This window comes from Corvus cornix, chromosome 5 (genome assembly GCF_000738735.6).
Source record: "Corvus cornix cornix isolate S_Up_H32 chromosome 5, ASM73873v5, whole genome shotgun sequence".
Classification (NCBI taxonomy): Eukaryota; Metazoa; Chordata; class Aves; order Passeriformes; family Corvidae; genus Corvus; species Corvus cornix.
Window position 1 is genome coordinate 10,650,636 of NC_046335.1, and position 226,971 is coordinate 10,877,606.

Below are 226,971 nucleotides of genomic sequence, written 5' to 3' on the forward strand. Positions count from 1 at the left end.
TCCCTGCGCCGGCAGGGTCATCCCCGAGTTCAGGACTACATCCACAGGACTCTTGGATGTGTCCGCACCCTCTTTGGGCAACCTGTTCCAGAGTGTGGTCACTGCACAGTAAAGAAATTCTTCCTCATGTTCGGGTGGAACTTCCTGGGCATCAGCTTCTGCCCGTGGCACCACCGAGAAGAGCCTTGCTCCATCCTCTGACACCCCCTCACCCCCGTTAGATATTTATACACATTGGTGAGGTCCCCTCTCAGTCAGCTTTTCTCTGGACAGGCCCAGCTCCCTCAGCCTTTACTCATAAGAGATATGCTCCAGTAATTTTATCATTTTTGTAGCTCTCCGCTGGACCGACTCCAAGAGCTCCGTGTCTCTCTCCTTCTGCGGCGCCCAGAACTGGACACAGCGCTGCAGATGTGGCCTCAGCAGGGTCACGCGACATGGTGGCTCCACGGGGCAGCTGCTCTGGGGGAGAGAGGGTGAAGGGGGTTGTGAGCAGGGGTTTTGTGTGCCCACAGGGACCTGCCACCTCAGCATGCGGGTATCTGCCCGGGCACAGTGTGGGGTGAGGTGGTCCTGCTGCTGGAGGTGCCAGATCAGAGCCAGGAGGTGTCCATATGCAGCGCTGTTTTTGGGGCAATGGCTCCCAGGTGAGAGTCCCCACTCACCATGGGGCCACCACAGTGAGGCATCACCGCCCTGGCCACCTCCATTGGCTTGCTTGCCATGGCCCTGGCCAGCTTTGCCCACAGAGAACTGCCAGCACCTGGAAGCCTGGTGAAGTGGGGCTGTGGACCCCGCTGTGAATGTCCATCAGCTTAGGGATAGCAAATCCAGGTGTGCAGCTGTAATTTGACGTTTCATGCCAAGCTCACGCTGCCCCTGATGGAGATGCTACCTCCATCCCTCCAGCTCTGCACTAGCCTCCAACCTGCTGCAGGCAGAGCCAGGCCTGGGAGTTGGCCTGAGGTGTGAACCTGAAAAACTGGTTTTCAGATCACTCACCTCCTTGTTCTGATCATCCTGCCACCATACAGCCAGCTGTGTTGCATGGTGAACCAGATCAATGCCAGGTGGAGGTGGCACAGGACTGGGAAGGATTGTATTCACTGGGCAGGAAGGCAGGCCTATTTCTTCTGACAAGTTTCAGCTTTAAGAGTTCTTCTCACTACAGCCTACTGACTGACTCAAACTGATCTAAGACTGATCTCCAGCTGTAAAAAAGGCTTTGACCCCTCCTGGACAGGTATTTCTCTTACCTGCCTTGCATCAAGTCTAGTAATCATGCAACCAAAGGGTGAGTCAGATCCACCTGAAAATTAACACACACACAGAAATTATGAGTTCTCAGGTAAGCAAAGTCTTGATCAGCAACCGGGTTGATCCAACTCACCACAGAATTGCTGGAGTCAAACTAAAGAAGAAATTGGGAATGTGCGACTAGGGGAAGATAAGCAGCACAGAGTTAGATCATCTTATGTTAACAACAAAAGAAACACTTTCAAGGTACAGTTTCCTGCTGTGTGGCTCTAATGTGACTGCTACAAAAAGCACTGTACTGCTCTCTTCTTTCTGGACTGTGACTATCTGCTGCTACTGCTTCCTTTACCAGCAGCAGTGCTCTTCTGACCTCATGAGGAGCCATTTCTGAAAGACAAATGGATAGAGAATTAAACTCCTTGCAAATGTGAAATGAATTGGGTTAAACTAAGAACACCGACTGCTTAAGGGAGGGGACAGCAATGGACAGCAGAGCTGAAGGGAAGCAGGACCTTCCTTCTTTCCATTAGATCAGTTCAGCTGAAGAAGTCCACTCAGACTGCAGGAGGTTAAAGAGATTTAGTTTCAGGTCAATTTAATTCAAGGAGATTTTGTTTGTAGCTGGAGACTGTCTTGCTGCTGACCATCAAAATATTAGTACAAGGAAGCTAAGAGACATGAAACAGCCAAAAATCACCAGAAAAGAGTATGTATCTGAGTGAATATCTGAACAAGTACAGATAATTAGACTTCTAAAAGGCCAGGTATTGAAGACTTGCTTAAAATTCTTAAGATAAAGCCAATCAATAATGACCAATAGATCTTGCCAGCTTATCAGCCAGCCCTGCCAGATGGTTGATGACCTCCTAAAAGCCCATAAAGTAAGTAAGCAGACCCACAATTTTTTTAAAAAATCATCTTAAGAGTGATTGTTTCATACAGAAATTTCATTAATGAGAAATTAATGACTTCCAGAGAGAAAGTCAGAATATTTTCAGTCAACAAAGAAGAGCAGGATGAGCATGGATCTCTAAATAGTAATATTCAAAACAGATAAGGATGTAACAACAACAACAAATTTTTTTTAAAAAGTGTTGCTCCAAGCAGGCATATTCAGTATGTCTTATTCATTACCCATTGACAACATTGAATAGATCACTTTGAAGAAGAAAGCAGGCAACTTTGGTAGAGGGACTGTGTGGAATGCAAATCGTACTGAAACCACAGCAGGCCATCTGTCACTGATGGAACGAGTGTGATCTGAAGAATAAACAAAGTATACAAGTACCTGGTTATCAGCAGTAGATGATGGTGCAGAGAGTCAAAGAATTTATGTAGTGTTTAACATTTACAAGAAACATCAATAAAAGCTGCTGAGAGATTCCACTGAGAATCCAAGACAAATATTCATTTGAAAAACACAGCTGCAAGTCACAAGAACGCTATTGTACAGCCCCAACAACAATGCTCATCAAAATACTAGGGGAAACAGAGACTACAGAGATAAGTCTTATGAAAAATTCCCTGTACCACTTGTAAATTCTTCTGTTTCAAGCTAACCAAGAATGATAGTTCTGAAATGATCCCATGAGGACACCCGGATGAGTTGTTTTGTATGCACCACACAAGCAATAAACTGAAGACAGTCACAATCACTGCTGTATCGTGCCTTTACTTTTTGCAAATTGTTTTGGCAAATTGGAAAACACACATGAGCAAAATTCACTAACAGTAATAAAATAGTGTGATCCTTTGAGATTGCTTTATGCAGGGCATAAGTTGGTCCTGCAACTTTTCAGAATGTAATATTAATAGTGCTTTTACTGGACATGAGGAAACTGCAATCCAAGTACAGTTATGAACAAAACTTTCCTGTACTTGAATTTGAATGCCATCTGTTACTTCCCAGAAAGTGCAACAACTGATATTAGTGATGCTTTTACCAGCTTTTCTGAGACAAAAAAAGAGAGGATGGTGATTACAGCCATACTCCATCAGGCAAACTATCTATTCTAGCATGCACTGCCTGAAGATTATGCTCCAGAAATCAGGAAACCATCTCTGCGCTGTCTGTCAACTATAGCAGGCCTGTCAAGTCTTTCTGGGACTTCTGATGCCCAAACTTATTTAGGCATTCAGTGTGACTGGCTTAAGAGTCAAGAGAGTCAAAAAGCTCTGCAATATGTCAAATTTTAACAATTTTTTTATGTATGTGAGTTACTAACAGAGCTACACAGACATGCACGTGACACATCTGAACTAGGCAAAGGATTGGTGCTGGTGAGAGGTTGGCATGCAAGTTCTACTTAATACGGGGAGAAGAAAAAGGATGGCCATGTTGGAAATATGTTTCCAAGAACTTACATGGTCTTAAAAGTACATTTAACTTGCTTTCATCATGAGAAAATATTGGTTTTGGCATAGTTTCATAGTTTCTTATTTGCATTAGGCATCTCTTTTTAACCACTGCATACATTTAACATTAAATACATGATGTAATGCATTATGTATTACAAAGTAAAAGGGTGTTACCAAGGATGTTTCTGCTCTCTTAGAACACATTGCATGTTGTTTGTACTTGCATCCCTCCACAAGAGGAGCAAGAGCATGTGAAATGTTTTGTTTCCATGGGGGGGGGGGGGGGGTGGTAATTACTGAGAAACAAATGGATATTCTTAAAAACAGACATTTGGCTTGAAGAAGGCAAGGTAAAATAAGTCTGCTTTGCAGCTGGGATAGGATGATGGGTGAACGCTGTTGTGTCTTTGGAAAACTTCATTCTGCTGTTCGCAATCAGCTCTCTGTGATTTGTCTCCTGAAAAGACTACCTTGCCTCCATAGCCAGGAGTGATGTTCTTGTCAACAACAGTTATTATCTTGAGGCCGTAGTTGTCCTGGAAATTATGTTCTCTGAAGATGAGACTAAGATAATGAATTTAATTTAAATTCTATGGAAAGCCAGAGAGATTGGTTTGATATACCTACAAATAGCTTGTGTTTCTAAGATGTGCTGCAGCATTATGTACTTCTCAAAACTCCCTAAATAGGGAAGACATATTATCCATATATACTCAGTACTGCTGTAATCAGCTGAGGAATGACAATCTGTGAATAAATAAGGTCTGATTATTGGCCAGCTGCAGCAACTCAGTTTCTCACAAAACTGGAATTTCTAGACAGTGTTGCAGCGTGAGAACGCAGTGCCATTGAGAAAGCCAAGAACACTCCTAAAGTGTGGTCTGCAATAGACTCTTGCATGTTTGTAACTTAAGAAACAATACATTCAGCAAATATGTGTTTCAAAATTATTTTCTCTTTCATCAGAACTGGCTATTTCACTCAGCTGGTTTTCATTGGGAAGCTTGTGGTTATTGAGTTATGATAATGCATGGTTGGTTACTGATGGGTGTTGCAGGTCAGCCAAGCGACCTGCATCTGGTGTGAGCAACAGCGAGTTAACAGCCATCCATGCAAGAAAAGTGGCTGCCAGTGTGTGATTTAGGAGTCCCTAAGCAGAACAAGAAATAAGGAAAGCTGAGAAAAGTGTCCTTGGAAAGAGTAGACTTTAACAGTCAAGGAAAAGGAAGCATTACCAGCACTTAAAAGAAAAAAAAAGAAAAAAGAAAAACAGTGACTGAATTTTAAATGTGACCAGATTCAGGAGCTGCTGAACATTTTGCACTTAAGACAGCTATGTGCATGTATATCTTAAATTTATACCAGGTTCTTCAGTCTCCCCCAGGTCATCTACCTAACTGATGGTGAGATCTTTCTCTGTTGCTTTGGTGTATTACTCAAAGAGGAACTGAAAACGTGTTAGCAGATTCTTCATTCCCGTATCACCTTTCTCACATCTCAAAGGGTGCAGGGAGCTTCAGAAAAAGCATGGCTATTTGCTTTCTGTCCAGTCATAGGAGAAGATTCTCCATCAGTGTCATAAGCATAATTCCATTTCCATGTCTGGAATGACTGTCTCCAAATTGTTTCAGATGAAGCATTGAAGCTTTAGATAAATGATCGTCTAATGGGAATTTTTATGAGTTTTTCCATAGGCTTACTGAAGCATGGGAGCTCTGGATACTGCATAGCACTGACTTCATTCATTGCTGGTTGAATCATTGCACATATAAAGAAAGGAGAGCTTATTTCCCTGAATTATGTGCTGGCTCCATTCTGGTCATCATTATGTTCTGGCTTCATTATGGTTATGTGGTCACTGATTTTCATTTGCAAGTCAAGAAGGGCATAAGTTAAATTCACAAGGCTTTGCCATCCATCTGGTGTCCAGAACTTACTCGTATATAGGAAGATTATGTGTAACTCAAAGTGGGATAGATTTTTATGATTGGGGTTTTGTCATCTACCAGACAGGTTGGCTGAGGGGAAGGGGTATTTATTATTATGATGTATGTATTCTTACATAATACCATATGTACCTTATAATTTCATCATACACGAAATTTAATTAATCATAAAAAATTATCATCACTCAGGCTTTCAGCAGCCTAAGTGCATGTCTAAGTGGAAGTCTGACTTTCTCCATGCCTAATTGTGGGGTACGCCCAGCCCCTGCCTTGGAGGGATTGCACAACCTCCCATAAAGATCCCCTTGGAAAAGGCAGCGCTTCCCGGTGAGGGTGAGCGAAAACAAGAACCATGATCCTCTGGGAGACCCTATGTAGATTCTTTGTAACCCATTGGCTTCTACCCTCTCCTACCCACCCTTGTATCCCTCTAAGAGCTACCCTATTCTCCCTTAGAGATCGGAGACCTCGTCCCTAGCCTACCCTTTGCAGAGAGCGGGACTAATAAAGCTGCCCCATGTGGAATGGCCAAACGAGCCTCTCGTCTCTCTCCTCCTGGTCTGGCCTGGGGTTGCCTCGCAGAACGAGAGCTGAAATCACCCTTGCTGAAATCACTAGAGAGCTGACAGCCCGCTGAGACAGGCACCCCTCTGCGGAGGCAGCCCGGCGGCTGAGGGACCGCCGCAGACCTCGGGGGGACTGTCCCTTGCGGGGCGCTCTCTCTGGTCGGTCACGGCTTCCCGGGTCTGAGCACAGACCCCAACCCGGCCGCAATACCTAATGAGACTTGTTCAGTTTCTCTCTCGCTACGTACATAAAGCAAGAATGGTATTACTAAATAGAAGTGTGGTTTAAAAGATTACCTGTGTAGAGTAGGCTCTTAGGTCCTTGCTTTTCTGGTTTATCTGAAACGATCATCGTTATGAAGCTCATACAATATTGTTCTTATGTAACAAGCACTTACCAGTAGTCACATAATCAAGCATGCACATTCCTGTGACATTCCTTGTCTTTAGCCTCCATCTTTCTAAGGCCGTGTGCTAGGTATAACAAGATTTATGTCATTTTCCAAAGCTGTTCTGTTGGTTGAGCTAAATCCCATCTGAAGTCTATTTGTTCACTGTCATTTTTCTTCTCATGAGTACATATAACAAGCTACAATCAGACATGGGGTAGATGCATACTAAATCTTCATGTATTTTCATCATTTTTGATAGTAAAAATGATAGAATTGCTTCTTATGGGCATGGTAAAATACAGAGAGCACCAGTCTGACATCTTTCACAGGCAATTACTTTCAATTTTCAAATACTAACTTCCTGATTCAGTGATTTGACAGAGATGAGGACATTCAATAGATGCACTGGCATACAAGTATTTCCTTTTTTTTTTAAAATCAGTTAACTAAAACTTGACTGTGATGTCTAAATATGTTTGGTCTCTACAGGAAAATAAATCTGGGGGGTGGACTGATGTGACAGGATCAGTCTCTGCATCAGTATACCACAGGAAAAGGGAAAGCTGTGCACATTTATAAACAAACTGATTTTTACAACTTTCATTTGTATTTTTAGTTAAACAGAGATAAAAGCACAATAATTAGGAATTGATCTCAACATAGACCTTCAATTTTTATATATGTGGTTTTATAGTTGTTTAGAGTTTTAAAAATTTTAAAATAACTAAGCCTGATCCAACCTATAGATTTCCTAAGACATCTATTGGTTTGTGGGCTGGGAGAGAATGGCTGAATAATTAAACATTTGATTAACAGGATATTAACGTAACAAAGTATCTATTTAAAAAAATAGACTCCTTGAAGGGGTTAACTTAAAAAAAAAACCCAAACAAACAACTTTTGTAAGGTTAAAACTCCTATGCCATATACACAAATATGTATTGCTCTCTCTACCCATCTCTATATATTTGTTCAGTATGACTCCTATAGAGAATATTTATATTTGCTGTATTAGCCCCATCTGGTGAATTCTAACAGCATTGCAAACTGGACAGACCTGATGCTGCACTCACGTCCCAGCTCTTAGATAGGTGGCAGGGGTTGCACAGAGACCCGTATTCCTCCCTCTGCAGCAGCAGCACGAACACCCGGGAGGAAACGTCGTTAGCATGGCAAGTAACATGGTTCATAAGCTTCTCTTTTGCTTTAATGGATTAATCGCGCAAGTCAGGGTGCTACTCTCTTCATTTGCATCCAGAAGCATGCACAGCCCATCAGTGCACTTTAGTCACTCCCATTCACAGGCAGAGATAGCTTCCATTTCTGTTCCTTGGTTTGAGCTGAGGCTGTGTGTGCCAGGGCTAAAACAGGTGCTCCTACAGAGACTTTACGTTTCAGTGTTTTTCTGGGAGGGCTGTGGCCCACTTTCTGTAATTGCAAAGGGATGTCACCCATTAATTAGTTCGTTTCAGAGCAGCTGTTAGTGGACACAGTAATGGGTGACCTGCTCCAGGTGGCCCTGCTTGAGCAGGGAGAAATGAGATGACCTCCAGAGGTTCCCCCCAACCTCAAACACGCTGTCATTCTGTAAGTTTACCCTTAACATTATTGTTTACATTTGTGCAATATCAATATAAATCAACACTGTTTTGAGGAGGTAGCATTTTACTTACCTTCTGTAAGAATAAATATTTATGAAGCTCTTTTGAAGTGCACGATCATGATGTTAGTCTGTAAAAAAGAAACGAGGAGGCTGCTTGCCTCTAGTACATGGGTTAGCAAACCCTGTCAGCCTTTGATATATGGTAGGTCAGAATAAGACACTCTCCACGGCTGCCTTGATTTGCTCCATGCCTAAGGAGTCTTGTTCAGTTTCTCTCTACTTTCCTTCTCCTGCTGCAAGTCTAAACCAAAGGATGGGCTGACTTTTTATTTTTGTGGTGGCTTGAAGGTTACCTACATAAATTCTGCAGAAAGATGAGTGATGACAGTGATTCTTTTACTGCCAGACTTAGCTGATGAAGATTAGTTGCTCTTCTAATGTAAGCTGAAATGTGGCTACAGTATGTTTCTTTCCATCACTTCCCTTTGGAAAATTCAAACAAAAACTCATAGTAATATTTCTAGTCAGTTTAAATTATAATTTATTCTGTTTCTTGTCTACTTTCCTGCCCACAGCTGTGACAGGAGAGAATTGGGGGCAAAATAAAAACAGCTAGTAGCTAGACACAAGGGCCTTGTGGTCTTTTATCATAAGAGGTGAATAAAGGGGATTGTTTAGGCATAACTTAAATAAGAACATGAAATAAGAGCCTATCTTAAGGAGGAAATCCACATCTTTAGGTGGTTTCAGACTTGGTTTCTGTTAAATGATAAGAGAAGGGACTTCGCACTATAACACGTCCCTTCAATAAAATGTGTTTCCTTGCAGTGTTATTCTGACTTGAAGGGACTATAAACAAAACTATATTAGTCTCATCATTATGCCAACTAAGCCAGTATCTCTCATTCCCCCAGAGAAATTTCAAGCTTATTTTTAAAGTAAAAGAGTTACCTCAGAATATTCCTGTTGAGGTAGTGTTTCAGTTAAGGAGAGTGGAAATCTCATGTTTGTTATTTTGTCATAACTGCAAAATTTTGTCTCTGGGATGTCCCAGAATGTACAAGTGAAATTAATTTGTGATAACAAATCCTGTTATTACTTTTCTTACTTTATAATGCAATCTAATATGATTATATTAAAAAGCCTACTGATTCCCTCTTGATTAAACAATTATTCATCCTATGTTATCTTAAGTGAGAAATCAGAGAAAAGTGAAAAACCTAAAATGTGTACTGGATTATTAATGATACCTCTGAAACAATAATTAAATTTTTCTGCCATATGCTCTCAAGACAAATTATTTGTATTTTTTCAGTTTAAAAACACATGTGCCACTGTCTCTTGTCTGTATGTGTGGGTGTACATGCAGAGAGGTTTCAACTCTGTGCATCCTTTTTAACACTGAGTGTGTGCAAGCTGAAGATCAGCCCATGGATGAAGAGGAGCAGACTCTTGCCTTCCAGGCTGAAATAACTGCTCATCAACACTTTCTGTTCCAGCAAGAAAAACTTTCTGAGGGAAGCAGTTAGCAAATCATTGGTTGCAAGTAATCTGGCTATTAATGTGACTCAGCCAGTAAAACACTGCCTGGATTCTTAAGGGTAGCCTGAGAATGCTCAAGCCTTCTGTTGTGATCCCTGGACAGAAGGAGACTTGAGTCTGGGACTGATCCAAACAAGCTGGATCCTGGGAATGATGGACCTGACAAATACAATTGCATTCTGACCATCATGGATTCATCCTGACCACAGGGTGACCAAAGCTGATCCCATGACTACTGCAAGGTACAGCAGTGGGGCTTCTACAGAAACATGGCTTGTGCTGGTGTCCCTGGGAATGGTCAGTTTGAGGTCAGCCTCGTCTCTGCCTCCCTGGTTGCAAAAGTGACTGTGGTCACAAAGCAAAGACAGGCAGTAGGAAAGTCACCTTCATTCCAGGCTTCTTGCTGTCATTGATAAGGGTAATTATTTTTGGAATTCGTTGTTCTCTGTCTCGTGGGTGGTGAGAGTCAAGTGAACATTCTGCAGAACAGAGTGGGAGCACAGGTGCACAGTCTGATGGCACAGGATCTCTACCTTTAGCAGCAAATTTGCCTGGCTCAGTAATAACCATTGGCTGAACTTTGTGTAGCAGAGAATGAAAGTGCATCACACAATACAGCACCACTGCTGCATTTCATTTCTGGTATGTGTAACATTTAAAGAGAAAGGTTGAACTTAATGAATTTCTGCATTATAGACTCCCTCTTGCAGTTCATATGTTGTTATGCTGTGCTTCTTGAGGGCTATGAAAGCTGGGGGAAATACACATTGAAATGGTGTAATTGCTTTAGTTGTTGCATTTGTTGGAGCACAGAACTGGTATAAAACACCAGCTCAGCATTATCAGCTAGTCAGTGATGGTTAAGAATTTCTTATTACAATTGTATTAACTCTTAATTTCAGGAAGATGGTTGCTATTCATCCATTTGTGCTGTCACTAAAACGCACATATTTCATTAATGGGGGACCACATGACTGTAAAACAAAGATTATCCTATATCTGAAGGAAGACCAAAGAGAATACTTGGGGAAAAGGCAAATCAAAGAAATTGTGAAGAAGCATTCTCAATTCATCAGCTATCCAATTACACTCTTTGTAAGTGCCTTGTTTGAGATGCTAATTGTACATGCTTTGAAACACTAGTTGCATACCTAATGTCCTTGCATCATTCCCAGATGCTACTAGTACAACATTAACTAAGCTGTCTCTGTACTGCCAAAATTAACATTTGCAAGAAGGACTCTGTATTGTGTGATAATTTCTTGGTTTGCTTTCCTAATGAGCTCTGAAAGAGTACTGCCTATGTAGGACAGTTACACCATGTATCAGTCTAGATGTTGAGCTTCTCACTCACCAACCCAGAGGAAATCTTACAAAGATAACATTTATCTTCATGAATTTAGTAAGACACATTACATGCTTTTGTTAAAATCTGGACTACTTGGCAATGAAAATACATGCTTTTAGATGAAGATCCTAATTATGCAGGTGAAACAATAAACTCTGATTATGCATTTTATATTGATATATTCTAAAGTTCTGCTTTTGGGGCCAGAGAAATCTCCTGACATATTTAGATATGCTTCTGAGAGAGGTCTGGTTGGCAGTGACTAACTAGTAATTCTGGTTTTTAAGCCAGACTTATTATGGTTCTAGTTCCAAAAGTGAGAACAGATGAGCAGAAGGCAATGTAGAAAGGTACTTCAAATGCCAGGTGCATCAGTATTATTTAATAAATTAATTCTACAAAACTGCAAAGCAGAGTTGGAAATACTTCTCATATGACCTGTAATTATGTTTATTCATACAAACCCAGGGACATGCAGGGAAGTTCATCAAGATGGAAATAACATGCAAATTAAATAATATAATAGGAATGTGACTGCAGAGGTTTCTAGAAAAAGAATGGCCCCCTGTAATTTTCTGTCTTGAACTACTAAGGAGAAGGAAGCCAAGCCATCATGGTTATTTTTGGTATAAATTCAGAACTGTATTTGTGTCAGATGAAACAAACTTGAACAGTTCTATAGAACCACAGCTAAAAGAGATATTTCATTTTGAACAAATGGTCTGAGGAAACACAATTTTAGGTATGTCATTAGGAAGAGCAGCTAAGCCCTGAGGAAGAAAAGCTGAAAAATCCCGTCTTTTACTATCCCAATCCTTGAATGCCCCCTCCTGCAACTTAGCTTTGTAGATCTACTGTGAAGGGCAGCCAAAACAAGAAACAGAAAATGCATTCTGTCATAATTTTTTTCATAGTTTAATTTCATAATAAACGTTACTGGCTAGAGTGAACTTGCTGATTTTATTTTAATCACTAGACATTTAAAAAGTAACTTGAATTTGACAAAATAAAAGTACTTTCACTCTTCCAGATATATCTAATCCAAATAAAGCAGAGAAGAAATCCTGGGCTGTCAGCATCTGAAACAGTTTTAAATTTGTCAATCACAAGTCATTGCAACTCCCACAGCGCTGAAAAACCCATTCTGGAGGGGGTTTCTTCCTCGTTTTGTTTTGTCAGTGATGTGGGGAAAAAAGGCAGAGGCATATCCTGGCAAGTGTTAACCAGCACCCCTCTGGTTAAGAAATAACCTGGTGACTTCTAGTAACTGGTCTGTCCTACTTTCACAGTGCAGAGCAGCTGCATTATACTGACCTGCATATTAACTTGCTAAGAATACCCTCGGCTCAGCTGACTGCAAAGAAGGATTTCAGCATAAAGAGCCAAGTTACATCAGAAGATTTGCCTCAGTATGGCAGGAAGCATCTCCTTGAAAGAGATGAAAACCGATTTTCCCTCTAATTCACTATGCCTGGTTCCTGTAGCCCACAGATAAATTTGTAATGATTAATCAAGCACTTACACAGCTCTTGACAAAATTTCTCGAAGTACCAACTCACAGTCAGCTTTAATCAGAATACTTACTGCTACTATTCTTTTTTTCAGCATTCTTTTGTGGAGAGGAAGCTGGGATTCAGAGTTCTTCTGCTTTTTCACAAGAAATAAATCTTTTGAGCTGTCTGACACAGCAAGAAAATAACATTAAACTGTGCCTAAGCTGAGTGTTCATCACAGATAGCTGTTAAGCCTTAATCTATGATTATCTGAAAGCACTCCATAATTTTAGTACCTTGCTTTTATCCCACCAGTATCTTGCTAATAAAATGGAAGTACTGTCTGGAATATGAAAAAAAAAGTCTACTCAGAATATACGGACAAATATAAATTAATTTCTTGCCTTTTTTTTACAAGTATAGTGTCAAATTAAGGACCATATCCTGTTTGAAATACTAGAAAGAATCAGCTTCATGGACATGTATTTTAAATGCTCACAATCTCCCATCCAGAAAAATGTGGATCCCAAGCTTGCAGATTTTTAAAATTTCTGTGACTTCTAAGACCATTGTTGAAACATGCCTCATGATGAAATTTAAAACTTCTGGGTCTGTAGCAGACTCATAGTATAGCCCAGCATATATTGAATTCTGAATAGCTGACTTCAAATATTCTTTTTCACAGATATTGCAGCAGAGCACAATTACAAAGGTGACAATAATAAAATTCTTCCAAGTTTTCCTGGACCTTCAGAAGGAAAGAAGACAGCAAGTTTGTAAGCAGTTTTCTGGACTGTGAGGTGTTCTGCCTGGACACCTCTTTGAAGGAGTAAAAAGAGTCAGCCTTGGCCAAGGCTTCTAACAGATCTTTTTCACAGAATTCCTTTCATACTGGTCAGATCCAAGGTAACTTGGCTGCATGACACCAGAGCTACTTTCGAGCTATAATTTGAACTTAATAAAAGCTAAAAGTACTCCCTGCAAATACTTTCTAGAATCAGGTATATCATATTAGCACCAATTTAAGCAGTTGTGCAAGATTCTTCAATTCTTTCCATTTCTGTGCCCTCTTTAAAGTGGAATGGTTGAGGTTACTGCATACTCAGTATCCTCAATAAAAATGTGCAATTGATTTTCTTTAATCTAGTTCACCCTGATTCCAGCTATCATACTGCTTAGTAAACCTACTTTCTCAGCTCTTTACACAACTAAAATTCCACTCCCAACTAAATCTGAAAGTGTGATCTCCACACCAGATTGCTCTCTCTCTTTCCCTCTGATTTCGAAGGTAAACCTTTCTATGAAGGGGTTTTATTTTTTTCTTTGTTTCTAGGAAATGTGCTTATAAAGAAGTAGATCCTTTGGAAGTGTTCGTGAACTATGAAGGGCTTTCCAAAAATTTTCTTCTTGCTTTTGCTGAAGTCACTAGAGCAATTTGATCCCAAAGATATCTTCTTTATATAAAATCTCCTAATGCAAAAATACATGATCTTTCTTCTTATCTGCTTAAAACCCAGGACTAGAACTTACCTTCTCTGCCTCTATTTAAAATGAATTGAAAATTTATTTCCTACTGTCAACTTTTCTGTCATGTCATAAGCACCTAACTCAACTCTGAAAAGTCATCTGTGTTCAGTAATTTGAAAAACTAATACTATTGCATCAAGAATGTTAGTGAAGTACAGAACACATGCTTTGTGACATAATTACCAATAGTATCCAACATTTAGAAGGTGGCTCGAAGGATAGTTCTGTGTCCAAATCTACCATGCCCACAAAAAAAGGTATGTAAGTGCTCCATACATACCCACACTTGCTAGTAAACAGTGTGCAACAGTGCTTAGCTGTTATAGGTGCTAAACCCCAACCCTTACTGTTATACTGAATTCAACTACACTTGACAGGGAAAAAAGTGTCAGGTTTATTTCCACGCTTGCTGATGCTGGGACTCTATGGAGTTATTTTTATAATAATGTTACTTTACCATCACTATCATTTTTTAAAAACTTCATGGGAAGTCTAGGCTTTTGTTTGTCTAGGGACTTTTCAGTCAAACCTTCTGCTGTCTGGAAGGGCTTTTTGTCCAAGTTTCTTGTCCTTCTGAATTAGGATCTATTGAAACGTATGCCTATGAATAGAACAGAGCTCTTAACTATGGATAATAAAAGTTACAGCTGCCACCATACCTCTTGTTCTCCCTCCAAAGTTAACAGTTTTATGTAACTGTTCCTGATTTAGGGGAGCTCTGATGGGCGTGACATTCTCCTGTCACTCTCCAAGCCATGTAACTGTATGTCCTGGCTTTTTGGTCTCATGCTAGACAGAGACCGCACACATTTCAAAAAACAGGTACTGCAGTCATCTTTCAATGCTCTTAAAACAAAGAGCAGAAGCAGACAGTGAAAGAAACACTTTTAACTTGGTGGAAAACAAAGTGTCTTGTATTGCTCAGTTTGCATAGGTATAATGCTTGATTTGTACATATAATTTCAGCTGAGAAATGAAAAATTTACATTAATTCTGAGAAAGTGTCAAACATTATATGAGGTCTAAAGCTATAAAAGACAATATCTTTTGTTCCAGTCACAAGGGAATATTAAGATGAGGAACAAATTAAAATATCAAACTGTAGCTGTTATAAACTTAACTTATTAATTTTGTAACAAACACCACATAAAGTAATTTAAGACTGGACAATTATTCTGGGGGCTTGTTAACATTCCACGAATCCAGGCCTTTCCATGCTCATTCCCTTAGCTTTCCTGTGCAGCTGAGCTTTACATATCTATATCTATATAAATATATTATATATGTTATACTATATATAAAATATAAATTATAATTGACACTTGTTAGTAGTGAAATTGTTGACTTTTGTTACAAAAAATATATTCTTGTTCAACAGTAATTCCCTTTAGAATTCATTCTGAGAGAAATGACTGACAGTTTTCACAATCCCTGACACACACTTCAAGATCTGTAAGTTTTTAGGAAAAAAGAATATGTACATGCAGCCCACGAACCATGAAATTATTGCTGCCACCTGCAGTTCTACAGTACAACTACATTATATGAGATTGATTTTGTTCCCTGCCTCTTAATTAGCTTTTTCACCACAAAAATATTTCTTCTACGTGACTATTGATCCTATTTCTAGTATGAATCACCTTTTTTTGGTGACCTACAGATCTTATGATCACTTTAGCTTCCGGCAAGCGATGAGGAAGCACAAAAGAAGAGAGCCTGGAAATCGTTTTAAGAAAGCATGAAGCTTTGCTCAGACAGATATCCATTCCCAGCTTTACATTTCATTATGATAACACAGATTTTACATGCATAATCCCATGTGTTAAAGCAAACTAGACATATATTACCACATCTTACATCATTCTTCTGAAATCTACTGTTAAGCAGTTTCAGTTGCTGCTGTTTTGTTTTCCTTGTTTCCCTGAAGCACTGAGATAACATGGCAAAACTGTGTCAGAACTTAAAATTAATTTTAAAGCAATGTTTTAAAAGCATTAAGGCTACAAAACCAAGCAGAACTTAAGTGAAATGTTGGAATTTGAATTCTCAATGCAAATGTTTTTTAATTTCTTTGTGACTTATAAAAAACAAAAAAATCTCTTTCAGCAACACTGAAGAAGCCTTTGATTGAATTAAGAATAAACCCCAGTTTTCCTGGGTGTTATTTCAACACTTTGAACATTAAAAAACTTTCTTTCAGCCAACTTTTACTTTGTTCTTTTTAAATACTATAACTTCCACATAGTAAGGAGTTCTATGAAACTGTGTAATTAAAGATTCTATTAGGATGCAAATGTATACGGAGAACAAGCATGGGACTAATCCTTAGGAAACCAGGAAATGCACGATGGAGGCTTTCTAGTAAGGAGTGTCCTGTTGGTGAGTTGGGGTCAGCTGTCCCAGCCGTGTCCCCTCACAGGTCCTTGTGTCCCCCCAGCCTTCTTGCTGGGCGTCAGTGTGAGAAGCAGAAAAGGCCTTGACGATGTGCAAACACTGCTCAGCAATAACAAAAACATCTGTGTGTTATCAACCCTGTTTTCAGCACAAATTCAAAATATAACTCCATACTGGCTGCTGTGAAGAAAATTAAGTCTACCCCAACAAAAACCAGCACGATCTCTTGGTTGAAAAATGGATCTGTCTTGGTCAGAGTTTCCTCCAAAATTAACTCTAACACGAACCAACTTTGGAACCAGTCTTTTTTTTTTTTTTTTCCCTTGCCTAAAAGTGAAGCAATACAAAACTGGGATCAGTTAAAATAGAGTAACCATAGGAACAAAGTGTCTATATTTGCTAGCCCTCACTGCATAACAGAACAAAAAGGATACAGGTTATTCACAAGCCATGAAGAAAATATTCACAAGCCATGAAGAAAATTTTACACAGGCACGGCGGAACTCGGATTAAGCAGAGCTGGGAAAATTTAGATGGTTTGGTATGAGATTACATTCTCCCAGTGTACTTGTCAAACAACTTTGACAAAAGAAATCAGTCTGCTTTTGAAGGCTGAATAACACAACCACAAAAGAGAAAACAGAATGATGTGACTGGAGATTAGACAGTATAAAGGCATGTGATCCTGCAGACATATGCAAAAACCTTCCATAGGTCTTCACATGCTTGAAATAATATATATCCCTAAGTCTGACTCACTGGACCCACACTAATCGAGAGATTAGAAAGGAAAATATTTTCTTAAACATTTTGAATATTTTTATAAAAGTGGCACCCTTAAAATTCTGGACACCTCAAAACGAGAGCATGCAAGTAAATTTAGTAGGATATTGCTGGATAAAATGCTTGGACAGATTTCCATATATTGCAATAGTTTGCAGTTCTCTGAAGTACAGAAGTTACTTTGATGCAAATACACATTAGGAGCATTTCAGTCAATGGAATCTGAATGAAAGAGGGTTTCAGCCTAAAAGGCACATACTATAGAATTTATACTATACCATGACTATTTTTAATCTAAGAAAAAACATGGAAGTTACATCATTATGCTTATCTGCCACAATTTATTAGGACAGTAGTGGAGAGCCGTTAGGCTGCTTTATGGAAGCAGACAACCAAAGCAGCTGTCAGATCACTGAAATCACAGTCACTGTGCAGAGAAAGGAACTTGTACTCAAGAAAGCATTTTGGTGCACATTATTTTGTACAGGCATACGTGTCTGAGAGAAAGGAAAAGAAATGTATTGAGAACACTTCAAAATAAAACTTGAAGAGAGTAACAACCAGCCCAAGTAAGTACCAAGAAGGTGACCCAGACGTAAGTGCAGAACTTCCGAGGCTGAATGTTGGCTGAAATCCAGCTTTTTCAGTGGCTTAGAACAGTGAGCAAATAACCTCACCCTTACAAGTGGTCTGATTTCTCCTGTGGGCTGAGCAGCAGCTCATCTATACACCCTGTTATGTTTGCACCACAATTAATTTCTCCACCTAATTAAAATAACCTGCAGGATCCTGTATTTTGGCCAACTGCTTGGGTCAGAGCTGGAGCACCTCTTTAGAAGGGCAGAGTCCTTTAAGACATTGCACCAATGCATGTACTGATCGAGATACTGCAGAAACTGCAGCAAGACAAGCTGTAATTTTAATTCCTTGGTGTTCCTACATGTTTTACACATGTACTTAATGTATCTTCTTGTCAGAATACTGAAAACTCCCTGAAAACATAATGCTACAACAAAATCAAGCCAGTGGACCCCAATTCAATTAGATTTGCTTGTCTGGGTTAAACTGCAGGATAATGAATGTAAAGAATACTATGTTCAGCATGAGGATTTTTGATTAAATACATCAATGGATGTAAGTACTGGAATATCTAGTTCATGCTAGCCAGTCTGTTTCAGATGCTTAACTTGGAGAAGGTCCGGTTAGGCAACTTAAAATTCAATTTCCCAAAGATGTTGAACTAGACAGAAGTCTGGGGTACATCTAAGAGCCTAAAGAAAACAGAAAGAAGTTGCACCTGGGATGCATTTTTGCAACAGAAACAACATTCTTTTTATTCCTCAAATAAATAGCTGTTCTTTAGAGCAAGGAGATTTGTCTAGATTCATGCTTACATCAGTGCACAATTTTAACATGTAGTTTCTCTTGGTATTTATATCCTTGAAAGTGGATCAGCTCCAAGAAGAAAGTTTTAGAAGTCTGGTCTGGAACACATGGGATGCAGATCATTCTCCTGAGCTGTGGAAGATCTGCATTTAACTCCCTGCTCCCAATCAGGTCATTCAGGATATAAAAATACCCTCCCTACTAAATGCTGCAATCACAGAGCTGCTGGGTATAATGAGACGTACATATCAAAGCCTTTATGCAGGATGCGTAATTGTATGTATAAAGTTGTCTCTTGCGGTGTCCTTTGAACATCAACCGAGATTTCCCAGATGAACTGGCAAAGGCCACGTTCAGGCTGAGAATCCCAGCAGGTTTCAGGCTTTGGGCTGTTACAAACCCAACAGCACTGACCTACGTCTCATGTCTACTATTAGCGCTTAAATCCTTAAGTAACTGCATAGCTATGTAGGTCTGCTGAGCCGCTTGGATTCGGTCCCATGGCTCTTTTTACCCTGTGGAAGTGCACAGACCGAGAGGCAGAGTTTTGTTAACTGGCAGACTGATACCTGCTTCGTGAGAACCAGCGTTGTTTTCCCTGAGCAGGCGAAACGCGTTACCACAGCATCCCTAAGCTGTGATTCACCCGGCTACGCCCGGCAGCGCGGCCGAATCCTGCCTGGTGAGCAGGGGAAGGGGAGCGGTGCCGCCCTCCCGCAGCCCCTCACCCCACCCGAGGGGATGGCAGCACCTGCACAGCTGCACCGGCACTCCCGCACAGCTGCACGCCTAAACCTGCGCACACACACAGCCACACAGCTGCACACGTCCACCTGTACTCCTGCACACCTGCACCCCCGCACCTTCACACACACCTGTACTCCTGCACACCTGCACCCCCGCACCCTCACACACACCTGTACTCCTGCACACCTGCACCCCGCACCCTCACACACACCTGTACTCCTGCACACCTGCACCCCCGCACCCTCACACACACCTGTACTCCTGCACACCTGCACCCCCGCACCTTCACACACACCTGTACTCCTGCACACCTGCACCCCGCACCCTCACACACACCTGCACCCCGCACCCTCACACACACCTGCCCCCGCACCCTCACATACACCTGCACCCCGCGCTCACACACACCAGCACCCCCGCACCCTCACACACACCAGCACCCCCGCACCCTCACACACACCTGCACCCTGCACTCACACACACACCTGCACCCCGCACCCTCACACACACCTGCACCCCGCGCTCACACACACACCTGCACCCGCACCTTCACACACACCTGCACCCTGCACTCTCGCACACACCTGCACCCCGCACCCTCACACACACCTGCACCCGCCCCTCACACAACACCTGCACCCTGCACCTTCACACACACCTGCACCCCGCACCCTCACACACACCTGCACCCTGCACCTTCACACACACCTGCACCCTGCACTCTCGCACACACCTCACCCCCGCACCCACACACACACCTGCACCCCGCGCTCACACACACACCTGCACCCCGCACCCTCACACACACCTGCACCCCGCCTCACACACACACCTGCACCCCGCGCTCACACACACACCTGCACCCGCACCCTCACACACACACCTGCACCCCGCGCTCACACACACACCTCCCCCGCACCCACACACACACCTGCACCCCGCCTCACACACACACCTGCACCCCGCGCTCACACACACACCTCCCCCCGCACCTCACACACACCTGCACCCCGCACCTTCACACACACCTGCACCCCGCGCTCACACACACACCTCACCCCCGCACCTTCACACACACACCTGCACCCCGGCACTCTCGCACACCTGAGCACCTACACCCTCGCACACCTGAGCACCCGCACCCTCACACACATCTACGCCCTGCACTCACACACACCTGCACCCCGCACTCTCACACACCTGAGCACCCGCACCCCTGCACTCCCGCACGCCGGCGCACCGGCCACGCAGCAGGGACGGGGGCTCGGAACGGGGGAGAGAGGTTGACCACCACCACCACCCCACACCCCCGCCCTGGGCCATTCCCGGTGGGGGGGGGGGGGGGAGCACCCCGAGTGTTCCAGGCCCTTCCCTGCCGCTCCGCGGGGGGGGGGCAGGATGAAGGAGGATTGGGGGGGACAAGGGACCCGGCCCCGCCCCCTTCTAGGACGTTCGGAGCGGCGCTCGGGAGCGGGTGACGTCACCCGCCACTCGCGCAACCGCCCCGGGCCCCGCCCATTCAGCGCCGCTTTGCGCGGCCAGCTACTGCGCATGCGCCCACCTCCTCCCTGCTTCCCCCCTCCCCTCGGATTCCCGGCCGAGCCAATCGCTGGGGGCGCAGGGGGCGGGGTGGGAGGAGAGCGCGCGCTCTCGCCCATTCAGCCACCGCCCCGCGGCGCCTGTCGCGGACGGCTGCGATTGGCTGCGAGCGGCACGGCCCCTCCCCCCGGCCGGCTGGTTCCGCCCCCGCCTCTCGCCCCCCTCCCCGGGCCCCCCCGCGCCGGCGGTGAAGGTTCCCGATGGTTCTGGAAGGAGGCGGATCCTGCCGTATATAAACCGGGCGGGCGGCGGGGAGCGCGCACTACTGAGGGTATCGCAGAGCGTACGGGTTGTGTTACAGCGTCAGCGAGGAGATCAGCGCCCCTTCCCCTTGCCAAGGTGAGCAGCGGAGGCGGCAGTCGGCGCTTGCTAGGGCTGGATCGGTGCAGGGAGTGTTTTCTGACCGAATCTCAGGGTTCGGTCGTTGGGGGTGTGGGGCTGGTGTTAGAGATTGCGTGGGGGGTGGGGTGTGCTGTAGGAGCCGCGTGGCGCTGGTCGTGCTTCCGTCCGTGCTTCTTTAGATTTTGGGAAAGGTGGCTGGGGTTCGGAGGGTGGTCGGGTTCAAAGTCTGGGTATGGCTGAAAGGGGGGTTGTCGCTGATGCTTCTGAACTCGGTTTATTAAATTTATGTTCCTTAAGAAAGGTGGCGGAAGGGGGGGAAACTGATGGGTAGTTCCTTGGGGGGGAAGGGGTCCGGTATCGTAGCGGAGCAGGGGGCGTAGGTGGCGGTCAGGGAAGGCTGTTCTTGTCCTGGGCTGCAGCGCCGCCTCCGCGTCCCAGGGTGGCCGGGAGGGCGGGGGGGGGGGGTGACCCGAGCCCGCTTTGGTGCGGAGGGAGCGGGCGGCTGGAGGGATTCATTCTCAATGAATGGGTGCCTAGCCATGAGAGCGCAAGATGGAGGAGCGACGGTGGGGGAGCGCCGGGCCGGGAAAGCGGCGGGGGCGGGAGGGGGGGAGGAAAGGAGCCTGGGAGCGGGAGAAAAGGAGCGGCGGTGATAGGGAGAAGAAATGGGTTGCAGAAAGAGGAGTACTGTGGGAGGAGGGAGAACGGGCTAGAGGGAAGCAGCGGAGCGCCGGGAGAGAAGGGAGTGAGGGGCAGAGGGGGAGAGAGCGTGGGCGGCAGGAAGGAAGGAACGGGAGAAAAGCGGAGTACAGGAGGGAAGGAAGGGGGGATGGGGAGAAAGAGCGGTGTGAAGGGGCAGGAGCGGGGCGAGGACGTGAGGCCAGGAGCGGGCTCGGGGCTGCTGGCACCGCAGCGCTTTGGGGGGTGAGGGGGGCGGCGCGCGCGCGGCGCGGGCGGGATGCGGGGGGCAGGGAAGGCTCTGGCAGTTTCTAGAACGTGTCGCGGTTCTGGCGGGCGCCGCTAGGGGGCGCTGCGCCGCCGCTCCCGCTCGGGGGCGCGGTCCTGGCGCGGGCGGGGGGAGCCGGGGCCGCCCCGCGGGTCCGGCCGCGCTCGGTGCCGCTGTCCTGCCGCGATCGAAGCGTGGCTGTGGTTGCACAAATCTCTGTCGGGCGAAATCCGCCGCCCCTGAGGTTTGGCTCCCGCAGGGGAGGACCGTGGGCAGCAGGTTGCCGGTGAAGGACGAATATTTATCCACGTTAGTATTTGTCCAGAGAAATGAGTCCGGTTGAGCGGTGTTGGTACATAGGTGGGAGTTGTGCATAGTGTTTGCTGCTGGAGGAGATAACTGAATGCAAAGTAATAGGTGGATGCTAATAAGAGAGAAATCACCCATATGAAGACTTTAGGTAGTTCTGTGGAGAGGGAAAGTAAAGGTCTCATACCAACTCGTAAATTAAGGAAGTTAGAGAGGAAAAGTCTTGTCTTATTCTAAGTGCTGCAAAGTAAAGTGAGTGTAAAGTGAGCCTGTAGTTTGTCTTGTCATCTATTTTCTGCATTCCTTTAAATTTCTGAGGGGTTACTGGCTGGAAATAAGATCTGGGAAGGGGTTTTTTTAATGTGTGTGTTCCCCTGATGCTGAAGCCACGTGGTTGAAGTACTTGATCTCAGAGTGCCATTGTCACTGCATGAAAGAGGATATGTTAGCTAGGCTGTTCCAGATGGAATTTCAGCTCCTCCCTCTATCTTCACAGATGCCGGAAGCTGTGCAAACTCAGGACCAACCAATGGAGGAGGAGGTGGAGACCTTTGCCTTTCAGGCTGAGATTGCTCAGTTGATGTCTCTGATCATCAACACATTCTACTCCAATAAGGAAATCTTCCTCCGTGAGCTGATCTCCAATTCCTCAGATGTGAGTACCAGTGCTAGCCTGGTAAATTATGACAATTGCTGAAATTTCTAGGAATAGTCAGGGAATACTGAAACCTGTCTCTTCTTTTACAGGCTCTGGATAAGATAAGATATGAAAGCTTGACTGACCCAAGCAAGCTGGATTCTGGAAAAGAGCTGAAAATTAACCTGATTCCAAACAAGCATGATCGCACTCTAACCATTGTAGATACTGGCATTGGGATGACCAAAGCTGACCTGGTCAACAACCTTGGTACTATTGCCAAGTCTGGCACCAAGGCTTTCATGGAAGCCCTGCAGGCAGGGGCCGATATCTCCATGATTGGTCAGTTTGGTGTTGGCTTCTACTCTGCTTACCTGGTTGCTGAAAAAGTAACAGTGATCACCAAGCACAACGATGATGAGCAATATGCTTGGGAGTCCTCAGCTGGAGGGTCCTTCACTGTTAGACTGGATAATGGTGAGTGTTCAGTGTTCTGGCTCAGTGATGCTTTTTAAATATGTTTGGCAGTGGCACATACTTTGTCTTGGAAAAGACACTAGATAAAAGGAATTAGTACAAATCATGTGTCACATCAGGCACAGGTCCAGGTTCATCCCTGGTCATTTAAGTTGGCATAATTTGAAATACACAGAATGGCCAGGTAAATGGTGTATTAAGACTTAAGCTTTCAAAGTTTGTGTGGAAAAATACTTGTAGGCTTCAACAACTGTGTATGCAGTCTAAAGACACTGAACAGTCTAGGAAACATTTCCTGAAACTTGTTTGAAATACATGTAGGGAAACCCGAGAAAGTGTAACCTAGGCTGTTTCTAGACCTAGGAGCTTCATTTACCTAGTGGTGAGAAAATTGCTGATAGAGCAGTGTCTTTTTAAAAATCAATCAAGGTTTGCTGTGCTGCAGCAAAGTAAAATGTGTAAACTCCATTCTAGGTGAACCTCTGGGCCGTGGAACAAAAGTCATCCTGCATCTTAAAGAAGATCAGACTGAATACCTGGAAGAGCGTCGAATCAAGGAAATTGTGAAGAAGCACTCTCAGTTCATCGGCTACCCAATCACGCTCTTTGTACGTACCTTACTTGAAATACTAAATGAGTATTGCTGCTTTCACACATGAGTTTGTGTAAAAGGAGCAGTCAATTTTTATTTGGTTAGTGTCAATTCTTTCAGATGTTACATGGAGAAAGCTCTTGGGAAGTGCAGTTGTTACTCAAAATGGTATTTCATAGGACTAGGTTAAAAAGAACACAGGTGTTTCCCAAGCCAGTAGTGTCTGTATCCAAACTGTTGACTGCATCTGGGTGCATTATTATGAGCCATTCAGTGTAATGGCACTGAATGGTAAGAACTTGGCTCATAGCACACCAAAACAAAACACCACTTGTGTCAGCACCCAGAGTCCTTGGAGTGTAGGAGGGAAAGCTTGGCACCATGTTTGTGGAGTTTTCTGGCTTTGTGAGACTACAAGGGGTACCTTAGAACTGCAACTTAATAAACTCAGAGTTTTTGAAATTCAAGTACTGCTGTCTTTTTTGTAGGTGGAGAAGGAGCGTGATAAGGAGGTGAGTGATGATGAGGCTGAGGAAAAGGAAGAAGAAAAAGATGAGAAGGAGGAAAAGACAGAAGATAAACCAGAGATTGAAGATGTTGGTTCTGATGAAGAAGAAGAGAAGAAGGATGGAGATAAGAAGAAGAAAAAGAAGATTAAGGAGAAGTACATTGATCAGGAAGAGCTCAACAAGACCAAGCCCATTTGGACCAGGAACCCAGATGACATAACCAATGAGGAGTATGGAGAATTCTACAAGAGTCTGACTAATGACTGGGAAGACCACCTGGCTGTCAAAGTAAGTTTTTCTCTCGAGACACAATTATAGCTGTTGTATATGTGGACATTTAAACCATAGTACACAGCACTGAAGCTGGAAGCTTGCTAAACATGCTGCTGAACTCTGATCTGTTGTGCGTTGGTGTTCATGATCTGAACTGAACCTGCAGTCGGGAGGTGCAGATGCCTTCCGAGTTCATAGTTTAGTTTTCATGTCTAAATTTAAAACTGGGTTAAAGATAAATTATGTTTGTAATTCTTAATTGAAAAGGTTTTATGCCTTTCGTTGTCTGATAGCAGGAAGTGCAATAAGAATACATTTGCTTTCTAAATCTCAGTATGCTGTTTAAGGAACTGAATGTGGTCTGAATTGGTCTGCTGGCCTGAGTAACTGAACACTAATTCAATGTGTCTGTGTGAGGAAAGTGCTTGTTCCTGACCAGTGTCTCAGCTGCTGTGTTAATTTGATCTCCAGTGGTCAGTTCGTGTATTGCATTTGAAGAGCTGTTAAGTAGTTACCACAGTGGGAAACCATGCAAATGGACTAAAACTATCATACTGCTTTCTCACAGCACTTCTCTGTGGAAGGGCAGCTGGAATTCAGGGCTCTCCTTTTTGTCCCACGGCGTGCACCCTTTGATCTGTTTGAAAACAGGAAGAAGAAGAACAATATCAAACTGTATGTGCGCAGAGTTTTCATCATGGACAACTGTGAGGAGCTGATCCCTGAATATCTGAGTGAGTATAATTTTGGGGGTAGTGTTCCCTAAAACGTTAGAGGAACTGCTTAGCTATTCTGTGGTTTCCTTTTGAATTTAAAGAAACTTGGAAGGGGGAGGATCTCAGTTCTAAATAGCTGATGAGGTATCTGAGCAGTTAGAAGTACTGCTCTGTTCATGTTTCCCAGAGTTCTGTAGAAACCAATTCATAATTGTTAATGGGCAGAGTTGCATGTAGGTAGAGTGACTGGTAATATTTATTGCTTGAGACTAAAAAAGGTAATTCTGTCACTCGCCAGATTTCATGAGAGGTGTGGTAGACTCTGAGGATTTACCTCTGAATATTTCTCGTGAGATGCTGCAGCAAAGCAAGATCCTGAAAGTGATCCGGAAGAACTTGGTGAAGAAGTGCTTGGAACTTTTCACTGAGCTGGCTGAAGACAAGGAGAACTACAAAAAGTTCTACGAGCAGTTCTCCAAGAACATCAAGGTTTGTTGTCTTTCTGCTGACCAGTGCTGATCTTTGCAGTTAGAGATTGTTGTGCCTGAACTACTGAACTACCGCAGTTCAGTATTTAACTAAAGGAAGCACTTGCTGATTTTTCTTTCTCCTCCTGTAGCTTGGCATTCATGAGGATTCGCAGAACCGCAAGAAGCTCTCAGAGTTGCTGAGGTACTACACATCTGCATCTGGTGATGAAATGGTTTCTCTGAAGGATTACTGCACTCGGATGAAGGAAAACCAGAAACATGTCTACTACATTACTGGTGAGTTGGGAATTGAAATTCTGTAAATGCCTACACTCATAATGTAGGGTTACCTTCTGGGGGATTTATAAATGCTCTTAGAGGGTTCTCAGTTTCCCACTCCTGCCAAGCAAGGAACATTTTTTACCTGGGATTCCAGGAAATGCAAATTTGCTTCCAAATCAGTTCAGAGTATTAGATGCTGGAGTGTGAGTTCAAGCAGCTTGAGTGTCTTCAGGCTGTTGGTGCCCTTTATTTTTTTCCTGTGGTTGGGGCATGAAGCACCACAGATGTTGCAAAGGCTCTGCAGAACATGAGCAAGCTGCTGTTAGGGCTGAGGCTCATCTGTGGTGGTGTTGTTTTTTGCAGGTGAAACAAAGGATCAGGTGGCCAACTCTGCGTTTGTGGAGCGTCTTCGCAAACACGGGCTGGAAGTGATCTACATGATTGAGCCTATTGATGAATACTGTGTGCAGCAGCTGAAGGAATTTGAAGGCAAGACCCTGGTTTCTGTAACAAAGGAGGGTCTGGAGCTTCCAGAAGATGAGGAAGAGAAAAAGAAGCAGGAGGAGAAGAAGGCAAAGTTTGAAAATCTTTGCAAGATAATGAAAGATATCCTTGAGAAGAAAGTGGAAAAGGTAAAAGTGGTAATTTGTTTACCTAGGTAACAAGTTCTGTGATAAAAATGAATTCAGGGTAAATCAGTTGTACTTGCTGAAATGCTTAAATTGCAAACTTCTGCTTTTTTTATTCCCTCTGCAGGTTGTGGTGTCCAATCGTTTAGTTACTTCCCCGTGCTGCATTGTGACAAGTACGTATGGCTGGACAGCCAACATGGAGAGGATCATGAAAGCGCAGGCATTAAGGGATAACTCCACAATGGGATATATGGCAGCAAAGAAACACCTGGAGATTAATCCTGATCATTCCATCATTGAAACACTGAGGCAGAAAGCAGAGGCTGATAAGAATGACAAGTCTGTGAAGGATCTTGTCATCTTGCTGTATGAGACAGCACTCCTGTCCTCTGGCTTCAGCTTAGAAGATCCTCAGACACATGCCAACCGCATTTACAGAATGATCAAACTTGGGCTGGGTAAGTTCCCAAATCTGTCCTGGCTCCAGTGAACTGGGGGTGTATTGTCTTGAGGTCACCTTGGTGTCCTGCTTGGTAGTGTGGAAAATGGACCCCTCAGGTGGTTGGAAGTGCTGTGGAGGTGCAAGGTTTGAGTTGTGCTGTTAGCATTAATGGTATGTGTGTTTCCTGTGCAGGCATTGATGAAGATGACACTGCTGCAGAAGAAGCCAGCCCAGCAGTCACTGAGGAGATGCCACCTCTTGAAGGAGATGATGACACATCACGCATGGAGGAGGTGGATTAAACCAGTTTACAGGAACTCATGAATGTTTCCTTGGCTAATATGAATAAGTTATATTTTGTATATTATGAATGTTACCTGCCAAAAAAAAAAATCTTTGACACTTTGTCTGCATTCCCTCTTTATATTTATTTTCAAAGATGTTATACCTTTATTTTTGTTACATTGCTTTTTCAGCTGATGTGAGATACAAATGCCATTGAGGGAATATTTTCTTTAACACTGTACGACCCTAAACAGGCAAGTAAGGAGTAGTTATTTTTGTCTGTATTAGCTGGTTGCAGGTGGCAGGGTTTTTGACTTATTCTTAATTGCCAGAAATGCGGAAAGAAGTAATGAAGATGGGAAGACATCAGGGTGTTGCAAGTTTGTTTAGTGTTCCACAGCTCTTCAATTCTTACGTGTCTAACATACAGTACCTAGTAACTAGGTATCTAGGAGAGCTGAATCTCTTGGGGAAGCTTTAATCCTTCTGCTCCTAACAAGGTCTTGATGTTTAAAGTTGTTTTTTATACTGTTCAAGGATTCTGGATTGCACTCTACCATAGAATAGAATCCACTGTAAATCTCTATTGTGACTTATGCAACTCTGCATGTACAGTTCAAACCTAGAACTGTAAGAATAAAAGTGTTAAGAATTGAACTGTGTCACTGGACTTGTGTGTTCACACTGGAACAAAGCTGCTCTGCCCATGCCCATGTGAGTTGTGGCTCTGGATCCTGAGCATCCAGCTGCTGTCACATTACATGTATAATTAATAGGGTATGCTTGGTGGTCCTACTACAAACCAGTGCCATGCCAGAGTAGGAGGGGTCTCTGAACAAGTGATTCACTCCAAGTTGGGTTTAATGCACATTCGTGGTTCAGCAACTGTTTCAAAGTCTGGGTGAATGCAGCTGCAATTCCACTCCCGGGTGCTGCAGGGAGGTGGATCAGGTGCTTTTGCCTGAGAAGTTTGTTACACATCACACAACCTGCCATGGAGCTGCTTGGTTGTGCTGCATTTTGTATTCCTTGGTGTTTGAGTAGCAAAAAGAATTCAAGCTGTTGACTTCTCTGTCCAGCAACTTGCCTTTGGCGCCTGTTGGGTGCCCGTTGACTTCAGGCAGGTTCTAGTTGGTATTCATGATAGCTTGAGTTCAATGAACTGATCCAAGGGGGGGTGGTGGTAAGGGCGCGTTCTGAGCACCTTGCCCTGCTGGTGTCCTGTGTCCATCTGTTCTGCTCCATGAACAGGAGCTCCCACTGTAAAATAATTCACATACAATGATGCTGTGCTGGTGTTTGTTAATGTAGTGAGGTGAAAATATGGGAGTTTCTGGTCCTAACTATTTCACAGGTACCTAAAGTCAGTTTCCTGGAGCTAGTTCAAAGTAACTTGTATAAGTTGTGGCTTTGTAAGGAGATCTTTATGTCAAAGCAGCACTCGGGGGGGGGGGGGGGGAAGAGGGATTTTATGCATAGGATGGGGCAGTGGATAACACTGCAAGCTGAGGAGTTCACTGGCCTTGGGCCACTTGCTTCAAGCTGGTGTTCCTGCATGTCAGCTCACTAGACTGAGGTGATCACATGGTTGCAAATATGAATTCTTTCTCCAAGAATGAAACTTGAGAAATAAGAGAATGGGATATGAAAATCCACTTCAATTACTGTTCACACAATTGCTGAAGGCTGAATGTATGTAGCAAGTGGGGCATTTGTCTTTACACACATCACATTCTGTGTCACAACATGAAACATTCAAAACCATTGCAAATTATCTCATGAAGTCTGCAGAAGAGACTGGTTCTTGCATGTCAGTGAAAGCATTATCAAAGCAAGGACAAAATGTTCTTGGAGAGTGAGGCAGGAGCTGTGGTTCCCCCACAGCCCTGCCTGGGGCCCGTGTGAGATGTGCTCCAACTCAAGTGTCCTTGTGCCTTGGCAGGAGCTGCTCACCCTGTTCTGCACAGCACAGCCAGGGTGTGATGTCTGTGTTCCATCACCATCCCTTGTAGTAGTATGGATGTCCTGCTGCTGTAATAAACATGACATCAAACCAGCTGCTGGAAGGGAGGTACAGTTTCTAATGTGTGCACTAGTACTGACTTTCAGTTCGGTGTGAGTGATAGAAGCAATGATCAGGAGGAAAAGGCTTCCTTCTGTGATGCTCAATGTTGGAAGGTATCAGGAGAGCAGAGCTCAGCAAGCTTTCGGTTGCTACTTCAAGGCCTCTGTAAAAAATTCTGATTCAGTAGTATTGTATCAAGACTAAGGTAGATTTTAAGGTATGTGTGACTTGTGACTAAAGTCTATTACACAACATCTTCCATAATGTGTAAAAAATAGCGAAAATACCTTCCAATTAGTAACACTGGGATTTAAAATTTACTGTGACAAAAAATGCTGAAGACTTTTCCACTTGGTCAGTGCTGGCACAAGTCTTAACCTCTCTTGTAAACTAATTTATCTCTTAGAGAATAATTCAGGTGAAACTTGCAGGTTATCTCCAGTATTTCTTGCCCTGAGAACGTGTTGGGTGTTTTGAGTTGTTCCCTACATTACACTGAGCAGTCAGACCATAAGAAAGCCTGGACTCAAGGGAAATCAGAGCTTGCTGAGGCTGGCACAAGTTCTGTGCAGGGCCAGGAGTGATGAGGAGAGGCAGAGCACTGAGCAGTGGGAAATGATGGGAATGAACCCTGGAGCGAGCGTTGCTGCGCCCCTGTGACCCTCTGGCCACCTCCCCATTCACACTGCAGCCCCAGGGCTCAGTGGTGGCATCACCTGTGTGCTCTGGGAAGTGGACACCCAAGATCTCCTTTGGAATTCTGTTGTGTGACTAACTGCTGCCTGGCCCTGCCCAGAAGAGCACAGGGGGAGCCTTGAACTGTGCTCACCCTTGCAGCTGCCATTTCATCTGCACTGCCTGGCAGACCAATCCATGGAGCCTGGGGCCTTGTCGCTAACAGCTGCTGCCTGTGAAGCATCCATAGCTAATTTTGGGCAGGCTTTTGTGGGAGTAATGACTCCCAGCCATGTATTTGGGTGAAGCATGATGGTCATTTGTGCTCATTCAGCTCAGCTGGTGATGCAGGCAGCAGCTCCTTAGCTCCCACCTCGGTGGTGGGAGGTGCTATGGGGTACCGAGTGAGATTTTTGGCTGCTGTGTTTTGAAAATAGTTGGAGATTCTGAAGAGAGGGAGTAATCATCAGATGGTTTTGGTCTGGGTAGGGGAGGTAAGGAGATGGAAAAGGAGGTTTCTGGGAAGAAAAGAGGTGTAAGTAATGGGGTCTAAGCTCAGCTGGAGGCAAAAGTGGGGTGAAGGCTTGGGAGCTGCTCCTGGTACAGCTGCTGTCACTGTCACCTCCACTGGGACTTGTTCCTGGTGCCTTTTCACCAGCACTGCTGGCTTTAGAGTGAGATGTTTGTTTTGCTGAGGTTTTTATACAGTAGCAGGAAAGGGATAATGGGAAGAAAAGGAATTTGATTTGGAAGAAAGTAAAAATAGTTCCTCATTTCCTATAAAAAGAACAAGAAGAAAGGGAATGGAGATGTGGCTTTTAAAGGGTCAAATCAGATCTGCTTCTTTGTGAAAAACAGACCTGATTTATAGTTCGCCAGTAACTCTGAAAAAATACTATTCCTGGAACTTATAAACGGTAAAATTGTTGTGCTGGATTTTAAGTCTTCAAGAAGGATGCTCAGACAGCTTTGTGTGTCCAGCTACAACTGTCCCTCTTCTACAGGGGGGATCGTCTGCTCCAGCAAATTGCAGGAAGAAATATCTTTGAACACCCTGGCTGCCTCTGGAAGGAAGAGGGTGGTTCCCTTTGATTGTTGACTCTTCTGTCTGCCTGAGGGTGGTGTGAAAGAAATGGGACTCCAGAAAATAAATTGGTGGGAGCAGAGGGGAAGAAGAAGCCACCAGGCCTTGTGCTTTTACATACGTGTTTGCGTGTGTGTCTATTTTATATACACACTTGGGAAATGTAGTGACTAAAGGCCCCACGCAGTTGGCTCTGCTGCAGAGCAGCCTGGAGCCTTGCAGTGGCACAAAGAGCTTTCTTTCACGGGAGGGCGTCGCTCTCGAGTTTTCTTCCTTCATTCCCTCTTTTTGAAGGAGCAGCTCTCCAGGTGGAGGTGGTTGAGCAGGGCTGGTGTGAGGGTGGAGGTGGGAGCAGCGGGGCCCAGCCCATAAAACTGGAGAGGTGGGAGGTGCTGGCGTCAGGATGGCCTCGGCTGGGAAGCGGCAGTGGCGGAGGAAGAGGAGGGAGGCTGGGCAGCCCATGGGGGGTATGGAAGGGGGGGAACCCCTATAACAGAGCCCTGGGGGTGGGGGCTGAGTGTACAGAGACTGGGTTTTGGGCGTGGGGAACTGGAATAGAGGGCTGGCTTATGGCACAGCTTTGCATTTATCCCTCTCTAGTCTGGTTAGATGTCTTGAGTATAAATATTTCTTCTAGGATTCTGAAAGCTTGTAGTGCCTAAAAGAAAAGGAAAAAAAAAAGTCCATGTTACTGGTATCAACTTCTTTTAAAAAAGATATTTTCCTCATGCTGCATGAAGGACTAGTGTGGGAAGTCTTGTTGTGGTGGAAGACAGTGGCTGCTTCTTATTTTTTTAAACAGAAGCTGCCTTTGTTTGAGAGCTTAACACAGACTGATCAACTTTTCTAGCATAAAGGGAGTAGCCATGTGTGGGCAACTTATCTCTGAGAAGGTTTTTTCTAATGTGCTCTCTTACCCTTTGCCTGTTTCAGTACATGCTCAAGAAAAGGAGGGTTCTGTTAAAAGCCGAGACTGCGTAGAAAGGCTGGCACGAAAATACATGGTAACTTTTCTGATTGCTGCTCCTCTACCTCCCTATTAAAATATAATTCAGAAAGTGTTTGTTGGTTTGCCCTTGGCCTGATGGTGCAGCTGGCAGGGCTGGAAAAGAGTGTGTGAAGAACAGGTGTGGATGAATTAATTTAAAGGGGAGGGATGGAGGAAAATCCTCCACTTCTGTGCTACCCTCTGGGGACTAGGCAAGGTGTTTGTTTGTAAGGTCTCTTTCTAAGCAAGAGCTTTAGTAAAAATGGGTGTGTTTTGAGTCATTTATCTGCAGTTACATTTCTGAGCTGTAGGGCCACCAAATGCAAAGAAACAAACAGAACCACAGTGCAAACTAAAAATTGTTTTGTAAAGTTACTCACAAGCCTGGAGTAACAATTCTTAGCAAGTGCAAGGCATATTCTGGACTGCTTCCCTTTGTGTTTTTGGGGGTGAGGAGTGATAAGAGAGACTTCTATTTTCCCCTTATGTCTCACTTACACAACCCAACCAGCACCACACCTGTAGGATATTTAGAAAGACAAGCTGGCTTCAGATGGGGAAGCTGTGGAGAAACTCAGCACCTACAGTTGGTACTAGAACTTCAGTTTTAGCCTGAAGCTGCAGTAACTTCTGCTTTGAGTGGCATTCATTTCCCTTCCTCCTCTGCAGCAGAAGTGCACAGTGGAGTCAAGCACAGAGTCCGAGTCTGAATGCAGGGCGGAGGTAAGGACTGACTCTGAAGTGTTCTGATGGTGATGTGATTCTCTGATGTGTATCCAGCTCTTCCTCCAGCCTCAATAGAGATCATGTGAGGCATGTTGTGGGGGGTAGTTGATTTTGTGACTGGAAAAAAAACCAAAGCAACCCCAAACCCAACACTACCCTCTCTATCAGGCTTTTTCTTACAACTGTTACTAACTTTCCTAAAGTTGATTCTAGGGGGATGAGGCAGGAAAGAGACTGTTTTAGGCAGATAAATGCTAAGAAAATGCTGACCTGGGCTGTTCTTGGTGGTTAACTTTCAGCAGCTCTGGTCCGGTGGGATTTCTACAGCTCTGAGTGGAGAACCTCTACCTTCTGACTGTCCATTTTGGGGGAGATTAAGAGCGGTTCTGTTGCTGTGGCAGTTAGTTATGGATATTGGTAACTTCTTGAACATTGTTCTGTCAAACCAGTGTGTTTAGTGCTGATGAAAAAAGGCCTGATGCTGTAGTGGAGAACAAAATACTTAATTTATGGGTAAAAGTCTTTGGAATTGATGCTTGCTGTTGGTCCATGTGCTCTGTGGCTCGGAGAAGCTGCCTGCTGGGAGCCTGCCACCACTTCACCTTCCAGAAATGTCAGGGCAAGGCTGGAGTTGTCTGTGTTCTCCTGGGAGAAACCAGCCTGGAAGTCCAGCTGTGTGATGGCTGGGCAGGGGAAGGGGGACTTGCACGGGTCCCAGCCTGAACAAAGAGCTGGCTGTTCTCACTGAGGTTGCTGAGGCAGGTGGCAGGGCAGGACTGGGGAATTTCTGGGCTCTTTGGAGAAGCAGAAGGGCTTTGTGGGGCTGTCTCTGTCCTTGAACCAGCACAAGAATACATGGTCACAAATGGACTTGGACTTCAGCCTCTGTGCTAAAGCCTTTAGTTTCCTGTTGAGTCCAGATTCCTGAGCCCTGCTTTGTCTCTGCTGTGCTCAGTTCTCCCCCTTCCCACTGACTGGCAGGGTGTTCTCTGAGCACCTGCAGTGGATCCTTCTCAAGAAGCACTTTTCTACTTTCCTTGCTGTTAACTTCTTTCCCTTTCTGGGGTTTGCTTTCTAAATGGAGTCTCCCCTATATGGCTTTTTTTTTTTTTTTTTTTTTTTTTTTTTTTTTTTTTTAAATTAATAGGCCCAGGCTCTAAGCACTATTTCAGGATTTCAAATCATCCCTATGTGAAAGAACAAAAAGGGACCTGAGTGGGAGGGAAGCTCTCTAGACTCTAAATTGTACCCTGACTACCATTATTTAAGTGCTGATTTGGTTTATTTTTCTGGTGGCATGTAATTACTCATTGTTCTCTTTAGTGCAATGCTTGAAGCGCACTAAGACTTACCATAGCTCTATTTCAGGTTAACTTTACCAGACCTTTAAAAGTTAGACTGAGACACACTTTTACTGTCTTTTAGCAAGGTGACAATCTGGCTTCCTCTTCTCTAGGATTTCCACATACTCTGGTTTTCTTTTGATAATTTATGGGAAAGTGCCTTATTAAACCTATGTTAACTTCTCTTAAATAGGTCATGCCTAGCCCACTTGCTGGAGGACTCAAGAAAGCAAAGGAATCCAGGGGACTACAAGTAGGTTTTGGGTATTAATACAGTTCTTGGTGTAGCATCCAAAAACAAAAATAGAGGTAGGAATGTGTGGATAAACAATAAAACTTCCACAGTAAGTCTGTGACTTAGGTTGAAAGGGATTTTAAAGTCCACTGTATGGTGCATCTTGTTTGGTTTGGCTTTTTTTTTTTTTTTTAGGATAAATAAGCATCCACCATGTTTAGAAATTTTATTTTAGTTTTTAGATCCTTATGATGGTGATTCAGAAGATGCATCTGTTCACACTGACTGTGGTATAAAAGACGCACCATGGACAAACAGTGCCCCAAAAGCAATGCCTTTGGAGGATGCTGATAGTTTAGAAGATGAAGAATCCTTCCCTAATCCTCCAAATGTGAATGAAATTCAGGCAGTGAATGACTGTAGAGCAGCCCTGGAGCTTCCCTGCAGTGAGAAGGATCTGTTGCAATCACCTGAGCTGCCTCCACCCACAGAAGCATTTACCCCCACAGGGCTGACACCTGACCATGCCTTACCGATGGGCATTGATCCTTCAGCCTCCACGGATCTCCTTGCAAGCCCGGCTGACACTGCTCTGCACCCCCAACTCGCAGCTCACTGTGAAGGCACAATGGCCAAGCAGCCCATAATTAAAAGAAAACAAGGGATTCCTGCTCCAGAGGGTGCCAGTGAAAAGCTAAAGAGAAAGAAACTCCGTGCAACCTAATGAATCAATCACCGGACAAATTGTTCTGAAGGATCATTCTGGTAGATTTCTTTTGCAGCGTACCTGAACTAAACAGGCTGCCTCAAGCCTGTTACAAGTGATCTCTGAGACCCACCTGAAAAATGGAATCAAGTAAGTTGTGTGGCAATTCCAGTGAAGACTAGCAAAGGTATATCCACAGCATGGCAGCCAAGCTTGGTGCCCAGGTCCCCTGGAAGCCCCAGCCCCAACTCCTGTGTGTAGTACCCAGAGGCACCTGCTCAGTTTCAGCGTAATTTCACCAATTCTGACAAGGACTTGTTGAGGAGGGAAAGAAGAATGAGCCCTTGGATGCAATTAGCTTTCAACAGCTTGGCTTGTCTGGCACTTGCTTCTTGGTGTGTCAGAGCTCCCTCTGAGTGCTGAAGGATACAGGTTTGACTACCAACAGCTGAATTGCATCATGCTGCAACTACTGGCAATCCAGCATTTATTTTCTCCTTCAAAGAGGGAGAAGTTGCTGTTAACATAGTTGCTCCTACCTGGTTTGACTGATGTTTTGGGCAGTTTTTGTGTAGCTGCCAGATAGATGTTTACAATGTGATGTAGAACACAGCTTAGAGCTTCTTGGTGAGAGCAGTCACTTGGGAGAAGTGGGAGTAGTGCCCACAGATGGGAGGCCAGTTAGGGAGCAAAAACTCTTATCTCTTATCATCTTTACAATCTGAGTAGTCTATTTGTGTGGGAGGGGAACTACTAACTATGAAATTATGATGATGGCTTGAAAGATGTTAGTACCAACCATTTGTGAAAACATTTGTTTTGTACAACTGGCAGAGATGTTTAATTTCCAGTTTCTTTCATAAGATGGAAAGCCACTAAAAATATTATTTAACTGCTAGCTTTGTACTCTTCTGCCTGTATATTTATTTTATTAAAGCAACTTTTCTTTCACCCTTATTCCTCCAGCTGGAAATGTTTTCAATCAGCTTGGAACACATGTGGTTAAACAGTAAGTTTCAGAGGCCTTTGCCCCTGGACAGAAGCTGCTGTGGTTGTCCTTGACTTGTCCCAGAGGCCAAGACTGCTGCAGTGAAAACTGTGAAGTTAATTGAAAAAAACCCAAACAAACCAACAACCAACCACTTGCAGCTACAGATTTGTGTGTACTGCAACTAGGCTACAGCTCTCTCTGGAATGAAGACTTGTGAAAAGCTTAAAAAGATGACAGTGTGATGCAGCCCAGCCCTTCATTTTAAGTCCTAGCTCTTAGACCCTCTAGCTCTCAACCCCATCAGCTGAGGCTAAATAAAACTGAACCCCTGACTTTCAAACTGCAGCCAAGAATCCTAAACTCCCCTAAAGAGGATTTTAGTTAAACCAGCTGTTTTGCACAGCATGGAAAAAACACACCAGGAGAGGAGGGAAGTAAGTGGAAAGGTAAACCACGTGGGACAGTATATACTTACTCATTGGCGTATGTTTATTCAGTAGGAGAATCCAGCCGTGGATTAACTTGTGAACTGAAATTGCACCTGTTGTTAATTCAGGCCTAATGCAGAAGTTAACATAAAAGAGCTGAAGAGTTTGGGAAGCTGAAGCTCTAGGATACTTCAGACTCTCTTGATCTCCCCATCAGCATTTGCCAATAGATGGAACTGCTTTAGGTAGTATTTCAATAGTAGCTGTAAACAGCCCAGATCTATCTGCTGTGCACAAACAGTTGCTGAAAGGAAGTTGCATGTGCCAGATCTTGATTTAAGCTAATACTTCATACTGCAGCTGCTACCCAGAGCATGCTGCTAGCAGGAGGGCTGCTTTTTTCTGTACAATGTAATTGAAACAGAAAGCACTGGAAGCAGTGACCAGATCCAGACGTATTCTGGTACTGGAAAGCAAAGTCTCTCATCGAGGCTGACACAAAGCAAAGGCATTGTAGTTACAACTCATCTTGGATCATGATGCATGTAGTTCTCATCTCTGTTCCTCACAGCCGGGTAAGAGAGCTACAGGCACAAAGATTACATGATTCACTGGTCTGGGATTCACACTTTGTAAGGTAACAAAACCAGCCAGAACAGTTTAATCTCAGCGATTAACTTCGCAAAATAGTAGTGAGAGGGCAGAAAGCAGGATTCTGTTTTAGTAACCAGCAAGCATTGACCAAAACAAGTATGTGAGGCAGGCTGGGATAGCTATTTTTCCTCCCAGCACAGGCTTGTACTATAGAAGTGTATGTATATATATATATATAAGTAAAGATATTTCTTTATCACAGGAAAATACTAGAGTTGATGAAAGTCACTGCTTTCAAAGGAGCAAGCACTGAAGGAAGGGGCTCCCAAAATTTCTATTTTGAGATTGGAAAGCTGTGCTCCTGCATTCTTCCTACGTGTCTTTGAACACTTGACTTTAGCCACTGTCAGAGAGAACAGCTGTTCTGAGAGGATGGTCAAAAGGTAGAAATGCTTAGCCAATGAATTCAGGATTGGAAAACTACGCAAATGCCCAAACCATTACAGCAACTCAAGGAATTAGCAGGAACTCTCAGCCTCCCTGATTTAGTAACAGTTGGTCACATAATATTGTAACTCCTTGTGTAAGCATTTAATAGCCTCCTCTTAGGTTACTGAGGCCTATTTCACCACAAAAGCAGTTTTAGAAAGAGGAAACTCTATGGTCCATAGGACAAGGAAGTTTAGTTCAGGATGGTCCAGCTTCTCAGTGCATTGTGGCAGGTCACTTCAAGTAAGAACCAGTGCATTGCAAGTAATTAATGCAGTGGCCTGAATTATCACAGCAGATGCCAGGCTTTGTGTCTTACTGCACCTACAGACTTACATTCCAAGGTTCCTGTTAGTGGAGGTTAGCTCGAAGAGCAACTTCTATTTATTCTCTGAAAAGATCATGGGTATAGGTTTTCCAGACCAAAAACACCATTAAGAATTATATGAACAGAAATAGACAGTCAACATTTTTGCTATATATTTTATTTAATATAACATAATCCATCAAATATCACATCTACCAATAACCATCTAAAAATCTCACTCAATTTTCCTTCAAAGAAATCTCTGGCCTATCAGCTTCCCAATGCACCATTGCTTTTCCAGCCAACTTGACACAAATCCATCTGCTAACCTACCCTGATTACAAAAGTACAGGTGAGCACTACATAGAAGACTGACACTTACTATAGCACTAACCAGTGAACATGAATTTGTTTACTCAGTGCAGAGAACTGCAACGCCACGCTCATAGAAGCTGCGGGGATCTTCCTTGGTGGCTATTTCAAAGTCAACGGTGAAAATCAGATCAGCACGGGTGAAGTTCAGATAAACTGGTAAAGTAACCTGGGGAAAAACATGAATATAGAAGAGTTGTGTAAGTCAGCTGAAGAGTGTTAACAGGTTTCTGTAACACTGTATGGTACTAATGAGATGGGAATTTACTCTCAGATAACTCAGTACTCAAAATATGAGGGAAAACCCCAAGACTTAATAAATTCACAGATGCTGCTACAGGTGTAAAATTGAGTTTTGACCTAAACAGCACTCAACAGCATTTCTGGATGCCTCTCATTTTTATGTGTCTACAAAGGAAAGACATGAAGCACTATGTCAGTTTGCTGCTAGCCCTGAAATCAGATGCCAGATGACACTGAGAGTGATTAGAGAACACCAATTTGATTTATGGTGCCCAGTACAAGTATCCATAAAGGCTTAGGAAAAAAACTGCTAGGTATATCTAAATAATTTCATCAACACTTACAACATTTGCTTTTTTATCAGCATTTGTCTGCTTGATCCAGCGAAGCTGTGTAATGGGCAGGACAGTTGAAATAGCATTCGAAAGTGACAGCTTGTTGTTACTGCATGTAGCTCCCTGAAGCTTCAGGCCTGCAAATTGCAATACAGTTTAGAGTTCTACAAGCTTCCATACATCCAAAGGCTGTCTCCCCCTGTATCTTTCAAGGGCAAAGTCTAGTAAATGAGAAGCATTTCATACTGCAAAATGAAGAAGTTGTAGGTGATACACTATGCGATACCACTTCAATATATACGGGCCCCAGTCTTGAGATTTATTAGCATTGCAAATACTTCCCTAATAACTAATCTGTAAACATTTTCAGCAAGTGTGTATTAACTTTTGCAATGACAGGATCTTTTTCATTTGACAATGCCCATTTAATAACAGAAGCTTCTGAAAACATTTTAGAGCAAGGTCCCTTCCCTCAGCTAAGTTTACCTGTGACTCCAAAGCTGCAGGCATCCAGGACTGCGTTCTGGGTAGTTGTAACATTGACCTCAAGACAGAGTTCTTCAAGGGACCAACTGTTTGCTTGGGCAACATATTGTCTGGTAGCAGTAATATATGCCTCTGGTACAAACAGGCCACCAAGGCACACATGGATGTTCTATTTAAGGGGGAAAATACAGGGAAAAATGTATTTCAGCTGCAGTATTAGTTAATGACTATTATAAATACTTCAGCAATCTATTTACATTAAAATGCTCCTGCTGCTACTGGAACACCATGTAACTGTTAAGATGCTTTTTGCTCTAAGGCTTTGTCTCCTGTTGTTCTACAGTACTAATGCTCCCTCTGATCTCTGTGCACAGTCAGTCAGCTAAGCCTCATCACGCTGCGATCAGGAGATGCTCAGCAGTATTTACAGACATCTCAGAGAACACTGACTCAAGTTCATTGACTGAGGAGCTATTTAGAAGTCCTGATGTGAAGACTCCACGAAGCAGTTACACAGCTCCACCAATAACCCCAAGAAGTCAGCACAAGGTACCTTCAGTTCTTTTGCTCCACCAGAGGCAGCTGCCTGGGAAATATTCTGGAGCTGTTTAATGCGCTCACTGAAGTCAGACACCCACTGGATAACAGTCATACCAGCTGGCACTGTGTAATGAGACCAGCTACGAGGCAAAATACCTACAAAAAATGTGATTAGAATTAAGTTTTGCTCATATACAGGTTGAAATTACACACTATATTGAAACTTTGAAGACTTGGACCAGAATATCCACCTCCATTTTAAAAGACCCCTCAGTAAGTGAAAGCACTTTCAAAGATTACAGAGCAAATGGCCTCCAGGCCTACTCTGTATTTAAAATGCTACCCCACAGTTACAGACACCTTTCAAGAGCAGCTGCAGTTACACACAGCTGTTTACTGCAAGACCTATCTTCAACTCTGCATGAAGATTCGAGTTCTTTAGAAAAAACCGAAGAGGTCAAGTATCTGTGTTTCAGAAAATGCTTTTGTTCAAATCACCACATATTATAACATGCAGGATGTTGGTGAAAATTCCACATGTACGTACAATCTTTAAATAGAAATTCAGAGAACTTGAATATTTTCTAGGAGATTTTATAGGACCAATACTACTCACTTGGTGGTATAAATAACTTTGTTCTGTCACAAGTCAGAAATTGAGAGAATTTAGTAAGATTTCAGCTTAAAAATTAAGCTGCTAATATAAATTGTATCAAAAAGCCTAACAATATTACTATTATAGCCTAACTATTATACTATTATTATAGCCTAATTATTAGGCTATTATCAACCTCAACTTGAAATCTCAAACCAAACCAATGGGAATTTTATGCTCAACTTTAAGTATTGCTTGTGTCAAATGGCAAAGCCTATCCACATTTTTCTACCGTTTTTGGGTATTTTTTAAGCTGCTGACCACAACAGCCTCTTACACAGTGCAAGAAGCAAAGAGAGCACTGGGAGATGCCAATTTGAATTCCCATACCTTTCACCAGCTCATTTATCAGTGTACGCAAATAGTTGGTTTGTTTCTTTTTCCCTTCACACACTTGAACCACGTCTGCCAGGTCCTGACGAACATCCTGGAGCAGCTTAGCTCCCATTTTCACCTCTCTCTCAAAGAACCGGAACAAAGGATCCTGATGGTTAAAACATTGAAAGTAAGTTGCAGATCAAGGTTCTTGCTGGAAAACTGCTATGAAAAGCAACCCCTTAATTCTGGATGGACTGAACAGTGACACTGTGACTCAAGCATTGAACATGAAGATGCAGGCTGTGGTGCAGGAAGTGATTGCAGAAACTGTTTTACAACCAACAATCTCCTCTCCCTTGGAGAAGCAAGGAAGTAGAAGTCACAGCTGAACAATTAATGCAGGCTGCCTGCTGCAGCTCCCTGGCTAGACTGTTTGCCATTGCATTTCTTCAAATAATACCCAAAAGACATAAACCAGGTTTTAGGAGCATTTCAAGAAACCCAGCAGGTCATTACATGGCTATGCAACCCAGAATCAGCATCAACACAGGTTCCATCGACCCCTCAGCAGTGTAATCAGTACTTGCAAATCACAATGCACCCGAACTTGTGCTTTGCCTATGACCACGTTAAATAAAATGTAGCTCTTACTTTAATGTTTTCCACAGTCCGCTTCAGATGGTTTAGGGTTTGTGGGATAAGGTGAAGCCAGTTAGAGGCTGTGGTATGCAGTGTTCTCATCCAGGCTGGGCGCCCATCCGATGTAGAATCGGTTCTTGTCTTCTTCTCAGTTTCTGCATAAGCCAGATCATCTTCATCCTCCAGCATCTGCATTTTCAGCATTTTACTGATCATATCTATGCCTAAAACAGAAGATTTGCTGTTAGTCAGAGAAGCAGTGGCATCAAGATTAAAACATCCCACTACATGCAAGAACCAGGACTTTCCATTATTCCTAGTCTAGACCTAAGATTCAGAACTGCCCAGCTGTAGGTGGCTCCAGAAGCTTACAATAAAGCTTTCCACAATCAAGATAGGAGCTTGCCATCTGGAAGACTAAATGTGACTGGCTTTTTTGATTCACAGGCTCCTGGTCAATTTTTGGACTACTCAAGTGTCCTTCCTTGTGGAAGGTAAACCAATTGTGTTGAGAGAGAGAAGGAGAAAGCTATTGACTCTTCAGCAAAATTTATATTTCTCTTCTGCTTTTTAGTTAGAATCGTGGCCTGGTAATCTATGGAAGACATTGTTAAAGTTCTGGATTTACCCTGTGTGGTGAGAAGAACTTTCTCTGCATTATTGGGCAGGCCCAGCCATGATGGTGTTTGTGTATCTGGAAGCATCTCAACCCACTGGACAAACTCTTCACGCCTGCAAGGCACAGTTGTAATACTCATTAAAAGGTTTCCTCTGTCAGAATGCCAAGGTAATGCTTTGCCCGAGACAGATGTTTACACAGCACAGAAATACAGGTTATGTGCTTGGTTTTTTGTTTTTCTTTGTGTGCAGTTTTTTAATTAAAAAAACCAAAGCTGTACACAGAAATCAGGATAAGGAAAAAATGATACCTGATTCCATCTGGCATCTGAATATCTTTGTGTCCATCAACTTTGCAAGCCAGTTTGAATTCACTGTCAAAACTTAAGGTAGTGAACAGACGTTCCAAGAAAGTGTTTAACAAACGTTGATCAAATTCATTATCGATACGACCTCCATAGATAGACTGGGCCATCAGTGTCTTCAGTGCAGACCAGGGGATCTTATCAGGGGAAATGTTTTGGCGACCCTATAATTAGCAGGAAACAATTGTTAAATTACCAACAGGTTTTTTGTTCCTACTCATTTAGCTTCCTTGATGTTTCTAGAACAGACTATTTCACTGAAGATCCAAAGTAATCTGTCGCCTGTGCCTAAGCACACAACACTACTTGCCTTTGCTGTATCATCCAACCAGGTATCCACTGTGTCACAGGCAGATCTCAGGTCAGATTCTCCGAACTCGTATTTCTTGGACCAACCCAATGGAGCATAGCGCAGGCGCTCTTGGATAATGGCATGGAACCAGGCAAGGAGGAAATACAAACGAGCACGCTCATTTGGAGACTAGAGCGGGAGGAAAAAACCAACACAAAACCAAGTAACTGTTACTTCAAGTGAACTGATAAAGCCAGCTGAGAGACTACAAAGTATCAGACTTAATGTTAGATTGCTACTGAAACTGAATACATTCTACCAACAGAACAAGCAACTACTACTTTACTTGGGGGAGCAGAGAAAAACATTTGAAGCACATCTTAGAAGCTGAGATTTTAACATCTAAGTAAGATTTCAAGTAATGTGTTCTTGCATTCAGTTTCATCGACACAAACCACAGTCTCACCTTGCACATCCTAGAAACTGGAATGCTACTGAAGGTTCTCAGCATGTTTGCCTTTACACCAGGAGGAGGTTCAAACACGAAGATTCGGCCGGCACGTAACAAATTCACTGGCACCTAGAGAAGATCAGTAAGCTCAAATCCAGCTGCTTTAGCCTTCAGTAAATTAAATTCCAGCACAGTCTGTTACCTTCAAAAACCTCATGGTGAGCACATGAAGTCCTGCCTTTCTTTTGGAGGTTAAAGGAACAATATGAAGTTTTCAGCTACAATTCAGTTATCAGAAAGCAAGCCTAGTAACTCCCCATGTGTGTATTTTCCTTCTTCTTTACTGCAGAAAGGCAGTCATGAGAAAACCTTCCCTGGGGAGCACTCTTAGCTCTGCAAGCCAGTTACTCTGCCTGAGAAAATCAAATTTTAAATCAGTATTACCTTTGGATTAATCTCCATGGTAAGGAAGAGTCTGAAACAAGCATGGGGTTGCAGGGAATGTAGTTTCTTTTCTAGTTGCATGAGCCAGCCAGGAGCCAGGTGAACGTTCTTCAGCATTACCCATCTGTGAATTTTTGAAACAGAGAAAGTGCTTTTTAGTGAACAGCTTATGGATCCTGCCTGTGATCATCACAAAGAATAACAGAACATGATATCAATGCTACAGATTTTCCTCCCTCTTTTAAACCTACCATCTACATAGAACCAGAGTTCCTGTGTACCATAAATGGGTTAATTTTCTTGTTCTGCAGGTACAACCTACTTCTCCTCATAATATTTAAATATAAGATGTAAACAGATGTGCTTGCTATTACAAACTTAAATTCTAAAGACAGGCCTACTTTTTTGTTTTACTCACAGTTTTATCTCTCTAGCCAATAGGTAACTTCCCCCTTTTACCTTTCTACTAGGCAGTATCCTAGCTGAAAATGAAACAGAACTTACCTTCCAGATTTCACTGCTGTGTTTATTGCTTTATCTGCTTGGTTAAAACCTTCAGCAGAACCTAAAAGACAAAAGGGTTGTTAAATTTCTTACTGCTAACAATTTCATTACGTTTAGATGTTGAAATAAGGTATGCTCTTACCAATAGCAATAGAAGTAATCTGTGTATTCTGCTCAGCTGCAAGGTCTTCAACATGACCACTGGCATCATAACCAGGCACCGAACACATCAGCACAGGGGTATTCGGTTTCACCTGTGCCCCAAGAAGTTGAAAAGGATATGAATCAATCACTAGATAAATATGAAATGCAGTAAAGTTCAGTGTTTCTTTCCTCTGTATAACTAAACCCATGATGTTACTCTTAGTTTTGCATTAACAAATAGAAGAACAATCCACTCCTCATACCAGAGAAGGGTAAGTGGAAGAAATATTCACTGGATAGCTTAACTCACTGTGGAATTCATGCAAGGTGGCACTAAGCATCTCAAAAACAAGTAGTTTACCTCTGTATCCACAATGTGTGTCAGATCTAAAGGCTGCTCCATAATAGACATGAAAGACTCTCCAAGATTTGTTGAAACAAAGGTATGTGCCATGGCCAACAAACGATCTGGACGGAAGGCCTGGATCAGAAGCAAGCGATGAATGGCCTGTCCAATGGGAGCTGGAAAGAGGAGACAGGATTAGTTGGACAGGTAAGAAAACCATCCTCAACACACTCCTGTCTTCAATTCTCCATTCAGTTTCTCCCCATCTTGTTCTGAAGACTATGTATATAGAAAGCTAATTATCATTTGAAAGATCAGATGCAACTTTTTAATGAAATGCTTATATTCTGTTTTCACTTTGACAGCTTAAAAAAACTTAACCGGCTTCAGCTGGTTTAAAAAATCTACAGGCTGGAATTATTGCCATGAGTGATTTTAATTTCCAGGGACAACAGATCTCTTCACATCATCCCACTCACAAAATAATCTGCTCTTCTGCTAAACTTAGAATTACTATACACTTGTCTAGCATGGATAGGGTAGATAACCTAGAGCTGCTTCAGTTAATGGTTAAGCAGCTTTTGATGCCTCTCAAGGCATCACTTTAATAAGCAGCTAGTAAATACGAGCTCAGAATCCTTAATTTAGCAAGCAACAGGAATGAACCCAGAATGATCAAAGGCAGCAAACACGTCCTAAAGTTATCTTTCAGACAAAGGAGGAACTGAAGGGCAACAGTTACCCTCAAGTTCTCGCTCTTAACAAATCAGTACTGACAACTAATGTAGCAAGACGTAAGACTTCATGCTTAGATACAACTGCACCTTGAAACACTCTACTGCCCTGTTCTCAGAAAATTTGTGTCTTGGAGCTTTTCAGAGTACTGAGCTATCTCCAGATTGGCAGTGACTAAGGTTAATCCAAACTATTATGCAATCTAATGAGATTGTAGAATTACGTTTCATCCTCGGTAGAAGACTAGAACACAGGTTAAGGTGCAGCAACCAAGTGTAGTAACTACTGCTTGGAACAGTTTGGTTTAAAAAACGCAATGAAGCCAAACAAAGAAACCTTCCAAAACCCACCAAAACAACCCAGAATCAAACCCACTAGATTTGAGGTTCCTACACAGTCCCAACTTTATGATTTTCCTAACCATTAAGGTCCAAAATTAAATTCTACTTTAGAATTACTTTTAAAATCATAGTAACTGCTTAGATCACTATAGTAGGACTGGTATGGACAACAGTGCAACTTCACTTACTTGCAGGTTTTTCTTCAGTCCAAAGGTATGGTACAGTCTGCTCTGGGGAGCTGCTATCCAGCCAGATACAGAATTGCTGTATTGAAAAAAAAAAAAGCAAAAAACCTGAACTGGAGTTTCATAACAACAGAAACCTGCTGCAAGGATACGTAAAACTCAAATTACACTTTGTCTATTATGCTTTCTTTAGATGTACCAAATCATGTCACTGATATGCCTGATTTCACTGATTGCCTCCAGCACCCCTGATTCTACAGATCTCTACCAAGTCCCAGCCCAAGCTGTATGTTATTTTACCCCACGCTGAACAGTTCGAGAAAAATTAGATGCAGTAAAGAGAATTCAACTTCTAATATAAAAACTAGGCAGGGCAAACCAAACAGGTACTATTTAAGACATGGACATAATTTGGGACATACAGTTTCACAGTCAAGACAAAGATGTATTACTCTCTGAACACTTCAGTCATAAGAAGGTGCAGCGTTCAGCAGATGAGTACACTCCAAGTTTATGCCACATAGACATGTCCAAGACCCCACCATAATGAAGTTATGTATGGCTGGGGCTGCTTCCTTCTACTGCATAATTATCACACATTGGTGATGCAGTAAATGACTTGCAGTGTCACACTTTCTGCTACCATGGGAACCAGAGCTGGTCAACCACAAAGCCAGATGAATGGTGAAACTGTTTATGAGTGATGAACAATGCTGGTATTTACAAGTTTCACAGCTGGGTTACGAAGGAAGTAAGAACATTCATTTCCACAACTACAGCTAGTTCATCTTCAGGGCATCTCTTCCCACAGCAGGAGAGCTTATATGTAAGTATGAAGCTCTTCAAGCAGACACACCTGGAAAGCTTAACAAGATAGCTCAGTGGAGAGACAGACCCTAGCCAACACTTACCTCATCAGCTTGAACTTTTGAAACGAGGTCCTTAAATGCAGGAAGGCAGCTCAGCCTCATCATTGCCTCTGTTTGCTCTACAGTCAAACCATTGATTTTGGGCAGAGATGCAGTGTTTAGTACAATCTCCTTCCCTCTCAAGAAGTGCTGGAATTCTGCATCATATGTAGGTTCCCTAATGTTAAGGGAAAAGAAGACTTTGGCTAGATGCCTTTAAGATATCCCTCCCTTTTTCAATTGAAATGAAGCAAGAAAACAAACATTTACCCAATAGTGCCTTTCAGTTTGATTCGGGCCAACAACATGGCAAATGTTATGTGATCCTGGTGCAGCATGCCACGTGCCACTCGATTGAAGGCCACCTAGGAACAAAAGAGAGCAGTAGTGTAAGAAGCTTTGAACTCTGACCCTTCAAAAATGATTAAAGAATTACATTTATTAGTTAAAAAACTGAACCTGAAAGAGATCCTTTGTGATAATTGAGAGACGGTGAGTATGGTCTGTAATTCCCTTCAGATTTGGGTTCTCATACAAGACATTGTGATAGATGTCCAAGAAAAACTGGAGGGAGTATTGGTACAGGAAATGTATCTGAAAGAGAAGAGAGTTTTATTTTTTCTCTCTACAATCCTGATGTTTGATAACCAGCAGAGTATGCCTACCAAACTGCAATACTGGGCAGTGCCTATTTAGCTTTAACCAGTAAATACACCAAGCTCCTGATTGGAAGAACTCAACCTACCTGTTTCAGTGACTCCATAGTAAAGTAGATACTGCTGCAAGCTGTAGAAAGAGGCAAGTACTGCTGAGAAACAGTCTCCACTTCTTGCATGACAATATCAGTCTCCTCTACTTTTCTGGTGACCTCTGCTGCTTCCTTCTTCAGGTTCTCAAGAGTAGTAATGATGGTGTCATCATCCAGGATACGTCCCTTCACTTCATTAAGTGCTTGTAGTAGGGATTTTTCCAACTGGCGTAAGCGCAGCTGAAATTCACCTTAATTAGAAGAAAAGATAGGTCACATTGTACAGATATGTTAGTTTTTAAGAATTATGCATATTGTGTGTACTTTGCCATTGGACAAACAGCAGCGTATGAAGATATTTCACTATGTATCACTAGAGTAAACCCACTGTAATCTTTTAGAACAGAAGGAAGTTAATTTTAGTAAACATACCCTGAAGCTTGAGGAGGTCAGAGCGTTTTTCATCAACATCTGGTCTTTCAGCTTTCAGGACTTCATTCAGACACTGGCTCTGTAAGCTGCTGCGAGTTACTGTGAAGTTCACAAAGGTAACACGAGAGCAGAGGTCTGGTGGGAATTCAACCTGTCACAGGGAACATGGAAAAACTTTCTCAGCTCTCTTCACGTGCCATTTCTACAAACAGGACAGCTTTTGTTTTACTTACTGTTGGATCTCTGGTGGAAAGGAAGATAACGAAAGATGGTGACAAATCAATATCTTGGTCTCCCAGAGTAATCAGAACTCTGCCTCCAGTTCTTCGGACTTCACGATTCAGAACAGGATTCAGAACTGGATCGTAGCTCTCCACATCCTAGAAAGACATATGTGTTAAAGACTGTTGTTCGCAAATGTCTCAGTCTAAAACTCCCAATCCAACTGGGGATTAAAATTCTGGTAAGTAAACAATTGGCAGCTGGTTTGGAATGGGGATCACATTCAGAATGTATTTGCACTTTAGATGTGTAATTGAGCTACACAGGGGCAGAAGAGGAGTATTATTAGTGGTGGTAATTTTGTTAGCTCTACTGCATGTAAGCCCTATTCTAAACAGCACAAGTTAACAGTTACTGATCTTTTTCATTTCCATACTGAGAAGCAAAAAACCCGCCCATTTCAAGTGAAAGTCAACTATTCCTATAGTTGCCTATTTCTTTATATTACTGAAATTTCTCCCTGATACTCAGAGTAGATTTAATTCTAGATAACTAGCCATGTCATATGACTAGAGAAAGCACATGAAAACAAAGGAACAGTTAGACAGGTTGCAAGTCATTTTATAGTGTGGAAGTAAAGAAAGATCATTTCAAAATAAAAGAATTTGATCTCAAAATGGTGGAAAAGGAAATAAGTTCTTTTGATTCTGTAGCTCACTAATTCTTCTCAGGACTAACACCACATGTATCACTAGTTTACTTGTTAAATTGTAAGTTGAAAATAAAGTTGTTGGCATGTTACTAAGAGAACAATTGCAAACTTTTCTGGTACACGGGACAGAATTCAAGAATTTAAATAGTTTCTACATCATCGTGCCACTAACCTGAACCAGAAGTGGGTTACCAAATCTCAAGGCACTTTCCAAGTTCTTCCTGAAAGCATCATCCAAGAAACTTGTACGAGTTATCTTACGGTCTTTATATTCATTCATGATAAACTCTGTAGCTTGCCCAGAGGGATCAATGATCAAGGGATACCTTAAGTTAAAAATAAACCACTTCCATTATTTAGGTTTTGACTGCAGAATGTTGAAGCAGTTTTATGAATTTACATTGCATTATTAGTCTCAACTCTAAAACCTTGTTTATTCCTTCACTAAGTTGAGGCAGGTTCAGTGACTCACTTCAGAGTTTTGAAAGGTAAGTTTGTATTTGGGCAACGAAACAGCTTCAGTTCAAGGCAACTTATTTTAACAGCTAAGCATAACAAAAAAGGCAAGAAAAGGTGAATGAGAGCTTTTATGTTTTACGCATGGTTGAAAAGCTTTTACAAACATTAGTTTCACACACCAGTGAAACAGTGCTTTGAAGGAGCTACTGTGATTCAGTAGGTGCAAACCCTGCCTCCTGTGAGAATGTTGCTTCAGAACTCCGTCTCTTAGAATGAAGTACCTGTTAAAGCGCTTGAGCATGATGGCATTCTCAGTGCACAGGTCATCTGCAGGCAGAGAACTTGCTTGCCAGCGCAGCCGCTCATCGGCGTTGGAAAGGTACTCGGTCCTTGCGATGTCTGTGCGGAACTGCAGGAAGCAAACACAGTTAATATTTAACGTGACATTCTCCAACCAGCTGGTGAAGACTTTTGAAGTAAATGCAGCTCTACAAAGTGCTCTTTTCCAACCGCTCCATTCTTTACCTAGCAATCCTAAAGTTTAACTCCTGCAGTAAATCAGTTTATGGTTAACTTATCATGACTGGATCTTTACCTGGATATTTGCTTGCTGCAAATGGTGAGACCATGTAGTGAACAGATTCTGACGCATCTGCTGATCAAAGTAGCCAGCATAAGCAATAAAAGCTCCCGAAAGTAAACAGTCTCCTGCAATAGTGGACATCTGGTTTTTGAAAGTCTCACTTGTCTTCTCCCATCTTTCACGTTCAGCAGAAAGACTCTTCAGAAGAGCTGTGCTACGGTTTACCTAGAAATAAGTGGCGAAGTAGATTCTTTAGATGATGAACTGTTGTCATATTACAAGTCTCTCAAGGCCCAATTTAAATTTAAAAGCTCAGCATGAGATTAAATTTGGGGTTCTCCACTTCAGTGCTTATTTATTATGTTGATTTTAACTGTTACCTTGAGGAACTTAAAAGTGCTAAGTACTAGTACAGTAGCAACATACTAATGTATGATATCAAGTACATAGAAAAATCTACCCTCCCCTCCTTTAAGTCCAGTTAAGACATTACAATCACACTACATCCATGCCGGTTTTCAAAGGCTTTCTACGTATTTTAAACCTTATGAGAACTGTCTTGTTAATCTAGTGGCAACATGAGTTGATATTTCTCTAACTCCCGACAGGTTTCTTGAGAAGCCTCATGACACCCAGAGATGAAACAGTTTAAATGCACTGCAGAAGGGAAGCAACCAAGTCCACTCTCAAGCTTGAAGAACAATTCAATTTTGGACTGTCAAAGATTATAGAATGGGAAATTATTGGTATATAAAGTCTTACTTTTGCTTCTACAGCAGCCAAGTCTGCCTTAATAGCTTGAGCCTCCGAAATCAGTACTGCATATTCTTCTTTGTAACGGGCAATACTGGCCTCAAGATCCCGAATCATCTGCTCCACTTCATTTGCTTTCTGTTGGTTGTCTTTGGCATCATCTTCCAGCTTCTGCAGTTCATTGCGTAGAGGTTCCACTCTTTTCAACATATCAGCATAGTTCAGCTGCAAATGGTAAATAGAACCTTTATACTTTCAAAAATGACTGTCAACAAGAACCACAGCATTCAGGTATATACTATCAACTGCATCTTTTCAAATTTATGTACTTCTGATCTCTGTAAGAATTAATAACTACTTTAGAGAAACTTTGTTTACCAATCCCTAGGAACTAATTGAAACTAAGCACAGAAACATAATTGCTTTTTGCAAGATTCTTGTGCTGCTCTGTAGATTTACACAGGTTCAGACCACATTAAAAAGTGCACAGCATCATTTTACATAAATATTCAATATGGTGTCCATGCCAATACTGTGCTAATCTGCCTTTCTTAGCAATGAAATAAGTAAAGCTAAGCCACAGAACAATTAGGACAGGACCTGTTGGCAGATTCAAATTAAGTACACTCTCTCCAGATCATGCCATTCCAAGCAGGCACAGTTTTAACAAGCCAAACATTCTGCTGTATTGAACACCAACAGCAAGTAAAACCCTTTTTGGGTATCTCAGTCTGGGGGCAAGATGCCCCAAAGCCTATTCCTTTAGGAAACTAGTCAAGTATTTAAATGTCTGCCTAAAAGACCTTGGCACAACTGCCTTGAGTGTGTTCTACTCTGAGGCAAGACAAATGCAGTCTCATTAAGAGGACTGCATTGCATTTTCCAGTGAAGAACCGTATTGTCCTGAAGAACGACATTACATACAGAAAGTATCCACTAATGTTCACTGTAAACCCAAAGTTTTCCAGTGCAGAGGCTGTACCACAACTGGCTAATAATTCTCTGGCACAGCACTATATATCGCATAAGCATTCATCTGAACCATCTACCCCATTTCTCTGAAGCAAAATAGCTTGCAGTTCTTAGCTGAATAAAGGCAAATTCAGAGCCTTTAGACACTGCTATATGTCTTCTGGCTCACTCTTTTCACCTTGCCTTTGCTTCCTCAAGCTGACTTTACCTGTGCAATTGCCCATTTCACCATAGGTCCGCAGGCCAGTGATGCTCTGTTTACGATTTCATAGTTGTAACTTGGGTTTGACAGGTAGTTTTTCTTCATCTTCTCCCGGATGGCATCACTGCAAGGGAAAAATTTTTACAGATAGCATGAGTACACTGTATGTCAGCACAGAGCTGCTCAGTATCCCTTTATCTAGCCTGCCTTCCACAGGGGACAGTGAACATTCTCTGGCAGTTTTGCTGAGTAGTAGCTGGGATGTTTTAAGTAGCTCCATACATTGTTTCAGAAATCACAGCTTACAGGTGATAAAAAAAATTTATCAATATTTTAAGATTAGTCACTCACAAACTGCTCAACTCTGCTCTGAAAAATTTGGACTTGGAAGGGAATTCAGATGTCTCTAGTCTGACCTTCAGCTCACATTCAGAGTCAGCTAAGAGGCTGACCTCCTAAGCTGAATAAAGCCCTCAGCAGCCTGGTCTGTTATTGCTGCAAGGCCACTTTCGACTGACATTGTGGCTTTGGACACCAACACGCTGCTTTGCAACCATGCCTTGAAGTCACACAACAAGCAGCAGCTTTGCTCCAGTTTGCATGATACACTTTGGCTTCAGCAGTCCATTTCCTGTACCACCTGCATGTTCATCATGTACAGTAAGCTGGTGTCAAAGGAAGTCACGTGCTACCAAAGCAATTACACAGAGGACAGTCCAGTTAAGACCCTCCATTCTTTATAAATAGTTTGTTCACATAAATATCTCACACTTTACCTGATTTCCTCAGCAGAGAAGTTAACAATGGTTGGAATGAAGTTCTCTCTCATGATGATGGAACGTATTTGTTTCCAGTCAGTGGTACTTTCACCTAACAGCAGGCAGATGGACTCCAGCGCCAACTTAACTGCTGCAGGTGGATTAGCCATGGAACGGACCTCTACCAGGTGCTGCTTCTTTATTGACTTCACAGCTAACCAGGGCCAGAAAGATGAAGAGTGTTGATTGGGAAGAAAGCAAACAGTTAGCAAAGCCCAGTAGAGTACACCCTGGATTTGTAAAAATGCTTCAAGATTCTAGAAAGGAATATGAGGCTATTACAGAAGCAGATACTCCTGAATAACTACTATATTACAAGACTTCCATGAATATCAACTTGCCAAATGGGGACAGGCAACTTACTTTGCTGCATAAAAACAATTGACTCAAAACCAGTGATTTGTCTACCCAGTTTAATGAACGGACAGCTTGACTGTATGCTGTACGTACAACAGCAAGGCATCACTGATCTTTCTACAGCTGGTCTGCCAGAAACTAAGCCACAAGCCACAGGAGTATCAAGTATCAGATTGGTACTATTACACACAGGAAAAAAAAAATAGCACAAAAATCACAGCTCAAAGACTGTGAATTTAGAAGGGATTTCTTCAACTCTGTTCAGCCCCATGCTAAGAGCCTACACTTTTATTAGACAGGACCAAGCCAGATGACAACAGAACACATTCCCATAGACCAGTTTTATATCCAAGACCACAGTGTGATCTCTTCAAATGTTTACATACCATTTTGAGCTTCAATGACAGCAGGTTCCACTTTGTCAAGATCTTCTTTCACACTCATCTGTTTGTCTGCAATGACCTCCTGCTGCTTGTGCAGCTGTTCCTGAATCTCCTGGCTCATAACCTGTAAGAGAATTTCACAGACAAAATATGCTTTTTAGAAGCTGAATTTCTTCCAGTACTTGCTCTGTAGACTCTGTTTTGTAAATAAAATAGTTGCTATGCACAGAGATTTAATAAAAATTTTTACCTTTTTCTTCTCAGCTTCCTGTTGATCTTTCACCATCTTTTTCAACTTGTCATTGGCTGCTGCATTTTTCACTTCCAGCTCCTGACTCTTTATTCTTAGGTCACGCCGCAATTCTTCCACCTGAGATCAATTTTAAGATGGAAGAGAGAATTCATATTAAGCACTGAGATCTATTTAATCACTCCAGCCTTACAGAGAGCAAAGTTTTAAAGATACATACCTGATCAACTGTTTCCTTGATTTTTCTAAGACCAACGTTCAAATGCATTTGCTGTTCCTCCAGTTCACTTCGTTTCTCATTGAACAAGTTGGCATAATGGTTGATGAAGTCCAAATAGTGACGTGGTGTGATTGCCATTGTTCTGCCTCCTCGTTTTGCCAGCCGAGCATTAGCCTTTAGGGAACAAAAAGTTGTAGAACATGCACTGTTCTAAAATTTATTTGGATGCCAAGGATCATAGTTTTTAGGAAACTGGTGAATGATGCCATGGCCTAGAGGTAAGTGTAAGTTAAGCAGCGTAATAATAACATACCTGGTGAAGAGTCTGGTGCACAAACACACAGCTATTAACAATAGCCTCCCTGTGTGATGGTGGCTGTGGCAGCTTATCATACACAACTGGCATGTAATCAGGCACAATGTAATTTGGTTTCTCAAGATCCATTTTGCTTGTGAACTCTTTGCCAACTTGGTATAGTGCCTCAGTTGACCAGTCTCCAAACCAGTTCAAGACGCATCTGAAATAAAAAGCATTTGTGAAGACTTTCCCAGAAGCAGTGTTTTAATGATACTTGTAACATATGTTAGAATATGCAGCAATTACCTGTTGAAGAGTGCAGGAGAAGTAGCTGCCCTGTCCTTCAGGCCCTCAGAAGATGGATTCATAGTGAACACTACATGGAGATTCCGAATAACTTGGCTGGTGAACCATTTGTAGAGTTCCTCATGCGAATCTAACATTAAACCTTCTTTTTGTGCTCCTTCTTTACACTGAGTCATCAGGGTAGCATATTCATCTCCTTCAAAGAGACCAGGAACCTAATTCAAAAGATATTTTTGTTGTAGTTTATGGTTGTAAAAAGGTGCTTAAAATAGTTACTCACAATCTTCTTACCTCTCCGTTGGCTAGGAGAGTGTTCATTCTCTCCAGGAATCCAGAATCCAAGACGTTTGACTCATCCATGATAAAAGCTATTTTTTCATTTTTACACCCAGAACGTCTCAATACTGTCCTAAGGTCTTCATCAAAATCTTCACCTGTGTATTTTCTGTGAACCTGGTAAGAGTTAACACTGGTCATTAACATTTTGGCTTAGCTTTTAATGGGATTTTAGGGGTGAATATATAAGTGGGAGTTTTGACTTGCAGGTTTTCAGAAGTTAAACTAGCACACCAACCTTGATTTGGTAGACACTCAAACCGTTCATCCAGGCAACAAATCTTGACAGGGTTGTTTTCCCTGCTCCACTGACTCCAATTAGCAGCAAGTGGCCCTGTGGCTGACGGAAGATTCTGAAAAAGAACACAACCAATTGTGATTGATAAGTGTTAGAAACTTACTGAAGCTCTTCCTAGAACACCTCAGCTTCAAGTTAGTACTAAAACTGACATACCTTTCCAGATAGGATCCTGCTATCTGGAGGCTGGCACTATATTTTCTATAGACAACAATGAGACCATGCTTCATTCTTACTTTGTACTGAGGCTACTCTGTTTTAGAATAAGTCTAAATATGGCTTACATGAGCAGCAATGGAAGTCTCAACTTACCGGTCAATTCTTAACACATGATCCAAGACTTCATTGAACAGGACAAGTGGAACATCAAGTTCTTCTTCATAAAAGACTTTAAGCCTAGCTTTCACATAGTCTCTTAGTTCTTCTTGATCCACTGGGATATAATCCTAAAAGAACCAGTTGATATAGTATGGAGATTAAGGAATTTGCTTAGGGGTAACTTTATGAGTACACAAAAGCAGAACTGCTAGAATACTTGAAGTAGCAATCCTCTAGAAAAGCTTAAGAATACTATACTCATTTAACTTGCACAGGAACATGTCCACTGCCTAGAGCGTCACAGATAGCAGCATGGGGTTTAAACACTGTATCTACTGAACCTATCACAGGCTAAGCCTGTGCTGCCAGCTACCAAAGACACTGGGAAGTAGCACTACAGACTTACTCCCTTCCCCAATTTATTTTAAACAGCCTTTCCTAGTCACTTACTATTGGTCAGAGATGGGTAGCAAGCCAGGTGGACTTTTGGCTCAACCCACTGGGATTTGTATGGACTGCCCAGATGGATCACTTCAGATTACAAGAAATAGGTCACCAGAAAATGTGTAATACCAGTATTTCTCAAGGGTCACTGCCTTATCCAAGCGATTCCATAAGGAATAACTGTCACCTGGTAGTGTCACACTATTCTTGAGAAATATTATTTAATACTGCCTTTACATCCCACGGTAACTCTTACAATAGCATCCCTCGCATAACAGCTATTAACTTTGTGGCAAAGCTCACAGATAATCACAGTAAAAATTTACTGGAGATCAATTTAACAAAATGATGGACACTGATTATCATTTTAATACAGTCATAACAGCTGCATCACTCAGATGATGAGTTGCATCCAACCTATTTAAAATTTTTTTTAAAAAGTTTTACTTGCCTTTGACAGCCAGTTGCTGTATAAGATAGGTCTGCTCATAGCCTTTTCTTTGTCAATGTTGGGGAAATGTTTCAGAGCAACCATGTCAATGTTCTCATCAGTCCAGCGTCTCTCCTCATCTTCCACAAGTCTGGATAAAGAAGTAAGCCAGTGAGTACAGTCCTCTGTAATGGGAAGATATAATCACACCACGTGGAAGCACTGTGACTGAAGTATATTTCTGCTTTGTACAGATACAACTCCCAAGAGAGTCAAGCTGGAGTGAAGGGAAATATTCTCATTGGCATTCCAGCTATTTAACATGAAGCACACTTTAGTTTGATCTTCTAATGAAAGTTGGCAAGGAATAGGGAGAATTAATTTTCGACTCTTTATGGTTTTGCCTCCCCAACTCACAATTATTTTACCTGTCCTGGAAGAGACGTAAGGCTTCGTGGGCCCAAATCCTGATAAGGCCTTCAACTGGTAAGGTTTCTAGTGGTCTTAATGCTTCGAATATACCTCTCACCCACCGAGTCATTTCACGAGGTGAATAGATGTAGTGTGGCTGCGTGTCTTGAGTGAATCTCTCCTAAAAATTTAAACTTAATTAGTTACTTTATCTCAAAATTGCACCATATTTTTGTACAGGCCTTGGCATTGCAAGGTATTATGCTGACAGCATAATTTAGTCATTTTTGCCAGAACTCAAGTAACTGGTTGAGTACTGTACACATATTATCCATGTGAAAGGTAAACAATGCATGTTAAATGATTCAGCATAAAAGGAAGCCTTCTAACTAGAGTCTGGAGTTGCACTTAACTAGTTACCTGAGACATTGTGTAGAATTCTACCATAGCAGCAGTGAGAGGTTCTGCATATGTGCGAAGTGATGGGATCAGCCTCAGCATTGCACGATTGAATGTTCCATATATTTGAGTAAGTGAAGCTGGTCCAGGATAGTCCACATAAACCACAGGAACATGTCGTAAAAATCTGAAAGATTAGCAAATTACACAGTACAGAAAGTCAAATTACAATCTGTATTCTCTTCATTATCTTTTGCCAAAATTAAGTAACTCCTTGCTTCAAAAATCATCATCAGTAACTGCAGTTGGTTTGATTGCTCCTTAATGACTTGGACCAAAAAGTATTCTGAAGTGTTTCAGATAGGTGATTCAACAGCCTAACACTGAGTCTGCTGCCTGGCTGTCATGATAAGAACCAAGCAGCAGGTAGTGCAAAAGCAAGGAACACGATTTCAGCACAGCTGTTGCTAAACAAGTGTATTAAGAACAGATTACAAAATCAATGCTTCAGTTTTGACTCTGATTCTGTTGTTATATAGAATCTACTAGACACATTACCTGTGTGATAAAGGTTTTCTTCCAGGATCAGTAGGTGGATTACATGCACCAACAAACTGAATTCTCTCCAGTTTCACCCAGGTCTGGTCAGATGTACGGTAGAATCCTCCATGTTCCACCATCTGGAACAAAATAGTAAAAATAAAATCAAATCAGTGGAACATTGTATTCCCCTAAAAGTAGCTGTTGTGATACAGTTTACAGTTGCTTAAAAAGAAAAACAAACCTGTCTAATGAAGGATATGACTCTCTGTGTGCCATACTTATCCATATCTGGCAAGTTGATTTCATCACAGAACAGCACCAGCCACTTTCCTAACTGCACAGGAGCCAGCACCACTCCATTAGGGGTACGCCTGTATTCACAGTAGTGATCAAAAGTTTTCAACAGCAGTTCTGGAGTGGTAGCACTTGAAAAGTTGAGTCCAACCACCTTAAAAAGAGAACAGTGAAAAAAAAAAAATTAAAATACACTAAGGCTTGAAAGAGAGCGTATCAAGAGTCCTGAAAACAGCTATGTTCAGCTGTTCGCAGTGGAAATATATCTACCATCCACATTACAGGTATATTACCATAAATATACAGGTATATACAGCCTATATACTCTTTGCTTCCCACTGTAGGTTCTCCATTTACCATGCAGCAGTGCATCTTGCCCAACCCTGTATTTTGAATATCACTGCCTCATGTAACTGTCATTCCACCTAAATATACAGAAGGATGAGAGCTACTCAAACAATTGCACAGGTTTTTAAATACTGAATGCAGCAATGTTCCTCTGTTACTAAAATGGCAAACAAAGAAAGCAGTTTTAGGCTAAGGAACTTGAGAAACGAATTTGTATTCTCCTCAACATGATTTTTATTTTTTGCTATATATACACATGACTGACTGAGGTGAAGCTACCACTGAGTTCTGGCTAGGAAATAATTTCCATGCTATCTTTAATCTTAAGAAGATTAAAGACTTGCTACTACTCTGTAATTCACACACACACATACACACACACACACTCTCTCTCTCTTGTGTACCTCCATGTCAGGCAGAGCTCTGAGAGCACTGAAGAGGGTCATGGTCTTTCCAGAGCCTGGTGGGCCACAGAGCACCAGAGGTTTGTGCTCTGCCAGCCAAGTGTACAGCAATGCTTCATGCCGAACTGTATCTAGGGTTGGCACTACAACATCAGGAGCTGCAACTTTGTGTGTTTCAACTTCAATTTGAGGAACTTTGGATTGCCATGGCACCCATTCACCTGTTATGGACACCTAGGAGCACAAAAACATGATCAGACATTTTAGGACAGGAATCCAGCTAAACCTTAATTAATTTTTTAAAGTGACGTCAAATTTGATGTGTTTATTTAAACAAGCAGCTTGTTTGCTGAACTGTGAAACTGCAAAATTTAAAACAGTCTAGCAGTTTATTCTCCAGGTTTGTCTTCAAAATCTAAAGCAAGCTTTTAAGAAAATGAAAGAGCAACACTTCTAGTACAAGAAATGTTTACCTCATAGTCAATTATAGGTATGTTGGGTGCAGTTGGCAGTGGCACAGTGGTGATTCTCCTAATGTATTCTCCCAGCTCTGCTCTCATTTTCAAACGACTGTCTCCAGAAAGAGACCATAGTATTGCATAGACCAGGTACCTCTGTAAGAAGCAGCAACAGCAGCTATTGGTTTGAGAGTAACGGAACGAAACTCAGTGAGTAACTCAAATCTAGGCAAAACCAGGAGTCACTTAACAGCAGATTGCATTTACCTGGATGTAACGCTCCAGCTGGTCTATCTGCATCGGGAAGTCGGGATGGTTGGCATTGTACTGGGCCACGTTGCGGCAAGCTTGGTGCAGCATGGAGAACAGAGAGCCGAGGCAGCGCAGGCGGGTGAGGTCCATAATGTGCTCCAGCTTGAAAGCGTGTTCAAGTGCCTTGGTTACCAGGCCGTTGGATGTGAAATATGGCTGCATTATTGTTGCAGCATCTCTCTGAATCTGTTGGGGGAGACAAACACTGCTCAAAGCATTTCCTTCTCATTTGACTACCAGGCAGAAAGAAATGATTTTGTTTAAGGTTTGAAATGCTTCATATTTAAAAACCAAACCAAACCAACAACCAAAAAAAACCCAAACAAACAAACAAAAAAAAAACCAACCAGAAAAAGAAAAAATATGTAAAGAGGAAGTCAGCTTTTCTATGATAGGCTGTCATAAATTCTACATATGGTGTACCTGCGACACAAGCATTTTTACTACTTAATCTCATAATGTAATTCAAGTTATACCTGCAACATTGGGGATGCTGCTTCTTCTCCTTCATCTTCTTTGCCCTTTCGCCTGCGCTGAGCTTCCTCCTCACCTTCATCCAGAGGAATGCTTCTGAGTCTGGCCAGGAAGTTATTGAATATCATGTCTGTACTGAGAACATCCTCACTGAACCAGACCATACCACACCTTGACACGGTAGCCAAAGTGGCATATTTCAGATCCTGTACTTCAAACATGATACGCACCTGAAAGACAGAAATTTAAAATGACTTTAAAACAGCCAATCAAGAGCAAAACAATACAAACCCTTTCCCTGAAAAAACAGAGACCTTTTAAAATATGCAAATTCGCATTTAGACACTGAATAATCAGCATCAGCATTATACTGTCCTAAAGTAAGTTCATCATTATTGACATTTACCGTAAGACTTAATTCACATTTTGTCTTACAGGGTCAGAGTAAGTGTAACATGAAATGTTTCCACATAAACTCCTTACTCCAGCAAACCACAATCTGAACTCAGTATTACTTTGCTTGTGGTGAGAAAGAGGGACAACACTAGTAAATACTAAATTAAACTAACAAGCTTATATACAGCACATAAGCACAATGTAAAAAAAGTAACATTACATTTGGTGGGAGGCTGAGACGTTCTCCATTCGGCAGAGTCAGAAGTTTGTTGTCATCCAAAACAGAGTTCAAGTTCTCAACCCATTCAGGGTCTACATCACCATCAAAGATAATCCACTGGCGTTTTTGTAGTTCACCTCTCACGTTGTCTATGATTCTATATTAAAGGCAATAGTCATTGAAGTAGAGAATTAAGACTCAGTAAGGCGAGATTATCCTTGGCACAAATGTACCAGCCATTTTGCATTTGTACTATTAAAGACTTACTTTCTCAGGACATGGGTAAACAAGCCATCTGTCCATTCCCTGGTGTTTGGATCTAAAGTACCATAGAGGTGATCTTTGCTGATTGCTTTTGGATCTATAATGTGAGCGACACCTTCCACACCCTCCAGACGTTCAAGGGCCTTCAGAAGTACTCTCCAAGCCATGCTCTTTCCACTTCCAGAGGGACCAACCATCATCAAACCATGATTTATCTGTGTAATCTGATACAGCTGAAGAACCTGTGACACAAGAAATAACGTACCAATTAACTTCAGCAGTTAATCTAAGCTTTTAGGTATTGTTTGTTTAAGACAACAAAAATTTAAAAGCTTTCCACCTTTCATAATATAAAAGTAAATTTAGTCTTATACATAAACTTCAATTCCACATTTTCAGTTTTAGATTTTACCTTTTCAACCCACATGCCACCAACTTCTTCTCCATCACCATAGGTAAGGTACATTTCCTGACACACTTTTTTAAGTTCCTCTCTCAAGGCTGTCATCTCTCCACGGTGATACTGTACTCCAGGGAATACATCAGAAAGGAGACTGAACAGCAGTGGAATGTCTTCTGCAACCAGCTTTGGTACCATAGTTTCACATACACTTTGGATCAGAATCTGCAGAGAGAGAGTGAGACACATTTCATTTAAGATTTTTTTGTTAAGTTCACTTCACCAAATGTGTTTGACAAGGAATACTTCACTAAATACTTAACTGATTAGGTACCAGACCAGGGCAGTCTCAGTCAAAACAACCACTGACAGGGTTTCAACTTCGGAACTACCCAATGACTTCCTATTGATTTTCAGTTTATGCAAGTCTGGTTTCTCATGTCTCTTCAATATGCTTCTGGCATTAATTGCTGAGATGCTGAGCAGCAGTAAGTGTCATAAGCACCACCTCATAGGAATGAATTTTTCACTACAATTCAGGGAGTTGGAAAACATGTTTAACTTGGTGCTTCTAAGCTATCAAATTACCTTTGGTAACTAACATTACTTTGTTCACATGGCTTAATATTAAATGGTAAACACTGAAGGGTTAATTTCTTTGTTTAGTGTGCATCATCTATCACAGAAGCAGAGACTTTGCACACACATTACCTCTTGCTCTGGCAAGTTCTCAGCGATTTCTCCCTCATCAACAACTTCACCACGCTCTTCTTTCTCCCGCTTTATCTTCTGAATTCTCTCCCTCTTCACATTACCTGCACTAACCAGCACACTCTTCAGTGCTCTCAGGCCAAAATCGTAGTGACTTTGGGAGGACAACTGTTCATCACAAAGCCTAAGAAGCAAAAGAGGCAAAATACAATTTGATTCTCAGTATGAACCAACATAATACTCAGTAAATATCATTCTTTACTTGAAACTTTTGCTTGAAATGATTGCTGCACAATATGCTTAGTGAGTTGCAAAGATTATAGCTTTGAACTGTAAGTTCTATTGTTACTGACTGAAGCCAAACTTGTTACTCACTTGAAGAATGGTACTATCTTATTGGCAAGAACTTCAGCTGTACGGAAACCCTGGGAGTACAACATGACCTGGGCAATCAACTGACGGTCTGGTTTTGTCATTGCCAAGCTACGGAACAACTTCTTCAAATTGTCAGGCAGATTAGATCTGCCTGCATAGCCAGGATTCATGGTGATGAAGATTGCCATGTCAGGGCTCACTTTGACTTGTTTGTTCAGCAGTTCACAGGTAATGGGTGTTGCAGCTGAAAAGAGAGTGTATTTAGTTATACCTGAGTCAGTAATCAATCACTCTGAGAACTGAAGTCATACTTTATCCTATTTTAGTTTCCTACAGTAATGGACAGCAGGTTCTCCAATACTGCAACTCAAACAATATAAATTTCTACCAACTGAAAGTTACATCAAATATTTAAGCTTTGACATAAAATAGCTTCATCCTTGCATTATTTGCAAGAAATGTAGCTTAGCAACAAAACAGCATGAAGGATGTTAGAAAAGAATTACATACTCTTGTCATAGTTGGGGTTGGAATGCTCTCGCAATGCTTCCTGGATGCACTGAACTTGCTGTGAAACTGCAGAGAGCATTCTCTCCTCCAGTCTGTTGAACTCGTCAAAGCAGCCCCATGCACCCACTTGGCAAAGTCCCACAAAGATGCGCCCCATTGCCTGCATGAAGAGGGGAAAATTCACTCAATTGCATCGTCAAAGGAAGCAGAGAAGAGCACTTTACACAATGCATCCAAGGCAGGAAGAAGCTGTGTTTAATTGTAGGGTACTGTATTTGTAGTATTGTAGAGTTATGAAAGGGTTCTGACATTCAGCTTTCACTGCTTCACAGAACCACAGAGGACAACCATAGCTCTCTTATTACTCCATACTGTACTGCAGTGTGTTCCAAAACAGGCAAACTAAGTCCACTGCATAATGTTTTGTCTGCTGATACCAATAACATCAGGTGCAGTTCTAGTCCTTTATCACAAGGAGGATATAAGAACTACAAAACATTTCAGAAGAGGAAATTGAATGGCCAGAGTATGATAACCTTTCCACATAAAGAACAACCTTTAAGGTAAGATTCTGTAGAAGGCAACATGAGGGAATATGATGGAGGTCTAGAATCTACTGGTTTCAGATGAATAGGAATAAATTATTCACTGTCTTTTCTACTACAAGAACATAGGAATCATTAAAAAAAGACAAAAAGAAGGTGCTTTTTCATGAAGTGCATAGTAATAGTGCACAGTAGAACAATTTGGTAAAGATGTTATAGAACCAAGTGTGCAAGTGGATTGAAGGGGAGAAATAGTACATGAAGAAACGTTCACTGGAGCATGAACAGAGTTAACACTTTTCCAGTGGGACTCCTGATCCTCTTAACTGCCAGAGGGAGGAAGGGAGCTGGGGCAAGGAAGGATCACATTATTGGTGATTTTTATACTCCCTAGGCATTTTCTTACAGTCACCCCTGTGAGCCAAATGCTGGCTTAATGGAATCCTGATCTGGTCAAAATACAGCTGTACAGAAAAAAGCCCACACATGGCCAACCTGGCAGAGTCTGAAAAGTTCAGTGATTCCTTGTCCATGTTTTACATTATTTTTTATCTCTACACTTGACCAAAGTTTTCATTTGGAGACAATTTGCTGTGTTACAGTTTACAGAATCATTTCATCTGGTTCTCAGTTTGAAGATGTCATTCATCTTCAAATATCTGGATAAATTTTCTTAGTTCTGAAGAATTCTTCACATGATGAGATAAACTGCACATCTGTGTTGCAAAGGATAATTTGGTAAAGTGCAGCTACTTCAGCAGTCTCACACTCCCATCTGTTCCTCATTAAACCAGTACTATCAATGCAAACTACATAGTTTAAAGTTACTTTCCTAAAACCAGTCTTAAGCCCCTGCCTTGTACTTCCTTTCCCTCCATTTGCTGTTACAGAACTACCTGTTCAAAAAACCCAGAACCTCTGCTCTAGCAGTGTTCTGCCCCACTTCTGCTTTAGGCATTTTTTTGTTACAGAGGTTCTATATGACCCATAGACACCAGCTCAGTTAAGACTTACAGATAATCACCTTGAAAATAAACACTGCTGGCTGTTTCGGAGTTCTGAAGAGATTCCTACTGGTTGTTAATGAAGACTACATTGTTTCAATCAAACAGCTTACCTGGAAGTCAAATGTTTCATCACAGTTGAAAACCAACACAAAGCGGCCAAGCTGATGCCCAAGAGCTTTAACAGATTCTGTTTTACCAGTACCAGCAGGACCTGTTTTTGAAATGGGATGGACACACTTTAGTGTTTATCATCTGAGCAGCACTGCCAACTCATGCAATCTGCCAGCATGCGGATTCTGAAGGTGCCTGTTCAAGAGGGTTCAACTGAAATCTAAAACTGTTCCAACTTCCCCCGAAACACCATTTTGTTCTTTGGTATCTTAGTTATAAGTGTTTTGCATGTTTACATTAACACTGTATTGTGGGAGTGCACATCCTTTCCCCAGTCCACCCCTTAAACCCCATCCCAGGCCACACTACAGTCTCAGGAATGCTTGTTAGGCCTTGGCCTACATTAACGGCACCAGTTAGCTCCCCTTGAGCTTATCAGAAACCCTGTCTGCTCCCACAACATCTGTTGTCTAATGAGCTCCTGTTTTTCAATTCATAGCCTTGAGACTTACATTTTTTCTGTCTGAACAACAGACCAAGTAGAGTAATATTTTTGTTGTTGGACTTTTCAAGGAACATTCTAGTAACCAACTCGGATTGTGGTCAGGACGGAAATTTAGTGATGACTAAAGCCAGTAATTTTGCAACTCTATAAACAGTGGTCCTAAGACCCTCTGAGATCTCCTGGACTGCAGCAGGCTGTGACCAGGATTGTGGGATGCCTCTTGGAGCTTGTGATCTCTCCAGTTTGCAATGGAGGATTGCCATTGAAAGCTGACAACTGAACTTGGGCTGATACCCCCCACTCCTTGAGACCCAACCCTTCATTTGTGGAGAGATGCAAAGCCATCCACTGAATTCAAGGGGAATTTTTCATAGGTATACCTTTGCACATACTTCATGTCTGTGTGCCAATTTAGGTCTATAATTAAGCAAAACTTTTTGTCAAGTTACTGCTCTGCTTACAGAAAATCCTACTGAATAATTTTGTTTTAAATTAATCAATTGTTCAAGTACTGCTATTATTGTACTGATTAAGTAATGAAATACTGCTAAATCCTTCAGACCTAAACTTGATCCAGTCTGAAGCTAAGTTTGGCAAGGGAGTCCACTCTGACCCTTTTGACCCAATGGTAGTTTTTCTTACCCCTCTGCATCCCTTACTGTTATCCCTGCTTATCCTTGTGTCCCTAGTCTCCACATAAACCATCCCAGATTGCTTTTAATCAGATTTTTCCTTGTGTGCTTGATCAATACAGTAATAGAATGAATCTTGCCATAGAATTTGTTGTGCTTTTACAAATTCATATTAAACCTGCCTTTGCTGATACCTCACTGGTGATTCTTTAAGTGACCTAAACCACTCATTCTCATACGTATTAGAGAAGGTAAGAATTTTATACACTTGTCTCACAAACTTACCAAATGGTGATCCTCCAAGTCTTGCCTCCAGGGCTTGTGTCATTGTCAGGTAGCAGCGGTCAGTGAGAGGAGTCTGTACCAGCTTATCCTGAACCCCGAGGTACTCAAAACCATAGTTGAATTTGGCATTTGCCATCTGAATGGAGAGCTGTTGCAACACATCTGTCTGCTTTGGGTCAAAGTAGAACCGCATTTGGCTCAGCCACTCGAAAGATTTGGAGTTGTCGATCTTGCTTTTGATCAGTGATCTTGTAACATCTCTCTGGTGCACCAACTCAGTGATCTGGAGAATGAAGGTAACTCCTTAAGACCACAGCAATACAAGCCAATAAAGACAGGCTAATAAAGACAGGACTCCTACAGCTTCTCAGATTGGCACAGTGAATTGCCATCACTTAGAAATCATGACCTAAAACCAGCCTCTGCTTTAAAATCTGTTGCTACAAAGCCAAAACTAACCATGTTGCCTACTGTTAATGACTTTCCTAGTTTACAGCAAAGCACTCTGGTCCCGTTAGCCTGTTAATCTGTTACACTACTGAACTCAGTATTTTACTTGCCAGAAATCAGGTATTTCCCTCTAGAAATAACCCAGGATGATTTTAACTCTCCCCCCACCCCCAATCCCTATCTAAAAACAAAAGCATATCATAGTTACAATAATAACCAGCTTAACGATGTATTTCAGATTTGAATGAAAAAATCAGTAACTTCTATACCTGGAAGATCCAGTTTGAAGGTCAATTCACTGAGCTAGTCTGTAATATGCTATCAGGCATTAAGCTGACTAGAGTGAAAAACTACCACCCCTACATTAAGGATCAGGCCTTAATGTAATTGCTTAAATCGCACAAAACCTTTTCCTAGAGGAATAGTAATTCGACTGATCAACTTGTTCATTAAAATTAAAAAATGCTCACCTGTAAACCCCAGAGATGAAAGGTTTTTACTTACCAAGTGCTCCAGTTTCCTTCTGCGAAGGGGTGGCTGCTCCATCAGCACAGAGTCTGCCAGGACGTTGAGTGTGACCTCAACATTGGCTAGGACAGACTGGAGAGGACTGTTGTCTCCACCTCCACCATTGAGGGCTGACTCCACATTCTCAGACCATGCAATCTGGGCTGAGAGTACAACAAGCTGAGCCTGTGTAAAAAAAACCTCATCAGACAGTTTTCCTTGCTAAAGTAACATACTGAAGCATATTGAAGTGTTCCACATTAATACCTGGTATTTGTCAATCCAAGAGATGTAGACTGCTGGATCAATTGAAGTTGCTTTTCCAAAGATTTCTACTTCAGTAACAGACTCCGCAAGCAATTTAGCAAGGGTCACTCTCATTTCTTTTTCAACAAGAGTGAGCCACTCATTGATCTTGGGATGTTCTGTGATGGAGACAGGTGTTTTGAACAGCACCTGCAAGAATTAAAAGTTTAAGTCAGTCCACATTCCCTTATTTTCAGAATTTTATTTAGAAAGAAATACTGCAGCTATACCTCCTCTCCTTCACGTGAGGATATCCCAAGAACCACAGAATTGTCTTCATTGAGAATAATGCTAGAAACTCCAGCAAACATTTTCTTGAAGTGTTTCTGCAACTTAGCAACATTTTTGCTGTTTCCAATGATTTCAAGCAAGTCTTCATCACCAACAAAGTAGAACCTATTAATCACATAAAATTAGATCTGTATCAGAACTCCAACTATCATTTTTAATTTATGATTTATGATTCATCCATGGCCACTACTAACAGAAGTAATTGACAACCATTGTCCCAACATTGCAAGACTGCATGAACCATAAATTTGCCAGCAGTTATACCTCAGTGCTATCATTAAGTTCAAATGGTCTGTACCATATGGAAGCGTATCCACGCTCCATATTGCGGATCATTTTCTTTACTTATCCATCTCTGAAATACCCAAAGTAGAGTTTGGGATTGAACTGTCCTACCAGCCAGGGAGAACTCCCACTCAGTACCCTCCTCACCCTTATTATCTTATGCTAAGTGACAAACTAGTTGAGGACTACAGGTAAGTCAAAATCAATGACCTAAATACTGGACTGTGACAATTTAGACACTGTCCTTCAATCAAATGGCAGAAGAACCTCTTAAGTTTGCAGAAATCAACTGCAATAGCTCCTTAGACAATATCCACATCCTGCAACCAGCCACAGATGGGCAAATAAGGGAAGTTTTAGTCCCACTTCCTGAGAAGTAGCTATAACTAAATCTGTAAATGGTTGTAACATCTCATGCATATGCAACACAGAACTGGCAGAGGCTTTACAGAGCACTACACCAATTCCTGCACAGAAACATCAGATTACTTCAAGAGTCAACTTCTTACCGAGGGAAAGAGGATCTCTCCCTTTCCAAGTATTCTCCCAGTGCTTTCTGTATCTTCCCAAGTAAGTCTGCCAGTCTCTCTAATGATCTCTGCACACCTTGAATGTTAAGAACATCCATCACAAGTGGAGATTTGGACACCTTTTTCATAAGTGCCAAAAATTCAGTGCTGATGCTGCAAGTAAAATAACACAATACATTAGTGCAAACTCAGTAACCACAGGCCTGCAGAACACCAAAGTTATTTATCTCTAAATGACCACTCCACCTCTAACGGCTGCAGAGGCTCTAGGGAACACAAGCCTAAATTCCCCAAATACCTCTTTATCTACCTCAAGCCCACAACTTGCAACTTATTTGCAGTGTTCAATCTACCAATTCCAGAGCAGAAGGTCTACTTTTCTTTACTTCCTGAAGAGATGCATAAATCTGATTCTTTGATCTGACTGGAAGTGTGTCGAATGAGTAAGTGTGATCAGACCAACTTAAAAGAGAGGAAGTAAATAATGCTTAAAGGGTGAGATTAGAGGCTGCAGCAACAGAAATCAGCCTGATTGTTGCAGCCACAATGCCAGAAAAACCCTTGAAGTAGCTGACATGAACTAGCAAGGAAAACCACCTGAGTCCCTACCATCTTCTAAAAATTACACATCAGCCTGTTTACTATAAACCTTTTTCTCTCATAGTTGCACCTCCTTGCTTGATGAACTTTTATCTACAGCAGCTGTAATCCAGCTGGACCAGATAAGAATGCAGTCAGTATTTCAACTCGGAGAGTGCTACAGTGAGTCATGAAGTTTCAGGCCTACCCACATGGTGCTCCAAGGGAGGCAAGAAAAGAACAAAACAATTAAAAAGTTACCTCTGGAACCGCTGGGTCTCCACAGGCAGCAAGTGTTTGATGTCTGCACTGCCAGTAAAGATACCCTCCAGGTAAACCCATCGCCTCTGGACATCTATCCAGACATCAAAGAGTGCCATGATACGGTTCAGCTTATCTTCCCAGCTAAGGGCATCTTCCTCAAACACCTGAAGTTTAAACATTGCATTAACATTCATTTTAATATTATCAAGTGTTTGACTACTAATAATTATTAGAGGAAACATTTTTTTGATAGTTACAAAGTATGCATATACAATTAACAGTTGGTCAACTTTAAACAGTGAATATAGTCCCTGATGACAAAAATCTGAACTAAATAAAAGGGAAAGGCAGAAATACACAAAAATTCTTTAGCTTTGTTCTCCATTTTACCTTGTAGTATGGTGACAGCTTCATAGCAGACACGCTGTTAATGTGCTCCTTGACTTTGTTGAAAAGGTCATCCCATCCACGAATCAAACGACACTTGTTCTGGTAATTGACCAAGTCCAGCTCGTAAGTGTTCCACACTTCTCTTATCTGAAGAAAAAGATGTTTAAAGTATGACATCAATCATTTCTGCTCCAACAGAGTTACAAAGTTGAAATAGAGTAATCAGATTTTATTTTTTTTACCCAAAGATTCTGGGTTTACGCTCAAACTTTTGTTAATATTTATTGAGACTATGATGCAGTTCAAGGTGGGGTCCTTGCAGTCACTACCAAGAATTGCTTTTCCCAAATAATGCGAGTTTCATCAGAGAAAGTTTCCATAGCTTTAAACTGTTGCCCAAAACACAGCATTTCATGGAGTCTTGGCACTTACTTCAGCTTAGAGTGACAAGTTTACTACACAAGTAGCCACCTAACAGCAGCTCTCTGATTTGCTATTACATGCATACATACAAGAGCTGATACTAGCCTGTTTCAAGAACTCTTCCAAAGCCATCTCTCCCTGAGCCACAAGCAGAACATCTTTGACGATTGCTTCATTTCTCTGTAAGTCGACATCCCAGATCTGGCCCAGGGTCAGTTCTGAGACAACCCAGTTAACATGAAGCCTCTTCATCAGTTGTTTCCAGTGTCGGTCTTTAAGTGCCTCGGATTTCAGTTCGATAACTAACATGTTTATCTACAGAAGACAAAGAAGCAATTACATCTTTGAACTTGAATATAAAAGACATCCATTTCAGAAATGAGTGTAACTTACCTTCATGTAGCCCTTCAGAAGTCTCTGAACATACTCATAGGAGGCATACTGTCGCAAGCGGGCAGGGAAGTTTTTCAATTGGTTCAGCAGACCATCCAAGTTTTGTCGAAGCTGTTATCAGTAACATAAAAGCAATGAAATCTTTCTCTACAAGTCCATGCACATAACCATGCAAGTTACCTATATATTTGTTACAGAAAACTCTCTCTAAAGAGACACTAGCAACAGGACAGCTCTTTTAAGTGTTACCCGTATTTGCCTAAGATGTGGTTACTCTACAGCCTAGAATGTAATTTTATTGGTCTGACTGAGATTTATGATGTAGTCTTGTCACAGGCAGTTAGTTTATAGCTTAGTGTTCTTTCTACTCTTTACCGCCTGAGCACTGAACTAAAATTGATGGTGTTTACCTGACTGTATAATGAAGTTTCCCTAATGAGGTCGAACAGCCTATTTAAAAACAGCAGTTTCCTCTCTGTAGATGCAGTCCAATCTCAAAACTATGGAAACTGCATAAATCCCCTGTAAGATTACTTAAATTATGACAATCCTGTGAATAATATTTAGTTTAGCCTCAGAAGAAACATGCTCGCAAGTATTGCTACCAGAAAGCCGGGGGTGGACAACCCGGTGTGCTGCGACCTTCCTAGAGAGCGTCCTGCAAAGCATCTTCCAGGGGCCGTGGCAGGCCTCCCTGGGCAGCAGGGGATTTCAGCAAGTGTAGTAATTTCTCAGCTACAAGTGATTCCAGCTCTTGTGATTCAGCTCTTTGTGAAATCACCCAAGGTGAACTCAGGGACAGGGAGACAGGAGCCCCATTTGGCAATTCCACAGAGGTAGCTTTAATTGTCCAGCAGCCCCTGTGAAGGGGAGGCCAGGGACAAAGGCTCCCTACTGAGGGGCAGAAATAGGGCCTTTTATGGGAAAGGCAGGGGGTGGGGTAGAAACCAACTAGCCAACTGGGTACAGGCTGTTACCATATAGAAACAAGGCATGCTGGGGGTGGTTCACTTTGTCACCATGACCCAGAGGAACGTTGCTTATCTCTGGGGTAAGTCTTTTTGCCCTGAGGCCTCTCTCCTCCAAGGGAGTGCAGAGGGCTCTTGTGCCAAGGGCTCCCAGCCCTCCACACACGAGAAACTGAAGAAGGTACCTAAACACTGAAAATGATCCAGACTGACAATTGAGCATGTCTATCTCAAGAGGCCTAATTTCTAATTTGCATATATTTGTGGCAGGTAACCATAGGCCATGTGTTGTTCAAGTACACAAAAGTGAAGTACCTTGCGAGGCTGTACTGAGACCCAGGGTTGTTCTTTCATTTGATCGATCTGTTCCCAGACCTTAGAGAGTTCAGACCAGACACCTTTGAGATCCTGCAGCTCTTCAAGGGCTACCTGTAGTAAAGAACGTATCAAACATCAGCAGTTATTCCTAATTTCTTCAAAGTCATTAGCATGGGTGAATTAAACAAAATATTTCTAATCCATCAAAAACCTTCAGACAGCTTGCCAATTCAACAGAACTGCAACAGCAAGTGACCAAGATCAGATTTTTCCATCTCAGGTCACATAATAGTTTCAAAAGAATAAGACAGTTAAGGAAGAGATCACAGACAATCCCTGAAGGCTAGAACTGAGTCAGTGTGGAGATTATGCCCTGATGTTAGTACAGCACACACTACAAGTCACTCTCCTAGGGGAGAAAATTATGGAACTGAAACATTTTTATCCCAAACTGCCGAGGAAGTGTGTGAGCAAGTTGTACCTGGACGCGCTCTTCACTGCCACTGAGCAGTCCAGTATCTGTTAGTTCCAGAGCTTCCTTGGCCTTCGCACACTTCTCACGGTCATCCTTCAGCCTGCCGAATTTTCCTTCGTAAATGGTAAGAGCTTGAAGAGCCTCCTCTGGACGCAGGTTTCCCTAAAGTTTACATGGGATACATGAATCCAATAATCCTACAGTTACGCTGAAGGCAAGTTAAAAGCGAGGACTAAATATAAATGTTAGTTTGTCTCATTATTTTTCCATTTTGCTGACAGTAAGGCAACATACTAGTCCACAGTAAATCTTATCACATTTTTACATGCAGTTTTTGGCTTTACTAAAAAGCATTTCAGGTGAAAAAAAAAAACAGGCAAAAAGCAGCTTGCTCCTGAATCCTCCTTCATGCATACCTCTGACATATACTTGTTTCAGACAAAGCTCTATTAGTCACTGAAGTCATTCACTTTTCTGCACCTAACAGAGGCCCATGTATTAAGGGTAAATTTCCCGCTGCAACTATTGCCAAAAATCAACACACTAACAGGTTATTATATAACCCTTAAAAAGACTTCTACTATCAGCTAAAATGAAAAACTGCAAAAAAAGCATAAAAACAAACTCCCTACTTCTTACTGAATGCAGAAAATCTACCACACTTACTGAATATTAGTCATCACTACTTACTGTTACAGGCTTTGTTTTCTCCCAGTCTGTAAGTAAGTCAGTTGTTCGGCTCTCCACTGCACGATCCTCTTGAACTATTTTCATCTGCAGATTTGCTACTTGTTGTTGAATGGCAGAATCCTTCCTACGCATGATATCATTAAAGGCACCCCATTCTCCTTCAATGTTGTCAATGTACAGCCAAGAGGAAGGAAACTGGAACCGTTGTTTCTCAAGCAAGCGCTGACCATTGCGATAAAGCTACAAGACACAGTGGTTTTAAGTTAAAAAGACAAAACTTAAGCTGCAAGACTAAATAAACATACTTCAATAAGTGCTCACTATAAAGCTCACAGGATTTTTCAGAATATGAAGTTCAAGCCTGTTTTTAAGAGAACTTGAATATCATGAAGCTGCATCTTAAGAGCTAAGCCTGACATTTCCACAAGTCAGAACCACTAGCAAAAGAAAACAAACATACCTCAACTTGCTTTTCAAACTGTTTGATTTTGCGTTTCAAGGACTGCACGTATGTGATGAATGTCACAGCATCTGATGTGCTAGCAGTGTCCACGGAATGCTGCTCCAGCTCTTGACGGGACTGTTAAGGGCACAAATCAGTGTTTTAGCATTCTACAACAGTTGATCTGAAAGTGAAAAACTGGAATTATGACTTTTCTTACCTTAGAAATTTGTGAATGAAACTCTGTCATATTCTGACCAAGCATCTGGCCAAATTTGCTAAGCACTTCCTTGTGCCAGGAGTCATACTTCAAGTTCACCTTTGATTGTACCTACAAGTGAATAATGTTACATAACAGTTATTTGTCACCCTTGTTATTTTCTGTTATACACCTATTCTGAAATTCAATGCATTTATCACAAAAAAAAATTACAGTTTCTTACCTTGCCATAGTCTATGACAACAGGTCCAAACTCCTTTCTGGTTTCTGCATTGTCAAATGTTCCTCTTGCCTTTCTTATCTGAACTAAAAGGGCCTGCCACTTATTCAGGTCTTCTCCAAGACGGTTGTATATATTTTCAGCCTGCATATCCCACAGACACTGGTACTGCAGCCAAACCTAATGGAGGTATTTCACAATGTTCAGAACTTCCCCAGGATATTCCAAAAGATGTGTTTCCCTCTAACCCCCAGGAAAACTGAAAGTCCACATTCATTTTAGCTGTACCATTATATCCTCTCAGCCTCCTACCTTGACATACTGCTCCACTTCAGTCACAATTCCCATGACAGCTGAGTATGACTCCTCCAGAGCTGCAGGGCCATCAGGCATCCTTGTCAATGCATTACGATAGAATTTCTCTTCCTCAGACAGCTCATAGTGCACTCCAACCTAAGAACCACAGTTATACTTGTGACATACATGAATTTCCCGAGCACTCAGGTATGGTTTTAGAGCAGCACACTAATATATTGAGGACAACTAATGACAAGGTGAAAGCAATTGCTCAGACTTAGATACCGCTTTGTTACACTTACCTGATATCTCTGACTTTGAATTCTTGGCAGCGACAGAATTACCATCTTCCAAGAAAACATTTCTTGGTAAAGTTTGTATCTACAGTCTTCAATTGGTGGATTCAAGTATATCACCTGGTTGGTTATTCTTAGTTCATGTACAATATTCTGCAGAAACAGTAAAAACACCCAGTTTTACTGGCAGGTACTGCTGCATATAGACAAGAATTTTGGACTTCAAGAAGCAATTTTCAAAAATAAACTTGCATTTAAATGGGAAGAGGAAAATATTTCTCCAAAAACAGATGCAAAAGAAATATTTATCTCCCATATAAGGCTCAGAAATAATTTATGCATTAATTGACAATAAGAAAAAAATCTAATTCAAGAAAAAAAAAAACCCACAGGAAAACTTACTTTGATCTTGGGTTCACCACCAGGCTTATGGCTCACTTGAGGAGCGTCTGTATCCATGTCAACTTCTGCTTTGTCATCTGCCTGTCCCAGAAGAACCTGGGTCCAGGCCCTCAGTCCAGCTTGCAAACGAACACCCAGGATTCTTTCAATCTAAAGAAAATAAGGCACATTGGAGGAAAAACCTGCAGATTCACTGCATGAAGATCCTTGCTATCAATATATTCTGACACCAGGCACACTCTAGCACCTCGAAGAACCAAGTGCTCCTATACTAAGCCATTCCAGCACCAGAAGGGGCTTACCAGAAGAGAGCTGGAGAAGGACTGTTTACTAGGGCTTGTAGCAATAAGACAGGGGATAATGGCTTTAAATTGAAAGAGAGGAGGTTTAGATTAGGTATTAGGAAAAAATTCTTCACTGTGATGGTGGTGTGGCACTGGAACAGTTTGCCCAGAGAAGTTGTGGATGCCCCATCCCTGGAAGTGTTTAAGGCCAAGCTGGATGGGGCTTTGAGCTACTGAATCAGTGTCATCACTGCCCATGGCATGGGGGCTGCAACTAGATGATCTTTAAGGTCCCTAGCAAGCCAAACTATTCTCTGATTAAAGAGGTTTAGGCGTTTTGGTAGATTTTCACTGAATATAATTCAAAGCTTCTCCTGGTCCTTATGGACTTTAATATACTGAAACCTTTTTAACTGTATTGAAGTTGGCCTAGTGACCAATAACCTGAAACTTAACAGGCAGAACCAAACAATATGATGGCTACCAGAATAGCAAATTTCCACCACCCTTTATCTACCTTGCTCCCCAGCATCTTTTAGGCAGTCAAGCTGTATCAAACCTTTTTCTTCAAAAGACAAAACTCCCCTTGAATTAACTGATCCCAAAAGTCAACAGCAAAAAAACCCCAACACAGGTCTTGCATCTTCTGCATACCAAAAATACACTGAAATTTTCAGGGAATGAGAATTTTCCCCTGGGTGACTAAAAAGAGAATAATCGAAGTATATTTTGCACCTGAATAAAACGTTACCTCTACACATATACTACTCCTTGATCTGCAACCTACCTCCATATCCAGCTTATTGACCCAGATTGGCAAATTTGAGTATGAATGAAGATTTAAATCATCCACAGCTTTCTGAACTCTGTTCAAGATTTCGGAGAAAGTCTTGTGATCATACATGCATGTTTCCAATGATCTGACTTCCAGGTCTATCTTCTCTTCAATAATGAGCAGATCATCCACCTGAGATAGTTTAGGAAAAATGGGATGTTTGACAGGTTAGATCAAGGAAACAATAATTACTCAGTAACAGTTAATCACATGCCTTTATTTGGATGCAGCAGTCAATCAATTTTAGCAATATCAAATGAAAATACCACTGCTAATACCAATTTTAGCACTACTAAAAGATCCATCCAGCTGATCAATTTGTGCTGACTCAATCAACTGCTTAACCCAAGAGCTGCAGAACTGGTTTTCAGCTGTTCAATGACACTTTTGGATAACCACACATTACTGAACTATAAATGTAAAAATTCTGCAGAATTTGAAAGATAACACAAACCTTTTCCTGGAAACTGAAGACAGTCTCGGCCAAGCGCTGTACATATGGATCAAGTTTGTATGATTCCCACACAAGTGCAATTCCTTCTGCAATCAAAGCCTGCACCTCTTTCTTCAAGCCAGCGACCAGCAGTGAGATAGTATTACGCTCTTCTACTTTCTCACATGTTCGCTCGTATGTGCGGACACTTTCAATTAGAGAAATAGCAAATGGATAGAGCTGATTTGCTTGGTGAGCTTTGTTGACAATTGCTAGTGGGACACGGAAACCAAGCCACTTCAGGTTTCGGACTTCTTTTGAAAGTGTAATTATTTCTGGGAGAAAGTTGACTTTCAGTTTCAGGACGTTTCCAGTTCGACCTCGAACACGAGTGCTTTCGATGGTGAAAATGCGACCAGACACGCCAAGGTTGCGTTGCTGAACTTTTCTTGCCCAGTCATCAAAGATCTCCTGAGTGTTGAGCTTCATGCGGAAGCTATCTCCATCCTGCTTTAGCTTCTGACCTTCTACATGGTTCTCCCAGCCTTTGCCAAGGACATCCTCCACACGCTTCATGTAAGCAGTGAGCTGCCTGTCAATCTGTTTTGCCCAAATTATAGACCCAGACACAGGAGGCAAGTCACGAACATGACTCATTTTACACGCTTGACTCTGTGGGTACTGTACTTTAAACTTGTCATGAAGAGACTCAATGTCATCTTTCACACGCTGGATCAATTGTGTTTGGTATTCACGAATGGCACCACGAATGTGAGGTCTGACAAACAAGGCGTTAAACCGGGAGAAGATTCTGAACATTTCATTGGCATTCTTTGCTGTACCAAGCTGGTCTCTCAAACGGGCTGTTATTCTTGTTTCAACTCTATCAATTCTTTCATCATAGCGCTTCATTGCTGCCTCCCAGGCTTCCGTACCTTCTTTGGAAACATCTAATCCATCTACTTCCTTAACATTCTCATAAGCAAGATTGACTTCTTCAATTGCATTAGCATCTGCAGCATCAAAAAGGACTTCTGCTACTTTCATATCTTGTGGTTCAGGTACCTCTCCTTGATTTTGCTGGGCAACAGCAGTTACCTACATTAGAATCACAGTTTAGTGAGTTGGATACTTCAGAATTTCCCTGGAAGTAGCAAAATGCAGTTGGTTCTAAAAACATTGCAAAAACCCCCTAACAATCAGTGATACATTCTTAATAAACTTTCGGTCATGCTTCAGATTTAACTTCCAGTAGGAATAGGGTAGCACAGTTACTTTACAAACTTCCGTTACTGTGCAGCATAAGCTCATTTTCCACCATGGTTTAGCCAAGTTCAAGGATTTAAACACTTATTAATCTCCTCTGTATTATGTCTAGACTTGCTGTGTTTATTAACATGAGCATGTATTATGCAATGTAAGTCAGAATTAAAGCTAAGCCTATTAGCAAGGGTTCAAAACTAAACTGGTTTTGGAAGCAAACACGGAAACTGAACGTCACTATTGTGTTGGTAACTTCAAGTAATAGTAACACTCTTGAAGAAGCCACACAGATTTTCTGTTTGGTAACGACCAAGATTACCTGAGGTCGCAAGACTCTCACAATGACTGCCCTCAGCTGTTCATGCTGACGCCTGAATTTCCTCATTTGATCAAGACGACTCTGGAGTTTCCTGTGAGCAGGATTGATGCGCCACACCATCTTCAGGTTTTCTTCCCTTTTTCTTTTCACGATATCTCTCAGCAGAACTTGTAGCTTCTCATATTCATCGTCCCAGGTTTGGAATACCTCAAAGCATGCAACCATTACCTGAAAAAAGTTTTAGAACAGGAACTTTAGCTCCCAAATTAAATGCTTCCTGAAAGTCACTGTCCAATGCAAAACCACAGCAACCAGTTTCACAAAACCATGAACACACCTTTTCAAATTCTTCATAGGCAACATGCATCAGTTTTCTCGTTCCCAACACTTTAAGCAGCTGAGAGCTCAGATCTCTTGAAATAGCCTCCACTAAACGCAATGCCCTTTGGATTGGGTATTTTGTGTTCCTGATTTTTCTCAAATGGGTAAATATTGCAACAAGGGCCTGCCTGATTTTGTCCAGCTCCGTAGCAGACAGCAAGTCATTCAGTGGAAAGTCTTTCATCAGTGGATTATAGTCATTCACGGTTTCCAGTGCCTGTTTCAGACCTAAACGGAAAAGATTTTGAACCTTCAAATCCAAAGTAGGACGTTTGTGAAAAATGTCATTGAGTAAGTATTTTACCTGTGTCTGTATCAAAGCTGACAGTTGCATGAAAACGTTTGCCATGTTTTAGAATGTCCAGAGTCAGCAGAACTTCTGGGCTTTCACGTTTTTCCTGAATGCGGTACAGAGCCCGTTCCAAATTTAACCAGAAACTTATCTCCTGCAATGCAGTGCCTGATGCAGGATCTCGATCTAATTTGGTCACCTTCGAAGTAATGGAGAGAAAGAGAAGGGAGGGAGAAAATAGTTTAATTTATATGCTTCAATTGTAAAAACTTGCTGTTACTAAATATAATTGAAACACATAACAACCGCTAGGTTTTAATAACCCAACCTCAGAGTTTTGGCACTTATTCTTTGAAAAGTGTAGGAACTGCATGCAACATATGACGAGTGTAATTCCAGAGATCCTAAAGGTCGGTTTTAGAACCCCCACATAACAATCTTCAGCACAGCCTAAAAATGTCACCTGCCTGCTTTCCTGAGCAGTGTCTGTATTCTGGTTAAGAGCAGATGAGCCAGGCAAGACAACAAATGTTTTATGCTCTCAGGTAAGGAAAGACAACTGTTCCAGAGCAATATGTGTTTACTGTGGACACAGAGGCAACGAACCCAGAGTACTATCTGAGATGCTAATTTTAAGTAACACCAGCAGAACAGCAGTTCTTTTGAAAAGTAACAGGCAGAAGTATGAGATTACAAGATGGGGCTGCAGCAACAACTGTGAAGTGGTTGCGCATGCACCAGGGGCAAGTAATGAAACAAGCCAGTAAGATGTGCTCCTCTCAATCTGATGTAAAGATCTGAAGAATAGTTACAAAATTCACGGTTACTGCCAGTTACTTGAGTCTATTCCAATATGTATAAAACAGTCATAGTCTTGGCTATTTGTAGAACAATTTAGACTAGATTCCAAGTTTAGACTAAGCTTAGCCTAATTTAGACCAGTGTCTTCTGGTGACTGAGAAACCTGGTCTCAGATCTTCAGAGTGTCCTGCATGAAACAGCATTTTACCAGTAAACTATGAAGAAGATACACGGTACTACATAGAAGTTCTTATTACTTAGTTGTTTTTCTTTTCCTGTTCTTTATTTGGTTACCTTTTGTATTTCTCTAATCCAGCGGTTGACTCCAGACTGTAACTGATTGAGGAACAATGGATCCTCAGCCTTCTCACCAAAATCTGTAACCTTTGGTTTTTCTCCACGTTCATAACACTGCTTGGCAACGTTAGTAATGGTCGCATGAATTGGCAGACTGATCTCTGGAATTTCAATATTTTGCTGCAAATGCAAGAGGCCCATTTCAAGCTCTGCAATCTTTTTCTCAACTGAAGGAGCCATCTTATCTCCATCCCTGAAAAAGCACAGACATTTCCATATAAGAAGCCAAACCAAAAACCATACATAATGCATTCAGACCTGAACTGCTTCTCCAGAGGCAGCAACAGCATCATATGTGTTTGTGTGCTTAAACAATTCAAGTGATTCACCTTGAAGAGTCACTGTTGTTTGGGGTTTTTTTAAATCATTAAACACTTTACTTCATGAGCACAGAAATGCAGTATTTATACTGAATTACCTGTCTGCTTTGCCCGATTCTCGGATATAGGACTTGAAAAAGGGAGCAACAGCATTGCTAATGAAAGAGTGCAATGTTTCATATGGAGAATCTTCACTGAGAGTGAGCACTCTGAGCTGGGAAGACACTGGTTTGTCGGCATCGATCACTGCTGTACGTTTAATGAACGCCAGGCTATGGAACAGAGAAGAGAGTTACTAACTAATCATCTGAAATTTAAATGACACAATAGCTTTAATCTAACTGCAAGTTCAGGAGTCAAATGGTAACCTGCATCATCATACTTCACAATCTTTCTCCTAAGAGACTTGAACACAAGTCTTCCAAATTAATACATCTTTACTGTTCGGTAATAAGCAAGCTGAGCTATCAATAAGGACTCTGAAGTAAGGGCACACTAAAGAAACACACATTTTACAAAGCTCCAGAGTCAAATATGCCTCAGGATAAGTCACAAATATATAAGAGTCAGACATAACCAAAGATTATGGAACTCAAGTTGCGTACATGACAGTTGCATGTATGTCAAAATTAGTAAAATTTTGTTTCTTTAACCCCAGAGATAGAAATCCTAGGTCCACTCCTTTCAGCCTCATGACACACCCTTTTTTAATGAGAGCCTCTACCTTGAAAAGCTATTGCCCCACTTGAATAAAAACACTGCCTGAAAGGACTAGGTAAGCCAGAGGTAAATTTGTAGGTAAAATAGGTACATCTGCTTGTGGTTTTACATTGAGTAGAAATGTCAAGATCTATTTCACTAATTCACCTGTTTGACTTTATTCCATAATGAATGTCAGTGCTGATACTGTAGGAAATGAACTCTTTTTCTTCTTCTCCTTCATCTCCCACATCCTCTGCAAAAAAATATAGTATGCAAGAAATACTTAATTTCTAACACATTTGCCACTCCTTCTCAACCATCTTCTGCTATTACCAGACTATTTTCTAACCTTTAAGTTCCACACCAACTTAACTAAATTAGGTCAAATGTAGCTTTGCAATATCTCTCAGATGCAGAATGGGTTCACTGTCTTTTAACAAAACTCCACTAAGATTTAGGTTGCTATAAAAAGTAATAAAATATTTCAGTAAGTGAATTTTAACTCATTCTGAGAGAGAAATCTGCAATACAGACCGTGCATTTATTTGCTGAGACATGTTGCCAGGACAACTATGCTTCAGTAAGGAAGTAAACAGCTGCTTTTTCCTTTCAAAGGTGGCTTTGTATTTTCAGACTTCTACTTTGAAAATGATTTGGAAATTAAGTCTCTGAACAAAAAAAAAATCTGACAGAACAAAAAGCCAAGCCATGGAAAGTACTCAGGCATTAGCACAGTCAGTGCATCACAGATGATGTAATTGCTGGGGATGCAGGCAGTCGTGCTGCAATGCAGTGATTTCAGTGCAGAAGGTTACTCCCTGTAGGGGGACACACTCTCACTGGACACATTACAGCAGACTCTGTCCTGCTCTGATTTCGTTTAGCCCTTAGGAGATACAGCCTCAGGGTGTCACATCTGTGGCCCCAAGCACCAGAACCCTGGTCAAAGAGCAACATGGCACTCAAGACCACAGGAACCCATATGAGAGCTGTTGGCAGGCTGGGGAGCTGGTGATACCAGAGAGCAGCTTTCATTACGCAGAAATAAGGCTTCTGTTTTATTGTACTTGTAATCAGTAATCTACTTCATGCCATGTAGTCCATGGACAAGCTTCAATAATAAAAACATTGTTTTTAATAGTGTCAGACCTCTCCATATGCTCCTGGAGGTTTCAGATCTGTTAAGTCTGAACACCTGGATGGCAATCATAAAATCCACTCTGCCCAAGTAACTGCTATTAAACCAGAAGACATGGACAGAAATGGTCTCTGTGCATCATAAATTAGTATTTGGCTTTTGAAACACATAATGAGTCTCTCCATTTCTTTTTATGCATAAATATATAATATCTATGCCATAAGCCTAGAGATAACGGATCACCACTATCTTTTATTACTTCCAGCCTGAACTAGGCATGATCCAGGCATAGCAAAATGCAGAAATCATCTGCATTAATATTAAATGGTTTTCTTTAGATCTTATTACACACCACATCAGGAATTCATAGACAGCTGTTCTTTGGTTCTCTTCTAGAAAATTAACCCTACTGAAAAAGAAGTCTCAAACTTTGGAAGCAGCAGGAGGAGGATAATCAGCAGAAATAGGCAAAAAAATTAACAAAGATGGGGTACTTTTAAGCAACATCTGAAGTTTACAATGAATGGACAGTGAATGGAAGAACCTTCTTGATGTTTCTCTATGTGTGCAGCAACTGCAGGGCATATATCAGGACGTTACACTGTTTCTGCTGACATGTTAAATAATGCAATATGAAGTATGACTTTATTAGGATTTGATATGTACAGGAACAGAACCACCAGCACACCAGGAGCAGAGATCCAGAAGCTTAATAGCAGAATTCTGCAAGCTCATGCTGGCAGGCAGGTAGCCATTTACAGATCGCAGGGGTTTGTTTAACAGTAAAAGCCTGCACCATTGATGAAACCTAGCTGTATTTTGTCACTGTTCATTAGGCTGCATTCTGTGACAGTAAGAGCCTATTTAGCAACAGATTTGTTGACAAGTCATTTTCAAAATAAATAGTAACAGCAGCATGAAAGTAACAAAGACGCTCAAGCCAGAGTCTCAGCTCAGCTGCAGTATTACATGCAGCATTTGACGCCGTTCCGAGCGCAAGCAGCACGGCCACCAGGCTTTGATAACTAAACAAAGGCACGGCAAGGTCCACGTCTTCGTTTGTCAGTTACAGGAACTCCTTAATTAACCATGAAAAGATACTTTTTACAGGTCGATTCAGGCCAGGGGTGTTTCTTCCCCCTTTATCCGGGGTTTTGGCGCTTTTGTTCTGTTTCAGAGCGGCTATCTGCCTCGTCCAGAAGGTCACTTCCCCAGTAGCCTGGCTGCCGCAGGAGCGGTGCCACGGCCGACTGACAAAGCACTTTCGGTGCCTTTCCAAGCAGGACCGGCCACAGCCGCAGCACGCCCGGATATGCGCCCGCAGCCAGCCCGCAGCCCCGCCGCGCATCCGCCCGGGCCCTGGAACAAAGGCGGCGGGGGAGGCCGGGCGGCGGCAGCCAGAGGGACCCGGCCGCCGCCCGGGCTGTGCCACCGCCCCCCCAGCCCGACAGCGAACCCACGGTGCCCGGCCCGGCGCCTCCCGGCTGAGGCCGTACTGAGGCGGAGCGGGTCCGCAGTGCCCAGCCCGGCGACTCCCGGTCGGGGCCGCGCTGAGGCGGAGCGCGGCCGCGGCCACGGCGGAGGCGCGCCCCTCCCACCCGCGGCAGGGCGGCGGCTGCGGCCGGCAGCGGCCCATTTTGCCACCGCGGCGGCTCCGCTCCCGCCTCACCTTTGAGAGTGGAGCGCTCCACCAGCACCGTGTGGACCTGCGGGTCGGAGAGGAACTTGCGCATATGCTCCACGGCGCCCTTCTCCTCCAGCGCCGCTTCCAGCGCCGCCGGCGCCTCGCCGCCATCCTCCAGCAGCAGCGGCACCAGCTTGCGCAGGTGCTTCTGCAACACCGACACGTCGGCCACGTTTTGCACCGCCGAGCCCGACACCTCCATGCCGCCCTCCTCGCCGCCGGGGCCGCCGCCCCCGCCGCCGCCGGAGTCAGACATGCCGAGGCAGAGGGACACCGGCCGGCACCGCGCTCCGCCCGCCCAGCCGCGCCCCGGCTATGCCCGCCCGCCGCGCCGCGGGGGAGCCTGGGACGGGCGGTCCGGGCCGCTCCGCCCCGCCTCGCCCCGCCTCGCCCGCCGGCCCCGCCCGGGCGGCTGCTGCTCCCCGCTACCATCTATTCGTAGAATCATGGAACTGTTAAGCTTGGAAGAGACCTTAAAAATCACCCAGTTCCAGCATGCCTGCCATAGGCAGGAATAACTTCCACTAGACCAGGTTGCTCAGGGTCCTGTCCAACATGGCCTAGAGCACTGTCAGGGATGGGAATCCACAGCTTCTCTGGGCAACCCGTTCCAGTGCTTCGCTATTCTCACTGTAAAGAACTTCCTCCTAATATCTACTCTAAGCGTACTCTCTTTCAGTTTGAATCTATTCCCCCTTGCTCTGTCACTACACGTTCCTGTAAAAAGCCCCTCTCCGTCTTGTAAGCTACCTTCAGTTACTGAAGGGCTCCCCGCAGGAAACCCTTCCACAAAGGTTTTATCAGAGTGATTTATTCTGGAAATAGAGGGCGGGATGTGAGCGGAAAGGAGAAGGCAAAAGCCTCCCCCCACCGCGCCCTGGCAGCAGCGCCCAGGTAGATATATGTTCTGCTGCTGCTGCTGCCTCATTACCCGGAAGATAAAGCAGACCCGAGGTTCATTTGTCCAAAGGAAAAAAAATGTTTATTTCATGTGAAAAATTAACCCAGAAGCCATAGGTCAGGTGGCAAAAATTACATATTCCCGTGAAGAAAGCAGCAGGCCAACTGCAAGGCTTCTTCATTGAAGTATCTCCGGTGCTTTACATACCCAGCCCAGCCAGCCAGCTGTGCTAATTACCATTTAATGAATCCGGCACCCAAACCATTAATCCCAGTCTTTTGTGAGACTGCATCCCAAAAGCAAAGGACATAAAAGGAGACAGGGACTAAAAGTACATCAGTGAGAAAGGGGATTTTAAATAAAAAGAATTTCATTTTTAAAAATTCCTAAACATCTTCATGGCATCGCAGCCACATCCCAATGTGTGTTTGACTGATTGAGGTATTAGATGAGTTCAGCTCACTGCTGCTGAGATGGACAATCCCGTTTCTCCTTGCCCAAATTAGTCCCTCAGTCCTGGCTGGCATTTGGATGTGTCTGGGAGAGGGGAAGGGGCAGTGAAGTTCCAAAGCAATTCCACTGACTCCCCGAAAGTACACTTAGGGATGGTGGGTGACCCACAGACTGAAACTCCAGTTTTTGCTCATACAGAGATAGAAAAGGGAATGTTGCCCGCAAGAGAAAAGCAAAGCAACCACACAAAACTGATGCCTTTTCCTGGTCTTAAAATCAAGAGGCATACACGGTTAGAAGGGGAAAAGGGATTTTACCTTGGTATTTATTGTAAGGATCCTTAGGTGCACACATCCAGGTCATATGCATTGAAATGCACCCCGCCAAAGTCTCTCCCCAAAGATCTGGTATAACATTATAGGTTTTACTAATTAGCATATCTATCAAAGATTCCCCAATGAGAGGCTCAAGTGAGCCCCCCTCCCCAAGGAACCTTCCCCTGGATGGTTCTATCTTGGTTTACAGAATACGTTCTGGAGAGGACCTTGGGGTCTGGGGCACACTGATCCCTAGCTAGGAAGCTTCTAAAATGTTTAGTCTCTTAGCTTGACAAACAAGTCCAAGAATGTAGGCAAAAAGCACCAGGAATACAGAAGCTGTAAAAAGGTAAACCAGGGGTATAAAAGAAAAGGGCCAAAAATCTCCATGGCATCAAAACCACGTCTGAACCTCCCATGCATTTCCTCAATAGATACTCAGGGAAATGCACAGAGATCCCCCAGGCCCAGGATCTGTTCAGATGTACTGCCCAAGAAGTAAGGAAGCTGGGGTGGAATATCCTACCTGGTAAAGGAAGACCTGATCTGTAAGCCTCTACACAAGTGTAACTAAGCATTAAAGTGTGCATGTCCAGCTATGACACTAGAAATCTGCAAAGCCCACACACATATCCCAGCTTCTCCATTCCTACCAAGGGAAAAAGCATGCCATGCTCAGGCAGGCTCCTAAAGCACTTATGAGTGCAGTTCAACTTTGAAAAAAAGATTTCTTAAGTAAAATCTCAAACATTCTCTGGAAGAAAAATTATTTGCTCAGCAACTAAGTTTCAACTGCAAGCACCAAAACTAACAGAGGTGATTGTTTTTTGATGAATCAACCCCTCCCCCCCGCCCCCCCCTTAGAAATGTACATTTTTGGATGAAGAAAAATAGTGGTAGATACTTCTCTGAATATAGTTACTGAGACAGTGGTTAATACAACACTCACCTATTTCAATTTTCCAAAGTCTAGTTTGCTTACACCTTATAATTCTTCTATATGTACGTTGTTTCAGGATCATGTTTCATATGAAAAAAAGAGCTAACTTTGCTAGGCTGTTTGAATTCCACCACGGCTATCCCATATCTGGTCTCAGTCAATGGCTTTCCAATGCAGGGAGAATTAGCTACTTCTTACATCCACATAGTAAGCACCAGTACAGGCCAAACCCCAAACCCACAGGTTAAATTAACACTCTGGATTTGGAGATGTTCATTTAAAGGGTGTTGATAATATACCTAAGCAATCTACATACATCTCAAGTGTAACTTGGCATCTCTTTGGAGGTGAGCTCAAGGGATGGTTCCCAGTATGGGCATGCTCGTTCTTCTGGAGCAGTCATCATCTGCTGCACCAAACTGTCATAGAATTTTGTAGCTTACAAAGCAAGATACAATAGTTCATTGCTGTAAAACTGTTGCAAGGAAAAAATGCAAATAAGGAAAATAGGGAAGTATGAAGAAGGAAGGACAGGCAGAGGAAACAAATTCAAGTAAACATTTATATACACTGCTGCTGACTTGCAGAGAAAGCAGGGTCAAAAAACCCTCAAGTCTCATCTTACTGTAGGTTTTAAAATCAGAAATGCTCCATGTGCAACAAGTCTTGAATTCTGGTATCTAAGTGCTAGGCTACTTGCAACTAGAAGCCAGCGTAGGTAGAGACTTTGTATTCCTTTAATCACTTCAGCCTTATCTACTAGGCCAAGGGGAGCAGGAGGAAGATACAAATTAAGTTAAAGGAAATTGAAGCAGAGACAAGATAAACTAACTTTTTGCACAGGTTGTCTTCTGCAGAAAAAGTCTATGGAGAGAGAAAAGGCTTTACCTTGCTCAATCAGGGTGAAAAATAATTTGCCTTGATGTGGTGCTAGTTAATTATGGATGTCCTTTTCTTGAGCACACAAAAGACCTGGCCCTTCCTACAGGTATGAGAAGCCACTGAAATCAGCCACCCAAAGGCAAGATTGCCAATATGACACATTTCCCATATAATTTAACTAAAGACATGTATTTCAGAGAATCATGAGAATAGGACTTGTCAAGGCACAAGACTTGCTCCTAGGAAACGCCATACAATATATGTAGAAAGAAAACCTTCATAAATTATAAAAGAAACAATTTCAGGGGGAAAAAAAGGAGGATTTTTCCTATACTTAATATTAATTTGGTAGTATTTGAGACCAAAAATGAAGGGAAAAAATCCAACAAGTAACCATTAGTGCAAATCACTTGCTTTCCCATCTCTAACCCTCTTGCATCTTTAATTCTATAGTGAGCGTACAAGAAAAATTACTACGGCAAGGTCTTCGTGCTAGCTTGAACCCTCTCAGTGTGGTTTTCTGGATCACAAAAATGCCTAAAATAGCTCAAGACAATTATGTGACTGCCCTCTCCCCTCCTCATCACAGGGTCACTGCTTACAAACCTTCCCGAGTGTGTGCGCAGACCTCGCCGGGGCAGGAAGGAATGCAGTCCCCGTGTGCCTGGCTCCAGGGAAGAGCCAGCTGCAGTCGTGCTGCTCTTCCATTAGGTGAGGAAGGAATAATGCACTGCCTTCTTTAGCTCCACAGTAAATTCTCCCTTGGGAATTTCTTCATACAAAATGTTTAACTACATCAAAGTTTTATTTCATGAAGTAAAGACAGCTCAAGCCAAGTGTCCTCATAGAAAAGAAACTATAATCTAGGGAGACAGTGAGATGGTAATTAGAATGGCATTTCTTAATTAGCTATACACAGTCAGTCTCCACAATCACTGCACATAGTAAGGGTAAGATCTAAGGGGCAGAAGTGCTCCACTTTTAGGTGGGTGGCCCATAAAGGGAACCAGAACACTAGGATAACCTGAAATCACAGCTATCTCCTGTAAGTACCTTGGTGAGGTGCATAAAGCAAATGAACATCTCTCCAAACACAAGCAATATGTGCTATACTAGCACCTTCCTTTCCAATTCCACAAAGCCAAACCACGAAAGCACTGCCAAAAAAGGCTGCTGGTCAAAGCCCCAGAGCCTAATTCCCTTAGAGGGAAAGGATTAAAGGTCATTTCCTGAACATGTTGGCAACTCACTAAGGTATTTATATGGAAAAAATATCATCCCTGTCAGCATTTTAAAACATTTTATTTTGAGATGTATTTAACCCTGATTTCCAAAAGTGAGTAACTGGATCCTCAGTTGTTTCAGTATCTTGTTTTTCATTCATGATCTGATGAATTTATTACTGAGCTCATGAAGAAAACTTTTTTTTCACTACACAAAGACCTAACTTGTAACTCAAATCTTACATTTATAACTCAAGTCAGTAGTCAGCTCTTGATCCCAGGCTCAACGCCCCCCCAACTCCCCCAGCAGCTGAAGGTCGGCTTTATGTGAATCTTTCCTTAGTTCTTTTGAAGATTTTTATGGATTGCAGAGGGAAGACGACTCCTACTACAGACTTCAGTTTTTCCCTACACCCTTGCCACCTGATCATGTATCAACTACCACAATATAATCCCAGATTTTGTGGCTACTTTTCTTGAAGCCTGCCAATACAGAAATGTTACAGGGGAAAATACTACAGTATGAAAGAGGCATTTTTCATATTTGTAGGTTGGAGTATTACCAAACCCCTTTTAGTACTGATTGGTGTTCTACAAGCCTGCATTTTTTACTGAATATCAATATATCAATTATTCCTGTTTTGTTTTTTTTTTACACTAATGGCCTTCCATCTTTTTTTGCTTTTGAGAAATTTATGAAATTATTTTAATTTGTACAGCTGATTCTGCTAGCAGTGATAATCTGAACACACCCCCAAATACCCTGTGTTAAATTTAGTTTCATGATGAGCAAGTAAAATTCACATGTTCTTTATTTGTCCATATAATACACCTTTTTTTTTTTTTTTAAAGTTTTAAAATTAGATAAAAGCATATTAAATGGCAGGTGTATGAAGTTCTTCAGAAACAATGCCAGAACAAAAAATTGAATTACAAAATGTTAAAAAATATGTAGGTACATTTGAACTTAACATTCCACTAATGTATAATGTTACAGATATTGTCTAATGAAAAATAATTGTGCCACTTACCTATTTTTGCTGTTTCTAGGAACTTTTTATTCTGTACATAGGACGATTCTGTACAAAATATGAAGTCTACATTTTTATTACTTATTACCATAAAACAAGGTACAATGTATGTACAATATTAAAATGAAGCCATACTAAAGCCACACTAAAAAGACACTTGTAATATTACTTTTGACATTCCTGATGTACAGGTGTAATTTTGGAAAATGGGGGAAGGTATCAGACAGAACTTTATGAAGAACAACAATCACCAAAATTCTACTTTAAATTTTCTTTTTATTTTGGACGTATTAGTTTTAGAATTGTTTAGTACAAGATTATACGAAATATATAAATATTGATAATAAACATGCTAAACCATTAGTGGTGATAAGATTTTGGAATATTGCCTAAGCAAATGTTCAGTGGCCCAAAACTTCAAATATGCCTTTATAGGGAACTTGAAGCCTCTAAATTACCACAATACTTCCCTTTTTGGTGAGTGTTTATCTTCAATAAAGAATAAAACCAAAATCTAGACAGTGAAAGATGTTCTTACACATTGAGTATCACACAATCAATCAAACATTGATATACAGTTGGGTTTTTTCCTCCCCTTGGGTAACATAATTCCTTTCAGCAATCTCTTGCACAGACATACTGAACACCCAAAATCAAAGTTAACTGATAATCTACCAGCTAAAGATGGAAGTTCAAACAATGGTATATCAAAATACATAGATGTTGCTTTACACAATTAAAAAAGCACCCTTTTTCCCTCAAAAGTAGAAGGCATCTTTAAACTGTTTTCATATAGTTTATCCTAATGGTAAAGCATTTTCTTTTTCAAGTTTTACAGGAAATGTTTTCAGACACAGTGGACATTCCACTTAAAGGTTGGGTTGGTCTTTAAATTTAGTTGTTGTAAGCCAATATTTACCACTCACAATTTTCTTCCAATAGACAATGTAACAAATATTGGAAATTGAATGTTAAATGCAACCAACAAACAGCAGGCACTACATCTGCACAAGGTTACTATGAATGTCTGCTTTGAGCAATATTTTTTTTATGGATGCAGGAGATGTTATACTTCCTTAAAAAATAAAACAAAACTATTTTTAAAGAAGCCACGTTTTTTATCTCTTTATGCATCAAGACATTAAACATTAAGTTATATCATGTTACTGCCAGAGACAAAAGAAACTAATCACCCATTTAGAATAGCAGAACACATTTCAAACAGCTTGTAAGCAGGATAAGTAAGTTAAAATACTGGCCACCCTGAGAGAAATCAAATATTGAAGACAAAGCACTATATTTTTAAAGAGATTTTCCTCCCGTGCTTTTCCATCTACAACAAAAAGCTCATTACATGCAAGTAATCTTGTGGAATATATAGCAGCATTTGAAGATCATCAGCAACTCAGATGCATTTTCAGTTCACTTGTGAGGTGTATTTGCAGCACATGTGCTCTTTACAACAACAACAAAAATATTTTCACGGTAAAATTATGGTCACTATCTCCTCAGCTCTTAGATTAATTTAAAAAGAAGCCAGAATGGAATTCAGGAGTCTGTTCCTTTTTTTTTTTTTAATTTTTTTTTAATTTTAATAAGCTTATGATGTTGTGTTACCTGAAAGGTTTTGTTCATCTTTCAGATAAAGACTGATGCAACTGAAATCACACATAATATCTGCCACAGAATATTGAACTCGTAGAGCCCAAGAAAAATGCTGAGTATTAAAAGCTCAGATAAGGGAGAAAACAGTGAAAGAGTTATTTTATTGACTTGAAAAAACTTAAAATGAAATTTTATATTCAGTCTGTTCCCAGTCATAGTAAACAAATTTTCATTTTAGGAAAAATTTTTCTACCAGTTTGTATCTGGAATACTGGTGCCATATTATACACTAAAGACTGGAAGATATGGCTTTAAATCTACATAAAGTATTAGGATGTGGTATATATATATAGAGAGAGATATATATATCTTTACCCTAGATAAAAGAGAAATGAATTTACAGAATTCTTAGAAAGGAATGATGACTGAGGATTGTCATGAATGTTACCAGTTTGTAAGCCATGTTTTATAATAAGAAAGAATAACTGTATTTTCAAAACTGCTGGTATATTACAAGACAGCAATAATGTGGAAACAACTGTAAAGCTGAGAAATCCTAGAAAAAGTTTAATACTTATATTTGAAATAATTTCACTTTTGAAAACACACATTTATCATTAGTACCAACTATTGGTCATTCACTTACTTAGACGGAAAGATTTTACAGAATGCTTTTCTCAAATACAACTATAAAAACTGCATGTTATCAGCTAGTTGGTACTATGACAACACCTCCAGGAAATTGTGTCCACTTCATGATAGTCAACCCAATATTCTGCAAATGGAACTGGGTAATTTACCATTGTTTGAACTACTAATCTTGAGCTGCATACTCTATTAAAGTTATTGCCTACAGAACTGGGTTGAAGAAAGCTTTGACTTTGTGTGTAACTGATTGGTATGGCACAAAAAATTAAGTTCTACTGTAGAACTGAGTCCAGAAAAAAAATTTTCCTCCAAAATAATATTTCACTGTAATAGTTTAATGCCCATCATGTGATATTAATTCATCAGCTCTGCAATGTGATTCCAAGGCTTTCATGGTATAGATATCCTGAGGCAGTTCTGACTTGCGTCGCACAAGAGGACGATCTTTTTTCTGATCTTTTTGTGCCTGAAATAAAAACGGAACAAAGTTAGCCAAACATACTAATTACTGAACATTACTTAAGAGTACTTTTTGCACATCAGTACATTCACTTACAGAAAAAGAAAAAAATATATGGAAAAAAGTTTATACTTTCTCCTCTTACAGAAAAAGAAAAAAATATATGGAAAAAAGTTTATACTTTCTCCTCTTTACCCTACCAGCTATGCAGTTTCAAGTATTAAAACCATTTTTTTTCTGTAAGAGGAAAATTAAACAGCTATGAAATTCTAAGCTATTAACAATCATGACATCAGTACCTTTTTACCAATGCTTTCTCAAAACCAGACAATATTCCTATCAAAGTATCTTTAAAATTTATAACAGTGTTTTTATGTAGTTCCAATATCTGAATCACCTACCCTAATTTGCTTGTTTATTCAGGTTTTTGTATTAAAAGTCCTTATAAAAAAAACTGCCTGGCTTTTACCTAGCCACTGATTTATTGGCACGTTCAAAGTTATTAAGTCACAGTAGTCCAACTTTATTGTGGCAGAGTATTCACTAAAAATGCTCGTGTAAGTCTGGTACAGGAAAAAATTCCTGATCTACTTTCCTCAGTCAGTCCAGCACCTCTTCAGTAGGCACATTCTGCTATATTGCCAGCCTCTGGAATAAACTTTACTTTCACTGAAACTGTATAGATCTTCAGGTAGTTTCTCATTTCTGAAGTTTAATTTAAGAAACAAAGCTGTCCTTTTGACTGCCTTTTCTTTTTTTTTTCCCAATGGATAACAGTAGTAGCTCTTGTTTTAACATCAACTGCTGATGGTACTTAGCAAGGGATGTATAACTGTCTGTGCAGTGTCCTCTCAAAGACTGATGCAGGAATGCTACCTAGCCTGCTTTCCACAATACTCTAATCCAAAATCAGTTCTTCTCCTGCCTGGTGATCTGAACTTATCCATCCTCTTGCAGGCTTAGTTTTTCTAATGAAAGAATTCCCGATTAAAAATATTCTATTACCTCTGCTAGGCCAGGATCTTTCTCCTTGAAAACTTGGCTTACAATCTTTTAGTCATCTCATTTCTTGCACGCTTGATGAGCAAGGAAAGGGAAGACAGCATGCACTTGGAGAGATGGCTAAGGAATGCTTAAGCAGTTCCAACCCAAGTTTCAGAATTTTGTTTAGTTTACAATTTGTTTATTTTTCATTAGTGTCATTTCTTTAAATCCCCACCCTTTCTTACAATTGTGGGTGGTAGCAAATCAAGCTCATTCACAGGGATATGATGCACTTGTTTTCCAGCTGGAATACTACCAATGAAGCTGTATATAGCCCAAACTTTATAGCTCATGAAGCTGAATTCTTCGTAGAAAAGAAGGTAAGACTTAGATGAGAGTCCTTGGTTTTAGTCTAGGCTGACATTACTGTTTCTGCATTTTATATTGTATAATACTGGCCCAAACCCTCAAACTCTTCCAGGAGCTGGGACTGGGAATTTTGTTCTTAACTGATTGTCCCAACTACTAGCATAGAATCCTACTCTGGCCGCTTTTCTTCTAGAACTGATGTTGGAGGACTCAGACTTAGGAAGTAGGAATTTTAATGCTCTCTGGCAGGATAGAAAGTGAACCAAGGTCTCATAAACCCTAAGAAAATAGTTAAGTGTTAGGAAATAGCACAAAGATGGACACTGTGATCAACACAACTTTAAAATTAAACAGTACTAATTCTTTTAAATAATTTTGTATGCACCTTTCTCTACTAGAACTGGTTCTAGGCTCTGAAGCAAGTGAAAGGAGGCCCCATTCTCCCTCCTGTGGGCCTGGCTAAGCTATCCATGGTATGAAGAAAGGCAGAGGTTTAGAAACTTTAGTAAGCCCAGTGCTCCTCACTGACTAGCTCTAACCATCATTCCCATTCAGGAGAATGCTACTCTTGTTCATTGCCCTGGAGAGGGAAGTAATTCAGCCACCAAGATTTACATATAATGCACAGGGACCCACAACCTACACAAGTGTTTAAAAAACAGAGATCCTTGAGTGTGTCTTAGCATTCCAGCGTTTCTTTTAATTCCAACCTTCATCCAAAATGCCATATAACAAATAAAATATAATCTTGCAGGATAATGACACTGGAATTTTAAGACAGTAATTTAGGAGGTTAGGTTGACCACATGCTTATTTTTATTAAATGTCTTACTGGTTAAAATTAACTGACTTTATCTCCAAACTCAACTTTTTTTTCTGGCTCCATTTCTCCAGTTTTAGACTTTGCTGGATTCAGACAGATTTATAGTACCATATAGTACATATTCCTATCAGAAATCTTAGTGATACTGCAATGCTCTCTCCATTTTCAAGCAGCTCCAAGTTGAAATCTCTAGTTTCAACATTGGTATTCTAATTCCACTTAACTGATGTTAAATTAAAAAGACATGAATATTACTGAGCATTAGCTACAGACAAAAGGATGGAAATGACCTTGAGTGTCCTCGCCCTGCATGGGGTAATGGAATCTGACAGATGGTGGACTGAGGAAGAAGACCCATGAGTGCAAGATACAGACTTTACATATTTTTTTCAAAGCACAAGAACTTTAGCCACAAACAAGGCTCTGAATAACAAACAAAAATGTATAACATACAGTCAGATTCTAGTACTGACAAGCTTTTCTTATGAAAGATAAAAACTGTTACACAGAAACGAGACTAGAACATGATGTCATAGATTTTACCTATAGTTTTCACTCTCCTTAAAGCAGAATCATTGTTCCCATAATGACACAAAAAGCTATTCCTAAGTGAAAATTAAAGTTTCTGTAGAAGAAACCTTAAAAGAGACCATATAGCAGATTCACAGGCACTAGAAACAACACTATTTCTGGCTGCTATACTATCACTTGAAAGTAGCAGCTCTGATGAAGTGTATTACTCAAGAATAAATGGTTACAGGGCTGAAAATATAACCCAAGTTTATGATTAATAGTCACTTAAATGAATTCATAAATTGGAGTACTTTGCTATCTTCACAAGGCTTTACCTGACAAGCCTCTTCTTTCACTGTCTTTTTGAGCGTCTGCAAATCTTCAATTAAAGGCCCATCTGTTTCCATTGCAACAGGACTGTTCAGCAAACTCGTGTCACTATATGTCGGGTACTAATAAAACGCAAAGTGTTAAAATAATCATTCTTAGCAGTAATATCTAAATACTAAGAGTGTATTTGAGCATTTGAATGATATAACTACTAGTTATTTGAGATTAACTTCAATATATTATGCTTCCAGGGACTATGTAATAAATTTTAGAATGGAACTCCAATACTTTTCACTTGGCAGAAATATCCTGCTGAAAAATAGACAGCATAAAAAAAAAGATGGTTTGATTATCTGAGACTCAATTTTAAAATACTCAGATTTTGTCAGTACTGAATGTCTACTTTGGCAATCAGTTATCTGAAACCTTATTAATATGTTGTCCAAACACGATCATTTTATTTGCTGGTGCAATTTTGTGTTGGAAGAGAAAATACACTGTTAAAAGACCAAATATACCTAACATACATTTAATATAATTTCAAACCAAAATATTAAACTTTCCTATCTTCAGAAAGTAAAATTTATAGAAGTCTTTTAGAAATTGTAGAAAAAATAAAATCTTTGTTGTCCAGTAATCTCAATACTTCAGATCTTATTTTAATTCAGATGAGGTGTACATAGTTTTAAATTCAGAACTTATTTACGTGCAGACATAGACTTTTTCATCAGTTTTTCCTCACAAGTATTTTAAAATCTGAGTGTACCAACAATTTAATGCAGATGAGAAAAATTTAAAAAAACCCTAACAGCAAGGACTTAACAAATATAATTACAATGATAGAAAATCTTAAATTGTATTTTTGTGTCTTGCAGAATCAGGAACAACTCTGAACAACAAGAACCATCAGTCATTAGACAAACAAAAAAGTTCACAGAAATTCCAGGAAAAAAGAAACCCCTAAAAATCCATTATCTAGAGCACTGAAAGCATTTATATCCTTGTGTCAATTCAGTGGAGCACTCAAGTGTTAAAATTAATAATTTTTATTTTAATTTGCTTCCACTTACTAGCTTTCTTCAAGCAGACTATGCAGAACGTATGGTATACATGCAGTGTTAACTGGTATCAGAAAATGTCCTTACAAAAAGTTGCTTGGAAAGAAAAGGAAATTGATAATGTAGAACTCTGAATTTTTCTACAACTCAATCCACTTACTTAGCCAAACATGCAATAGCTCATCATTTGTAATAGCTAATGACCATGTATATCAATAACTCTTCAAGCAAGGCTTTTGTATGACTTACGTCACTAGAGAAATGTTTTGCCACTCAAAGTCAATTACTGCTTTCATATGAATAGCCCTTTTTGATTAATTTAATTGATCTGTTGTCAACTGAAATTTTATTAATTTTAATAGATTTTATTTAAGCAGTTTAGTAATTGTTCCCTGACAAATGACCCAAGATGAAAAAAACATTTACGGATTTTGTCTTCTTAGAAGAAGAGATTACCTCATACTTTCTATTTTAAAATAGCACTGAGATCAGAAAGTGTCCCACTTCTGTTTATAGAGTACCATTTCTCCCTCTTCCACCATTTTAAACTCAGCTAGATGGTGTTGGAAATACACAGTAGATAAGGTTTCTTACTAGAGTATAATAAAATTCTAGCTGCAAAGTAATTTAAATGTTTGGAGGTTTTTTTCTTCATAGCAGCAAACTGTATGATTGAGATAAAGAAAAACCGACAGCATTCTCCAAACAAATGAAGGGGGTGGGGAACCCAAGCCAAACCATTCCGTTCTCCCATAATTTTAAAATACAATGAATAGTCTAAAGGACCTTTGTTTCTTTATCATACTTTGAGTTACATCAAGTAATGCCGGACAGGATGTTTTCCTTTAGGAAAGACCTGAGGAGTAGGTTCACCAGCAGACTGGCCCAGTGCAGGCAGGAGAACAAATGCAGCAGACAGGAACATACAGTGTTACTTTAATCCATTTGACACAAAGGAAAACTGACCAGTCATAACTCACAGTTAGCAGAAAGATCTCTTTTGTAATATATTGTTTGCAAAACAGCTTTTCAAGAGAAAACAATTATGGCCTCTCTATATTTTTCCGTAATTTTGCACACTAACTTTTCAAAACACAATATGGTGTAAGTCCTATTATAAGAAAATGAAAAAGTACTTCATATCATGCTTTTCAGAAACCTTTTTTTAAAAAAATAATTACTTGCACAAGAGAAAGGTTACAAATTTGAAAAGTACTTTTATTTTGTATCTTTCATAATACAATTAGTGAAATTCCTTTATTTCCATGATCAGTCAGACCTGCTGTCCCCACTGATAGTTAACAAAACTGGAGTATTTAAACATGATCATTGTTAATCTTTTCTAAATACCTGGGGATTTGATTTGGCTAGATTTTCTATTTTAACCCATGCTTCTTCCCGTTCCTTCAATTTTAGCTTCTCTCTGAAAAAAACCAAAAATTATACAGAAGTAAAAGAATTCAACAGAATAAGTTATTTAGCTATACCTGTTTGAGTCTACTGCCCAAAATACCACTGTTGACAGGTTTATTTGCATCATATCAATACCCCATGATCTCAAATCAACAATAAAAGGGAAAAAACTCAAGATTTTCTCATGAAAGCAACAAACTGGCTGGTATCAGTTTATCTTTAGTACATGCACATTGTTAAAAGTTAAAATTAAAACAGGAAAGTTTTGATCTAGGCTGAAAGCATGTTTGTGTTTTATTTATAATATTAGAATTCTATATTGATAAATAAGAAATTAATAACTGACCATGGAAAGGGCAGAGATTTTTACTGTCAGCCCAATGGCTTCAGGTAATAGCTTAAAGGAAAAGGCACAGAGACATTTTGAATTGAACTCTAACAGAGAAGTACCCAATAAAAACCATGCTCATTCTACAGAGTAGCAAGTCCAGAGGAATGACATAAATGCTTTTTAAAAAAAATTTTCATAGAGTAGAAAAGGTTTGTTTTCTTATGCCTAATGCAATCTGAAATTGTAAAATCTAGGGTTTGTTTTCCCTTCTTACAAACATCTTCTTGCAGAGACTAGAATGATCACCTGTCTTTGAAGGCTGGTAGAAATTAAAAGAACCCTGAACTAGGAGTGCTAAAAACGCTCTCAGGCTTCAATGCACAGAGCAGATGATTCAAATGTCAAGAAAAAAAATGGAAGAGCAGCTATATCCAAGCACATACACAATTTGCCTCCAGCTCTCAGTTAAGTTAATTCAAGATGGAAGGTAGGACCTCCTTAACCATTCTCCTTTTCAGTTCTTACATGGTGGGAGATTTTTTGTTTTGGTTTTGTGTTGCTACGACATTGCTCAGCACTCTGCCTGCTTTAATTCACACTCAGAACACCATCATAAAAACTTCTAAAAATCAGAGAAGAAAAGATTTGATTTCTCATTTAAAAGGAATTCCACTTACTTGCAATCAGGGAAAAGAGAATTACAGTCTTTTTTTGAAGAGCCAATGCTCATATTTTGTCATCTATAAACACACACACCTTAAGAATTTGTTACAGTACAAGCTCATTTCTACTTGAATTGTAGTAAGGCACTTCAAAACTTGGACAAATCAATCTACGTTGAGAATCTGTACTACTTCCAGTATATCAGTTTAAAATAGGTGTATAATCTGAACCACTATTTGAAGAATCCCTGTTTACTTTGAAATTTAAAATAAAAGTAAAATCCAGGTATTTTCAGTACCCACTTTCTAACTGCTTCCAGCCCCTAAAATGAGACCCAAACCATTAATACTTCTGACTTCTCTATCTCATTTTAGCAGGATTCTTCTGTCAAATAAAGCCTGTACTACAGACCTGTACTATACAACAGAGTAACGACTTGATTTCAGGTAACTTTTATAAAAATATGAAGATATGCTCACACACAATGCAATGCTGAAAAATACTGGGAAAGTATTTTGGGACAAACTGAGTGACAACATGAAAGGAAGTAACACTGGGTAAATAAAGTATGCAAAAATAAATACAGGATGTGAACTGAACTGTTAAACAGATCCTCTACACTGGCTCCACGATTAGCAGTGTCCTGAAAAACTTAATTTTTAGGAAGATGGTGACCCCAGAAGTATTAGGTCTAAGCCTACATGAGACACCTTATCGTTAAGAAGATTTACAGTTCACATATAAGAAGTTTCAGCAAGTCAACTTTGAAACTGCTGTACTGGAATCAAATGGGCAACTTCCCACTAATGACACAGTGTTTTTTCAGAGCTAAAGCACTCTTAACAAATTACTCGAGAACAGACAGACACACTGACATGAAAACTTACTTCAGTTTTTCTGCTTTAAATTGCTGTGTGCAGTCATCGAACAGTTTTTGGTTCATCTCCATGAAGAGTTTCAGAGCATTGTATATCAAGCCATGTATTGTCCTATAAGTAAAACTTCTGGTTGAAACTCAAGAGTACTTTAAACTTTGAAATCTACTTTTTCTGGTCAACAGTAGCCAATAGCCTACATAACTGGAAAATTACATAATTTCAGAATAAGTGGAAACAAAATTAATTAGTGGAAGTTTCAATTTACCCACAAGAGGCCTAATACAAGTACTAAAATGACCAACTTCGAATGCAGTTTTCTTACTCTGTAGTACTACTCATCACTCGCACTTCTGATGTTTGAACTTCACTCCTAATACTACATGTATCAATACAGGGGTAGTTGTGAAATTCAGTAGCTGACAGTAATCCCATTAGGGTTATTAGAGAAAAAGCAAGATGACATTAAAGATCTTGATGTAAGTAACTTACTGGCAACTGATAAATTCAAGAAAAAATGGGTTAGTGATTAAAAGGAGTGTAGAAAAGACACCATTCATTTTGAAAACTGCCACACAGCAACAGCACTTACTTCAACATAATTAGGCCAGGACTCTTTAGAAATGTGTTAGAAAAGTAAAGCTGAAAACATCACAAAAATTACACAAAACGAATCTGCTTTATGAAGCATTTTTATGGATTAATTTACAGTTCCAGACTACAATGTACCACTGCTCAAAAAGCAATCGGTTAAATGATTACTTTGTATAATACATGGAGTTACAAGTAAGAGTGCAGCTGTAGTGGGTAGCATGACTTTTGCTCAGAACAAAATGAATGCATGACCTTGAAAAGTCAGAAAAAAACAACCAACAGCAACCCACATTTACTATGTATAATTGCATCACTGAATTGGAATTTTATTAATGAGTACATTATTTGTTACTGCTTGCACCCAGCGACAGTAAGCAACCACTTTAACATCACTTTATTTTCCATTTCTTTCCCAGTGTTTAATTGCAGACTGATTACTCATTCTTGGCCAGCCTACCAGCAGTCCTCAATTCACAGTTAGAGCCAGACTGGGATACTGTCACTACCCCAGAAGTTGCACAATAGCTCAAACAAAGAAGTACTTTACAATGGAACAGCTGCAGAAGGGAGCTGACCAGGACTGTTTTCATGCGTAAGTACTACGCTACTGTGGGGGAAAAAAGTGAAAATAATCAGTGGAGAAAAAAGAAAAAAGATTAAAAAAAAGAAAACAAAATGAAAGGAAAAAATGATCAGATTTACAAGATATTTCACTAGAATGCAGAAGAAAGGCAAATTAGCAAAGAGGTTAGTGATCAGAAATCAAAGTTAGTCTTTAGAAGTATCTGAACTACAGATGAATGACAAATTCGTTTCATATTTATAGAAGAATGTCATGGATTAGATGCACTAAAAACACTCTTTCTTGTTTAATGAAAAAAGGAAAAGCTATCTTCCTCAATTCTTAATACTTCCTAGCAATTGACAACAATGGTCTCTTTATCCGGCAACTTCAATGTCATAGAATAAACAGCTCAACACACTGTTAAACTAGCAACTCACAGATCTGAACTCTTAAGCCTAGAACTACACATAAGTGAAGTAGCAGAAATTTGTACAAGTGTTTCTTACTTATTCCAATGCGTCTTTGAATTCCGGTACAAGGATGGAAACATGATGGGTAAAATCTTTGCTGCATTATCACTAATTAAACTCATAATATATTCATTATTCCAGTAGTATAATGCTCGCTCTGCAACCTAAGACGACATGAAAAAAGGAACACTTCTTCAATCTCTTACAGAGCAAATAATCATAACATTTGGCAAATATAAGGTAAAAAATGTTGCAACTCAGACTTGGATTTTGTAGTGCAAATGAGAGTCATGGACCTGATGGGAAGAGAGATGGAAAAACTGCTTTTTTCCTTGATAGGGACATGATTCAATCTATAACCCATAAACTCTGAAAGGTAAGCAAAGAAATACTTTCCAAAAGAATGAGTATTTGTAGAACTCTATTACAAGCAATGAAATGCAAACACTGTACTGAAAGGGTTCAGGTACTTCTGAAAACACTGAGTTTTTCAGCTTTTGTATGTTAAGCATAACACTGAAGTGAATCACCCAACACAAATGCACATATTGCACTCTTGAGAAGAAACAGTAAAACTAGTGTTTGGATCCCTGAAACTTGACACAGAATTGGAGAATTCTTTGCAACAAATAAAATTCATTATGATGAATAATACCACATTACAAGTCTGCTTTACAAAAATTCTGATATCATTGTACATGCAGTAAATACAGACCTGAAAGTGTGGACTGGACACACATTTGGCTAGCTGTCTGAAGAGAGGCTCCATAACTTTTACAAATTCAGATGGTTCAATAACATCTAAAATTTCTTCTAGTTCATTTAAAAACATGACTTCTTTTGGACTGTGAGTCTTTGGCCAGTATTTCAGCAGTGCCATTACCACCTGTAGAGACAAAGATAAAATAATTTCATGGTAATATCACTTTACCTTGAGCTGAATTATAATGCATTAATTAGTCTGGTATTTTAAGCAGAACAAAAAACTCATGATTTCTCGTCCCATTTAACAGCAGTGAACATAGTTCAGTGTCACAGAAATAACTGTTAATAGGTCTAAACCCATTTCTTCAGAAAACAAAGTTATATGTCTAAAAGACATGTTCAAAAATAATAATCAAAATACTAGAGAAAAAATTTAACATCTAACTTAACGTGATCGAAGTGCAAATCCGCTACTACATTATCAGGAACATTACTTGCCACTTAAGTGACAGCAGCTTTAAATCTCTACCTTCTTGGGGACGTACTCCAAAACTCAAGCAATTAAGTTCTATCAATATATTTTAACAAAATATTTACTATAAATGACTGAATTGACAGGTGACCAACTACTCTAGCTATGTTGATCTTAAACTTTGAGTTTGATTTGACTATCTTATTAGTCAACTAATCTTAGTCTTAACTTTCTTCATGATTAATAAATCAGTCACCCAGCTTGCTTACGTACCAAACCACGAACACTCAAAACACCGTTCTACGATTCTATGATTTTTTACTATAAAAGCTATAAGCAATACTTAATATCATCACTGGCAAGACAACTCTGAGAAGTGCATTGTTCACGTATGTATTAATTAATCATGAAAGCAGACAGTATGTCCTCAATGAAGCCTTGGTTAATAGACGCAGATTTTAAAAAATAAGACATCAAAAAATCTCATGTGACAACCATAAGGGGAAGCAAAACATTTAAATTTGAAAGGACCAGAATCTTTTGAAGAGGAACTTAGTACTTTGCTAATGCGTGTGCTAAGTTTTTAAAGAATGTTGTAATCATGTACTAATTAGGGATCAAAAAAAGGAAACAAACTTGGTTGCATGTTAGTTCAGATTTAAATATGCAACATCCTATCTGATGTCTGGAAAAAAGCTAAGAATTCAAGATCCCATACAGTACAAATGATAGAATGTTTGACATTTGCTGTCTTAATAAATACTACAAGCTCCAGCTAGAAGATAACTCTTGCTCAGGTGCATACTTCCATTTGTTTCAAGAAATCCAGTTTCCCATTTTACAATGGAAATGGTCACAATCTAATAATGTGCGCTTTTGTTAGTAGCAATTGTTTTACTGATCTCCTGATTAAACAGATTAGTTCTCACCTACTTGCTACTGGGTGCAATGAGGCAAACCACTAGATACTATAGAGGATGGTTAAAATTATTCATCTATGCAATTATGTGCAGCCAGACCAAAGTCTGATTTTGTCCAAAGCTGGCAGACATGAACAGGATCTGACTCAAAAGCCTTGCACCAATAGGTAGCTGTGTGTCAGAAATTTGTGTTCCATCGTAACATCCATCTCTCAACAGAGCACAATTCAGGCAAGCTAATTTCTGACTAAACTGCTTCTGATCTACCATCTCCTATCTGCTCAGCCAGAACAAAATAAGCAAAATAAAATCTGGTCTCTTTGTAAGACCTATGCTATTAAGGTTGTTTTTATTCATTTTGGATATTCCAAAGGACTGTTGGAAAAAACAGTATTTGATAGATAAAAATGGTTAAATATTTGACTCTAATATAAATGATTACATATAAATACTTTGTTCCCCAAACCTCCTTAAACATTCAGACAGGTGTAAGGTATATTAATATTAATAGTTCAAAATATGTAATATTAGCAAGATAAACTTACTGGCTCTGTAAGTGTGCTGTCCTTTTCTAAAAACTGAACTACACAGTACGCCAGCTACAGTAAAAGAAAAAAAAGTTTTATTAATTTTCACTATAAAACTGAACACATTTTGAAATCACTTCCGTAAGTCAAGAATAACTTTGAATCCTTCAAATAAAACCACAAGTTTCTTCTGTAATTAAAAAAAAAACCCCAACCTATTTGGCAGACAATTTTAGCAGAAGGCTAAATGGGCTTTACCAAGTCTTTTCAACCTTTGCAAGTCTGTCCTCACCTTTTTCTGTTATAATACAGACACACACAACTTGATGACTTTTATAATATAGACACACAACTTTTTAGACCTAGTACTTTGCATTACACCACACTTCATCTTTTCAAATACAGGATTTAAAAATCACAATCTTGTCCTCTAGAGTGCTTTCCACTCGCTAACATTTTGGTGTCCCGTGCTGATTTAGTAAGTATTTTCTATTTCATAACCTAAGCTAGATAAAAGTGCAGTGAACAGTTGTAAATCTTAGGATTTTTTATATACGACAACGAAAGATAACTATGCCTTATCAATGTAAGCTGATGCAACCAGAGGCTGAATTACAGTATTTACCAACTGCAATGCTGAGAATGAGACTGTCCACCCATGACTAGTGAACTATTACATCCCTTTCATTCCATAGGCCAACAGTCCCAAAGTAAGTGGGGAGATCACCGCACACCTCACAAACTGTTTAACCATCTTCCTAAAGTCTCTCAATTTATCGAAGCTCAGCTGATGACCCAATTCCTTTTCTTTTGATTCCTGCTGAGAATGCCCCATGATAACTTGAGGAATGCGCCAAGAATACTACAGCTACTATTCTTCCCTATTCTAAAGTAAATTTGATTTAACACAGAAATTAACTTTCTCCATGTATATATCTGGCAGCAAATCCTTCTGAGTATCTGCCACGGCTTCAATGTGAATTTTTATGGGTTTACTCCGGTGTTTCACACACTAAACTCACTTGAAGTACTTTCCCATTTCACTCAGTAGGACATGTTAGAGAGGCATCCCTATGTCACTACCCTGTTTTTACTGACGCTGAAAACCAATGCAAGCCAGCTGAAGATTTTGGAGAATTACTTTGTGATTTAAGGGGAACAGATAATGGTATGTCTCAGGTCAGTAAAAAAGCTGGTGATCACAGGCATCTGTGCTAGCTGAGATTATTAAAAAGGTCTTGCTGTACACACCCTCAACAGGTTTTGCTCATGACATAAGGAAATAAAAAATAAATTTTGAAATGGGAGGTGTTTTACCCTACTACTTCAATAGCAACTGATGGAAGCTCCTGAAAACAAGATCCAAAGCAAATGCTTACAAGCATCTCCAATTGCTAGAGAATTGTAATTATACAAATGGTATTCTTAAAAATACAAGCTGTTAGTAATTTTATTTGAAGAAATGGTACTTAGAATTTGGAGTACTCGAACTACATAGTAAATATTGAACTTTCAAATCAAAACCCCGAAAGTTGTGTAACAATCTCTCAAAGGGAAAATTTCAGCATATCACAACAATACTGTATTTTCTCTCACACTCTATGATTTCCCACCCCTCTAGAAATTCTGAATGGAACTAAATTTAGCACAGAAAAGATACAGCTCAGAAGCTCCCTTTTTTCTGTGTACTTCTAAAAAGATCTATTGAGTTAAAAAATGATGTCCTAGTAAATTCCCAATTCCTTTCAAAACATCAACAAACTGAATTCAGCTGAATTGCTTCATGTAATTTAAAATAAAGTGTTTACAGATTGCATTTATTAAAACCACACTTTCTGCAATATTTTATGTCGAAACATAACAGACAAGAAGAAAAAAAAATTCTGTGTGGATAAATACTAAGAACTCTCACATTAACCAACTACGACATGTGTTTCATCTATAAACACTATAGTGCTTTTAAAAAGAATGGTGCTATTGTGTACAGACATGTTTTCTTTTTAATTTTTCTATCAACAAGTGAAATGTTACAGGCATATGTGTTAAATGATTTCCCTGAGGCTGGTTAGCAGGGAAGTCTTGGAGCTTAGAACTGAACTCACAGCAGACTGACTTGGATCTCCCAACCTCTTCAAGCAAGCTTAAACATCAGCATGAAAAGCACAGAGCAAAACTTACCTGTGGATGGTAGACACTGAGTGATTTCACTTTGTGCAATGGTAATAAAACCTTCAATAGGAATATTTTGTGCTCTTCTTTTAATGGTAAGGCAAATCCATTAATTATGCTGCCAGGGAAGAAATTTAAAAATAAAGATCAGTAATTATATATTAGTCTGCACTGATGTACAGGATATACAAAAAATCTTGATCTTAGCACTCGTTTTCTAATATTTACAAATGAACAGAATAGTCAAATCAATCTCTGTCTATCCCTTAGCCAAGTTTTTCGAAAGTCTCAAATTCTTCTTCCAAGCTGCGCACAACTGTACCTATAGTTCAAACTTCACCATGAACTACTCACTGTTTCAAAGCTTTGAGTACAACTTTCTCCCAGCTTCTTTGTGGTATTAACAAGTGAAACAGAGACTGGATGTAGAAGAGGTAATCTAGAACAGCAGACAAGCCAAAACATGACTTCTGCTTAACTATTAGTATTTCTGCAAGGCCCTAGAGTACAACCAAACAGCACCTCAACACAAGACATCCCATCAGAGAGCAGATGCAGCTCAGTACTGGGTCAATGGCACCTTTACCTAAACTCACAATACTAGAACAAGAAGATCTGCGTCAACAACATGCTGGGTGAAACTTTTAATGGACTGGATGAATGACCAATACAGAACAGTTACAGCTCAGAAGCCTCACTGAGCTCCCAGAAATTTTGATTTGGAAGCCTGAGGGGGCAAAAAAAGTCCCCAAACCAAACCAACAACCTCACTTTTAAATTTGTAATACTTAAAGCTAACCTAACAAAACCAAGAATGAAAAAGCTGATGACTCAATAATGGTTTTGAAGATTTAGCTCCATATTCTAGTACTTAAGCTTTACAGTTTCCAGTATGTCTTGATGGGCATTACTTGAGTATAGTGTGTTGAAGTAATGATAGATATGTAACTTCTTTAATCACCGAATGCTTAATAGAAAATAAAGGAACTATTCTGGGCAGGAATGTAGACCTAGGAAATTTTAAAACATCCTTCCAATTTCAACAGCATTGCCAGTAAGTTGAGGTAAGTGATCCTTCACCTCTGCTCAGCACTGGTGAGACATCTGGCATCTGTGTCCAGGACAAGAAGGATGCAGACATACTGGAGGGAGTCCAGTAAAGTGCACTGAAGAGGCTGGAGCATCTGACATTCACAGAGAGGCTGAAAAAGTTGTTTAGTCTGAATCACAGAAGGTTCAGGGGGATCTCACCAACATGTACAAATACATGAAGGGATGGTGTGAAGAGTCAGACTCTTCTTAGTGATGTGTATTGAAAGGGCAAGAGACAAATTGAAACATGGGATATATAATTCAAAGAAAATAAAAAACTCCTTTTTATTGTGAGTGTGGTCAAACATGGGAACCCATTTTCCAGAAGGTTGTGGGGGTCTTCATCCTTGGCAATATACGAAGCCTGACCAGACACAACCCTGAGCAACCTGCTCCTGCTGACCTTCCATGTGCAAAGATACGGAAATACCAGAAAGTAAACCTAACGGAGTTTTTGCAGTGTATTAATGTATAAAAAAAATGCCAGATGCTTGCACACGGATTACATAAATTGGTTAATAAAAAACCTCACTAGTTTCAAGGAGGCTATCAGCTTTAAGTTGTAACATTTTAGTGTCAAGGGCTTACAGATACATCACTGAAATCTGAAAAATGACAGGGTTAGCAAAATGAGGTTTCAGAAGTTTCATAACCTGTGTTTCCTTTATTTATCCACTATGTATTCAGTGATGCTGAAGGATTTTTAATAAATTTCAATTCACTACATTTTACTGGTAGTTGCTTTACAACTAATGTTAATTACAAGAATCTTAAGCAGAAAATAAGACCTTAAAAATAGTATTAAAAAAATTGTCACATCCAAAAACACTGCCACAAGGTTCAATTTTTTTCTGTGTTTCTACAATCTTACACAAAACACCCTTGATTTTTGAAGTCTACTCTTAAAATCAAGTGAGTTTAATTAAACAAAACCTGCAACTTACCTTCCCAGTATTTCCAGTAATTCTGCTATGCCATTGTGATGTTCTGTTTCATAAATAAACCTGAATAAATGAAATATTTTATTGGGTTACCGCTGAAGAGAGATACAGATTTAATACCAAGATCCCCATCTAAGATTACAGGTAGCCTTATCCCAAGTATTTTAGCCACTAAGTAAAAGGAAAGCAGACATAGTGGAAAAGAAACTCTGTGGAAAAAGAAATCACTAGCACACCCAACTGCTTTCAAGCTTCACACCTTCTTGCTCTTTTCCCCCACATTTAACAAAGCAGCCCACACTCGAGCTTTTCTCAACACTCATATGTTATGCCATTTTAATAATGCAAAACTGAACACAGCAAACAACGTTTTAAATATTAAAGTAATACATGAGTATATGGCATAATTAAATGCCATGACTCAACCTTCTAGAGCAAATGCAAGCACAAGGTGTTCAAAAGTTACTACTTCTGAATCTAAAAAGCTCTCTGGCACTACAGATCTCTGTGCATACAAAAGGCCTGTAATGAACAGAGAAAGTCACATCTTCCTGAATCTTCTTTTGACAGAGCACCATAATTTACTAGGCACCTATCTTTTCACCCTCCTTCACCTGAGTGTAAATTTATTGACAAAGTTCTCTGCATGGGTTCAGGTAATTTGCAGAGTTACAAAAATTTACACTTAGGAGAAAATAATTCCACTAATTTGAAAGCATTTTTTAATTTGAAAATTTGTCATAGGCTGACGTATTAATGGCTACTTTTAATCCAGAATATTTGAACAGACAGTTTTTAATGCTTAAAGACCCTTTCCATATAATTCAGGACAACAATTCCAAGCAAAATTAAAGACATTGATACAAAAAGGTTTAGATTGAATTAAATATTTTTAAAATTCTACACATAGCTGAAGAGTTTATCATGCTCAATACACTAATTCAAGACAGAAGCTGGAACAACTTCCCTCCTTGGTGATCATATCCAAGGGCACCAATTTACATTTGGATGCAAAATTTTTAAACTTCGAGCTCCTAAATATTATACAGCTAAGTGTGCTTTTCTGTAAGTTTGTGGTTGGCTTTACTTTTCCTCCCACAACTTTGTAGCTGTGCAAATTATATAATTTTCCATATACATATCAGATTGAGAACTTTCTTATATATAAACTATACAAAGTTGATCTAATGACCAGAAAATTTCTTAAGTCTTTCAAAAACTTAGCACCAGAACTATCTGTGTTTGAAGACCTTGCTTCCATTATCTCTGAAAGCAAAGTGGCAAATAAAAACACTTTGCAGAAGTGCACTATAACGCACTGCAATGCTGTTTTACCATCTGGTTCGGATATTTGACCAAATTACGCATTTTGGATTTAATTTAATAAAATCCATGTGTGGGGAAAAAAAATCTGCATCTTTAAGATCCACCTGTACTTTTTCCTTGGGATATACTGGCTCTTCACATGTCCTGTCAAGAGCAGTTGACTGCAAGACAGTAAAGGCTCACTAATTTTTTTAAAGTAGCTCCTCTGTATATTTTCTAAAGGCTTAGCTGTTGCCATGGGCAGGGAAGATCAGCTCCCTCTACAGCTGGTACTGCCGGGTGCCATTCATGAGATGGCACTGAGGGCCTGGCAGCTTTTTGCTATTTTCTTAAAGAGGTAGCATCACACATTCATTTTGGGATTAAAACAGGGGTAGAGAAAAGGGAAGTATGATGGAAAGAGTGTAAAACTGACATACAACATAATTATTTGTAGAAAAGCAAAGAATATCAAGATGAAAAAATTGAAACAGGCACCATAATCTTGCATTCACACTAGACATAAAAGCAGTAAAAACACACACTTCCAAAGACCTTTGGTAATACAGGGGATTAATTTTTCATCTCCATTTTTTTTTGTATTAGTGATAATACTACAGTTCATTCTATGGTGATCAACAAAGACTTCACAACAACTCAACTGTACATCTCAATTCTGAGGAAAGAGGAAGCAAATGTGTTCCTTCCAGCAAATTACAGATCTCTCAGTCATTCAATTTCAGCCCCTTTTCTGCATTATGAAGAACTACACCTTATGAAGGTACTATTGTAATACAAACACTACTACCCAGTAAGAAAAAAAAGCCTTCCACAAAGATATCAAACCGCCCACTAAATCATATACTAACTCAAATTTCAGCTGCCAGATTTACACCATGTGCAAGACTACCCTAATCTATATCTCCCAGAGTGGTATTAATTATTGTTAGATGTAGCAATATTGAGTATAAACATACAAAGAATTTTAAAAATTGCTAGCAGTGTCTTGGAGTCTTTTAATTGCATACCTGATCACATGCACACCATAATACAAAGATGTTGACATACCTATAAAATATATTATTAATTTGTTTCCGGATGTAAGCTCTTAAGCCTAAGAATTTCCCATATATTCTGTGAAGAGTTGTTTTAAGAAAATCTCTTTCACGAGGATCTTCACTGTCAAAGAGCTCTAAAAGCTGCAAACAGGGAAACAAGATGGACTTTAACTGAATCCAATGCATTGTAAAAACAATTCAGAGCTTGCAGTTAAATAATTTTTTTACCTCACCTGTAATACAAACTTCTGATCAATATATTTCTTAGCTATATTAGGTTGAAAATCTGGAGATTCTAAAAACCTTAAGAAAAATTCATAAACAAGCTGGAAAAAATAAACAAGAAAACCAGTATTAGTCTTTTAAACAAGAATCACTTTATAAGCATCACATTACTAAAACTGATAATTAGTTGCTCAGAACAGCAAAACGTTTTTAGCTATATTTATCTATGTAACACACAGTAAAAGCTTTGCTCTTGCTCTCCTGACAAATTACAAGAACTTGAGGTTCTTTAAACTGCTGAAATTCTGCTGAGCTCCATCACTGCTCTTTACTCAAATGACACACAGTAATCTAATATTTATCGTGCCTAGAAGTACATGTTCGAAGAATTCTCTCTTCTTCTCTGTTTGTCACAGTGCCTCTGAAAGCTAAAGCTGTGCCAGAGCCAGATCAAAGCATTCATAGTGACAAACAGAAGCTCATTTAAAATCTCAGCAGTTACATCTCTACCACAAGAAACAATGAGCCTTTAACCGATAACAACTGATTTTTTTTTTTTTAAGATTATCGGTTTTATTTCAAGAAACACATTTTTAAAATTACATAGAAAAGTAATTGATTTGAGATAAACACATAACCTAAACAATTTAGAACTATGAATTTAATGCCAAAATTCTGTTACAGACTGTGATCGTTCAATCTCCATGAAGTACCTGTAGATGAGGCCATGCAGCTTCTAAGGTTGGTTCATCCTCCTCTGGATCAAATTCTGCTCCCGTTGGATTGGAAGATGGTGGTAATGTTCGAAACATATTAACTGCAAACTGAAATTACATGCGCCTTTAAGAACTCTGAAACAAGTGAATGACTATAAAAAACATTTCAAAGATGGTTTTGACTAAGAACTCTTTACATGAACTATTTTAATTAACATTTGCAAAAATACAAACTATATAATGCAGTATTTTAAACAGTGAGGAACTGTTTGAAAGACTTCTAACCTGGAGACACTTTTCCGCACAGTACTCTTTAAAGCACAAAACTACTGTCAGGATGTGTTTTATGAGGATACTGTCTTGATCTCTCTACACAAGGACATGTATGTAAGCAAAAGTACGTAAAATGTTTACACAAACATTTTTATACATACACACTTTATAAGACCTTGCAGCAACCTGCAAAAATGTAAGTCAGAAGTAGAGATGCAAATCAAAGATTACTCACATCTGTTCTTCTCTGTAAAATATTATTAGTTTCATTTCACAAAGTGGCTGCACACATACGGGAACACTTCAAAACCAAATTCCACAATACCACCATCCCCAGTGGTATTTCTCTTAAACCATGCCCATATACCTGACATTACAGAGCATTGATGGGAGAGAAATACGCACCCTAATCCCTTCAATATTTCACTGTCTGAATTCTGAATCCCCTGAAAAACATTTAGCATCCTCATGAAAGTGGACCAGTCTACAAACATGAATTGCTTTTCCAGTTATTGATACACATGTGTTTTAGTGTTTCCAAGTGCTTGTCTAGATACAAATTCATACTATGCAGGAATCAAAGCAGCACTCTTCACAAAACCTTTAAGCATGAGGAAAGTTTACAAGTCCATAAAAAAGTAAACAAATCCCCATTCCCTGACACATGGAATGAAAACTTTTCTAAGAGGTCCTATTCTAGACAAAACCACCTCATCACTAAACGCATGTAACTTGATTTTTTTAAAATAAAAATATATAATCTGAAATAATCACATTTATATTAATTCATACAATGCATATAAACACAAACGCAAGTAAAATGAACTTGTTGGCTGAACTAAAAAAATCTTACATGACTTTTTGGGAATAAATTTAACATGCATTCGCAAGAGTAACCTTACCTAGAACGGTGCAAAGATTTTAAAAAGGTCTGCAGTATCCCAAATTCTCCACCTGTAAGGACAGGTAGCAAAACCAGCTGGCTTCCTTGTGGGTAAGAATGGAATAGCTAGCTAGGGATACAAATGGTTCTTCTCACACCCTGAGGAGTTAATTAAAACTTTACTGTGTGTTCAAGTCAGGGGTTTATTGTGCAAGTGTAAGGTTTGGGTGTATCTCCAATAAGAAAACCTGAGAAAGACTTTATCTGTATATGCAGGACAGCTATGGCTGTCAGTACTGAAAAGAGGCAAATTCCTTAACTTCACTTGCAATCCAGAATGCTCAGTAGGGCAGTCATTGATATGAGACAACCGAATTGCTGAGCAAGTAGAAAAAGGTCATCTGTTTAGCAGTGCAAGTGTGCTCAACAGACTTTCTTGTTCTGTTTTCTTACTTACTCATCATCAATCCAATACCAAGCAATCTAATCTTATTTTTGTACAGAACAAAAAAAACCAGAGATCAATTCAAATTAGTATATGGTCCCAAATCCCCTCTGCTACTTCAGAATGATCCTTTAAGACAAATGCCCCAGTCCCTCAGCAGCTTGAACACACTGCAGAAGCAAGGAAAAGACTGTCAAAACAAATCCACAGTGGTGGATTGTCCTGACCCTTCATTATGACTGGGCATATTAGGCTCCATAAAGAAATTCTGTTCAATTCCATTTCTCCTTACAAGACTAAAGTGAATTCTGTTTTCGAATAAACAGATAATTTTGTGCTTAAAAAATACCAAGATATTTTAAAATGGTAAGAATGATGACTACATTGAACAGAGAGCTATATCCTGTGCCAAACTGATTTATCAAATCAACTGCAGCTGGCTGCATGGGGCTTCAGCACAAGGCATAGTGAGGCTCCATCCTAGATATGCACCACAAGTACTGGCAAGAGTCAACTTACACATTGTTATTGATATTCTATTGCTGTAACATATTGGAGGTGTCTTTCTGCAGGTATTTAGAAGAAAACTGGAGACATTTCCTAAGTCTGGCCAAGTAAGAGACAACAGGGCAGAGAAGCGGATTTGCCAGGATAAAGAAAATTATTTGCAGAAGGCTACGTCACCAGGAACAGCAGAAACATTTACAGAGCCTTTGCAAGAAAATCAGTATTTGGCTCAGCAAACATGCCAGTACAGGAGATCTCCAGGGCCAGTTAGAGAATAAAAGATGCCTCCACTGGCACTTGCACTGAACGAATGACTTGAGGATAAAATAAATAAAACATTCTTTTGCATCAGTTGAAAGGTTCTTACGCTTTCAACAAGTACAGATCAATTTAAGGAAAAAAATTTAAACCCAAGTTTGAATTTGCTTACAATGTAGCTATTCAGAAATCTATTCTTTATGACAAAATTTCAGTCTTTATTAATGTTCAAATTCCACCATAGATAATAAACATATGTGCCATATGCACATTTTTACTGTTTTCTCAGGTTTTACTGAGCTGTTTTTTTTTCTTTTTGTTGGTTTGTTTTTGTTTTTAAATAGCATCAAACAAAGGTCTTTTGTTGATCACATGACATTTACTAGAAAGCTCTGACAGACTAAGTTGTCTCGCTGTAAAGACGCTTCTTTGCAGAGGTATGCATTTCACCCACCTTTGGTGGGATTCTGGGAAAAGCAACAATGCCATGTTTCCCTCTTCACATTCTGACTTCTTCTCATTAACACCTCCGTTCCCAGTTTAAAACAATGCTGTAAATTACCTATTAACTGGCAGGGCCAAGGAGCATATGTATGTGCTATCCTGCCATCTCACATCTGACAGATGGCTGAGCAGACAGTGGGAGGCAGTATCAAACTGCATCAGCTAAATCTGCAAGGCTTACGTTATATTCCCATGAGGGAAAAGTCATCCTGACGCTCTGTTTTTCTTCCTAATATTCCTTCATTCCAGCAACTGAGACATAAGTGGTACACACCAAGACTGACATGTCAGAGTAATTACTACTTCAGAGAATTAAAAGCAAAGCTGATATATCTTTATGTTCCCCTTTTTAAAAGCATGGACATCAAGTGATTAACCTTTATTTAAAAAGTATAGTGAAAATTTGCTATAATCAGTGGGTTTCCAAGAAAAAAAATCCAGGAAGACTAGACTTGAAATTTAAAACTTGCTAAGGTTGTTAAAAAAAATGCAAGAATAACCTTATCTAAAGAATTCTTAAAGTCTCAGGCTCTCACTATAAAAAAGAAAATCTGTGTCTTATCAGGTGTTAGCAACAAAGTTTTCTATTTTGTATTTTTGAAAACAGCAAATGGAAAGAGAAATGGAACCAGTGAAGCCTGATGTGATCTGTTTTGCATTTTATATCCTTGACCAACAGAATACAGATATGCTCAAATCAAGCTGCAGGATCTTGCATTGAAAGCACAAACCTGAAACTCTCTTGTCTATTAAGCCACTGAGGTTTAGGAAAATTTACAAGGAATTAATATCAGTGAGTCCTTTACCCATCAAATGGCTGATCTTTTTTCTAACTTCTCAGTCTTTTGACCAAACAGACAAGACACAATTTGCAAAGCCTCATTTCCTCTAAGGCCAATTTCCCACAGAAGTGTAAGTGAACACAGCATAACTGAAAAACATTCCCTCCCCAGCTCCTCCCCCCACGACAAAAATTCCACAAGCCCCCCCCCCCCCCCACTTACGAAATGAAAGTCTTTAGGAACACTGGCCTAGCGTGCCAAAATTCTGTCTGTGCTGTCAGCACTAACACTCGACTTCAAAGGACATAGGAGGATGGGAGAACAAAAAAGGAAAAGCAAACAACCTGCATTTTTACCGGTACAGGGGCATTTGCTGTAATGGTAGTCACAAACCCTGCTTTTCTCGTGGCCCACTTCATACAACAACAGAATATTTTCAAGCAAGTAGGCATCAGAGATACTACACATTTTCTCCTCCCTTCTGCTGAGCAGTCTGAGTGAAGCCTGACGTGAACAGCTTTGAATGAATAGCCATATAAACTGAAAGACTGTGCCTTATGTATTCATATGAAGAAAGCCAACCTAATAGTTGCACACTTCTATTCACAGCAATTCCTCTTATTCTAGACTGAAGAGAGAAAACACCACACCTGCAACGCCCCTTCAGAAACAAAACCAAAAAAACCAACCAAACAAAAAACCACCAAAAACCTCAAGCTCACATGGGTATAACTGAGTATGTAGTTTTAATAATGCATGAAAAGTTGCAGTGAAAACCACTTCAGTTGTTGAATAGAATTAGATCTGCTTCTATATATAGTATCAAAAAAAAGTAGTACTACCCTATGTGCTAGTGCACAACAGAATATTCTCATAAAGCCGTGCTTTCTTCAAAAGCTGAGGTAAAAAAAGCATATATTCTTTTCTAAGTAAGAATCTGCAAAGGATGCTTGTCGTCACAAAACCCTAAATATATCACATACATTTACAAAATTTACTCAGACATTTGCCTACACGTTGTAATTTTGAGAAGAGGTACTTAACTGTATTATACCTAGGAAATGGAACTTGTAGCTAATAAAACATTTCCTTTTTCATGACATCTTTGCTTAGACATATGAAACGAATTTGAAGGACATATCAGCTGGCTCTTTGAGGAAGAAAGAGAAAACACTCTTGAATGCACTCTGAAGAAGAACATTAAATCCATTTTACAAATTAATTTCTCATACCTTTTGATAAACAGACTTAGGCTTAACATTAAATTATTGGCTAAGCCACTAGATGAACACATAGCTTAAAGAAAAGATCTTATTGTAATTTAGTCCAGGATACTTAAAGTACAAAAAAAAGGAGAGTGGAGTGGATAGACATGACACAAGCATTAAGAATTATAAAGAATAGAGAAGAATCAGATTATAAGGTAGATGTTTCTTTTGTCAGAGAGAAAGAATGTTTGAAGCTATGGAAAAAGAAACATTTTTTATTTCTATTAAATGGATAACCTGTGAAATTCATTGCTCTAAGTGACTGGCCTAAATAATAATTTAATAACACCAAACAGAACTTAGACACACATCTAGCATGTACACATGTACGTACATAAACAAGTAATGTTCAAGCTCTTAAGTTTGACAGAATAGCATAGCAAAACCCCAATTTCCCTGCCAACTCCACAAACTTTCCAAACTGAGAACCATTCTTAAATCTGAGTATTTCTTAATCCTCATAACTTGACTGAAAATGTTATTCCTTATTAATATAATTCAGTGGCAGTAGCAGCACGTAACTTGTCATTGTTTCTTGGAAGAGTTTCAAAGTACACGAAGACATTACATTAATTTTCCTTAAAATTGCTGCAATCAACTAAGATATATGGCTAGAATTTAGCAAATGTAAATGACAATCTACACATACATGCCTAAAGGAAAGATTGTAACACTACTGGAGAAAGAATATAGTTATTTCAATAAATGATCAAAGGAAAAAACCTATCTGAACTTAACCTCAAAATGCCAGTCCAGGTGCCTTTACTGACAAGTGTCTCTCATAGTGCTGTGTAAAACCAATGCAAGGAAACCCCACACCCTTTAGATCCTTGCACACAAAAAGCATTTTAAATTCACGGAAGTAATTTTTGGACACTGCATGCTACCAGCAAAACACTGGCAATCAAGATAGCAGCCAAATTCTGCTGCAAGATTTGTTCAACTGAGCAAAGTGCAGACTTGATTACCATTGGGCTGCATCTGAAAGCAAAGGAAGTATATATTCTCCTCAGCCAAAGGTACTCTGGCCATAACTGTTTGATGGAGGAAGATAATGCAGGCATAGAAAGCACAAGTGATAAAATATGGGCAGTTAAGAATTCTTGCACAGAGCAAACACCAAAGTCTGACATTGGTATTCAAGAATTCATCATGAACTCCATTTTATCCAAAAAAAGTCTCAGCAAGCTTATTCTCTTTCATGTCTCTCTTTTCAACAGTGTCAAGTATTCCAAAATAAGCAATCAATTAGAAAAAAACCCAGATATATAAATAAGTTATCAAAACATGGGGGAAGTCCTGATCCCACATTAACCATCCTCAATGCTTTGGGTACATGTTTGACATCCAGTTATGTGTAATTATCATATAATCATTAAGTTCTCATGAAAATAACTTCTGTATCAGTAAACACTTATGGCTGATTTAGATAACAGTCTTCATCATAAGCAACATCCTACATAGCATAAATCCTCAGAATCTCTGAAGCAGCTTCAAGGTCTCTGATTTGCAGATGGACCACTGAATTTGAATTTATGTTAAAGAAGCACTGTTTTCTCAACCCCCTGAAAATTCACCCTAAGCTATGAAGCCTTAGGAAAAACCATCCTGTTACACATGGCCAAGAGTTTCTTGCAGGCTTATTAGTCAGGAATTTCAAAAGATGCTTTCTGTTCTCAGGGTCTTGCAGACAACAGCTACAGAGCCAACTGCTACTCCAGGCCACTGGTGTCCGGTCACCACCATGCTGAGAGCTGAAAGACTCTGCTGTAGTTTCATGGCCGCCTCCTCTGGAGAGGCCTTGCACACAACAGAAACATAAGCTAGGTCTAGCTAGCCAGGATTTGGATAGTGAGAAGGGAGGAACAATAGAGGTCTGAATGGTTCACATAACTTGTTCCAGCAGAAACCTCATCTGCCATCCTGTGTACTTTATTGTCTGACTCTCATTCTCACCTCTGAACACAGAATAAAGTCAGTCTCTGGTACTGAACAGGACAACAAGTGTCAAGCTTGCACAGGTGATCTTAATTCTAATCTTCCAATTTTTTAAAATTCCAGTTTTACAATTTACATGTTTTTTTAACTATATATATATATATAATTCTTTTTTAACTTCCCTCCCAATTTTTATAAACACCTATTCCAAAAAAGATTTATGGGGAAGAAAATAAACACTTTTTTTTTTTTAAATACAAGATTTTATTTTTACCAACTTAAACCATCATCTAATTCTGCTTCATATATTTGTCTAGTTTCTATCTTACAAAGAAAAAAAAACAACCCTGGCAATAAAATTTCAAAGCCCTCTTATTCTTTTGCAGATGTGCAAACAGAGTTGATCTTTTCTGAAGATTTCAGCAAAATTTCTTAAGATAAAAGTGATACAGCTGAAGAATCGACATTGCATTATAAAACATAAAGTTCTCATTGTTAAATCACTTACCATATGTACTACTTCAGGGTAAATAGGTTCCGTAATCACATTGCGATTATGTGTGATATATTCTACCATTTCACTTAAAGCTGCTCGTTTTACTTCCTTCCACTTTAGGTCACTTAGTGGATCAGAAACAAAGTCAAAAAGTACACAACATTGTCGTAACTTCTGGATAAAAAGCTTTTCTTGATCCGCTGGAGGAACATCTGAAAAGTGAAAATAATTATACAATATTTAAATTATATGGTAGTGGATTTCACTCCTCTCCCCATTTTTACTTTGTGAAACACAGGTATAGAAGTGCTTAAGACTACAAGCGAACTTTCTAAATCCTCACACAACTTCCTGCGTATGAACCCCACTGAAATATGCTGTACATGTCAGGATGATTTAAAAAACTGCAACACTGATGCATAACTTGGCCTTGCCAGAAACAGGGACTGCATGGAAAAAATACATACTTGAAAAAATGCCGGCATGTGCTTTGTGTTTTGCTTAAGTAATCCCATGAGCTGTTAAAATGATGGATATATGTGAGATTACAAATTATATATGCAAAAGCTTCCAGTATCAGGACTTAAACATTTAGGAAATACTAGAAAACTGGCCAGAGGTAAAGAAAGCAGTAGCATGTTTTGACTGCAGCAAAAACTCGTCTGGAATTAAAATGGCCACATGACTACAGCACGAAGCTTAAGAGATGAAATGTGAATACACCACAGAGAGCCTGCCTAAGTTTAGACCATAACACATTTTATGTTTCTGCATAATGACTTCTTTATTGTTAGCTAAGACAGTAATAACATGTTAAAAATAGGACTAGATTGACTTTGTAAATAGTTCTGCAATTTACTCCCACTTCTTCCAGTTGATGACTTTTTCCTTAGAGTATCATAAAATGCTAGCATTTTCTTACACAAGCAGCAAGAGCTACCATCCAAGTATTTCAAGTGGTATTACTGAATACAAGCACATGTATGTACAATCTAATGAACTGAATGTGCAACATATCTACAACAGTCCAGTTGTTTAAATATGAGTTGCTCTCCTTGTAAGTACCTGAAAAACTTCTTATGATAACAAAGCTGGAATAGCTCCTCTCTCTCAAAGAGAAGTTGCTTTGAAAAGTATTTTTGTTATAATAAACCTGGAAGACTTATTTGGTCTAAAACAGCTGGCAATTTTTTTTAAAGTTACATGCACCTAATTGCTCTGAAGAGTAATTCCAGTAAAAAAAACTCTGTAAAGCAATAGCTCTAAAGAACATACGGTATAAAAATGTAGCATTCATGAAAGAAACCACAACCAGTTAGACTTCAGTGTCACCAAGACACCTGAGACAGTGAAGAATTCTAGAAGTAGAAACAAGGTGCTAGATAACAGGTGTCCTTATGCAGAGCAACAACTTTCTGACAAATAAACCAAAATTCCTGTCCAGTGCCGTGAACAAAGCTAGACAAATTTGGTATCTGAATACCCATGCTTTTGTTTATTTGAATTAAAAACCTATAGTAATGAATAATTTCTCCTGAGAAAATATCAAAAAAGTAATTAATTGAGCAGTTTGCATACCGAAAGCCAGCCAAATTTATGACCTGAATGTAGAAAGTCTCAGACATACAAAGTGGTTGGAGTGATTACCTTTTCCCAATTAACTGAAAAATGGAAAATGGTTCAACCTGAAGCCTAACAACAGTTACACTCAGGGATATTGTGCTATGAATGCATACTTCACAAAATCCAAAGCCTAAGTACAGACTATAATTATACAAGTAATGGGCATACAATTACAGTGATTACAGTACACAAACTTTAAAGGAGAGGAAGCATTAAAGATGTAATTACCACTAATAGTGAAAGTTAAAGACTGACAACTAAGAGGGTCAAGAAACACCCTCAACTAGGAAAGCCAACTCCCTTGCCATTTATTCTGAAGTGGCTTAACTATTTTAAGTACCCCAGTCACCCTCATTATTTGAGAGATCTTCTTTATATAGACTGAGAACCATATTCCTAATGAACTGTGTTTTGTTTATTTGGGTGAGACACAACCCCCTCTAGAAGCGTTCATCCACAGCTTTAAAGTGTCTGGACCTCACATCTCTTCTAGTATTTGTCTGGAGTAGTTGCCATGAAACCAGGATCATCCCTACTTTTAAGGTTTGAAAGGATTATTTCAGCATGACACCAAGCAGAAAGTGGGTAAGAAGCTGACTTGAGTAGCCCATAATTTTTGTGCAGAGCATGTGTGCACACCTGCAGAGCAACTCTGGGACACCCAACAAGTCATTTATCCTCAGCCATGTGCCAGGGGCTATCTGGTTACGTTCTTTCAGTTAACTGCATGCCGATTTCTAAATCGCCTTCCACTTCAATTAAGCGGTAACCCCTCACTTCCATTTGCTTCATTAACTGGCATAAAACAAAGTCCCAGGAAAACAAAAGTTCAACTCTCCGTCTCTCTCCGGAGAAAGAAAAAGGAGCCGAAAAAAACTGGCCGAAAGCAAGCAGGGTGCTTTCCCCACTCTTGCTCCACTGCCGCAGCTGAACACAGAGCCCTCGCTATCTCTGTGTCCTTGAAAACATGAAAACAAACTGCTTACAAAGTTCCCTCGGTTTTGTCTCTCCCCCCTCTCAGGCTCAGTTTAAAGGCACAGAAAGGCACAAAATTGTTTTCTGGGCATGGGGAAGCGATAGGGGATACACATCACAAAGTCACCCCAAGACACTGACATTAAGGAAAAAAATTCCCTACTTGTGCAACTCTGGTGCTCCATTCCCCAGTGACTGTGGGAAGGTTATAATTATTCAGAAGCTACTCCTTAAAATTACACCAGAACTGATACTTAGAGCTATTCACTGAGCAATGTTTTTTAAAAAAAACCCCAAACACCATCACTCCAAATCCAACCAAACCAAACCAAATCCCCATATATTCTGCTTCCTTCCCCCAACTGGTGCCAACTATTTACATAATTTTCACAGGACTTGCGTCTAAACAGTAGCAGTAGAATAATCTTCAGACTTCTTATTCACTCCAAACACTTATCCCTATCAGTACTCATACCTTAAGTGAGTACTATTTCTGGTCTTCCACTGGAACAGAAGAACATTTTTTCATAATCCCAAAGAAGGTCAGTCTTATATTTGGATTGAATGTCCATCAGTTCCTGACACAGCTTTACAGAAATTTGTTACGGCATGTTTTATGCCTAAGCCTGCATCATTTATCCTACTGTCCCTTTTGTAAGGGAGAAATATACACTGGAAAAAGTATCAAAAGATGGTAGGTATTATGAGAACAAGGTAAGTCTCTGGGCCAGAGAGATCAGCTTTTTGTCTTGATTGGGTTTTTCAGAGTTTTTTTGCTTACAATCACAGGATAACTGTTGGATCAAGTTACACAACCTAGAGATATCCAAGTTCTGCCCCTTCTGTTTAACAGTATCAATACAGAAATAGCTATTCTGCTTAAAATTTTCAACATAATCTTAGTCTGTGGCCTTGCCAGACTTGTCTATATACTGATGAGTATAAGTTACTTTCCACTTTACAACTGATACTAGCTGTGCTTTTATTATCAGATTAACTAGACCAGTATCTCACTCTGAAAGGCAGCACTTTCAGTCCATATTTCAGTTTGAAACAGCAAGGTAAAGATCAGGTACTCAGCTACCAAGTGCCTTAGCAGAACACAAAAAATTAGCCGGAAAAGCTGGAATTCCAACACTAAACTCTGTATGGAAACAGATTCCTTGGAAGCTTCAGGCATGTCTTCAGCAACTCCTATTGTGTGAGTTCACTGCAAACAGACCTCACACCGGTAGCTGTCCTAGACCTCATGTGATTCTCAGCCAGGATGTGGCATCGGTTTGCACCCAGCAGCTACCACCTCCACCTTTTCTTTTGTAATGTACAGACTAGCTAAAGAACTAAAACACTGCTAATATTCTAACAAATCAAGATGTTCCCTGTCTTCATATTAAAACAATTTTTTTCTGGTTTTAAAGAAAATTAGCGAGACTAAAAATAAACCAGAGAGCACTGAAGTTCATGTTTTCAGTGCCTGAGCTTATGTTCAGTATTATATGACGCACAAATATTTTTGCCTTGTAGGACTGTAGAGATCTTACTGTTTTCTCAATTATATTTTTTATGTTCCTTCAAATCTAAAAATTATATTTTTATGTTTATGTTGTAATTGTGACATAACTGGGCACTGATGATAGATCCATTCCCTACCTTTTTCATTGAAGCCCATTTTTCTGTGACAACAGTATAATGTAATAGTTCCTGAATGGAGGACAAAAGGCAAGTCAGGGAAAGTGGGTGACCCAGAGCTTTCACATAAAACAGCTGATTTCTAGTACAGATTGGAACCGAAATAAAGGTATAATTTCAAGTTTTAGGTCATGTCCTGACACAGAGAAGAGCTGATGCAATTCCTATCACAAAACACAATTTGTGGCCAATAAAACTCACTATGTTCCATCATTTTGAAAGCAGAAAACAAGAGACATGGTTGACAACTTGCAAAAAATACATTCACAAGACAAAATTAATCTCAGTTGTGCGAATACTTTTTTACCTGCATATAAAAGCTTAGCAGAGGTACCAGATTTGGTTGGCTGACAGCTCCCTATTTCATTGAAAGAAAAGTAGCTCTTTTTTCTTTACAACTGTCAGATATCCACAGCTACCAGTCAGGACTATGTGCACACAGTAAATAAAACTCCTCTCATTTCAGATGGGCAGCTAGATTTTTTTCATACAGAAACACACACACAAGTTTAAGCCAAAGAGTATCATCACACAAAAGAGAAGGAGCATGTGCAAAAACAAGGTCACAGAAAAAAACCCCATAAACCATTGCTGAAAGTAACTGCTTCTTTAATACACTGGTATAGAGCAAAAGCCCAAGCACGTAGGATGACTCCTGCTTGCAAGCAGACAATACATCTCATGAAATGTGTCTGCAACCCTAATGAAGGACTAGAATTGTTAACTATTTGGAAAAACAACACTTAACTGTCAAGCAGTGTACTATCCAGAAGATATCCCTAAATTTATTGGTCACGTGGTCCCTTCTGCTGGTCAGAAGTATAGTGCATTTCAATTTTGATGTTCATTGGCAAAAAAGGCAGCATTAAAGCTTTAGTCAAGCTTTGTAATATGCCCTGTATAGTTGGACTTCAACACGGGGAGTCAAGTATCTTGCAATGTTCTCTTAAAACATTTCAGCTGACAATACCATGGCAGCATTTTTTCAAAGAATAGAGTTCAGTGCCTTGAGTAAGAAAAATGGAAATTGCCAGACACGAAGGCAGAGGAGCTACACGGTATGGAAAGAACATCATCTGTCAAAACATGGGTTTACCAGAACTAGCACTTCTTCCAAAACTAGTGATCAAGTCCTTAAAAATGAGAAGAATCAGAAAAAAACCAGAAAAAATATTATAAAAGCTGAAGGAACATTTGATAAAATTCCATTTAAAATATTTACCTTATTTTGAAACAGTTTAATTACCATCCTAATTCAAAGCAAGAAACACTATTCTGGAATGATTTTTATTGCATTTCTATTATGTGACAAACTTTATAGTTTTCAGTGATTTTATTGAAATCGTGATGACAATAATTAACACTAATTAAAGGTGACAGTCTCCCATTAACAGAATTGTATCCTAACACATGATATTGGAAATAAGTGGGTGGCACATGGAAGAAAACTTCCAACTCATGCATGAACAAATTTAATTAAAGCTATTACTTCTAGCAGCATATTAAAAAACCCACAAGGAATACAAGAAAGTACTATAATTACACACAATGCATTTTATACTATAAGTAGCAACTCTAGTAGTGGGAGTTTGGCTCCAGATAACTCAAAGCAGGCAAGATGTTGTATGGATACACTGGACTAACAAATAGATAGAAAATACTGCTGTTTATATTGTTTTATTTACTGACCCTGCAGAAACATTTCTTCACCAAAAGAAATGCTTAAAAGAAGAAAAATTACCACAGTGTCCAAAGCCACAGGAACACTCACGGAAAAACAGAGTGCTAGTACTAAGCTCAAGAGAGCACCGCATATAAACATTTTAAGTGGCACAGAACAGGAAGGAACTTCTGTTTCTTATCTCACTGTTGAAGATAAAGGGATGTACATGTCAGTGTTGTAAAGTGTCGTAAAGAATACAGGCTACTCTAAAAGAATTGAGCTGTAAGTTTAAGGTCTTTCTCCAATTACCATGTAGGAGACCTGTAAACCTGCTTTTTTTTTTTTTTTGAAACACTTAACACATTTCTGATCAGAAACAGGACACTGAAGAGTACTTTGTCTCATCTACAACAAGCTCATGACTCCCAAACAACTCCTGATCAGTAATTAAAAATATTTTACAGGTACTTAGAGCTTCCATAAGGATTACAAGAAAACACTTAAGTATTCCAACCAGTTATTATCATAGTAAAGTTATTTTGTTCAAGGCCAGTTAGAAGGTGAGCTGAGAAGAGTAGGTGGGTGCACAAGCGAAGTTTCCAGTCTCAGGAAGTAATTAAGACAGTGAACCAAAACTTCCAAAGTGCATCCTTCATCTGCATCAGCTGCCCTGATGCAGCCCCATGATGTTCAGTACCTGTGCAGGTACTCCAGAGACAGGAGAATGAGAACCGGCTGCAATTACAGCTGCTAATGTCAACTCCTCTGCACCCAAGGAACTAAACTGCTGCCAGAAATACCTTTTGGCTGTTCTTCAGATAACAGAAATTTGTAACTGGAAAAAACCCTGCCTTTCATCTCCCTGTATTTGGAGAAATTACACTGTTCTTATCTGCCACTGTTTCACATTTTCACCTGAAAAGCTGACACCCAAAATGTGATAGATACACAAAATATAGTAACTACTTCCCTAAATACTGACAGAAAATAAGGTTTAAAAACAATACTTTATAAATATGTGGCACATTTTCTACCTAAAATCCAAAAGCAAGCTGCTTTTTATTTAATTTTCAAGTAGCTCAATTTCTTGGACATTGAGGTACTCCATCTTATTTAAAGATGTCTTCTTACCATCAAACAAGTTCTGTGTAGTAATACACATTTGAGCTTTAAATTAATAAAGCAACAGCACTGACACTGTTTCTATGTCAATCTTCAGCCTAGATGAAGCTGTAACTTCACTTACAATAAAAAAGTTATTTCACCTATGACAGCTTGTGTATGAAAATAGCCTTAATCATGTGCCCAGCTCCAGGGTCCCTGACACAGGAAGGACAGGGACCTGCTGGAGTGAGTCCAGAAAAGGGTGATGAAGATGCTCCGAGGGCTGGAGCACCTCATTTGTGAAGACAGGATGTGGGAGCTGGGGTTCTTCTGGATATAAGAAGAGTCTGGGGAGACGGAGACCTTATAGCACCTTCCAGTATGTAAAGGGGCTACAAGGGAGCTAAGAGGGACTTTTGACAAGGGAGTGGAGTGACAGGACAAGGGGTAATGGCTTTAAACTGACAGAGGGCAGGTTTAGTCCAGATATTAGGAAGAAATTCTTTACTGCAAGGGTGGCGAGGCACTGGAACAGGCTGGGCTGAGAAGCTGTGCATGCCCATCCCTGGAAGTGTTCAAGGCCAGGTTAGATGGGGTTCTGAGCAACCTGTTCTGGTGGAAGGTGTCCCAGCCCATGGGAGGGGGGTTGGAACTGGATGTTCTTTAAGGTCCCTTCCAATCCAAACCATTTAATGATATAATTCTATGATATTGGGGGGCAAGGCAAGAGCAACATGATGGAATTCATTAAGGTACATAGCATTTAACATTTTTGGTTTCCACATGAAGAAATCTCTTGTCTAAATTATTATTTAAGAGTGACTTCTCATTTGATTATGAGGCTTTTAATGTAATATATTTTTCTGTGTAATGAAAAAAAGAAGGGCTGTTAGAATCAAATGAGCTATTACCAGACTAATTAAATAGCAACTGGAAAAAAGAGAGAGAAAAAAAAAAAGACAACACCTCAAGAACCCCCCAGCTTAAAAGAGCCTGAAAGGAATGGGAAACACATGTTTTGTCAGTCCCATAATGAAGCTCAAAGCAGGTGCTTTACAACACTAATCCCCTCTGAAAGCTCCAGTCCTTGGAGAATCCAGATCTGGTGGCAGCTATCTCCTAACAGGGAGATTACACTGTGGTTTTGAGGATAGAGGAACTAAGTAATGCATTTAACTGTCAAAGATTTAAGATGGGAGATTTTAAGGAATGATTGATAATGAAATAGGAAAAAATGTCTGCTGTAATTTTAAACTATATGGCATAATTTTTGCATATTAAACAACCTGAGACACTGAGATTACTTTTTTCCAGGTGTATATCATGTCTAATGATGATAAGAGTAGATCAACAGTGAATAATATACACACCAAATTAGCTAATGATTTTTCAAAAGCAGACCAATGCCATGCTGAACTAAGCTCTTGCTTTACAAAGAGTTTTATCAGAAGTCAACTGTTTTATTAGAAGCCATGTGAAATTTTAAAAATATTTCTCTAAACTATGATTACAAATATCCTCTTAAAGATTTTTACACTATATTAAAACGTTTAAAAACAAAGTGAAAAGTGAAAGTGATAACTCTATAAATATTTCAAAAGCAATGTAGCATAAAGAGGAAAACAGGAATGCTTATACAGGAAATGACATGTGAAACAAGCTGAAATGGGCTTGAACTAATGAAATGGAAATTCTACCTGAAAATTAGGGAGAAAAATGGCAAGGAGGTTAATCAAATAGACAATGGAAGAAAAAAAGTGTCCTAACAGGGAATGAGAGAAACCAGACAACTCTCAGTAAAGCTTTCTGGCACACATACAGTTAATATGACAGCAAATCTAACTTTTATATACAAAACACTAGGAGAAAACCCCTCAATTCCATAGCCACTAGAGTGTGTTTGAATCCATTCTCATGGAGTAGTACAAACCAAATTATCCTACATCTTCAAATGTGTTTGAAAACTTTAAAATCGGTTTTAAATATATGTCACAGCCTCTGAGAAAATGAAGCACTACTCTCATGAGGCTAGACCAGAATTATGTTCTGTATCATAACTGAAGTGCATGGTGTAACTTAGAAGAAGATTTATATTAAGTAAACTGAAGAAACACATGAACGACTGAATAAACTCTGCCACTTTGGATGCTTGGATGAAATAAGTATCAGCTTATCAAGCCTAACCATCTGCTATAAGCAAATGGGCTGTTTCCTTAAACACACCCGAACTCCACACACCAACCCCTAATTCTAGTCAGATACTGCTCTGAATCTGAGTAACCTGTCAATCAACAGTACCTGTCACACATCCATGATAAATACAATTCAAAGAACACTCAACTGGCAAAATGTAAAATAACTTGGTTCCTTCTCCAGAGCCTGTTAGTCTGCCTCCACCTCTCCTCACTCCCTGTACACATTTGCTAACCCTGGGAGCTACTGCTTGCTTTCTGTTGGATGCTTCTGAATGACAAAATAGGCGAACTTCATGACGACACTTGGAAGAATCATTAATAGGTATCACAAGCTGGGTCATGTGTAGGCTTAGAGATAGATGACACAATAAATTACGAAGCAGGAAGAAAAGCCCCCCCCCCCACCTTGGCTTTCCTGTGATTAAACTGGTATGTTTCACACTCTAACCTAAAGCAAATGCCCAGCCCTCATGCAGGAACTTTAGTTAAGTTATAAGCACTTCCTTGCTTGTCTGAAACAAACATTTATTTGAAATTAACAAAAACTTCCATAAACCTTCCTTGATGACAACCCTGACTTAGTTTTCTAAATTCTCCAATCTATTTAAAATTAGAAATAGGAAGGGTAAGTCTTTTTTCATAGAAAGAGCTTAAACAGCACAGGTCACACTGAGCTTGAGATGCAAACTAAGGTCCTGAATGGCTGACCAACATTTAAAATCATCCCAAATTGTCACACATTATTTTGTAATGATATGCAAGAGTGTTTAAACCAGAAATCAACAGGGCTTTTGTGGTTTTCTTGAGATCAATTTCTTAATAGACTTCAATAGACTACAAGTTTATCTTTAGTACAGGTTTTTTTGGTATGCATTTGGTTTTTTTGGGGGTGCTGTGGTAGGGTTTTTGTTTGGTTGGCTTGTTTTCTTCTTTGATTGTTTGGGGTTTTGTTGTTGTTGGTTTTGTTGGTTTGGTTATTTTTTTTTTAAATCCACTGTAAAAACCCCTATCTTTCAATTCAGTGCATAGTTTTCCTCAATTTTTGGCATAAACAACCCTCTCTTAGTCCCACACCCTGTGAAACTTAGCTGCCTTGTGTGAGGTGATACAGGTGAAAGAAATGATCAAGCAGCATAGCAACAATGATTTGGTAAGAAAATAAAAAAATATATTTAGAACTACGTCAGTAACTTGCTTAGATGTCAATGCTGGCCATGTCAAATGCTAAGATCAATTATGAGTAGTTCCCTGTTAGGAAATAAAAATTACTTTCTAAGCAAGGTAAGTTTTGACTCAAAGTAGAAAGCTAATTATGCCCATGTAAAAATCTGCTAAAATACATGCTTTCAACATTTAAGAAGGTTAAAGATGCTATATACCTGCGCACTTGTCAAGAATTAAGCGTGGAATAATTTCCCATTTAACCCAAAAATTATTCCTGCACAATCCAACATTATTTTCCTCATATTTGTGTGAAAACAAGACATATTTGCTTCAGCAGATGTCTTCAGCCTCTGGTCAAACTAATCTTCAGTCTCACAAAGGAATTCAGGAAGAACTGAAAATGTACCTATTAGCAGCAGTGTCCCTAATATTGCTCAGCTGCCAGAAAAGCTGACATTCTGCTGATAATTTCCACTAGATTTCCACCCCTCTCACACAGCAGAAAGAATGAACTGCAGTATGGAATACATTTAAATTGGAGCCTTCAAGAAATCTGTAAATTTACAGGGCACAAACAAACTGATTGGCTGTATTAGCTATGAATCCAAGACTGACTCCCTGCTACATATCCAGAAGTCCTGGACATGTTAAGACATCACACTCCCAGCACATTTCGCCAAATACTCTATTTTATTTACATTTTCCCTTTTAAACAGAAGATTTAACGTGCAATGAAAGCAACTTGTTCTAATTTCTTCCATTTAGCTACAAACTTTAGAATGCTTTATTCTTTAAGATACATTAATGATTACTGAGTTTCCAATAATATGAAGAGAGAAAAGTTATGCAGTAAAATATCTACACTCAAAATTTTGCCTTTGAGAGGATGTGTTATATTCCAATTCAAAAGCCAATAAAATCTTAATTTTGTATTGGAACAAGAACAACTTGGTTTTTATAGCATGCAATTAACTTTAAGACAGTCCTCAAAAAACCTCTGTGCATCAATTTTTGGATTTTAAGACAGTTTATATAGAAGATTAGATGTAATAAGAGCAAAAGATACAAAAATATTCTGGGAATAGGTCAGAAGAAAGATTCTAGTGTTAAGACTAGTTTGTTTGGAAAACTTTTTTGAAGAAAAACTTACTGCACCCAACGAACAGACACCACATTTTTTTTGCAGGCTTTGATAATTTTGTTCAAGTTTTCTTTCCAACATGACTTGAATGAACACAGGATACCTTTGAAACACCACTGACATTGTTATCCATTCACTTTAAATATAAAAGCAGTAACAGAATTTGGTTCTAGAGGCTGTGTGAAGCCACACAGCTGGTAGCTTTAATCCAAAATGCAAACTAAAAACCATCCATAAAAATCCCTAAAATGAGAAAGTGCTTCAAATGAATAGATTTCTAAAAACAACTAGAAAAGTCACAAATGAACAATTTTAAAATTAGTTTTTAAATTTTACATTAATGTATAATTTTTTCTTTGTGTAACTTACAAAGAACATATTTACTTCATAAAATTCATATCACTCTTAGTAACAAGAGCAATTATGAAAATTGACAGAAACTGTCACTTCCACTACTGATAACAACCCAGACTCAGACCGCACCCTGAAGTTTAACGATACTTTTATAAAAGAAAGCTTAATTGGCAAGTTATAGCAGAAATGGTACCACATGATTTGATGTGCATTAAGTGGAATTGATTAGAGGATGTGCGGATGTGGCTTGAAAACATCACGCACCCAACATGGCATTTATCTCAGTTTTATCACTTGAGACAGGATGGTGCACACAGGGCAGGCACCGGCTTCGTGAGGCTGCTGAGACTCTGCTTTCACTGATAATGAGCTGTCCACCTTCAGCATGAAGGTTAGAGCATAAAAGCCACCTCCCCCAGATGAACATCCTGTCTGCATATGATGCAAATAATCCCGTATCTATTAAATATTGCTGGTGCTCACTTAATCTGTGTGGTTTACATTGCAGTTTCAGCAGCTAACAGTATTTGATAGCACACAGTGATGCCTTAGGTTTGGAGAATTAACCCTGATATGCAAATGGACCAAACTTACAAAAGTGTGAAAAACCCGTGACTCAGCATCCATCTTGGGTGGAGGCTTTTGACTGCCCAAGGTGTACCTTTGAAGGCCCTTCAAATAAATACCTGCTTTTATTCTCTTAATCTTGTATAGCCTCTGTTTTCAGGTAGCCACTTCAAGGCATCAGTTCAATGAATTAGCTGATTTTACAGAAGTCTCAATTAATTATTAGGAGCTTCAAACAGAAGTGGAAAAAGAAGTTTTCCACAGAAACAGACGATACGTAACTTTAACCTTAAAATGTATTTCACAGCAACCATTACAAAAGTATGAATAAAAATTTGAGGGCATACATTCTTGCTTCCTTGAAAGGGCATGCACATTACTCCATGAGTCAGTAAATGTAATGTAAAAATTCCAGCTGACTACCTTCCTATAATTTCCTGGTATTTTTAGCTCAACAGAAAGTCCCCTCTAGAGACATTTTACAGTCATGCCCTTAGGTATTTTACATGTAGTGTTAACACTTAACATCCTCATTTTTCCAGCAGAAGAACCTATACATGCACTCTTCATATGGGCAAGGGGTCTATACAACCCAACGAAGTCAAGAAAGGAGCGACAAAGAACAAAGAGTAAAAGCACCAGCAAGGTAAAATACACTCTGATAGAAAGTGATGCATGGTGAAAAGTTAATAAGCATGTCACCATGTTAAAGACAGCAGGAATAATAATTAAGCAACCTCCTTTAAATCTGTTCTTGGTCAAGTATTAAAAACACTCCCCCATGAGTTTCTTTGGTAGATACATTAAAACCCCATCAGTCTATGTCTGGCAATGTCTGAATGTCCTTCCAAAAGATCTAGCAAAACAGTACAAGAAGTAATACAATAACAGAACCATTTGTACCAATATCAGTCCTTTGATAATTCAGGTGATTATCTTATACTAACAGATAAAAAAACTTTTCATAATTTCACATATACAAGAAGCCTAGGTTCATTAAGAATAGAACTGCTGCTTGTCCTTGAGGAAGATGGCCTTGCTTTCTCCTTTTCGAGGCAACACTTTTGAAAGAAACAGTGGGTGGGTTTCAAAGCTAACAATTAAGTGTACAAGTCATTAAGCAATGTTAAGGAGCAGCAGTGGCTGAGAATTTTCTATGAGAAATCGGAAACTTTTGGCAAGATGGATGACTATTAACTCCAGGAGTCAAGCCATGTACCAATGGAGTCCAGGTAGCTTGGTAGGCAGGTAACAGCCCAAACACAAGGTTAATACCTGTTCTCATCCCTTCAGGTTACCAAATTATAATTGGCTAATGGGGGAGAAAAGGGAAGAACAAGCATTTTCATCTCCTTTAAATCTCAACTGAGGTTTATCCAAGTTATATGAGCTATTAGACGCAAACCTGACAACAACTATGACACACAAAGCAGGATAGAACATGTGTGCTGACCATGGGAAACCCCATTTATTGGATTGGCAGGGCTAAAAAAAGTTTTGAAGGTCTTTTGCATAGAAATACTTCCACACAGGTACAAACAAGCCTTCCATTTTAAAATTTAAATCCACTCAAAGAGAATTAACACAATTCATCACTACTATGGAAGCATCTCTGAAGAAAATGAAGATGTCTCCTCTATGTACCTTTCCTCCCAGGAAGACTTTGCTCACTTCTCTCAACAAGGAGCGACTGTACCTTAAATGTTAACTGAATTTAACTAAGCTAAAAAAATAAAGAAAATTAAGATTTAAATAAACATACATCCCCAGACCAAGTAAGTTCATCATCCTAAAAATACCTACTTATGTGGAAGGTGCAAGATGCATGTGCAGGTGAGTATTACAGTTACACAGAAAATACAAAAGGAATAAACCAGATTCATTTTCTGCTGCAGAATATGCTAAGAGGAAAAAACCAGTATCATGAAAGGTAACGTTGAGATTTTTAGGTATGCTTTTACAATCAGCATAGGCCAGTTTCAGAGTATAATAAAATATTAATACCCTACCCCCAAAATGGCAAACTCAGCATAGGTAAAGGAAATTATGCTTGAAATGTATCAAATTCTTGGAAAGTATTAGAAAGTTGGTAAGTGCCAATTATCCTGGTACTTTTATATTTTTAACAGGATGTTGTTATAATGCAGGAAGATTACTACAAATGTTGTACGGATGTGTTAGAAATGACGCCGTTCAACATTTTCATAAACACCACAGAAGATGAATAGCAAGGTCACACAGTTTGTTAAAAGCTGTACTCACTGTCAGTTCAAACTTGTTAAAAAAAATCTAGAGAAAAACCTCACGATACTGAGCAAATTAATTCAATCTATTAGATCTTTCCAAAAGCTGATAAATGTAAAGAAATGTGGGTGAAATAGCTGCCTGCATACATTTATTAATTCTAGCTTACTCAGAAGAGTTATGGACTGCTGCTGAGCTCCTAACTGAAGATTTAGAAATGAACAAAACATCCTTTTAGCATGCCAGTATTTTCAATACTGCATGCAGTTCCAGTCATTCATCTTTAACAGTTTGCTAAAACATGGTAAGAATAATTTAAAACACCATTAACACCAAAACCTGAAAATTAACGGAGGTAAAAGTACTACTAATAGGCATGCTAGCACCAAACATATGAAAGTCTGCCTTAGTAACTACAGAGAAAAGACAACGGGAAAAGAGAGAGCTTACAGCAAGATTATTGCTCTTTGAACTTAAAAAGTACTTTAAAATTGATAATTTGATATTTTAAGTCACAGCAAGGCCAGTCATTTTTTGGTCCCACAAGCACCAAAGAATGACAGAACCATAGAATAATCTTCACCAAAAGGGACAGTCGTTTCTGCTAGTCTAATCCCCCACTACATAAACCCAGCTGCTCTCAGCATTGTCCAGTCGAACTACCTCCAAGCACAGAGATTTCACAGCCCCTTCTGGAATCTTGTTCCAGCTTTTAAGCAATGTTATGGTGAAAATATTTTCACCTTGTGTACAATTGCAATCTCCAGTGTTTGCAAACTCATATTGCTTACTTCTCATTCATTTAGTGTGGATGTCTGAGAAGAGCCTGGCTCTGTGCTCTACACCCTCCCATCAGTTAGTCAAAGATCAAATCTCCCCTTAACCTTCCTTCCTTCAGGCCAAACAAATCCAGTTCTTTCAGCCTCCTTTGTACATCATGAGGTAAATGGTTACTGTTCTTCATGCTGAGTTTGGTCTGTACTACTTCTGAAGTGTGAGCTTTGGGCTTTGCTCCCCTTTAATTAAAAATGGATAATTGTTTAATCTTGTTTTAGCTCAGATACAATTCCTGCAAAGCAACAGTCTAGCAACAGTTTTTAGCAAGTGTGGTTAGACAGAAGTATCTTCAGGTCAATTATTTTTCAAGACAAAGAAACACACGATGGATTCTTTCTAAAATGAAAGACTTTTTCCTTTAAGAAAAAGCAATGATCTTTCATCACTTTGAGGAACATGCAAATTTCTACCAAAATACTCAGATATTTACATCACAACAACACTACCACTGACATTTTTTGCCCTGGAGAACACTACGTAAAGATGGAATCTGAACTACCTTCCGTGATCCCTCACTCAAGATGAATATATACAAGGAACACAGAAAAAAATGTACAAAGTTAACACCACATCATCTTTGAAAAAAAGTCAAAGCATCTCCCACAAAATCTAAAGTAACTTAAAAAATGACAAGTCAAATCTGTCAAAAAACATTTGCTGCTCTGGAAGGCAGAGGAGAAGGATGGACAATGAGATATTTGAAATGTTATGGCCTACAGGAAGCATCAGTTTGAGTTAACAAACTATCAGGGTGTTCTCACCCTTCTTCCCACACAACTTTCAGTACGTCTTGCAAAACATCTTGAAAATAATTTTTGAAAAGCATGAACAGACATTACCAGTTCCAGCCAGTCAGCAACTAAGCCATTAAAGTAACCTTTACATTCTGCTAATTCTGCCATTGCAGATCAGGACACAGTTTTATATGTCTTTTGTTCAAATATTTGTCTTGAGTTCATGAAAACATTGGCATCTGGGCTACTTCTACGCTCTGATAAAACAGTATTAAGAGATTTTTCTTATCAACACTGAACTGTATTCCTAATGAAAAACGTCTGCTCCTCCCTGAACATTCATATTCTGCCTACAGAATTAATTACTATTATTTTCTACCTGTTACTGCACTCTGTCCTACAGTTATGGTTTTGAGCAGGACAACACTCAACAGTAAATATGAACTGGTAACTCTGAAGTCTAGTGACAAATGTTTACTGTTTGTCCTAGTCCATGCTGCTTTTTCAGCTACTTCCTCTGCTTGAAGTGCTGAGATGGAAATCAAAATGTTTCCTTTCCCCAAGCCTCACCTTGTTTATGTGGTTCCTCCTGTCAGGGCCTTGATTGCACTTCCACCACCCTAGGGGTTCAGCTTCCAGAAGGGCTCCATAAGGAGGGACGCATCCTGAAAACTTTGCTTCCCTCCTTGCTGTAAAAATGCTAAATGCATAATGCCTATTAACCCTCTGTGCTGTCTTAATGTCATCTTGATAGTTAGTGCCCTGTCGATGTATAAAGATCCTAAAGGAGCTCTCCATGCAGGTGAGTTCCTTTAGCTACATTTGTTTCACAAGGTCAGGTCTTTATCCAAGACCACAAACCACAGTGGTTATTCCATGGCTGTAACAGCTGCTTGAACTGAAACTGTAATTTTCCTGGAAGCTCTATATCTTTCCAATACAACTAAGTTTTCAGTTTATGATGATAATCAGTGGCAATCAACTCAATGCTAACATTCAGCTACCTTTGTACTCTAGGAAGACCAGTGCAGCAGTAGCATAACTTGGACCCCCACAAAAGCCTGCTGCAGACGGAGCAACCAAAGACTCACGACCCCAGCAGGCCAATCACTGAGCCAGTGTTTTCAGCACAAGCAACCAATATACATCAATGGTGCCACACCACTTGCATTTAGTGTGGATTAGGCTCTTTTGGTGCTTGTTATTTTCCACCAATGGGTCAAAAGTCACATTCTCCATTTCTGATTTCTACACATTGCTCTGGAACAATTGCCAACAGTCTACAGTTGTGACAAAGGGCATAGTCTTGCAGTACCTGAAGGAAGGAAGGAGAGCAGCTATACTGACACCGAGCAGGGTCAAGTGCACAGTGAAGAGGGACACACCAAGCTGGGTAGCCAACACACCGGGATCCAGATCAGTGAGGCATATGACAGGACAACCATATGGCTGCAACCCAGCTGAGGCAACAACCAAGGCCATGGGCCTGAGCTTAAAGACAGCTCCTTAATCAAAGGGGAACCCCAACAAGACTCACAGCTGTTTCCACAGCAGCCTAAGTCAGGATTACATGGCTGCACCATACTCAAGATGACTGAGCACCGGCAGCCAAATGAACTGCTGGAGGATGCGATGTTTGTGGCCGTGACATCTCCTATCCTACAAGTACCTACTATTCCTTCTTTTGGTGATGTTGCAGATACCAATGTCAGCAATGGCAATCAGTAAAATTCTAACATTCTTATTTCCTATTCACAAGACTTTAACATAGTTTTTAAAAAACACCTGCATCTGTTTTTCCAATTGTGTTGTTTCAGCAAAGCTGTAAGCAACCCAGACAACAAAGCTGCTTACAGTTCAGGATGCACAGGAGAAAGGTTCTGATCTGGCATGATATCAGAGCTAGCTGAAAATTTCCTTTTTATTCTGAAACATTACATTCTGCAAACATTACAGGTACAGAAATTGCTTTGGAATTTACTTTGAAAGTAAGATTGCAATTTTTATTTTCAAAGATGCAAGGTTTCACATAGTTTTTTAGAACCAGGACTGAGTTCAAATATGGTAGCTACGTCATCTCAAAATTTTAAAGATTTTATGAAACTGGTGCTTAAGAAATAGTTCTTCTATTTCAACAAACTGTATCTATGACAAACACCCAAGGGGCTTATGGCCCTACCCCCCTCCTTGACCTTGAAGTTTTAGCTCTTACAGTTACCAAGAGGAGCACTTCTACTAGAAATTTAATCCTATATTACAAAAGACGATGCAAAAGGACAACTGTAAAAGCAGCATGCATTGGGACAAACAGTAATAACACGTCAGTAGCCTTCAGAACTACCAGTTAATTTTTACTGCCATTAATTTTGTATGTATTGTTCTGATAGGCTTCATTTTGGAAGGATCAGTACTGGTAGCACCAGTGCAGCTGGCGACGTGAGGTACCCACAAAAAACCCACAGGAACTTCTGCGCACATGTATGTATGTATGGAAGAGATGCTTTGCTCTCCCAATGTCAAAAAACTCCTCTGGGCTATAATACCAGAGACCCATTTTATTTCCTGCCACCTGAAAAATGAAAAACAAACAATCACCCAGTTATTCTTTAATTGCTTAAAAGAAAGTCTACTCTCATAAGCCATTAAAAAACTGAAACCAATGAAACAGAAAAAAACCTATACCACCCAAAAAAAGCCTTAAACCACAAAACCCTTTAACCTCTTATTTACTACTGTATTATTCAGTGCACCAAAAATGTAGGTCTTGGGAAAGTAAATTTCAGAACAGTTTCTCAAAATTCATTGTTTCCACTATTATGTATTTCATTGGAGCAAAGGCAGGATAGGAAGTTCAATGACAAGAACCTTGTTATCATATTGAGACAAAGGATTAAGGACAATCATTGCAACATTTCATCATTCTGACTCCAATCTTGGTTTGTTTTCCTAACTTGCACCTTTAAAAGATGGTGCTTTTCCTCTTCCAAAAGGCAGCATCTAACTGAAAATTAAGATGATTTGTGCAGAGTGAAAAGCAAAGGCTTGTCCACAGGTCAGGCAGTTCCATTTATATTCCCTTGACAACAAGCATAGTCCCCTTATTTGAAATCAAAGGAATTTTATTGCGTTTCTTCCCAGTCACAGATCAAAACTAGTTTTCTAGAATTCATCCGTTGCCACTTCAGACAGAGAAGGATATGGCTCTTTTAAAAGGTAAAGAGAATTCATAATTTTTAAACACCTGAACACCCATGCTCCTACTTAAAGGAACAGACTTCTGAACAGTTGGGGTTTTATAAACTTTCAAAGCAAAATTTTTTCAATGTATGGAGTATTAATTAAAAAAAAAAAAAAAAATCTTTCCAGTACTAACATCTAGCCTATGCCAGTGAAAGCTGAGATGCAAAGGTAATTAAGAACGGTATTAGCTATGTTTCTTGCATACAAATACCATTGTTCAAGGTGTGCTCATCCCAGCTAATACATGTTCTGCCTTCATAAAGTTCTAAACCAGAACCACCCTATGGAAGATATTAAAAAGAAAAAGGCACTGGTTGGTTAAGAGCCAGCTAAAAAAATACACAAAAAACCATCATCACAATGCAAAATTTTACTAAGTAAAAAAATACAGAACAAGAGATACACACTCAATATTATAAAGAAGTATCATACCAACATGTATTTTCAAATTATATAAAATGTAATTTGCAATGCACTCATTCTATAAACCCAAAAGAATGTATTATGTGAAGAAACTGAACATTCAGAACCGCACAACACAGTAGGCACATAAAAGCTTCCTTGTTAAAGCCAAACCGCATCTCTTCTAGGAAATGCCTTCTAAATACATAAAGGATATTTTCATAGTAAGTGTCACATCTCTTCCCCCCCTTCCTCTCCGACAACACTTCCAATTCTTTTACAAGCTGCAGTGCACTTTAAGGGAGCTCCATCTGAACAATTCAAACAAAAGAAGGCTTTGAAGCACACTAAAGGTTTGACCTTATTCTACAGAAACGGTATAGGGATAACTTGGCTCTTCCCTCCCCCCTCAGTACCTTTCTGGGGTAGTGACTTCACATCCTTTGACATCAGCACAGCTTGGAAGGGGGATGGGAGAGTTACGGCAGAAAGCTGTAAAACCTGCTTTTAACTATGTATGCAATGCCTCCACGAATTCTTAAATCTTCCCCAAACACATTTAATAGAAAATGGGTTTTGCTCTCCGCTGGTTTTATTGCAGCTGTAACAAACCGTGAGGGACTGAGCTACAAAGGACTTCCTGCTCCCCTTCTCCGAGCTCCACAATAGCCATTTATTCGTTCGTCAGAGGGTCTCGATTCACTCTCACACGCACAATAACTCACCTCTAATATGCAAAAGGGCCACGGGCTGGAACGGCCCATTGGAATTGGCTGCGTCAACCACCATCCTGCTGCCAGCTCTGTTACATGTCAACATCTAGGCTCCAGCAGGCACGGCACTGTATTCCTTAAGGCAAGAAACCAGCCTCCATTTTAGTTTAAAAAAAGACAGAAACTGAAGCGTTCTGCAGCTGGAGGGAACTGGCTGGAGAGTGATGTCAGCGGGCGGGAGGAGCCCTATTGGCCGACGGCAGCAACTTCAAATGACACCGAGGAGGCCGCGAATGAGCGCGGCCGGTGCGGGGCTCCCCCCGCGCCCGCACCGGCCCCGGCCCCGCGCCGCCCGCGGCAGGGGCGGAGCGGCTGCGGAGATGACGGGTCTGCTGCTTTTGGGTTTGGGTTTCTTATTATTACCAGGATGATCTCACTGCTGCTGTTGTACCCCCGCCCCCTCAATAATATTCAGCAGCACCTGCTAGAAAGAACGCATGTATTTTTATTTTTCCTCTTTCCTTAGCCTTTCCTTCAGTAAGGTTTCCCAGGATCACCAAACCGATGTTCAATTTAACCGTGGAAAAACACAGCATTGAGGGCAACATTTACAACTTTAGCTTCCAAGGGCCATAGCAAAAGGTAGGTAGTTCACAATAAGATACAGGTCCTTGGATTATTATTGGTGATTTAGAAATATAAAACCTCACAAGCATTCCATGAACTGCTTTATCACTGGTTGCTAGTATGTACATTATGAATAAATATACATACATATGACAAGCAGGAGATGAAAACCTCATGTTTCATGCTGAATATTTCTTTCAATCTAGAAATGGACCAGAATACTTCTTTTAATCTAGAAATGGATCGGCCTTCAGTTTAGGTTAATGTTGCTAAATTTGGATTTTGCAAAATACTGGTTTTCCTTTCTAAAAAGATCAGTAATTATAAAAAACTTTTTAAACTATTACTGAAAAGTAAAGGACTAAGAAGCAATATATAGGCATACGAAAAGAGTTTTGCTGCATAATCTCAGAAGTATAATAAAAAAAGTACAGTGTAACAATTTCTGAACTTATTAGTTTGATTATTTAACGTATTTACAAAAATACGTGTGAGCACCCTTTTTTTCATCATGTGAGACTTGCACACTTATTTTTACAATGAGCTATTTGAAAGACCATTTTGTCTGCTTGGAGTGATGTTCAGAGAAATTGGCACAGTTACTTGTTACTCTCCACATCTGTCGTTCTCCCCAAATACTGTATGTCCCATATAGTGCAAATAAGTATGTAGATTACTTAATCCATGATACTGTCCTAACTTATATCTACTCAAAAAGAAAAAAGAAAAGAAAAAAGAAAAGGAAAAAAAAAGTGCACATCAGAAGAGACTTTTCCATTAGGTAATTTGCTGATGAAAATTTGAAGTAAAAACAAATTATAGGGCATATGTGTACCTGGTTAGAAAAATTACATCACACTACAATAATACACTGTCAAATGTGAGTTAGTGCTGTAATGAATATTATTCAATTCCTGAAGGGAAATGACTAACTGGGATATAAAAAAGAAGAGTATCATCCATAAGAATCAATTGGACTTAGTGATTGCTGACAAGGCCAAATTTAAAGTAATACATCCTGGATGTAAACATGATGAGAAAGCCCAAAGACAACAAATCTGTAAAATATTACTTGGTTAAAAAAAAAAAATAAAGCTCCTCTGTTTGATGTGGTGTGGATTGTTTGTTGTTGGTGTGTTTGTTTTATAAATAGAAGGGACTTGACTGAGAATATCCAAGTACTTTAAAGAATAATTATGGAGGTGGAAGGAATTAATTATTCTACATTCACTACAAAAAGTAAATGCACCCTACCTCAAGGAAGAATAGGCTAGAAATTAAATGAAATCCTCTCACAATAAGCACACTGAAACAAAATAAAAGACTGAAAGCTTTCTAGTAGTTTGAAAAATCACCAAACAATGTGTGACATAAATGTAGTTGATCCTGCTTTTGACAACATCAAAATGAACCACATGAACTTTTAAAACCTTTTCTTTAAGACTACAGAGATTCAAATCCTTTGTCTTTACAATCTAGGCAAAACCAGGGAAGGTGTATCCTCAAAAGCTTTGTTTTTTATCTATCCCTTGAGTATACCTTACAATCACAGAATCATCAAGGTTGGAAGAGACTTTTAAAATCACCAAGTTCAATGTGAGTTTCAGCCTTATAAAACAAAAAGCTACCATAGAGATATGCCTTTAAAAAAACCTAGACTGAAAAATAAAACCAAGACTGACCTCAAACAAGGTTTTCTACAAGATTTTGATGTATGAAGGAAAAAACTAAACAACTTGGGTAATTTTAAAAAATATTTTCACATGCAGGATCTTGTAGAAAATTCTGGGGTTTTTTCCCATCTTAAAGCAGAATTAGATTATTTTATAGTAGTAAACCACAGTATGAAGCATCAAAAATTAGCTTTAAAATTCCAATTTATCTGGTAACCATACATTTAAGAACAGTTGCTCTATCACTCCTCCTTTCTACTCATGTCTTTGCTTTCTTTAATGGTCAGCTGCTGCTTCTTTCTCTCTGGAACTCCTTGCAAAGATTAAATGGCCAGGAAGGCTGCTGGTCCCCAGGGACACAATTTAACAACAGACCAAAAAGGGAACGTTACTTTAGTTACAGTGCCATTTCCCAATTTATACATCCGCATGGCTTTCATAGTTGAAGGTTCATTAGCAAATTTTAGGTAATGCTTTAAGAGTCAAGCCCCCTAGAAAGCTCTTCATTAGAGAGAGTAAATGTGACATTCACAGTGCTAGCAGTTCTATTGGCAGAACACTCGGCCACATTCAGTAAGTTTTCTCTTGCAGAAAACACATACCCTGTTCTCATTTCTTCCTCTTTGCTGGACTCTGTTAGGTCTGAGTCCAGTACTTAGTAAACCACTGAGAAACTGGTTAAAACAGCCATTATTCAGTGTACTTCTGGTGTAATTCTGACAGGGCACTAGTGGAGCTGAAGTACTTTGATCTTCGTAAGACCTTCTGCTTTTTAACATCTGCTGTCTTCTCACCATTGTACAGAGAGATTGAGAGTACATTCTACTCAGGAGGTTTGTATACCCTCCCTTTGTTTCAGTCTTAAAATATTTGATTTGCCACTGAAGGAAAATATTTACTTAAGTTGAATTATTTTGAGCAACTTCATTTGGGAAAAAATTGCAAAGAAAATTGAGTTAGGAATTGACTTCTTAATGGAAGGGAAAGAATATTAGTGCAAGTGGAACAGAGCTAATGAATAATAATAATGGGAGGAAGAAGAGCTTACTTTAACAAATTTATGAAGACATTTCTGTTGCAAGAAAATGAAAAACAGTATTAACTTCAGCTATCCATTTTTAGAATTAAATGAATAAAAAACCATATTGACAGCATAGTGAAACTGTAGCTATTACAGGTTTCCTCTGAACCCTGCTCATCAGTTCTAACTTTCCAATGATGGGAATGAAGGAAAAATCCTATAAAGTTCTCAGGATATAACTGTGTAACTTTCTAGAATTATAGAAGGGTTTTGGTTGGAAGTGACCTTAAAGGTCATTTAGTTAGGATCCAGCACTATAGCTGATGAATACTCTCTACATTTGGAGGCGATGTACCACTTTTTCAAAAACAAACATTCAATTTGGGTTGTTGATTTTAAAAACAACCACACACCCCGCTTCTCACCCCCCTCCAACACACACAGCAAATTCACCTGCCCAAAGGTTGCCTTTATTTCCGTTCTACACCACCTACTATTCTAACTGATAGTGACAGAATCAACAACATAAGATAATTAAAATTGCACAAACTTCTATTGACATGAAGACACTTGGGTTGGTTACCTCTCAGACTATATGAGTTTTCATTTTTTGATTGAGAGAGGAAGAGAGTGTATTTAGTCTGAGCTCTAAGGTTACTAAAGGCATAATTCCACAACTGCTGAAATTGCTATTCTTCATCAACCTAAGACAGCCTTGTTGCAGACTGCTTCAGGCCCCTTCCTGCACTCCTCTCTGCTTTACATTTGAAAATATTTTGCTCTCATCTGCTTCAGTGGTCACGAGACCCACAGCTGAGTTGGTGTAGTCCCCTAAGCGACAGAAAGCCACTTTACTGTCAGGTTAGTTTTCTGCTAACTTAGACTGTGTTCCGTGGCAGGTAAGCTGAGCTAAACCTATAGGAGCTACTGCTGCAAACCCCTCTCTTCTGAGGCACAGGTGCCCAACTGTCTGAAACTGCTGTACACGGGTTTGTGCAGCTCCATGGCTGAACCAGGTTAGGAAACTGAGCAGAGTTAAAATGAGAAAAGGGTGAGTTTGAGCCATGTTGATTCCATTACCTGGCCCACCAGACAGACACCCAAAAAAGGGACAGGAATAAACATGACTTGTTTTTTCTGGTAGGAGCAATGTAGTTTACTTTTCCCCACTCCAATTACAGCCTACACAAAACATACTGTTCTCATAAATGATGTCAAAGAAAATGTGGGTCTCATCACAATCCTGAACAATGAGTTACTCAAAGACAGTAACTTTGTTTTAGAGAAGGAAAGGTACTGGATACTACACATTCTGGAGGAGAAACCATAGCAGTAGGAAGGATATGGGCTTCTCCTACTAGGTTCTGACACAATTCCAAAGGACAGCCAAGAGGAAACTCTTCAAGGAAACAGAGGCTGTGAACACCATGCTAATACCTAGCTATCAAGAGAAACACAGAGATAAGAAAAAAATCCTTACCTGGATAAATGAAAGGGACATGAACTATCCATGCAGCTTCCTTAAAAAATTCCCAAGACTGAAGCATGGCAAAAGACAATTCCTCATTGAAAAATTGATAATATTTACTCCTTCTAGTACAGCAAAAATCAGTTAAAAGAGAAATTGGTAAACATCTGCTTCTGACTGGATTTCCTGTCTCTATCTGGATTTCCTAATATTTGCATGGTCACTGTAGCACACAGGTTCAACAGTGCCAAGTTTTCCTTCAACCAATCTTGTATACTTAAGTAGTTTTGTAAATGGGGGTAGGGAGAAAAACCAGTAGGTATTGGTTGAGCTCAGAAAGCTGTACAACACAAAATCATTACCTTAAAAGAAATCTATTTTAAAATTAGTATCTGGTACCAAAACCTAACTCCTAGGCCAGATTGCAGAAACTCATTTCAAATACTGGCACACTTTTAATCAAGCCCTATGCAAAATCCACCAAAATAACACCAAACTCAGTGCTGTCTGTGGCCCTATTACACAGGCCACACAAACCACTTTAAAGAAACAAAGTGTAAAAATTACATTTAAGAGTAAAAATTTGAGACCATGCTAGTTATCCAACAAACACTGATTGATATTTATGTGTGTAAATTCAATGTTTGATCTGTTGAGGTCTTAAGAAGAAAGAAGTTCAGTGCAGCAGCAAAAATGTATAGATCTGATTATAATGAGGATCTATGCAATGGAACGAAATGTTCCTTTTGTAAATGAAGGCATAATAAAAGACATTTTAAGAGAGATCTAAACTGAATTCAGAGACAGGTTAGAATCTAGAAAATAAGATAATACCACATTTTAAATCCTATTTTCATGGATTCTATCCAAGCTTTAGTGGAAACAAGTTTGGTAGGAAATGCTGCCAGTGACAGATGTAGTGCATTCTTCTAACACTTTCAGCTGCTGACTAATGAGTAGGTGTTTGATAGGGCAGTTGAAATGAAAAATGGCTCATTAATCCAAGCCTATGATTTAATGTAAAACTAGCTGAAGGAAAAAAATTCACACACTCAAGCAAGTATTTTTCTCTACTGCCTTTTTTTTTTGGTAGTTCTTCATTCACTGGCTATCATGTTTCTTAATCTTTAAAATGCTACATAGCAATACAGACTGGATAATTTCTAAAGAGTTTAATATTAGTTATTTTATAACCATTAACATTAAAATATTTACTCATTTGATAGATCATATTTTCCTGGATGAACACCAAACAATTGCTAGTTTTGGGTTTAAGAAATGTATATGCTTAGCACACACATGTTAGTAATTATTTTAAACATTTAAAAGAAAAAAATCGGTACAGGAAAGTCTGTTTACGCAATACTGATAATGCTTTTTAAGATCAAAGTTCAAGGACAAGTTGCTAAAGTAACAGGACAAAGAGCCTCCACAGTTCCTTCACATAATATATACATTCACTGACACAACCATACTGATATAGGAAAGAACAAGCTTCTGTAGTATTTTCCATGATGGACTTTTTGTTTCAATAAATTAAATACAACACTGGGATGTCAAAAAAACCTATAAAAGCATGAACACAGGACCAGAAGGACAGCATTTAGCATACTCACTCCACTGTAGGTCACATATAAGGAAGAAGAGAACGACCTATTTCACAAAACTGCATTCATTGATGTTTTACATGAGATTCGTTTTGTCTCAGTGTTTTGTCTTTTAAATGAATTATGTATTAGGGTAAATTATATTTTATAGCAGCATTATCTTGTTTAATCTATCATCGTACTTTGCGTAACATACTTTTAGCTAAACAGAGATGCTACCACCTTGCAGCCGGACACAATTCCTTAATTGCCATGCATGCACATAAGAAGTGCAATTACACTGGAAAGGCCAAAGTACTGCGTATTTGTTCTCTACATAAATTACAAGTGGCAGGAGTAGGTTTCTGCAATGAAAGTGATCTTAAACACTGAGATCTCAAATTTCAGCAGCTTGTAAGAAAAATGCTCCTGCAAACCTCAAAGCAGTCCATTAGCACCACGATTCTCATAAATTCAATTACATTGCACATGTCCAGTCAGTCTCTTTCGTATAAGAAAAATAGATGCTAGTTTTAAACGAACAGGTAACAGACACTGCTTAAGTTTAAACTTAAGTATTCCAATAAGAGTTTGTAGAAATTATCAACATACACGGTGGAATTTCTCTGCTGTACCAGGAACAAAACTTGACTTGCTTTCTCATTTACTTGCTATCAGTTTTGCTTACTTATCTGTACTCTGCAGTTGAGAAAAACACACAATAAGTTTACATTTCTGACCCCTTGAGAAATTCTCACTTTTTCCTCCTTTCTCATGGTTTCAACAGTTTTACCAATCAAAATTTGGTAAATTTGTTTTTTTAGTTATCAGACTCAAACTAGAATCACCTCTTCTGCAATTTTGATTCATCAGACTTTAATACTGTACAGACAATGAAAACAGAGCTATCTCCTAGGCAGCCATTTACAACTTAAAAACATTAGGAAAGATTTAATAATGCTTGCCTCCCTATCAGAGTCCTGTATCAGAGGCAGACAAGCTGAGACACCACCCTGATGTTCTTTTACACAGAACAGAGTCAGAATTTGGCAGAGCTCAGAAGTCTCTACTTGAATAAAACAAGACCCATGCTCTCTGCATGAAATGTGCTCAGAAAAATGACCTGTCATGTTAATTTCTTTTCCACCCCCTCACTTTTATTGGGTGGGGTTTTTTTGGTTGTTTTTGGGTTTTTCAAATAGATATGACTAATAGTACCTCTAATGTTGAAACCATGCTAAAGCAGAAACTGACATCACCAGAAGATCAAAACCAGGACTGATCAAAATGTGTGGCAAGATCTTCAACAACAAAATATCAGAATCTGTTTAATCCTATCACATGCAGATATTCTATATTAAGAAACCAATTCTATACTTCTCAGCACTAAAAGTCAGTACGTATGTCCACAGCTGTCAATATAGCTCATTTCTCCCTACCTTGATAAAAACCTTTATAAGAATATTGTATCCACATTTTTGAGCCCAAAAGTCCAACTCCAAAAGGTAAATAGTAACTTTTAAAATAAATTCAGAACTGTATTTGAAAATAAAAGCTGATGTCCAATCTCTATCTTTAAGATCATATCAAACAATGTTCACTTTTATCTGAAAAAAAGCCCAAAACACCAAATAAAACCAGCAAAAAAATCCAATCCCAAACCCACAAACTAAATCACGACACTTCATCCAAGAGGCCTTTATATGGCTATAAAAGGATTTTACCCAGCTTTTAAGAACTATATACAGAAATGCTACAAAAAAACGTATTTTTGAATCATGCCCAAATTTACAAATGCATGAGTAACATATGTTCATTGGGAAATTTGCAACATTTCAGAATATTAAGTAGTACTGACTTATTTTTTTCAAATTTGTTATTCTAGAACTGACAGAGAACATTTTTTTAATGAGTATTACTTGAAGGTTAAAGTTAGATTTGTGACACAACTGTATTTGACAGTGTATAAAACATCTTATCCTAGTTAGGGTGTCTAAATACTATTTTTAAAAATTCTCATTGCGGCATTTTCTTACATATTGTAAAGATCCAGACCACATCCTTAAAAATCTCACCACTTTGTACAAAGTTATCTCTTATTTTCGTTTACTATATTTACTGTTTACTAAAATCAGCACATTCTTGCAAAATAGCGTCTGAATACAAGTACATTCACCTGTTTGCACAGTTAAAAATCTCATTTACCATGAAAAAATTACTCATAGTGTAACAATGAATTCAAGCTTCTTGCATAAAGCTGAAGTGAGTAGCTGCGAAGAACACAAACTCCTTCAGTGTGTCAGTGGTCAGGTATGCACAAGCTTGGATATGCTACATTTTAAGTATATTTACATAATAATACTGAACACTTAAGTGGTTTATTTCATACAGAACATATTTTTTAAATTTTAAACAATTTTCACAATTTATAGAATTGTAATATTTTATATTTAATATACTAGTTTTAACATATCCTAAATTACAAATTGCTTTCTTAGGAAACCAAAAATGTAGAAACTGTAAGTTTCTGAAGGCGGAAGCATCCTTTGCCATTTATATTTGATACAACCAAAGCACTAACCTGCAAGCTTTCAAACCCCAATAAAATAAAACACACCTTTAAGACCAGTAAGTAATTTTTTCCCAATAAACAACTTAGAGCAAAAATCAATTTTCTGTAACTTAAGTACCTGTACTACCAATGTTAGCTAACAAGGGGAACTGCATAAGCAGAAATCAACACAGCACAAATTTGTTGGCACAGAATTTTTCTTTTTTTGGTGAAAATAGGTAAGATCTTTTCAATATGTTTGACACTGCTCTGAAGGCACTTCTCCAGAGATACTTATGGGTTATCTGTGGGCAGACAAGCTACCTATTCTACCCAACTAAATCAGGCTGCACTGCGCTGTGCTGCAGGGAGCTTCACTAGCTTGCAGCTTTGCTAATACGCGGATCTTGATGTTCCACAAACAAATTACATCAGAGACTTCTCTTTTCTACATTCGGCTCTATTCTTAGAGCCTCTTAATTCATAATCTATTTCCTTTTCTTTGTGCATTATCTGAGCTATCCTGCTCCTCCGCTTCCTGGATAATCTGAGGGTGCATAACACTAATCATAAATTGCTCCAATGAACACAAATCATACCACACTAATACCAGTCACCAGGGAAAATATGCTGGTATTTCCAGAAGCTTATCATCAGCACTTTTGTGCAACAAAGTTTGCAGCATGCCTGAAGATCATAAAAGTATTTCTTAAATAAGAAGTCTTGATGAAAAACCACCTTGGCAGCTCCTCCTTTCCCTCCCACTATTTCAAGTGATCTGCTGACCTCATCTCCAGACCCACAGCGCAGAAGAGAGGTGGTTATCTCACCAATACTACAGGTCATTTAGAACTTACCAGTGACAAGCTTTCACATATCTAATATGGATCTTTACGTATACAAAGAACCTCATTCTATATTTTGTGCTTAAAATACAGTCTCGTGTAAAGTATATCACACTACACAGTAGTCAATGCAACATTTGTAAGAAAATACACAACTCCTCCTCTACTACAGACAAAAGAAAGGTTCCCCTGGTACTGTAGCCATAGAAATACAGCCACCTGTTATAAGTAACAGGAGTTTGAAAGCCGGTTAAGCACAGCTAACCTGAAGGAATACTATGTTCTTCCCAGCACTTCATAGAAGTCAAACCTGTCTTAATCATTTCAGTCCTTTAAATTACAGCCTACCAGTCCAATTTAACTCCTGTCCAGACACAGACATTAAACAATACACTTAAATATGTCCAAAAAGAAAGCTTCCCAGGTTCACTTGACCCACTAAATGTGCATTAAGTCAAGTATCTGTATCTTTTAGAGGAACAGCATGACTGGCCAACAGTATTCTCAGCAACCCTAACAGGTTGGAATTACATCAGGAGTAAGCACAGCCATTACGCAGACACCATGAGACTGGGTACATCTTCATACTAAAGCTCTAACTACCTTTACTAATAAAAGGTGGCAATTACTACCCCTCACTAGATCAACAAGTGCACCAGTGTTCCATAACACAGCTTGGCCCCTGACAGCCTGGGGACGTACACACAGCATCAGGCATCCACCAGGGAGAAGCTCAAGATCTTTTCCTTCCTTTCACCTGAGGGTGGGGGGAATGACTGGAGACTCAAGGCAATTACAGTGCACAATATTCCTACCATTTCTCCACATCAAGGTACACTGTGTCAAAAAGTGCTAGAATGTTCTGTGAAAATACCTCAGACGGTTTTTAAGATTTTTTTTTTTACTCCTCCCTCTTCCAAGTACAAGCAAGCATTCTTCTGCCCTTCATTGGCCTACTGGTTTAAACTGCAACACAGCCAAGGTGAAAACAGATCTTAAACTTCACCACTGTAAGATGGATTCATTCTCTCCTCTCCCATCTGCACTCATTATTCCCATTTCCAGCTCTCTGTCCACGTCGCTTGTAATTGCATGCTCAGTTCTGGTATCCCTGAGCTGCAGTACCAGGCACTACCAGAACCACTGTATTTAAAATAGGACCAAGAAACAAATGTTTTTCTTTGTGGCTGAGTCTTTGAACAAAAGGTTATGCCAGTCAATGTGGCTGTATGCGTAACTTCTTATAAAAATCACTACTTTAATTCAGTGTCTTTTGCTTATGTCACTCATGCCCTGGATGTCACAGCTTGTGCATGAACCTTCTATGTTAGTTTAAAAGACAGAACATATTATTCATAATCTGTGGTGCTAAATATTCTTATCTAAAAATGTAATAAATAGATTGAAATTAACTAAGTAAGCAGTAGTTTAGTCTTGGAATATTTTAAACAGCATCTTGTATATAGGCTGCTATACTAACATAATGGACAGTATTTCAGATTCTTTTTGTAAAAAAGGTATCTGTGTGAAGAGAAAAATCTTGCAATCCAATTTGATCTGAGTGAAATGCAGTGTAATTCAGATAGGCTGAGAAGCAGAGTTTATTTTAAAGAAACACTAATACATTATGTTAAGAAAACGATGACTGGAGGAAAGAATCCAATAATTTCCCCAATAATTTCACATTGCCTACACCAGTACGCAACATTTCAGTGATCCATTAGCCTTTCACTGCCAATCTTGAACACTGGAAAGCAGTACACACTGCACTTCAAAACTGCTTTTTTTTTTGTTTCCTCTAAATAAGCCTTCAGAACAAATAAAGATGATTAAAGCTGGGTTAGTAAGAGAAGACGCATCAGTTATCATCATCTTTTTGTCACAGATGGCAGTAAATATAAATCTAGAAGATAACAAAGCCTTAAAATCAACAAAGGAAAAATTCATATGCAGTAAAAAGACACCACTCTGCTTGACCTGTGCTCAGGAAAAACAGACCCATAAATAGTGACAGACCAGGTCTTCTAACAATGTCAAGAGAAATTTTAGTACAAGCAAAGCATGGTTTGAGCACACTGCACTGAGGACAGATGCCTAATATTTTGCAGAGAGCGCCCAAATTCTGCTTTTATGCGAGATGAGTGAATATGCTGTCACACAGACATTGCCTATAGTGACTGCCAAGAAGGCAACATACTGGAAGTCCTCAAATACTGATAGAACAAAAGAAAAAACCACCCAGTGCAAGTATATGCAATCTGCCTGTGTGCACAGCCGATATATTATGTATGCTGCCCAGTTATTAGAAGTATGATAGCTGAGATGCTTCTTGGTCTCATGCCCAAATTTCCCCGTAAGAGTAATTTTACTTAGGAAAGACGTACCTTTTAAAGCTGGCAGTTTTTGAAGCTCCCTGTTATTGCTAACATTAAACCTTGAAGAACTCTGACGCTTTTCCTTCTTCACTACTGTCTGTGGTGCTGGTACTTTGATTTTAGATAGTTGTGCTGGGGGAGGAGTGCTATTTGATTTTTTATTTGACACCTGTTTAAAAAGAAATTAAAGCAGTTAATTGGAGCTGAACTTAGAAAAGTCTTCTAAAAAGCCATTTTAGTCACAGAAATAACTGAAAATGAATATGCTTTTAATTAAACTATTGTATCCATCATCCTCTGAATGTATTGCCACCTATTGTTCTGCTCATCTTTTCAGCATTCATTTCTGTACCATAGCCCTCATACAGACGGGAATGGATCACCTTGGTACATGCAGTAGCCCATTTATTTGAAGTTACCAGACAAATTAAAAAAAATTTTCAAATAATGTAGTTCCTCAGCTACTCTCACCTTCCCCTCCTCTGAGAAGTCCAGGTCTCCAAGGTATTAAAGTTCATCTTCAAAGGGATCAGAGAAACTTGTCTATTTACAGCAGGTGAACCTTTCACTGCCTATTTGTCCTGTGCCTTGCTGCCAGTCCTAAGCTTGGCCAGGACATTCAGGCTTTGATATAAAGTTAAAGGAGTGAGTCTTACTGTGGTAGTAGCTTTAACAGCTTCTAAAACATACCTTAAGATTTGTAGTGGTTTACCGCCTACTCAAAGCAAGTTGCTGTTATGGTAATAATCCTTATCAGACTGTCACTGTACCTCTGTATGAAGTTTATAACATAAACCAAGAAAAATGGTTCCCACTATATGTTTCCAGTTGGCTGTTTTTTCCCTGACTACACTTGACAGTGCTCTCTCTCAAGCTGAATAAAATGCATCCTTAACAAAAGCCTGTCAGAACTTGTGGTGCTGCCTTTCTCGTTCCCCTTTTTTTTGAAGGAGGAAAAGCAGGTTTAAAGGAGGCAATAGTTAACTTTTAAAATATGAATAATTTCATGATATTCATTACAAGAATGATAAAACATCTAGGAGTGATACATTAAAAATATAGAAACAGCTGACAAGGACCTCTTGCTTCAATATCATAATTCATTTTGCAGGCCCTTAATTTGCTGTAGAAGTCTCTCAAATTTGCAAACTAGAAGCACACACAAAATATACCTTGGCACTCTTTCCTTACAGGAAAGACCATATTCTTCTCAGAAGGTGCCCACAAGATAAGAAATAGGGAAAAAAGTAAGATGGGAATAGGATTCATGATGGAAATCAAGTTGTAATGCTGGTACTTTGACAGTTTGACTTGATTTAATTAGAATTTTGTTAAGTATAGTAGGTATGAAAGCAGCTTCATTCCTGCATGAAATAACATCGGTGGCATTTTCATAGAGCTATTGCTAAAGCAAGAGAAACCAATTTTCTTCATGTTCTGAAAAGTATTCCCAGAAAAGCTGGGAACAATTTGCATAGTCTTGTAGTGTATACATTCAGTGCGCATGGAAATGCTACCATACATAAATATCTACCTTTTGAGTCTCCAAGACACTAATTTCATTCAAATTTTGTTCTAGTAGCGTAACTGGAAAAGAATATATGCTTCAAGAATAGATTAACAATTGTACTATATTATACACACAGTACTTAATATACCAAAGATGACTGAAAGCAACATTTAGTTTTCATTAAACACATTTAAGATGACCATTTTGCAAATTTAATATTATAAAAGCAAAACCCCTTATACAAACTTATAGAACAAATAAGGAGAGACAGTACAGTGAATATTAGAAGCCTCAGTTACCAAAAACACTCTAGAACTTGTTCCAGTGAAAATGAAATACATCAGCAAGTTGAAAGCATTTATGTGCAAGTAATACCTGTTACATTGCATTTTTCAGACTATTTCACTTTTTAATCTCAAAAACTAAATGCTGAAAAATGTTTATGCTGAAATACAAGTGATCTGCAAGGTGATTTCTATCCATTAATTGAAATTTTAAAAAGCATTACGAACAAAATTATTAATAGACTAAGCCAAAAGAAAAACAGCACTAAGAATTAGGAAGCAATGACTTACCGTGTATTAAGCAATAAATGCTAATTAAGATGCATTATAAACATTATTACTGCACAGGATTCTGTACTTTCAATATTGTTCTTCAGCCTAATGGTGTTTTTCTGAACTGGCTACTTTCCACTGCCACCTGTATTTTTTCATTACTTGGAATAGGAAAAGCCATTTTCCTGTTCCCTCTATTAGCAAACAAATTCTCCATTTCAAATTAACAGGTGCTTTCATCTCATGTGTCTGCACACATGCACAGACTACAGTACCCTAAGGTAGCACACACCTCAGGGAAGCAAGTATTTGAAATTGCAGAAAAATTCCAAGATAGCCAAAAGTGGTTACTTAAGAGGATGGGTAACATTTCTAATCAGAAATGTTGAAAGAAAGCATTTTTTGTTGCTATGGCAACTTCCCATCTAGAAGTGATGACTCCAGAGTAATTCTAGCTCTGAATCACTGGACCATTTATCCAACAGATTTTCTCCTCCTTCCTACCATCAAGCACGATCACCCCTGCTTTTCAGTCATGATCCAGTCAGCCAGCACATACCAGAAAGCTGACAGAGTAAGTTCTAAAACATTATTTCAGTGTCACACAGCCGTGCAATGACCACTTGCAAGTGGCACTGTGGTGCTACCACAAAAGAGCTGGCCTCCAGAGCTTGCAGACAACATTGGATAGAAGGGCACCTGGAGAAAGTGAGTTAACTTAAGTCAAAAAGCTCAGCAATTTTAACTACATCTCTTTAAAAAAGGCAAACAAATTCAGACTAACAATTCTGTGTATCCATCTGCTAAAGATTTCAAGGTAACACACTTTCTATGAAAGTACTGTGCTTGTTAGCTCATATCGAAGAGCCAAGCTCAGTTTTTTCCTCCCAGGAACAAACCAAACTACCACAGACACCACAGCTCCCAAGAGTAAGTGATGGACATTCTGCTACATCAGTGACCAGTTCGATGTACTTGACACCAGAACAGTCAAACTACAGATACCTTTTTATCGGTTCTCTTCCTATGACTAGAATAAGAAATACCTATTCTTCCCCTTGTTCTGACAAATGGCTCTCTCCTACCCAAATATTTATAGAGATAGGCACATTCAATTCCAGAAGTGCTGATAAATATCTAAAAAAGTGCACAAACTGCTCTGAAAAATGTCACATTGAGAATGGGTTTCTTCAAATCGAAATTAAAACACAACCCTCAGGTTTTCTGATCCATTTATTTCTGAAAAGCTAGAGCTTTACATATTTCAATGAACATTAAGACAATCATCTAAAGTGTGATTTCAACTTTTAAATTCTGATTTTAACAATTGAAAGTATACAGTTTATGTTCCTCAGTGCTCTTGACTAAGCTTAAAATTAATTCAAGAGAGTGAAAGGTGAGGAGGAGAGAAGGTTTCTTGCCAGTCACAACAGTTCAAGGTAGATAGTCCTTGCATCCCTTCATCCCTTGAGTCCTGCATCAAGCAGGATCTGGTACCTTCCTTCTCTTAACATCACTCTTTTGAGGAAAGTTGGATCTTTACCCCCTCTGGCATTACACAGGCAGGTATAGATTAGAACACAACACTACATTTTCAGCCAGGGAAAGAAAGATATGAGTAGACCAAGCACATCTACAGCTACAGCTGATTTTTCTTTTAGAAACTTGTCTATTGACAGCAGGTGAACCTTTCACTGCCTATTCGTCCTTTGCCTTGCTGCCAGAGTCCTAAGCTTGGCCAGGACATTCAGGCTTTGATATAAGTTAAAGGAGTGAGTCTTACTATTGTAGTAGCTTAACAGCTTTAACAGCGTTTAACAGTAGCTTTAACAGTGTTGAAATCAAACTAAGCATCATCAAGTATCCCACAAGGCAGCTTTTACTTTTGGACAACTAACACATAAGAGAAAGCATAGTGGGACCTGGAAAGAGGATCCACCCTGCATCCCATGTACATTAATAAGTCTTTCAGAAGACCCTATTCCTCCCATTCTGACAGTCTCCCAAAAATTCAAGCTACCTTGATAAACAAGGGCAACCAGAAGAACTCTGTCTGACCTTGCCTTTCAAAGCACACTCACTAGTAACTGAATTAGACCAAAGGACACAAAGCCTTCTGATCCACAAAATCAAAAGCCAAACCAAACCAAGCCTAAAGTGGTGTCAACTCTATAATGATGCAGCAAACTTGCATGCTGCTTTCTAAGATAAACTAATAAGGTGAGGATTTGAAAATGACAGTAAAATCACCTTGATGTATCTGTCATTAAAAGATTTAAAAAACTGGATGGCTTACTAGTGACAAAAATCAGATCTCCTAAGCACAAGGCAATGGAGATTCTCTGCCTGAAGAAACAGTGTGCTGGGCAGCACCCTATATGGTGTTTCTTGACACACATCAGTCTAACACTAACCTGCAAATTTCTGCCTTCTAATAAGTATCACCACTGAATTCAAGTTTATATCAGTATGCACACCATTTCATGATGGCAGCAGCAAAACCTTGAGAAAAAACTCTGAACTATGAAATCTGGATAGGTGAACCCTGTACCAATTCACACATGACTAAGGTTCCCCGTGAAAGACAAGTACACAGAGCAAAAATCACAGAACACTTTAAAAGAATCATCAGTCTGAATCTGAAACAGAGGGAAATACTTATTTTAATGCAGGATTAATCCCTTCCCTCTTTTCCTTTTGGTATAGTAAGTAGCCTCCATGGACTTATTTTTCACTAAGATGAACAGAAGTCTGATCTACAGCACCCAGAAGAGCTTGTTTCTTGCCAAGGCAGCCTTAGAATGCTATGAAAGCACTTTGGATTACATCTAACATACTTACAATGAAATTGAAATACAGGTTACTGAAACTAAACAAAGATCATCACAAAACATGAAAGGGACATTAACAACTTGATTTTCAAAACTGTATGAGGGCCCAGTATGTAACCAAAAAAATCTGGCTAACAGGTTAAGGCTTTTTACATAATCAATGTAATTAGGTTGAGAAACAGAATTTATTATAGTCTCTTGAGATGAGAACTGAAATCAAAGATCAAGGAGTCAAAATGGGTGGAGAGCAGTTAAAGAGCCTTCCATGTAATATTTTCCCCTCTGCAGTAACTTCAAAGTAGTGTGAAAATCTCTGAACACTCCAGGAATCTTGAATACTACCACAGAGCTCTCTCCTTTCCAGATCTTCATTTACTGGTTTGGGGGTGGGAACAAGGACAGATCGTCTCTGGCATATGGCCCAGCTGCCATCAACCTGGTAAATATATCCACACCATACCTGCAAGAAGTGGGCTGGTGAAGTGACATTAGCAGCTGGGACCAAGGCAAGTTATTCAAGACAACACACTACCAGGAGAGCAGTATTTGTCAGCTGATTTCAATTCTGTGTTGTTAACAGCAGCAATTCAGCATGCCTTCCAAGTGGATAACAACAGAATAAACTCTTTTTATTTATTAAAGATAAGGCCTGACAGAGCTATCCAGACAGTCTGCAGTAATTTTAGTTCATGCAAGTAGTGCCCAATTGCTGGCAAGCAGTTTATTATGGAGCAAGTAGCTATGATTTTTAACATCAATATTTTCAATCTACAGAGAATCAGTAGATAAAGCTTGATACGGAATCCACTGGATACACAAAAGGAAGCACTGATCCATAAACAACACAGTTAAAAACAGCAGGGAAACAACATGTTTGCTGGGTACCATTTTGGACAGCAGACGTTTCTGAAGTTCTTTGTTGAAGATTTTTGCTACTATGCCATTATTGTTCACTAGTTTTACTACCACAAGCCAGTTTGGACAAACAACTTACGGAAGAGTCTCTGGAGAGGCATCTTATGGTGCTGAAGGCTTTGGGCAGTTTCACACAGATGGCCATTTAGATGTCTATTGTTTTTCCTCAACAAAATCATTTGCCAGAATGATATCTGGATTAGCTGCTAGAATGATCTTTGCAGCTGCCTTTCTAGCAAATATGCTTATTACTGTTAAAGAGCCTCAGTAGTAGAGATTACTATCCAGTGTATCTCAGCATAACTTACTATGTTTTTATTATAGCAAGAGCTGCATCCTAAAGCTTTGAGGATCCATGCTGTTATAATGATAAGCAAAAAGGCAAAGTTTATATATTTTAGCACTCATGGATTTATGTTGTTAGTACTTGTTTAACAACCACGATTTTGCATTTACATGCAGCAGTGCTACTGCTGGCTATTCTCAACGTCTAACTATGGAGTTCCATTAGTGTTTTGCCAGAGATAGCATGGAGTCTGTTGAATTGCATCAGTGACTGGGATGTTTCCTACAAGCAGTGAAGGCCATCTGGCCCTCTTTGCTGTGGAGGGGTACCCACAACAAACTTTACAGTCACAAATCACTTTAGAAGACTGATCCACAAGTTGCTGAACCTCTTCCGTCTTTCTTGCTGCTGTTTATTTTTCACAACACAAAGCATTGCTTGTATTTCCTGTTGCTTACAGACAAGGCTCAAATTTTATCTTCTAAAGAACTGTATCATCACAGCTTTGTGTAACAGACTTGACTTGCAACACACCAAACTAATCTCATGTGTCAGCTCAGTGTGCTGCATCCTTGATATTAATACACTATAATTTTACATTCACAATTAAATATCAGTAGTATAAGGCTTGTTTTCCATTTGCTTCTTGTAAACTTAATTTTGCTTTAACTAGTTTACTCCAGGAACAAGCTGCTATTTGATTCCTTTCAGTCAGAGCTCAGATTTGCAGCCCGAGGTTGCGGAATACTGGCAAAGATGAAGAGGATGCCCAGGCTCAGACTTTAAGTGGATTCATGCAGCTTTGTGTTTGCTGAAACACCACCATCAGTGAGCACCTGGTACTTCACAAAAGCAGCAAAGCAACACTTGTTTCCTAACGTATCTTCTATCACAAAACTTCAAAGCACCAGATGCCCTCAGGAAAAAAAAATTGCTACCTGCAACGACCAGCTATCTGATTAAGTAAGATTTAAACTAGATAATGTCCTAAGGATTATTTTAAAACATCTTTATAAATATAAGGATAAAGAATCTGCATAAAAGATGGCCTAGTTTAAATTACTTAATTAACTCCTATACTGTACTGTAGATTTTAATTATATACAGCCACTGATGAGCTAAGGCAACTGCACATGTGGCTTTACCACCGAGGTCTGTATTTTTGTGCTCCCTGATCTATTCATAGAAGCTTCTCACCTCACACACTCATATTGAAATCTTTTTTTACTTCACCTCCTGCCCACCAATTTGGTGTTTGTACTGGATGCTATTTGAGAGAGTTATAGTCCATGATAAATAATCTGGTCTAGTGGAAGGTGTCCCTCCTCATGGCAGGTGGGTTGGAACTGGATGATCTTATGGGTCTCTTCCAACCCCGACCATTCTATGATTCTATGAATAATAACCTTAACTGCTTCTACAGAACTGTTACACCAAATCATTTCATCTTTGGCTCTCATCATGCTTTTATTTTACATGTCACTGGAGAAGCTCACTTGTAAGTATTTCAGACTGCTAAACTGAGAAGTGATGAGGAAGTATATAAAAGTCACTATAAATGTGCAGCAAATTATAATATTTGGCAGTCATCTTTTAAGAAGCGTATTTAGGAATAGGCCAGGATCTTTTTCCTAGCTTTTGGCTGGTTGCTTTTTGTAAATGGCCCTCTAAGCCTACCATCCCACTTCCAGAATTACAAATTTATTCTGGTTTCAAATGAAATTGAGGGGGGGAAAAAATGCATACAAGGTATGTTTTTCAAGTCTGTGAATATGGGTAGATTCAACAGCTACCTATTTTTTCTTAGTATTTGTATTCTCCAAGAGATACCTACATTAGTAATTCGGTATTACACGTGTTAATGGATATCTGAGTACTCTCTAAGTGGCAGGCCTTAACTCTTCCAAAAAAAAAATAAGAGAAGCAATTTGAAACAAAGGATGAAAAGGATGTTTTCAGTTTAGAAAATGCTGGTATCCATTTTTGAAAGGCACTTTGCTCCTTTTGATCAGAACAGCCTTTACCTTCATTGCTGTGCTGCTTCAGGAAGGATTCAGAGAGCTTAAAAACATGATTAAGAAGCAGAGGATAGCAAGTACTAAACCAAACCACACACAGTTCTCACACCTCGCAGTATGTTACACAAGTAGTTGTCAGCCTTGTGTAAGAAGGGCATAAGATCCTGTTTTCAGAAGCATCCCATTTTAGGTAATATAATACTTGTATAAACAGTGTTTGGTACACTTTAATAATTCCATTAGTTTCAAAAGCATAATATTAAAGTTACATAACAAACGCCGTTAAGGTAACTCCTCCACTATTAATTATTAAGGTGCCTTTGCTTGGACCACAGAAGGAAATTCCCGTTCCCAAAACAAAAAAGCCAAGATGTCAATAAAAACTGGAAATAGGAAAATTACAGAAGTTAAAGACAAACCAAAAGTTGCGTAGATGCTCTGAGTAACACATATGGCATCTCTCTACTCATCAAATAGTCCCTCATTTAGTACTAGGAGTGTATACATGTTAAATATTTTTTAAAGGTTATATCAAGCCACTAAAATAATCTCTCCAGGAAAGAAAATCAGAACTGCAAGCCACGATCAAAAATTAGTTTCAAATTAATTTTTTAAAGAAGTTGGCACACCAGTTTAAAACCAAACAAACCCACTCCAAAGCCCACAGACTTTATTTTGTATCAGTTATAACTGATTCAAGCAAAAATCCGTCCCAACTTCATACAGAGTTTTGGTTGAAAATCCTGTTTTGCTAATGTTACAAGTAAAATCCCAAACTAATAGCCCTAGAAAGCTACATAATGGGTCTAATGCTGTCTATTTATAGTCCTTCCATGGTTCAAACTTGAGAGGACAAGTTGTTTGAAATTTAATTTCATAATATATCTCTTCTTCCAAATGCAAGACCACCAGTTTTAAGATCACCTCTATCTACTACTGCATGGGACTGGCTCATGAAAGCACTGGCTACTCTGCCTGTCCAGCTGGGGCACACAGCTGAGCACATACTGAAGAGAAGAGCCAGGGCTCAGCCAGGGTTGTTACGTGATGAAGATGCCTACCACTGCTAAATGTATCTCTTTGTAAAGGACACCAGCTTCTATGAAGAACATATAAAGAACAATCTTACACCTCAAAGATGATGAATCCAATGTATCCAAAAATGCAGTGCTACTGAGTTACAGAGACTGCCCAACTGGTGTGAGGTTGACACACCTGAAGGATGGGAGGCCATCCAGAGGGGCCTGAACAAGCTTGAGAAATGGGCCCACGTGAATCTCATGTGGTTTAACAAGACCAAGGGCTGGTGCTGCACCAGGGTCCAGGCAACTCTGGTACCAATCCATGCTGGGGATGAACGGATGTAGAGCAGCCCTGCCAAGAAGGACTTGGAGGTGCTGCTGGACGAGAGGCTGGACATCACCCAGCAATCTGCACTCACAGCCCAGAAACCACCAGCATCCTGGGCTGCATCCAAAGCACCGTGGGCAGCAGGGCAGGGAGGGGATTCTGTCCCTCTGCTCTGCTCTGGTGAGACCCCACCCAGAACACTGCATCCAGCTGTGGAGTCCTCAGCACAGAAAGGACATGGACCTGCTGGAGCAAGTCCAGAGGAGCGCCACAAAGATGATTAGAGAGATGGAACACCTCTGCTATGAAAAAAGACTGAGAGGATTGTATTTGTTCAACCTGAAGAAAAGGCTTTGGGGTGACCTAACTGAAGCCTTCTAGTACCTACAGGGTGCCTACAAGAAAGATGCAGAAATTTTTTACAAGGGCATGTAGGGAGAGAACAAGGGGGAATGGCTTTAAACAGAGAGTAGGTTTAGATTAAATATCAGGAAGAAATTCTTTACTGTGAGAGTGGTAAAGCACTGAAACAGTTTGCCCTGAGAAGTTGTGGATGCTCCGTCCCTGGAAGTGTTCAAGGCCAGGCTGGATGGAGTTCTGAGCAGCCTGGTCTAGTGGAAGGCGTTCTTGCCCATGGCAGAAGAATTGGGAGTAGATGGTCTTTAAGATCCCTTCCAACCCAAATTGTTCTGTGATTCTGCAACTGAACAACAATAATGGAAAAGACCTAAATGACGGATGCTTTATATAAATGAATAAATACATATCTGTGACAAGAAGGTATTTCCAGAAATTATTTAGGAGTAGTCTTAATACATGTTAACAAGGAGGAGAAAACCCCAGAACTTTCTCCCCTCCCCCATCCCCACACCTCAACCTCCTCTCCTATGGTGCCTAAATGAACTGCCAAATTAGTACTTACTTGTGCCAAGACTTTCAAGTATAATTCTATTCTCAAACTGGACGCTGTGTAACAGTCCCTGTGCACCATCTTCAAGATCAGGTATGTTTGTTTCTCAGGGTAAATAGCACCACAATGAAAATCACAAACAGTAAACATGAGAAAAATAAACAAGAGATATAGAAAATATCCAGTCAACTTTCTAAATAACTTCTGCTGGTGATCACAGAAACCTGTTAACACAAAATGATGCTGGATTTATTGCTTTTGTCTGTTCTTTGCTTTCCTTTAAAGGTTAGGATACTTCCGCATACAATCTCAGCTAAAAAAGCCGTGCAAAACCATCAACACTGCTCCTACGACACATTCCTTTTGTAATTTCCTACTTTTAATGGAAGTGACAATCATATCTGTTCATATAATCAGGAATCAGTAAAAGTAGTAGTGAGAATACCGACCATCTTTTACCACCATGTGCGGGCCAATATAGGAAAGGTGATCATGGAAAACTGGATAGCCACCTCTTCAGGTTCTTTCAGAGGGATGAAAATCCTTACTTCTGCTGAAGTGTTTTGAAGATGGCCCATTAAACAGAGATTTCTGTAATTTTTCAGCAATTCCATTTACTGATGTATCCAAAAATGCTGAGTAGCTTAAGAAACTAAATTAAAAAGGCCTCAAAAAGCACAGAAGAAAAACTTCTAAGAACAAAACCTTACAAAATTTCTGCACTGGAAGCCATTACCGGTAATAAACCTACTGAAAAGTGATGGCTGTGAGACAGTGGCAGGATAGAAGCATGGATCAGCATTTAAAAGATTTTAAATTCTTCTTAAAATCGGTTTCAGCAGTGATTGTAGTCCAACATCAGCAATGCATGCTGTCAATAAATCCATTTCTAGCATAGCAAGAAAAATGGCTAATACAATTTACATTTTATTACATTTTGATTTGTGTCTATTAAAAAGAAAAAAAAAACCAACACATCAAAATACCTTTAAAGCAGAAAGAACCAACCAGGACAACACGTGGAATCAAGAAGATAATACACAAACACACACATGCTCCTCAAAACCACATTAGTCTTCCGTTTGCTTTTCTGCATGGCAGAAGGATGAGTTATAATTTCTGTTCTCATTTGCTGATAGTCATCAAGCCAATACTTTTTCAAACAACAAAAATAGTCTTTGCCTCCTACAGACCACTCAGATCTGGACTGAAAATTAATACAAATTAAATTTAAAAGTTTCATGCCATCTTAGGCCAGTCCAGCTAGACCTAGAAGCAGCTATCACTCCCGGTCACCCAGTTTTATACCAGACTATTGTCTTGTATGAAAGGCTACCAGCTACTTCTGACCCTTCCATCCCCCAGGTGAACCACAGTAGTGAATTAATTGTCCTGGACTGTTACAGTGACTGGTGAAAAGAGCAAGTTTTAGCACGTACTCTCCCACAGACAAAAAAAGTCAGAAATAAAGCACATATAGGGTTAAAATTTTAACTTCCTTCCCCTGTGGTAGTATTTGAAAACCACTGCTAAAGTACTGCACTTGAATTATTTTAGGTTAGGTTTTTCTAGAGATAGAAAAAGGTCATGTTTTCCAACAGTCATTAACTATTACCAAGTCACCTTTTCTAAAAAAATTAGCCTGTCCATAAATTACCACTGCCTTAACTCAAAAGGAGACCTCCACACCCCTGTGACAAAACAGAACTCTTCAACAAAGCTTATCCAGGAGACAAATAACTTCTTCAAAAGCCAGTTAGATCACAGGGTATATGTCCACAAGTTACCACATGTTGGAATAGCCAATCACCACATCCAAGGGATTTAATTTTCATTATTAGTTTTTGGTGCAAGTATAGTTTTTGGGCACTGTTAATCAAAGGCCCCAAGAATTTACAAGAGTAGAGACATTACTCCCATAGAGAGGAAAACCAATACACAACAGATTACATCTTTGTTTACAACCTGACGACACTAATATGCTAGACTAACTGCTGAAATAAGAGGTTATACCTCAAGGAAAAGATTCAACTGTTCTGACAATTATTTAGTCTAATTCATTAACATTTACTAACAGGTTACAAACTAAGCTTAAATAGAAGCTTAATCATATTAGCTTTTGTTCATAAATGAACAACATGCACAACTGGAAGCTGGAGTAATGGCAGTGGGTACGGAAGGATAAGGTACCCTTACCTCATACAGACTCTGCATTTCTGGTACCTCTGTCACAGAAAGGAGAACAGTAGATGGAAACAAGAGAAGGATAATCAAAGTAATAGGACTCCTCCCACCTAGGGGTCATTAAGCAGGGTTTTGGGGGAAAAAATATCTAAATAAAAAATATACATTAAAAAACCCCAACATAAAAATGTCAATTTCATAATTAATATTTTTAAAACAATTCTATACAACTTCCAGTTAAACAACTTTCTAAACCACATACTGGCTTAAAGAAAAGTATACCAGGATGGAAGACCATACATACACATTTACTGTTTCTGATTCTCTCTCCTTGAGGATCAGCAGCTGACCACACAGCAAATAAGAAGAGAGGTCCATGGTACTTCACGTGTAGCAAGGCTTTTTTAGTATTACATTGAGTAACCAAGCACAGTTAATGCAAGAACCATCAGCTTAAGTAATTTTCACCCTCTTTTAGCATGGGCATTCTGGACCTGGTATACCAGGAATCATTTCAATCCCTTTTCAAACTTGCTGTACAGCTTCCATCAACTGAAACCTCATTTCCCTGACTGCAAGACAGGAAAAACACGTGCTCATTTTTGTAAATATTAAGATCTGTTGTACTTTTTTATCTATAGAAGTTCAAGGCATCATGAATTTGTTAAGTGCTATAAAAGTGTCTATAAATAAAGTATTTGTGGGATGCTGCTGCTTGTGTTGTCCCTGTTCTTTGAATAGCAGACAGTTTCTAGTCTTTACAATCTGCCATTTGCATTAAATTAATTTGCATTAAATGCATATGCATTAAATGCATTTTGAGAAACAAAAAGCCGAATGAACCAGCATATTTCCAAACCTACTCATAGTCTAGAAGATTTTTAAAAAGCCATGTTAAAACACACGTAGGACATAAGATGACAACCATTTCTGAAGAGAAAGGAAACCTAGAAATGTATTAACAGTGTGCTCCAGAATATTTCTGTATTTACCAATCTTTGCTATGCTAATAAACAGCCTCCTTTCTGCTCCTATAAGCACCAGCTAACATACAGCATGATTACAGCCAGCCACGTTAGAATGCAAAGTCTACATTACTGTTTGTGTGCAATTAGTCTACTAATTAAGATAATGAGTCAACCACGGAGGTGTTCAAAATTATACAGAGACTAAATAATGCCCCCTGGGAATGACAACTGTACTATATGTGCCAGTCCCATTCCCAGTTCCTTTCCCATTCTGCCCCCGCTCACACATGATCAAGTATCATAGACAAGTAAACAGTATTTTTCATTGGAAATTCTACCTGGATGGACAAAAGAAACAGTGAATGAACAGTAAAACATATTCTTCAATTGAGATTCATGTCTCTCACATTTCAAGTTTAAAACCCAAAAATCTAGATCTACAAACACAGAAAGAAATGACAAAGAAACCCACATACACATTTTTGGCTAGCATACAAAGCTCTTCACCTACTATCTAGGGGAGCTTTACGCTCAATCCTGAAGTACCAAGAGGGATAAGAAAGTAAGTCTTGGTCTCAGCAACTTGTCATTCAGAAACTTGAGAAAATAAGTATTCAACAAATGTTCTGCAAAGATGGTGATAATGACAAGCCTTACAACTGCACAGGAGTTAAAATTATGGCCAAGTGACACTCTTTTTACTATCATAGCAATATAAAGACAGAACACATCACAATGAAGTACACCTATTTACACCACTATAAACATCTACACTGACATTTCCCATTTCATTCTACAAGCTCCCCTAATAGCTAAGATCCCTTCTAGTAGCTAGGCTCCCTCCACCAAAACTCAATCACTCTTACGGAAATTTGCCAAAATACTTTTACATGTAATTTACAAGTTTTAATGATCTTCTTCATTTATGACAGTAGCGTGAATCTCTCTGCACAACAGACAAATAAGAACTCATTGCAGTGCACATAATAAATAGTCCAACCCACCTATCCCTAACAGTCATTTCAGAGCAGGAACGACGGTAAAGCTGGATGAGTATTTTGTTCTAAAACATTATCTTTCAGTATCAAGATGTGTTGTTTAGAGGCTGAAATACATAACTTTGCCATGTACCATTTTACATTCAAGCTACTATGAACATTTTAAAGGAAATTTCAGGAAATCCACCTAAACAGTGGATTTCCAAATGAAACAAAACTACTAATTTTGAATTTCTGGATTAATTTGGGAAAGGGAGTGAGTAATTATTTAATCGACCCCTTTCAAGTTGCTGTGCCTTGCTGGTGGGCAAACCAGAGAGAAATGCAAAAGGAAAAAATCAACAGAATAATTAGTCAAAAATGGCACACTTATACCTACAAAAAGAAACTACAAAACACAACAGCTGGCAGCCTTTGATTAAGCCTAAGGTCTCCTGACAATAAACCAGGCTACTGACACTTAACTGACATGCCAGCATTGACAGTTTGAGAAAAGAGACCTCTGGGAATAACAGAGAATGCTAAAAACGACAATGAGCAACAAGAGAAGCCCAGAAACTCACAGTAAGACTAGAAAATAAGACAGATGTACATCTCATAACCAAAAAGCGAATAGATGAGTATTTAAAACTGTAGCAAGGAAACATCTATTTACTCTAAATAAAACTGACTTCCTTAAAAACCATTGTCTCTTATCTTGTCAAATACCAGGACAGTAGTTCCACAACCATTTTCCTTCAAAACTACCTGTCATGTCAAAATTACAATGTAGAAAAACTTAAAACAGTTTTTAGAAGTTATTACAAATTAATATGAAAAATACTATGTTTTTTAGTAATATTTACCTCATGTTCTTGGTTATCTTGTCCATCTTTGCCACTTTTTCCACTCTTTACTGATTTTGCAGGTTCCTTAAAAAAAAAAGTTTGCAGTCTCAGTTTTTTTTTTAAAAACAGAGATCTAGATAGATTTTCAAGCCAAGGAATCAGGCTTTTTTAGACACTCGCTAAAAGTAATAAAACTGACAGAATAAAAATGATACTATCTTACTGGAAGATGATAATATTGACCTATCAGTCTGTACAAGGCCACTTTAAACATTTTTTTTCTGTAGAAAGACTTTGGAATTTTATTTATGCCTCAAAATTCACCTATAAAGATAAGCTTTCACATACATATGCAGGCAGGGACAAAGAATGCAAGTGATCTGAACTATGTCTAAGAAATTACTTAGTTTTACTACCTTGCTGTTTTGGGTTTTTTGGTTCAGAAATATTTATATTTAGGCTGGCTTTGAAACTAGCACCAGTATAGTACACGTTTTACGCTTTATTATTCTGCCTGTTCTAGGGGCTAAAAAGTTTCGTATTAGAAGTAGGCCGACAACTCAATTTTCTCCCTCACAGAATTGCACTTATCTTGAATCCTTCACCCATTTCTGAGATTTGTTACTCTCAAAAAAGTGACGAAAAGTTTCAATGTTTTTAACATCAAAAGTGCCAAGGATATTGGGAAAATGTTAAAGCAAACAACCCCCACAAACCACAACACCCCACCTCCCTACATCTAATTTTAAAATGACGTTGACAAACTAAAAGCCAAACAGAAGCAGTCGAGGGGGACAGCAGCTGGTTGAGGCAGACAGCACACTTCACTGTCTCTGACTTCCACTCATATGGCTAATTACCTATCACACAAAATAAAGTGCAATCCAGCTAACTTCCTGCCGGATTTACAAGTTTTCTGCGATCATTACTTGTGCAAGCCCCTTTCGTAGCCACCAGACAAATCACTCCCTGGAGCCTGAGGCAAAGCGGGGCCAAAGCTAGGTTCATTCCTATTGTCAGGAAAAGGAGCTGAAAGACTCCGAGGAGCGATTAGTGCTCCTTGAATACTTCGGGAGATCCCCCAAGCGCAACTCCCACTGCAGCCAGAGCTACGCAGCAGCGAAACTTCCACGACGGGGCCCGGGCAAGTAGCCGTGGAGACGGACCCCCCCCCACCTTGCCGTAGAAATTACCCCTTCCCTCTCCCCAACATCCCCGGGCCAGCCCTGAGCAAGACCCCCTCCTCCCCGCTCCGCCTCAGCCAGCCCCGGCTGAGGACACGTTTTCCATCCCCTCCCTCCAGCACTCCCCCGCACGCCAAACCCACGGCCGTCCTCCACCAGCTCCCTCCCTCCGACGGCCGCCGGCGAGACGATACCAGGACCCCGCCTCGGCACCCCCGGACTAGGCCCCGCCGGGAGCTGCCCCATCCTCGGCACCCGCGGAAAGGCGGAGGCCGGCACACAGCAGTGAGGGAGGGAGCTACCCCTCACCCGGGGCTGCTCCTCGCGCGGCTCTCCCAGCGCCGGGGAATGGGCGCCGGGCTGCGCTCGCCGCTGCCGCCCCCCACCCCAGGCCCCTCCTCCCCGCGGGGCCTGCACCCTACGGCCTCCCCGCGGGGCTCGGCCTCCCCCGATCCTCCCGACTCACTTTCTCCTTCTTGTTTTTATTCGGCATGGCCGCGGAGGCGCAGCCCCCGCCGGCCCCACTTCGCTCCGCGCCGCGCCCGCCCCGCGCTGCCGCTCCCCCGCTCCGCGGCGGCCTCGGCGCCCCCCCTTCCTCCCCCGCCCGCGGGGAGCGGACCCTGCCCGCCCATTGGCTGCGCGTCACGTGGGCCAAGGCTCGCGGCGCGTCACCGCGCGGGCGGGGCTGGCGGTGCCCCCGCCCCTCAGCGGCTCCTTCGTCGGCTCCGGGGCTCTCCTGGCAAGTCCGGCGCTCTCCCGGCGGGGTTGGGGGTCTTCAGATGCGCTTGGGGCTCACCCGGCGCCTCCCCGCTCCTCCGAGGCTCCGGCCACGCCTCAGGATGACCCTGTAGGCTGAGCGGGGGTAGCGGGGAGGGCTGAGGTATCCTCAGGGCCCCGAGCCTCCGGCAGGCTCTTTCTCAGCCGGTGGCAGCCCGTGGGAGGCGAGGAGTCCCTGTACCCTCTCCCTCAGCCGCTCTTAAGCGAGGGGCGCGGGCTCCGGCCGTGGGCGTCCGGGCGCCCGTCATTGGGGAGCGGAAACCTTAAGGGAAAGAAAAAAAAAAAAAAAAAAAAGAGATAAAGCAATGTAGGGCATGCCTGAAGTTCGCTGGCCCTCTCGTAGAAATCCAGTGTGTCCATCATCATTTTGAGGTCTTCAATATGCGCTTGCAGTATGTGGATGAGGAAGGTGAGCTTTGCGAAGTTGCAGCCTGGTTTTGTAACGATATCTTGGTTGCCTTTAAAAGCCTGAGTGCAGTTGTGTACGTTTTCATTATGCCCACCAGTACCAGAGATAATATTTTCCAAACAAATTGCTTTTTAATCTCCCAAAACCAGAATGCAAAAATTAGGACAATTTTAGACAAAAGAAGAAATGTGCAAATACTCCATCTGGAAAATTTACGAACTGAATTTCTCATATGGTCAGATTAAGCCACAAATTACTGTTAGCTGAGGAAAAAGTGCAGCGGACATTAGCACTCATAATAGCATCAAGACATAAAGGAGTTTAAATTTAGATTGGACATACTTGTTAAATTCTAATTGTGTTGTACTGCTAAAGGATAGAAAAATTACAACTTAATAAATACAGCATAAAAGTGAAATTTACCTCATTCCTTACCTAGCCTGTGAGTATCAAATCTAGCATGAGCAAGCAGGTATGCTCTCGTTTTTATGAAATGGGATTCTAATAAACATTTGTGTCTGATGGGATACTATCTAATGTTAGATGCTTGTATCCATTATATTTGAACACTACTTTTGCTGTGGTGAAAAGGACAAAGAAACTTTCCCTTTTCCAGGCACTGCAAAGAAATTTACTGACTGTGGAGAGCTATTCCTCTTACTTCAGCCCCCTTCCCTTCCTATTTCTTAAGTGCTAGGAAACAAATTATGTCTGTCTCTTATCCTTTCTCTCATCTTCTCTGGTTTGAGAGCTTGAGGTGCAGTTACCACTATTGTGCTTCTGCTGAGAGCTGATCATGAATGAGTTGCTACTAATAAATGAATAACATGGATTTTGGACATACTAAGAGACAGCAAAGGAAAGAAATCTACCTCCATGTGTAGTCCGGAGTTCGATCAGTATGTGAAAGGGTTTGTATAGCTAAGGATAAACTCAAGAGCTTCCACTTCTTTGTTAAGTTTCAGTTTTGTAGAAGCTTAAAGCACTCTTAATTCCCAGCTATTGTGCTCCTGTCTCCCTCCCCTGCACTGATGCTGGTACTGTGAAGCTTAAACCTGTTTGTAGAATTTATCAGGTTGAAAACTGTCCTCCCAAAGTGATTTATTGGTTTGATTTTGGTTTGGAGTTTGTTGTTTTGGGGTTTTTTTGCCTTGAACTGGCACACCACCACCTGCTTCTGTAAACACTAGCATTGGCTGAAGGAAGGGGGTGGAAATATGTGGCGGGGGCGGGATGTGACCTCAGCAGCCTAGATTTAGATCAGTTTAAGCCGCTTAATGAGTTTCTCATTGGCTCTTGGCCTCTTTTGTGCTGCTAGTGCTCATAGTTTTTCCAAATAATGGAAAAATTCTGTCAGTTTCGTTCTTACCCAAGTACTTCTGAATAGGAGCAGCAAAAATTCTGTCCTTATTTTGCAGTTAGTTGGGAAACCTTGAATCAATATGTTGAACTGGATACAGGTTTAAAAGATGGCACTGACTCAGTTAACATTTATGAGGTTTTCTTTGTGACCACAGATGTAGAAACCCTTGTGAAAACTTGACTCCCCCTCACCTCACTTTTCTGCAGAGTCTAATTCACCAGTAACAGAAAGCAATTGTGTTTTTCAGGGCCTGCTCTATTATATGAAATAATCAGTGGGTGGAGGAGGTTTACAAGAAAAATAGTTCCATCTGTATGCTCTAGTGTCCTCATAAAACATGAGACTAAGATAAGTGACTTACATGATGAAATCTTACTTTTACTACAACAGTATGTCACTTTGGGCCTAATTATTCTGCTACAGAGTAGGAATAACTATGTAAATAAGGTGATGTAATTTGAGCATGAGTATGACTATATTAATATTTGCATTAACTTCTGAACATTTTATGCAAACTAGGTGTTTTCAAAAACTAGAACATTCACACTGATTAGGTTATCTCTATAATTAAAATGTCAAAAACTAATGTATGTAGCGTAGTCTGCAATTTGCATTTTTTACTGTACTGATCAAGTTCTCTAAATTTGCAAGAGTTAAATCACCAAATAATGTCAAGTATTGTGTAAAACACCTGGATAATATTTAATAGCTTGAAACTGGGCCAAGTGTCCTGTGTGAAAGGGGAGTATTTACACAGTTAGTTCTTTCCAGCTGTATTGGATATTCTCTTCTGTTTGATTGCTTTTAATTTGTTTTTGTTGCTTGTTTTTTAATCCCTTTACAGTGGTTGAGCAGTCATGCTCTGGCCTGAGTTTACTGAACAGATAACTGTCACTGTGATAGGGATAACATCTTCCATCCCCAGTTATATGACTTTATTGCTTCCCATGCACTCTCTCTGGTTTAATTGGGTGGTATGCCAGTTCAGCTTGTTAAAATGGCAGAAAACTAACTGAGCAGTGGCAACAGGAGACAATGAGACCTTTTGCCAGGAAGCTGTTAATTTGGCTCAGCTGAAACTATGCAACTTGTGGACAAGGTTTTAGCAGCCAGTGAACTGTCACCATTATACATAATTGTCAAACATTGTCAGGCTGTTTCTCAAAACATCTCTTCATTGACTGATGCCGATTTTTGTTGTCTGGCGCATTGTGTCAGCTGTAAAGAGAGAAATGAAACCTGAAGCACCAATGGCAGTAAAGAGGCTAGAATAAATGGGTTGAAATAGAAACAGATTGTTTCTCGTGCTTGTACAGGCCAAAATACTACTTCAGGTAACTTTCCTGGCAAGAACAGTGAAACTGCCAGATTATGTATGAAGGAACTGAGGGAACAAACTATGTAATCAGCACCTGCAATAGATTCTGCTTCTTTGCAATCTAACATCAAAAGCTGCAAAACCAGTATACTCAACTTCACAAAAGAGCTTGAACATCTTTCGGGAACTTTGTCTACAAGTGTGGATTCATTCTGCTTACCCTGAATCACATTAAATAATTCTTGTGCTGTTCTCAATCTAAATTGTAAGGCTTTAATTCTCCTCAATTATTTTAAAATCTATTAGTGTTGGATACCCTGCTGTCACAATGTGCAGCATTGTAAAAGTTGCAAAACAATTTATTCACAGCTGTAAAAAAGTCAGACTCTTTTGAGGTAATTAGTAACAGGTCAAACTTGGAACTTCATGCATGTAAACAACATGATATTTTAGCCCGATGTGTGACCACATAGTTACAAATGGCAATTATTGGCATCACTTAACACTGAACCAGAGATGCACATTCAGAATCATAATTAATCATATGTATGTGTAATAGTCAGTATTGGATGCCTTCTATCTTTAATATTACTCTGTATTTTTGTAAAATTTGGACTAGTAAAAAATGAAAAAGTGTTCCTGTATGATTAATTATGCTATCTGAATCTTAGCTTTAAGAATTTTCAGTGACTGTGGAACTATTACATTGAAATACAGATTTCTTTAAGTTTTGTCTGCTCTAAATCCTTTTCACTCTCTTCCTTGCCTCTGAGTTTAAAAAAAAATTGATAAGGCTTCCTTTGAATGTAGTGAATAATATTTTCAGTTATTTAAGCAATTATGGCATTATAGGAAATGCTTGCTAGGAGATTTTTCCCTTTTAAAAAAAATTCAGGACTCTCTTTCCTTCAGGTAAATAGTGAAACTCCTGTTAACACTCTTTTCAGTAAGCTCCCAGAGGCTTATTGGCAAAACCAGAAGTCAGCTTGCTTGTCTTGTATCAGGGAGCAGCAGGAGATGCTCCATGAGAGAGAAAGAGCTGGGAGCAGAGCATGGCTGCAGCAAAGGCAGGCCTCTCTTACCAGGGCATTGACCCAGTGGGGTCAGGATGGTGATAGTACCAGTCTGACACAAGCCAAAGCAAGAATTCAGGGATCCACCCAAAAAATCCCCTGAGAAGTGACAGGAGAAAGGGCCAAAGACCAGAGTGGGGACAAGACTTCCTATGACACAGATTAGAGCCAAGGAGGCAAGGCTGGACAGAAGACTACTTATAGGGTTAAGGTTCATCCAGGAGACCAGGGCCAGAGAGAATAGTGAACCTGCAATGTAAGCCTGAGGTCCACCTAAGAAGTTAAATTAATAAATCATGTTTGAAGGAGACATGGCTGGATACAAATACAGCTCTGACAAAGTGGGCCAGGTTTAGGTGCCCAGGCCAGAATTTAAACAGAGCTGCTGGATCACTTGGAAATGTTGTCACATATGGCTGGTAACACGCCTGGCGTTAGATGTTGTCAGTAGCCATTGTCCATATTAATTAACGTGTGGATTCTGGATTTCTGTTTGGGCCAACTTAATTTTAAAATGAACATGAAAAACATAAATAATGAGAATGGAAGACTCGTGCAGAATGTTATTAAGGCATTGTACTGGTTTTAACTGGGATAAAGCTACATTTCTTCATAGTAGCTTCTATGGGCCGAGATGTGCTTTGGATTTGTGATGGAAACAGTACTAATAATGTAAGGATGTTTCTATTAATGCTGAGCAGTGATTACACAACCTCAAGGACTTTTCTCCTCCTCACACCAGTCCACCAGTGAGGAGGCTGGGAGTACACAAGAGGCTAGGAGGGGACACAACTGGGACAGTGACCCCAGCTGACCCATGGGATATTCCATACTGTATGATGTCTTGCTCAGCAGTAAAACTGGATGGAGGTGTGCAGAGGTTGGCTGGGACTGGCACTACTTGGGGACTGGCTGGGCATCAGTTGGCTGGTGGTGAGCAATTGTTTTGGGATTTTTTTAATCTTCTCTTCTTCTTTGTGTATTTAATTATTATTAAACTGTCTTTTTCTCAACCTATAAAGTTTCCCACTTTTACCCTTTTGATTCACCACTGGGGGTAAGTGAGCAAGCAGCTGTGTGATGCTGAGCTGCCTACTGGGATTAAACCATGACAGGCAACTATACAGAGATTCAGAAATATTCTGGACAAATAATATATCACAAAAAATCTAGTAATACTTAATGATAGTTAAAGCATTTTTATCTGCTTGTGGCCACAGTTACCACAGTGGTTATTAAGTATTAAAATGACCTATATGGGGGAATTCGGATGATGATCAAAGTAACAGACAGGCTATTAAGCCGGATGAACCATTTGTCTTATCCAGAATGCCAATTCCTATGAGAAGTGCCTGCATTTGTGTGCTGATATCCAAATTCCAGAGAGATGGGAATTACAAAAATAGTAACATTAAAACACTTTGTACAAATCGCTTGATGTTCTTCTGCCTCAGTGAAGCAAATAAAAAGATGTTAAAAGCAAGACTTTGCTGTGTGTCATGTAGTTGAATCGTTTCAGGAAAAAACCCTCAAAGAAGTTTTTATATATGTCTGTGACATATATAAATTAGGATGTCTGCTTTCATATTTCCACTATTTTTGTGGGTTTATTTTTTGTCTTTATATTGAGTTAAGAGTTACTTGAAAATATGATATAATAATCTGTTTAAAATTTATTGTCCATGTCTAGCATTTAGGAGGTAGGACAGACATATTTATTTTTGATAGTTCATATCTTTTTCATGTCCAAATTGAGAATTTTATGGTGTGTTTTGGTGCAATTTTTAGCAGTCTTGTTCATTCCAGGTTATTGCTGCAGTAAGTAAAATGCTCCCATACATGTACTAGCATTCCTTCTTCCCACACGATATCAAAGGAAAGATTAATTTTGTATCAGATGAGTGAGACTAGCAACATAAAGGTGACTGCAGCTAAAACTCCTACATTTTCATTTTTTATCATATTTAAGTTGGTATTTATAGAATGAATGAAGAGATCCAATTAATTGTACCTCCTATTGATGCCATACAAGGTTTTCTCCTTCAACACTTCATACTTTTTTCCTGCCTTTTTAGGATTTGTCATAGCTAATATAGCTGTGTATTTTTATCTCAGTGTGGGAAGAGTTGAAAGACATACTCAGAAGGCATACTCAGGACTTAACCCTGCAAGTACCATGAGTTTGTGGACTCATGAGGGTTCGTGTCTGCGTATGGTCAGAAGTGTCTGTCTTCTGAGATGGTGCATACGCTGGATTTCTGATTTTCAGGAGCAGTACGTGCCTCCTTGTCAGAATGCGAGGAATGGCTTCCACCAGCGGAGCTTTTGGCTTGCTCCCCCTAGGGCAGGCTGCCTGCCGCTGCACCGAGCAGGCTCTGCGGGGATCTTACAGAGTTCTGCAGGCCTTCCACAGCCTCTCTGCGTGCGCCGCACAGATATCGCTTCTCTGCTGTGCTCACATCCTGGGATCCGGCCAGTTCTTACTGTGTACTTTAAGAAGGATAAAATTTGGGTTTAAATATCGTTGCCTGGGTCTACACCGGAACCCCTCAGCATCATGCAGCCTTAACAGATCTGTTTTGGTAGTCAGGGTGATGCCTGCAGTCAGGGTTCCCTATCTTCGAAAGCTGTGATAGTCTAGAGGCCTCTGCCAGACTGATTCCCTCTTGGCCTTTTAAAGTCTATCTTTGCATATGAGACATCTGAACAATTTTGAAAGGTTCTTTAATAACAAAACGCTTTTTTGTTTGCCCAAGATAAAAGGAGAAATGCTTGCGGCACACTACTTATCTGCTACTCTACCATGTTATCAGAGAGACATGTTATGGGGTCATGCCAGGCAAAAGGCTTGCAAAGATGATGTTGGAGGATTGGACCAAGTCTAGAGAGATTTTGTACTCAAATGATTTCCTAGAGCTATCTAGTCACTGAATGGCTTCTAGAATTTTTCTCAGAGGAAGCCTTGTTATTTCGATTCAGAGAGTATTCCAGGAATAATCAAACGTGCACAGAGTGAATGGTAATGAAGAGGACCTTGGAACAAAACAGGCAGTAATTCAAATTAATAGTGCAGGTGCACTCAAAATCTCCTATGTGTTATGATGGAAGCTTTGGCCTCTAATTCAGCTGGAGATACTACTGGCTGGTAAAAATCCTGAGTCACAGAATCATAGAATGGGTTGGGTTGGAAGGGACCACAATGGATCATCTTGTCCAACCTCCCTGCTCAAGCAGGGTCATCCTAGAGCACATTGCAGAGAGCTGCATCCAGATGGTTCTCTGGTATCTCCAGTGAGAGAGACTCCACAGCTTCTCTGGACAATCTGTTCCAATGCACGGTCACTGCACAGTAAAGAATTCTTCCTCATGTTCAGGTGGAACTTCCTGGGCATCAGTTTCTGCCAGTTGCCTCTTGTCCTATTGCTCAGCACCACCGAGAAGAGCCTGGCTGCATCCTCTTGCTGCCTCCATTCCGATACATGTAGACATTGATGAGGCCCCCTCTCAGCTGTCTTTTCCCAGGCCCAGCTACCTCAGCCCTTTCCTCATAAGAGAGACACTCCAGTCCCTTAATCACCTTTGTTGCCCTTGAGCTGGACCCGCTCTAGGAGATCCACGTCTGTCTTGTACTGAGGAATCAATAATTCTAAATTCATAATTCTAAGAGTTATTAAGAATTAATTGACTTTGTCAAACTGGAATGTTTTTGCTTAGTCACGTTTTAGTAGGCGTCAGCTCCATTTTTACTAAAGGTTTAAAAAAATCATACTCTGAAAGAATTTAGACAGAACAATTAAACATTGGCCAAGCTTATAAGCATTTCAAACCAGGATCTTACAATAGGAAGTGTTAGACAAACTTAACTGCAGATTTCTCTTCCATCTGTATTTATATCATGCTGTGTACTGACTATCTGGTATGCCTGTGCAGACTTTGTCCCAACATTAAATTTGCTTGCATCTTGTGTTCATTATTTAGTTCAAAAATTTTGTGTAGATATGAGTTGTATTTACATTTTATCATCATTTCTTAGGTATGCTAGAATTTCTTTTGAACACCAGGAAGTTGATTAGAAGTATTGGGTCTTTGACGCAGATTTTTTGCCTGCATGCATTTCACAGAGCCATGCCACATAATCTTTATACTTGATGCATTCCCTTCACAGAGGTTCATTTTTGTTTTAACTTTATGCTCCTTTTTTGCTGTTCACAGTTTTTTGCTCTCTGTGAAAATGGCATGTATTGATGTCAGCACAGCTGATTAATCAGAACTCTTCTCCTGGAAGAGTTTGATTTCCCAAACCAAGTCTGGTATCCAGCATGCTGTATGTTCTCTGCTTTTATTTTTTTATTGCTATTCTCACATATTTCATTTCAACTTTATCTGAAGACTCTTGGTTCATACATTTCCTGGCTGTTCAGAGAAATATTCTATATCCATGTAACAAGATGATTCAAGAACCAATTGTGAAAGCTGTTCTTCTCTTCCTTTCACTGGGGCTACCAAAGTAATTTTATGGGCAGCCCTTTGCTTGTTGTGTGTTCTCTAATTTATAGACTAAATGCCCATTTCTAATTTCTTTATGTACTCCTTTACTTTTGTTTCAAAGAAAGAATTAGCAGGCATTTGAACTAAAGCTCTCTGCTTTTTAATATAAATTGAAATGAAAAAATCTCTGTTGTTAGCAGAGAAAAGAAGCAGATTCGTAAGTGCCTGTTCATAATTCCCATGGCCCTTTACATTTAAAGCTCCTTTCATATATGTAAAGAGGATAATGGTAATAAGGTAGATAAAGTGTGTACAGAAATGAGATAAGATATGTAAGATATATAAATAAAGGTTTCTTTACATACATTTATATAAAAATCCTACTCATCACCCCAAGTTAATTAGATTATTTTCTGGCTCTACCAACTTGGATTTGTATTTTAGTTCTGCTAAATATGTCAAGGCATTTTAATATTTATCTAGAATGTCAGAAACTAGATTAACTAATACCTAATCTTTTAAGATTTTTATTTTATTTTACTTGTATTATGGAACCAACCAGAAGTTTTAATTCAAGGCTGAAGTATTATAGCACTGTATATGAAATATTAGTAGGGAAATGTCCTTTTCACAGAAAGATCTGGTTTTGCTATGTACTTCCCAAACAGTATGCTTCATATATAGTGTTATTTAACTCATGCTAAATTAGCTATATGCATAAGTTGTGGCCTTGAAGCCAGAATGAGAGGAAAGTGACCAAAAGCTGAGCAACTAAAAAGTAAAATGTATTAAGTATACATTAGTTAAGGGATGCAAAGGCTCGCTAGTCACTCACAGGAATGTTCAAGCTCTGATGGTGCTTTTCCAGGCTGCTTAGCTGTGTCTAGGTCAGCATTGCTAGGCCTGAAAAAATGAAGTTCATCACCTAATGCTGCCCCTTGCACTCCTGTGCATGCTGCTGGCTGCAGAAGATGGTCTGGCATCAGCTGGCCTGAGAGGCTCGTGTAGGCTTGAGTGAGCCTTGAATACATATGGTGCAGCATGTACATTCAGGAGCCTCCTAGGCAACTTCTTGATTATTCTGTAAATGTTACAGAGGAAGTGGAATTTTGATAGATGGTAAATTCAGATCCTTTGTGTTTAGAAGGTCTTTTTATGGGCTAACATTAATTACCAGTAAACACTGATGGCTAATAAAAATGTCTTAGAAAAAGCCTGAGGGAATACACTGTGAGCTCAGCAAAGGACTGGGATTTGAATGATCTGGATTCTATTCTTAATTTGACCATTAATTTGTAGTGGGATTTTGGCAAGTTAATCTCTCTGTTTCTTTTTCACATCTTTTATCTCTCTTGTCTATTTTTATGGAAATTTGTCTCTCCAGTGCCTAAATAAGAAAGGAGGCAATCTGGACCGTGATTCTAATAACAGTGATAACAAATAGCTTTAAATGAAAACCGAGTTTCAGTTTTTCTATTGAGGTAAGGTTGTAATAGGTTTTTATATGTATACAGAGCTACAGATTTAAATTATGTGTTCAGCAATCTTTAACCTAAGGGATTTAATCCTGTAAGAGAGCAGTCTTTAGCATCTGCCTTCGTGTTCTGTACTGAGCTGAAAGCAGATAAACCTTGAAGATAATGTCCATGGATGTCAAGGAGGTAACAAGGTCGCATTTTTAACAATTCTGGCTCAACAACTCTATGACCTACTGCTACATGTCTGCAACATTTTTACATGTGTAATTCCCTTTCATTCCTCATACATTTTCAAAAATATTCTCATTAAAAAACCTTTCATATGATTCTGACCTTATGTTTGAAATTGACTGATTAATTATGTTTGAGATGTCTATTGCTAGGCTTACTCCAAATATACCCTGATGGTAATTTTCTTTTCACAAGAAGAGTGCTTCTACATTATGACTAATTTTCCCATCAGATTCCAGGTGATGAAGGCAGCCTTTGAGTCTGTTTTGAAATCCTCCGAATTTCAGTTGGATTCCCTGAAAAGGTGTGGTTCTGTTCAGTAAACATGAAAATAACCTCTAATAAATTCAAAGTTCATGGAGACCACTGAACATGGTGAGTTTTGTTGAAAACAGTAGATACCAGGCTTCCTGGAGAAGGGAGTTACATTGTAATTGTGTTACAATTGATTTTATCAATTTACTAAATCTTCTTTTGACGGTACAGATGTTTTGCATCCATACTGTATGCTTGAATCCATACTGAACATTTTTGTGCCTTGAGTGTGCAAAAAAAGAACACATCATGTCCTTCATGCAAAACTTTGTGAAAGCAATAAATAGTCTGTTTCATTACACTATATTTTTCCCTTTCATCTCAGGTTATTTTTTTGTTCTTGTTGTCTTTTTATTTGTTTGTTTGTGTGTTTAAAAGTTTATCTAGTAATTGGGAAAAACCACCTGATGGGCACTAATGGAAACTGACCACTGAGTCCATCGTCCCACTTGCACCTGGGTTTCAAAATTGTTTTGATGGGCTGACCCTTTAGACCTCAAAGGATAATCAAGTCTCCTAGCCTACTCAACCCTGAGTTTGAAAATAACACACCAGCTTTGTTAACCAGATTGCACAGGAAAAGCAAGAGTCTCTAGACTGAGACTGGCTATTACATATTTGTTATTGAATGCCTGTCAAATAGTACCTTTCAGTTACAACCCACACGAGGCAGACCTGACACAGATACTTGGAGATGAAAAGCTGTGTATCCTATTACCAGTCACTTGAGCTGTTCAGTGGCCATCTGCTGATTGGAGAATAAAACATCATTAATAATGTATTTGTGGACTGTGCTCTGGCTTTTATATTGCTATTAGTTCTTCCAGCATGAGCTATATCAGCATTATTTAGCTTCTGAGCTCCAGCATCTCCTTAGTAGCCACAGCAAGTTTTTTTGTATTTTCTGTTTTAGGGGATAAAAGAAATTAAAGCATATGACGTGAAATAAGAATTGATCCATGAGTATGAATTTGCTTACAGTTTTCATAAGAATCTATACTACATTAGTAAGTTTTATCACTGTTTCAAAATAGTTTTCCAAAAGAGGGAGTCTGAGCAAAGAAGAATAACTTGTATAATAGTTTATTGTAACTAAAACAACTAATTTATTACTTGATAATATAAATTACTTAATGCTATGAAACAAGTAATGTAATGCTTTGGACTTAACAAGCTGAATGCTGACAAAGATTGGTGCAGCTCTGCCAAAGTCAGTGCTAGAAAAATAGCCAGAAATATCTAGAGAATTTTGTTTGTTTTGAACAGTGTTTTAACATTTTTAATTAACAGTTTCACTGGCACAATACAATTATTGCATTAGAACTTAAGCCATTCAAACCCATAATTTACAGTCTTATCATTTGGAGGAATTGTTTTGTTTTCAAATTGCTGAACAATATGATCTGAAAAGTCGTCAGATTAAAGCCTGCAGCCAAAACAAGATTGTATTAGCTGTTAAGTTTTTAATGTCTCTGAAAGTCTTGCTTTTTTCTAACTATTGATCTTTTTTTCTTTAGAAAGGGTGGTTTGTATACACTTAGAAAATAATTATGTGCCTGGGAGAAAATGGCATCCAGGTTTCATCCTTGATCCAAGACATTTGCAAAACAAAAGTTCTTTTTAGCCTATTATTTTTTAAAATTAATTTTAATATCAGATATTATGACTGGCCAAAACCACCACAAGGCTTGGCTGTTTACCTCTGCTACAGATCTCTGTAGGTTTCATGCTTTTGTGGCTTCAAGATTGTATTACTGCAGTACACAGGGATGGAGGAGCTATAGCTATGGCAACCACTGCCTGGTAGGTAACTGACAGCATGAATTACAGCATCTCTAAGGATTTGCTGCAGACTGGTCTCCCTGCTGGTCTGACTGCTCATTTTGGTTTTGAGCTTCAGGACAAGGACCAGCATCAAGGCCTTTTCTGTTTTTGGTATTCATCCTTCTATAAGAAACTCTGAAGAGGTTATGTAGATAAACAGGTACAGATGGGTCTTAAACTGGTTTAGACGGGGATTTTCTTGCAGTCATATTTATTATTATTCTTCAAGTGGGACAAATTGTGTCTCGTTTTTGCTAGTATCAGTTCATAGCAGTATCACAAAAGCCAAGAGACTGAATGGGGAAACATGAGAGAAAATAATTTCTTAATATCTCTGCAACTTGCTGATTAAATTTTAAGAAAAATTATACTGATGTCCCTGGATAATGTGTGAGTGGTCATGATCCCAAACCTGAAATTCAGTTTCAGGTCTCCTTGCTCAAAAAACCCCATTTAATGCTGATTAAAATATTTCATAGATCAGAGTTTAGTATCTCTGTTGACATCATATTTGGACTTCTTTTTTATGAAAGCTGTTGGCCATTTCTGTAAAGATCATTTGCCAGCAGTTATCTACTCCCAGTTGCTTAATCATGTACATTTGAAAACAAAACTGAATGTGCCTGAAACTTACACCTGCAGCCAAATATCTTGTTAGCGCAGATATAATAATATTAGGTAATAGTAATAACAATGATTTAATTGAGCAACCCAGGACACATGTTCTGACATTATATGCAATTAAATAGCTGTTGCAAATGTTTCTAGCTGTTGCAAATGTTTCAAGGAAAATGAAATTAATTTGTTAGAAAATGAGAACTGCAACTTAAAACAAGTTTCAGCAGTCATACCCAAAAAACCCAAACTCTTATCTGAATGAAGCAGTTCATAATATAGAAGATCTGATAGATTTGATGGATTTCTTTAGAATGCTTTCAGAAATTGTTAGTAGAATTTCCAAGATTGGAGGATCACACACAGAATTTTATTGCTTAAATATCATCTGCAAACACTAAAGGGTAAAGCTTGATTATTAACATATGTTAATACAACAGTTTACTAAAATGGGAGTAAAATATGTTTATGAAAACAACCACAGTAAGGTGATTTTAACTGTAGAAATAAAATGCATAAAGAAGTTCACAGGAAAAATCCCTGTTAAATGTTTTTGGAGTTTGCTGGGTTCAAAATTACTCAAATTTGCTTCATTTTAAATTAAGATGACCTAATAAAGTTATAATCCTAACTGAATTTAAATAACTCTATTTGAAAGAGGAACGCTTCAGTTGTGGAGTGACAAAGCTGAAGCATTTGGGTTCTTTTGTTTTTAGTAACTACTATTTACTTTTTCTAGTGACTGGTTTCAGTACTGTGAAAAAACTTTCAGAAATTGTTAATAGAATTTCCAAGATTGGAGGTTGCCCACTATTACTGATGAATTGATAGCTAAGAAAAGAGGAGAGAATTATTTACGTGGTCATTTTTGCAGAAGAGCATAGAGAAAGTGTGCTAAATATGTGTTTACAACTGAAAGAGCCCCATCAAGAATGGGGATGGATTTTTCTTAATTATTAATAGCTTTTGTATATACCTAGTTCAGATCCTTTTTCCTAAAAATGTCATATTACTATTGCTAATAACATGAGTGGACCTCATGAGTGTCAGACGCAAAACCGTTTTCCCAGTTTGTATTGATTTTAGTAAGATTGCAAATGACTAGAGATTTTCGTCTCACAACAGTTTAGGATCATAACAGAATTATAAATATGTAGGAAATGTGGAATATGCCTTAAGAGAGAATCCATGATAACCTTTTTGCTCTTGTCAGTTTTTTTCTCCTAAATAATCTAGGACAAGCACCTTTAAATTTACCGAAAAACCTTTGGTAAAAAAGGTTTTACAGCCTTCTTAGTGGGTCTGCTGCTTGGCAGAATGATCACAATATATATTTTAATTCTTCTCAAAGTACTATTTAATTAATATTTCCCGTGCTTCTTCCAGTCCTCCTTCTAGTGAATTCATTGAGCAATAAATGATAATCTTTTTATAACAACCTTTTTCATGTATAAAGAGAATTAAAATTCTGCGCTCTCAGATACTTCATCTCCTCATAGGTCACATTTTCTAAGCCACATGTACTGTTATTTTTCTTCTCTAAATACTAACAATTGCTAACCCTATGGACTTTTTAAATTTAAGCAATACAAAATAACTCAGTAAATACACACCTTACTTTAGGTATTGTCATGTTAGTAATGTAAATTGTGAGCACTTATTAAACATTAAGAACAAATGCTCTCTGGTTCTGAAGAGTGTGGTGTTCAGTGTGTGAAATAACATCATAAGGTCAATCACAGGTCTAAATGAGTTGACTGTGTTCCACTGTAGATTCCCATTGCTGAAAACAAGTATGTAAAATGTATCCTGGATCTCTCCACAGAAGAATACTCTCCACATCATCACCAGACTAAAGTTAGATTTTAATTTTTTTCTTCCAGAAATTAGAATTCTTATTTTGAACATGGAGAAACTTAGAGATGTAGTGTGTCAGGTAGAACTGCGGGGGATGACTGAGAGAGTATCTCCTCCTTTCCCTTCTTATTCCTGATGACAGCAATTCATTATGGCTTTTTATTTGATACAGCCTATTCCTGAAACTTGCACAGGTTTTTTCCTAAGTGAGGTCTGCCTGTTTTAATTGAAATCTGCAGCTGATTTCTCTCTGCTTTGCTGAAGTGAAGGTGTAAGCAATGTATTACAGGAGAGAATTTCTGATTCCCTGTTACTGCATAAGTGAGTATTCCTAAGCTTGGCCTGATCTGGCTCATAGTCCTCAGAACACTGTCAGTCAATTTTCAAGTCTGATACCTGTAATTCTCACAAATATCTAGTACCACTACAAAAAAATTCAGTTATCTGCTTTATGTCAGACCCTTGCACCATGGCCATGTCCTTTCAAGAGATTCCCAGGTAGCACAATCAACCTGAGGTGCATTAATCTCATTTATTTGAAAACAAATAACATATTAAAGATTACTAAGGTTACATATTAAATTTACTAAGTATAAGCTAATAAACAATTATGCCATGTGATTTTGCTCTCTAGTATTTATTTAAAAAAAAAAGGCTTCAGCATTTTTCAAGTAAAAAAAAAAATCCTTTATGGAAATATGGGGGTTTTTTTCTGGCTTTAGGAAACAAGCAACTTGAACTTTACAGTAAGTTCATGTACTTATTGTACTTAATGTGTGTGCATAGTCATATGACAACACTATCCTCTAGTGGCAGAATGTGTTAACACAAGGCTCCAGCTACATCAGTGGGAACTGGTTTATGTGTGTTGAAAAGATCGTGTGTGGTAGTCATTACCCATAAATTCAGAGTTTTGATTTACGTAACACAGCAAGGAGCAATTAACTGAACGCTGCATACAATGTGATGATAATAACTGCTCCAACCACCAGCATCAGCCACATTACATATATTTTATGTGACTATCAGAATATATATATGTATATATATATGATTTGTTGTGGTTTTCCAGGCTGTTGAACTTATGTAACTGTGTTCTGCTATGGTCACTTTTTCATAGGTATTGTGTTTAACATGGTTGACCACCAGCTGGATTTTAGTCTCCTCTTGAACTCTGCTATTAAAATCTAACTCTCATGGTGAGAGTGTCTCTAGATATTGTTATCCGCAAGCACATAAAATACTCTTAATTTCTTTTTTTTGGGTTGGAAATTCCAAAAACCCAGCATATGGCTTAAGTAAAAACAATGAAAGGAAAAATTCGGTGTAAGAGAACAAACTCTGAGACTTCAATGCATTGGTATTTTAAACTTACCCACTAAGAGGGCTGGTTTAGACTGAAAGCGTATTTGCTTACTGTAAGTATAGAAAGTACAAAAATTTAAATTATTTCTCACTCATCCTCTAAAAATGTTCCTGCTCTGGAAGTTTGGAAATTTATCTATGTTAAAAATCCTATGTAATCTTTTTTGTGGTTTTTTTTGGTTGCTGTGAGGGGTTTTTTTTGTGTGTATGTGTTTCTGTTTTGTTTTTTTGTTTTTTTTTTTTAAGCATTCTGACACATTTTGTGGAAATTTTATCTAAATATTTCATAGGGTATTTTGGGACTAAATAGGTTTTGATGCTTCCCGTTCATGCCTGCCCCACGTAAATCCAAGGCCAAGTGAAAGCAGGAAACAGAAGACCCAGTTAAAGACACGACTTTAGCTTTTGGTATGGAGTGATTACTGCAAATGAGGAGCAGAACAGATGGAAATGAACATGTTGATGTTTCCACTGCTCTGATTTTGATTTCAAAGACGATTTGACACACAGCCAGCTCACTTGTGTATCAGGTCCAGTTACAGGACCCCATACCTGGCTTAACAATGCTTTCATTTTTCTTCTCCATACCCAGATTTAGCAGACATGTTTTAGAAGGTGGTATTATGCCTTTTAAATGTCACCATTTAATGCCCCATAAAATGTAAACACTGGATACTAAAGGGCTTCTACTGGTGTTGATATACATGATATCATTCATAAAACGTTCTTTTTTTTTATGAACTAATTTTTTTAATTCACAGGTCTATTTGTTCCTATTGTGCCAAGTTGTTTTTCAGTTCTGTACAAGGAATTCAAGGTAAATATTTTCTTAATTTCCATGTGAATTGTCCTTAAAAAAAAAGCAAAAATAAGAACATAGAAATGCAGTATTATTTTCCTCAGCAGTCAATTTATATTGCAAAATTTTTGCACTGTATTTTTAAATTTTCTCTGAGGTCTGTACTTGGACCAAAGGAAATACTTGATTTGGACAGCTCATGTGCACAGAGAGAAGTCATTGTCTTGCTGCCTTTGTTCCACAATGCTCTTGAGCAGTGTTTGCTATAGTCATACAAAATACAGTGGTAAACTCAATATGAAAACAACAAATTCGTGACAACATATTTGTAGCCATGGAACAATAACTAGTCAAGAAACAATTCTCTTGAATGAGACAGTAACTATTTTTAACGTGTCATTAAGAACTATTAGTACTATAAGTAGTGCACCACTAAGGGTCAGATGTCACTATGCAATGAATGCTGTTATTTTAAAAACATCATGCAAAGAGTTCAGATGTTACAACACTTGAAAGATCTTACTCAGGGGGTTATGTTGAGTTACGGATCCTTTTGCTTCTGACTCATGAGTTTAATTCCAGTTCACACTGCTAGTGAAAAAATAATGTATAATGTCAGATCATAATACTGTCTTTCATGAATTAACCGTTTGTGTCCAGTCCCCAAAAATACAGTTTACATCACAGATTGGCCAATGTCAGAAAGCACCAACCAGTGATTTTGTTGGCAATGTTTGAATCACCAGTGAAATTGACTTGTCCTTTTTTCCTCTGTTTCTTCTCTGAGAGTTGAGGACTGTCAATGTGAAATACAGAGAAGTCACAGAATTTCTGCCTCTGCTATGTGTGTTCTTCAGATAAATAAATGAAAAGTTATGTCAGGAAGAAATAATACCCAGATACCCTGGGAGAAAGGCTTTAGAGGGTCTGTGAAAGGGAACTGTGTATTTGTGACAGGCTGTGATCTGTTTATATGAAGACAGGTCCTACATCATAGGGGACCAAAATAATGCTCTTTATTGCTTGAGCTGTGTAAAAATAAGCCTGTGATGTAGAAAGAGTAAAAAATATGTATTTAATTTCCACATTCTCTTCAATAGGTCAGTACCACCAGGTGACTGTCTCCTCTTTTTATTTCCACTTGCCTAATTCTCTTGAATTCTGTATGTTTTGATTCTGCGTGTCTAGAACTAATAACTGAAGGGCATAAGAAAATGGAGTTTTAGTATTATATGGGCTATTATATGTTTTAGTGTTCCTGTTGGCTAAACATAAATTAATTTGGTATTATGTTACCGAAAATTGCATACACTTGATGACTGTGTTTTTTGAAATGTTGTTGTATTCTATGTATGTTTTTTTCCCTTTTAAATTTTTCTTCTGAAAAAAATACTGTGTTTATGTAATAAGAAATACAGTAAAAACAAACGTTGATTATAATTTGCAGTGTCACGTGTTCATAATTGCAAGAATCTCACTTTAAATACAAATGTAGGAATTTAGGAATTATTCTGAAACATTTGGAAACATTATATTTGGCTATGAAGTCTCATGGTTTATTGTTGGATTCCAATGCAGAGATTTCTCAGTGTTTCATTGAAGTATAGAATAGACATGAGAAGAGCTCGCTAATAAACACAGATTTTCTTATCCCCTATTCTATTTTTAAATGAGTCTTGACTGCTAGCTCTGCAGAACTGAATTAGCAGGGCAGACAACACAGGAAGAATAGCCAAAGCTCCTTGGATAATATCCTCTGTTGACCTATAACATGGTTCATTTTATCTGCTCCTTTGAAGTTCATGCTGCTTGCTGATTTGCACAAAAAAGAGAGTCCAATAATGGCAGAGTGTTCACTTCTGTTAGAAATCTGTGAAGAAATACAGGAAATAAAATCATCAGATGAATTTCTGACAGCTCAATGCAGAACTGCAGTGTCATGTGCAGGTAATAGTTGCACACCAATGATCTGGAGAATGTGAACTTGCAGTCTGGTGCATTTATACTCTGTTTCCACTAATAACCACATGAAACAGCCCCTGTTATGGTGTAATGATGTACTGTATGTAGTGCTTAGAATATTAGATCTTTCATATGGTGAATGTGTCACTTTACAGATGGCTTAACTGAATTAGGTTCATTAGGGCAGGTGTTCTTCAGTGAATAAAGTTATTGTCTTGCCCTGAATAGGGCAGCACAGAGTCATATGGCTAAGAAATTGTGCAGGCAAAATGTCTCTGTTTTTCTGGAGTTTGACTAAAAAATTAAGAAAGAATAATTCGGCATGTAACAGACAACAGGATAAATAAATACATTGAAGGGATTGACTTTGATTTGCAGAGTCTGTTTTTCACTGCAATTTCAACTGTACCAGTGTGAAGTATACCTTCTCTTTCTCTCCACTGACACTATCCCATACATCTGGAAGCAATCAGTCTTAAACAAAGGGCACTGAGATCTCAAGTTAGAGAAAGCAGACCAACTGTATGTGGCAGAGCTATGACAACAAATCTGAAAGTCTGTCTTCACTGATTTCAGTTGCTGTAATTTAGATTTTGATGCGAAACTTTTTAAGTATCCGCTCACTCTTAAGTGTATTGCTGCCCAAGCTAAATATCTGGAAAATATTAAGAATTACTTTTTAATATAAATTGAATAGACAGATCGTATAAGCATGTGTTGAGAATTTATTTGATCTGAATAGGCTGCATAAGAGCCTGAAGTACAATGAAGTGTAGCTGTAAAGTAGTTTTTATACTATAGAACTACATAGAGCAGAATCCTCTGTTCAGTCAGGTTTCGCTTCAACTGATTAATCTTTCTAGAATAAAAGAGCCTTGTGATTTCCCATAATGTGAAGCCAGAAAAAAAATGTGTTTACTAAAAAAAGCTATTTTACTACTAAATACTTTATATGATGGTGTATTTTTTGTATGAGTTTGTGAGCTACAGTTTTTGAAAATTAAATTGTTTTCAATGTACAGCTTTGTGTGATTTATGAGGAAATATACCACATTATTTTTTCACTTTTCAGACTTTCAAATAAATGTCTCTAGATATGGTATAAATCAGAATCTGGCTTGTGAAAGGCAAAGCTCCTTCTGGGATTTAGTGCAGACCTAGGCTACAGGCAGGTATATGCTGATAGAGATTTTAAATCTTATATGAGGAAAAGAGACGTTGACTGGGGATGTTGAAAAATAAGCTATGTTCTTCTCATTTTTTAATAATATTACATACTGTCAGTAGTATGAAACAATAGAACTACTAAATTGTTACCAAGTAGAACAGAAGGCCAGAATATGGCCACTTAAAAAATTAGTTGTTCTATTTGTTGAGCTGGGACTATATGAATAAAGGAATAAATACTCAGAATTGTGAAAATCATTCATTATCTGGCTCTGGGAGCCATTTGCTATTAAATTTAATGCCTTAAGTTTTAAACTGAGAACCTTTAGATGTGAGGGGGGAGTAGTTTCTTCAACTTGAAAATGGCTCCATTTCTAGGTGCATATTTTTTTACTGGCTTTCTCTGAAATAGAAGTTGCTGAGTAAAGAAGTGAATGAAGAACATGGTACTGAAGTCATCAACATATTGGTTTGTGATGGGAGATCATATTTCTATATTTGAATCAATTGACAAATGAAACTGATATGAAATAAAAACAAATTTCTAAATTAAGCAAGAGTTCTAAATGTTTTGGTCAAAATATTGTGTAACAAAAGTACTACCAGACAGAGGAGTCACACAGCTTTTCCAGGGAGTGCCTATTTCTGTATTTCGGCAGGTCTCTCCTGGGAAACAGTGCTACAAAAATTGCTGGTAATGGAGTGTGACAGGACTAAGGGATTTAATAATGAGAAGCATTTTGCCTAAACCAAATAGTGCTGCAGTATTGTTATAATAATTTAAAATAACGTCAATTCTTAAATTTTTCTGAGTAATGATGTCACTTCCTGTTCTCTTCAGGACAGAATACCCATTCTTCATTGACATTATCTTTAAAAATCGATCATTAAATCCTACATGCTCCTTTACAGTTTGAAAACACAAACCTACGAATAGAGGAATTAGCAACATTAGTAAAATAGTACTTTCAAAGATATTTAACTAAATACTAATCTTATATGCTGTGTGCTTTTTTTGTTTGTTTAATTAGCTAATAAAACTCATGGCTTCTAATATATTGTACAACAGTTTAAAAAAATCCCATGGGACTCTACATTCTAACCTTTCCTTCATTAGATGTTTGTTGTTTATACTACCACTTTTCAAAGCTATTTACTGCTCAAAGGAAAAAGTTAAGTAGATACTTTGAGAGACTTCATGCAAAAACTTCATTACTGATCACGTTTCTTTTGAGGAATGAAGAACATGACTCCATAATATTATTTTGTGTGTTAATCACAGCACACTTCAGTTTCTTCATTACCGTCCAAGCAGTTTCCTATGCCTGGACCCACCTACTGTGAAATTATTTTACCCCTAGGAGTGTCCCAGATAATTTTCTTGCCAAATAAATATATTTAGCACCTTACATTCTGTTCTTTAAAAGTATCAGAGAGGGTGATCTACTAAGCCAAATTCCCCTCAGGATTTGAGAATGTGACTCTGTAATCTTGTGTAAAGAGGCATTAACAATATTAGTCACAGTACTCTGCTTTTTCCATATTCCTGACTAGTCCCTGATGTGGCTGTTCTTTCACAACCAGAATTCTCATTGGCATTAAAAGGTTTATCAAATCATTCTAAAAAAGAATTGAGATTTGTAAAATAGTACTCCTGTTGCTAACAGGAACTGCATATTTTATTGTTATTTACTCGTGCATACAAGTTGTACTAAAAACTTCAGAACTTTGAATTGACAATATTTTGGAGTAGGGGATGCCTGGGAGGGGACCAAGGGCAGGGTTTTATGTTTCTGGACTTCACTACAGTAAATAACCAAATTTATATGTAGGCACTGCCTGTGTAAAAATTGTATGATAAAACTGCTGAAGGATGATTCAAAATATGTTAATGATAATGGGCTGAGTTTTTTGGACCAGCAGGGAGAACCTTAGAACTTTCAGATTCTAAATTCAGTTTTACATCAGCCCTTGCAGCATTACAGAAAGAGGACCAGTCAAATTCCTCACCTTAGTTATGATTCACATGAGGCAGTCCACCAGCTGGAATTGTTCTGTTCATTTTCTGTGCTTGCTTCCCAGTTCATAGAATCATAGAATGGTTTGGTTTGGAAGGGACCTTAAAAGTCATCTAGTTACTGGCTTAGACTGTAGGAATTGGTTATCCTGGATGGATCACAAAATGTGCCCCCAAAGGTATCTTAGAGTAACTGACTTATACAAGGAAATGTTTAATGTTCCTTTCCGTTTTATTAGCAGAAGAAAAACACCTGGATGAGGAGCCCAAGATGTGGTTCTTAGAGTGCTTTTTTGAACCTTTCATTCTCTTTTTTTTTTGGTTATTGTGAATTTTGAGTACATACAACCAGTCTGCAAATGAAGAATCAGGTGCTTTTTAGAGTATGTTCTGACTTCCATTTTTCTTGAATGTTCATATTTGAACTTCCCTTAATATTTATTTGACTGCTTAAAATTTTTCCTTATTTTTTTTAGTCAGTTTAACATAATGGTAAATGCATAGGGTTGGGATTTTTTCCTGAATTGCTTCTTTGTTCCTTGACTTCCTTACTGATTTCACTGGAAGACCAAAATTGATTTCATACCACAGAAAGGATTCTGAAAACTGTGTGGTATCAAGAATGAGGCAAATGATGAATTAAAGAATATTTACTATTAAAATTTAGAGACCTAATATCCTTATGCATTCAGGATACATGTTCCTATGACTTATGAAACATTATGGAGTGTGTTCAAGATTAAGTCTTTATTTTCTTGTAATCCTTCTGCATTAATTTTTTTGTGTGTGTTTGAGAGTGAAAATAGCCTTTAGTTTGGAAACCAATTACATTTAAATGCTCCAAAACTAGGGACAGAATGGAATTAATCAATGATTATTTTACATGGTATAGATTAAAAAGTATGTTTGTATCAAGGTGAATCAATTGCATGTTTTGCGATCAGCAATAGTGCAACAATATCAAATTTGAGAAGACAGTGCTCAGTATTTTTTTAGGATTCCTACCATGGATTCATTGGAAGGAATGAGCTGTGGCATATGTTAAAATGCAGTTCCTACATGGGATAAGAACAATAAATTTTGATTGAAAAGAACCATTAGACCATTCAGCTTTACTATTTGCCTCCAAAGGCATTGGTGGCTCCAAAACTCTTTAGTGAGCCTCATTCATATCTGTCTTTTAAGTCTGTTAAAACAGATTGTAGAATTCTATCTCTTAAAATGTACATAAAAATAGCAAATCGTCGTAGTATATAAGACAGGCTCTGGGAAAGTAGTGTTTCTATAGGGTATTGCAACTCATCTTTTTATTTTACTTCATTTTCTGCACTGTATTTAATGTGATATAGTGTTATATTGTAATGTCATTCAACATCTGTAATGTATGATCTAGTGTGCACACCATAACTTTTTCTGAAAACCATACAGGATTTATCTACTGTACCTTACTAATACATCCTGATTTATTAATGCATTAGTACTACTAATGCAGTAGATATGGGTTATAGCACAAATAACAATAGTGGGGACTGCTGCTAAGCAATTTCTAGTGCCAATTTTTCCAAAAAAGAGATTATTCTATGAATGGAGTTCTTAAAATATTGAATTTATACATTAATATATGGATAATGTTCTCATTGTCTCACTGAGAATTTATTTGCTAATAAACTCTCTCATGAGACTTGTTAAATAAGGAGACTGCAAGTTGTATGCAGCAATTTTAATTTATTTAGTGCCAATAATCTAAAAATGTGTAAGCACTTAAAAAATATTAATATAGTAAACATCTGATTACTCTGATAAGAATATTACATCCCTTGCAGATGAACAAAAGGAGGCCTGTAAAGGAGGTGTGATGGTTAAACACGAAAAAGAAGATCTGTTAAAGAAGTTGGGATGTGTTAACCTGAGTGTCAAATAGTACAGTAGGTGTGCTCTTCCCTGTCTTGCTAGCTGCTTTCTTTCTATAGCTACTAATGGACTTGTGGAAAGATATGAAAACTCAATTCATATTTCATTTACTTGGAAACAATACACAAAGTGATTATACTCATGTAGACAGCAAAAAACTCAGAAATTTTAAACAATCAATGTCTCTCAAATGGAGGACAACTTTTTCTTCCTTTTACCTAGCCTCTTGAAATTAGGAGCTTTCTTGTTAAAAAGCCAATAATGAAAAATCCCTCTGCACCGCTGTTTCCACAATTCAGATTCCAATCAGATAAACTTCCACCCTGGCTCTCTAAGACTTTGTGGGAAATGTATTGATTACTTCCATTAATAACAGAAATTTTAGGGAATTGATAAGCTAAATGTCTACATAGTTAAATGCAGTATGACCTCTAAGAATAAAGTCCAAAACATTTGAACTAATATTGAACAGAAATTTTAGGGAATTGATAAGCTAAATGTCTACATAGTTAAATGCAGTATGACCTCTAAGAATAAAGTCCAAAACATTTGAACTAATATTTGCAAGCTTAGGTGCTAAAATGTGATTCCTTAACAGCTTTGTAGGCTCACGAACAGTCAAATGACTGTCTCCAAAATGTTCAAATCACTTTTGTTTTGGTATCTAAATATGTATTTTAAAATGCAGCCTTTGGGCACTAGTGGCTGATCTGTAGGAAATTTTAATAGTTCATTTGATGATCCATAAACAAAGTCCAGAAGACTCATAAGTTTTTAAAGTACTCATCACCACTAATTTTGTAAAACTGCAGTCTATAAACTAATGAATTCTGCTATGTTGTCAGCGAGGTCCTGGATACAGACCTGCACCCTAAGTGACTGTCAGAACAAGCTCTAGATGTATATTAATTCCTCTTTCCCACTAATCTAATGCTGTCATTTGTGTTGAATGAGAACTTAAAGATACAGGCAGAAAGTTTTCAGTTTAGACAGTTTACCAGTCTGAATAAAATTAGAGTAACTCGATGACAAGATAAACTCTAATCCCCATTTTAGGATCATGAGCAACGAGAATTCCGTCCTGATATTTTAAAAAATAAATAGACATCTCCTTACAGACTACAGCAGAACAATATCAGAGGGAAAAATTATATATTTACTAAAGAATTTCCCAACCTTGCAAATTCAAGTGAGAATTTTATTGTCTTCAGAATTATCTTAGTTTCTAAAATTAATGATATAGAATATAGAAACTACACGTAGTAACTTGGGGATAGATGCTGTATAGGACTTAAGGAAAGATGGCAGTAGGCATCAGTGGGATGTGGGCAGTATTTGTTGTTGCAGAGGAACATTATTAGTCGAACTGGCAAAAACAGAATGAAGCAAGTACAAGGGGTCAAATAAGGATAAAGGGCCACATCCTGCAAAATGCTGAGCATACTTTGAAGTGCTGCCCTTAACTCCTGTTGACTCCTGCATGCAAGGAGAGTGGATTGAAAGAACGTGTGTATGTGCATGTGTGTAGAATCAAAGAACCTTATTTGAACCTGTCTTTGGGTTATAGCCAAGTACTTTAAGTCAAGATGATAGTCAGATGCCTGGGCTATGGAGTAACTTAAAGCAAAAGAAAAAAAGGAGTATAGCTGCTTTGGTTTTGATCTTGCTCATGTGATAAAAGTTCCAATAGCTTTCGATCCTGCTGGCAGGCCCAAAGACCTTTTCTCATTATATTTATATAAATGTTAATAACTATTTCAGTATTATTAATGATGGCAAGACTTGAACTCATTAAAGGTGGGAAATTTGTGGGATTAATTTGCTCCAGCATCTATTTGCCAAGAGAGCATTTTCCCAGCATTATTCTTTCTCCATATATATTAACTTTGTAATTGTGGATCAAAGCCTACTCAGCTTTGGATGTATTAAGTGAATCTTACCGAAATAGAAACTCAGAAAGGCATTTTCGCCAAAAAATGTAAGTGGAGAAGTCACGATTGAGTTCAGCTTATTAAATCTGTTTACTCAGTTTGCCTAAGTCATACTGGAATTTAAAAGAAAAAATAAAACATGGGTATGCTTGGGCTGTGGGACATTGCAAGAAGAATATTTTAGAAGTAGTCCTGGGATATAGGTTTGAGAAACATCAACAATACAGAACAATAAACAAGACCTCATAAATATGTTGCCTGGAATAATATGTGGCTTTATGAGATGAAAATTATTCAGGAATTGTGAAAAATCAGAACTTTAAAGGCTTGTACTTTATGTTCATCTGAATATAAGAATTCCATCTGGTCCTGTGTCCCATCTCTGAAAATTGCTGACACATTTGTGCTTTCAAAAGAAGGTGTAAAAATGTACAGGAAACTACTGTGGCTGGCATTTTCCTGAACTCTAATTGCTAATCTGATTCAACTTTAAGTAGCTCTTTCCATAAAAATAAATATATATAAAATAATATTAATAATAATAATGATGATAATAATTGTAAGCATCTGCTGTATTTATATTATTTTTATATGAATATTTACATATAAATGCTTGACCTCATTTACTCCATGTAATTTAGAATATCCGGTCAGTCACATGAAATGAGACTAAAGGTTGGTCTAGCTTGATATTGCTTCTCACTTGCTATGTGAGGATTTTGTTGGTGACCCTTATTGTTTGTAGAGCAACAAAAACCTGATTATTCTTCTCTGTTAGCCTCTTTAATTGCATTAATGACTTTAGTTATCCCAACATTAATATTAGTCATCTTTTGCTTTCAAGTTTCTGGATAATTTTAAATGAAGCATCTGGCTGTGTTTTGTTTTTCTTTTGGTAGAAACATAGAATCATTAGGGTTGGAAAACACTACTAAGGTCATCAAGTCCAAACATCAACATAACACTGCCAGGTCCACCACTAAGCCATGTCCCTAAGCACCACACCTACACAGTTTTTGTACACTTCCAGGGATGATGATTTCACCACTTCCCTGGACAGTCTGTTCCCATGCTTGACCACCATTTCCGTGAAGAAGTTTTTCCTAATATCCAACGTAAACATCACCTGGTGCAACTTGAAGCCATTTCCTATTGTCCTATTTCATGTTGCCTGGGAGAAGAGAGTGACCTGCACCTCACTACAACCTCATTTTGGGTAGTTGTAGAGAGCAATAAGGTCTCCCCTGAGCCTCCTCCTCTCCAGGCAAAACACCCCCACATCCCTCAGCTGCTCCTCACAGGAGTTGTGCTCCAGACCCTTCAACAGCTTCACTGCCCTTCTCTGGACATGCTCCAGCCCCTCAGTGGTCTTCCTGAATTGAGGGGCCCAAAACTGGACAGCAATCAAGGTGTGACCTCACCAGTGCTGAGTACAGGGGAACAATCACTGCCCTGGTCCTGCTGGCCACACTATTGCCTGGATGCCTTTGGCCTTGGCCACCTGGGCTCACAGTGGCTCATGTTCAGCTGCTATTGACCAGCACTCCTTTTCTGCTGGGGAGCTTTCCAGTCACTCTTCCCCCAGCCTGTAGGGTTGCAGGTGGTTGTTGTGACCCAAGGGCGGGACATGGCACTTGGCCTTTTTGTACCTCATACTATTGGCTTTGACCCATTGACCTGGCCTGTCCAGATCCCTCTGCAGAGCCTTCCTGCCCTCCAGCAGATCACACTACTGCCGGCTTGGTGTCATCCACAAACTGACTGAGGGTGCCCTTGATCCCCTTATCAGGTCATTCATAAAGATATTAAACAGGACTGGTCCCCACACTGATCCCTGGCGAACACCACTGGTGACTGCTAGCCAGCTGAATGTAAATCCAGTCATCAGCATTCTCTGGGCTCAGCCATCCAGCCAGTTTATTACCCAGTACACAGAGCACCCACCCAGGCCCTGAGCAGCCATGTGAAGCTGTTCCATACTTTTAATTGTCTTTCATATTCTTTCTATAGTTTTATAGAAATACTAAATACTATATATAGATATAACATATACATTTAAAAATATGTAAAATAGTATAGTATTTTAGAAATGAAAATTCTAGTTTTATAGGGTCTTTTTTTTCTGAGATGGAATGTCAAAACTGCATACTTTGTAGATGTTGGGAACATGGTAGTTTTATATTTTTTCAGAATTATTTCTATTTCTTTCCTAGTAGTTTGTATTGTGTGCCTTTTTGAATCCTGGTGCATATTGGACTGCTATTTTCAAAGAATTATCCATAATGACTCCTCTTAAGACCATCCCTCATTATGATAATATTAAGGGATTATATTTTTATATGGCTTCACCTTATGTATGCTGCCTTTATTTATTTTATGCAACCATGATCCATTTTAAGAACATGAGAATGATTGCCCTAGGTTAAACTAGAGGTTACCCTAGGTCAGTTTCCTGCCTTCTCCACTGGCTAAAATAAAATGCTGTTGGAAAAAAAAGCATTTGAACAGGGCAATCGTATATTGTTACTTTGTCAGAATATTCTCCCCAGCTCCAGCAGTTTGCAGTTCAGGACATTCCAAAGTCAGAGATACTGTCTTAGTAGTTAATGAATTTTACTTCCTATGCTCAGTACAGCATAATTCTCCTGCAAATGCTAGCAGTAAGTTTTAGATTTGACTGTCCTGACTAATTTTTGTCATCAATAATGCTTCCTCCTATTCTGTCCCTATACTATTAGACTTAATTGAAGTAATAAAGACAACTAGTGTTCATCAAACTTCTAAGTTTGTGTAGAACCTCAGTTAAATGATCACTACACTCTTTTTTTTGTCATACCTAATGTAGTTGATGTTTTTTCCAGCCCTTTCTTAACACTGAAACTGTTTAATTTCTTACTTTGGTTAGTTTGGCTACCAATTTTTTTTTCATACAAAGTAGAAAACACTTATTTGAAGAAGAGATTAAAGGAATTTGAGGCATCCTTTGACTGTTTAAGCCAAAGCATGCTGCTGCCTAAGCTGTAGAAATACATGGGTATTCCAAATGCATTCTGTACCAGCTGCAACTGTTTAAGTAATCCACTATTTTTTGAGGAGCTATTATATGAATAGGGATAAAAGTGGAAAGAACTCATAAGTGTTTTGATTTAAAATGTTTCTGCTTAACCCTTTATTATGGTCACATGGTATTTTTGCAATAAATACTGTATTTAAGCAATTGGTCTTTGACTAGTGATCTACCTGAAAATACGACTCTCCCGTCTAGTGTTCCATGTAGAATGAGATCCTGCATTATTGAAATTAGTGACTTTCTGCTTTGACCTTGTTTTAAGGAGCAGGACCTTGGACACCAATGTGCAGCTGGACACATTGAAGGATAAAAGGTTTTCTAGGGTGTTTTTTTTTGTGTGATCAAGTACAGAGATAAACACTGTAATACTATTTACATTTTCAGGACTACTGCTATTGCAGTTTTAAGTGTGATATTGTGTGCAACAAGAATGTGTGTCATTACTCCTTTGAACAACTTCATATTTTAGGCATGGTATGTTAGTTGTGGCTTAAGGAAAGAACAGACGTGCAGTTCACCTTGTGGGAAGGGGATTCTTCTGGTATTTCCCTATTATTGGATAATCTCTTTGATGAGGAACAGTCCCCAAATTTGTGTTCTCCCTCTAAGTCTGGCACCTGCCCTAAGTCTGGATTTATTTCAAGAAACAGGCCCCCAAAAATGCCTTGCATATTTAGCACTGCTGTTTCCATTTACTGCCTGATCAACTTTTTCAGAGACTGTACTCTTTCTTCAAAGGGTATTGTTGCTGAGGAAAAAAAATCAAGTCCTAGATATGCCCTCTGGTCTTAAACAGTATCTGTTCTCAAACCACAAGTTCTTGAAATGGGTCCATGTTAGCTATTACAATGGGTTTGCTACATCACAGGCACTCAAGATCCAAAATGTCCTTGTGATATAGTAGAGGTGTGCTGTTGGTCTTTCCTTACTGCTCAGCATATAGCATATAAGGAAGTTCTCTTGCTGAAAGGGAATGATTTGTAGATCTTTTGCAATTAATAGATTTGGTTCTCCTGAATGAAGGATTTGGTCCTAAGTGTCATTTTGGTTGGCCACAACATGCAAAGGTTAAGTCACATGACCAAGCCTATATGTGGGATTACCTTTGTTTTCTCAATTGGGGCCATAGTTCTCAGGGGTTTTCTCTTTGCTGATTGTTCAAGATGCAAACACTGTGCAAAAGGCGGTTAGAATTTGAGGTTTTCTTCTCAGAAGTTAAGAAAGCTTTTGTATTTTCATCTTCTCTCTGATCACTAAAAGAAGTGCTCATGCCAGAGAGTCTAAATTCTCCATGTCACTACCCAGTGGTATGTGTGCATTTTACTCCAAGGCTGTCTGCTTCTTGAATTGGCTTATGTGGATCAACTTCCTCTCTCCTCAGTCTAAGTGGGCTTGCTTATTTCTCAACATCACTTCAGTGTTGGCTGCTGAACTGTTTGGCTTTGTTTTCTAGACACAGATTCAAACGGCTTCTTCTCTGTCTTCTTTTGCCCTAATACTTTCTTCTCTCTTTTTAATGAAGGCCAGATGGTGTCTCAGCCATGACATCACTCCTGACTGTTCTTGGTATGGCAGACATAGGTCCCCATTTTATTGTCTTACCTGTTCATCAGTGGTGATTTACATAGTTACAGAACACCTTAGGACATACAAAGAGAATTTGCTGTCTAATCATTCCTTCATTTTCATTTCCAGAAGTAAGCTCCACTCTACAGTCTTAAGAATTCTTAGACCATTTCTATTGGCCAGGAGTCTTCTCTTGCAAAGGGAACAATGTTTTACTAATTACTGATATTAGATGAACTGTGCCTTCACAGGCTTTGAAGATTGCAAGCCTTGGCCATGCATTATTCATTTTAGGTTTTTGATTTATGTTTCCTCCCAGACAGAGAACTTGCAATAGATACAGGATGCCCCTATTTTCTACATGCTGTACTCAGATTTTGGGTGGAGACTCTGGCTACTGAAAGAGATTATTGAAATAACTGGCGAGCTAGACATTCTGGCTTGGCCATGTCTAGCAATTAAAGTACTTGAGAAAGGGAGTCAAGTAGTATTTCAGACTGAATAAACTGTCTTTTATCAGAGGTAATTAATTACTGAAGGGGATAGATAGTAGTGCCTAATGGAAATATTCTATGTGATGGCATTACTGTTAACCCTTAGAAAACAGTTCTTCAGGGCTCATGGTGTTCTTTTCTTTTCAATATGGAATGGAATCTCTGTATAATGTCTCTGGTCTAGGCAGTGCTAAGACACACCTTTAAGTTCCCCATCCAAGCCTGCACAACTTTTCTGCATAGCCGTCGACTGCATTTTAGTTTCACCATGATCTCAGGTGTTACACAAGCTTTAAAGTAACTAGTTTTGATATTTTAAGAGTAATTTTTCCAGACGCTCCTTGTTTATAGAATACTACAGCTATGGTCTTGATCTGGAGTATTTATCTAGGATCTAGTAAGTTGTATGTGTGAAGGTAAGTATGAATTACAGAGGAAGCTTCTGTACAAAGCTTTCCTAGAAGAATTAAGAATTCCAAACTGCTTTGTTGAATAAATTTTAGTATATGTGTCTTGTAAACAAAAACGATAACAATTGCATATTTGGGTGCCTTCTATTTTTATTTCACTGAGTTACAGAATAACAACATCTCTTCCTTCTTAGACAAGTCTATGAGTTGCACTGATAAACAATTAATCTGTTCCAGTATATTTGTTGGACCATCATCTATTAAAGATAAACATTGCTGCAAGATGTAAACAGTGTATACAATGAAGGATGATTGTTTAATGACTAATGTGAAATTCTAAGAGACAACAAAGCCTTCAGAACACATTGATACTCCTTTTAAAACTGTGGAATGAAAATCCTAAGGATTAATTTTGAAAATTAGTCTGTGATCATGAGCAGACAGAGCTGGGGATGTCAGATTGCTAGCAGATAAGTATTTTCTCATTGGAAAAACACATCAGTATCCACCTCAGTATTTTCTGGAAAAAAGTTTTGGCTTTTCTTTATCCACAAAAGAATTTCTAAATACTTTTCTGTATATAATTTATATTGTTTAGACTTTTGGTATTAAAATAATCCCAAATTCATTGATACAATTTTGTTTTCAGAGTCTTCTATTCCCCAGGCGAAAAAATTGTTTCATTTGCTATCTAGCTTCAATTAAAATTTGGCTAGAAGGGTTTTTTTTCATTGGAAACATTAGTCTGTTTCCATTCCAACTGCAGGCTAACATCCATACTTCGGGATAAATAGCAATGAGCCTTCTCACAGTTTCTCAGAAGCTCTTTAAATAAACAATAATTGTGTATCAACAACCTGCTGATGTCAGAAGTTCTTCTTTTTAAGAGGCATTCAGTCTGCTTTGTGGATTAATAATTCTTCTCCAGATAATGTTTAACAAAAATATGTCTATAAATGACATAGGAAGAAATTCTATGAGAAGGAGCTGTATGAAGATACAGTGTGTTGGACACTGATAGTTAAACAGTGCTAGGATTCTGTTTGTCTGTATATAAGTTGTAGCTGGACCTTGAACTGCAAGTGGGATATACCATGGAGCTGTGAAAGGGAAAGGGAATAAAGTTCTATGTAAGTCCTCTGATAGTAGAAGAGTGCTCTGAGTTGGTCTGTCCCAGGTGTGCTGACTGCCAATGGCCTCACAGGACTGATCCAACAACCACTGGGAAACGTCATGATGTACCTTTTGGTTCTGCCCAGTGCCTCCTTAATGGTGGATAAATGGGATAGAGGGCACTGTGCTGGGGTTGCACCATGGGGGAAAAACTGCTTAGTGCATTTTTCTTAGAGAACTGAAGGTGTCACTAAAAATCATGAAGACAAATCCATTCTCTGGAAGCCAGAACAGGGAAAATCTGTGGAAGTAGTGAAAAAGATGAACCCTTTTCCAGTTGCAGAGTTTGATAAGCCAACATAACAGAAAACAGGGTACTTTTTTATTGGTGTTAGATCTGTCTCAGTTCTTTATACATCTATGTCCTTAAAAAGTGCTAATTGTGGCTATAATTGGAGTTAGTAAGTTCTCCAAGTAGTCATTATGGTAAGAACAGTTTAAAGGTTCAATTTCCATCTGTTACTAGATCCATGGCTTGAATAGCAAACATTTTTTTTCCCTTAAAATTGGCTTTGTTTCTTGTATTACACTTGTTTGTCACTGTGTTCAGTATGTGGAAGATAAATACATGTCACTGTAAAATGTTTTAAAATTATTTTTAAATGCTTCTCCCTGAATAGGTAGGACTTCTGATGGTCATAGTTTCTGCTTCTTTCTCTAGATTCTCTAGTGGTGAATATTGCTTATTTAAGTATTTTCTTTCCATAATTCCTTCAGCTTGGCTTTCCTTATAATTCAGTATCTCGTGCTTTCTTAGGTCATCTCATAGGACATAATGGTATACTTAGTGAAAAGATATAGAAAATATCTTGATAAGCATGTTTCAATTGACATATACTGAACACAGTGGAGAAGGTAAGACAGTATTGCAATAGTTCTCCATTCGCTCTGCATCTTTCAGTTTCCTCCCTTTCAGTTTTGACATGAAATAATGTTTTAAGTTTCATCCTTGCCTGGAAGACAAGAATTCTGGGAGTATTTGCGGTCAATGATCTGTCACAGTGTCAAACAGTGCATCAAGAATTTAATAAGACAATTACCAATGAACCATATTTTTTTTCTGTAACAATGGAAAATGATCACTTTATTACTTTTAGCAATGAACAATCATCTCTTTCCTTTCTACCAGGAGGGATAAGAAATCATTAAATATCTACCTAAGGGGGGAAAGGCAAGTAGGAAATAGAGAAAGAGATGGCCAAACAAATGGAGAGCAGCAGGCTGAATCGAAAAGGTCAGTGTCTCTTTCCTGTTATACAATCTAGTACAGTCTTATTGGGTTGGGGATTGTTGACTTCTGACTCTGAATTGTTGTGATCGCTTTTTTGCTTAGCAGGCTGTAGCTCCCTGAGAGCTCAGCAAGGGTTTCCTAGGGCAATGCAACCCATTGCATCCCGCAGTCCAATTTCGGACGACCTCGTGATCTTGCTCTGGTCAGCTATCAGCGTTACAACCAGTGATGAAGGAAGTGAGAAGGGTCTCTCATGAGGGTTTGAGATGGCTTTAATCACACCTCCTCGCCTCAATATCCAGAGGTAGAGAGACCTTGCAGTCTGGGTGTGGGGGGTTTTGTCAGGGGCCCAGAGGCATTTCCTGGGTGGGGTTGGGGTACAGGAACCAATAGGGAGAGTCCGAGGGAGTGGCCAAGGCTAAGGGCAGGGAACGGGGGGAGCATGTGAAATAGGAAAAGCAATGGATCGCCGCACTGAATGACCCTTAAATTGTAAATTATTTTAGAAAAAATATCTTTCCAATATCAAACTACTTCTGGTTTCAATTCCAAAGCAAGTTTAATTTGCATGCAGTGGTGTGGTGTGCCAACATTTCCCGAGTTGGAGGAAACACCGACCATTTATCCATATGCAGAAGCAGTGTGAGGGCTAACTTTGAAACTGATTTGAGGAAGTTGTGTTATGGCCAAAATGGAAAATGCGATTACTTTTGTCAAACATCTGTGGAAATATGAATTAGCATCTCATAAAATGTGTTAAAACGTGTCTTGCAGAGTTTATTACTTTGCTGATTTATATCCTGTTGTACAAGTTATTAGCTCCAGAAATATTTCATGTCTCTGCCTTGCTTGCTCTTTCTCATCTGTCATCTATCGGTGGTCTCTGGTAGTCTTATCTCAAAAAATGTATGTTAGGTAATCTGATAATGCGGTTGGAAGCTTAATCCTGTAGTTGAGTTTAGCTTCTATGGGAAACAACATTGATAAAGAAAAGTGCACTTTCCCAATTGAATTTCCGCTTTTGCAAAGTTTCTGTACCTTGTTTAACATCTTCAACAGACATCTGAAGGACTAACACTTTCTAATTTTTAATATATTTTTAAAAGTGCTTCTATATTTTTTCAATCATTTTTATTCTACCAAAGCCATAAATAAAGTATCATGCACATCTGCCTGTCTTTCTCTACCAGAAAAAGCTCTATGCAGAGCTTTCCCACTTTCATTTTTCACTTCATCTTTATTGGCTGAAAATCAAACGCCTTCTTGTTTACTTTGGCAGGCATTTGAAGGTTGTGACTGAGCCCCTCCATTTTCTTTCTTTGTTACATTTACAGTAGTGATCAAAACCATGAAGTTGCCTTTATGTGTTTCTTTTCTGTGAATTCCTGTGAAATCACATTGTGGACATAAGTGCTCTTGGCATGTACTGCCAAAATTTAATTATCTGATGCCTGTGTCATATTATCACTTATTCATTTCAGTCTTTTCTTATAATAGGGTCATATTGTGTCTGTAACCACATTTTCATTACTTGTCTTTGACACCTTTCTCTTTCAGCTAAACATCTCTTGAAGTGGCATGGAAAACAATAGTCAAAGTTTCATTGCACCATCACTAACCTTTACACAGTTTATATTGCTTTCCAGCTTTTTTCTCTGCTGTACTCGATTCTCAGTTTGATGACTTTCTGTGTGAATTGTGAGACTCATTTGTTTTCCAAATATATCAGTGGGTTTTGCATCACACTTATGCTAACTACAATATAATTTATATTTGTCAGATTCAATATTTGAGTTTTGCAGTTTGTCATAATAACAAAAAGAAAGCAAGGATTTTCTGTATCTAGTAATTTCACTATTTGTTTCTTTAAGATTATCACACTTTTGAGTTTCTAGTACACCAAATGGAATATAAAATTTCATATAGATAGATCTGATGAAAATATTTTTATGTGAGAAATATAATTGTCTAAAAATTCTATAAAAATATTATAAGATACAAGGAATATATTTGTGTTTCATTGTACATGAATATTTTTAGTTGGTTGACATATACTTTTTGTTCTTTTAATGTAATGCTGTTTGCAAGTACTAGGCTCTTTGAGAATTCATTGTGCTACTTAGAATATTGAAAAATGTTATGCTTGCACTCATATTCATGTATTTAATATGCATAAGTACTTGTTACATTATCATATTATGTGAAAAATATATAAGCATATAATATGTATGTGTAATTGAGACAAATTAAGACCTTATAATTACCTCTGGAAAGAATGTACCACTGTTTGTAGAAACTCCTCCTAGAGTTACCTTTTACAAACCTGAATTTGTGGGGAGAGGACTTCTATTGCACGTGCACCAAAAATTTTGCTGGCATCTTTCCTCATCCCCATCCAGCACCACAGAAATGGCTCATTGCCTTAAAGAAATACAAAGGAGCAAATGAAGGGAAAAGTCACTAAATGCCAGAATGAGAACAACCACAAGACTGAAAAAGGATGAAAAATAAAACATTCAAAATTTTGTAATAAACTGGAATTCAGATGGAAGTCAAACTGAAGGAAATAATAAAACAGAAATCAAGACATACAGAATAATGTATACATGTACACTGAGATTTATTCAAAAGCAGTAATTAGTGATCTAAACTTGTAGATTTCTGCCATAAACTCCTATCTGGGAGATTTTGGCCATCTTCCTATGAGAAGGCAAGGTTTTTAGAAAGCATGGAATTCTCACAGCTGAAAAGAGACTTTAATGTTGGCACACAGATGCTCCATTGGCTTCTGAAGCTGTTGATCTAAAAACATTTCTTATTCCAGTAAAAGAATATATGGTAGAGTTGCAGGCTGTGGATCATCTCCACTTTCTCCTGCAAGAGAGAAGACTTCAGGAAACTGAGTTTTTATGGCATGTAGAGCCGTAGAAGAGGGTTCTTCTCCTTGAGTCTGCCAGGGAGAGGAAAAAGAAAATAGTCAATTAGTCTGAAGTTCAATGCCATTAGTTTAATACAGGGGATGTCAAGGATGTTTTCTTTATATTGCCTTTCAGTTATGAAAAGCCAGTTTTGAAAGCATATTAAGTCCTGTCCTAAGATATATTATATGCCTGAAAATCCTACTGACCTCGCTGGAAATTTGTAATCCTGTGTAGGAGGTCAACAAGTTAATTTTTATGAACTCATTGCCTTGTTTTCCTTTGAGGTTGACTCCTGAACTACCCTGTAACAGAGTTCCATGTCTAGAATTTGCCTTTGCAGTCTTGTCTTAGCTTATCCCAGAGCCAACATCTGTGTTCTTCCTTTAAATTCTCATTTGAGGGAAACTGGCTCACTTGGCAGACAGAGTTACTGGGACAAATATAACTGGACCTCAATGTAATTCCCTCATGGGCAGATGTAGGCTGATGTTTTTGCTACTTGTTGTTTGGCAAAAGGTCTTGCAAGGCTCGATTGATTGTTGCTTAGATTATAAAGCATTATAGATTACATACAGTGGAAAACAGTACAAATACATGAAACCTGAAAAATGAAGACTCCATCACGCTTTTGCCTCTGTGATTTTCCATTGGTTTGGGACATAACCATTTGATTTTGGCATTGTACTCATGTTCATGTCAATAAGTAAGATAGCTAAACCTCTTGTGAATTACTGTCTCTTAATCAAGCCCATCATTAAATTGTGTACACAGAAATGGGCCTAGAGACTAGAGCTCCTGCCAAAACCCCAGAAGCCAGAAAAGAACATCAAGATTTTAAAAAACATTCCTGTAAGACATTTACCAATGTTTATGCAAGTCTTAGTCCATCTCTTCCATTGCTGCTTTCAGTTGATTGAGAGCATAAGGTGCTGTGTTTCCTGTAAGTCACGGGAAGCCTCTGGAGAAGCAGATAGGAGTGATGCCTTTTTTCACTTTGATGTCATATGATCTTAAATTTCCTCAAGGGTTCTCTTGGATCCCCCTCTGGAGTTTTGCAGTCTGGAAAACCCTGATTAAGCAAGGCTCCTGTTTGTTTTAATAGCCTCAGATTTCACTCCACGAGTGCCACAGCATGTTTGGAGTGCCCGTGGACATTAATTTTAAATTGTCATCTGAAGTGTGTTTACTGCATGCTCATAGACTGAAATGTGTTTATTGTTATGCACATAGAATGTGCATCGTTATATAAATGTTTAATGTATGTATAAGCTTATATTATTTTTTTCTTGTTGCTTTTCCTTGTTGCTAAGAATCGCTCAGTCTAATTTGTGTGTATATTGTCAAATACACGCGAACAAACACATCATATTAGTGGTATAAGCACAAACCTAATGGAAGCACCCTCTTCATGGTCTGGATCTACCAGATATTTACTATCACACAGTCATTAGGTTTCAAACAGACAATGTGTGTATTAGCTGCACATAGAAATATACCATCAGCTGTAAGGGTCTTACATTGAAAATCAGGTCTCTAATCTTACTTTTTCTGCATTTCCAGGTTTTTTTATTTCCCCCTCTAATTTGAGCAAAGTTTGAAATTAAATTGTTGTCTTTGAAATTAAATAAATTGCAGAAAATAGTAATTAGGCATGATTCTTCTTTTTAACTCTTGTATAAAATTTGAACCTATAATCAGCAGTGGCGAGGGCCAAAAACAATAGCTCAGGAGTTAAACTGACCTGAAGTGCATTCTTTTTACTGACTTATGTATCTTTCTTGAAGGAAAAAACCCAACCAAACAAAGCTCAACAAACAATCCACACAATTGGTGCACAGATGGTACAGAGCAGAACCAGATTCCTCTGCAGAACTGTAAAGCTTTCATCCCATGCAGTTTCTACACCGATACAGATTTTACCCATCCATCTGAGCTGTTAAGTTTTTGTGCACCGAGTGTGAGACTCATAGATTTGGCTCCAGCATCCACTCACCCCCACAGAACGGGGTATGTCTTACAGACTTTCCTAGCCCGGTGCCAGAATCTGTCTCCTGCTGCATGACCTGATATACCAGCTGCAGGTGGTTGGCAGCTCCTCTCATCCCGTCTCCCAGTGTGCTTCTCTGCCCAGTGGGACAGTCTGCTGGGCTACATGTCCACCAGCTCTTTCCCAGGTGTGGGGCTCTAAGGAACCTGCTTCCAGGTGTGTTTCCTGGCTGCAGCACAGGGGCTTTGGCCTCTTCCCCACCATGAACCCCAACACACAGATATGTCTCCTGCACAGGACCAATCCACAGTTTTGTCTTGTTCCTTGGAAAAGAAGAAACATGAGAGGACTGAGCCATTTGTAAATGAAGTTATGCAAAGCTACAGTCAATTTTGTTTGCCAGAGTTTGAGGATTTGAAAAATTTGTTCGCATATTTCTTCCAGCCTGTATCAAGTATTCTGGAAAGTCATCTGCCTCTTCAAACATCTTTTTGGTCCTCTGTTGTATCTGGATAAATGCATCAGAGGACTGCTGGTTCAGTGGACTTCTACTTTTATACTAATAATGCACTGAATTGTTGTTATTTCCCAGACAACAAAAATAAATATTTCACTTGTTGTTCTATAACTTATTCCACTCCTGTGGCTTCTTAAATTTTTGCTTATTTCAGATCTGGCTCAGCCATATTTCATCAGGCAAAGCTGCCACCAAAGCTTGATGGGAGATTTGTCCAAGTAAAGTCTTTAAGATTTGACATGTACTATTTTGCTCTGTCTTTGTGCTGTTACTGTCTTTCATTTGATTTGGAACGTAGATAATTATATTCTAGATGTAAAACAACAACTTTTTTAAAATTTTTTTTTTATAAATAAGATATTTGTTTTACTACCCAATGCCTGGAAACACCTTCAAAGAGGTGATTTTAGTATCTTATAATTTTCTGTACACCATAAATAGTTACTTGGAATGTGCTTCTAGTTGTCTGCCCTAAAAGGAAAAAAATACTGACCAAAAGAATTTAAAGTGCTTAAGAGTTTTAACCACAAAGGATACACAGAGAGGCTAGAATGGCACATGGTGCTGAGCCTGTCAGATTCTTAAAATACCAACAATTTGGTGGTCTATAATCCTGTCACTCTTTTCATGTATCTGAAAAAAAATGCTTAACATCCTCGTTAATTGCAACTATACCTTTCAGACAAGAGATTTGATTTTTCCAGTATCAATGTTATAAAATCAGGGAGAATTTAGAGTAAGAGCATAGGGTTCTACTTTCTAAAAAACCTACCGAAGCTTTATAAAAAGATTTTGCAAAGCAGTTTACTCAGAAGGGTTCTCTTGTGTATCATGTTATCCACAATTTCTCTTTTCCCATCTTAATTGTAGAACTTTCTTTACAATCTTCGTGTTTTAAAATCCATGTGCCCCTTTTTCTTCCTGCCTGTGAGAATTGAATTAATACTTTCTTTGTGATTTCATTCCATCAAACTTTTTGTGATGTCACAAAAGATTAGATTCAGAGAAAACCTGAGAACTGATGGAAATTAGTGCTCAGGATTCTACAAGATTGAGCCCACTGAAAGAATTGCAGTCATGTTGAGGCATGATTTTCTAGCAAAAGCCAATAAGCTTTAGATGTGAAGTGGTCCAAGAATATATGAAGCATAAGGATGAATATTTCAAAATAAAATGTTTTCCAACATTTTCTCTGAAGGGTCAGCTATACAATTCCAAAAAAAATAATGATTCTTGTTTGAAAATCTAAGAATAGAAAGATTTTAAACCAGAAATGATGGTACTAAATAGCATATAATCTACAGTGTATGAACCTAAAGACATTCTACAATAAACTGGAGCTTTGTCATCATTATTGCAATAATATTATAATTATTTATTCCAATATATTTATTCAAAGATTTCTGCTTGTCTTCACCCTTTTCTTATCTATGTCTTACAAGAAAAATGATATAGAACCAATATGGCCAATGAAGCAATAAATTGCAGTACCTCATGAATATTATTTGTTGAGCCACACATGGTTTGTGTTGCAGTTTGGGCTTGGGGGATTTGTCTGTGTTTTTTGGTGAGAAATAAAATTTTCCTCTCCTCAGCAGCAACAGTAGTAACAGAGCAGAAAGGATCAAGCCATTCTGAACTTCAGTAGGTGCATTAGTCAGCCTGCCAGAGTCTTTCAATACGACAAATCTATTCTTTGTACAAACCATTCTTAGGTTCTTGCACTGAATAAGTGGAGACAGAATAGGTGCTTTCTTTTCAGACCAGTTGCGGGGAAGCTACCTTTATCATCTTCTGCTATCTAGCATGTGCTTACAGATGTCCTTATCCACTTCTCAGCAATGAAATTGTAGGAAATAATTGTTGAGAATAGGAATCCTGAGAATTTATAGCGTGCATGTTGAATCTATTTGATCTTGACAATCAGGTCAGATCTTCGTTTCACTGAGGTGTATGTATATCCTTGAAACATTTTCTCCATCTGACAGCAGCAAGGTGTACAGGAGAATGAAAGTGGGTGTCCTTCCACCAAAGGAGGGCATCCTTGGGTTAGCACAGGACGTTTGTGTATAATGGGAAATATGGAATCTTGAAAGGCTCTGTTGACCTTCATCACTAAAATGGGAAGATGACCACATCACAGATGTGACAGTTGTGTCATACCGAAGTCTGACCATGGATTCCTATATGCAAACTATGTGTGCATTTGATCTTTGTAGATACTAGCAGACTTGTATCTGGAAAAACAGCTGAGAAAATAGCGGTGTCTCAAATGGGACAACTACCTTTGGTGATGTGCTTTTATTTGATGCTTGGCACATTTTAAATTCCATACAAAACAACCTGCCTGCAGGTTGTGATGTGATATCCCTGCTACTTCTACTCTCTAACTGGATGGAATGGGTTTTCTTATCTCTTCTATTCTGTCTTCCTTTCTAGACTAATAAGGTTTTAGAAAAGGTACAGTCTTGTAACAGTGTTCATAAGCTCTTGTCACGTATCATATATTACACAAAGTCTCCTAGGTATTCTTTGATTTCCAGGTTTTCCAAACATCTCTCCCCCAGCTAGTTTTTGAATGATGATTTCTTTCAACTTGCGTTTTTCCGGAATGAATCTCATTTTGGGTGATATCCAAAGCCCATTGAGGTCAGAAGAATGTCTCCTATTGACTTTAGTGAGCTTTGGATTTGTTCCTTTATTTCCTATTTCCAGAAGCCAAATTCTGCACACCTTATTGTTTTAATAGGAATTTTGTATCAGCAGGGCAAGCAGTGTTGGCTTCCACAGTCTGATATTTTCAGACTCCTTTGCAATGTATTTCACTCTTTTCCCTAACATTTGTAATGGTACAACATAATTTACAAATATAAGTGCTGTTTATCTGTCACCATGGATAGCTAATGGAAATCTTAAGTAATACTGAGTGAATTCTGTTGCATTTGGTACCACCTCTTTCCAAACTTGATATATGTTCTTCCATTACCTTTTGCTTTGGTCTTTTAATTACTTTGCAGTTCATAAGGCTTTGTAATGGTTTGGGAAAATGTGAATCATTTGTGGGTAAAGTTTTGAAAGGCACTGTAATCAGATATGAAGTCCAGCTACAGGTTATATTCTACATATAACAACTCTTGCCCAGATTCAGGAAAGTACTTTAACATGTGCTCAAGTCTATCCCTGTTAAGACATGCAACTAGATTCTTAAATATAATTGTATAAGTGAGACTTTGATCTCAATAAAAGTTAAGGGAAACTTTATCTTCATTCCTGAATAGGGAGTTTTTTCAAACAGCGTCTTTTATATATTATCAGTTCTCTTAGATGGAAAATTCCAAACTGTTCTAAAAAGAATATTCATCACTGCATTATGGTTATCTCTGAAATGAGTGTTCTATACATCTTGCCCAGGATTTGTCATTTAAATTTAAAACTGGAGCGAGTTAAGTGGAGGGCCACCAAGATAATCAGGGATTGAAGGATTTGCCTCAGGAGGAGAAGCTGAGGCTTGTTCAACATGGAGAAGATATGGGTTTTGGGGGACCTTGGAGGATGGAGCCAGTGCTGCCTGATGGGATGATTACAGATAATAGGCAGAAGTTGAAACAATACAAGGCCAGGCTGGATTTAAGGAAAAACTTTTTTACAGTTTGGTCAGTCAAGAACAGATCAGAATCTCAGCAATCAGAACAGATTGCTCAGAGAAGCTGTGCAGTCCTTGAAGATTTTCAAGACCAAGCTGCATACAAAGAAGTTGGTCAGATCTCACAGCTGACCCTGCTTTCAGCTGGAGGCTGGACTGGATGAACTTCGTAGGTGCCTTCCAACCTGAATTATCCTGTGATCTTTAGATCCTATTAGTTTTCTACTTTGCTTATGGTTCTAGTCTGCTCTTGGTCTCTCTTTGGGTCCATACATTTTTTTTCTTAATAGCATGTATCCAATTGCTTTTCTGGAAGGAGAAGAGATACTGGAAAGCAAGTATTGGAATTCCTTGGACTTCCTTTTGAAAGGTATTAACCCTATTTCTCTCTTTGGAATTTCTTTCATTTCTCAGTACCTGCTCCTCTTGGTATACCAATTTAATTGTCAGCGGTTCAAAAATTATCTAGATAATTCTTCTATGATCTGTGGATGCATATGTCCTCCTTCCAGTCTGTATTTTTTCCTAGCTGTTTTATTAAGTACTTGTTATAAATAAATGTACCAAAAGGATTCTGCTTCTCTAGTTGCTCAGGCATATTTTCCTTAATTTTCTTGTTAAAGATTATTTTTTAAATTGTTCCCTTATTTTTCCATTTTTCCTCTTTAATGTTTTGTCAGTTTGAGTGATATTTCACAGAATCACAGAATCACAGATCCCAGAATGGTTGGGGTTGGAAGGAACCTCTGGAGGTCATCTGGTCCCACCCCCTTTCTCCAGCAGGGCCACAGTGGAGACAGTTGCCCAGGTTCATGTCCAAATGACTTTTGATTATGTTCATGCATGGAGACTCCACAACTCCCCTGGGAAACCTGTGCCATCACCCAGTCATCCTCATAGGAAAAAAGGTTTCCTGATGTTTAGATGAAAACTCCCAGGTTTCAGCTGATGCCCATTGCCTCTTGTCCTGTTCATTGGGCACCACTAAAAACCTGTACACCTTCAGGCATTTATTTACACTAGGAACCTTCTTTACTCCAGGTTATACAGTCATCTCTGGGCATTTTTTAGTGCATGGAGTTATTTTACGATGCTTTAATTTCATACATAACAGAGAGCCTGCAAGAGTAAAGACCAGCAACTGAAGAAATCTCAAAACAGGTAGTTAATACAAACTATTCATATGCCTAGAGCTTTAGTTGGGCTGTATGTAGAATTACAGATTGACTGAGCAGACGAAGCCAATTTTTTCAGACCATGGTTCAGTGCTTTACTACCAAAAACTTTAAAATTAATATAAATTCCTCTATTAAAATTAGGTGGTTTTTTTTTTCCTGTATTTTTCCTCATCTTTCAGTAAAAGTTTTAGTTTCAGCCTAGCTTTGTCTGCAGCAGGACACTTCTGCTTTGTTTTAGTATCCCCTACAAGCGCACAAACCTCTTGAAAGATGGTTCAGGGAACATTAATCAACAGGGACATACTCTACCCAGAAAAGATAATCTGTGAAGAGGTAGTACTAGACAGGTATTGTTTCTACACAGAAGTTACTCAACTTATGGCATGTAATGGACAGACAGACCCTGATTTGGTAAGTGAATGACCGTGTTTCTTTGTCAAAAAAAAATTATAATTTGTAAAATAAAGTCATCCTAAGTGGGAACAAGAAAGACAATTTTTTGAATATCTCCTGGGGAAAAAAGAGAGATACAATTTAAATCTACTTTGGGTAGTTTGAATTGTAGTGTTTGGTTAAATTAAAGACATTCAATTTAAACATCTGCAATTTTTTATAATGTGAAAATTTGAACCTTTCTTTTCCAGATATGTCTGATTGAAATATATCTACATTTTAAAAGTTTTTTCCACTTTCCCAAGAAATGCATAAAGTTAATTTAATTTCTTTTAAGAAGGGATTCATTGAAAATGGCAGTTTTCTGGTAGAGAATTGTCTGACATATTTTTAGCATTTTGTGTAAATAATTTAACTGAAATACCTCAGTTTTCATTCTATAAGAGTGTTTATAAGGATAATTAGTTTGTATTTCTGAAACACTTAAAGACAAAGATTTCTCTCCAAATGGAATTATAAAAAATACTCTGGTAGTCTAAAAGACATCAATGAAATTCAAAGGCACTGTCAGGAATACCCTGAATCATGGATATAAATTAATAGTTGGTTTAATTAAGTAACTAAAATCTCTGTGGACTTTGTTGTTCAGAGTTATATCAGGCAGGAATTATGTACAAAAATGTGTACACACCTTGTCTTTTCCTACTTAGGAATGGCATTTAATTTCATCTGTCACTTTACCATCAAGTCATTTGGGACTGTGAGGTACTTCTATACTCTGCCTCACACAGCTTTAATTTTGACTCTCCTGGGCAATTTCAGATCATCAGCAGAAGATATAAAGTTTGTATTTGTGTTTGAGGTTGCTCAGGAGCAGGCTGAACAGCAGAGATTCCATCAGAGACCTGTTAACACCTTGCGAGCAACTTCTTCCCTTCTGACAATTGGCTGCTCATTCCTTCTTTTCCTTCCTAACTTGAAAAAAATCTAATAATGCTCAAGAGGACCATTGCTTTTGTGCCGTGGTAGCTTCTTTCTTTTAAAGGCCTGTGAATTTTCCCAAAGCTCCATGGAAATCCATGACATATGCACCAGAGTATCCAAGTATAGAATTACCACACTGCAGTTACCAGATCATCTTATCCATGTGCTCCTTTGGACAAGCCTAACACATTTTTGAGACATGACCTCCATCTGCAAATCTGCATTGATTCTTTCCCATTTAAAATCTCTGTCACAGCTGTAACTCCCATCATATTGCCATACATACTAGGGTAGATTTGTTAAAATTGCAGTCTTTGTCTTCTAAGATATTTGGATACTTACTCCTTGATTCCTCCAAGTATTACATTGCTTCTTCTTTTTTTTTTCATAGAAAAAGAAGGTAAAAGTGAACAAAATACGACTTATTTTTTCTGACTAAATCATTAGCACCAGAGAGTTCATTAAAGAATGCTTATAATGAAAACCAGATTCCAGAATTGTATTTTATGCAAGGAAAACAAAACAAAATGAAGAATTGTTTAAGGTAAGGTCCTGAATTTGTACTAATTAGTTACTAACCTGTAACTAATTAAATATTATTTTCTTTATGAGATCTCTGATATTCTTTTCTGTGTTTTGATTTTCAGATACATGTGTAGGCAACTTTTATAAAAAGCAAATTAATCTAGGCTTTGGCTCTCACTCAGCTATGTCTGGCATATACACATCTGAGATCTGTAATAGAAGAGACTGTTTTAGAGACATGCACATTCACATCAGTATCATGTTTCTAAATTTCACAACAATCTTCATTTTCAGGCCTTCATATCTTGTATGTGCTAGATTTCCCTGTTGTGTCACTTGGGTTTTCTGCCTGTGGAGCACTGAGTAAAGCATCAGTAAATTCAGATGGAAATTGCCTGTGCTCTTGAGCTTTTCTGCTGTTGAAAGCGTAGCTTTAAACTTACAGAAATGGTGTAACTGCTGCCTGTTTCTAATTATTCCTGAAAAGCCAGTAAGAGGTAGTAGGAAGGGCCACTCAGGAGAATGATTCAGAGTGACCTGGAAGCTTTAGCTATTGTTCTTGGACTGATGACGTTCTCCTTGCTAAGCCTGACATCCGCTGCCCAGACCAAAGGTTGTTCTTGTGTCTGTTGCATCCTGTTCTGCCCAAGGCCCAAAATCACACTGAGGGGGGGTTCAGAGATGGTGAGGATAGTATTTTTCTTAGAAGTAATAAAAATAAGGAAACAGAAGGGGCTTAAGGATGTGTTCTATTGGTAACAACATCTGTGAAAAATTGAAATCTCTGCAGCTCATCAATGACATCAGCAGTTACCAAATATTTGAACCCATCACTGCTTCACTCTTATGACAAATGTTCAAAACTGGATGCTTGTATTTAAATAGGCTCCCGAATTTAAAATGATAATGAGTTTTTCAGATAGTGTGATGTTTAGCTGAGTTGTACCTCCTACCCATTCATTGAGATTTGTGGATATCCATCACTGAGAATTAACAACTTTACTGACACTAGGGCGACTAAATACAGATTTAAAAGTTTAACATTAGGCTAATAAATGTGTTAATATTTTCACCTATTTTCTAGAAAGTTTTCTTTTTTTATCTTAAAAACACCCACAGTGAGTAAAGCAATTTTTAAATGTCTTGGCCTGGTAGTTACAGCATCTTAGAATCATAGAATGTTTTGGGTTAGAAGGGATCTTAAAGATCATCAAGATCCAATCTCCCTGCCACTTTCCACTAAACCACATTGCTCCAAGCACCATCCAGTCTGGTCTTGAGCACTTCAGGAATGAGGCATCCACAACTTCTCTGGGCAGCCTGTTCCTGTGTCTCACTACCCTCTGGGTAAAGAATATCTTCCTTATATCTAATCTCTCCTCTTTTAGTTTAAAACCATTCCCCCTTGTCCTGTCGCTACCTGTCTGTGTAAAAAGTTGCACTCCCTCTTTTTAATAAGCCCTCTTTAGGTACTGGAAGGCCACAATGAATTCTTCCTGGAGTCTTCTCTTCTTCAGGCTGAACCACCCCAACTCTCTCAGCCTGTCTCTGTAGGAGAGGTGCTCCAGCCCTCTGATCCTTTTCATGGCCCTCTTCTTCACTCACTCTTAACAGGTCCATGTATTTCTTGTGTAGAGGACCCCAGAGCTGGATGCAGAACTCCAGGTGGGATCTCATGTGGGCAGGGTAGAGGGGCAGAACCACCTCCCTTGACCTGCTGCCCACGCTGCTTTGGATGCAGCCCAGGAGTTAAAACATACTCCAAAAGTTTAGTATTGATACAATCAAACAAACAAAAAAAAATGGTGAAGATTTCTTAAAGACACGCAGAGTAGAAGCAAAATCCTACCAAAATGAAAAGCAAGTTTATTGCTTTTCCACACTTGCTGGTAAGAGGCAGTGAGAGAGAAAAGCCCTATATGAGCTGGCTGTAAAATGAGCAGTTTCAGTATGATTGTGTTTTATTTTATGTAGACAAGCAAATACATGAACAAGTGTGTATAAAATCCTTCATCTAACTTTGATTCTTGAGGAGTCTTCATCACTTGTAGCTTCCTGGCTGACTGCATTAATGCTACTATTTAATATGGATTGGATTCTTTTCTATTTCGTTTAACACTGTTCTCGCCTTTTCTTAAGTAAATCTCACTCATCCTACCTCCATTTCTCAATGATGTGTTTATTTTCACAGTTCTCTCAACCATCTCTTGCACAGGCAAACTCACTGACCATTTTTGAGTAACTTTTGAGACCCAAGTATGTACTTTCTTCACATGATCAGCTGGTAATTTAGAATCTAGGTCTCTTCATCCTCTTATTTCCTGGCAGCTTTGTCTAAAAACTATCATGGGGGCAGCCAGTCATCCTCAAGTGCTTCGTGCAAAAGCTGATCTCTACAGAACTCAGATAATCTTTGTCTTTAGGGATCTTCTTTATTGAATGCCCGTTGTCCAGTGTTATGTGCTTACCTTAAGGTATATTTATTCAGTGTGTCACATGAGCATCTGCACAGCAGATAACAGCAATTTGTGGAACTTCAGTCCTAATCTGCAAATAACTCTTTTGTAATACAAGCTGCCTCATCCCTTGTGCTCAAAAAAGAGGAGCAAACATTGAAACATACAATGAAAATGAACTGATAACTTTACTATAGCTTAGTAACTTGGATTCCTTTTTCTAATTAAAATAGAAAGTTCTTCAACAGTAGAATAAAGATTCATGTTTTTCTTATCAGGGATAGTATTTACAACTAAAACTCCTGAAGATAACCATCTCCTGTGTTAAAATGCTTTTTTTGAAGTCACTGCCAAAAGCAGGCATAAGTTGTCCCCTTCCTATGTTCACTGTTGTACCAGTGATTTCTGTGCTGCCTCTGACATACCAGACACATGGCACTGCTGGTATTCAGATAAGATGAATTATGGCTTAGACCTGATATTTCTTTGTTAGTTTTACAGTATAGCATATAATTTTTTTAAAAATATAAACCCTAATAAAAGTCTCACATAAAGAAAGCTCTCAAATGGTCATAGGCTTAATGTCCCTCCATCCTTTTTACAGGAAGAAAAATGACTAAAACTTGAAGTCAGACTCTGGCATGCTTGAATACCATATGCCTGCACTATTGAGAGACTGGAGCAGAGTATCTGGAGAAAGATGAGAGAGTGTGGGTGGCAATAGAAAAAACAACCACGACTGTAAGTTAGCAAGATAATATCCTTACTTTCTTCTGTGGGTCTCAAGAGTGATTAAAAAAACATTGGTGTTTTAAAAATATTGCTGAGGACTACAGTGTGACTCATAATGCTTCAGAGAATGGAATTCTTGGAAGTTCCACTGTAATGCCAGATTTTAGAATGGAGGGCAGCAGAGCTGCAGAGAAGTAACATGAGGCTATGTTGATGGAGAAAGAACATCTCTAATGAAATTCGAGTGAGAGAGAAAGAAAGGGAAAAGAATGGGCCTGGGGACATATGACAAGACAATTACTTATACTGAGAGCTGTTGCTTGCACTGATGGGAATGTTTCACTGCTTTTTGAGGTTTTATTGGCCAGCACGCCTGCCTACACGACAGTTTGTCATATGCACAGCAGGGGAAGATAAGTAATGTTGACCAATCAGACAATGAAAGCAATTACAAGCGAGTCCAAAAGTCCATCCTAGAGCTGACCTAAAAGTTTTGGATAAAACTTTTCTTCTTTCCTTCTTTTTATTTTCCTTTATTCTTTTGGGGTTTTCTTTGGGATTTTTGGGGTTTTGTTTGAAGTGTGTGTGAATTTCTGGTAAATTCAGTGTTTTTGTGAGGGAATGTATTGGCTAAATGTTGGGAAGCTTTCTCAAGTCAGAATAACCTTTCTGGTCAGAATAAAATAAAGAAGAATGTTTGTCATCTGGAATTAAATAGTAGCCTCACTGTTATGGCATGTACCTGATATTTTGCTTGATACTGTAACACAGCTGTTTTATATCCTCAGTAAGTAACTCTGCTAGGAAAGTGAACAGTCCAACCATTCCCCACAAGTGCTGATCAGTACCTCTTCTCTTAAAGTTCCAAGAAAATGGTTTGCGTATTTCACAGGCTATGACACTGTCCAGGTTATGGAATTTCCAGGTTCAGATCCATGGACATGGGCTGGGCTTGTACCAAAAAGTCCCCCTTTAAGTAAGTGTCCTCACTATCTGACAGCTGAGGTAGGATTGAATTCTCCCTATTGCTTATACTGGAAGCTGAAATGCTAAAATCTAGACTTTTTAATTATTATTTTTAGGTGCATTCTTATTATCTAGGTCTTTCCTATAAACTCTAGTTTGTGCATACTATTAAATAAAAGATGTTGGTTCAGAGTTCTGAAATGTGTCAATGGCTTAAAAATGGATAATTCTGCTGTCTGGATAGAAACTTTGTATATCTTGTAAACATTTAATGATTATTTGTCTGATAATTTGCATCTAAGAAATGCAATTACTTGATATTTGGTATTTCCTCTCTGAAAAAAGAAAGCCATATAATCAGCAGGGGAGCAAATATGACACCGTTCATGTAAGTGATGGTTCTATATCACAGCTGAATAAATATCCTATGTGAACAAATAGTTGACACATTCTTGGGTGAAATTTCTTCATGTAATTTGATCGATGAAGTGTGTGGATAAATTAACTGATCATAACCAGTTCCTGAGCAATTCATGAACAGGAAGAAACACTGCAGAAGAGGGAATTTGAATAATGTGTGTTTTGTTTCATTTGAATAACAGGAAAATGTATATTTTTGAGTTGGCCAAAATGGAAAATGAAATTTTAATTTTTTTTTCCTGGAAAATTTAATCTAGTTACATTTAGAAATGAAACGTCTTAAATGAAAAAGGTGGTCTATTATGAAAATGAGCACAGGGTTTTTTTGTTTTACTTTTAGTGTTTTTATGGTATAATGAATTCTTAGTGGACTAATTTTGCAGTTTTCAGATGGATGACACATGGATTTTAACCAGGTTGAAATGGCAATTGTGTAGATTAAAAATTTGATTAAAAATTTGTCCAGCTTTCCTGGGCTTACAATCTACCACTTCCTTATTTCCCAAAGCAGCGAATTGAGAAATATTTATTCATTATGGGGTTAATGCAACTAATTTTCTCTCATATTGCCTGTCATCCAGTAAATTTCATAATATGTGAACACAGCCAGGCTATTATGATCTCAGAGTCAGCAGTACAATCTACAATGCATGATGATAGCAGGTTCTCAGATAAACAGGACTTTGGACATAATGAAAAAATGCACCAAAAATTTGAGTAAACAGCAGCAAGTCAATCTGCATCTTCTCAGTTTGTGTAGGAGATAAGTTGGAGCTGGGAAACATTTTCTGTTATGTGCATTAATGGATGTACAACTCATCCAATCACTCGGGAGCTAATACTGCACTTTTCTGTTCTATGCATAAAAAATGTCATGCCAAATGACTCTGAGTGGTATCCATAATGATGAATTTACAGCCATCAGTAAGGAGACTTCTTCGATTGCCTGCATTAAAGCAGCAGATGATTATGATCCCATCCAGTGATGCTTTTCCTTGGCCTTATTAAAAAAGAACAGCATACAAGGCAATCATACCCTTGGGTGTCTTTTGACTTACTCAAAAGTATGACTTAAGTGTTGATTTCTTTTCTGAAAAAGTCCAAATTCCATTTTGCAATGATGACACATCCATCGTCTAAAAACAAATGACATGGGAATTGCAATGAATGCCCTGATTGCTCACCTGGTAGCAAAAATAGCACCAGGTTTCAGAGACAATATTTATCTGTGCATGTCTGTCACTGCTGTGCATGGGAATAGATAATCCTCTCCCTCTTCTCATTGTCCCACAGTTTGGCCCTTATCTCACACATTTGTAATACAGTGCTGCAGTCTCTCAGAGACCTCAGTGGCTTCTTTCCCACCGTCTGGCCCTTGAACCACTGTCTTACTTCATTGAGCAAGAGGGGCTTGACAGATCTAGGAATGAGCTGTGAGACAGTGTTCAATAACTGAAAAGATAGAATAAAGCCTGATTTTCCTTTTTGTCAAGTCTCTTTTCTTGGGATTAGATTTATTAACAAAACAGAAGGTTCCAAAGTGATTTAATATTGGCACAGAATATGTGGTAAAAGGAAAAGGAGATATTTCCAGCTTCAAGCAGTGTCTGCAGGAAGTGCTAATATACATCTCTCTGGGTAGCTTCCTATCCAGCCTTAGAAAACAGATGTATTTCTATGGTACATATCAGTTTGTTTCAGTTCTACTGGTAAATCACTATGGAGTTCCTCCACACCTGTCTTTGTGTTCATGACAATGCAGTAGAAGAGTTTTACTCAGTCAGTAAAAAAAATACAAAATGCAAGGTCCATGACATTTCTTCCTCAATCTGCTCTTTTTTCTTCCATTCTGTCCCTCCCAGTAGATAACTTCCGGAATGTATAATGGCTGAATGAATCAACTGAAGACATCTCATGGGAATAGGAGAGGTCTTGCCAGTCAGTTCTGGGGAACAGTTCCAAATTCTTCTGTTGCATATGCTTACCATACCTTTGCTCTAATCAGGTAGATAGAACAGTTGACTCCTTTTGATGTCATGGTAGTTTATTTTGTAACAGATACTTCTGTCAGCTAAACACTGTCAGAGACAGATGTGCATGACCATCAAAAAAATTAGAGCCCAACATAATCATTCCAGTGGCATGTGCTCTAGAGAAGGCAATATACAGTTAAAAGGAAAAAAAAGATTAAATGAAATAGAGGGAACTAGACAACCGAGTTTCATTTAATCTCTTCAATTTCCCCAGAACTGTTCCTTATTCACCAACACACACACAATGGACGTGTTTCACTTCTGAGTGAGAAGAAATAGAAATTAACTTGGTCATTTAAAAATTTTTTTTGTATATTTATGACTTCTTGGAATAACTATTTCATTCCATAAAATGCACAAGTCCCTGCCTCTCCCTTTCCAATGTTCCAAAACCACTCTGGGCTAATTTTGATCTCTGCAATTGTATGTGTCTGTGTTAGTGGCACAGTATGTTCTCTGTGTCCACGTGCTGCAAATCTCATTGACAGCAGCCTTGCGCCCTATTCTTTCCTGATTGTCCTTCATCACAACTGGAAAGTGATCAAATAAACAGTATTTTTTCTTGCATGGAATTGTGCAACTTTCAGAATTTCTTCAGCTCAGTGTCATAGTTTTTTTAAGAATCACTTCCATTACAAGAGTTATTGTAAGTCATAACATATACATAAATTTTTATTTTTAACTTAATAAAATATATTTTTAATAAACATATATTTTAAATTTTATCCAGATGTTATGAAATTATTTCTTTTTTCTTAGAAATTATTCTCGCTATCAGGTCTTTGGCACTAAAGATACCTTTGGCATAATTATGCCTACAAAGTTATATGAACTTAGAGAAAGCTCTGGAAGATGTTTAGATGCAAAATTTTTTGAATTTATGATACTTGAAGTGAGGTTCTGTGCAGTGACACCTCATTTAATTTCTGTAATGTGGTACATAATTTGAGGAATTATGCCTGATAACCTCTAGTGATTAAATGAATATACTGAATTTTGTCCACTGCGAGGGATGGACTGGGATTAGCTCAGTTGGTTAGAGCATGGTACTAGTAATGCCAGGGTTGTGCGTTTCATCCCCATATAGGCCATTCACATGCATTGAACTCAACAATCCTTGTGGGTCCCTTCCAGCACAGAATATGCTGTGATTCTGAATGTATATCCTGACTGACTCTTCAGGCAAGAAAAGCAAGACAGAAGAAAAATAGAAATATGACCCTAAAAATCCAGCCTGGGCTGCCTTGGAATGGAATGTGAAAATCTGGTCAAATGCAGACTGCTCAAGCACCAGTTGTTCATAAACCTAAGATGATGAGAGAGAGAAGATGGCCATAAAAGAATGAAAGTTTTACCATGATTCTTACCATCATTACCGTCACCTACTGAAACCCCTCATTGCTAGGAGTATCAGTAAAATCTAAATCTGTTAATAATTTTTCATAATGCCCATTACTTTATAATGGATAATGGAACGCTATTCTGCTCGGGACCATGTTCCAGTTCATTCTTGAAGACTCCAGTAAGAAATGCAGCTCTTGGACGGCTTTATCAGACTTTCAGGGATCACCTCCATGTCGGGGTAATTCTGGGCACTGGGGGATGATCTGTAGGGGGTTTAGCTACCTTGCCCCATATGGCCATGTCATAAAGGTCCTTTTAAGATAGAGGATATTTATTGCTTGAAAGGAAATGGAAGCAAGTGCTTCCATGAGCAAAGTCAGGATGAAACCATTAACTTGAAAAAGAGAGATGAAACAACATACAGGCCTGATCTTTTAAGTTTGATTGGCACAGGAACTGCATAGACCAGACTGAGGGAGCCTTACTTTTGAGGGCATAAGCCCTGAGAAGGATTCTCATGCGAAACATATTAGGTGAAGGATTTTAACCTTGTCCTGCATTGCATTTTCACCTAGGAGGTACTGAATACTGTTTGCAATTCTAGTTAAGATGTTTTTGGCCGTTGAGTGTTAGTGCATTTACCACTGTAAACCATTTCCAAAATCTCTGAAGAAGTAGATGGAAGGCCAAGAAGATGAGAAATACGTGAGTTTGTCAATTAAGTTGAGGTCATAAATGAACCCCTTTTCAAGAGGCATCATCAAACATTTGTCTGAAAAGAGAAATTTGCAAAGAGGGAAGCAGGTGTCAAATTCCCTTTTGGCAGCTGGATCTTAAAAGCAATTAGGATGAAAAGCTACCTGACCTAAAACTCAAGACGCCAAGAGGATATGCCTTAACAAGTAGAGGGAAACACATATCGATGGGGTTTACAACTCTCATGCTGTAGGGAGGATGCAGAAAGATGAGGAAATGTGCTGACACGCCTAAATTGTGGCAGGACATAGGACACTGGCACTGGTGGTGAGGAGGAACTTGAGAATGATTTTTGAGCGCTGTATGTAAACAGCTGTCTGTCTTCCGCAGTGTGCTGTAGAAAAATAGAGGTTTTGAACCATTAGAAAAGCAAAGGAAGTGCAATAGCCCAGATTTTGATCATAATTACACCCAGGTGGTTCTGAAGTGACTACACCCGTGTCATTGAAGTCACACCAGTGCAAAACTTGTGTGAGAACTGAATCGAGCTCTTTGTTTTCTTGCATTTGTGTACCAAAAGAGTACTCGAACAGCTCTTAGTAAATAATAAATTAATAATGATATAATGATCTCTCTTATGACTGGAAGAAGTACAGAAAAATTAGTATCAGAATAAGAATTTGCTTGCAAGATTATTTTAGTGTGTCATTTCTACATTTTTATTGAATATAGGATGCTTTGCTGGACTAATTTTAATTTCTGGACCAATTAAAATTTTTATTTCAAATATCAGAAATATCCAATGTAGTCAGATAGTACATGGTGAACAATAGAAAACCTACAACATATAGCTCATAGTTCAAATGAGCAAGACCTCTGGTCTTTGCATGGCAAAATACCTTTAAATCCCCAGCAGAAAGTAGTAATGAAAACAACTAACGAACGCAAGTGCTTTTTCTGTCTCCCTGCTGTAAAGCAAATAATATTTTGGTAGTTAGTTTCATTTGTGTTTCCCCATTTGTGCCTCAGAATACACCAGATTGCAATGTTACATCACATTTTTAATGACTGGAACCATGTCCTGAGATCCCCCTCTGACCACACCACAACTTCCTTCTTTCTTTTCTCCTCCTGGCTAGAGGACTGTATGTAATTATGATGAGTACATAATTCAATTAATTATTGACAGAACATGTAATCGCCACTCAGATCTCTCTCTGATAAATCTCTCTGCGCTCTCTGACTTCTGTTTGTCATGCACCAGGGAGGTGGAAAGGCACTAAAAATGCGTTTTAAAGATAGGACGTTTCTCAATCCTTTGTATCAGTCGGAGAAGCTTCTGCTGCCCTGGGCTCTTTAGATGTACAGCGTATTGTTCTCATCTGTGCTAAACAAGTATCCCCGAGAAAGCTCAGTGGGAAGGAGGCTTATGATTCATTTTAAGTGGAGGATATAATAGGAGCAGATAACTTTGATTTGTGCAAAGGAAAAGTGTGATCTCTTTCAGGGATTCCAGGAATTCATAGCAATTTTTTCTTCTGTTGCTGATTAAAGAGAAAGTGATAAATAAGAGCTCTGTGTTCGGTTTAAAGGAGGAATGTAGCTTTAGAAAGCTGACTTATTTAGGGAAAAAAAAAATCCTGACCTCATATAGCCTTTGACCAAGATCTGCTAGTAGTAGAGAGCAAAGATGAGGCTGTTTCTGTTATTATTAAAGCCCACAGTGACCATTTCTGTCTGTATGACTGGAAAATGTCCTGGGGGCCAGGCCGGGGTGGGGATGTGCCCGGGTCTTGCCCGTAACTTCAGATTACAACTAAAGCTTGCCAAAAGCTTATAAAGGAAAGAGATAACAAGGTTAGAAAACAAAGAATGGCTTTATTGTAAAGTAAGGAAAACTAAGCTGTACAAAAACCCAAAAAGAACAAAAAAAACCAAACCAAAAAAACAACAACCATAGAAAAAGAGTAATCGCGTACACAGCGGCTACCCCTATAGCCGAGAGAGGAGACTCGCTGGTCCCCTGCCTTTGGTTTTCACGGCACAACGTGCGTGGGGCTGGGAAAGGCGCTGCGGGGCAGGGCCAGGGCCGGGACCGCGCTGGGAGCCGCGGGCAGCAGGGCGGAGCGGGGGGCTCTGCTGTCCCGCAGCGGGGCAGGGCGCGGTTTGTTGGGGCTCGGGAGTCTGGTACCAGGGAGGAGCGCTCATTCGTCCCTCGTAGGGTGGCGGGAGGGAGCCGAGGCTGGTGTACCCATGCACCAGGAGGGAGGCACTGACGGGGACAGGCTCAGGCACCCACACCTTTGCCGTGCCTGGGCGGGCGCTGCTCGTGCCGGGGAAGCGGGGTGATGCCCAGCCGCAGCCTGTCCTGCTGGCGCTGTCGCCGAGGCTCCCCTCCGCTCCGGGACTTCGCAGAGGGCTCTGTGCTCGGCGTCCAGAGCCCAGCCAGGGGAAGCAAGCCCACCTCGGGGTGGGCTCTCGCCCCGCCGCCCCAGCATCAACCGGAGACGCCTGAGCCGGGCGGAACCGGTGCAGCCCTGAGCCCAGTGACGGGGGGTGAGCTCTTGGGGGCAGCGGGAAGGTGAAGAAGGGCTGAATAGGTTTCGAGCCCGTCAGAGCAGGCACAATGGCCAGGAGGGTCGGGAAGCCCGAAGCGGGCACCTGAGCTGGATCTTTTAACGCCTCAGCAGAGCGGCCCGATTTCCAGGGGGGCTGCGGGGGCGAAGGGGACCGACGAGCGGGGTCGGAGCATCTGATTTCTCTGTGAGGGACCACTCGGTGCTGCTTTTGTTGCGGGGAGTGGCGGGTGTGGTTACGCGTGCTGGTCTAAACCGTGAATGTTGAGAGACAGGAACACTGCGGGTCCGGAGGAACATTGTCAAGACAGGGGCTACAACGCCCTTGCAAACAGCTTCCCGCAGGTTTAGTTTAGCACAGCGGGCGCGGCTCGCTGCCCAGCTGCGGAG

General features: G+C 39.2%; 5 protein-coding genes across 6 annotated transcripts; 3 read left to right on the forward strand and 2 right to left on the reverse strand.

Annotated features, from left to right (window-relative positions):
* The first annotated feature begins 21,084 nt into the window (after positions 1-21,084).
* On the forward strand, positions 21,085-28,510 carry HSP90AA1 (heat shock protein 90 alpha family class A member 1). Its single transcript, XM_039552379.1, has 11 exons — positions 21,085-21,280; positions 23,035-23,193; positions 23,286-23,652; positions 24,127-24,260; positions 24,733-25,041; positions 25,595-25,760; positions 26,041-26,231; positions 26,362-26,509; positions 26,858-27,126; positions 27,251-27,584; positions 27,761-28,510. The coding sequence occupies exons 2-11, from the start codon at positions 23,035-23,037 to the stop codon at positions 27,868-27,870; spliced, it is 2,187 nt and encodes a 728-aa protein (XP_039408313.1). The 5' UTR covers positions 21,085-21,280; the 3' UTR covers positions 27,871-28,510.
* On the forward strand, positions 21,836-22,276 carry LOC120410023 (octapeptide-repeat protein T2-like). The gene has a single exon (XM_039552183.1). The coding sequence runs from the start codon at positions 21,836-21,838 to the stop codon at positions 22,274-22,276; it is 441 nt and encodes a 146-aa protein (XP_039408117.1).
* A 4,000-nt stretch (positions 28,511-32,510) lies between the features above and the next one.
* Positions 32,511-36,632, forward strand: LOC109143484. Its single transcript, XM_019281075.3, has 4 exons — positions 32,511-32,681; positions 33,335-33,388; positions 34,928-34,987; positions 35,205-36,632. The coding sequence occupies exons 1-4, from the start codon at positions 32,544-32,546 to the stop codon at positions 35,691-35,693; spliced, it is 741 nt and encodes a 246-aa protein (XP_019136620.1). The 5' UTR covers positions 32,511-32,543; the 3' UTR covers positions 35,694-36,632.
* Positions 36,633-38,640: 2,008 nt separating this feature from the next.
* DYNC1H1 (dynein cytoplasmic 1 heavy chain 1) lies at positions 38,641-84,404 on the reverse strand. Its single transcript, XM_039553408.1, has 78 exons — positions 84,091-84,404; positions 81,449-81,536; positions 80,680-80,853; positions 80,199-80,454; positions 79,116-79,302; positions 78,768-79,039; positions 78,431-78,658; positions 76,870-77,946; positions 76,368-76,547; positions 75,297-75,446; positions 74,901-75,047; positions 74,614-74,754; positions 74,305-74,481; positions 74,082-74,192; positions 73,880-73,999; positions 73,420-73,659; positions 72,736-72,891; positions 72,252-72,365; positions 70,969-71,079; positions 70,681-70,890; positions 70,153-70,299; positions 69,760-69,926; positions 68,899-69,072; positions 68,044-68,209; positions 67,775-67,963; positions 67,505-67,693; positions 66,551-66,833; positions 65,128-65,228; positions 63,466-63,625; positions 62,956-63,199; positions 62,581-62,764; positions 61,882-62,094; positions 61,473-61,711; positions 61,206-61,362; positions 60,592-60,819; positions 60,071-60,301; positions 59,819-59,959; positions 59,346-59,579; positions 58,541-58,747; positions 58,315-58,436; positions 57,778-57,943; positions 57,375-57,538; positions 56,968-57,097; positions 56,067-56,200; positions 55,695-55,809; positions 55,412-55,573; positions 55,121-55,335; positions 54,830-55,034; positions 54,517-54,690; positions 54,297-54,416; positions 54,050-54,170; positions 53,265-53,460; positions 52,495-52,612; positions 51,324-51,539; positions 50,574-50,786; positions 50,260-50,387; positions 49,692-49,845; positions 48,819-48,965; positions 48,586-48,736; positions 48,151-48,404; positions 47,865-47,999; positions 47,676-47,770; positions 47,409-47,583; positions 46,501-46,576; positions 45,252-45,412; positions 44,889-45,000; positions 44,747-44,807; positions 44,243-44,366; positions 43,814-43,927; positions 43,366-43,536; positions 43,002-43,219; positions 42,701-42,804; positions 42,085-42,296; positions 41,446-41,599; positions 40,474-40,616; positions 39,921-40,089; positions 39,444-39,571; positions 38,641-39,025 (listed from the first exon to the last, which is right to left on the reverse strand). Exons 1-78 carry the CDS (start codon positions 84,359-84,361, stop codon positions 38,897-38,899), a joined length of 13,950 nt encoding a protein of 4,649 aa, XP_039409342.1. The 5' UTR covers positions 84,362-84,404; the 3' UTR covers positions 38,641-38,896.
* Positions 84,405-89,853: 5,449 nt separating this feature from the next.
* On the reverse strand, positions 89,854-168,929 carry PPP2R5C (protein phosphatase 2 regulatory subunit B'gamma). Of its 2 annotated transcripts, XM_039552114.1 has the most exons (16): positions 168,833-168,929; positions 167,201-167,266; positions 151,838-151,997; positions 119,050-119,249; positions 111,681-111,791; positions 110,976-111,068; positions 110,753-110,883; positions 108,383-108,442; positions 106,356-106,464; positions 104,196-104,249; positions 102,269-102,439; positions 101,590-101,717; positions 99,937-100,038; positions 97,993-98,065; positions 95,590-95,706; positions 89,854-92,571 (listed from the first exon to the last, which is right to left on the reverse strand). In XM_039552114.1, exons 1-16 carry the CDS (start codon positions 168,857-168,859, stop codon positions 92,440-92,442), a joined length of 1,734 nt encoding a protein of 577 aa, XP_039408048.1. In that variant the 5' UTR covers positions 168,860-168,929; the 3' UTR covers positions 89,854-92,439. The 2 variants fall into 2 exon arrangements, with proteins under 2 accessions (XP_039408048.1, XP_010393448.1); XM_010395146.3 differs by lacking the exons at positions 151,838-151,997; positions 167,201-167,266; positions 168,833-168,929 and adding an exon at positions 139,695-139,975.
* Between the last annotated feature and the right edge of the window lie 58,042 nt (positions 168,930-226,971).

Bases quoted from the DNA above. Each gene is read 5' to 3' on its own strand.
- LOC120410023 (XM_039552183.1), top strand. From the start codon at position 21,836: ATGGAGGAGCGACGGTGGGGGAGCGCCGGGCCGGGAAAGCGGCGGGGG.
- HSP90AA1 (XM_039552379.1), top strand. From the start codon at position 23,035: ATGCCGGAAGCTGTGCAAACTCAGGACCAACCAATGGAGGAGGAGGTG. The intron at 26,232-26,361 runs GTTTGTTGTCTT...CTCCTCCTGTAG, and splicing joins AGTTCTCCAAGAACATCAAG to CTTGGCATTCATGAGGATTC. The intron at 27,127-27,250 runs GTAAAAGTGGTA...TTCCCTCTGCAG, and splicing joins TTGAGAAGAAAGTGGAAAAG to GTTGTGGTGTCCAATCGTTT.
- LOC109143484 (XM_019281075.3), top strand. From the start codon at position 32,544: ATGTGTGGGCAACTTATCTCTGAGAAGGTTTTTTCTAATGTGCTCTCT. The intron at 33,389-34,927 runs GTAAGGACTGAC...TCTCTTAAATAG, and splicing joins AGTCTGAATGCAGGGCGGAG to GTCATGCCTAGCCCACTTGC. The intron at 34,988-35,204 runs GTAGGTTTTGGG...ATTTTATTTTAG, and splicing joins AGGAATCCAGGGGACTACAA to TTTTTAGATCCTTATGATGG.
- DYNC1H1 (XM_039553408.1), bottom strand. From the start codon at position 84,361: ATGTCTGACTCCGGCGGCGGCGGGGGCGGCGGCCCCGGCGGCGAGGAG. The intron at 68,210-68,898 runs GTAAGAAGTTGA...TGTGATTAATAG, and splicing joins GAGAGATCCTCTTTCCCTCG to GTTCTACTTTGTTGGTGATG. The intron at 60,820-61,205 runs GTAATGTTACTT...TCTGTCTTTCAG, and splicing joins GTCTCAGCCTCCCACCAAAT to GTGCGTATCATGTTTGAAGT.
- PPP2R5C (XM_039552114.1), bottom strand. From the start codon at position 168,859: ATGCCGAATAAAAACAAGAAGGAGAAA. The intron at 119,250-151,837 runs GTACGTCTTTCC...TTCACTTTTCAG, and splicing joins AAAACTGCCAGCTTTAAAAG to ATGTTCCTCCAGCGGATCAA. The intron at 92,572-95,589 runs GTAAAGCCTTGT...TTTTTATTTCAG, and splicing joins TGAAAGAAGAGGCTTGTCAG to GCACAAAAAGATCAGAAAAA.